At 25.1% G+C, this 288358-nt stretch overlaps 5 protein-coding genes across 14 annotated transcripts; 3 read left to right on the forward strand and 2 right to left on the reverse strand.

Annotated features, from left to right (window-relative positions):
* Positions 1-2594: 2594 nt before the first annotated feature.
* LOC129610858 (ras guanine nucleotide exchange factor G) lies at positions 2595-179990 on the reverse strand. 6 transcript variants are annotated; one of them, XM_055523626.1, is made up of 12 exons: positions 179578-179990; positions 178046-178386; positions 171436-171558; positions 143427-143479; positions 66869-67459; positions 30625-31128; positions 19898-20017; positions 15366-15464; positions 8979-9273; positions 6612-6709; positions 6056-6185; positions 2595-2971 (listed from the first exon to the last, which is right to left on the reverse strand). In XM_055523626.1, exons 3-12 carry the CDS (start codon positions 171545-171547, stop codon positions 2847-2849), a joined length of 2127 nt encoding a protein of 708 aa, XP_055379601.1. In that variant the 5' UTR covers positions 171548-171558; positions 178046-178386; positions 179578-179990; the 3' UTR covers positions 2595-2846. The 6 variants fall into 6 exon arrangements, with proteins under 6 accessions (XP_055379601.1, XP_055379619.1, XP_055379608.1 ...); XM_055523644.1 differs by having other exon boundaries at positions 179533-179990; XM_055523633.1 differs by having other exon boundaries at positions 179502-179990.
* A 1702-nt stretch (positions 179991-181692) lies between these two features.
* On the forward strand, positions 181693-190458 carry LOC129613533 (dnaJ homolog subfamily A member 1). 2 transcript variants are annotated; one of them, XM_055527643.1, is made up of 4 exons: positions 181693-181824; positions 186695-187031; positions 187129-187918; positions 188048-190458. In XM_055527643.1, the coding sequence occupies exons 2-4, from the start codon at positions 186724-186726 to the stop codon at positions 188156-188158; spliced, it is 1209 nt and encodes a 402-aa protein (XP_055383618.1). In that variant the 5' UTR covers positions 181693-181824; positions 186695-186723; the 3' UTR covers positions 188159-190458. The 2 variants fall into 2 exon arrangements, with proteins under 2 accessions (XP_055383618.1, XP_055383626.1); XM_055527651.1 differs by lacking the exon at positions 181693-181824 and adding an exon at positions 186445-186585.
* On the forward strand, positions 181702-185448 carry LOC129613547 (superoxide dismutase [Cu-Zn]). The gene is made up of 2 exons (XM_055527663.1): positions 181702-181824; positions 184600-185448. Exon 2 carries the CDS (start codon positions 184671-184673, stop codon positions 185118-185120), a length of 450 nt encoding a protein of 149 aa, XP_055383638.1. The 5' UTR covers positions 181702-181824; positions 184600-184670; the 3' UTR covers positions 185121-185448.
* Positions 190459-191065: 607 nt separating the features above from the next.
* LOC129609874 (WD repeat-containing protein 36) lies at positions 191066-195163 on the reverse strand. Its single transcript, XM_055522053.1, has 6 exons — positions 194986-195163; positions 193825-194929; positions 193502-193756; positions 193270-193446; positions 192069-192343; positions 191066-192008 (listed from the first exon to the last, which is right to left on the reverse strand). Exons 2-6 carry the CDS (start codon positions 194921-194923, stop codon positions 191127-191129), a joined length of 2688 nt encoding a protein of 895 aa, XP_055378028.1. The 5' UTR covers positions 194924-194929; positions 194986-195163; the 3' UTR covers positions 191066-191126.
* A 1064-nt stretch (positions 195164-196227) lies between these two features.
* On the forward strand, positions 196228-224135 carry LOC129614460 (zinc transporter ZIP13 homolog). Of its 4 annotated transcripts, XM_055529063.1 has the most exons (7): positions 210191-210354; positions 211241-211645; positions 221160-221956; positions 222040-222153; positions 222226-222633; positions 222703-222858; positions 222993-224135. In XM_055529063.1, exons 3-7 carry the CDS (start codon positions 221740-221742, stop codon positions 223169-223171), a joined length of 1074 nt encoding a protein of 357 aa, XP_055385038.1. In that variant the 5' UTR covers positions 210191-210354; positions 211241-211645; positions 221160-221739; the 3' UTR covers positions 223172-224135. The 4 variants fall into 4 exon arrangements, with proteins under 4 accessions (XP_055385047.1, XP_055385055.1, XP_055385030.1 ...); XM_055529072.1 differs by lacking the exons at positions 210191-210354; positions 211241-211645 and adding an exon at positions 196228-197028; XM_055529080.1 differs by lacking the exons at positions 210191-210354; positions 211241-211645 and adding an exon at positions 196228-196484.
* Positions 224136-288358: the final 64223 nt, after the last annotated feature.

The raw sequence follows: 288358 nt of genomic DNA on the forward strand, positions 1-288358 counted from the left end.
TGAACTAGAATGAAATTAAGGCTAAATTAAAAACTTAATTGAATTTAATTTTTAAAATAATGTTAACTTATTAAATTAACATATTCTATACAATTATATAATAAAAAAAAATAATTAATAAAGCAAAAATAATAACAATACAATATTTATTACATAATATAATTTTTTTAAAATAAAATTTTATTTTAATGAAAATATTAAAATGTTATTGCCGTTTTGAGAAAAAATTTAATTTTTATACAATATTGTAATGAATAAATAAATTTAATTAGGATTATTGTTTTTTTTTTTAATAATTATATTGTATTTAATCCATATTATTTATAATAATCGTCATTATATTTAATTAATAAAATATCAGTTGGAGAAAATATAAATAAAAAAAATAAATATGAATTTATGTGTGTAACCACAATTCCATATTAATAATTATCAATATATATTTACTCTTTTGGATAAAAATGTATATACGAATAGCCATACATATATATAATTATAATATATGTAATTACAATATACATAGATGTATATTGAAACTGTTAACATTTTTAATCTATAACATAGGCATTGTATTGTTATTATATTTTGAATTTCTTTTTTTTGTATTCATAATTTTGAATTGCCCTCTTATTTTCCATTTTGATTATGTAATACTGTACATTTTTGTATAATTAATGATATTATTATTTGTATATCATATATATATATATATACATATATGTATGCATATGTATTAAATATTGAAAATATTTTAATTTTAACTCTATACTTTTTATATGCAAGTCCTTTTTAAAATACAATTGGAATGATTGACAATAATTGTGAAAATCTTTTATTTAATTGGAGTGTATGTAGGATATTATTATTCAAAATTCGAAAAAAAATGAAATTGAAATTTCGAATTCTTAAAAATGTTCATTTCAAACTAGTGCCATTTTTTTTTTTAAATTTATTAATTGAAATTTTAAAAGATATTCATATTTGGTGTTGGGTAAGATATTATGCACCAAATTCGCTAACACCAATACTATGTATATAATATATTATATACATAGAGTATATTTAATATAATATGGTAAAGAATTATCATATAACAAATAACGCATAGGAAATTAAAATTTCAAATTATTTACAATATTTCTTTTTTTCTAATTTTTACATACTTATCCAGTTCCTTTCATAATTAGAAGGCACTTCTGTTTTGTATGTTTGTAATTTGCTTACTAATTGTAATACTGTTCTATTAAAATTATACTGAGTTTAATTAATTTGTGAATGACGTATTAGATGTTGTTAGTAAAAGATTATAATATCAGCCGTCGGCAAAATTTTGTGAGTTATATGGGCAAATATGTATACTATGGAGTATGGGTCACTCGAGTTTTTTATATTACCTACTTACAAGAAAAGTGACATTTTCAACTGACTTTATTGATGATATATTCGAGATACTGTACATACATCTATTTTATCTATGATTGAGTTCTAAAAAAATTTTTTTGAAAAATTTTAATAGTCGCAATCGAATTTCTTGCAAGCAGAATGCTGGGCCGCACTTTAACTACGGATGATAATATGATTTATAATATGATTACTTTGCCCTATTAATGAAGAATGTTAATTATTCTAACCTTAATAATGTCATTTTACGATTACAATTACGATTACACAGTAAAATTTTCAGTACAATTTAAAAATTTAATTATAATATTTTGATAATTTTTAAGAAATAATTACAATAAACCTGTAATGCAGATTGAATAACTATGAATTGGGTCTTATATGAGAATAGTTGGTCTTATTTAAATTTACAATACATATTGGTATACAATATTATTTATGTAAGAAATGCTACTATACATAATGTAATGAATTATTATAAAAATTAAGAATATAAAATTTTCTTTTAAATTGAATTCCGGGTTCACCTATCGACTTTTGCAATTTAGTTGTTTATTATAAAGATAGTCCATTATTTCAAGAGTATACTTGTTTATCATGATTTCTATATGAAATTAAATCTTAATTAACTGTGCAAATATATTATGTTTCTCTAATTCCAATTGCATTTTAATATAGTTTTGTTTCTTAATTTAACAGAATTTGTTTTAAATTTTCATTTTCAATATTCAATATTTGTTCTAAACTCATATAATATGATTTTAGTTTATACATACTTTATATATGCACATATATGTGTATTATTTTATTATAGTTTTGTTTTTCTTCATTTAATATTATTATTATAATTTTATAATAAATTCAAATACATATTATCTGATATAATTTTTCATATTTAAATCACATATTTCTTCTTTAATAATAATAATAATAATAATTAATATAATGGCTCCCTTAAATGGCATACGATTGATTTTTTGGTTCCATTCTTTTTTTTTGCGGTATAATTTTATTTAAATCTATTTTACATAAATTTAATTAGGATTCCATAATAAATTCTTTTATTTTTTCTATAATTTTTTTTTTATTGGGTATGTCTATAGTTCTCATCTATTTACAGATTTTTAAGAATTTTTTTTTTTTTATTATATATTTAAGTAAAAATATTTTTTTATTAATATTTTTCGCTATAATTTTTGTTTTATTTTAATATTGTCTTTATATATTAATTTTGAAAGTAATTTTAAATAAATACAAATCTATTTTGTTTGTATATGCATGTATTTTTGTAATAATAAGGATGCATTTAACTATACAATATTAATAATGATGTGTTATACTTTTTTTGTTGTTGTTGTTTTATTAAATAAATTAAAAGTATGTATGCCTTTTAATGATGTTATAATTTCAATTAAATTTTTATATAGCTGATATTTATTATAAATTTAATGCCTTAGAGAATCTAAATTATTCTCTGATGGTAAAAATGTATGACCCAATTTTGCTCGAGCTGTTGCCAATAATTCTGGATGATCTGTTAATGTATCAGATAGTGCAGCTAAAAGAACATCTAAAATTATAAAAAAATGAAGGTTAATATTTATATAAAAAATGTTATCTTGGGTATTCAATTTTTAAGAAAATCATTAAAAAAATTTCTAAGTAAAAATAAATGTTGTCATTTCTTAATTTCATTTTAATTATAAAAGCTTCGTATTATTTGCAATAATATCCTATTTAAATAATAATATTTAATTAAAATTACACGAATTCAAAATCCAATTACAAGTCAAAATTAAAATTGGATTGCAAACTAAAGTTCACTAAATGAAAGCGATGATGATTTTGATCCACTTGAATTTTTGAGGCAAAGATTTTAATCATTTATTTGGGAAGAAGGAGAGCCATGGCTGATGTATGAATTAAGTACAACTTTCAAATGAAAAATTTTTTATTTAACTACTTTTATGTGCCTCTTAGAGAATCTGATCCTCTGGAATTTTTTAGTCTTTCAAGCTAGGAATAGCATATCTTAATTAATGTGCTGTTTTGTATATTTGAATGTGGCTCCACAATTCTATTACGGCAGTTATATTTTTGCAGAGATGATTACGACATTTTGTGAGGGAAAAAAATTATATAAAAAATAACTCATTCGTATAATATAATTAACTCATAATCATAAAACTGAGTTTTATCATACTAGTTATATCATATAAGACACTCAGCGCATTAGTGGTTTATCCGACATTTTTGCAAAAATGAGTTATTATGTCCAATAGAGTTGTAGTGGCCTAGAGAATTGTTCCATGTTTTCAAAATACTTAAAAAAATTTTCTTAAAAATTAAATTTTCAACATTTCAATCGCGATTAATTGAAAATGTCATTTTTGCAAGTAGGGCGCTAATGAGCTGAGCGCCTCATATTTCTCACGAATGAACGCTACTAATTTGTATGTGGGCGTATGCTAAAGTTAAACGAGTCTCGTCTCATTCAAATTTTATAAATTTATACATACATTGATTTAAAGTCTTATGAAAGTTTTCCAGAATTCATAGAGTCTTTCAAACTTTATGTAACTGTAACAACATTTAATTATGTATAATAAAAAAAAAAGAGGCAAAAAACTTTCAAGTCACAAAATTTTTAAGTACAATTAGAATTAATTTATATATAAAAACAGGATGAGCATAAATGCACACGAATGTCTTTATGTATGTGTAGTGGCATTTGAATTGAAATTTGCCGATTCAACTATAAATTCTATCGTTCAAATTAAAAATAGAATGAGAAGAAAGAGAAAAATGAACAAAAACATTATTGTTTTAGTCTTTTCTCTCTTAAAAAATCCCATATGGATTTTTAAGCATAAATCTAATCCAAGTTTATTTTTATATAACAAAATATAATTTCTTAGTGGAATATTTTGTAGACCGATTCGTTTATTTAAATAATCGCAAAAGAAATTATACAACAAACACACATATGAGCATTACGGGGAAAAATGAAAAAAAAAAATATATATCTTAGAAGATCCCATGTGACAATGTAATGGAATATATTTGTTAGCTACCCCTATGTGTTATATATATATACATACATATATGTATAAATATGTTTTATATATTAAAGGATATCAGAATTTATTACATAAAAGGATTCTTCCTACTTTCAATTTACTTCTATACTTTGCGATAAATTTGCGATTTTTTTTTTTCTGAGTATGAAATTTTTGTACATGAATATATTATTTGTATGTATGTATAGAGTCTGTTCGCATAAGTTGGCAAATAATTTCTGTAATGAAAAGTGTGGCCCAAATCAAATTGACTATAAGATCGAACATAAAAAGTAATAAATCGCCTGTGGAACCAACCCCCGATGCTTACTCCATGTCGCATAACTCTGAAATCATAACCGTTTATTTATACGCAGGAAAAATCTGGTGTCTTTTTTTGTCAACAGATTTTAGCTCTCCCCCAAACCATACAATTTTTGGTTGAAAATTGATCAAAGAATCATCTCTGAAAATATTTGCCACTTTATACCTTGTATATGCCCTGTATATGTAGGTGGGTGTCTATGCGAATATAAAGGATGTTAAGATATAAAATTATTTTATGATTTACACGCGTATCGTTATAAACTATGAAGATTTATGACATTCTTTTATCATTTTAAAAAGCAATTTAAATTTTTTTTTGTTTTTGGTTTATGAGCACCTATTTTAACTTAAAATATTCAAGAATTTTTTTTTTTGTTTGTGTTGAAGACATCAAATAGTAGTAAGACAAACTATAAAAATTGTCCAATTTAAAAATGTCATAGTAAAGGTCGTAATTTTTTTCTTTTCTCTGTTATTTTTTTTTTATTTTGATTTTCAATTTAATATTTGAGAAGTTATAAATCAATTTCTTGATTATTAAAGCAAAATAAGTTTTTGATTATCAAAAAATATTTTGCTCATATACATATGTACATATGTGTATATATGTAAGATTAATAAATAATTTATTAAAAGTTAGTAATATCCCTTTTGAGAGCAAATAATATTACGCAGGATGCAATAAAATGTCTGTTTCTAAAATAAAAATTGTAGAATCTCTCTTTTATGTTGTAATTAATTGCCGTGACACAAGTATGATTACTATTGTTGAAGTGGTGAAAAATGGTAATAAAAATAAGTTTATAAAAATTTTTTTTTGAAATTTTCTAATTCAAGATTTTTAACTTTATTATGGTATAAGACTGGGATTTTAACAAATCTACATAAATGATACTACACTTGATTGATATTTGAGTTCTTTTAAGGGCAAAATCTTTGCTTTACTTTTATTATTTAAGATGACATTGTTGGAATATGAAAATACTTTTGGTTTTGGTTGTCTTTACTATAATTACAGATCAGATAGGGTTGATAGGCAACCTTGGAAGCATCACTCCCCCTCTTTTACTAACCTAACTTATATTCCCTTCTTTATAACAAGAATTTCAAAATTAATTTGCACCGTTTTTATGTTAAAGAGCAAATTGTACAAATCGCTATGAAAAGCTTTAAAAAAATGTCTTCAATTATGAAATACTCGTAAATCAAACAATAGCTCATAGAAAAATGATAAATTTAAAAAAAAAAATTTTTTAAAACTATTTTACCTAATATTTTCTTTTGCAGCGTTGGTGAAATTATACCCTGTTCACCTTCACTCTCTAAGAAATTCGTTAATCTTTGTAGAGCTCGTTGAGCTTGTTCCGATCCATGTGTTAGTGATTGAGCGAACATAACCTATAATGGTAAAATTATTTAAATTTTAATTAAAATTTTAATTTAAGTAAAACGAAATTAGCTGTACATATGGGCGTTCAAGTGTAGCAAATCCTTTAGAGATATTTAAAGTTTTTTGAAATATTTTCAGTTTTTTTTTCTCTCTGCAATTTTATGTTTAAACACCTATTACATGAAAACGGTAAGTCTAACATAAACCATATAAATAACCGCTATGTAAGTCTATTAATTCAGAAAAAAGTTTCGGCAAAGCACTGCCCTAATTTCGATATTTTCAAAGCTGTTGTAGATACTCGTCGGACAGGATTTTTTACAATTTAAATTTTCTTTAACCCTTCAAACCGCCAAACTACCAGAAACCTCGAAAACTTTAATACAAGTTTAACGCCACCCTGTATAGCAGATGGAAAATATTTTTATTTTTACCTTAGCTAATTGATATACAACTTCTTCCAACGAGTATTCTGCATAAAGGAATTCTGCAATTTTTGCTCTTCCGGTCATTTCATCGTAATCTGCATTTTCTACGGAAAAAAATATTAATTAAAAGTTTTAATAAGTTTTAATAAATTTAATTATGTAATTGTTAATTACAAATTAGATTAATAAGTTGGCTTAAATAATAATAATAATAATAAATAATTTAGCATCCATAATTCCGCGCTATCTAAAACTTCCTTATAAGCCAATGTAGTATTTTCAGTTCGAAAAATATTATAGATTTTATTTGCATTCATGTCAAATTATTATGCACCACGAAGCCTAATGGTATGCAATTTTTTCTAATTGTATTTCGATAAGAATTTCCCTCTATATTAAAATTTAAAATAAATTTATTTTTTTTCTCTTGTAAACTGAATTTGCCCTTTTCAATTTACCGCATGAGAAGAGTTTCCATCATAGAAAACATAAAAAAATTATTCTGAAAAATCAACTTAACTTATCATACAATTCACTTCAATAAATTGATTGAATCAAATCGAAAGAAAATCACAAAATGAAGTATAGGACGAAATATTTTGGAAGGATGTTATTCTAATTTTGTTATTCTACTTATATAAAGGCAGACTGTTCACACAATATTTCAATTGTAAAAAATTTGCTCAACTATAAATTTGAACTATTTTTAAATTATTTAACAAAAATATGGACATTTGATAAAATTATCTAAATTAAGCACTCTTGAATTAAGCTCATTCAGATAGTATTCCAGCTTACTTAAACTGAATTGGGTTTTCAGATTAAAGGTGATCTGATTTTCATAGAAATTTAAAAAAAAAATTCATTTATAAGAAAAGTTCAATGTTAAATCGCTCAGTTTAGTTTGATAATCCACCATAGCGAAGGGTTCATCATATTAAAGTCGATAAAATGCATATTGCATCTCTAGATTATTTTCTTTGACCATATGTAAAAATTATTGCTTAAATCGAACATAAGATGAGGCAGATTTGTTAATAACATGAAGTAAATGGAAAAGTTTTCTATGATTTTCTTCTAACATAAAAAATTCGTGTGTTCGCTCAGAAACATGCTGTACTAATCTTTGTCTGTCTATGATATATTTGGCACAGTAAACACTAAGGTATTTAAATCGAAACTAAAATTAAAATAAATTGAAATGAAAAATAATTTTTTTTGGAAACTATAAATGTTATTTTGTTGACCAATGCTCTTAGAAGCTGAGATTGCTAATACCAATTATCGGAAACAATTTTTTTTTTATAGTAATCACAAATTAAAAAAACATTTGTTATATTCGAAAGGTTTAAAAACTCACTTATTACATTCAATTGTTATTCCGATTTGGAAATTTGCTTAAATAAATACCTGAGTTTATTTTGACTTACTCGATTTATTTTTCCATTACATATTTGCTTCTCTAAACAAACGTTCATTGTTATTCTGCAAAAATTTAATTTGAAGTACAAATATGGTTGTGTTTATATAAAAAATTATATGCACCTTCTGTTCAAATATGAAAGGGAAATAAAAAGAAAATGTAGAAAATCTTGTGCATACACAACAAATATTATAGGTGGAAAATTCTTTTACTTATAACAAGGTAAACTATATAATCGCTCTTGCGATGGAATATGCTTTTAATATACAAAAAGTCTTTTTGAAATAGATCCTGAATTTAATATTGTACATTTAATATAGAAGACATAGAATAGTACATTTTTTTGAGTTCATCTGTTCATCTGGAGTTAATTGTTAAAATCAATAAAATTAATAAATAAAATAATTTACGTAAAAGTTGACATTATTCTATTAATAATTGAATTCAAGTCTCTATATCTTAAAAATAATAGAAGAAATAGAAGAAAATTTTCAATTCCTTAGAACAAATTGTTATTCATTTTTCTACTTTTAATTCGTAATCTTAAACTTTTATTGATAAATTGTTATACTTCAACTTTTCTACACAAGACCCTATTTGATACGAAATTTTTATACTGTTCATCAAAAGTTGGGTTTCTAGCACGTTAGTGGTGCAGAGTGCATATATAGAAAAATTAATGGTGTTGAAAGTATTTTATATAACAGTTAGAAGTCTCTAGGGTCACACAATTACAACCTATCTTCTATTTCTATTCTTCTATAACCTATGCTATAACTAAATATCATATCTGAATATAAAACCCAATCTGTACACCCTCACTTCAATGACTACAACAAATGTTTTTATAATAATCATAGTAATCATTACAAAAACTATCATACACATACAAATAGTTATACGAACTGAAATATGCAATATATACATACATTATAACAAAAATAACTCACCTTTATTGTGAATGCTATTGCTATTGGCTTCCTGTAATCTTATCAATGATGGCAAATGGTCTAAAGTTCTTTGTAAATTTAAACCATTTGGTTGAACATTCTCTTGGTCAATTATACCTTGTTGGTCTGAATGCTGTTCCAATTGTTGCTCTAATCGATAATTTTGATTTTCATGATGATTCATATTATGCTTGAATGGCATCGATGTAAAATCCATTGAACTAGATAAACTTGATCCTGTTTCAATTTGTGAATTCAATGGATTTTTAACTGTAGATGCTGAAGACTCTCGTTTCTGTTTTTTTTTTTAATAAAATGAACAAATATTATTTTGCAAAATGAAAAACTTTAAAAATATTCGAATTTTTTTTCAATCTATGCATTCGATAAAAAAATAAACTTAAAAAATATAAGGTTCAGTGAATTTATTTTTATTGAAAATCTTTAAAGGGTAAGGTATTAAAAATTGTTTCATATCAGCAAATAATATTTGAAACCGCACCCAAGCAATATGTCTGTCTGCGCTTGTTTGTCGCAACAGAAGACAGAAAACTTTCTGTAATGTTTTTATAAAAATTTTTATTCAAATGGGAATAACCTTATCAACCGTTCTTCAAAATGCTTAACTGATTTTCAGACTTAAAATTTTTGTGATTTATTTCGAATTTTTTTACTAAATTTTGAGGTCATTAGATATTAATTCCTCAGTGCTAATATACATATTACCAAATAGAATCACCAAATCAATAAAACATGACAAGTTGTTGGTTTATGGTTCACAACCTTTCTGAGTTTTCACAGGACCGGCCAAGGACAAGGGTACAGGCATGCATGTACTTTTTAGCCGGAGCGCGGCGCAGACATGGCCTGTGGCTCCATTTCTTTTACCATTATTGTTTTATAATAGCTATAACCAAACAACACTTCAAATGGATCTCAATTTCTGCCATACATATGGCAACGCAATCCAAACATACCAGTTGAATTATTCGGTTGAATGTGTTCAAAATATCCAAAGACAATATTATGTCACAATTATAAAGTTAATCTTTAGTGTATTACTTCTTATTACTACCTTAAGTGTATTAATCTACCTACAATTGTACAAACTGTTGCTGAATAATTTAACGTTAGCCAAAGATATAACCTACTTATAATATATCAATCTTAATATTTAGAGTAAGTCACATAAAAACATTTTTAGTTTTTTCATGTACCTCTTCAGTAAAACACATATGTTCATGTAAGTATTCCAGAATTCTACAATGCAGGCGGTTATGTGCTGTTCGCGTTACACATTTTTTACATTATTTTTGGAAATAGTTATAGAATTTTTAATGTTTGATTTATTAATCACGTATTTCTATACACTTTGATCGTCTATATTCTATAATCATACATACATAAATTATTTTCACAAATTTGTATATCACATTTGTGTACCACATATGATTCAGAAGCAGTGAATTATAGCTCTGATGTAGGAATTAAAGCATAAAATGTGAATGTCGTGATTATTTAGATTATATTTTTTTATGAATTAAGGATATATGTACACACATTTATATACGCATATAAAAAATAATTTATTATAAATTAACATATTGTTATTCATGTGTTTTGAAATAATAATATTTAATTTTAATGCGTCTAATAAAGTGAAAATATAAATCATATTTAACACGCATATTAAAAACTACCAAATTTAATAACATTCTTTTAATAGATATTTGAGTTTTTCGTTTCCCTTATATTTATTGAGCTATAAAATATTTTGCAATACAAGCGTTAAATAATAACATCATATTAAATGTATTAAGTATTTTATGTGTTGTATTTAGATTATTTTTAATTTTCGTTGAGTGGTTGTAAGGAGAACTAGATGTAGTGATACAAATTCCTACTGGAAATATACATGTCAGCTAATATCGCACAAAAGTAAATTAAAATTGTAGAAATTCAAATGGTAAAAAACGGTGTGGCTCATACTAATATAGCATGTGCAATATGGTAAAGAACCTTACCCATATTGTTAAAAATGCCCATTACCCATATTGTTAAAAATGCCTATGTTAATTTATTACTACGAAATTTCGCACAAAGCGACTTTGTTCCTTTTAGTGCAACACTTGATTCAATCAATTTCATACATAACAAAATTTAAAGGTATAAGAATCCTGATAAAAACGTTAATAGAACCGTCAACAAATAGACAGAGAATATTTTTTCTAAAAATGTAATCAACTAATTAAATTAACTATAATTATAATGTTGAACCACAATATGCATAATGATATTAATAATTATAAATATTAAATGATAAAATATCTAATTTTGGTTAACCACATATGCGGTTTATATGATTTTATTTCATAGAAATATATAGAAGGAATAAAACAAAAACAAATTCTATAATTAAAATACATACACAGAAGTTATAAGTATATAATAATTGCTAGGATTATTTTAATTTTTTAAAAACAAAAAAATCTTATCAACATGTTGAATTAAAGACTTAAAGCATGAATTGTAAATAACCTATAAGATATAGAACATTTGCAAACATAAAATTGTAATTTTACATACACATGTTGTAGAGATTTCGGAAACTTTTTCAACGGTATGCCGCTTACCTACATTTGACATATTTTAGGCCGCTGTATCAGTGCGATTGAACCATTTGTGCTTATTTTTCGATCTTCGTGCTTTCTCTTAAGTTTTTTGCTTTTTGCTTTCTCAAATTAGCGCTTCAAAAACAGACTATTGAATGCATATAACAAGTTCGGCTTTGAATTTAGTTCTGAGTCAAAAAATTAATGAAATAATTGTGTTTTTTATAAGAATATGAGGATTTTGGATTGTTCAGACATGCACTAAAAGCTCTAAATTAAATTTTAAAAGTCCTTTTGCATATATTTAGAAATTTGCAGACACTGAATATTTTACCTGAAGATTTGTAACATACTAAATGTAATTCTTCAATGTCCAACAGTTTTCTATTATGCTCTTTTAAAATATTAAAAAATCCTTTAGAACTTTAAGCGCAACTGCATTTTCAAACATGCTATTCCTGTATGTTTTGTAGTTTGCAATTATAAAACGTACTTTATATTAGGACCTATTGTATAATCTCAGTTTTTTTGCAATTTTTAATAAAATATTAATTAAATGTTTAATAATTTAAACTGCACGAACTGTCAAAAAATTTTCTTGAACTTTTTGAAATATTTAGTACCATGAATTTTATTGTCAAAAATATCTGTGTCAAAAACTATGACTAAAAGTAGAATGGTAAAATTACGTTTAACAAAACAAAACAAATAAATATAAAAAAATATCTCATTTAAATGAAAAACTACCGAAATCTCTTTAGTCTCATTTTATTAACGTTTTGAAAATTTTTCTCCTGTAAAATTTCAGATAGAGTTTGCAATGAGTTCAATTACTTATGTAGGGAATTCAGCTAGCAACAAATTTGTACATTTGGTAAAAGAACAAAGTGAGATTTGTTTTGAAATGAAAGAGTCTAAATTCTTTTGAATTTCAGTAAGTTCTAATTTTGCTTTACTAATGAATTCTTATTTGTATACGGAATACATTTTTTCCGCTCTCCACATAAAAATACAAGAAAAAGTGAATTTTTCTTTATTATAGACAATTTCAAGTAAAACGAGAAAAAATAGAGTTGACCTTGTCAACTTTGTGATACCCGTACGAATTTGTTATCCTATGTGCGAATAAATATGTCATAACTGACTATGCAACAGACTTTGATTTTAAGTTGCCGTATTACCATATTAATTTACGCAAAATTTCAGTGCTGTTTTTTTCAAAATACTGTGTGTGCCAAATTACTATTGAAGTTGTATGGCAGCTACCAGAAAGAGCTAAGCAGTTTTAAGGAATTTTATCAAACACATTGACCCTACTAATATATTCGTTTATGTGAAATTTCAATACCATAGCTTTTATAGTTTCTTAGATATAGCGAAATAAATTTTGAAGTTGTATGGCAGCTACCCGAACCGGTACCCCGATAATCTCCCATTTAAATAGGGTTCTGGCACTTACTACAATAAATCATGTGTGAAAATTTGTTGAACTTAGCTCAATTAGTTTTTGAGTTATCGCTGGGACGGACGGACAGAAAAAGCTAAATCAACTCAGGCGCTGATCAAAAACATACACATGAGTCTATATCTCAGAGCATTATTTCTTAGCGTTACAAACGGTAAGGCAAATTTAGTATAACCTTGGAACATACGTACGTACGGGTATAAAAAAAAATTTTCAACATGCACAAGACAAAATAAAATTACTGAACGATAATCGTTAGTGTGAACAACTTCTTAATGGTGGAACTTTTTCTTTTTTTTTTTTTATTACATAGATAAAGAAATAGCTGTTTTTAATGGGGGCTCGTAAAGAAACACAAATAAAATTCTATTTTTATTTTATATAATAATGTTGAGATGACAAATTTTAGTACGTCTAAAGACGAATAAGTGTATAGAAAATAAAATGATCATAGTAAAGGAACAATGCAAAGGACAAGTTTTCGCAAAAATATTTTGTACTGAGAAACAACAAAGAAATAAAAGAAAAAAAAAATTTCCAAGAAATTAAAACTTTTGAAGTTTAGAAACTTTTTTTTTTTATAGTCTAATTTTAAAATATTTATAAATAAAAATATTGTGTACGTACGTACAAACAGCAAATTTAAATTTAACATTAAAGATTTTTAATGAAAATTGTTTACTTTAAAATTAAATTTTATTTAAAAGAAAATTTTCAATTACATAATGTGTTTATCTTTTGCCTTTAATGGGTATGTGCAGATACCGCCATGTTAAAAGAAAATTCGCGGGTGTCTTGAAAATGGATAATCCCCTGCGTTATTGTATATAAAAATTTAGAGTAATAAATATTTACGTTACATAATTTTGCATGGTATATAGAGAGTAATGAAAGTTAATGCTTATTGCATGAACTATTGTAAGAACACTTGCGCTCAAGTAAATCAATAAAATATTCAATTCAAATCTTTTGAAACTTGGCATTTTTCTAATTTTTTTTATTTCATTTTTTATTCCATTACTGGCACTACAAATACAAACTTAAACTACAAAGAATTTTTCAAATTTAAAATGCATCTTGTGGTGCCTGACTTGCAATACATATGTATTTATACATATATATGTATATATGTACAAATACCGATATTTTAAATAAATGTAATGAACTGTGTATCGCTATTTTATTTTCTTTATATTTTTGTTTTTTTCAACATAACCTAAATTTTCAAAGTTACTTTTAGATTTAAAATGAGGTTATTCTATTTATTGTAATAAACAATATACATATATATATATATATATATATGTAGCATATATAGGGAAATTATATTTTGCATAATTATGTATGGGAGTTTGCTATATGCTTTAATGCATGATTTATTTTAGGGAAATTGATAAATTTTCTCTGTTTTTTTTTTTTGAAAATTGCATTGAATTCATTTTGATAACTTCTTTCCGAATGCACACGTGAATTCTGTATAATATTCTTTAAGGAATTTTTCTTCTTGAAAATGTATACGTAGTTATATATTTTTCGGATAAAATATTATGTACTTTAATTATGAATTTAAAATAAAATTTGCATTTCCTTTTAAAAATTTTATTTAAAATTTTTAACTGAGTCTTAAATTGTATTATACTGAATCTTAAGAAGAGATAAAATTCCTGGCGAACAATCATACTGCACGCTTTAATGTGTATTACAGTGATGTATGTTAATCTTATATACTGCAATTTACTCATATTTAAACAAATATTCAATGAGTTGTAGATTCACACTCCAAAATCGTGTTCAGCCGGTAAGTTGATTTTTGCATTAACATAAATTTGCAGTAACATACATAAAGATCTTCTATAGCGACCCTACCTAGAGAGTATCATACGTGTGACATGAAGACCGCAACAATCAAATTATTAAGAGTAAAATTAAAACAATAGTTCCGACCTTAAACAAATTTGGTTTTACATTTATTGATTTCTAGAAACGAGCTGTAAAATTTACAATATAAAAGTTTATAGCGAAAATAGACTGCCAAAATATTCACTTTATAATTAGTAACCGAGATAAAGTGTTGAATTCTTATATTAGTTATACTGTTAATTAATTTTTGAAGACTCACATATAATATAAATGCATAATTCAATACCAAGAAACAAGAAATTATTAAAAATAGCACAAATATTTGAGAACGTTAAGTTAATCAAAATTAATTCGATTTTGACGATCATATTTGTATGAATAAGGGGCATTAATTATCAAAAGTAATTCTTATATCTTGTTATATAATAAATAATTAATTAAAATACTCACCTTTTGATCTGGTATAACTCGATTTGCATAAGATTTTTGTAAATATTCAATACCCATTCGGATTTCCTTTAAAAATTTCAAAGCACTTTCCCGGGACATCTATTAATATAAATCGCAAAAACGCATGGAAATGAAAAAAATAAAAAATAAGATTAAGTTTTAGAAGCAAAATGAAAAAAAAAACTTTTACATTAAAAGTAAGAATAAAAAATTAAGAAGTTTTTCTTGCTTCTGTTTTTGCTGCTTTTTTTTTCAGCAATTTTTCACCATCTCAAATAGAAAATGTTGAAAAAACTTTTATTTATGAACTTTTTACATATATACGCAAATTGTATGAGTATACAAAATAAAAAGTGTGTTCATATTTTCTTTACATGTATATAATTATATTTTACATATATATGTATATATATATAATTTTAATATACGCATACACATTTATATTTAAATAAGAATAAAATAATGAAAAAAAAAGTGGAAAAATTTGTTGAAATTAAATGGTAAAAATCAATGAAAGGATTCGAACGATTTTTTTTATGATTAATTAATTAAAACCATGTAATGTATGTATGTATATAATAATTTCGTCTGTCAAAAGATCGCAATCAAATCATTATTAACATTACGTTTAACATTAATCATCTGTTATAAATTGTCTGTTACGGTCGTAAGAAATTATATTGTATACAAGAGTTTTCGAATTACGAGATTTTTAATAAAATTTTGAATTTTCGAATGAATTTAATTTTAGTATACAGATGATTAAAATACAAGTGTGTATAGCTATAAGAAGAGGTGCTTGGAAATTTCAGGTGAAATATCAAATCCAAAAAAATTAAAAATTTATTATTTTGTGCTCAATTAAGCTTATATAAGCATAAATTTTGGAAAAATTTTCTATTGAATTTTTTTTTTGGAAAAGGGCGAATTATTTTTAAAATAAACGAAAATTAAATTTTTAATTTAAAAATTTTTGCTATATTGAACAACAAAATGCATTATACATGAAAGATTTTTGATTTCATGCAAAACATAAGGAAATTATTTTGCGTTTATATTAAAATTTACCTCACCGTATTGAAATTCCCCTGAGGTAGTATAGTAGATGGGTAGTTCCGAAATTGGTTCATCAGTGCTACAACCTTTAGAAGATATCTGACAGAATTATAATTAATATTTGTTTTGTCTATTCTTTTTTATATAACATAGAAGAAAATAAAAAAGAAATCTCTTTTTACTAATACTGAGAGTATATTGAAATACATTGGAGATATCAGAACTGTTTTCGTATTCATTCTATACCGGAACGACAAAATATTAAATGACAATTTTCTAAACAGTATCTAGGGGTACATTTTATACCTTAAAGGAAAAGTTTCATAAAATTCTGGTTTTATTTTTTGTTTTTGTTTAATTATTTGTTTATTCATTTATTTTTCTTCTCTTTATTATTTAAGAGTTTACAAAGTCAATTAGTTGATAATGAAATTTAAGAAAGTTGAAAATTATTCAGAAAAGAATCCTTGGTTTCACAACGAAATAAAATTATTTTAGTATTAAAATGAAAGAAAAAAAGAGGAAAAACCAAAGATATAAAAAAGAAAATAAAAAATGTTTTGGTCAGGGATAAAAAAAAAAATTTTTTTTATCAGAGAAAAAATCAGCCCCTTGGTTTTCGTTTCATTTGCTTTCAGAATATAAAAAGAATAAAATGATATTATACGAGAAATTTTTGGTTAATTTGAAAATAATTTGTGATAAATTAGTAGTCAAAACTAAAAATAGATAAAAAAACAAGAGAAGACAAAAATAATGTTTTCCAATTTCAGAAAATAATTTTTTTTTCTAATTTTTTAAAGGCAAAATTACCATAGTTGCATTCAAGAATCTCAAATAAAATTTTAATGCAAAAGTGAGAAATCGAAAATGGACGGCAATTTAATTTTGAAATAGAAAGTTTTTAGGCAATTAGGCATAAATTCTATTTTAAAAGCACCACAAATTTTATTGAACTTATAAAAAGTTTTAATGGTTAGAAAATTAGTTATATATAGAACATTTTAATTGATAGAGTATGTTGAAAACTTGGAACTTGAAATTATTTTTAATAAAAATTAGGAAAAAAGCAAATTTGAAATAAAATTTCGATCAAAAATTCTATTGAATATTAAAAACGCCTAAAAGGATAATGATTTTTAGTTAAAACTTAATTATTATTTTCCTGATTTTAAAAACTTGCAGTCCTGGTTTTAAAAGCCTTAACTCCCAAATTAATTGCAATTCAAATTGCTTTTATACATGATAGAAGTTTATGTAATAATACAAATTGAGCTACCACAATCCGAAATGTCGGAAACAAATTTGAACTATGGTTTGTGTAGAATAACTTTTCTCGCGCAAAAATCAATTGCTGAAATTATATCACTATATTATTATGCAAAAAATACTAAAATCATATTATTACAAAATTGCATATTTTTAGGGGATTCAAAAAATGATCGAATTCTACGCTTAATCGGGTAGGTCAGTTAAGATATATAATTATACTTTTCAATTGCAAAATGTTTACAATTAGCTTTTCATTCATAAGAAATTTAGAAAAGCTTGCAGCTTCGAAGGAAGCCAAAAATCAAAATTTTATTAATTTCGACAGACAATAATTGAAGATTAATAATGAAAGAGAAATATTGATAAATTATTGATCCTAGTTTAGGAACAGTCAAGATCCTCGCACACTACCATTTAAGAAAAGCACAATAAACACTAAATAACGGTTAATTTCGTCGGCCATTTTGTAATTGTAATATTTGACTAGAAGAAAATTAATTGTTTAAAATACAACAAATTGCCAAAAAAAAACATAGTGTTTTTAGAAATTTTGACACGTCACAGCTTTTAAAGAGGGAGTGGGTGCATAAAAATTTTGTTTTTTAAAGAAAGATCTTTCTTAACAAAGATCTATATGTATGCATAAAATTTCATCTTTCTATCTAATGGTGTAAAGGCTTGGAAATCGAACGCACGAACGGAATAAAGGAAAAACGGACGAATAAGAATTTTTTTCTTTAAATTTTATTGGAAATCAGCTAAAAACAAATCAATTTACGCCTAATGGTATGCAATATTTGATTATTTGATCTAAGCAGAAATGAATATTACGCTCTACCGAACTAACAATTTATTTTACTTAATTCAGTAGCACAGCAATGAAATTACTGGAAAAATAAAATTGTCGCGTTATTTGTGTATGGGTGTTCACTCTAACTAAGACACCTATTAATTTTTTTCCGAGAACTTTCATCTTTTTTAATCAAAGGATTTTGTATAAATTATTTTTTGCAAATAAAAATATCAGTCGGAAATCAAAGTAAATTTATTTTAATTTATTTAAGCTTCTTTTCCCTGCACATATATAAAATTAATTTTCTCTTTGCCATAAATTTCATTAAGTTGGAGTATTTAAAACTATTCTATTTATAAGTTGTTTCAATTTAAGAGTAAACGATAAAAATAATTTTTTAATTAAATTTCTTTATTTCTTCAATTTTCTATCTAAATAACTTTGTTGCATCAAATTAAGGAAAGAAAAAAAAAATTTGTACTATTCTTGAAATATTTTATTTATTTATTTATTTTCTCGCTCTTTCTATCTCTTCCTCTTCAACTCTTTAATTGTTCAGTTTTTGTATTTATATTTTTTGATCGTCTTCTTCTTTCAAGAAATACTTTATAATTTGTTTTTTCTTTTATTATTTTCCTAATAAAATGAAATTCTAATTGCATATTGGTTTGTCCACTTTCTACATAAAAACCAACAATCTTATTTTAATATAAATGGATAATAATACCAATTTCATAATTTTTTATATAAAAATAATTCTTCTTCTATTTGTAATATCCTTAAGAATAAAAACATATAAGAAATGAAAAATATAGTGGAAAAGCAAGTTGTCATCTTTAACTTTTGAAATTTTTCAATCTTGACTTACTTATTACTAAAATATTGTTTACTACATAAGGTAAACAGTGAATTGTACATGTAACACGAATTTTGCCATTATACTAATACATTTTTTGTTAATAGAATTTTTTGTATGACATATACGAAAACATACAAAGTATGTCATGTTTGTTATTTTACACAGAGAAAATAATAATACAAAAAAAAAGCAAAAATATTGAATTAGTTAGAAATATTTTTCCTTTTATCACTCTCAACTCAATTCAACTACTTGATACGATGACGATATGATGATGACGATGAATTGTACATCAACCTTAATTCAAAAAATGGTTCACAAACACAATTTATACAATTTCAACATTATAAATCTTATAATATGTATGTATATCATGTATACACATACGAAAAGTATATTTAAATGTTATGCTAGATTTATATATAATAACCCAATATTCAACTCACATATTTTCATACTTTTAACTTGCACTTTAAAATAAAAAATATTTTAAGAAAATAAAAAACGAAACTTAAAAAATAACAAACAAAAAAACAGAGAAAAAAAACTTACAAGTCCTTGTTGAATGAATTCCTCAACAGCACGAGCTACACCAGCTTCATCACCAGTCCAAAATACATATTGTGCCATATCAAATGATGATTCTGAATTTCTTAATAGAGATTCAGCAGACTGCAACAATACAATGAAAAAAGAATAATAATAATAAGAAATTTAGAAATAAAAATTTTTTATTGTAAAAAGCAGGATTTCATTTTTATTGCATAGCTTTACCAAGAAAATAACAAACAACATGATCTATGATATACAATCTAATAATACATATATATATACAAATATATATATATGTATATTGTATTTTTATAAGGTGAACAAAGGTAGGAATATAATGTATGTATGTATATAAATAAGTAATAAAAGAATAATATTAAAGAAAAGAACATTGCACTTCAATTCAACATTCAAAATGCATTCAAGTAAATTTCGAAAAGAATTTTAATTTTTTTTTTGTTTTTCTCTTTGTTTTTGTTTTTCAGTGCAAAAACAGAGTGCAAATTTCTAATATTGCATATTTTTTAATATTGATTTTAGCAATTCTATATTAGCAACTAAGTATTTATAAAATGAAAATAGTTCTAGATAAGCATTTATATAAAAACTACAGGATGCTATTTTTTAAGGGAATTATGTATTTTGTAAGTAATCAATGGAATTGTAAGGGAAACTATTAAAATCAAACTATTTAAATAAAGCAATTAAATGTATAAAAATATCAAGTTCTATACAGCAAAATTTTAATATTGTTCAAATTTGTGTTTACATAAAAGAAAAATATAAATTTAAGACTTACAATCCAAAAACATATTCTAATAAGCGGTATTTGAATACTGTTATATTATCGCATAATGTTATACGAAAGAATTTATCTTTGTTTTCCCAGTAAATAATTTGAAATATTGTGAATGGGGGTAGAAAGATGAAGAATTAATAACAGAGAACGGCAATATAATGTTAATACCCATAATAATATTGACAAGTAATCATAGAAACTTTATTAGTGTTATATAGTAGAAATAAACAAAATCCTTATGATTATATAGAAATAATTTTTAAAAATTCGGAATTATTTGAAAAATTTTCATTTTTTTATTATCTAAAATTTTCACAAAAATAATAGCAAAGCAGTTCTTATCCAAGGGTATTTGGTTTTGAAAATCATTTTACAATAGCCTTAAATATACAAATATGTTGTTAAAAACTGTTTGTAAAAATTTTTTTTCTAAATTCAATGTGTTTATGTGGAGTAGACAATGCTACGGTTCTAAAAAATTTCAAAAGTACACCATTGTCGAAATAATTCTTTTTTATTACTAGATAAGACTGATGAGAATAAAATATTTATAGGGTCAAGTACTGAAAAAGTACACTTAAAAAGTCAGAAAAATAATAGAAATGTGTTATTCTCAAAAAAAACATTTTGAAAGAGCTAGACATTAATTACGCGCACCACTCTTTTATCAGAATGAGAGTCTATTAATTCTAAAAATTTGAGAAAACAAATTCTCTGTGCAATCCATTTGAATTAATTTCGAATATTTTGATTTTTCTTGCATATCAAATACAATATTGCTAGAATTCAGCTGGAAATTTGTAATTCATAAAATTGAACTTCATAAGCATAAATTTTAAAATTAGGAAATTTTTTCTGTAAAATGTCTTAATTAATATCTTATCTTACAAGGGAAATGAAATATTTATTTGCACATCCGAATGCAATTTTTTTTTAAATACGATATTGGTTTATTTTAGAATTTAAATACCCATTTTACTGTAAAGTTCATTTAAATTAATCATTATTGTGGGATCCGTGTAAATTCGTATTCAAATTTTTAATACGAAAGTCAATGGTTTGTATTTCTAAAATATTAAAATATTAAAAACCATAATATTTTTAATTTCCATTTTAAGAAAACTACACACTGTATAAAATACAGTGTCGAAAAACAGTATAGAAAAATAATAAGAAAAATGAAAAAAGAACTTCATCTTATCAACATCCTGGAAAAATATTTATATACAAAATATAAAAGAAATGCAATACTGTAATGGTAAGAAAAGAAAAATATAAAAAAAATCTCTTATTTTTTATTAACGTGTATACAACTGTCTATGCTTGAACTAAAAAAACATTGCTACTACAACCTGTAAACCTAAGTCTTGGGTATTATCGTACATTTATATCAAATTACAACAAACTAATAATAAAATATTTAAGATATTTTTTTTTGCTTATAAAACTATTCTTTTAATATTCTAATTATATAATTCTAAGAAAAAATATAAAATATTTGTATATATAATAATGTTCACATATTTCAAAAATTGTGTGTATAGTTCCTTACATACAATGAAACCGGAAATTTGATATTTTAAGAGAAGTAAAATAGTAAAGTGTGTTAAAGATATTATCGTAATAAAAAAATTAAAAGGAAATGTTACCGTTTTTCAGGGTCTAATATTACGATATTAGAATATATAAATTGGATCTTTGGTATTTCTTGTCTTTTCTATAGAATTTGTTCTATAATTTTCTAATACTTTTTTTAAAATATTAAATATTATATTGCATAACTACTTTAAATTTTTAAAAAATTCCAAAATTCTAAAATTGTCATTCATACGCTTTAACATTTACTTCTGTTAAGTTATATCTGATTTGTGCAATGTAAGTTGTTAAGCCCTGAATTAAATATGAGATTGCAATAAAAATTAGAAATGAGAATTATTTTTCAGTAATTTTCGAAAATTTTATATAAGACTCTTAAATTAAAATTCAAAAATTAAATACAAAGCTTAAACTACAATTCTATATTGTAGCGGCAATGACAGTAAAAGTAAAACAAAAAAATAAAGAGTGCGGTCTGATCTAAAATACATAATAATAATATTATGCTTTTTGAGTAATTAGAAGAAAACAAGAGAGTGCGAGTAAAACTTAATTGAGTACTTTTTATAACACATATTTTTGTATACATGTAGATGCCATCTATACCTTATATGAGACATAAAATGCATATATATTTATAATCTTATATTTTTTTCAAATGTGCATTTATTTTATTGTGTAGCAATCAGCATTTTTCTGAAAACTCAATTATTTTAACTACTTTGAGTATTTTTACTGTCGCATAGTTCTCCACGTATACGAGTAGTAGCAAAAATTTTTAATTTGTTGCATGCAATAGTAAAACTACTTTTGAGTTAATTGCATTAAAATTGTTTTCCTCTCAATATTTCTGATTTTAAAGGTTTATTCGTCGTTCATTAATCTTATATAAAAATAATAATAAAACAAAAATTCCATATAATAGATTGTAATCCTTGAATTACAAATACATTAGTCACGGAAAGTATTGGGACAAGAAGAATATTATTACTTTTCAAATAAAAAATAAATAAATGATTTTGTAAATTTTCAGTTTTCAAAGAACGATACTGAATTCAGTTCATAATTTTTAGATCCCGGAATTTTTTATTTTTAGGTTACTAAATTAATTTTAGAGTGCATACACCAACTAATTCAATTTTATTTAACTTCATATTTTCAAATTTGAAATGAAAAATTCAATTGCAAGTTTTCACTACACAAAATTTCTGAAAACAAACTTAAAATTTTATTAGACCTATATTAAAATAACAAGCAATAAAATAAAAGAAAAATTTGAGTTATATAATATATAAAGAGCTATATGTATACCTGTTAAATAAATAAAAACAAAAACTACAATATTACAATGTAAAATATCTAACTATAAGCAATTTTTACCTTGCCTAGTACAAACGTAAAAAGAAAAATCAAAAATTAAAGCGATATTTTAAGTAACTGAAAAGTAACTCGGAAACTTCAAAAACAAACCACTCAAAATTGCAGCAACAATATAACAACGACATTGTATTATATATACGTACACATGTACGTATATAGGTTGTTAGAATTTTTACAATGTCATTTTTTATCATGATATTGCATTACAGAATGTTTGGCAAAGTGAAAACATGTAATAAAAGGGATAAGCACTTTATTTAAAAGAAAAATAAGGATTGTTTTTTGTTTTTATTATGGTGTAGGAAGAACTGTAAGTGATATGGTTCCAGTTTAAAGGATTTTCTCTTTTTAATTGTTTTTAATTTTGTTTCGTAAAGTACATGTTTCGTATCTGAATATCTTCCCATCCATATTCTCGTACATGCATACACAATGATTTATGTAATATACGTTAGTAATAAAACATATACGATATGAAATTAAAATTAAAACAAAACAACGGAATAGATTGCTTCCTATTTTATTTTTTTAAAACTTACAATAATAAACTATATAAAAAAGAAAGCAAATTAAAAATTTAAAAAATAAGTCATATGAACTGAGAGCAGAGGATACCGGAAGAAAAGAACAAAAAATTTTACTTTATTTGAATACTATGTCTATATGTGTATAGAATGTATAAGGTCACATATGTAAATGTAAAAAAGGTTTGTTTAAGGTAGAATTTTGTTCAATGATAAAATACGCTTGGTATTTAAGTACCATTTTGCATAAAACGTGAAGATAAATACAACACCATTTATAGACAACAAGAGCATTGTGAGCAAGGCCAATCAATAAGATCAATAAAGAGAGAATGTTGACAAATATATTACAAATGATTTTTATAGAAAATTATAATTTAAATGTTAATAATGACAATTCAAAGGTTATTGATGAAGTTTAATTGCATTTAATTTGGGCGCAGTCCTCAAATTCAAAGTAGATCATAATTTTTTCTATATTCATTTAAAATATGAAAACTTGATTAATTTTTTATTTTACTCTTTTTATTAATATTAAAAATTTTACAGCATAAGTAAATTTTAAATTATTTTTCATAGGGTAACTGCCCATACATAATGAAGGCAGATAATTTTTTGCTATCTTTTATATGTTTTCTTTAGAATTAATTTTTTATGAAGAACGAAATCCTATTTAATCCTTTGTAAAGGACATTTTTCAATAATTTGTTATAAAATTTAGATTATGCAATAATATTTATTTTTATTTGCATTTTGGATATTATAACAAAGCTAGAGCTATATGAACAATTCTTTTTACTGTTTAAAATGGTAAGAATTGTTATTTTTAATTTTTATAAATAATATAAAAGCATTTCCGAACTGAAAATGTAAATTATGAATAAATATTATTTGAAAGGATGAGAGAATAATTAATGTATATAATATATGACAATAAATCTATAATTTTAAATTTATCTTCTGTGGTATATAAATCCAATTGTGTAGTTTGGAAAAATTTTCAATGACCCATATTCGTATTAAATGATTTTAATCCAAATATAAAATTAATATTTATGATTAAATAAAGTGTTGAAAAGAAAATATTACATTGTATGTAAATTTTGTAAATAAGGTTTGCCTAAAAGTATGCAATTTTTCCTATTTTGCAGAATATAGCAAAAAATTGGGAATAATTTTATTATATAGCTAATTAATTGTTATATAGTAAAAATAACAATAAAAAAGATAATTTTAGTAATTATTTAGTTAGTAAATTTATTGAACGAATTATTGATACTGAATCAACTGTAGTAAATCATTTGCTTAGAAGAACTGAGCGAAATATGTTGATTAATGATAACAATTTTTGTTTTTTTTTTTCTGGAACAGTCGATTGTTTCTCATAAATTTTTTAAAATAATGAAAAATTTCGCAGAAATTAATGTAACACATAATTCCTTTAACTCAAATCTGGTGCGATAATCCCAATGTAAATATACATAAATATTGCACTTTGAAGTATTCTTTTAAGGTATTTTTATTATTTTGAAATATTTTGTTATTAAGGATTATAATTCAGAGAGATCGCAATTATTTCAAGGTTTGTCACATATAGTTTTGTCACACTACTTGGATTCATCATTGACTTCAATTTCAAATACAAAATGAATGCGAACAAACGACAAAGTGATAAAAAATCGATAAAAAATTTTTGAAAAATGAACACAAAAATTAAATGTAATTGAAATTTGGTTTTAATTGATTCCGACAGACCAAACCTGAAAAAATTGACCAAACTTATCAGAATTTATGGAACAAGTTTACTTCACCCACGTAAAAATTATTGTTTAATACAAACAATTTTTCCTCAAAAATTCCAATGAAAATTGCAATTAAAAGCAACAATTTTTAAAATATTATTTTTGTAATTAAACCAGTCAGGGAATTGTTCTACCTATGCGTACATATACAGGTGTGTTTTAATTTTAAAAATTTTCTTAAAGAGTCGCAGGATAAAATTTTTATTGTTTTAATTTTAATTTTTAATTTTTTTTTTAAACAAAGCTGTAAAAAATAAATTTACATTAAAAATTAATTTCCTGTTTTTTGTTTTACTTAATCAACTAATAATGTAAAGCTAATCCAATATAATATCAAAGCTGCACACTTTAAACCAATTATAAACGGGGAATTATTTTAAATATTATGAATCTTAAGTTCAAAGCTTTAAAAGCTTGTTAACATTAAATTTTTTTTTTTAAAGTATTTAAAATTTTATTTTTTGCTTACTGCTTTAACAAAATTAAAGTAATTTTTTTCTCTGTTTTGAAAATTTTAAAGCAAGAACCAAAAAAAAAAAAGAAAATTAATGAAAATACAAACCACACTGGAATTTTTACTGTCCTTGAAACTCTTTAGATATCCCTGCAATGGATTTTATACATATTTTTAATGTAATTTTTTTTTTTTTTGTAATTATATAACTAAGAGAATTCATCTTTTTTTTTCTGCATTCTACATTTTTATCCAACAACACACGGATCAGCAAACAAAAAAAAATTAACAAAAAAAAAGGTGAAAATCTTTATTTTTTTTTTCTTAATTTATAACTATAATTAAATGCTCCAAATATTTTTAATTCCAATAATATTTTTAAAATTACATTTAAAGCAAAAGAATAAAACAAAAAAAAAATATGGTTTCAAAACAGTGATTGCCAAATGTTAATTGTGTCCATTTAATTTCATGTTAGCTGGTAAAAATGACGAAGGGAAAATCGGCTTTAGTTCGAATTTTCCTTGATTGAATAAGTACTATAGGTCGGTGACGAGCCTATTGAATTAGGGTTCATTTATATTGAATATTTAAGGTTATTGATACTTACTATTTTATTTTGCTTGGTATTTTTAATATTGGATATTATTGAAATATGGCAATTAGTTAATATGTATAATGTGTATAAAGCAATATAATATTAAATGTAATTTTTCTAGTGACCTGACTCGGCTTTGAACCCGAAATCGTTCTATTAAAGGAGACCCTTCTGTTCAATAACCACTGAATTGGTCACGTCGACCTGAATTGTTAATTAATTTTAATTAAATTTTCAAATTATTGATTAATTATTATAATATGCTATTCATTTAAAAAATTTTTCAGAAATTTTTTCAGATTCTATTACAAATTTATTTTTATAATTTAATATACATAATTTTATTTTGGAAGATTCATTAGAAAACACCTTATTTGTTTGGGATTTATTTAGGAAAATTTTAACATGATTATGCTAAAATTGCAACAGAATCTCTTTAAAACTTTCAAACTTTTTGAAAAGTACTAAACTAGTACGTGTTTGAGTAGTTTTCCTATAAAATATCAAGAAATACCTATAGTTAATTAGAATTAAACTTAAAGAGAGAAAAGAAGATGTCAATTTTAAAGAGAGGCAGATGCATACATATGATGAGCTATTAATTGACATATTTATAAAATGCAATACATAAGCAAATTTTTCTCCAATAGTAAAAATTTGAGTGTAATTTAATCTAAAATTTTGTTACTCTTATTAAAAGTTTTGTTACTTTTAATTCTCTTTTTTATAAAAATAAAAAAAATAAAATTCAAATTAGCAATTGATAAGGTTTAATTAATTTGTAACGTGATACTGTTAAAATTCACTACATATTTTGCATATTACATAATAAAATTAATTTGTAAATAAATTTAATTAAATTTTTAATAAAATAAAACAGCATTTTTAAAATCAATAATAATTGTGTCAAAAATGAAAAAATTAATGTCGAAAGGAAATAAAAAATTTACAATTTTTTAAATAAATTAAATTAAAATTTCAATTAGTAAAAAATTTAATTAATTAATTAAGTATTTTATCAGATTTTTATTCAGTTGGAAAAGAAATAAAGTCAAATGCGTCTATTCAAAACCAAAAACCAACCAAAAATGTTCAAAAAAAGGAAATTTTCTTTTGGCATAAATGGTACCAATATGCGTTTGAAAGGTTATCGTATATTTCAGTCTATACCAACAAGCGAAACAAATGAATATGATTGTTAAAATTAAAATCAAATAAACATAGATCAAACCAATGGTTTTTAAATTAGCAAATTTCTCTTTGAAAAGTGAGGTCTTTAAATAATTTTCTTTAATATGCCAAAATAAAAATAAAAGTATTGCATACTTTTAGGGAACAAAAAAGAAAATTAGTTTTGGCGACTAAATAACTGAGTTAAAACAGTTATCCTTACATTTTTTCGACAACAAGCCATTTGGCTTTTATAGTATTTCAGAAATATACAGAGCTGAAAATTCAAATTTTACAAATTTGGAGTACTTGGGAAGAAGAGGCGGTAACTTGGGAAGAAGAGAAGGTGAAAAAAAAATGTTTTTCTAACGACAAAAAAAAACTATTTATTTCGTTATAAAGCAATCCGTCAACCTGTTCGCGTCTAGAAGCTGTTAAAGCTTTCAAACTTCTACAATTTAACGTCTCGAAGATAAGTGATGTCAAAAGTTTGAAAACAAAATGGTTTTTAAATAATTTCAACAGTCATTTTCGCGGTAAAGGAAACCAGTCACTACTTTTCTGTTCGAAATTCTTTGTGGTGTCGATACATAAATAATTAAAAAATGAAATTTTCTAAAATTTTGAGAGGCTAAGAGGCTTAGAGGGCAGGTAGGCAAAAATTTTCATAGGTAAATAGATCTACCATACAAAATTTCAGTTTTCTTTTGTAAAGAGTGCTTAAGTTTTATAAACGGACATACGGACTGATGTACAGATGGACAGGGTAACAGAGCCAGATGACGGCAACTAATTAGCATTTTATTTACAGTTTTTTTTTTGCAAGAGCGCTAAAAAGAAAGTGAGATCTCTTTTAACTTTTTGTAAAAAATCTTTCAACTTGATTTCACTTTACGGCCGTATCCGACAAAATGAGCGAAGAATTAAAATTATTTTTAATATTTTACGACATTTTACGTTTCACAAAACTGCATTTTTGTCAGATTTTTAATTCGATAAAATTTTTTAATTCACTAACTGATCGAATACATCTGTAACGAAAAAGAATCCTTTATAATAAACAAAAAAAAAACATATTAAAATAAAAATGCAGCTGTTTTAATTAAAAGGATAATAACACAGACAAATTTATTTTTAATGGATTATAAAGGCGCTTGTTCTTGTTGTTTTTTTAAATAATCAAATTTTTTCATACAAATATTTTAAGAATTTTTATTTATTTTGCTTGTTTTCTTTATCAGACATTTTTTTAATCCCAAATATTTGGGAAAATTTTTTCGAAATTTTAATCACTCTTCATCTCATGAATGCCAATACTTCAATCTGTTTGAACATTTTTTTGTTGTTGTTGTTGTTGTATCGATCATTAATAATATTAAAATTTTCCACTTAGGATTTCTTTTTTCCCATTTTAAAAACTGTAAATTTTATATAGTGGTAATTTTGAAAATTGGAACAAAGCATATGTGAGGCGTGTATATGTGCTCTGAAATATACGATGTTCGGGAGAGTTTATGATTTTTAAAGGATGTACCAGTAACTTTTAATTTTATTTATTTTAACTCTTTTCTTTAAATTGAATTCAATATTATGTTACACAGTTATGAATATAAATTATAGGTATATAAAGGGAAAATCATGTTCATTAAATCTTTTGATTAAAATTTTCTCTTCTTGTGTTTTTGTAATTAAATCAGAATTATTGGTATTAAGTTTTTAAAGTAAAAATATAATAAAATTATTATTATTCCTTTTTTATCGAAAAATTATTACTTCGGGATAATTTTTCTGATATATATGGGATTTATAATTGATGACATATTGTAATTAAAAAACTTTTCCCTTGGTTTCGCTGTTTTGCACTGTTCAACGCGGCGTTGCTCTTTATGCTTCGTTTCCTAAAAGACCCATTATGAAAGAATATGGAAATGCAAGAGTAGTTCATAGTAGTAAGGATGTGAAATGAAAGGTGAAGTCTTCAACAAATTCACCAGTGTAAACAAGCAAAAAGTTACTATTACGAATTCTTGAGAATTCGTAAATTAAGTGTACTTAATTAATGAGAGTTTAAGAAAAGGAATAATTAATTTAAATTCACAATAGTTTTCTAAAATGCTAAAAAAGGTTCAAAATGCAATTGATTGTATAATTTTAAAAAATCTATTATATTGCAAGTTTTTCACGTGCGCTGAAATCAAAATTAATGCAAACTACTTAAAAAAAAATTCATTTCTAAAAATCTAAAAAAAAAAAAAAATCTTAAATATTTTCTAATCTAAATTCTAAAAATCTTACGGCATAAGAAAAGAAGAAAAGAAAAAATTTGTAAGCATCTCTAATTTCTAAAACCAAAAAAAAAAAAGTCTCTCTACATTTTTTTTTTTTACAAGATTAAAACGGAAACCTTTGGTTGTATCCTATTAACTGAACGTCTTTGAACATTTGTTTTAGCAGCTTCTAATTCGGCAACTATCGGATCTGTTGGTGTTTCATTATCTTTTGTTATTATTGATTCAGATGGTTGTTGAATTTGTTCTTCATTATTTATTGATGATTTCGTTTGATGATTATTATTATGGTTTGTCGTTTCAGTAGTTCTTATTTCATTAATTGCATGGCCTGGATGTAATGGTTGATGGTGTACTGGTGGTTGTTCTGATGATGCCATTTTAATAGATGAAGGCACTTCAATTGGTGAATTAACAACTGTTTCAGCTGTTGTATGTGAAAAATCATTATCATGTTTTTCATTTATTTTCGAAGAAATTCCTAAATCAGCACTAACAGCTGATAATATTGATTGTATTATTGATGGTACAGATGTTGTTGTTTTTGTTGTAGTTGTTGTTGTAGTTGCAAGAACTTCAGGATGTTGACCGAAAGCAAGCCTTGCTGCACCATGATATGACTGTAAGGTTTTTGTTTTTTTACATAATATTTATTATATTTATATGTATATGTATATGTATATATATAGTTCTAATTGTTTCATATTAGGGTTTATAAATTTAATTATTATTGCCATTGCAGACAACTAAAATTTAGAGGAGCGAATATTTTATACAGTATGTTTCAAAATCTAAGAAATTTTCGATTATTCAGTTTTTTAACGGTTTTGATATCTGAACTAAAATTGTTTATGAAGTTCGTTGTATGCTTGTTGAATAACCTCCTTGACACTGCCAAAATTATAGCCTGTTTTCGATAAAGTCAGTCAAAAAAAAACTTTTTACATTTTTGTGACCATACCCCGTGAGACGTTTATGATCGAGGTCCATTGTGGTAGAATTTTTTCTTTAGTTATAAAAATCTACATGCCATAGTATACCTGAATGCACCACTATAGTTTGAACATCCTGCACAAATTCGAAAAATGTAATAAAAATATCAAAGTTTTTGGCTTACAAAACAATGACATAGTAAAATCTCTTTATAGCGAATACCATGTACCAATATAAATTCCAATTTTTTTTAAAAATTATATTTATAGCAAATTTGTTAAAAGATTTGTTAAAAGATGTTTAAATTCAGATTTCGGTCAAATCTGAAGTTTGACAATTTAACAGTTTAACAATGCCAAACAATTAAGGATTTTTCGTTATTAAGTTTTATTAATTTTAAGCTTTTTTGTTTCAGATCTATCTGTGATTACTTCGATTTCGGCTGAGTTAGTAATTTTTATATATTAACTGGTTTTGGTTTATTAAAGCAATATTAGTAAAAATAAAATTAATAAATAAGCAGTAAGTTTCTCGAGAATATTAAAACTGCGAATCCGAATTTTCTGTAGGGGCCGGAAAACTCAGAAACTGATCTTTCACTATCTTACTTTTTTGTCAACGTTTGTCAACGAAACTAACTGATGAATTTTTTATAGGAAATCGGATAAAAGGAAAGTGAATCTTTATAAAGAACCCAATTTCCATTTCTAAGTCTTCGAAATTGATGCCCATAAGACAATTTCACAATTTTGTACAACATTCATTTGTTAAACAACATTAACCACATTAGAATTTGTTTTCAAATTTAAATCAAAAATTTCATAAATCTTTATTGAATTTTCAAAATTTTGTTACTCTTAACCATCAAAGTTTTTCTGTTATCATAGACTCTCGCAAAAGCACTTGGTCTCGAAAACATTAAAGTCTTTTTACATTTTTATTTATGAACTCTATTTATAATAATTAGAAAACTTTTTGAAATTTATACTTTAATAATCAAAATATTCTACCTTCGTTCTATATTTAAATATTAAAAAGTTCTAAATTACAATTTCAATTTTATAAATTTACACCGTATTGCGACATTAAATGAATAATTTTTTTTTCTTTTTTCTTAAAGGCCAACAATATTTCTGTTTTTACAATTTTTACGCCATTAAATTTTGATAAAACGTCCTATATATACACATATATGTATGTTACAACATCTATGTGTGTATTCATACATATATGTATATATATATAGGAACTATTAATGTATTTAGAGCCACACCTGCAAGAACGTTTAAAAAAAATGGAAAATTTTTCAGCGAAACATAGAGTAAGATAAATTGGAAGTTCCATTTGTAATGTACTGAAATGAAAATTTAGTAACAAAAGAAAATAATGGTGTGGCATTCGAAAAAAAAATTTTGATTGAATCTGGTTAAGATTTAATTGAATCTTATTCTGTAGTCAAATTGTTTGATTAGTTCATTTGCACTACTAAATATTAATGTTAACACACAAAACTAATTGAATTAAAGGAAAATTATTAAAGAAAAATTATGATATTTTTGCAGATTGTAGATTGCAGAATGAAGCGATGATACATCGCGACCAAAATAATCTAATGTGGGGCCACACCAGGAGCGCTCAGTGTACTGCTTAGGGCATCTCCACGAGACCCACACTTATATGATGGGTCCGAGTAACTTTTTCGGGCAGATATTTCACAATGGCATGAGCACTACCCTGGGCCCGCCCAAGCTGTCCCCAAACGTTATAAATCAACGCTCCGTACTCATTGAGAAGGTGCATCAAAATCTCCTCCCCTTACTTATAGTATCTGTAAGACAGTAATTTAAGATTTTAACATTTCACCATTTTGATTTAGTCTAGTTTATCGGAATTCCATTACAAATCTCAAAAAAAAAAAATACATTATGTAATGTTAAAGTTATTGTCGACTTTATAAAGCTCAAAAATTCTAAAAATTTTTCACCATTACACCGATGACCTATAGTTGGTATGATCAACTTCATTTAAATTTTTATCTTCCTCTATTTGCAAATATCAAATACACTTGTGTACAAACTAACATGTTAAATGAAGGAAAATATAAAATATTCCATGATGAAAAAAAATTTGTTCAATTTCCGCATTCAAACACCACAAAATGAAAGAAAAAAAAAATTACAATTTCTAACGGCTTTAAAGTTGCTTTTATGTTAATTTTGGTTTTTTTGTTTTTTTTTTTTTGGTTTTATTTTAAAAACTAAAAAATCGTGACAAAATCTTTTAACAAAATTTTAAAATTTTCCTTTACAAAAAGTAGGGACAAAATAGTAAATTATAATGCTATTGAGGCAAAATGTCAAAGAATTTAAAAAAAAAAGAAACTTTTAAGGACTTTTGGAGAGTCAACGTTAAAATTATAGTGTAAATTTGTTTGTTGTTGGGTAATTGGACATTAAGCCGCCTATAATTATTGCATATAGTTAGGCTATTAAGTAAACATTTGCTTTCATTATTTTATTTTTACGCTAAAAATTTATTGGTTTTCTTTATTTGCAAGTTATTTTTAGGAGTTCAATGATTATTACTTTTAATATTAGGAAATTTAATATAGTTGTGTAGATTATATAAATAATATATTTATGTTTGTGTGGGAAATTTTTAAAATAACTTTCGCATTTATGTAAAAATAAAAATATTTTCGGACATTTACTAAAGAAAAAATTGGAATCATGTTAGAACTCAATTATGTTAGAAATAAGGAATTAGCAAATGAAGTGCACTGCAGTAATATTGAATTTTTTTTTTGTCAAATATTTCTAAAGAAACTTTTTAAACCATAACCATAATAATTTGACCATAATTTTTTTTTGGAGAAATTAGAAAGAAATATTAAAAAAACATTCGTCCACTGTTACTCCACGGATTTAATGTTATTTTTTTAATATTACATTTTATCATGGAACTTGATATAATATGTATATTTAGTTCTTTGACAAGCTTACTTTTGGTTATTAAAAATACTAATAAACAGTTTTTTCATAAAATTTAGATTTGCAAAGGAATTTGTAATTGTACTTTAAGAAATTATTTTCATATATAGAAAAGCTCTGTACTAGAGGGAATTATGACTCTATACTAGACACTTCTACTACTACGCGTTCCTGCGATTTCAAAAGAAAAGAGATGGCATTTTTTTTTATTTATTTATTCTATAGTACTTTCGCACCCCCTTGTAACAATTATTCTAGTGGTTTAATATTGGTTATTGTAAATTTGTGAATAGAAGTACTTAACAGGTTTTTTATTTCATTCGTTTTTCGGAATGTGGAACATCACAAAGCTAATTCAAAAATTTTACGGACCGAAAATTATAGATCTTGCTGAATTTTCCCAATACTTCTATATCACACTTGTCCACTACTAATTATAGTAGTTTAGTTACAGGATCCTGTTGAAGGTATCGAAAAATCTTTGTTTTTGGTATAATTTTGGAACAAATACGTTTTTCATAATTTCTTTTTTTTTTAATTTTGATAACGATTGGTTGATACATCTCAATATAGAGAAATCAATTGCCTATAAAACAAGCTCTTGATGGTTACTCTATGTTGCATGGTTTCGAAGCTATAAACATTTATTTAGATCTTTTTTTTCAAAAGCTAGAAAGCGAGTACATCCGCCCACCCTTTCAATTTTTTACTTGAAATTGATCAAAGAATCATCTCTGAAATTATTTACCACTTTATGTGAAATACCCTGTATATGTAAAACTTTTTATGATTCAACTGAAATATTTTGTTATTTATTTAATCAATTTAAGATTTTAAAAGTCAATTTATTTTCCATTTATTGCTTTATTATAATTTTAAAATAATTTATTGTGCGTATGGTAAGGATCAATATTTTACGTATATTTAGTTTAGCGATTTTTCTTAAAATCACAAATTTTAAAAAACAAACCTAAAAAAATTAAATCTTTTTTAAAAAATTAAAGTTTTAGAAAGTTTAATGAAAAGCGCAAAAACTTTTTTAAATTCTTAAACGTGCTTGTGATATGGAAAATTTTTAAAACATTTTGAAAATTCGATGTTTTCTTTTAAAAATTCTAAGTAAGAGAAAAAATAACATAAAAACGGTAGATATCTAATAAGAGTAAATAATTTTAAAAATTTTACTAAATTGAAAATAATATTATTGTTTTTAGTAAAATTCAAGGTTTTCTGCTTAAAATCCTGCCACGCACACACACTTGCATTCAGAAAATAATTTTGAACATTAAAATTTATAATAAGACTTTGTTTGTATTGTAAAAATGGAACGAAAACAACAAAATTCAAATGAAAAAAAAAACAAAAAAAATAAAAGTGTTACAAATGTTTTTTCTAAAAACAACTAAAATGTTCTCAAATTTTCATAATGGTTTTTAATTCAAGTGTTATCATTTACACAAATACAATTTTTTATGTATACCGGATTTTCCGTGTAGAAAAGGAACCTAGACTTGTGCGAGGAACTTGTAGAAATGTGTGCCAAAGTTGCTTTATCTTAAATAAATTGGAATTAAACAAAATGGTAAAAAAGGAGTACTCTTTTTTCAATTCATGTGAAAAAAATTATGTATGTTATGTTACATGTAATGTTGCATATTATGTTACTTGTAATGTTACATGTTAATATACCTGTACGAACGTATGTTCGAAGGGAATACTAAATTTGCCTTACCGTTTGTAACGCTAAGAAATAACGGTTTTAGATATAGACTCAATTGTATGTTTTTGATCAGCGCCAAATTCTGAGTTGATTTAGCTTTGTCTGTTCGTCCTTCAGTCCGTCCGTCCCAACGATAACTCAAAAACTAATTAAGTTAAGTTCACTAAATTTTCAGAAATGATTCATTGTAGTAAGTCCCAGAACTCTATTTAAATTGGACATGATTGGGGTACCGATTCGGGTAGCTGCCATACAACTTCAATAGTAGTTTGGCAGACACAGTACTGAAATTTTGCATAAATTAATATTATAATACGGTAACTTAAAGTCATAGTCTGTCCCATAGTCAGTTATGGCATCTTTATTCGCACATAGGATATCAAATTCGTACGGGTATAACAGAGTTGACAAGGTCAATTCTATTTTCTCGTGTTACATGTTAAGTTTACCTTAATGCTATATGGCATGTTATGCTATATTATGCCTCGTTGCGTTACTTTGTATAATTTACATGTTATACGCATGAAACACATGTAACATACATATTCATACGTCGCATACAATAAAAGGTTCCTGAACTGAAAAAATTCTGACAGTGCTTACATAAGTAAGTTTACCTTATAAACGTAACGCGTAGGCTTTATTTACAGCTTAAAACCATGTATGTTACGTACCGATTCATTTGCCAAATTATACAAAGAAGCTTTCAGAGCTTAAGATTTCTTTTCTATTTTATGAAAAATATGAAAGAAATTTTTTTATTTAATTATTGCCTTGATACACATATATGTATATTGTTAGTCCGACTTAAATGAAATATGTCATCATAAAAATATTGAAGTGTAACAGAAATGATTTCTAGAAAGTACGTCCAAAGAGTCCTGAATTAAAAGGATAAACTCAAAATTTTAAATACTTTCAACCACATTTGATTGAAGTTCTAATTAGTCATGTCAATCTATCTATATAATTTAACTAGCTTCACATTTTATAAAATTTGTAGCATTTATATTTTTTGAAAAATTTGAAGAAAATTTGAAGAAATATAGTATACACACAAATTTGAATGCAATAATCGTTTTAAAGAAGGACACAATTTTCACTTCAATATCAACCCCCATTCAATACATTAAAGAACTGACAACTAAATTGCATAATATTGTACATAATTTTCATTTTTATTTTGTTCAAGCATGTACAATGTAGGTATATAGATAAAATTTATTTTTCTATAATGTAAGAATGCTTCCGGATATTTTAAATAAATTTTACTGAACATCTACATTACTTTAATTTTTCTTTATTCGTTCTTCTAACAATTTTCACAAAATTTTATTTAGCTACAATCGATACATACGTATACACATACACATAAATTTTATGCAAGAACTTAAAACTTCGTTTGAAGGGCATTTTAGATTTTACAGTTCCGTTTATAACTTTAGGGAAGAAATGAAGAAGAGAGTATAGTAGATAAGAAACTACGTTAAATTTTTAGTTAATTTTGACTCTATGGTATTTGTTTATTAATATGGCTACAATTTATTGCACAAATAATTTTGAAAAGTTGTCTTTAGTATAGGGATTGGGTAAATATACAATGAATTCTATTAAACAATATTAATCTAAAATTCAAAAAGGGCATTGAAACTATCAACAATCATAATTATAAGTCTGCAGAATGCTTGATTGAATTGGATGACGGAAGTGTTTTTTAATCATAATTGCTAGTAGTACCGATTTGAGAATTTCCCTTAAAATTTTCGTGCTTGTTACTAATTTGTTTTAATTCTCAGTTTTAGAATTCTTAAAAATGGAATAATAGAGAATAATATTAAACTGTATTTATACAGGGTGATTCAGAAAGGTATACAACAACATATACTATTTTGTTCTGGATTAGGTGCGAAATCCCAAGGATTTTCCGAGATACAAGGATTTTAACGAATTTTCATGAAATTTCTACTTTTCAAATTTTTTTTGATTATAACATCCATTTCAAAAAAGATACGGGCTTCAAACAAACAGTTTCTAAAAGTAAAGGTCTTAAAATAAACATGTTATTTTATTATGTACTTTATGTACTTTCTAAATACTAAGTATTCGAACTTTAGGTATAATCAAAATTCGGAAAAAAAAATTGTTTTTCTACTTTCAAACCTATTTCTATTGAATCGCATATTCTAAATCAATTGCTTTACTAGAACACCTTCTTAGTTGCATTAACCAATTTTGGAATATGTTGAAAATTTATTAATCCCATTAAATTATTTATTTTCTTTATAAAGTAAATGCCACAAACTCCATTTTGTTCAAAAAATTAAATTTTCCTATTAAAAAAAATTTTGTTCTATTAAAATAAATGTCAAAATTTATATGGCATACCTTTAAAAATTCGCTCCAGCTGGATAATTTTAACAACTTCAGATGCCAAATGATGTCTAGATTCCGAAAATATTTTTTTCAAATTTTTAAAATGCACCCAATCTGAGAAAAATGCATTTAAAAATTTCAAACCATATAGGTACCATTTCTTATAAAAATTGGCAAAAATTAAAAACCTATCAATTTTTTTTACCAAGAAAAGTTTCGAAAAAAAATTTTTGATTACTAGATTTTTTTTTTTGTTTTTCGTAATACAAAATTCTAGTTTTTCTTTTTAAAAATTTCAAATTTTTTAAAATCAATTTTTGTTTTTCATATTAAAAGTTTGAAAATAGTGAAAAATTGGGGCTTTAAATAGAAATGATTTTTGTACTAAATTTCCTGTACCATAAAAAATTTTTTAATGTTTGAGGGCTTAAATTAAAGCGTAAGCAGCTGGCCAAAACTCAATAGAAAAATTTCTTAAAAAATAAAACAAGGGAAAAATTTTCCGCAAAGTTCGAATGCTTGGTATTCCGAAAGCACATAAAATACAGAATCAAGCAATATGTTTATTTTAAGCCCTTTACTAGGCCTTTCAGAAACTGTTCGTTTGAATTTTATATTTTTTATATAACATCAAAAAAACTTGGATAAATGAAACTTTCGTGAAAATTCGTTAAAATCCTTAGAACTCGGAAACCCCTGAGTTTTGGCACCCAGTCCGCAACAAAAGTTTTACCCATTTTCGATCCTTTAACGAATGGTATATGTTGTTGTATAATCCTCCTAAATAACCCTGTATATGTATTCACGTAAATGTGTATATATGCGTGTATTTTTTTTTTTGTATTTATGAACATGAACATTTTCGTATATCATTATATAAAATATTAGAATTTTGGGAAGCAAACGATATTATTTTAATATATTAATTATGTTACACGTTATATATATATATATATATGTGTGTTCAATTATATATTTTACATATGTATATATATATGTTCAACTCAACCACTTGGGAATTTAATTAAAATAAAATATTTCGCGGCATTGTCATCAGATTTCATATGAATAAATGATGTAAATAATAATGCATCCTTCCTATAAATTTTTGTTATCTCTTGCACTTTATTAAATTAAAATTATTATATTTGTATAGTAAATATAAATTTTAATAGCAACCACATTTCGTTACTTACATTTCTCTCTATGTACATATGTATAAATCCAAAAGATAAATTTAAATTATAAGAATTAAAAAACTTTAAAAATATTAAAAATTCCTAGAGTTTTGTTGAAGTGAATACACTTATGTAAAAGTTAATTACAAATGCAAACATTCGTCAGTAGAAATGCAAACATTCGCCATTGTAGAAGAGTTACGAAACAGCTTTTTTTACACATTTCGAGAAAAACGCATTTAAAAATATACACAATAATGTAAATTTGCAGAAACGTGTAAAATTTAGAATGTTATTTTGCGAAAATACTAACGTTAAAGTTACGAGATTTTTTTTCATAAATGTAGTTAAGAAATTTCCTTATTTTTCTGTATACATAACTCAAAACTCTCAAAAAAGCAGTTTCGCGACATTTCCACAATACCGACGAATATTATAGTATACCACAGACGGGCAAAATACTTAGTCATCAAACTAATACTAAAATAATGGTTGTACAACTCCTTGTCGTTGCTTTCTGGATTTTATTTTTGCATATTTTATACCCAAAAACGTTTTTTTACAACACTAGTGCAAATTCTTTGGAACGCAAGAACAATTAGCTCTTAACAATTGGCTCTTAAATTTTCAATACTTTTTTTGTTCTGTAACATTTTTTGAATTCCAATCAAGTTTCTGTACTAATTGGTATTTAGTATTTTTTTGTTCTGGATAATTTAGAAAGACATTCAGTACTGTTGTTTAATCAAATATCTGCTACAAAAAAGTTTACCTTGCACAGAAATCTATTAAGTATCTTAAGATCGTTTAAAAGGTACAACTGGAATGTTTTCCATTTGGTAAATTGTCGGAAATTATCAAAGCGTAGTAGATAAATTTACAGAATTGCTATGGCAATAGTAAAATTGAATAAATTAAAATACTCGTATGAAGAAGTGTAAAAATTCAACATATTCAAGAGATTTTTTCTCACATTCTACAAAATTATTTTATCAAATCTGACTACATTTTTTCGATTTGAATAACAATTTTTCTCAAAGTCTTAATATGTTGCATAACCGTGAATAAAATATTGAAGACCTTGTGGGATTTCCATTATAAAATATGTCGTTGTTTCGGAAGCATTTTTGAGTTGTTAATAAAATTATAACTAAATATAAATTGAATTTTATAATTATTTTTTTCGCTATTTTTCCTTTTAATACTTGCAAGTAAGTTACTTTTGTTGAAAAGAGCAATACAATTTAAAAATACTTTGATTATCTTATAAAAAGTAATCATAAGTTATAAAATTTTTGAGAAGTTGGAGCAGTTTTCATACAACAAACTATCATTAATTACTTATAGCGCTGTAAACAGAAAAATATTGTTACATACAAATGTGCTGTCCTAACACTGGATTACTGTTAATAATTAGGATATAGACCGTATATATAGAGTAAAGAGAATTTCAAAATTATTTTCTAAATGCTTAAATATTATAGTTTTTAACATTAGTGTTGAAAGTGTATTAGAATTTAAAATTTATTTAATTAAAATTTATTTTTATTGTGAATAATCTACAATAGAATTACATATTAAAATAAATGTTTATGTATAAGTATTTAAATCTTGAAATATATTTTCTGGTATATCTGTACCAGAATATTTTAATTTTATAGAGCTCAACCTCACAAATTCCATTTTCAAAAGTTGTACATACAATATTCTCTTATATGTATATGCCATTATAGTAAACTTTTTAATAAACTATTCGAAATTATTTGTAACAAAATATATGTGCATATATAATAATTTTGAAATTTAGCTGAATTCATTGACCACATATAATTATTTTTTGCTAAAAACCAAAAAAAAATATTGCTAATATTTGCTTATTTTAAAGTTTATAATAATAACACTACATGTGTATATGCACATGTGTAAACTATTGTTCACTCTTGTAAATATCTAAAAACCAATGGCATCTACTGCCTAATTAAAATTGAAAAATTTATATATAATAAATATTTGCATAATTTTATTTATAAATTCCATTATTTTTAATATTAAGATAAAATTTTATGCAATTATTAAAAAAAAAAATTGGTTGAAAACTAACCATAATCATTATTTTAAATTATGTGGGGGACAAAGAAAAATATAATATTCAAGAACTAGATTATTAGTACAGAATTTAGGGTAAATGTTCTTATTATTGGCATATTTCGGAACAAATTTAGCTTTGGCGTTAAATATTTGATGGCACAATTTCGAAAGTGTTACCAATTCTACAAAATTGGAAGACATTTACTTTTGTATATAAAATTATTTGACCGAATTAAAATTCATGATTTTTCAATTAAAGAAGGCAAAAAAAAATTAATCTGATATTGAGTCATCCAAAAATGTTCCCAATTCATAAGCAATATAATTTTAGCTGAATTCTGTTTATGTTTTAGTAAAAATGAATAAAGTTGGGTCAAACCAATGGTTTGTATTGTAGCACTTTTCCCTTCAACAAGTGAAAATTCTGCTTTTAAATACAGTCTATGTACACCTATCACACTATAAAAATTATTTTCATTCATATACAAAACTATTACTAGGATTGCATATATTTAGGATGACGCATACTCGTATATGCAGTCTTTGAAATAAAGCAAAAATGAACATAAAAAGGGGTTAACATAATGCTCGATTTTAAGGGTTAATTGTGTGAGTTAAGAAAAATAATTATATTTTTTAGTGTCATGGAATTTACCGTTAGCTTTTTGAGTTTATAAAAATTTGGAAAAGCTTGCGGTTTCGGAAATATAGGGTGTCAAAAATTCAAATTTTACGATTTTCAAGAGGTGATAACTTGAGAGGGGGTGGAGATGGAAAAAAAATTTCTTCTAACGAAATGAACTACTTGTTAATGTCTAAAAGCCCCTAAAATTTCAAAGTTCTAGAATATAGGATCTAGAAGAAAAACGACATCAAAAATTTGGAAAAAAAGGACTTTAGATAACGGTAAATTTCAACGGCCATTTTGTTTTTCTAAAGTTTAACTATAGTATACTGCGCTAGGGGAAGCAAGCCGCTGCCTTTCTGCGTTTGCGAAATTTCAAAAATGCTTATGGTTTCATTGCAACAAATATTTAAAAAAGGCCGCTTTTAGGGTTTTGGGGGGGGTATAACTTCTAGAGGGGGGGAGATAGGTAAAAATTTTGTTCTACGAAAATAAGTTTCTAGTAAAGATCTATGTATATATAAAATTTCAGCTTTCTATCTTCAAGGGTGTAGAAGTTTTGTAAACAGACACACGGACAGACGGACGGACGGACGGACGGACGGACGGACGGACGGACGGACGGACGGACGGACGGACGGACGGACGGACGGACGGACGGACGGACGGGCGGACGGACGGACGGACGGACGGACGGACTTACGGACGGACGGACGGACGGACAGAGTGAAACTAATAAGCACTTTTTTCAAAAAATTTTTTGGAAAGGTGCTAAAAATTGTTTTAAATTTTCATGAAAATTTTAAAAGTATATGTAATACGCCTACCGTCGGCTAACTTTTGTGGTTTACGGACAAATATGTACTATGTGAGTATAAGTATGGACCACTTAAGTTTCTTTCATTATTTACTTACAAGAAGGAATGACATTTTCAATTAATTTTATTTCATTAGTTTTGTTTTGACTAATAATAAATTTGTATGGAATTTTATGTACCTACATCTTTTATCTATAATTGAGCTCTAAATTTTTTTTTGAAAAATTTTTATAAGTCACAATCGAATATATTGTTTTCTTGCAAGTAAAATGATGGGTTGCATTTTGCCGACAGCTGCAGTATGTAATCAAAATAAAAATACAACAATAAAGGAATCGCTTTTTATAATATTTCTATGCTTTTTTCTATGCCTGTAGAAATAAAACTAAATTTATGCTCAATTGGTTGCAATTGTTTCAAAACTGAATCAAAGACACTATAGCCATCATTTGAATTTAATATATATAAAAAAAAAAGTTGTATTATATATCAGTGATCACACTATTAGGAACATTTACCTTAACACAAATTAGAAATATATTAAAAGTATTTGTGCAAATATTATTGTGGATTTTTATGCCCTATAAAATATATTCTTAAATTTAATGTCCTCTTAATGAAATAGTTCTTGCCCAATTTAATAATATTATTTTAATTTATAATTAGCCTTGTATATTTAAATATTGGCTAAAATTATTTTGCGATAGTGACATAAGCATCTTTAAAAACCTTTGCAGTGGCTAGAAGCTTAGACGTTATAAACTGAATATTTACTAATGAGAGAAATTTTTGGAATCTATGAATATTTATAATATCTTCTTTGAGTCAACAAATACACTACACATGTAATTGAAAATTATTCACCGATTATTACTAGTGTTCTAGCTTCATACAATCAAATTATTTATTATTACATATATAGCAAAATGATATTTTCTCAATGAAGTTTTTTAACTAACATTCATTTTTAGTAATTCCTTCACCATTACAACTTGTATTTAATAATTATACCTCATAACTGACTTTGATTTTTTTCGATAGAGTATAGGTATTTATTTTTTAAGTCCTTCGTTTTGTCTAATCACAGAGATATGATGATATTATCAGTAACTATTTTAACTTTAAAATAAGTGCATATACAAAATACTTTTTTAAATGAATAATTTTATATAAAAAGCGAAAAGATTGATCTTATTTAAAAGTCAATCCATTGAATAGGAAAAGGAAATGAAAAACAAAAAGGTTTGAAAATGATAACCACCATTAAATTTAAATTAAATGACCATAAAGAATTATTTTATAGGGTTCCTTTTTCTGGAAAATAAAAAAGATTTTCGTACATTAACGTAGCTTTAGAGCAAATACAAGTTTTTCTAAGGATTTTCATTTCCTTTGTATATGTATAATTGTAGAAAGGCATTAAGGATCTCATTTTTTTTTTTTTTGAAAAGATTTCTTCTGTTCTTTATAGTATTTAAATATTTTAAGTATTCAAAATTTACAAAAAAAGAAATAGAAAACAAGAACAGCTAAAGTTGAACGTGACTACTCTGTGATTTTTTTTTTTTCCTTCTTCACTCCTAGGACGAGTATAGGGCTAGTGCATGATATCTATGATGCTCTAGTTTCTATAGTCATAGAGAGTTAGCTAGGTAGGTGACTAGTCTACCGTAACTACTCTGTGATACCCATATACAAATGAATTTAAGAGTTCTATGATAATTACCACACTATTTTCCATAACCTTTAGTCCTTCTCTTTAAATATATGGAAGTTATCAAATAAACTCGAAATACAATCTCAAAACAAGTTTGTCTAAAATTTCTGTTTTGTAGTTTCAACAAATTCTAATGTAAATGAACAAATAGTTTTTAGCACAAGAACTGTATGACAGCTACCATCAAGACTCATGCACTTTCAACAGCTTTAATCTTACACCAAGAAGTTTTAATTTTAACATAAATTTTTGTTTGAAATTTCAGTACTTTAGTTCTGTAATAATTTCTGAAATAACCTAATCATTTTTGAAATGATTAAACTTTGAAAAGAAATAAGTTCTAAAGTTGCTTGGCAAAAACCCGAGCCATTCCTTCGATCACATGCAATTCAAATAGAGTTCTGGAGAAAAAGATTATATAAGACAGTAAATCATTTGTATGAAAATTTTCCAAAGCTAACTCGATTATTTATTGAACTATCGATAGGACGAATACATTGACTCAGAATTCGACGGTTAGTAAGAACATAATTTCTATATCTCGAGTTGTTATTTATTAGCGTTACGAATAAAGTGGCAAATTTATTATAATGTTCGAACTAATTTTCATACTAGTATAAAAATATTTATGTACACAATATAGCAAATTTAAGAAGTTTTATATGCTTGTAATCATATCAGAATAATTTGGAAAAGTTAACAAAATCTATGGAATAGGAAGAAAGCAGATCAAAAATGAAAAAAACAAGAGGAAATCCTTACATGACATACTTTATAAGTTCCAATAAACTTGGTTGATGTTATTTTTCTTTTTACATATTATATAAAAATATTTTGTTGGTTTCTTTTTCATTTTCTGACCCCAAAAAATATTCCAGAAAGGACTTTTTTCTGATCATAAAATTGATTTTATGTTTTTGTTTGTTTTTTTTTCTTGTTTTTGTAATAAATTATTATTTTAGTCTTTATTGTATAGTAAAAATATACAAATAAAAACAACAAAAATTATTTGAAATTTAAATTATTTCTAAATATTATGTTAAGAAATATGAGATTTGAATGTTTACTTTAGGGTTAAATTAAAATATTATACTAGATATATGAAAAATAAATAAAAGCTCTGGAGAAAATATTTAAAATTAATAAAAACAAATTTTGTTTTTTTCAAAAAGAGTTCCACATCCTTGCACATGGACTTTGAAACTATATTTTGTATTATTAAATTGTGTTGTTATCAAATTGGTAATAGCAGAAAAATTTGAGTATTAAGATCAGATCTGAGTCATATCCGTCTCATATCTTATGAAACCTAAAACTAAAGAGAGAGAGAGAGAGAGCGCAAGGCAAAATGTTATTATATATAGCAGAAATGACCCAGCTTCATGATAGTGTGAGCCATTTTTCAAAATTTGAAATTTTTCGGGAACTGAAATTAAGCATACATTATAGTAAAAAAGTTTATTTAATAAAAATTCGAGATCACAAGCCACGTTTATAGTAAGAGGAACGCATATTGTTTCCCTTTCAAAGCACGATATTAAAACTATCAGTTTAAGAAATTTCACTCAACACTGCCACTGTCAACAATGAAAATTTACGCCACAGTTTTTCTACGTTCGCACAGCTTTCCATGACTTACAAAAGGATTGGACTGAAATAAAATTTGTTACAAATTTTCGCAAATTAAGTATTTGTTTTTTATAATTCAAAAGACGTTTTGAAAGCATGTGGAATTATTTTAAAACATAAACACTAAAGATGAAAGACCAGCTCGGGTATATGTATCGAGATTCACAAATAATTTGTCAAAAACATATGGCTTGCGAGCCGTAATTTGACCATCCGCAATGTATAAAGCAGTTGTGAAACAGATATTGAAAAATTCTTCATATAAGAACCATTGTATAGGAAATCCATATGAAATTAACAGATCGGAAACTTTCTGCTAACAAATTTATAAAAACTCAAATAAAATGTGATATGAAAGTAAGCATTCACTTAAAATTTCTAATTCCAATATTTTCTATAGTACTTAAATTCCGTAAAAATCATTTCAAAGTTCGATTTTCTCAATTTAATTCGAAAAGTCAACGAAAAAATTAATTGAACTGATTACAATGTTAAAAGTATATGAAAACAATTTTGACTCTTATATGTACAATAGATGATAAGAGTTACTAATATTCATCAATAATACCCAAGATGACACTAAAAATTATCTATATGTACTTACACAAAACAAAAGACTTCAAATAATTTTATTTCACTTCTTATAATCTAAACTAAATATGTATATGTATGTAATATAATATAAAGGACATAGCTATACCATATATCAAATAAATAATTGTGAACTCTGCATGAAATCTTATAATTCTTATGGGAAAACTCAAATATATTTTTTATTACCATCTTCTTATACAAAATCGTTTGTTAAAATTTACTTGTTAAAATATTTATATATATATATCTAAATGTAAAAATACTCAGACATGATTTTCATAAATTCTTAAATAGAAAATAAATTTTCATAACCCATAATATAAGCCATAACTTTTATTTTATAAAATCAGGTGATAGAAAATAAAAATGAAAGAGAAAAAAGCAAAAGTTTTCCATCTAACTTATTCATTTTTAATGTGTGTGTGTGTGTGTCAGGTGTAAATGTGAAATATGTATAAAAAATTCATATATACATTGTGTATATAGTACACTATTAACAATAAATCGACTGTATATATAAGGAGTATTGAAATTATTTAAATTTTGCTCTCAAAAATTCTATTTACATAATACCTGGCTTGTAAATTATATCCTTTAAGTATTACAGGATATTTGACTCTTATATATGTATATGAATATTTTATAAAATTTAAATTTTCTTTAAAAATAATTTCCTATCGAATATATATTGAAATTTGAAACACATATACCTTCAGTTCAATGAAGAAAATTCTAAGTTCATACAATTTTAGGGTCAAAAATGCGATATTATTTAAATATTGGAACATCTATAGATTTTTGGTATAAAATGCAGAGCCTTTCGGTGCACTTCTAGTATACTGAATGAAAATTATTTAAAAATTAAACAGATAAATATATTTTTCGTTATATATTTGTGTACATTTGATACTTATGTTGTCAAGGCTTTTCTATCTCTTTGAGTAATTAAAATACAAAAGAGATAAAAGGTAAAAGAATTAAAAGATAAAATATATTTACAGACCAAATTGCATACAGCAAAAGGGAGGTCATGTGATGGTACCAAATTTTGTATATAATCTTGCAGTTTCCGATGGAAATTTATTTTTTCATGCTGTGATGGAGTGTTATGCGTAATAAACTATTCTATTAAAGACGCTCACCTGTTTGCCTGTACACTCACGTAGACACTCTTATTCGGTTTAACTCGATTTTAATAAAAACTTATATCCATTTTTAGTTCGGTTATCTGAAGTAGTGATTAACTATTTGAGTATATTAAATATCAGAAACTTTAATATGAAGGCTCAGAAAACTAATTTTTGAACATATCTATGAAATTAATAAACGAATTTTCCTTGAAATTTAATTTTTGAGCGTCTTTTAAGAATCAAATTCTAATTTTGGAGGAACGTGAACTATGAGGATACTAGTTTTTGTAATATGTTCGTCATCTTGTGCAATTTGTTTGTCTGTTAATATTAATTAAAACTGGACGTTGCGTTCGGTTATGTGCTGGTCACATCAGTTTTTTGTTTTTACAAAAGAAGAGTCTTTTTCCATTTATTTCAATTATTGAATAATGAATTTAAGGAAGAATTTGAATCAACTATAATTATTTAATTTTTCTTGTTCGATATTATCAATTTGTTCTGTAATAAATTACTCTATATATGGTTTTTTATAAATGTTATATATTACGCAGAAGAACTGTTATAAATCATTTGAAAATTAAATTTTTTTGGGATTTTTTTGTAATTCAACATTAAAGAAAATTTACAGCGTGCTATGAAAGTGGTATGAGAAGCTTCTTAATATTTAATTTGTTATATGCGCACAAATTTGTAAAAAATTAGGAGGAAACACAATTGACGAGCTCCTATAGTAAAGTTAATATTTAAAAATCGAAACCCAAAATAATATCTGTGGAATTACTGTATATTCGTATAGAATGTATGTTATACGAGTAAAATTTCTGTTTATCATTTCGAGTACTAAGAACATGTTTTTTAGAAGTCATTCTATACGCGCGTATAGAGTAAACTTTCATTTTATTAATCATTAATCATATTTGAATGTATAAAATTAGGCATATAGCAAATTTTAGTATTTTAAAATTTAATAGAATGAATAAAATTGCAATCGAATTGGATATGCCCTCGAAATATTTCCTCTTTTCTTATTGCAACAATTTATAATTTAATAAGCACAAACTTTAATAAAAATTGTCTTTATTGAAGTGACTATTCCCACTTTTTTTTAAATCTTGAATTCGTATAGAAAAATCTCTAAAATTTGAATATATGCTAACTATAGTATTTAAAATATTCTTTATAAATTAAAATTTATTGTTCCATACACACATATAAAATACTCGTATGTGTCAGTTTTCGAATTTATATAGAAAAGGAAGCTATTGTTCAAAATTTTCATTATTATTTTAATATTTTTTTTGGAAAATTTTTAAAAATTATAGTAAATGTACAATACATGCATGCCATTTTCATGTATACCATATTAAAAAAATATTTCAAAAAAATATTTTCATTTACGAAATGTTAACAACTTTTCTAAAATTTTCATTATGTATTTTAATTCAAATTCAAAATTATTTCTCATATAGATGAAAAATTTTCTTTATTTTCTCCATATAATATGAAAATTTCCTATTTTAATAGTTTACACTACAAAACTGTATATATGTACGTACTTATATTTCTTTATTATTTTTACAAATTAAAATTTTCCAAAAGAGAATTTTAAATTTTTTTTTTCCTTTTTAACAATAGTAAAATAAAAATTTATACAAAAAATAGAGAAAAAATGAGAAAGATTTTAAAGAGAATCTTGTTAAAAAATGAAAATTTCATTAGAAATTTTCTTTAAATTATTCATTTCCATAATATATAAGTAAAATAGACTTTTATAGAAAATAATTTTTAATTAACTAAAAATAAAATTTTGTGTATAAAGTATAAAAGAATTTGAATATTAAATTTTAAATTTAGTTTCACTTGTTCTCTAAAAGAGGAGAGGGTAATATACATAAATAGAGATTTCCAAATGCCAGTAATGACTTTGAGAATATTAATTTTACATTAATTTTAATTAAATGTACACAAATCTGAAATTTAAATGTGTTTTTTAAATTAGATTTTATCTTCACGTTTCTATTGTAATCAAGAAAATAAAATGTTTGTAAAAGTTAAGCAAAACTGCCTATACAAATCGCAATTATTATACAGTTTTGATGAGTAAAACAAGATCAAGAATTAAAAATCAATTTTGAAAAGAATTTGAAAAATTCTGTAATTCTGAATTTCTTAGATAATTAAAGAATAAATACACTATTTTTAACTTAATTATTCGACTTTATTTTTATGACTAAAAAACTGAACTGTAATTTATACCTAAGATAGCATTACATGCACAAGTATAAGTGACTGTACATTTAATAATTTATTATACTATGTATAATTATTTTGTATAAGATATAAAAAGAGAAATAAGTACGTCTAATATTCATATTAAACACAAATATTTTATAATCGTGCAGTGTTGAAACGTACTATCTCCAATAATATTGGACTATGTTATTTAATTACTTAACATTCTGAAATATCAATTCAAATGCGAAGGTTACTAAATATTTTAGTAAAGCAATTTGCACTTTTTCTTATCTCTATACCTAAAAAAAGAACTAAAAAATCGAATCTAATCTAATCTGATATGAGTAGCACGTTACTGACCGCCTTCGAAAACGTAATTTTTACAATTATTTCAAATTTTATTAATGTTGGGAGGTACCCTTTCTGTTAATATATCTAGCAAGATGGAAATGTGGTTCTTAAAGTAAAGATTCATTTTCGGCGATCTAATTTCCCTGCAAGCTTCTTCAATTATTTGAAGAAGTTATACTTCAAAAGTTGAAGTGATTTCTAGTGAAAGTTCTGTTTCCAAACCACTGACATTCTGGAAAAAAATTTACTCTTTTAATGAACAGAATTTAAATATTAAATTTAAAGAAAATCGGGTATGTATGTGAGTAAAAAATATAAATTCGACCCGTGGTAAAAGTCCATTTGCTGACACCTGATATTTTCAGAAAGATGAGTTATCGTACTATGACATAGAGTTTATTTTTAAAATTTAAAAAAAAAACCATTTATTTTAAAAATTGTCAAAAAAGTAACCATAAGATAAAGCCATAAGTTCCAGACATTAACCGTTCCATTCTCAAAACAGTCTTGATAGAGATTTTTTTGTGAAAATCAGTTCAAACGAGTTTTAACAATTTTGACTAATATTTTATATAATGCCAATCATAAGAACCGGATTTATTATCAAATTCGTGGTGACAATTTTCAATGTTATGCTTTTAAAATCAGATGGATCAAAAGTTCAATTGAATTATCTAAATTGTACTGAGGACATACTGAGATTTTGAATTGAATTTGATCCTCGTTTGAGAAATTAGCTTTTAATAGGAATACCAATTTAAGATTAACTTCAGCAGATGGAGTTGTTTTCAATTTCAAAATTAAAAAAAAAATATTGAAAGCTTTTTCAAAATTATTTTAAAAACAACAAACGAGAAAAAATAGAATTGATCGTGTCAATTATGCATTGACTATAATAAATCATTTGTGAAAATTTGATGAACTTGGCTAAGCAATACTAAGAGTCGACTCAGAATTCGACTTTGATTAAAAACATATACTTGAGTCTATATCTCAGACCATTATTTCTTAGCGTTACAAACGGTAAAGTAAATTTATCATACCCTTAGAACGTACTGGTATAAAAAAAATTTTTAAATAATTTCACCAAGTATAAAAATATTATTGTAAATGTACTTGTTTATATCGGATATTTACATAGAATATGAATAATTTGCATATTTTAAAAAAATTTTTAACCCTGTTCTTGAATTATTCAACAAATTATATGAAAATATTTCAAAATAAACAAATTATAGTAAAAGTCTTATAATATCAATTAAAAAACTTTGTTTTATTTTTATTACAATATAATTTTTAATTTAAAAATAAATAAAAATAGTAGATCTATAATTCATCGCACTATGCATGTAAAATATAACACCATATATATGTATGTATTTAATATTATTCCAAGAAATATAATTTCAAATTAAATATACCTGCACTATAGTCAATAAATATAATTTATTGAACTTTAACACACAATTCGGCAAAAAGAAATTTATTTCCTAATCCATAAATAAAATTGAGCATTGAACGTATAGCAATACATACACAAAAACATATTCTTATTTATTTAGAAACGGGTGAAATTAATGAATTTGTAGGACCTGACCTAAGCTAACTAACTGTTATAAATAGAACAAAATATACCAAAATTACAAATTTTGTATATAGGATCCATAAACACTCAAAAAATATGAACTTTATTTAATTTATTTGATAGCATAGTAAGCGCGAATTTGTGTGATATAGAAATACTTTTATACATGTTATAAAGAATAGCTATAAATTAATCTATAAAAATCAATAATAACCTAATTATGTAACCATTTATAACAGTATAAATAGATGTGCATATTTTTCGAATTTTTCCAACAAAATTGGAGAATGAGTATTTGTCCGTTCGTGTATATTTTTTTTTTACAAAAAAAATTGTATGCCAGAAATTTGAGAAATAGAACAAATTTTTTACAAAGCTCTCCGCGTTTAAAAGTTATAGCTCCTAAAGTGATAAAAATCATGTTTTTAACTGTTTAACGTATCAAAATAACAAATATTTTTTAAATTCAACAATTGCAATTGTTGAATTTAAAAAATATTAAACACAATTGGAAATGTAGCGCCATGATTCGTCCACCGCGTCGCAGCATAGTTCAACAGTGAAATGAGAAAATAACCGGTGAAATTGACCTTCATTTCAAATCCGTTTTTTGTTCTAATTTTTGATAACGCTTTTTTCTTAGACAGTAAATTCACAGCACGGTTTAAAAATTTCTGGCAGCTTCTAAAGATTGATAAATAATTTATTTCATTAATTTCTCATAAGAAAATTTTTCCTCTCATTCTTTTCCTTCCGAGTTATCACCTCTTAAAATTAGTAAAATTTAAATTATTGGCGCCTAGATTTTTCTGAAACTAGAAATTTGAACCATTTTCAAATTTTTATAAAATTTGCGGTAAATTATTTTATTATCGAAAAATATAAAATGTTATACGAAAAATATATAACATTATATTCAGCCCTTTATTTGTGAAAACTTTTTGCTCTCCCTAAAAGTATGCAATATTTTAACATCTATTTTTGTATTAATGAAAATAAATTATATAAGAAATAAGTAATTTTTTTTTTCAGACTTGGATTTTAAAGATCATTAGTTTAATTTTTATGGCAATATTTCCAGCACATTTTGAATTGTAATTGCTTCTTCAATTTGGAAAACAAATATTTACCAGAAAAATTAAATTTCATAAAGAAATTATATGGCATCAATTTATGCCACTGAAAAACGGCTAGTCTTTACCTTCTTTTCAACTGATCCTTCGGAATTTATTTCGAATTGAAAACTCAATTTTTTATGCATGTACAATGCAATTCTTTCTAATTTTTTAAAGTTTAAAAGAAGTTTTTCTATGTACTTCCAGTTTGCAAAAACAAAATAAGAAAATAAAAAAAAACAGTTCATTAAACCCTACCAAGCGTATGTGCTCTCACAGGGTTTACATTGCCAAGTGTTTACATAATAAAAAATCGATTTCTCCCGTCAAATTTGTATATACCTAAAAATTATAAGATTAACAAAAAAAATATTATTTTTAAAATTTTAATATGTTTTTCATAAACAAGCATAATAAATACCACACATACATATATAATTATGTTTATATAGTCATACATGCGGCTGCTGTTATAAAAATCAATCAACCATATTGTATAAATCGTAATCCCGTGTAAACATATTACTATATACCACGAGGACAACGAAAATCTGATAGCCAAATAGAGAAGGATTACTTAAAAAATAAATGGTTAATAATCCAAAACAAAAAAAAAAAAGAAGAACAAAAAAAATTAAGTTGATATTATTTACCAAAAAATTTCCATATCACTATGTTATTTACACGCTCATATACAAATATAGTAAACATGTACCGGACTATATATAGTGGTTTTTAAAGTAGCACATTACCGTTTAAAGATTTAGGTCGGCTCTAGGCGGCTAACTACGTCCGTTCAAATTTAGAAAAAACATTTTGTAAGTTTGCTTTTATAGCTGTTTCAAGTTTATTTTCCGGAACCTCTCGGATTGAGCTTTTAATGTTTTACAATTTCAACAATATTTAAAACATGAGAATTGAACATTTCCCTAAGTTTCTGAAAATTTAAAGGATCTGAATGAGTTCACAAAATAAGGTTTTTTTTGACTTTAAGGATATTGTAAAAAAATGAATTTTTCGTTTACAAAATTGCGTCCTTTCTATCTTTGAAACTGTAGAATAAGACGAACTAACTGATGGAACGAACACACAGACAAGTCATAAATATTAGCCACATTTTTTTCAAAATTTACTGAAAAAATTCTAAAACTTTTAATTTTTCGAACAAACTTGCTAATAAATGTTAATTTAACATATATTTACATATACATACACATATGTATAAATATTTGTATATGAAGGCATATATGCCTAAAATTTCATACATACATACTTATATAGAAGCACCAGATTTTAAATAAGAACGGATTTAAGAAGATTATGTATAATATTATATTTTGTAAACATGTCGGTTTAGCGCTGTTGTTTGCTAAAAATTAGATTTATTCCGGTTGAAAAATTTTTTGGTGGCACGCCACAATTTCTTTTTTTGCCTTACACAAATTATGTATGCACATATAATTATAAAAATATAAATTTTGATTTTGTTTATGTTTACATGCTAAGTATACAATTTGTAAATGTGTTATACATACCTTACAATATTAAATGTTATATGTGTGTATGTAATTATTAGGTGTATAACATCGGTATACGTAAAGACTTTATTAACTTTTATACAGAATAAACAGCACCTGTGTCATTAACACTATGTTCCATTTAACCTCAAATCATATTTTATAAATTTTTATTTTTGAGGAAAATAAAAAATTCTTAGAAATTATTCTGTTATATCAAGTGTAACCACACTTGAATAATATGAATTATTTATAATTGAATTAAAAATTTGTTTTTAGCATAACGTAAAATAAATTTTTAATATTAAAAATCAGCTTAAATTTAAAGCAAAATTTACACAACAAAAATAAGAAGACTTCAAAGTTTTGTCAAACACAGAGTGACTCCGTCAAACATGAGAAATGGTGAAAAATTCCATGGTCATTAACGCAATTTCCACGTTCGCCGAATTTTCGTCACGTATCCGATTTTTAAGTGTAATTTTTATGTATTAAGTTATAGCCTACTTCTATTCTTCTTCGTTTTTAGCACTTTTCCAAAAAAAAAACTGAAAAAAAAGTGCTTATTAATTTACTTAGCCCGTTCGTCCGTCCGTGGACCCGTTTACAAAACTTCTATATCCTTCAATGTAGAAAGATGAAATTTCATGTATAAATTTTTAAATTCACCTTTTTTCTAGACTGCTAATTTTAGGAGTCTGAAATTTTAGCAGCTTTTAAACACCAATAAATAGTTTATTTCGTTTAAAGAAAATTTCTCCCACTTTCAACCCTTCTCAAATTATCATCACTCGAAATTTTTAAAATTTCGAATTTTCGGCACTTTATTTTTCCGAAATGGCAAGCTTTTCCAAATTTCTATAAATGCATAAAGCAAAAAGGTAAATGCCATGTCAATAAAAAATGCGCTCAAAAGTAAAGTTAAAGCGACTCTTTAGTTCTGCAAAAAATAAGCGTGGTGTTCAATCCTGATTGGCTATTCAGCTATCAAAAACGACTGGTACTGGAAACCGGCTAAAATAGAAATCTAGCTTAAATCATAATCGCGCGTCTAAGCTATTATAAACAAATCACATTTATTTCGGAAAACACTACTTTGTACTTGTTTTGAATGAAAATTTAACCTTTACTAAAATGTAGTCAGTTATTATTTCCGACTAAATATCATAAATGGTACAATCAAAATTGAAAAATAATGAAACGGTTTTTATTGTTGTTTAAAATTTTTATAAATGTATCATAAAATTAAGAAATAATACTCTTTTCAAGCACAAAAGAATAGGAGAACAGCAATCGAGTTTATATTCCTTTAGTAAATGGAGTTTTTCTACGACCCTTAAATAAATGGGTCGTAGAAAACTGTTGATAAGAAATACTCAATTGCGTGTTAAAATAACAACATTTTCTTCTTATTTTCATTTGTTGTTGTTTTGTTCTTATTCTTATTTTTCTTGTATTATTATTATTTTAAGGATTTCGATTCTAAATCCTAGAGATTAACTTTTTATGTTTTCATTTCTTTTTAATATGTTAATATGTGATTTTAAATATGTTAATTAAATGGTAAAATTATTGATTAAATTCGAATAAATATTTTTTATTTAAAATTAAAAATTTAAGAAAAAACTTAAGTGTTATACTAATTAATTAAAATAATTTTAATTAAAATTGGAAAATAGTTCAAATCAGACAAATAATCGAGTCCATTTTTCTTCGTGATTTTCATAAGAATTCCAAAAATTTTTCCTAAATAAGATCACACAAGTTTTGAAAAATATTTGTTACTAGTTGTCTTCACATGTTTTGACAGATAAGAATGGTGTTTAATTTTAGTAAGTTGAAATTTTAAGTACATAGGGGAAAACATAAATTCCTAGGTTTATTAACCATAGTACAATAATTATGTACATATCGTCGGAATTCTTTATGTTTGTCTCTTAAATTTAAATTTTAGTCATTTTGTGAGTATTTGGGTTTGTTTTTCCGTGGAATTCATATTCTTCTTACAAATTCAGAAAAAAGAAGAAACTGCGAAAGACAGTATAATATCAATAGCACAGATGCTATTCATTCTACATAAATGTTAAAAATATGAAAATAAGTGTGTGCGCGTGTAAAAGAAATTGATTTTTAAAGCTTTTTAAGCCTTGGCTATACAGGTACGGTACTATTACTTAATGTTCATGTATCTGGTGTTCAACGTTAATATTGAAAATGTCCCGACGAGACCTAAAACTTTTGTTCTGCAAATTTTTGGAAAACAGTTCCGTGAGGCCCAAAGCCTCCAAATAACAACATTATAATTATAGTTTTATTAATTTTATAGGTTTTGTTTAACTGAAATTTGATGTATATTAAGAAAAATTTTAATAGGTTTGAGAAGAAATTTATCAAAAGGCTACTTGCAATAATAGCGAAGGACTTGGGTCCCGAGAGTCTTAACCGTAAGCAAAATTATACTATTATAAAATTATAATAATTTGGAATGTCAAATCAAGAGATATAGATCTTAATGTATTCGAAAATGTAGCCATAAGCAGCCATTCGCTTTGTCTTTGTAACTTTAAAGTTAGTTTCTTCTTTATAAAAGTTAAGAATAAAACTAAAAGTTTATAAAGAACACTATAAACATAACAATTCAAAATATTTTATTAAACCAAATGCAGTCGCATGAAACTTTTATACAAAATCATAATGAATTTTTCTCATAAAGCTTATATCATACAATTGTAACTTCATATACAATAATATTAAAGATTTTTCCTTTGGAATCGCTTTCATATTTAGTTTCACATCCTTTTTATAAAAATAGTAGTATAAAAATCAAAACAAACAAACGAAAAATTAACAAAAAATTTGTAAAATTTTGCAATTTTATTTACAAAAACTTCAAAATAAAATTTTAAATTTTAAACTATCCAAAAGGAAAAATACCATTATAGACTCACTGCACAAATTTCATTTAAAATTAGAATTAAAATAAATATTCGAAATAGACAAACACATTCGTTTGTTATACACTTTTATATTTTTATGAGTAATTCGAAATTTACAAATGTGTACATCTACATATATATAGATAGACTCTTTATATACTCGTAACATGAATATTTTACTCAGTTCTCTATATTAAATAGTTTACGTACAGCATGAATGAAGATTCCGAATCCAAAATAAACAATTTATTATAAAACAAAGAGAGTTCACTTAAAAAATTCACCATTATACGAGTAACTTGCATGTTAAAGTTTTTCTAAATTAAAGAGATTCAGTTTTGTTCTTGTTTCTCTTCCTGTTACAAAAAAGAAATTGAAAAATGAAAAATGGTGTTTTTCAACAAATTTCACCTTTTTATATTTTTATTCCCCCTTTTGTTTAAAATAAATAAAGCGATCAAAGTGTTTTTAATTTTAAATAAATTGAAAAGCATCTCTTTATCTATACTCGGTACTCTTTTTTTCTCCATTTTTTGTAAATTTACTTTCATTTTGCAGTTCTTTTTGAATCTTTGTGTGAATAATTTTACACTCAAATACGTGAAACTTCTTTTTTCATAAGTTCATGACTTTTCATAATAAATATTTTCAAAAGTAAACGATTAAAAGAAAGAACACGCCATTTTAATGGGGTTAAGTATGTTTATATGAGCTACAGCCAGTTAAGAAAAATGTAATAAATATGGTGAGAAACCATAATTAATAATCCTAAATTATATTTATATTTTAATTATTGATTAAGCACAATTACATATTTAGAATTGGACCAAGTAAATACTTTAAAGTGATAATAAGGGAAGTAGGTCTTGTCAAGCCAGTGATTTCCGAGAAAACTGAGTAATAAAACATATTGATTAAATTGATGTGATTTCTAATTGAATTCTGTAGAAAGAAGAAAATCTTCAATTCTTATATGTACCAAGAAAAATGCTGAAGTATTCTCATTAGGGTACTTGCCAATGTTTTCTTAAAAGAATGCTTTGTAAGTTTAAATTTTTTTTTGTAACAAAATTTTTCTGTTTTTTTTCAAATGAAAGTTGCTTTTAGCTTTCAAAAGTTTATAAAAATTCCCGTAGAAAATTGTGAGGTACAATTTAGATTGTTAGAAAATTATTTGGAACGTCTTGGTTTCGTACAAAAAAATTTCAAACTCGACCCTAAAACTAAGTTTCAGGGTCTCAATAATGAAGTATAATGTAGTTTTTCAAAGAGTGTAGCCTTGTTTTTTAGATTGAATACTGAACGAATGGCTAAATTATAATTTTGGAACATTATGGCTTTCATAACTACTTTTCGATAATTCTAACCCTATTAAAGAACCTTTAACACTTAATTCTCATGCTTCTTTATGTACACCATAGCAAAACATCGTGTTATATCTTCTATTAAAAGATCACGTTTATTGTAATATATTTTACAAGAATTTCTAAACAGTAGCTAATAATTATTATATTTGACTCTCAAGTTTTCCACATTATTCATTATTGTTGAAAAATCTTACTAATGGCTCAAAATGTATAATTAAATAATTTTTGAAATTCAATTTCATATACATTTTTTCCATTTGTAATTTAATTTTGACGAAATTTTTAGTTTTTTATTTAAATTTTACCATCAAATAAAAAGACAAATTAGAATAGTTTCCTTTCACAAATGAAAAAAAAATATTTATGTATGATTAAAAATATTATTTTCAATTTAGTAAAAAATTAAGTACAAAATTATAAATAAAATGAAAATGAAAATCAACTTGTTTAACACAATTAAAAACGATGTGAGAGGAACATCCACTGTTTATTAGTGTGTTTATTAGTGTTTACTATTACAATTGCTTATATTCAACGATTTTCTAACTATACCTATCTATATATGAATATATTATTCTCGAAAATCTGCTATTTCATTGAAATACATTAATTAACAGTAACAAATCATTATAAAATATTTACAAAGTTTCAATTGAGAATTTCAGAAAACCAATTAATATTTAAGCAATATATTGGTGTAATACATTATATTGCATAGATAAAAAATTATACAAAATATATATATATAAATGTTGATTGTTATTATTTCAATTAACTTCTACACATTATGTAGGGTATGTGACGTTTCGAAAAATATCATTATTTTCAGCATTTATACACATTTTAATGTGTGTCTTAAATTATCTCGATTGCATAAAAATGTGCATAAACACAAGATTCAAGAGCAAATTATTCTTGACTATCACAATTTATAAGTAACAAAATTTAATTATTTAAATTATTACGAAACTTTTTCCGATTTCTCCAAAAAAGCTCTTGACTTTAAAAAAGTAATTTCGAATTTGTTTGAGAATATTATTTGAAAATCTACACACAGCAGTAACATGTCAGCCAATACAATAAGAAAATTCTTGAAATAAATTCCATTTGTTATATTCAATTTAATTAGTTATTTGCTATTCATCTGTACTCCCAGTATTCTCCTATTATTTAAAGAAGAGAAAATATTGTCAATTTTATTTAATTTAATTTTAAGCCTCTTATAAAATATTCTTTTAAAAAATTTTCTAGAGTTGATTTAAAAATCATTTGATTTTAATAAAATTATTTTGAATTATTTTATATTTTGAATCATTCACTCCATTTTCTAAAATCTATATTTCCTCAATGTTAATTTCAATTAATTTTAATAAAGAATATAAAGTTTTCCTTTACGATTCCTCTATGTTTCATCAACGCTGAATAGATTAAATTTTTGAATAAAAATTTTAAATATTTCTTTAAATTTATTTTTTGTAGATTTGAGTATAGAATACGTTTCGCTATGATATAATTTGAAATATATTTTTATAATAAAAGGAATTAGACACCTATGCGACGGGGGACATAACCTTGAACAATATTATAAATTTTTTCTCACCTACAATTCTGTAGCTAATAGTATGAAGAAATTTTCAAATTTTTATATGATGTTTTAAGGTGCAGATCTGCACCTTAAAACATGTAGAAATGAATAAGGATTGCCGTACTGCAGTATTTTATGAAATATAAATTTCCTATAAATTTTTAATTATTTCAAAAATAAATAATATGTATAACATGAATAAAATTATAATAAAAGAGAATTTTTTATATCTGCACAGCAGTTAGGCACCGTATCAAACTTTGAACATTAATTTTTAGAAAATATTATTCATTTCTTCCATATAAGACAAAAATGTACAAATGACACTTTTGAAAAATTTATTATTCAATTTATAATATAAATTTTATGAATATAAATCATATTCTATACAAATGAAATTCAAATAATTTGACAAAAGTCCGTACTGCGGAAATCTTTCAATATTTATGTTACAATTTTTCAATTATTTATGGATTTGCACTGATGCAAATTTAATGTTAGACAAAAAAAAATTCTAATTTTTTTCTGGTAGTAAAATTGAAAATTTTCATGCTGACATTTTCCTTATTTACATTTATAATTTCCAAATAATTAAACCATATTTTTAATACAATTACCAATATGTATTTAGGTAGTACGTGTATACTATAGATAATTTTTGTAAATTGTATAAAAAAATATGAAAATTAATTTAAATTTTAAAATTTGCTAATTAATGTTAATGACATAAGAGTTTATTATTGGATTGTAATGAGCTCTCCATGAGTTGCGGTTGTATTATTTTAGGTTTTACGCTGTAATTGGCTTATATATGCAATTTTCGTTCCCATAATACAATATCCACTAGATATTTACTAGAATATATGTAAAATTTATGTTTAACACAAATTGAATAAAGAACGAAAATGCTGAAAAACTCTTGAAATACATAGAGTTTATACGAATATTAACAAATAGCAATTTAGATATGCCATGTGTACATCAAAATATCTGGTTAAAATTAACATACACATATTTTTTTAAGGTTTTTGAACAAGTTGCATATTACTATTAGTGTTTTTATCATAGAATTTCAAGAGAGAATCAAAGACTTACGTTGAAACCATATAGAATAAAGCTAAATAAGTAGAACTATTTAAAGAGAATATTTTCTGAAACTGAAATTAAAAAAAAAAATATGAAAAATAATTGATACAATGTTGATCAATCTGCTGTTTTAATATGAGAAATACCACCATTTTATTCGAGAATAAGGAAAATTTCTTAATTCAAGAGAGTATTTTTAACAATAAATTCTCTTTGGTAAGTAAAATTTAAAAAATGACAAGTTTATTGAAATTAGCAGCTTTGAAGTACTTGTACTAGTTGTAATTACTAGAAGTGAAGCTTGAATTCAAATCATTTGTTTTTCAAATTCAGTTTTATGGTATGTACCCGAAAACACGTTCAAAGAATTTCAAAATTTCTCATTTGTGTGATTTTGGTGTTTTAGAGGATGATGATTTTTCAGAGAATGATGGTGATGCAGAGAATGATAAAATTCATTATCAAAGAATGATTATCATAATTACATAACATAAAATTCAAACCTTTTCCATTAAATTATTAAAAATTCTATTGAAGATTCAAATGGGTTATATAATACGACATAAAAACCCATTTAAAGAATTTTAATACTTTCGAAATAAGTTTCTTGCCAATTTGAGATTTTTTCGGAAAAGTGTTAGACTCCAATTTCTGTATAGTTTTAATAGCTTTATAATTTAAAAAAAACATTACTAATTAAGGTTAAAAATTTAAATATTTGATAATTTTGATTATCACTAATCCATGAAACAATCTGCTGTATATGAAAAGGTCAAACAATATAATTTCGACTATTTAAAAAATTTTCTAAGTGACACTTAAATATAAAATTTTTAATAAACACTTAAATAAAAACTGAAAAATCTGCTGTGTCTTTAGACAACACTCAAGAACAGAATTATGACAAAGCAAAAACAACAAAATTTGTTCACCCTTTTAATTTTTTAGCCTAAGTATTTAGGTAAATTATATTTGCGATTTAATATTGATTACGAAAATATTGTGGGCATTTATTTTAAGAGAGTTACTAGGATAATGAAAATTTTACATTTATTTTTAGCACTTTTCCAAAAAATTTTTGAAAAAAGTGTTTATTAGTTTCACTCCGTCCGTCCGTACTTGGAGATGTTTACAAAAGTTCTACACTCTTGAAAATAGAAAGCTGAAATTTAATATGTCCATAGATCTTTATTAGCAACTTATTTCTCCAGAAGAAAGTTTTTACCTATCTCCCCCCGTCTAGAAGTTATACCCCCCTAAAATCCTAAAAATGTCATTTTTTAACTATTTGTTGCAATGAAACCATAAGCATTTTTCAAATTTTGCCAACGAAGAAAGGCAGTGGTTTGTTTCTCCTATCGGGGCATACTATAGCTGAACTATAAAAAAACAAAATGGCCGTTCAAATTTACCGCTCAAGTTATCGAGTCATGAAATTTATAAAATTTGAATTTTTGACGCCTTATATTTCCGAAACCGCAAGCTTTTTCAAATCTTTATAAACGCAGGAAGCTAACAGCAAATTCCATGACATTAAAAAGTATAATTATTTTTCTTAATTCAGGCAATTAACCTTTAAAATCGAGTATTATGTTAACCCTTCTTTATATGAATTTTTACTTTATTTCAAAGACTGCATAAATTGTTCATCCTAAATATCATCCTAAAATATATGCAATCCTAGAAATAATTTTGTATATGAATGAAAATAATTTTAATAGTGTGGTAAGTATACATAGACTATATTTAAAAGCAGTATTTTCATTTGTTGAAGGGAAAAATTCTACAATACAAACCATTGGTTTGAGCCAACTTTATTAATATTAATAATAAAATAAGTAATTTTACAATTTGTAAAATTAAAATTAAAATTCCGAACGGCATAACAATATATAGGAAAATAATTTATTTAAAATATAATTTTATGCTATAAAAAAAGTACAAGAGGTTAAGTATTGTGAATGTTTAAAAAATAAAGTTGGGTCAAACCAATGGTTTATAAATCTAGCACTTTCTTTTTAGAAAGTGAAAATACTGCTTTTAAAAACAATGCATGTACTTCATTACTAAAATTACATTCATTCATGCACGAATACATTTCAAAGATTGCATACATTTAGGATGAGCAATGTATGCAATCTTTGAAATAAAAGAGCAAGAATTTAAAGAGACGTTAGTATAATACTCGAATTAATTGCGAAAGTTAAGAAAAATAATTATATTTTTTAATGGCATGAGAGGCGAAAACTTGAGAGGGGGCGCGGAGATTAAACAAAATTATCTTTTAACGAAATGAACTATTTGTTAGTTTCTAAAAGCTGCTAAAATTTCAGTTTTTTCTATTTTAATATTAATGTATTTTAAATAACAGTACATTTCAACGTCAATTTTATTTTTTTTAAAGGTCAAATACCGAAGTCGTGTTAGAAAAAGCCGGCCATTATATGTTTTTCCTTTTGAAAAATTTGTAAAATACTTATGGTGTCAATGCAATAAATAGTTAAAAAATGACATTTTTAGGGTTTTAGGGGGCTATAAATTTTAGAGGGAGGCAGACAGGTAAAATATTTTCTTCTACGAAAATACGTTTCTGGTAAAGATCTATGGATATATTTAATTTCAGCTTTCTATCTTCAAGAGTGTAGAAGTTTTGTAAACAGACACACGAACGGACGGACAGAGTGAAATCAATAAGCTTACTTATTTTTAAAATTTTTTTGGAAAAGTGGTATTAATATGGAATTTAAGTTAAAATTAAATTAATCAATGTAATCATAAAATTTGTTCCACATGATGTGAAAAAAATATAAGAAAAATATACCTTAAATTTCTTGAAATGAAATTTTCTAAATACACGAAACAATTTTAACCAAAGACGAAAATATCGATTTTATTAAAGTATACAAAACACACACACACAACACACAAGAACCCAAATATTTGAATATGTTTATATAGTATATAAAACCACAATTTCTTTTAACAATTTTTTATTTGAAGACGTATCCGATCTGAATATAAAGAACATTTATAACAATAGGAATACAAAAACAATTTTTTATATTATTAACACCTTTAATATTATTTAAAATGTAAATTCAACTTGTAACTTTAATATGAGTACATAAATTCTTTGAAATAGAAATTTAAACCTTCTATCAAGTGTTTTAAAATCTTCAACAATATTAATTGAAAACTGTCTTAGAACTTTTATCTACATACATTTACGAAAATATCAAAGAAAAACGAATTAAATAAATTTTTCTACAAATTGTTCAATGTGGCACTACATTAAGTTGTTTATACATATATAGGAATTAGTTCCACATTACGAAAATTATTCATTAGTATCATAAAATATAATAGCACCTATTCTTTGGGAAGAAATATTTAATGTGAGCAATTGAGCAATGGGCGCATACAATTATTTATATGAAATTTTGAATCGGTACAAATTTTCAAGAAAATATTAAATTGCATAAAGGATGCAAATAGAGTTTCAAATGTGAAAAAAACGTAAACCTAACAACGCCCCTTAGCGTTATTTACATTTTCATTTCATAAATTATAATTAAGGCGCTTTTATAATGTTGTGTGTGTTAGGTACGTTCAGAATTTACTCATTTAAAAGAGAAGTGAATAGTTGTTGGTAGTTGAGATAAAATGAAAAAGGGAAGGGATTGGAGGGCACTTATTATTTCTCGAAAAATAATGTCTAGTATCGCACAAATATAATAGAAATAGTAGGAAATTTTAAAAACTTCAGCATCATCTTATAATTCTGAATCTTAAAATTTTTTAATTTAATTAAAAAACCGGTTGTACTACGCCTAAAAATATTTTAACTTAAATTTTTTTTAAGGATATTTAAATATTTAATTTTATCTTTCTTTTTATTTTTTTTTTTTTTGTATTTTGCATATTGAATTTTTCAATAAATTTAATTAAAAAGTTTAATATTAAGTTAACGGATTCTTAGCGTTTTTTCTTAGTGTTTTACATACATACTTATATAGCCAATATCTACGCATTACCATAAAATTTTCTTTGATTCAATATTCTAATTCAATATTTCTTTTCAAATCCCTGTAGGACATTTTCGGAAACCCATAAAATTTTCCAAATTAACTAATTATGTTTTTCCCAGTTTTCTTTCAATTTATTTATTGTACAAAGAATTTTCCAATATTTTTTCCATTCATTTTACTTTTTCTCTGTGTTTTTATCTAAAAGTTTACATTCCATTTCTGTAACGTTATTCTTTAGTGTGTTATCTTCAACGTGTACATACATACATAAATATCTAGCTCTATAATTATATAGATTATAAATTGAATTTATAATTTAAACGAAATTTAAATATTTAAATTATAAAATATAATATATTTAAATTCTAATTATCTGTAAAAATTCACCGGAAACCAAAATAAGGATCAAATAACTTTTATAATTTGGAATCGAATAACTCGTAAAACAGGAGCAGAATAAAAAAAAACAACACTATATATGTATGTACGAGTATTTAAAAAGTAAAAAAAGTAAAGCAGTAGATTTTCATTTATATAACGATTACACATACGTACAAACATAAAATGAGTACGTACACAGGACCAAAAACAACAAAAATAGAAGATAAAAAATAATAATAATAAAATGGCTATTTACGCTCTATTTCAATTCTTATATAGTCTTCATTATATTTTTTGGTGGAAAAAAAATAAATGGTAATTTTTATTTTAAGAGAAAGAGAAAAAAAAAATTACTTAGTTTTAGTATTTTTTTTACCTTAGGTGGAGCTGATGGTACATTTACGTCAGTTGGTATCGTTTGTTCAACAATTTGACTATCCTGATGTTGTTGTACATTAATTGGTAAATTTACATCAGGTGGTGTTATTGGATATGGCATATGTGGTGGACGATGTTGTACAATCATTTCTTCTTCACGTTCCGGTTGACTTGTTGCCGTTTGAATTTTATCTTTTTCAGCTTCAGCTTCAAGTTGTTTTTCAAGTGATGGTAAATTTTCTAATTGAATTTGTTCATCCAAAATACTATCGAATGCAGTTTCAAATGCTGAATTACTACCAACACCACTACGACCACCGCTATCTCTCATATTATTATTTACTGATGTATTTGTAATAGAATTTACTTTACCATTATTACCACTACCTCGCCCATCACTATTTATACTACCAGAAGGAGATCCATCAGTATTGATTCTATCATTATCATTGACGCCAATACCAACATTACCAGTATTATCGCCGGCACCATTGTTTTGATCATCAGAATTTTTATTGTCAAATGATAATGATGCCATATCTAAAGGAGAATTTTTAAGATGTTCAAGCTCGATAACATCTTCATCGGGCTGAAATGAAAAGCAAAAATATAAAGAGAATTAGAACAAAAAATACCAAAATGAATAAGTTAAAAAAAAGAAAATAAAGAAAATATTTAATATGATTATTTGGCATCAAATATTATAGGGGCGGGAGAATATGGAAGAGAGAAATAAAAAATAATTTTTTTTTTGTTGTTAATTTTACTTTCATTATATACAAAAACAATGAGTATTAAAAAGAAAACAGTTCTTAAGGAAAAGCCACCACAAAGCAAGAATCCAAAAAAAAAAAGCAAAAATATTTTTCTGTCAAGGATAACGATTTCATTTTACGCTAATAAAAAAAAAACAAAAGCAAAACAACCAAAATCCATAACTTTATAATAAGATGAACATGTGAACGGTTCTTTCCAGCATTGTTTTCCAAATGGAAAGTTTTAATGAAGCGATGGGTGTTGTTGTTCCATAATTTTGAAAAAACCGTTATATCTGCATCATTTGTAGAATAAGGCTTGCTTCATTAAGGCTTTTGAAATTTCCTAATCAAAGGTTTTAAACGATCAAATTTTATAAATAATTTTTATAATAAAAAAAATATTACATGATAACTCTTAACTCTATACCACAAAATGTGGAGAAGATTTTTTAGGTTTTTACTAAGATTTTTAATTCCCAGTTTCACCGCGAATTTTTCGTAAAACATTCAAACTTTTAAAATTTCTACAAAATTTTTTCTTTATTTTTTCAAACCAATTTTAATTTTTTTTCAATTAAAACTGAACCAAAACTTTTGATGGAAAATTTTTTTTCAGACTACATTGGAATACACGTGTGGAAAAAGTTTCAAAACTTTAAAAATTGGGAACTTTTAAATTCAATATTTTTAAGTGAAATTTCTCTCACAAATTTATTGATTAAATTTTTTTAACTTTAATCTTTTTGTAAGCATTTTTGGAAATAAAATTTTTAATATAAAAATTTTATTTTTTTTTTTAAATAGCAAAATGTCGCCATATTAATACAAAATGTCCTTCATATGAAAATTTTATTTACGAAAATGCATATACAAGAATTTTATTCAAATGCTACTCACAATGGAGTCATTTATGTGAAATTCTTGAATTTTACAAGGTCTTCATTTAAATTTCATTCCAATTGTACATGTGGGCAAATTTAAATTATCCTTATTTTCCATATGTTCACAAGTAATTTTCATATAAAAATTTTAGGTAATTAATCTTGTTTGAAAAAGTTTTTGTTTTAGACTTGAACAAAATTCAATAGAGTCCTTTTCTGAAAATAAATTTATTAGGAATTCAATTGTCTTGTATATGATACGAACAAATTGTATTTATAGATGGCAACTAAATTAAAGAAAATTTATTTTCGAAAGTGTTAAGTGAAAATATTTTATTTTATTGTAATTATTGAAAAATCAAACGAATAGGGCTTAACCAAAAGTAACTAATGGTCTTAGAACTGAAATGTTCTTAATTTACTGAAACATTATTTTTGTAAGTCCTTCTCGGAAAGAATATACTTATTAGTTTCTATGAGAAATTTATAAATTGGACAAATGCAATTATATGGCAATTACTTATATATTAAAAAAATTGTAGACAAATGTCAGGATGTTAAAGGAATCCCGTAAATTAACCTTAAAATCATTTTTCATTAATTTAGTTTCGTTTATTCTCTAACACAATTTACTTAAAGGAAGCATAAATATTTTAATATTTTGTAAGTATTAATAGAAATATTAAATCTCAAATTAGGAAAAATTGCCAACTTTTGTCCATTCTTATTAATTGGAAGCTATATGTAAGTTTTATGTAACAGCGATGTTCTTTTCGTCGGAAAATATTGCTTAAATTCAATATTTTTACAATAATAATTTTTTTAAAAAAATTCTCCTAAATATATGCAACATAATGTTTTAATAATAAAATAACTTTCATAGAACACAATTTTCATTATTTAAATCTACCAATTTAAAACTATAAAAAGCTTAATTTTATATACCATAGCAGATTTGTCAAAAAATAAATTTTGTATTAGTTTATTACCTTAGAGTGTTCAAAACTAAAAATTGGTTATCCTTTTTACGAATGAGCTCTACTTATTCGACATATAAGGTTCCGATTTTATAGAACGTATATACTACTCTGACATTTCAAATTTGAAAAATTATTAAATGACCGAAGAATTTTCATCTTGTGTACCCTTAAGAGCGGAGCAACTACATCTAATTCTAAGTACATTCCAATTCTGAGAGCAAAAAATAAAAACGCCCAAATTATTGCTATTTTTTTCTCTCTTATATTATTATTAAAAGTAAATCTACTATTTTTACAAAAACGCATTTTTCACAGTGTAGTACAAGAAAAAGCAAAAATTAATTAAAAAAACAGCGATTTGCTACAAAAAACACCACCGACCGTCATTCAAGGAATTTTTCTATTTCATATTATTCGATAAATTTCTTTTGACCTTAAGATGGAAATTCGATATTTTCTTTTTAATTATTAAAGTATTATCGAAAAGTCTATAAATAAAAATAACTTGACAATGAAATAAAGTACTATTCATTTGATATATTTTCTTGAAGCTTAAATGTGCCCCCAGTTACACGTTATACATTGTTATTCTTCACCCCACTATACAGCAAAAACAGGATAGAAACAAAAGAAAAGAATAAAAGAAACAATTATCATAGTTAAGGATTTTTTCATTGATTTCCTTAAAAATTCTTTTTCTCTATAAATTACGGAAAAATGGACATTTCAAGTGGATAAAAAGAAAATTTAAGAGAGCAAAAGAGAAAGAAAAAAAAGAAAAAATTAAATGAAAATAAATTTTGTGATTAAATAAGAATTGAAACGCTTATATTCTTAGTCATTACAATCATGGGTTTTAATTTTTCGGTTGATATAAAATTGTTAAAAAGGATAAAAGAAAAAAGAAAAGATTAATATTTTTTTTTATCGCCGCCCAAATGTGATTTTTTTTTTGGGAAAAAGACACCGCATATTCAGGTTATTTAATGTTCTTCTTGGAAATAATGCAAAAAGGATCTTTTATTTTTCAAAATTTTTCTATAGAAAACAAAACAAAAAAGGTATTAAGATTTAGTTTTGTTCGGTAAAAAGGCCAAAACTTTAATTAATTTTAATTTTAAAAATAATTTTTATGAAAAGAAAGACGTTTTTGTTGTGGTTTCATTTTCTTTTATTTTCGTACTTACCAGCCATTCTTAACACATTTGAGTGACTTTCAAAAAATAATTTTTTTTTTGATTTTAAGAGATGACCCATAAAAAAACAACGTGCCCGTAAGAATTTATAATATTAAAAAGTATGTGTGTTAAACAAAGATAAAGAAACAAAAGAATGAGATACCGGATATTTATATAACAAAACGAAAAACAAAACAAAAGTAAAGGATATTCGGAAATTCATAACGTTACCTATAGCAAAGTATATCGTTTTTGTTTTCTTTAGTTTAAGGTACAAGCCACAATGAATCCAGGCATTGTGGAACGTACCAACCACAGATGGGATGGAACAACGTGTAATGAAAGGAGGAAGCTGCGTCGGACAAGAGACCTGATATGTCTTCAATGGGAGAATATCGGTCCTGTAATAAGGGTTCTGACGAACATATGACGACGTTGATTGACGAACATAAAGAGGATGGGCTGGCCCTTAAACGATCCCTGTAGATGCTACTATGACGAATAGGAAGAGGAAATGGTGATCCACCATCTATGCTCATGTTCGGCGCTGGCAAATTCTAGGCAGAGATTTCTTGGCGGATTTAGCGGATGTAAATATTAGAGATCTTAGTCGGATTGTAAGGAATTCGAGTTCGTTCGAACAAGGGGCGGAAATCAAGAGATCCGGCTGTACCAAAATGGGCTTAGGCGACCTAGGGTACACCCTTTAGGGGGCCACGTTATCTAACCTTACTTAGTTGGAGTCTTCATTCCTACTAGGTTTAGATAAATGGGCTTAGAACTCGATTCTTGGACAAACAGCATTTTGGGTACTGTAATAATAATGATAACAAGTATTATTTACAGAAATATGAGTTAAGCCCTAGATGATAAACACATTAGCATTTTAAAAATGGCATTAAGCTGTTATTTATTTGAAGAGTGTGTTGGGTGCTTTTTATAAAGCTTAAATGTTCTAGTTTTTATGCTCAAGAAATTATTAACGATTCGGACTCTCATATTTAATAGCTAAAATTTATAATCTAAAAGCAGATTCTTTTATCTCGATAATTGGAAAGTTAATTGAATTATTAATTTTCATAAATTTTTAAAAATTAAAGAGATTTAAGTTTAACAATCATCATAAATTATTCAAGCAAATGTCGTCAATAAAATAAACTAAAAATTGCATACTTCTAGGGAACGATTACTTAATTACACTATGATTAATGAACAAAATCATTATTAAATTATACAATATTTTTTTTAAAGTAACTAACTATATTGCTAATTAAATTTTAAATATATAAAATTATTTTGAAATGAATACAAAAAATTTAATGTGCATTAAAGCTACGAGAATTTTTTTTTTCGCAAAAAAACAAAACAGATTTTCATTTTCATTAATTTCAAATCAATAAATTACAGAAATCAAATTCTTAGAATATAATTTATTACCATAGGATATTTTATATATGGTAATACTATATATAGAATATATGTATATATATGTATATATAGAAAATCATGATTTAATGATTTAGCAATAATTTGTATTTTTCTTCCTTCTTTGGGCGTTTTGTTTTAGATTTATAATTAAATTATATGAGATGTATTTGTTTTACCTATAATTAATATTATTATATAATACTTATATGCATATATATATAGATAATTAATTATAATTTCAAAAAACTGTTTCACATTAATTTTGATATATATATATATATATATATATATTTGTGGATATAACATCTATTATAATGATTATTTAATTAAAAAGTCCATGTTCTTTAATGACAGATTAATGTGGCAAATTATTAAAAGAAGTTTAATACTTCAAATATAAAATATACAAAACAATGTTTCTTATATACAATTCACAAATGCTCACAATTAATTAATTTTCTTTTCTTAAATTTATATTATCCTTGTTATTCTATAACAATTACATTTGTGTTTCTTACTTAATATATATACTATTTGTTATATCCTGGTTGATTCAGTAACTAGTACAATATACGGTATATAATATTATTTTATACGGTATGTAATATATAATCCATTTAGGGAGCCAGAAATTAATAAAATTTTTGTTCCAGAATTTACTACTTTCGTTAGCCCTTTTGAAAACTGTTAGTTTGCAATTTCTTTTTTTTTGGAACGGAAAATAAGAAACCTGAGATATTTTCTGAAATTCTCTAAAAAAATCTTTGTATCAAACAAATTTTTGAGATTTGGTACCTACACTTCGAACAAAATTTTGTCCATCCTACAATAGATGTTGCATTATAGATCCTATAATCAATGGTGCTTGTTGTTCAATAACTTTCTAATTCACCTTGTATTTATACATGCTTAGATATTGTAATTTGCAAGTGCAAGTGTTATTTGTTTTTCAAGAAAATTTGTACCTAACATGCCTCCTTTCTTCTTCTCCCTTCTTTTTTATCTTCTAATTATATTTTTTAATGATTTTGATGCAATGAATTGCTACTTTTTGATAATTTATTGAATAGTGACCATAAGTAATTTTTATATTCCGCATACGAAGTAAATGAACGACTCGTTCTTTGCAATGCGAAAATAGCAAAGGCAACCATTACAATAAATTTTTGATATAGCTTTTACTTTTCCGAAACTATAATATTTTCAAAATTTTCATAATGCAATCAAAAAAATCATTTAACTTTTGTTCTTGTCCTGAAAGTATGCAATCTTTTTTTAGTATTTTGCACAAAATATCAGAATAATTTAAGTAGCTATACAAGACGCTATTTAAAAGCAGTACGTATTGTCACTTATTCAAAAGAAATGTGCTATTTTATATGAATAATTGATTTAACCCCAATTTATTCATGAAACTATTTCATTTAACCATGATTAGCTATTCTAACCATTTTTATTCTAATTCAAGTTGTTGTTGTACACAAGTTAGAGCGTTTTATGTTTGATAACATACAAAAATAAAATATCTTATCATTATTTTAATTGGAAACCAAGAACACTTTTAATGTAAAAACTTAAGCAACATTAATAAAAAATTATTCAGAGCGTATAAAGCAAAAAACAAAAAGACAAAAAATTGTGTGGTATAACGGAAGTTAAGTTGTCCATAATAACTTTAATTCTGTTTTGTTCTTTTCCTGTAAAACTATATTGCATTTGTATGTATGTATGTATACAAAATTTCAAAAAAAAAGTTTCATTTGTTTTATTTTATTATTTTTAATAATATTTAAATTCTATGTTTAGATTTAATGTCTCATATATCTAATATTAAGGCTTCATAAATATTAAAAGAGAGACAATGAACGAACTTTTTTGGAAAAGATTTTGTCAAAAAAAAAAACAATGAAAATAAAATAAAAGGAAAAGAAAAGTTAAAAAATAATTTTAGTTGAAATTTTGTTTTTTTTTTTGGAATTTTCCTCAAGAATAAAAAATTAGCTTTAGTTTATGCGCATCCTTGAGTATGAATGTATTCATGATCATTCATCTACGTATTATTCGCGCAATATTCATTATTTATGTATGTGTATTTTTGTATACTTGAATTGCACATTCAGATTATGATGATGATGATAGTATGAAATGTCGAATTCAATCCAAATCCTTATAGGGCCTTTCAAAAGTCGCGCATAAAAGTTATTTTAAAACAAAACACTCAAAAATCTAGATTTTTATTTGTTCAGCTCATTACAGTTTTATGTGAAAAATTTCATTAATTTAAAATAGAGCACATCTATAAGCAGTCATACGAAATTCAAAATTTTCAAAAACTTCCTCACATATTCGTATTCAGAGCAGGAATCTCGTTCCGAATGCTGTGTTCTTGTTCTTAAATTCGGAATTTATATTTGGGCCTATTTGAATTGCAATGTACATGCTAGCTTTTACATGCTAGTGACTGAATTACTTGGCATTATGTTATGTGTTATGTAATACGGAATTGTTCATTATAACACATTACGAATCAATTGTGTTATAGAAGAAACGACATCTGCACTGCGAACTATTTTTATACATTTCCAAGAAAAAATTTAAAACAAAAAATTTTCATAAATTTTCTTTTTGTAGCTTTATTTTCACTTATTCAGGGGAAAAGTGTTGCTTTAGAAATCATTGGTTTAATTGAGCTTTATTTTTTTCCTTTGACACATATCAAGCTTGCAAATATTGTATATGAATTGAATGTGTACAATATGAAATTCGTTCATACTTTAGGATTTTGAGAGATTTGAGAGAAGATTCATTAAATCAAGATTTTTAGAAATTTTGAATGTTCAACTCTGTTTTTAGTTAAATCGGTTCAGATTTCCAAATTACATGACTTTAAGGCTCGAATCCCAACAGGCTTTTTTAAGATATCATTTTTTTTTTTAATAAATAGAAATATCCAGATAAATTTAGGGATATCTAAAACATATTCCAATAATTTTTTAGTCTACAATTTTTCTTTTGAATCATTACTTTGCAATGCTATCAAAAATTAAATATAAATTAATCTTCCGATAGCAATCTCAGTGGAATAATTTAAAAAATTTCTTTAGATTTAGTAATTAAAGTGCTATACACCGTGAAACTATAGTGACTTGGCTTGATTATTTTGAGATCTTTATGTCACAGTTTAGTTGATTGCCTTGTCGACAATTCATCCTTAATAAACTACCCAAATTATTGTTATGAAAATTTCTAATTTACAGAAAATTTTCGTAAGAAAGTCTTTTTATAAACAGAAAATATGAAATGTTCAATTATTAATTAAGAGAATAACACTAATTATTAGTATTACAATACAAAAATATTTCTGTTACAAAACCTGTGTATTCAACTCATTATAATTAGTTCTATTTGCTCTAAGATAACTGAATTTCGTAAATGAACTGTAACCGATATAAAGCAAAGTAAAAAAGAAAAACTTTTAACAACCACAACCGCTCATCATATCCTTACCAACTATAATCACCAACATTTTATTATTATGAGAAAAAGTTTTCGAAAAAAAAATAGAAGAGCAAAAGTATTAAGTTTGCAAGTTCATCCCATACCAGCACACATAATATATACATATGCATATATTAACAAAAACTAACTGCAAACAAATTTTTTGTACCAAACAGAACAAAAATAAAACAGAAAAAATAAAGCAAGGATATTAAGTATAGAATAAAACCAAGAACACAAAAGAAATCAGAAAAAATTTCAAAACAAATAACTACACACACACACACAATCATAATAATAATAATAAAAATAAAAATGTAAAATAAAAAAGATTTATTTACATGTTAAAGGAAAACTATATATGTATGTATGGATATGTGTTTTAATAACCCTGTATACGCTATATGTGTGTACTTAAAATGAACTTATAAATAAAATATTTGTACTCATACTTAATATGTATACACAAACTAATAAGGCATAAAAGGTATGATTGTTAAAATAAAGATGACTCCTGGGGTATGTTCTTGAACAACGAATGAACTTAGATTATAATGTAGATAACATTAATTTACATGTATATATATAAATGGAAAATTTAACATTTTATTCATATATGTATATGGTATATATATATATATATATAATAATATTTTATATAATTTTAAAATGTTATGTGATAATTTGCACTTTATTAAAACAAGTGAAATAAAATTTAATTTTAAAATTAACCCAAAAAAAAATAAACAATCTCTTTTATGTCCTTTAATATTTACATTAATACGAATATGAATAGGTGGTACATTATGTAAGTATGTGGGGTAGGTGCATATAAGTTTAAGTACACATATATAAGTGTATGTGGGGTTTAAATGATTAAAATTTACTTAACAAGCAATTATTTTGAAAATTTATTTATAACCAAAAGATTATGGGAAATTTTATAAATATAAGAATGGGAAATTTTTAAAATTAATTCAATATTTTTAAATGATGTGTGTAAATGTTTAATGTTCCAAATCAAATTTTGAGAATTATTGTGAATTTCAATATTAATTTGAATGTGTTAACATTTAATTATACATACATATTTTATAATAATATATTTTATTGAAAATTAACAAGAATTTTATTACTTGTTACATATTTATATGTATGTAATTCCCATATTCCCATAACTCTTAATGGAATTAAGATCAATTTAAGCTTAATATTATATATTTTGCTAATTTGGAATTTAATCATGATTATAGAAATTTCTGTTAAAACTTTTTGGTTAACTTTTTGAATAACTTTATTTCTATATAAGAAATTTTCAATAAAATTCTGATTAATTATTTAAATGCACTCTAATTCGAATATTTGGATTACATATTTTGGAATTTTTAATCTTATGTGTTCGCATGTGCATATATGTATATAAAATGATGAAATGTATTTTCAACCATACGTATAAGTAAACCAAAAACTAATTTCTACTATAACAATTCTAATTTTTGTATCTGCAATGCAATTCTATTATTATCCTAATGAACAAGAAGGAGACCATTTTTTACTATCTCTGCGAGTTTTCGGCTATGGGCATGTTCAGACTGGTCACGTGAAGCTGATGGACTGGGCGAGATATCTAAAATTAGCTTCGGAGGTTTAGATAGATACTTCAAGAGGAGTGGGTGGCTTAGATAGGTCATCTGTAACCGTACGTTCAATGATAGCCTGGTGATCGCGGGGTGTTAGTGGCAAAACGGCAGATTTCCGCTAATTTGGTCGCGGTGGTCCTATCATGTCAACGAACAAATCAATCAAAAATCCTAATTAAAGAAAAAAAAATCGTCTGTCAAATTAATTTCTCCGAATATCAAGTTTCTGCCTCCATCTATATAATTCAATATATGTTACAACTTTAACAATCGCTTTACAATGAACTTTCCTCACATTCGTTTATTCTGAAAATATCAATAAATTTACTTCTGTGTTACCACTTTTATAATTTTAATTTTTAATAACATTTTATTAAAACGTGTTCTATTTATTATAAAATGCAAATAATAGGTCAGTCTGGTGTAAAACTTGAAAATACTTTTAACATTTTGAAAGCGATGACGTCATTATTTTCTCTTATTTTTTTCTCAAAAATTATTATACCAGACGTTTTGCATACTAAAACTTTATAAAGCTTTTTCAAATTGTGTGAAGTTTTTGAAAACTTCCTTGTACCAGACAGATCGAGTTTTAATTAGCAAAGAAATATGTAGCCAAGCCAATATTATATTGACATTACAAATAACGACTATATTAGGACAGAATGATACTACATTGAAATTTTTGCAACGCTATCTTTAATAGATACGAGTAAATGAAAGAGAATAAATTTTTCCAAAAAATTCTCGGAAACATTGTAATGGTTTTTATTGAGAACGAAGACTAAAATCTTTTTTTCTGAATACTTTCAATGTTTCTAACTCAAAGTTTACTTCTACTCGATTTTTTTTTTCTGAAGATATAATTAAATTATTTGCATCATATTACAATTATTAATTTCAAAAATAATTTGATTATGTATACAAATTTGTATGTAAGTTGAAAAATTATCCACTTATGGAAAAAAAATTACATAAATCCTCTTGATCATTATTGAACACACAACAAAACTAAAAATAATTTTTTAATAATTCATAAAAATTTTTGTCTATCATTTCAAATCAGTATCAAAATAATAAAAGAAAATTAAGTATAAATGAAGTAACTCCGAATTAATGATGAGGAAAATTGAAAAAAAAATATTTAATTTGATTAATTTTCAGCATCAATAACAAGGATAAGATTACAAACTAAATAATGAAGGTTATTTGGGAAAATTTTTTAATCTTTATAACCATAAATTGCGAATTTAATGTGTTCTATAGCTTTTTCTGCAGAGAAAATTCGGAAACAAATAAAATTTTTGGTTTGTTAATAAAAACCAAATTTATAATTTATTACTTGAGTTGTTTATAAATTTTAAATTTATTTTAATTGAAATTTTATACGAAGACAATATTTTTATTTTGTTAAGTCTTTTTTTTCTATTATGAATAACGGTAAATCACGGATTCCCGCTCCCCCTTTAACAACTTTTTGTACGTACGAGCATAACATTTTTGGTCGCTTTTTATTTCCAATTTACCAACATGTAAATTAGTTTTTTTAAACACGTACCGTTAACAGAGCGCAATATCACTTTAGTGCTCTAAATTGAATGAACTTTTTATTCAGTTTTCAAATGGAAAGAAATTATTGTTAGTGCTTATTAATTACAGGAAGGCCACAATTTGTATGTTATTACAAATTTGTTTTATTTAATTCAACAGTCCCATTATTTCCAGATCAATTAAATGCATCAATTATGTAACTAAAAGTATTCTTTTAAATGCTTTCTTGATATAGACAGTTAACAAAATGAGCGAGACAAATAATCGAGCTTCACTGTCAAATAAAAAATCTAGTAAAAATTTAAAACCTGTTTTCTTAGATTTGCTGAAAATTTCATTTCTTATTACAAATATATTAATCTATAGGAATTTAAAATATTATGGACCTAATTATGATTTTATATCTAAAACATGAACGCATATAAAACTTCATATTATAAAATGCATACATAAAATCTCGATTTATAATAATAATGGTACTTTCATATTCAAACGTAATGAGGTAGTGCGAAGACATAAATACAAAAATCTGATGTGAATAGAACATAGCTGACGGCAAAATGTATAACATATAGTTAAGCGAAAGTGTTGCACAAGATTAATAAAATGTTTTTTCAATACCTTATTTCAAATTCTAAAAGAGCATCATTTAATATAAATATGTAATTTTGGTTCTTAATAAAAGTTTATTTTTTGTGATTTAATTTTCACGAAAAGGCCATTAGTTAGCAATTTACTGTTTCATTATTCTAACAACTAGAGTTGAATTATTAAATTTCAAGGAGATTGGTTTCTTTGTACATGGCCAAAAATATGAATTCGGTTCGTAATAGAAACCTAGTGGTTGGTACCGGATTGCCTATAGCTTGCTGTATTGTTAAGTGAAGCTGATGTGCAAAATTCCGAGAAACTTTGTGAATATTTTCGAAAAAATATGAAAAATGATGAAAAATGTAAAATCGACCTGTTGTCATATACCTAAAATAAAACAATGGCCACTGTATACAACGGGATCGGTAATACATTTATGTATGTACATATATGTATGCGTAAATATATACAGAATACAAACGAGAAACGTATTCCTCAAAGAGTCACAAGAGTCACTTTCATTATTGCATTTAAATTTTAAATTAATAGTTTTGACAATAATATTTGATCAAAAACCAAAAACAAAATCTTAAATAATAAATTTCTTGGTCGTGTACTAGTTTTTTACAACAAAACTTTTTTAAATATGAGAAGTAATAATTTATATTTTAACTTATAAAACCGCTTATCAACCATTTCATATTTTCTGTATAAATAAAATTGTGTTGCAATTTTAATTACAGAGTTTAGTTGATGGAAAATAATAGAAAATGAACAAAAAATAACATGAAATAAAAAATTACATAAAATCAATTTTTTTAATTTCTTAATGACTTCTTGCAGATGAAATATTATTCACCATTCTTTAAAAAAAACTCTCAATGCACAATGTTTCCTTGCACATTCGTTTAATAATTAAAAAGAAATATATACTACATATATATATATAAATATTATGATAAATTTATGGTATAAAAATTATAAAGCATATGTGAAATTATTTACGATATTAAAATTTTGTTCTATATATTGTAAAAAATGCAATACATGCGAGAATGTTCATATTTCATTAGTTTTAACTTCATAAATTTATAAAAATTCACTTCTGGGTTTATAATTACCTCATAAAGAAAAAAATTAGTTATATCATAATAAGAACCTTTATCATATAAATTGTGTTTTAAAAGGAAAAAAACATAGAAATTGCATGTTCAGCAGTGTTAAAATTTTTAAAACATGAAAAAAAAGAGAATTATGATTTTTCTTTACAATTATTACCAATTATTTATTAATTCTTTGTTCATTTATGTATTTCTTCATTTTAAGGAAAATATGGTTTCGTAACTGTTATACATACATATGTATTGTATACAGCTTTGCAGGTAGTTTTAAATTTGAAATTAATATGAAATTTTTGAAAAGAAAAGAAACGAGTTAAGGTTAATTAGTAACTCTTTTGTACCCAACATTAAGTTTGAAAAACTCAAAATTCTTGAAACCTGAATAGCTCTTCAAAGACGGGAAAATGTACAGTGTTTTTGGAAAATTACTATATCCGAGCCAAAACTAGTTTGTAAATTTTATAAATGTGATAAGCTCAGAAATTTTTCATATATATATATCAATAAGCCTATATACAGGCAATTTATCTTTTGAATCAACCACACCATTAGCCCAAATCTGTTTTTCGCTAATATTTTAAAATAATTTATCTCCTATCCTAGAACAGCATTCCTTTACAACTAATCCCACTTGTAATGTTATTATACACAGAAAGTTAACAAAATATCTATTTTCAATTTCTTATTTTTTCGATCCTATTCCCTCTATCGAACTTTTATAAAAGTGAAAATGTATAACAGTATTTCTACTCTTACCCTTTCTTAAATAAACCAATTAGCAACAAAAAGTATTAGTACGAATTTTTCGAAATTTCCCCCAAATTTATGCAAAATTATATGTTAATAAAAAAATTATTTTAAAACAGCTCGTTTTACTCAATTATTGTATTTTATTAACTTATGTTTAATAAATTTTTGCTTAATCCCTATGAATATTTTATAAAATATAAATAGATTGTATTAATTGTTTAACAGTTTATTGAATTTACTATTAGTATAACTACTTTACAATAAATTCTACTAACCCAAAATCTATTTTCATTAATAGATGTCGTTTTTATCTCCTAAATACCAATCAATTGCTAAAAATAAATCGTACTTTTTGTTTTATTCTGGAACTTATGTTTAAAGCTTCATATTGTGACACGAAAACAATTTAATCCTCCCAACAGCTCATAATTATTGTGACAGAATTCTAAGTTAAAAAATGCAGATTAATACTTCCATTTTAATTTATTATTATAATTGTTCTCTATATGATCTAATTGTTCTAATATCTGCAATTAAGTATAAATATTAATTATAATATATATATAATTGAACATGTTAACTTTTAAAATTTTGATAAATCGAGTCTGTAGGTATAGAATTATTTGTAATTTTGGCATTTTTAAAAAAATCTCGTATACATAGTATTTGAAACAAAATCGCAAGAAAATATTTTAGGAAAAAATTTTGAATCTTAATTTTTAGTAATTAGTAGCCTTATAGTAGCGATTATAAATTCATATGGAAATCGAATGAATTTTTTCGATTTATAAATCGAAAATTGATTTATTAGATTTTGATAATAGAACGCCAAAAAAAAAAACTGCTTTTTAAAATTCTAAATTAAAAAGAGATTTACAAAATTCATAACATCTTGTTCAACATTTGACATTTAAAATTCCTATTTTGACATAAATATGACATTCTTATTTGACATTTTTAACACCTTCATTCATTGTCATAACATTGTGTACGGTATAAAACGAACAATAAAAAAAAAACAAAATTAATATCAAAAATTTTGTTTTGTAATTTTTCTGTTCCAACTTTGATCAATTCCAAATTCCTTCTAGTTCATTTTATTTTATCATTTAATCATCAAAAAAAAAATTATAGCTACATATATATATGTAAGTATATATTATATATAATAGACGATTTTTGTCTGATTAATCTTGTCATATTATCCTTAATGTGAAAATAAAAATCATAAAAAAAAAAACACAATTTATTTTTTTTATAAAAATTTTCAATTTTTATTTTCTATAGCACATCGCAATTACATAATGACATAAAAATTGACATAAATATATGATATATGTGTGTATATATGTAAAAATATTTTTTGTTTTGCTTTAACATACCCGAATCTTATAGATTTTCTTTTTTTTTTAACCAATCAAAAAAGATATTTTCCTCTCTATTACACAAAAGTACAATTTAACATAAAAAAAAAATTATATAAGAGTGTCGTGTCTCTTTAATTCAATTTCTTTTTTCCGGTTGGTATATGTGAGATAATAATATGCTTTCCCTTTTCCCGAAATATGAGAAAAAAGATTGGTAAAATACATTCATATAAATATATGTACATACAAAATACTTTAATGTTCCTAATCTAAAACATTCTCACTAAAGTGTTATATGTATATAAAAAAGCAAATACATTATAATATAATAGCAAATACATAATATAAGAACAACAAAATTATTTGGAACATAAAATTACTCATGTCATAACCTTTACAATTTATATTTTGTGTCTTGTTAAACAAATAGTAAATATTTATGTGAAGCATAAAATAGAATGCATGTATGTATGGGAGTATGAGTATTTTAATATTCCCAAGTTAAAATAAATTTCCGGTTAACAGATTTAAAGTGTAAATATTCGGTTTTTTTTTTCACTAATACTAGACTATATGGCATTATCTAGAAATTTGTAAAGAAAATTAAATATGTTGTCGGTCGGTTCGTACATGGCCATGTCTCGTTTTTACAATTTAAATCTAGAGTTTGCATTTACATAGTTTTTATATTCATCCATATAATTTACCATTATATGGTCATAGCATATGACAAATTCTACTTATTCTAATAATCACATAATTTTGCATATATTTAGGAGTTTCGTTAAAATTTTATTAATACTACCTGTTACTTAATAATTTTATACAAATTAGCAATGTATAACCTGGGTCTAATAATTATATAACATTCCGCATATGAACTTTATAACATAAGAAGATAGCGATATGTAATAAGAAATAATTAGGTAAATTAACATTTGTCAGATTGTTCTCCCTTCCAAGTAAAAAATGAAAAAGTTTCTTCTTTTTTTTTTCGAAATAAAAAAAATTGCCTTCTGTTACAAAAGTTTTTTTTTTTGAATTTATCTTGAAAATTAACATAATTCCGATAATTTTCTGCTTTTGAAATGAAGGTGACACAAGAAAAGTATTTTTTTTTTTTTTTTTGTTGTATAACAATAAAATTTACTTCATTTTTATTTTGCCAGATAATATAAAATTTCATATAATAAAAATTTACACATAAATATAGATCACATAATATGTAATCATATGTGTGAATGTATATTGTGTGTGCGCCTCATTGTATTTTTATTGATTTTATTACATAATTACAAGTAACATTAACGAATTTCAAAAAAAGAAATATTTTATGGGTAAAATAAAATAAATTTAAATTTTTATGATTTGGCGCAGAGAATATATGTATATGCGGTATGTATGTATATGCGGTTGGAAAAAGTAACTGTATTCGATTTGTATAAAAATGAAAAATTGTATAAAAATGAAAAATCAACTGCAGCGTGCATCTTACTTCAAATAAAGTAAATTGTCCCAGCTAACTTAACATGTTCCGAAGATGTAATTATCTAATAAACTTCGATAAATAAATGAAATAATTTCTGACGATGAAATGAAATTTCTAAGGACGTACAAAGTTGATGAAATTTTGAGGATAGTTCACAAGTAATAAAATTTAAAATATTCAAATTTTGAATTAAAAATATTATAAAGGAATTTCTAATATTCTAAACAAATTTCTTAATAAAAGATTTAACCAGCGATATTACCCTTATAATACCGGCCTTGTTACATAATTCGTTTATTTAGGTTTTAGAAATAAATATGTCGCTAAAGATTTTCGAATTATAATTTCAGTACTAAATGTTATCACAGCCGTTATCATAGCCGTCATTTACTCATTTAATAAAGCTGATAAAGCCGAGTAGCTAAAAATTTCAGTAATCTTAGCTTCTTTAAATCAAATTAGTTCATTTTGAAATTTGAGTATTTTGGCTTCAAAACTTTTGTAGAAATGTTCAAAAAACTTTTGTAGTTATTGGGACACTCGACTAGCGTTTCTAGTATTTACTATATTCTCCATAAAATAATAGAAAATAATAGACTTTTTGAGTATTTGCAGGATAATTGCAACTCAAAGTCAGATGGACATTCGTAAATTATTTTGGAATTCGAAAACGAGCAATATTTAACGTATATATACGTATATGTTAACAACCCGAACCATTATTTCTTACTATTGCAAGCGGAACGGTAAATTATACTAAAAAATTGTTCTTGTATTGAAAGATATTTGGCTCACGTTCATTCCTTTACCAAATATTTCAACAAATTTGAAAATATTTGGTAACCTAGCGAAAATAAACTTGTCCATAATTAGTTAATTATAATCCCAGGATATGTTCACCATTTTGCGTATTTTATTGTTATACTAATTTCCATATGATTTGTCATGTCAGAAAAACCTTTGAGACTTCATAAAGCGAGTAGAATTAAAAACGGAGTATGGATGCATTCTATCACTCTGTTTCGGGAGTACCCTCGAATTTCGAAATCCTCGTATATAATTTAAATATTTATGCCTTTATCATAAAGTCTTTACTATCTGTATACAAAAATATAAAATGACTAATTCACAAAATACTAATGTGTAGTATAATATTTAATTATTAATAATAAGTAATATTTACGTATATAATATAATATTTTACGTACATACGCACTTTCGATTTATACATGTTTATTTTTATAACTTATTTATATATTAAATTGTGTGTTAATTGGGAAAAGCCTTTATTAAATCAAAATTTCGCAAAATTTAAAAATTTCAAATTTAATCATACATGCACGTAATCTTTTAAAATAAAAACTAAAAATTATATTTATTCACCCCTCCCCTTCCCCTGATTTTTAACGACATCAATTAAAATTTGTAATCCATCTGTCTTATTATGAAATTTAATTTTATAAAATAAAATAAAATACGTGCATTCGTTCTATTGAATAAAATATTTTGTATAAGACTTTAAGTCGGTCAAAATGAAAAATTTTTTTATTTCAAAAAGCAAAATGAAGAATGAATTTTCATATATAGCTACTACTAGACATATATTTTGAAATCCTTTTTGAGTCATTAATCATGTGTTTCCAAACCAATACCATACCACATATCTGTACATATGTATGTAATACATACATAGTATGTATGATAAAAATTCAACCAAAACATATGAGTATTTCACTCCTTTGAAGTACTGTGTTAAAACGAAATGCACACAAATCTCATCAATGGAAATAAAAAAAACACTGCTATATTTTTAATTAAAGAGGAAAAAAAAAACAAAATATTTTCAAAAAAGATTACATTTTGCACCATTTGTTCCGAAACTAGCATATTTCCCGATTTTTCTTTTTTCTTATTTGCATATTGTAAGGCGATTACATAAATTTTATGATTTAAAAATTTTGTTGATTTACTGATGATGTTTTATATTTAATAAACAATTTCAAATGAAATTTTTGACCTACTTACTATAAAGTTACAATGTAATATGTGTCCTTCAATATCCTACCGATTTATGTCGAGAAATGCATGTTATACCCTATTTTTTTTCCAACCACGTTGCATACAAAATGGGGTATTTTAGTGGCATCAAATTTTTCGAGTTTTCGATCGAATTGATTTTCTCCATGATAGGGAAAGGTAAATAAAGTTTTTTCAGATGTTTGTATATTTACCTGATAGCCTGTCTGTTAGTCCATCTGTCTATCTGCGAATTCCTCTATTTTAAGTTTAACTGGGGAGGAAAAGATTTGATCTACTTTAGGGATATGTCAGGTCTCAGAAACTTACCTTTTACTACGAACCGATTTTACATTTTTGATTAAATTTTAAAAAAATAATCAGCAAATTTTTTCGAAATTCTATTTGCAAGTTCCCTCTGATGAGTTTTCTAGAACAGAAAGTTCGGTGTCATAAAGTATACTTTTACAACGTGAATTGACATTTTTATTCATCGTAAATAACTTTGAAATTTCTTTGAAATTTAATATGGAAACTGGCTATTAAAACAATAAGTAAATAATTTTTCAGGAATATCACGGCTCAAATTTTTTGAAACTAAATATTTGGGCTCTGGTTATCAACGAAACTAACAAGGGAAATTGTATAGAAAAAGCGGATAACAAAGAATTAACGTCCAATCAGCCAATCATAAATTAACATTTTTCTAGATAAATTAGATAAATGACTACTTACTAAAGACATTAGCAGAATCTTATGCAACACTTTAGCAATACGTTCGATTATGTGCTAGCCACCTCAGATTCTTTTTTTCTCTTGTTTTGCTGATGTTAGTAAAAAAATTTTGATATTTTTAAGGAATTGAAAAAAAATTCAATATTGATAAATTTTTTTCCCAAACATTCTACAATATTTTTTGAAAATTTTATTTTATTTTTCTCTATTAATTTCAGAAATATAGGGAAAGAATGCAATACCAAACCTACATTTTCAGTGACAAGTTGAAATCTGGAAAATTTTCCACCGGAGATTTCTATAGAAAATATTAAACACAATTACGACAATTTTAATGATTAAAAAATTTAAATGGAGAATTGAATTTTGTTTAAAATCCACAAAAAGAATTTAATATGTTGCTCAAATAAATAATTTGTAAAATAATCTTTTAATTTTTCTTAATTCTTGGCAAACTTTTATATTTTCGTAATTATAAAAAATTGATATTTTCCCTCACTTCCAATATAAAAAATTTCCAATATAAAAAATAACAAATTTGTGTAAAAAATCAATACCAGAAATGCATTTTATTTTAAAGCAAAATCACAAAACCTTCACCAAGTTTTATTTCCACCAATTCTAACATTGTTAGTGAAACCAAATTGAATTTTCCAAAGAGAAAACAGAATTGATTTAAAAATCGATTTTCTTTCACCTTTATTATTCCAATTGTTCTTTGCTCATAATTACATTACATACGTGGAATTGAAAAAAGAAAGTTTTTAACAAAATAATTGAAAATATCTTTCAGATATGCTAGTACTTTGTCATTTTAAATCATTAGATTTTAATATTCATTCAACTTGTACTCGTATTAAATGTACTTATATGTCAATAATAGGTTTGCAACTCTTCAAAGTGTTGAAGACGAAATTGACGAGTACGAAATTGAAAGTGCTCTTCAAGCACAAGTGCTATTCGAATTAACTTGTTAATTAATATTATTTATATAATTTAGCTGTTATAATTAGTTGATACCTTGCAAGTTTTAACATTTTAACATTTAAAACCTAACAAATATATTTGAATGCAACTTTTTAGCACGTCCGTAGACACTTTTTTTGTTTACAAAACTTCTACACCCTTGAAGATAGAAAGGTGAAATTTCATACGTACATAGATCTTCACTAGAAATTTATTTCCGTTGAACAAAATTTTTACCTATCTCCCCACTTCTAGAAGTTATACCACCGCCAAAACCCTAAAAATTGCCTTTTTTAACTATATGTTGCAATGAAACCATAAGCATTTTTGAAATTTTGCAAACGCATAAAGGCAGCGGCTTGCTTCTTCTATCGCGGCATGCTACACTTGAACTTTAAAAAAACAAAATGGCCGTTAAAATTTACCGTTATCTAAAGTCTTTCTTTTCCAAATTTTTGATTTCGTTTTTCTTCTAGACCCAAGCCTGTAGAAGCTTGAAATTTTAGTGGCTTTTAGACATTAACAAATAGTTCATTTCGTTAGAAGAAAATTATTTTGCATCTCCACCCCCTCTCAAGTTATCGCCTCTTGAAATTTGTAAAATTTGAATTTTTGACACCGAAATTTTTTATATTTCCGAAAAACAAGCTTTTTCAAATTTCTATAAACACAAAAAGCTAACGGTGAATTTCATGACATTAAAAAATATAATGATTTTTTATCGAGCATTATGTTAACTCCACTTTATATTAATTTTCGCTTTATTTCAAAGACTGCATTAATCGTTCATCCTAAATATATGCAATCCTGGAAATAGTTGTGTATATGAATGATAATAATTTTAACAGTGTGATAGGTATACATAGACTGTATTTAAAAGCAGAATTTTCACTAGTTGAAGGGAAAAGTGCTACAATACAAACCATTGGTTTGACCCAACTTTATTATTTTTAATGTGAATAAACGTTGATGAATGTGGAGTACTCACAGGTTTTTAATTTGCATTAAGCATAATTTTTATTAAAATTTAATAAAATTTAACATTGTGCACTTACAATTATACTTCTGCTATAAATGAGTCATTGCCAATATTACGTTTAAATAAAACGCTCTTTATTAAATACTTTGTTCATATTACACACACATTTTGCAGCTGTTATGAATTTTTTCAGAAACTCTTTCTATATTGAATATTGTTCTAATACGAAATATAATGTTTAAAGTGGGATGAAATTTATTCGTAACGAAAATCTTTCTTGAAATTCTAGTTAAAGAATATTTTGAAGAGAGAAAAATCGCGCTCAATTTTTGAGTCTCAGAAGTGATGCAAACCTAATTTCTTTCTATTTTGTAAAATACACTCAAAGAATTTGCAAATTATTTTCCAAAGTTTAAACAGAAATATCAATTCTTTATGACTAAACATTGTAAGGAATTAAATTTAGATATTGTAAATGAAAATTCATTTATTTTGGAAATGTAACTGATAAGGTTAGAGCACTTTGCTTTAGAGCGCCTAAATTTAAGTAATCAATATTTTTACGATACTAAGTTAGTTTAAAGAAAATTAAAAATTAATTTTATAATAAGTATCAAAACTAGTATTTTATGATATGATATTCTTGTTGCATATATTTAGGAGAAAACTAAAAAAATGTGATATGATTTTCTTGTGCAAAACAAAATTAAATTTCAAGTTCTCCTGATTCGAGGTACATAAAAAATTATCAAAATTCGAAAAAAAGTAGTATAAATTGGGAAAAATTTTAATTTTCTATTTTTACTAAATAAAATAGTTTAAAAAATTCTTATTTTCCCTGAAATAGCTAAAAAGTGAACCTTATAACATAAAATTTTAGTGGAATACATTTGAAATTTCTTATATGCCTTTCATTTGAGCCAAGGCAATATCAGATTTAATTTTCGTAAATTGGAAACAATCAGCAATTAAAATAAGCATAATTTTTTGAGTTGAAGCTTAAATAAAATGTAGTTAATCGCCCCCCCCCCCCCCCTTCTTGTCAATTATTTTGAATTACCGCATTCAATTAACATTTTCTTTTAATATAATATTAAAATAATGCGGTTCGGTCCAGTCCTTCTTAGAAACATACTATATTTCAATAATTTACAATGGAATATTATAAAGATTTTCCGATTTATTTATCCCTTATTACATATAAGAAAAAAGCGAAATCAAAAAATAGGTTTCCTCTTTTCTTATAACAAAAATCTTTGTTTAAATCGCTTTAAATGTGTGTTTCTTTATAAAACAAAAACTCAAACTTGACCTCAAATATGAGAAGTAGATATGTATATCTATTTACTACATCTACATCGTGTTATAAAAGAAATATCTACACATACTTTACATTGATAATAGAAAACAATTTCTTTCTCAACATAATTCCCATTTATTATCCTTATAACAATGAATTTATATATTTACATACATATATACAAGTATTGTATGTCAAGATATTAATACAGAAGACCATTCTTATTATGGCATTGCACTAACCACACTTACATAACATTCATAAAAAGAAATTTACTAAAAACCACAACAATTATTTGAACATTGTATACAAACACTTTTTTAGTATATAGTATGCACAGTGTGTATACATGGGTGTCTTAAAACCAAAAATGTCTAACTCATAAAAATTGATAAAATATTTAATGGAGTCGCAAAACAAACCTTAAGTTTGATACTCTTAACAACAAGAGTTTGCAATTATTTTAAAATCACTTAGTTTATAAAATGATTTTCCTACAATAAAACATTATTGGGAGTTAGAGCACCTTAGCCCTAAGCCATTCATAATATATAAAAAAATTTTTATGTACACCTACAACATTTATGAGTACAAATTCTTGTTATATATATTCCTTTTTCTTGTTGCCACAAATCATTATTTTAAAAGAGAAAAGAAAAAACAATTTTAAGGATCTATAATCATCATTTTTTTTTTATTAAGTAGGTACAGTAGATTTTATGTTAATCAATAATACATTATATAAACATATTATGTATACAGACACACAATAAAAATGAGTGTAGGGCATAGAAAATTGTTCACATATAGAAGAATGAAAAATACTCTTAAAACAAATATAATAAATTTATAAATTGAAATTAAATCAAAGGTATGTGAAGAATCACGTTTCCTCAATTCTATAGCGAGATTACTTTGATTTTAAAAAAACACATATATTTACTTAATTAACGTACTAGTGTCCTAAATATAAGACTTGCCGCTTCATTTTATATTTAAATTTATTAGCAGTTCAAAAATTAAATTTTTGACAGAAACATTCTCTACTTATTTCACCTGTAATTTTGTTTCTATGCACACATTTCAAAAATATCTGAATACCTTCAGTAACCAAATATAGAAGTAATGGAATAATCGTTTTTAAGAAATTATAAGTTAACAGCCGAAATAATATTAATTTGTCAAAAAGCATTATTCCGCAAAAGAATATAAAAAATGTTTCATGAATTTGCAAAATTATTTCCGCTACAAAATCAATAAAAATGCATGATGACTTCCATATTGTAAAAAATACGTTAACTCAAGTGTTGTTAAAAAAATGCGGTTCTGAATGCATGCGAGAAAGAGAAGGTTGTCTCGAAAAAAAAACCGACGCTTTCTCTAAACTTTCAGAATAAATTTTTACAAGTTGGTACGGCATCTGACTAGATTTAGGTTTTGCAGTTATAAATTCCGATGACAATTAAAATTTCGAATTTGTTCTACAATGTATACATAATGCCTAGTGAACTTCTTACTTGATTGACTATACTAACATATTATGTTCTTATATTTTTTATATTCTAAACAGGCCAAAAAAATGGTGTGCTCGAAAGGCTTTCTGTTCACAGAGTTTTTATATTTATATCAAAAATTTATTATTTTTTTTTTCTAAAACATGCTTATGAATTAATTAAAAATATTGACCTTTCCTTTTTTGAGTAGCTTAATCCTTTTAAATCTCTGTAACATATTTTCTGCACACAAGATTAATGTTTGTGTATACCTAAATACATATATTAGCATTGTTCTTCTTTAATGTAAATAATTTAAATAAATAAATTCACATGTGTATTACAGAGAATAGAGAGGTAACCCTTTCCGATTAGTTCCGATTTTTTTTAAAAAGTTTTTAAACAAAATGAATAATTAATTTAATAAACAATTTATTAACAATTTAATGCTGCTTGATGGTTGGGTAGAACAAAACTTATGACTTATAAGGTTGTAGAGAGCATTTATAAACTTGCTAATAATATAAGAATTTTGAAATTCTAAAGTTTATCACTTGATTGAACATATTTCTTCCAGTAAATGATGTTATATGCACATTAGAAATTCATATTGAAATTATTTTAATTAAGCAAATTAAGCAAATTAAATTCAAGCAAATTAAATTCTAAGCAAATTAAATTCTAAACAAGCAAAAATAAAAACCAACATTAAATTGCATTAATCATTCTTATTTCATTCAATAATTATTTTAATCGGTATTCTATCAAATTAATTATGCACTAACGAATTTCAGTTCAAGAATTTTCTTGCTTAATTTTCTTTTTTATAATTTTTCCACTCAATTTCATTTAGTTTTCATTGTGCCTTTCAATGACGCGAACAATCAATACAATTCAAAATCATAATTTTTCTATTTCCTTTTATTTTCTCAACAAACAAATTCCTCTATTCTATACTATTTCAATCTACTTATATCTATATTTCCTTATATTTTTCCATATTTCTGCTGGCAACTTTTATTTTTTTATTATTGAAAACTTTTTCTTTTTCCTTTTGCACTTTTGGAAAATTTTGAATTTGTTTTCTTTAAATTCAAAGTATACCCATGTTATTTTCAAATAGAAACACGAATTTAAATTTTAATGCCTTGGCCCGATTCGTTCAATTTTATAATTTGATAAGGAAAAATTAATTTTTAGTAGGTTCTTTTTGATATTCTTTAAATCTATTCTAAATAATAAGGGTACAAAAGTTTAGAGTGTAAAAAATTATAATTTATAGAATAATTAGGAGAAAATTTTTACTTGTAAATAAAAAAATAAAACCAAAATAAATAATTGCAACCCTAATCCAATTACCAATTAATTTCCCTTTATTATGTCCGTTCGAGCAGGTGTCTGAAGAGTATTGTAAATTTGCCTTACCGTTTTTCCCACTAAGGAATAATGGTCTAAGATATAGATATATGTGTATGCTTTTGATGCTGACTCTGATCAGATTCTGAGTCGATTTCACCATGTCTGTCCGCCTATAAGTCTGTCCGTTCGTCCTGACTATAATTCAAAAACTAATTAACCGAAGGTCACTAAATTTCCACATTTAAATTTCCACATTCTAAATTTTATGATAGCTGCCATTCAACTTCAAAAGTTATTTTGTCGTATATTAAAGAAACTATACAGAAATTACAGTGTTTTTTAAAATTTTTCATAAACAATAATATGGACAGTGTTTCGAGTAAAAATTTGTGAGATGGTGTGCCAATTTGTAAGATATGTGGTAACTGGCATATACATATGTATAAAACAGCACTAAAAAAGTACATATATAGAAAAAGCAAGAGTCTTGCGAAACATTGTGGCAATTATCATACAACTTTTGAAATTATTCCTTCGTGTGGGTATCACAAAGTCGACACGGTCAACTCTACCTATTCTTGTTTTAATTATAATTGGCAAATTTATTTTAATTTATTGAGCGAATTTCAATTTGCAATATTTTTTAAGATTATTTAAGGAGTGTTATACTATATACATTGTTTAATATATGAACTTCTTTTATGAAAAATTAAAAATCCATAAATGTTACGAATTTAATTTTATTGAGTCCTAAACAAAATTTCTCATATTATTCTTGTTTTTTGAACAAAACTGAATAAAATTTTTAAAAAGTTTAAAAATCTTAACATTTGTACTCAATTGCCGGTAAAACTCAAAAATTATTCAAATTGCCAAACAAAATTTTCTAGATGTGTATAAGAAAAACTTACAAACAAAAATTTATGAAAAGATTTGAATAAAAATTTTAAAATAAGAAAACAAAAAAAAAAGGTAGCATAAGCTACACAATTTACAGAATTCTCAAAACAAACAAAATTTTCCATTCAAAAAAAAACAAACAACAAAAAAAAAACAGAAACTTTTAAAACAATTCTATCAAAACCAAACATAAAAAACATAACACTTAAATAACTGGCTGGTACAGAAGGTGAATGAATTTTTCTTAACACTTGAGTTGAAATAAAAATACACAAAAAGGGTATATAAATATTCATAAGTTTTTGTTATGTTATATATGTAAGTGACCTGGTTCAAATGTTAGAGAACAAAACAAATTGCAACAAAAGTTAAAAAAGAAATATGTAGAATAAAACTTCATGTACAGATAAATTTTGAAGAGGGGTTTCGAATACAAGTTCTGTTGAATACAAGATATTCAAAATTCTTTAAAGTGTTGAACAAAACACATTTTACATGTTATACACAAATTTTATTTTAAATTGAAAATTTTAATTGGTTTGAGCTTCTTGTGTAGTTTAATCTAAACATAATAATTAAATAAAGTAATTGCGATCAATAAGGAAGAGCTAGTACAACAGTACTTACAAATTTTTTGAAGATTTCATGAAATTGATTTCTTAAATTGCGCCTTTACATTAAAATTTAATGATAAACTATTATTCATTCGATCAGGATTAGAAATGGAGGAGATAATTAAATATTATTATTTTTATAATAAACTGTAATATTCCGAATGTAAAATGCTTAAAAAATTATTTTTCCTGCTGCATAACAACATCAATCTGTTAAAATCTAACTAGAACTCTTATTAATGAAGCGTACATGTTTTAACTCGTATTCTCTCTAATTTGCACTTTATATATGTGAAAGGGGAATAAAATGAGATAAAATGTAAATGATCAGAGCGTGCATGTTAAGAGAACTTCAGTATAAAATTTCTCAAGGCATTCGCTTCTTAACACATTCAATTAATAATTATCTCAAATGAAAAAAGATGCTTATTAGTCTTATTCTGTTCAGTTATCTGTCTGTCCTTTTGTCAGTCCGTATGTCTATTTACAAAATTTTAATTACGCCGTTTAAGATGGAAAGCTAAAATATATACAAATCCCTACTAAATGCTTTTCACTAAGAGAAAATTTTTCACCAACTCTTTTTTAAAAGTTAGAGTCCTCCAAAATACTAAAAATGTGATTCTTTACTGTTAATTGTATCGAAAAAAGAAACATTTCTCGAATTCCACAAACGCGGAAAAGAAACGACATGGTGCTTCTGCTATAAAATAGCATAGTTGAATATTACAATGACAAAACGGCTCTTGAAATTAACCGTTACAATAAACCTACTGTTTTCAAATTTTTGATATCTTGGATCGTCTCTTAATTTGTATGAAATTTTCCAAACTGCAAGCTATTCCCAATTTCTATAAAAGCAAAAAGCTAATGTTATTTTTTTTCCATTAAACAGGACAAATATTTATCATAACTCACTTAGCAAACCGTCGAAATCGACCATTATGACAATGCTTCTCTTCAGTTTTTTGTTTATCCTAAAAGTATGCAACGATTTTTTACTTCTTGAAATTTTCATTTTGGTTTAATTTTTGATTTTCAAACCAAGGTATGGTCACTTGTGTTGGTGAAAAGTTCTTCCCTGCAATGAATTTGTTTAAACCCGAATTTATTGTAAACTAAATATGATCACAAATTCATTTTTATTCAACTATATTGCAGTTATATGCATTAAAAAATCATTTAGGAAAATAATGTAGAAAAATGAACGTAAAGTAGATATTAACCCTAATTTTACTCATATATCATCAACATTATTCAAAAACAGCTGTATAAATACTTTTAGAAATAATATTTTTACAATAATTCATGCACTAAAAGAAAAATTTACGCAGAATTTTGTAAAATGTTGTTGAAAACAACAAAATTGAAGAAAAAAATCCAATTGAACTAAATTTAACCTTCACCTATCGACACAATTTATCTCCATAGAATACACAATTTCTAAATCAATTTTTATTGCATGAATAAGACTCTTCTAGTACATATATAAGAGTAGATCCTTGAAAAATGTTGTCAGAAAAAAAAAAAAATTAAAATCTTAATATTAATTTTTATTGCACTTAATCATTAAATAATATAAAAATATTTAAAATTCATTTTTTGAGTGTCCTTCATTACACTTTTAAAAGCGTCTATACTTAACAATATTTTTATTGGCAAAATTTCAAAAGAAAATATTAAGGACCTATTGCCAGTTATCCTTAATAATAAATTTTCCTTATTATTAATCTATACCGTATTTTTCTTCCTTTTCTTCCCCTTGTGTTATATAACAATATTTGAAATATTTTAAGGAAAATTATAAAAAAAAAATCAATTCAATTCATATTTTGCATATTTTTTTTCCAGTTTTTAAAGAGTACACTTCAATATTGTAACAAAAAATTCAGAATTCTTAACTCAGCAATTTGTTTTTTTTCATTACTTCTGATAAATCTTAAGAATTTGACCTTTGAGAAATTTTATTATGAGGAAAATCTTTTACATGTTTTTTTTTCTTATATAAAACTTAAAATTTTTCGCTTTACTGTTCATTCAATTGCCGTAAAATCTTATATTTTACATAAATAAATTTTCTGTTCTCAAAAATACTTTAAAATATTACATTTTCCTTCAATTTAAATAATTCGCATATATAAGAAAGAGCTGAATTTAAAAGACATCTTAAACATGACCTTAATATTTTAAAGGTCTTCGTACATACTGTGTATAGTACACTAATAGTCTTATATCATTTTCTTACATGATATTTGTATATTTGTCTGTATAAAGACAAACATGTACAACAAACATTACGTATTTCTTTTCTTTATGATATTCTCATTTATTATTTACATATTATTATGTGTGTTATGCAATCTACATATATATGAAGTTTAAGTAATGACTGTCATCTTTAAGGTATCCATTCAGATATTTTATAAATTAATTATGATTTAATTGAACGCTGTACTGTTGTAAATTTTTTATTAACAAATTTAATATCAAAATATTAAGAGAATTTTCATTTTCCTATACTTCAAAATTGCTTGATAGTAGCTTAAAACATCTAATGTAAGTTTAAAATTTTGATTTTCTAATAAATGTAAAGCTGTACAGCTAGAATGTGATATAGCCTTAATAAGGTGTAATCTTAATTTCGAATTAATTGAAAAATTAGTGAATTTTTCTCTGACAAAATGTGAAATATGACTGTGCACTATAAAATGGAAAAACTAATTTTTGAATTTAAATAATAGAATAGATTTCACGACCGTTCATTGGCGTCCTAGCTAGGCACAACAAATTAACATCGATGTGGCTACCAGGACACTACGGTGTGGAGGAACTCGCAGCTTTACGTGGCTGTCATACCGCTGCTTGTCAGGGGCCTGGACGTAGAGCTAATGTAGGGGGGGGGAGGGCGGGAATCACAACAGATCCTATGTGTCGACGTGAGAAGGGCCTAAGGGCCTTGGTACCCGGGAGGAAAAAAAATAAATCATATAATATATCATAATAATATTTTAGGTCATTGATAATCAATCTATTCAACTGCATATGGAACTCTTATAACTTCAAACATTCTATAAATTACTTGATAGACCCATATATATGTATATAGTTTTTCACGTTTTCTCTATTTCGAACTTATATTTATAACAGCTAATGAAACCTAGTTCCGGTATTCAATTTTAAAAAAAAATTTATGATCTTAATTTTTATAATGAGAAAACGCAACAGCTACAACATATATGTGCACTACTATTACCTTATCTTAAATTTAGAGCAATCAGTAATTTTGAATAAAAATCCTTAATTGTGGCAGCGGGAGTTTTATATAAAAATAACAGCAAAATATCAGTTCTGTTCTTCAGAGAAACACTCTGTACCTCGGATTTTTCTTATAAAACTTCTGAGTTTTCACTTCAAACCATTAATACTCTGTTACTGTAAATTTTAGATAAGTTTTTTAGGAATATTAAATAAACACCGTATATAGGTTACGCCTCTATAATCGCTTTGACCGTGTAGCAGGCTTATCTAACTTTCTTCTCACATATACTTAGAAAGATTCGATTTTTTGAATTTTTACGTCGCATAAAATTTTTTGATTTTATAATTTGATTTTTTTGGAACAACGGTATGGTAAACGTTAACATTTTATTTTTACACCAATTAAAATTTACCGAACAAAAAAATTTTTTTTTTTGAGTTTTTATGTTATGTACCTACTGCCTGCATATTTGTAATTTTTCATGATTCAAAAGAAAAATAAACATTAAAAATTTCCTGAATTTACAGAAAAAGAATAATTTCATGAATATTGTAAATGTAGAAGCACATACATGTTTTCTGTTACTTACAATAAATTAATATAAATGAGAAAATATACATATGTAACAGTTTTAAGAGAATATTTTAGAATAATTTAATACAAGCCTTGATTGTTTTTGGAAAAGAAAGCAATAATTATACAAGCATATAATAAAACATAAACATAATTTGATATTTCGAAATGAATGTTATTAATTAAAAGTTTTCCAACAATTTAATCCATCATAACTCATGAAATATTCAGTACTGCATGAAGGTGTGAAGTATCGAGAGCTTTAGGTAAAACATTTCAAATTGCATATATTTAGGGGCGTTAAGCAATACAAATTATGTTCTACGAATGATTCTGCTTTAAATGTTTTCAAAACAAAATATTGTTACTCCTAAAAGAAAAAGCTTAGAGAATTTCAAAGAAATAAGGAAATGGGAACCACATTTTGCGAAAAGAAATAAATTTATTTTATAAGTGTCTATTAAATATACAAACGATATCAAAGTAATTTGAAAAATAGAAGTAGACAGAGACAATTAATCACAAATTTTTGTTTTGTTAAGAAATTAGAGTTAATAATCATTCAAATTAATAAAAAAATTTTATAGCATCATGAACAGCTCTTCTAATCTGTTGGTTGATTACCACATTTATTATTTTTTCTAAAATTTTCCATAAGGATTTATTAAAAAATCTTAATGAAATACTTAAAGTTATGTTTACGGAACAAATATCGGTTTAAAATAAAGGACGAATAATGCACTAGCACATATACACATACATAAGTACATAAGCATACATGAAGAAGGATCAGAAAAATTACGCAATATTTTCTGATTTATTTGAATTTATTATTTATTTTTACTGTTTGATGTGTTCAATATAATTGTATGAGTGCGTGTATCCGCATTTTAATATTAGTTCATTCTATACTTAATAATGTTAAAATTTTTGTATTTGTTATGTAATTTTTTAGTATGTAGTATGTGTATGTACCTATAGTATTCACTCCATATAGCCGCCATATAGTCTCAAAAAAACCTGGTGTGTATCACAAATAAATTAAAATTTTGTACTGAAATATTTCCATGCTAATAGAACAGAGATTGCCATATATTGTAGCCAATGCATTCATCAATGTTATCTTCTGTACCTTTTATGTGTATTTCATTTTATTTTTACATGGCAAAATACAATATATGTATAGATGCATTTGCGTTCAAACATACCTTACATTACATTTATACGGCTTAATATATATTAGTTATTGAAGCGTATAGTAAAGAGCAGTATTAATGGATATGTAGATCATCTGACATATCAGTGAAGGTGTTCCATATAATATACGAGCCTGTACCTCTTTGTTAGTAAGGTAAAAAATTGTTCTAAAAAAGGCATACATTGCAGGCGGTATAGGAGGCAGTGCTTTATAAACATCTTGATTGTCATTGATTGAAAGGAGGCTACAACTTTGGATGTGTTAGATATAATAGTATTTTTACACAAGCGTTAGGAAAGTTGTACAATAGGATATTTAAAAAGGTACAAAATGCTGTTCAAAATTCATACAACGAACTTCATAGTACGTTTACTTCAAATCGTTAAAAAATTAATTTAATTTTCAAACCATAACCGTTGATAAATAAATTTTTGTAAATGTTTTCGTTTTTTTTTTTGTTTTATATAATGACATTTCTTCAGTGAATGACTAACTTCAATAAAGTTAGACTTATTTCAATAAAGTCAAACTAAGTCAACCTTTCAATTAAGAAAGACTAAGAAAGTCAAACTATTCGATTTTAAGATCCCTACCTTCTTAACAGATGTATTTTGGAACGATTTTTTTCTTTCTTTACTAACAAAAACCTGAACGTTCGTGTATTTCAATGCTCCACTATAGGGAACACTTTGTACATTATTTTACTATTACATATCAGTATGTACATTCATTATGTCCTTGTCCTTGTTTAATTTCCACATTTTCTCTTCAATTTTAGCGTACATTTCCACTTCAAAATTTAAAGCAAAAAATTTTTTTTTATTAGTTTCACTTTCTCCGTCCATATATCCGTCTCTTTATTCCGTTAGAAAAAAATTTCTCTTCCAATACCGTGGAACAAGAATCTGTTTTTTTTTCAAACTTTATAAAGTATTTCTTTCTTTAATTCTTTCAGATTTTCGAAAAATTAGCGACTTATAATTTCTCCGCCCCCCCCCCCCCCCTCCCTCGCGCAACTAGTAATCGCCATAAAAAATTAGCAAAAAGTTAAATCATGACACGCACAATTTCCAAAACGATAATTTTTTCTTATTTAAGTAATGCTATTTGGCCGTCTTATTCGGCATATATAAACCTTTTTTAAACTATGTTTTCATCCTAAAGGTATGCATTCAATACAACTGTTCTAAAATAATGTAAATAAAACGATTTCATTGTTTCCCAAAACAACAAAGCTTCTGACCACATAAATTGTTTGAAGGATGCTATGTGCTACTTTACAAACTAATGGTTTGACTCAACTTGTATATGATTGGGTACTTTTCCTGAATATTGTTCAAAAATTTTTTGGCACCATTTCTTATTCCGCTTTTTTGAAATTTTTATTATGTTAACGTACATGTCATATATGTACATATGTATAAGCATATATGTACAGTGTGATACGTAGTATCCGACAAAAAAAAGGAAATCAAAACAAAAAGCACTAAAAATGATGAAAAACATATTTTTCGTGTATTTTATATTTTCACATCATAAACGTGTTTGCATTTTTTATTTACTCTCTTGAACATACATACATATTATGTATATGTATAAACATAAGTACGCAGTACTTATCTAGTCTATTTTATTAAAAAAAATGAACAAAATAAAAATGGGGAAAAAAAATGTTTTCCAATATAAATGGCATCATTGCTTAATACCGTCATATACAAGTATCTACACAATTATCCTTAAGAATATCCTTAAATTATTTTTTTATTATTTATTTTCACTTTTCTCTTTGTGCGCGTTAATTTTCATTTTCTTTGTGTTCTATTTTTTTTTTCAATTTCAACATTACACAGTTTCTTTTTATTTAGAAAAAAAAAATGTTTTTTTTATTCAAATAAGTTATCCTGTAAAAATTCATCTTCAGCTTTTATTTTTAGCATCATTTTATTACTTAATATTTCCACTTTCTCTTCTATATGTTCTCCTTAAATAATGTCATGAGAATAATTTCCATCTAATAGAAATATTTTATTTTTAGATATTTGCCAAAAAGAAAAAAAAACTGTTTAATATTTACCATTTTCAGATTGATCAAAATAAAAATTAGGCTGATGGTAAGCAATATGCATAAGTGCGTATATATGTAAATCAAATTGGAAGCACAGAATTATTTAAATATTATAGCTGTGTTTGCTTTGAGAAATGAAAAATATGACAATAATTGTATACTTATAACAGAATAGAATCAAAAAATGGCGTTAAACAAATAAAAAATACAAAAAAAAGAAATCTAACACAGTACTCCGAAAACCAATGTCACCTTTTAACGAAACATTATAAATCCACTTTTAAAAATGGGAACAATTTTTTTTTTCTTAACAATCAAATCCTTTTTCAAATAAAACACTTTTATAGCATAGAATAATAAATAAATTATTATTCCTTTTTATGATTTCAGCCATATTCAAATAATAAATCTGGGTTCTAATTCAAAAATAAGTATAAAATATTAAATTTTTATTAAATCAAAATAGCTGTGAGCCATCAAACGTATATTCTTTAAAATAAATTTGAAATTCATGTTTTATTTTTCTAGAATTTTGAATCCTTATTTTATAAGAAATATTGCATTTATTGTACATTTGCGGCCAGATTTAAAAATATAATTACATTTGGTAAGATTCAATAAAGCTGGGGCTATGTAAAAGGGCAAACTAATTTTTGCATTATTTTAAATACCTTATACTAAAGTACTATGTAAGTACTATGTAATTTGTCATTATTTGTAAATACCTTATACTAAAGTTATAAGCATATACACTGAAAAAAATTATCACTATTTTGATAGCCAAGAAAACATAAGAAATAAAACTACAAATTTATGTCTGAAGTTGCTAAAAAAAATTACAAAATTAGCAATATTTCTGCCGCCATATTGAAAACATACTTATTTTATAGTGATATGCATAGCTGATTCGTGACATATAAAATGCTATATTTTATGACATTTCGAATTTATCTTGTGAGATTCTTTATGTGTACATGACAAACAGAACATATTCACTTACAACTTTCACTTGTAATGTTCTCCATTGGTGCATTAAAAAAACATTGCTGTAGTAGCAAAAATCTATATACTGACAATTTGGTCAATTTATATATAGCCATCTTTTTCTATATACAAAATATGAAAATAGAATGCTTAAAGAAAGTTACACAGTCTTGACTGAAATAAATAATTGTGCTATACATTTGCAATAATATAAATGGCTCCAAATAACTTAAACCACTTGTATTTTTTAGGCAGCATAAGATGAAAAAATAGCAACTAATGTTAAAAATGCGCTGCAAAAAAAATATGGCAGAAAATGTTATATTTTCCGGACTATTCCGATTTCTACCAAATTTTATCACCAGGAACATGCAAAATTATGGTAGGTGTAGTAATATTTTTTGTACATAGTAATTTACAACAACTTTGATAGAATCAGAATATTAATGGAATCGAATGAAATCGTTAGACTGAACAGAAGGCAAAAGAATTTTTTTTATTTAATTCAATATTCTCAAATGTGCACTTGATCAAAACATCAATTTTGAAAAATATTAATCATTTCACTTCCTTGACGAATTGACACCCGGATTTCCATAACAATTTTTGCGTATTTATACTTGTTAATCACAAAAATTAATTGTGGATTTCAATTATTTGACATTTTTTTCATTCTTTTTTTGTTAATGTATATATAATAAATTTAAATTAATTAGTAGGCTTTCAATTTACAACAAAAAAAAAAATTTTTAAAGAATTTCTTTAAGTTAAAAAAATAGCGAAATTCATTAAGAACTTAAACATGTAAATTTTAAAATTGTTAAGGTTCCTGTGATATTTTTAGTGTAATTGCTGCACCTTTTGTAAATTTCGTAAGAAGAAACAGATCACCAAAGAGAAGAACTACAAAGAAACTTTATTTTAGTAAATTGAAATATTTATAATAATAGATAATATTTGTGACACACCCGGTATTACAACAGCTATATTTGTATCCTAATTATTGTATTATTAAATCATGTCAATAGTTGTACCAGGGTGTCTATAATTGTGTCCATTACGCTTATAAATCCTATTCAAAATTATGACAAAAACAAAAAATTTTTTTTTGTTAAAAATCAAAATTGTAATATAAATGAAATTTATAATGAAATTATAATCATTAAAATAATTGCAATATTTAACAAACAATTAATTAGAAATTTAATCTCTATTAATCCGTCTATAATTAGAATAATTAAGCTTTATTTTAATAATGACATAAAGTTATTTTGTCATTTAACAGGCATATAAATCAAAATTAAGAAGATTTTTATATTCTATATTCTTTGTAATTATTAAAAAAATTTAATATTAAAGTTGAAATTGATCGCAATTTAAAGGATTCATAACATAGGTGTGACTACATATGTAAATATCATAATAAATGAAATATTCAGTATATTTAATTAAACCTAAATATTAGTCGAAAATTCTAATTAAATTGAAATAAAATTTTGGAATATCATCTTACAATTTGAACTTAAATAAAATTTTCAATTTATCTTGAAATTTATCTTGAAATACGGATATTCAAACATTCAATTATTAATTGAAACTTGCTTGCATATTTTCAGGGGATCCACATGTTATCAAAATCAAAATCAATTATTAACGCAACAGCTTTGGTCTGTTATGTACGTAAAAATTAATTTACAATATAATTAAAAAAGTAACAATAAAATCTTTAATTATAACAAAAATATACGAAATGCAATTAATGAATTTAAAATACAACAATAATATAAAACAAATTTATACGAATTTATTGTGTTATTTTCGAATGAATTTTTGTCATCCTCATTTTTGTAATTAAATTTAAAAATTATAATTTTTAATTTTTGCTTTTTGTTTAATCAAAACAAATTTATTTTTGTGTACAAAATCAATTTTAAAATTATAATAAAATTATAAACGATGCAAATACAAGATATTATTTTGTTATATTGTATAAAATAAGTGTAAATATAATAAAATTATTCAAAATTACTGGTTCAATTATCTTAACATTATAGTTTTAATTAAAAAATAATATTGTTGTATTGAAAATCACAATAGCCATAATTAAGTCGAAGCAAAATACAATTAATATATTGTACATATTATATATACCAGTATATCTCAACAGTTATTAATTGAACATTATTGAGGTTGTAAGTGATATTATAACATTTTCATATAACTAGCATAAAACAAGTAGATGTAGGCACAGTGACAGTATAAATACCATTTCAAGTCTAAGTACAAATTCAAATACAATACAAGTACAAGTACGAATAGAAATAAACATGCAAGTATAAGCATAAGTACAAGATGAAATGCAAGTGCCTGTACAAGTACAAGTAAATTACAAGTACAAGTGTAAGTGCAAGTACCAGCACAAGTATGAAAAATAAGATTGCATATAGAAGGTTAATTAACAATAGTTTCTAACTGTTAAGCTGTTGAGTTAATTTCGACAAATTTATGTCACATATTTTCCCAAATTTTGGGCCGCAAACACATAATCTATACTCGTATGCGTGAATGATAATTGACCGACCAAAATACAAAAATAATAATTCATATAAGATCCAGGTAAAAAGCACAAATTACATTTTCATCAGAACTCCTTTTTCCTTATTGTTTTCCTTAAATTGTATCGAAATTTTTTTTATTTCTACTTTTAATTTATTCAATTTATTAACTGGCTAACTATTAGCTGTATGTATATGAAATTGAATGTAACATATATCGCGTATAACTTTTCGTTATATTTTTTTTTCACCAAAAAAAAATTCTTACATTTTTTGTAATACTATGTGGAAAAGGAAGAACAAACTGACTGACTATTAAAATTGTATTTTACTGCCACAAAGTCTATATATGATGGGTGAATGTTAATTTCTATACAAACATATATGCAAAAATATATGTAAATTGAAATAAATTGAAATTTCATTTTTCATATTTCATGACCTCACAATATTTCATTAATATTTTTTATTTTTTTGGTAAAATTTCCGCCAGAGTAAATTTTTATTAATAATTTCGTGCATTGGCCTCCATAAAAAATTATAGTCAAAATAAATTTTACAAAAAATAAAATAGGAAAAAGAAAACTATAAATTATTTTTGATTGCATTGCATTATTAACTATATGCTACCCGAAATGCTCCTTCTTTTCTCCATTACAATAAAATTTTGATTTTACAAAAAATAATCAAAATTCTTTTTTACAATATATTACGGAGTCGTTGCATTTTTTATTACAAAAATCAATTTTAAAATTAATTAATATTTTATCTTTGCATTTTGTTTTCGAAAAAATTTAAAAATTTTTTTATTAATTCGCAAAAATGAATGAATAGGTAATGTAGGAATATCAGATCAATTCTTTTATATAATTCATAAATGAATTATTATTTTGTATTTTGCAATAAATTCATTAAAATGCAGAGTAGCGGCGGTAAATTTATTAAAAAAATTTACTAAAAGTGAAAAAAAGGGAATTGTGTGCGTGCATGCATAATATTTGAAAAAAAAAATTGTTTATAAATTTTTTGGAATTTTTCAATATCAAAAATAGAGAAAGTTCTGAAATTCGCAAAATGGCATTTAGAACACTCTTAACATAGTTTGCACACATGAAATTTCAAAATTAAAGCATAATTCAATTAAATTAACAATTAAAGCACAGCAATTAAAAATTTCAATTAAAACAAAGAGTCCCTTAACTAAGATCGATTTATTATTTTTCACGTCGTCTATAATATTTTCCAATAATTTCTTGCAATGGAAAGCAATATGTGGCAATGATGTACTCAAACGAGAGTAGTTATTCACTTAATCAATTTTATGCATCACTAGCCAAAGGCTATGCATACAAATTAATTCAAGAAATCGTTTCTCATGATCAATAACATTGCATAGAAAATGGTAAACAAACTTACCGATACGTAATTTTCCAAACCGTTTATTCATAAATATATTATGTAGATTTGTCTCAATTAGATTTATTTGTTATATAAAAATTTAAATATTAATTACAATATTTCAACAATTAATATTTAATTACGATAATATTGATTTATGTTAACCACAATTTATATCTGCTGCCGAACATGTACACATATTTTGATAATAAATAATTTTTCATCAAAAATTAAATTGAATATTTATGTAAATATAGATTAAAAATTAATTGTTTTAAATTACATACAAATAATTAAAAAATATTTGTAAAAAGTTAAATTTTCACAATATTGTGGAATGGTAATTAATGAGATGGTATAATTAATCTTTAAAAATTAGATATTCATTATACTACTAAAATTGAAGATTTATGAAATTTTTTAAAGCAATTAAGTGAAATATTACAATGTCCCACAATATACCACAAGATACGTGTTTAAATGAGAATTTATATTCGTGAATATTTTCAATTCCTTTACTATTATAAATGGATATGCCGCAATTTAGGAAAATAGAAAATAATCCTAACATTATTTAAATGGATTCCAACTACATTACATTTTCCAATTATGTATGAAATTAAGGTCATTCGGAGTCGCAGTTTTCAGTTGAATCACACTAATATTTTATACTATTCATTCTCCTGGAATATTGAACAACAATTTTATTCGATTATTAAATAAACAATTTAAATAATTTTTTTAAAAAATTTGTTCAAATAATTCTCATTAGTTGTAAAAAACTTTTAGCGCCGATTTTCTTTTCCTAAAAAAAAAGCCTCTTCCATTTATGCTTAATACTCTTCACTGCTTAAAAATTTTGAATAAATTAAGAAAGTTGCAACACATATAATTTTTTAAAATATATTTTTGAAATATTGAAATTTCATTATTTGAGAAATTCATAAAGTTTTCCAATCTCTCATTTTTTTTCTTTTTTCCATTAGAAATATTCAAAATAATTACATAAAATTAATTTAAAAGACAAATTATTTAAAAAATTTAACAAAATTTTCATACTTTATTCTTTTTTTTATAAAATTTCTAGGTGACAAAATACAAAAACTAGCTTTAGCCATTTTAAAAGCAAGAAATTTTATATAATTATTTAAATTAGAAAAGTTATTAGTAATTGGTTTTTAAAAAATAATATTTTATTTGACATAATTCTCAAATACTGTAAGGTATTGGAGCAGAAGTTCGCAAACCTTTTCTCTCGTACACCCCTTGTCGTATTTTTCAATTTTTGGTAGATCCCCCGCTACTTTCTTTGATAGGTTTAAATTTCTAACAGTAGCGAGGTACTGTTAAATTAAATTCATATTTTCTTATTAAATTTATTAAATTTAATTATTAAATTTAAATAAAATTAAAGTAATTCTTACATAGGGGGTCTGGTCTGGGAGCAACAGGGAAACAATTGATTGGTCGCTGACCCAGTTGCGCAACTGTTGAGTTCCTGGGCAAGTGCTTACTCTACCTCCGCGTGGTGGCCCCTGGTAACTGTTCTACTAGCACCCGCTGGCAGAATAGGCCGAAACTGTAAGTGCGAACTCGTCCCCGGCTTGGGGTTGGCGTAAGGTTAACTGCCTTACCCGTAAAAAGCAGAAGTTATGGGAGACTCAAATGTAGCCTCGGATAAACTGGTTGGATCTATTGGTAACAGACGCAAGAAATGTTTTAAGGACTATGATTTACGGATTTGTACCTGGAATGTAAGAACACTCTACAGCCCAGGTGCATCTAACAAATTGGAAAATGTTCTCGTGCAGTATAGGGCAGACATTACTGCAATTCAGGAAATACGTTGGATAGGATCTGGAGTTGTAAGGAAAAAGAAATGCGACATTTACTATAGCTGCCATAAAAAGCATCACATATTGGGATGCGGATTCGTGGTTGGTGACGGGCTTAGACGGAACGTGATTGGATTTAGCCCAATTAATGAGCGTCTGGCCGTTATCCGCATTAGAGCTAAATTTTACAACATCAGCCTAATATGCGCTCATTCTCCTACCAATGAGGCAGACGACTCCGTCAAGGAGGATTTCCACGACCTTCTTTACAAAACATATGGAGACTGCCCACGATATGATGCTAAAATTTTGTTAGGAGACTTTAACGCGAAGATCGGTCAGGAAGAAATTTTTGGAAAAACTATTGGCGCCCATAGTCTTCACCACACGACCAACGACAATGGGTTCCGTTTGATCGATTTGGCAGCGTCGTGCAATATGGTTATAAGTAGCACATATTTCCCGCATCGAGATATCCACAAGGCAACTTGGCTAGCCCCGGATGGTCGCACTACCAACCAAATAGACCATTTTTTGACGGACGCTCGACATTGTTCAAGCGTTTTGGATGTGCGTACGTATAGGGGAGCAAATATCGACTCTGACCACTTTTTAGTTGCGGCAAGATTCAGAGCGCGAATATCCAATGTTAGAAAGCTGCGCGGCAATTCAAAAAGGAAAGTCAACATTGGAAATTTGCAATCCAGCGAGCTAGCCGACGCCTTCAAAGAGCAACTTTGCCAGAAACTTCTTTCCGCACCTCCTGCTTTTAGGTCCGTGGACGAACAATGGAAACATTGCGCAAGCATCATTAGAGATGTGGCAGAGACCATCTTGGGTTATAAACCGCCGCCTCTAAGGAACCCTTGGTATGATGCTGAATGTTCGAGGAGGACGGATGAAAAAAATGAGGCATACAGGAAAGCGCTGCAACGGAAAACTAGGGCAGCGCAAGAGGAGTACAAGGCAAAGAGGAGGGAAGAGAAAAAGGTCCTGAGGAGGAAAAAACGTGACCATGCTAAATCCCAGCTCTTGGATATCGAGAAACATCGAGACAGAGGCGAAGTAAGAAGCTTTTACAGAAAAGTTAAGCAGCTTTCGGCTGGATTTAAGCCTTACACATATGCGCTGAACGATGGTGACGGAAATATGGTGACCGATGCAGAAGGGATATTACAGACGTGGAAGCAGCACTTCGAACGGCTGTTAAATAGGGATATCACCGAGGACGATGCAACAGCATCGAACACTCCGGTTAACAACGAAGAGGTATTACCACCTAGCCTCGAAGAAGTTAACAACGCCATTCAAAAGCTGAAGAACAACAAGGCGGCTGGCTCTGATGGTCTGCCAGCGGAGTTGTTCAAGGCTGGAGGTGAGATATTGGTAGGGAGCATGCACCAGATCATCGGCCGCATTTGGATGGAGGAATGTATGCCCGATGAATGGAGTGTTAGCATCATACAGCCCATCCATAAGAAAGGTGATACCACGTCCTGCAACAATTATCGTGGAATATCCTTAATAAATGTTGCTTATAAGATCCTATCCAGCATATTGTGCGAACGGCTGAAACCACTCTGCAATAACATCATAGGAAACTACCAGTGTGGTTTTAGACCAGGGAAATCTACCACGGACCAGATTTTCGCACTCCGCCAGATCCTGGAGAAGACCCACGAATTTCAAATCGACACACACCATTTATTCATCGATTTTAAATCTGCCTATGACAGCATACATCGCACCGCATTATATGAGGCGATGATAGATTATGGGTTCCCGAGCAAACTTATTCGATTATCACGGATGACGCTAGAAAACACCAGATGTGCGGTGGTAGTTGGAAAAAATACGTCTGAGGTTTTTCGAACGCGTACCGGGTTTCGGCAGGGGGACGCGCTGTCATGCGACTTTTTCAATCTTGTTCTGGAGCAAGTAGTGCGCCGCGCGGGTGTTAACACAGAAGGCACTATCTTCTTTAAATCCGTTCAGCTGTTGGGTTTCGCTGACGACATCGACATTATCGCTCGTTCGCGGCGAGCGGTCATCGAAGCCTTTACACAGATTGATCAAGAAGCAAAAAAGGTGGGTCTAAATGTGAACGAGGACAAAACAAAATATATGCTGTCGACAAACAGGCCGGCGGCGGCCCATCATATTGGCCAAAACATCACCATTGGCTCATATAACTTTGAGGTAGTTAAGGAGTTCATCTACCTGGGCACAAACGTAAATTCCACGAACGACATCAGTGTGGAAGTGAGACGCAGGATTACCCTGGCAAACCGCTGCTACTTCGGTTTGCAAAAACAGCTGGGTTCAAAACTCCTGTCCAGAAACACTAAGTTGCAGCAGTACAAAACGCTTATTCTTCCGGTTCTGCTCTATGGCTCGGAAGCTTGGACATTGTCTGGGACAAGTGAGCAATGCCTTAGTGTTTTTGAGCGAAAGATTCTTCGTCGCATTCTTGGTCCTGTGAATGAGGGGGGGGTCTGGAGGAGAAGATATAACGCCGAACTCTACGAGCTGTACAGCGACATAGACGTGGTTAGCAAAATTAAAATCAAAAGGCTACACTGGCTAGGTCATGTGGCGCGAATGTCTGAAAGCGCACCAGTAAGGAGAGTATTCGACTCTAGACCCGAGGGAACAAGACGTCGAGGTAGACCGCATCTTCGCTGGGGAGACGAAACATCGGCGGATTTAAAAAGGCTTCGTGTCTCCAACTGGAGGAGAGTCGCCCAGGACCGAGGCGAGTGGAAGAAAATGCTGAGTCAGGCGCAGGACCTTCATGGTCTGTAGGGCCTAGCAAAGAAGAAGAAGAATTCTTACATAAACAAAAAATAAGTTTAATCTTAAACATATCTTTGGCTTTCCGTAAAGTACCATTTTCAGACTTCATTGACCCCTGGGGGTCCCCAGTGATTCCCAATACTGTATTGGATATAGGAGGGAACTGATTAGTCAACAGGTAATGAGATTTAATTAACAACATTGTGCAACATTCATATATTAGCGTACGCACATTATTTCACGTCTTACACTGAATTTAGTGCAAGAATATACATTTAATTGAAATGTGATTTAAAAATACTAAAAATAATTTTACAATGATTTTAAATTTAAAAAAACCTTACATTATATTACTTTTACTTCGAAAATAATTTTTGTAATATTCTCCGAATTAATTAAAATGCATATGTTTTATACACAAATCATATATGTGTTTAAATTCGTAAAAGTAAATTGATTTTAAAAATTCTCGGGAAAACAAAAGAAGACTTTCAAATTATTTTTTCATTTCAGTAGAATTTCAGTATTATTTCTTCACAAACTTTTATTTATATTTCATATATGAATTCTTGTAAAATTTTCTAGGATCTGACGTGCATGACGTTCAAAATGAAGTCATATGTACTTACAAATTTTCAATTGAATTTAATAAATAAATGTGAATGGAAAGACAGAATCATAAAATAGAATAACATCAATAAGTGAAAGTATTATTTAAGATGTTGGAAGAGATATTATAAAAATATCAATTAAGATTAGAATGAAGGTATACTTCATACAGTGTTTTGAAGTATAATCGAGCAACATATTTGCAATCATCATTAAGATTAAGAAATCAATATTGTTAACTGGTCAGAGACATTTATTAGAGTAGTAATAACAATATTCAATAAAATATTTCCAACAAATGTTCAAAATTAGCTCCAATTGCAGTAATATATGCACGGATGCGATTTGGAAAATTGTTGACAATGGTCGCGCACTGTTCAATGGAAATTTCGTCATATAGTTCGATCATATAGTGACAGGACGACCGCTATGGGGACGCTCCGACATGACAGTCATTTTTTTGTAACCAATCGTCCTTACAATCTCAGCTGTTTTCAGACCGGACGAATGCAAATAATGAAACCAAATTGAAAAAAAAAAACAAAAACTATAACGAGCAAAATTAGTACTTCCAAAAGTACGGGAGCTTTTCAGACACCTGTAATTGTTACTAGTACTTTGAGAAAACAAAGCATACTAGAAAAGTTGGATATTAGACATTCTGGCCATAAGAGAAAATAAGGAAATTTCCGAAGTTATTTTTTTAACTCCCTTCAATCCCCATATTATTTAATAAGATTTTTACTGACATATACTTGTATATGAGCGAAGGGTGTTAATAAAGAACAATGTTCTCCTAAATTAATTTATTAACTATTTTAAATCAAATTTTTAAAAATTTTATTAAGAGCCTGGAATGACACATTTTTATTATAGCATTACTATTATTAAACAAAATGTTCAAAAATAGAAAATCACGATATTTATTAATCAAAAGTAGAAATAATAAGAGAGTTTACACATTTTAATATAAAAATGACAATTATAAAAAATCTAACTAAGGAAATATTTTTAATTTACAATTATAAAGTAAATCACAATGGAAAACTAAAAAAATCCTTGTGAATAAAATATCATGAAAAATTGTATTTGAACGTGCTTTTCTTTAGTGAATTAATATTGAAATCAATAAATTTATAAACACACAAAAATATTTTATTAAAACTATAAAATTCAATGATTTTAATGATCTTACAGATAGATATGAAGTTATAAAAGAAACGCATTTAAGGGAAAACTTCTATTTTAATAACGAAAAAAAACGTGTTGAATATAATTGCATTTATATGAGCTTTAAGGTGGTAGCGAAATCATATAAAAGAAAGTATAAAGGCTTGTTACACAAAAACCATTTCCTAGAATGTTGTATCATTTATAAAGGGATAAATTTCACGCATTCATACAGAATTCCATGAACCAAACAATTGCTATTCGACAAAAATAAAATTTATTGTTCAAATTAAAAATAAATTATTCAGAGAAAAGTGATTCCATTTTGAGAACAATATGTACGTTTCTATGGTGACACAAAAAAATTGTACACCTATTCAAAAACATTTTTATTTTTCCAGGAACAAAAAATTAAATAAACGTATAAAAATTTTATAAAAAGAAGTGCAATTTATAAAGCATACACTTATATGCAACTTCGAAAAAAATCTCGACGGGCAATACTGAAATTTAACATAAATGAATTATGCAGTGACCACATGAAAATTTAGTCAAATTCGTTTGAATTCTAATTATATTTGGTCTATAATAAAAAATATTTTTAAAGAGTTTCAGAGAACAAAATTAAAATACATGAAATCAATATGCTCAAAAACTATCAACTTTTTTAATACACGCTTCATTTCAAATCAAATAAAGAGTTTCTAAGAACGAGAATATAAAACAAGTTTTAAATTTACACAGGTATAAGTTGAAAGATGTAAACAACAGCAATGGCTTCCTATTCAATAAAATTCATTTCATATTATTATTATTCTCTCTATTTAATCGAAGAAATAAAAATACGCATATACAAGAATATCTTAAAAGATCTATTGAAATTTATCAATAAGAAATGTTAGAGGAAATAAATTTAAATGTTAAAAAGGATATTCACAATATTCTTACCTTATCTATTTGTAAATGTGAAAATTTTCAAATAAAAATTGATAAAAGTGCGATAAAAACATGAATATGTGGAGTTGATCTTGTTAACTAAGTGACACTAGTACAAATGAGTGAATTGGTTTAGCACTTTAACCTACATAATTTTCATATATTACAACTTTCATTTGTGTTAAATTTCGATACTGTAGCTTTAACAATTTCTGAGATAGACCTGAATAACTCTGAAAATTTTATAGTAACTAGTTGCAATAACAAAGGTTCATACAATCGTATAGGCTTTTATCGATTTGAAATTATAGTCAAATTCCGACATTTATGTGTATTCTGAGGTATAGCCTAAATTAACTTTTTAAGTTTTATGCTAGTAAATGCAATAACTTCCAATTTAAATAGTGTTCTAGAATTTTCTATAATAAAACAAACATTTTCAAAAATTTTATGACATTAACAAGTTTTGGCGGTATCACTGGAATGGACGGACGGACATGAGTAAATCGATTCAGAATTTGTTTTTGATCTAGAATATATAAGACCATAATTTCTTTGTTGTTACAAACGAAACATTAAATTTATAATACTCTTCGAACATACGTTCGTACATATATAAAAATATTTTCGTTTACATTTTAGAGCATAAAAGAAATGTAAAAAATTTTTTATCTTATTCTTATGTTTTAATTTTACATGTTATAAAGTTGACATTTTGTTTACATTTGAAAAAAAATGTATGTAGTAACATAATCTTACACCACCAAATATTAACGTTAAAAGGATTACATTTTCAACTCAATAAGTTTTCTTATACATAAACATGTCACCTACATATTCCGTTTTCCGTTTTATTATTGTCAAATTCTTTATATTATACTTTATTGTCATGTTAAACAAGAAAACGAACTAAAATTTTATTTCTAATAAAGTTTTATCATCTTTTTGTTTGTATACAAAGACCTACATACATAATAATATATATATATATATATAACAATATAATAATATCAACGTTATGCATGTGAACATTCATTTTATACATATAAAGAAAATTTCCAATAATACACGCAGCTATACATTTGTATTGAAATGGAACACTATGCAATATTATGTGCTATTCAATTTTCAGTGTTCACACATTAAGCAATTTTGTGAAAAACAAGAAAATATCTAGCGCAATAATATCTTTTATTGCTATCTAATGCAAGTTTCACTTCTTATAGACATACACACAATGCTCAAACTGTTTTGCACTCCATTTGTCGTTTCGTTCAGAATGCTAACAAATAACGGTCTACCATTGCGTTAATTATTTTTATAATTTTGTTGATTCTTCTGTGCACTAACAGATGAGTGGTACACCATTATTCAAACAATTACTTAACCAAGTTAACTTAACCGAAATTTTCAAGACTATTTTATAAAAAAAAACCTTGCAGAAAAAAATCTAGTTTTTATCGATTCAAGACAAATTGTCAAACCTCAAATTAAAAAATTGAATATTTTTATCAATTTTTGTCTCTTGTGTAATCCGGACTATTCACTGCTGTTAAACAGTCAGCAAACTTAAAACTTGTAAAAAATTAGAAAAAACGACAGAAAACAAATGATTTCTACGTTACTAATTTTAGTTACGGAAAAACATTTTTTTAAAATTTTAGAAAAATTTTAATTCTTTCTTTTTTTTAACAAGTTTTGTGTAAACAACATTGTAAACAAAACCATCAGCATACAACGAAAACTTTTTCTCAACTTATTTTAAAAACATGTTGTTTGAACTTTATTCTTTTTGTAACCGGTGTTTAATTAAAGATTTCATGTCTTGACTTCTTTTAGACAAATTTTTTTTTTTCATTTCACAAAACTCATTACGCAATTACATAACATGTTGAATAAATGGCATTTTTTTTCTTTACTGATGTCAATGTAGAAGAAACAATTTTTCTTAGTATAATAAAAATTTTCTTATGACAAAAGAAATTCTTTTTTATATCAAAATTTCTTAATTTATTCAGAAATTAATGGTAAGTAAAAGTTAAAAAAAAATATTTACCGGCTTTTGCTCCAGGTTATTTCCATTCGCATTGTTTAAGGTTTTTATTACAAAAATTTTTGTCGGATCTCTTACTGAGAGAAAGGAGAGAAAATATTTCTTATAAAAATGAATCAAAAGAAAAAAAAGATTCGAAAAATAAAAAAGCCAGAAAAAATAAGAGCATAAGAAAATTTTGCAAGCTCATACTTTTTCTTTTTAACTTCAGGGGAAACTTCAATCGAAAAAGCAAAAAATGAAAACATAAAATGAATGACAAGATAAGTTTTTTAACGTAATTTTAAATGCCGACAATTTATTTTCATTTTTAAAAATTTTCAACCCCTTAAAATATTTTTTCTTTTTCTAAATAAATTTTAATAGGGAGAAACGAGCCGCAAATATTATGTAGAAAATTCTTAAGAAGAATACAAAATTTTAAAAATTTATTTTAAATGTCACCTAATTCACAAATTTATGAAAATTTTCGAAACTGAGAAAACTTTGAATTCAATCCTAATATAAAGTTAAATTAAATAAATTCGAATCAAATCATGCAACCATCAAGTCAATCAATTCGAATAGCTTGTAAAATAGCACTTTTCTTTTGAATAAGCAAAAGTACTCTTCTTAAAAAACCAATTCCAACATAATTATGCCAATTACTTTCAAGGTATATCAAAATATGTAGATTTATTGCATACATTTAGGACGCGAAAAAAACGCTAAAAAATCATTAACAAAATGGTCGACGATTAAGTATGTGACTTAAAATAAATAATTATATTTTTTGATGAAAAAATATTTATTAATAACATGTTGTATCTTATAAAATTTGGAAAAGCTTGAAGCTTCGAAAGACAAAGGACCGATAATCGAAATTTTACTAATTTTGAGTGCCGGTAACCTAATCAGGATGGTAGGTAAAAATTTTATCGAAACAAATAAATTTTTTATCAATGTGTACAAAACCACTCCATAAGATGCATTTTAGACTCCAATAAAGAGCTATTTGTTAGATAAGTGTTAGGAACTGTAACGATAATCAAAATATTTCGTATTTAGCAAATTTACAACAAAAAATGAAAAAAAAAAAGATGTGCCTCTTTCTCTCTTGGGCCTGTGCATGCACCCTTAAGATGATAAGTTGTGGTTTTATGAATAATTTAAGTAATGTGACAATACATGTAGCCTTGTCACAAAATAAAATGTCGTAATTTATCAGATTATTCACTCAATATATTTATTTTTAGTACTTCTTTTAATTCTTTCTAAAAGTATGGGATTTTTGGACCCTTTGAAAAGAATAATGTACGTAAATAAAATATCGTTATCTTTTTGTAAGTGTTAGGAGCTACTTTACATACCATTGCAGAGTTTATATTGAATTTTATTGAATTGCACATTTTTCACAATAATTAGGTAGTTTAATTATTTTAATATAAACCATTTGACTATTTGTCTGCAACTGAATCAAAAATTTTATTATATTTCAATCAATTTTCTAATTAAAAAACAATCCTTTTATAAAATCCTTATCTTAATATTAAAAGTGTAAAAAAGCTAAACGGTTATTGAAAAAAATAAATTGAACATTAAGGAAATTGATTTTGCCTAGAGTTAAACTTATTTCTAAAAATACTGGAAATTATTTCAAATGAAGTGTTAAATTAGACAAAAATTTCATTTTATAAGTGAAAATATTTACAAAATCCTTGAATATTCTCAAATTAATTGAAAATTTTCAAAAACATTCGATAAAAAAAAAAATTCTCAAAAATTTTTAAACTTGCTTTTTTTTTTCCGAAATTTTTCAATTGCAAAATTTTTTAAAAAATCTACTTCTAAAATCTCACAACCACATAAATTTTATATTATGTAGTTGTTGGCAGAAAATGCTATCGAAAATCTTGTAGCCGAGAGCTATTGCAAATAACTTCACGTTATTTCAGTAAAATGTTTAAATCTAACTGTGTGTGTACATTGTATGTGTACACATATGTATATGGAATATTTAATATTACAATAATGTTCTTACTTAGTCAGATTTCTCATAAAACAACAAAATAAAAATAATTTTTCAATACTCGTAATTTTTTAATCTATGTAATTAAAATATAGTTTACATAAACCTTTACTCTCTGCTTAAGTTTAATTATTTACGCATATATCCTGCGTTTTCATTAAACAAAAATAATTTTTCCGAAAACTGAAAACTTTTTCAATATATAATCTTTTTTAAATGAAAGTATGCGTAATAATTTTGGTATCCTAAATAAATGTTACAGTATTTAAGTGGAATAAATTATACAATAGGCATACTATAAATTTTCTAACCACACTTTATATAATAAAATTTTGGTGTTATTTATCTTTTTAAGAGAACACTGCTAATGACAGATGGTCGACCCAGATCATATACACACGATAAATAAAAATAATTAATTAAAAAAAAAAAACCTTTGTAATTTTCTGCATGCAAAAATCTCATTTAAATATTACACCGTGTTTTGACTTGCCATTTTTAATGGTAGTAAAAAAAATATGTTTTTGTTTTTTGATGTAATTTTCTTCTAGCATTCTTGATACACGCAATATTCAATTGATACACGCAATTGTGAATCTTATTGTTCGCAGTTTAATTTCAAATAACTAAAAATTAAAAACTTCTAAGTAATCATTAACCAACCTATACCAATAAGAAGGAACAGAATTATATAAAAATATAAAAATTTTTAAATTTACAGGAGCCATAAAATTAAAATTTTTTATTTTAAAAGGTTGACAATTATAAAATTCCAAAAATTTGAATTCAAAAATTTCAATAGTCATTTTTATATTAAAATTTTCCTTAAATTCAAGATTTTTTTTATTCCCAATCTGGACCTTAATATAAATATCTTATGGATACTTAAATAAAATAGTTAAACTGGCATACAATAATTTGTTGGTATATTAAAAAAAGAATGAAAATATTTAAATGTAAACGAAACCAACCATTTCGTGGGATTGTTAAAAGAAAAAAGAAATTCCAAAAAAAATATAAAAACTAAAAATAAAAGAATTTAATGAAAATCTTTCAATCCACGGTGATGACACTTACTTTAGGGAAAATACGATACTTTATCCTTTTGTTTAAAAATTTTTACGAGAGATGAAACTCAACACAAATTATAATCTAAAAACCCTAACATTAATTTATATAGAAATCGCTGGTGTCTTTCCTTTTGATTATAAAAACAAAACAAAAAACGAAAGTACATAATTTTCTTTTATTTTCTTGTTTTGTTATTCTGTTTTTTTTTTTGGTTGAAATTTACCTTCAAGGTAATTCTCGTGGTACATTAACAGAATTTGAATTTTTAATGGGAGTTTATGTTTGTTTTATTTGCGTAACAAACAAAAAAAAAAACAAATAAAGGTAAATGGGTTAAAATAGTGTCACTATTCTAAAATTTAGAAATTTAGAAATTTTGTAGCTTTGAAGGTACATACATACTCGTATATTAAGGGTTACTTTAATGTAAAACAAAGACATACTTTTTTTATAATAGAAAAATTCTAAAAAGATTTTTAAATTCTTTGCTTTTAAAAATTAATATGTCAAAGACTTAAATTTAGCGTAACATATCAAAAAGGTAAAAATATAATTGAAATGAGAACAAAAACTTATAAAACATATACATGCATACATACGTGTATTTGAAAGCAATTAAACAATTAAAGTTTGAATATTAATGATTTGTTCATTATTTTTCGTTTGTATTTACAGGATAATTCAATAATCAGTGCTTTAACTAACCAATATTTATGGTTAAAATTTATCTGTAAAATTCTGGTTCGGAATATACATGGATTTTCACGATATTTCTTCTCGTCCAAGTTTTTTTGATTATAAATTTCATTCTGAAAGAGATAAAAATTTCAAACATACAACATTTAAAATGGCAAAGAAAGGGCTGGTTTGAAATCAACACATTACTTTATTTTGTATTTTATGTACTTTCGGGATTAAAAGCATTCAATTTTTTGATAAAATTCAAATTGTTATTATAATTAGATTTCAATTCTCGTTCAACTACAAGATTTATGTTCAACTACAAAGAAACAATGTATCTGACTATTGGTGCAGTGGTTATGGTACCGAGGCAGTGGTTATCCTTTAGCCGAAGGGTCTCGGGTTAAAGGTCAATATAAAAATTATATTCAATAAACTTAATATACAAATATACAATACTAATAAATATTATACAAGTACTTTCCATGTATTTATAATATCCGACATTAAAAACAGTAAATATTAATAAACTTAAATATTTAATATAAAAGAAAAAACTACGGAACGCTATGACACTAGGGCATGATATCAAAAAAAAATTTTTATAGAACTTCAGAAAAGATAGAACGACATAGTTAAAGAAACAAGTTAAAGCAGAAAAATTTAAAAATTTTCTCATCGAACTCAACTTGAACCAGTTCAATATTTTGTAATATTAGGCAATAATATTCAAAATATTTACTATATTATCGAGATTGTGTTATTCAATAATGTTGAAAATGTTTTTGACGATCAATAATGTAAAAAATGCAGACAATTTATGTAATCATGACGAATTCTGTAGAAGAAAATCTAGAGAATAATTTGATAATCTCGTCAAAGCTCTGTAGCTCAATATATAGGATGTTGTATGTTAGAAAGACGAAGGACAACTTCCCTATCTTAACTCGTTCTTATGACTACGTTGCATCCATCTGTTCTGCAATTGTATGAAGGCATTTTCTTTGTTTATTTCGACTTTAGTTTTCTTTATCTCGACAATTTCTTAATGAAATTTTTTTGAAACTTTTATATTGCTAGTTCAAAATTTAACTTGTTACATATGTAAACGACACGAACATCAAATTCTTAACATCAAATATTACTTATCTAGAATCGCATTATCAAACAAACAAGAAATCAATTTATTCAATTATTCAATTTTCAATAATAAATAACACATTAATTTTTAACAAAAAAAAAACGAAAAAAAAAATAAAAAACTAATTTAACAAAAAAAAAAACAAAAAGAGAAAAAACTAATGACACTGACATTAATAACATAAAAAGGAAGAAAACCTTTCAAGTGCTTACAAGAGAAAATCAAAATGAATACGAGTATACGTTTGAAATATATCTGTCCACTTCTATATACATACATACATACATATGCATATACATAGTGTACAATATAAAATGGATGGATGGGGTATATTATAGGTAAACGCTTGAACAAACTTTAAAAAGATAAATTGGTAAAATTCAATTTTCATTTTATTTTCTTCATTTTCTTCTAATTCTTTTAAATTGAAATGTCACGTTTATTTTCAATAGAATTTTCCAATTTTTTTCTATTATTAAATAACACAACAAACTTATACAGCAATCCACTAAATCATATTAGAAACAAGGGCGTTTGCTTAATTTTATTTTCTTTTCATCTCTACTTTTTTTCACTCACTGCCTCTCTCTCTCTCTCTCTTGTATTTTATTTAATTTTTGTGTTCTCTTCTTCTTTTCTATTTTAATATAATTTAAAATATTTAAAAGGAAAAATCTAGACATTTCCTATACCTTAACCTTAACCACAAGTTTTGTGTTTACTTTGAGCCCAACATAACAATAAATAATATTCTCGCTCTTACATTTTCAAAAACAAGTCAAATGTGTTTTTGTTTTGCCACATTTCTATTACATACATACGAAATAAATAAGTAAAGTGAGTCAATGAATTTTATTTGAATTTTATTGATTTTATTTTTTCTTTAATTTTAATGATTACATTATGCTTTTCTTGTTTTTCTTTTTTTTTGAAATAGCGTGCTAAAAATATTTTTGCTGTTTTTTGATTTTTAACAATGTGTAGTACGTATAGCAAGCAGTCACATAAAAAAATTATTTTATACGATTATCGATTTTATTGTCGCATACTTATGCTTGTAATTTTATATGAACGCCTCCTATTGAATATTATTTTATTTTTTTTTTTTGTTACATGCCAAGAACACGGTTGCCAGATTTGGCTAGTTGCAGGGCTACATTTTTGTTAATTTTTCATAATTGATACCAAAAATTTTTAAATTAGGTACTTCTCAATTTTACACAACATTGTTTTAACTGTATAAAAAGTTTATTACAGCTTATAATTTATTTAAGTTTTTTTATAAAAATTTGATTATGCTTAAGTTTTATAACAATTTTGACGCTTAAAGATAAGGTAAAGCAACATTAATTTTTCGATTGAGTAACACATTCAATGAAAGATTGTGTAACACAGACAAACGCAGATTTCGTAATACATTCAACAAAAGAAATTTCTAAGAATATTATACGAGATTTTAGGTTTTATAAAAATATTGCCGAATTTTGCCCAGAATGTACTTCTTTCATGAGTGAATAACGCTGCCAAAGAGTATTTTCATTATGAATTTTTCATGTTAAGACAATTTTCTCAAAAAGTAAAGTGTGCAACAAAAATCTTAGATTTTCAAATTCTAAAATATTTGAAAAGAAGGAAACAACTAAAAACTAAAGTATTTAAATTATGAAATTGAATATTTATTTTTAAAATCCTCAAATGAAATCTCCAAAAATTTGGCAACCCTAGCCAAAAATTTTATGTTTTTTATTTATTAAAACATTTTTGCTTTGTTGAACAAAAATCTTATTTTATAACGTATTCAGAGGATGAATTATCAATATTTTATTTTAAATTTTATAAAATATTTTAAATTATTTTTTCGAATAACAATGGCGTATATAAATATACATATATATATATGATATGGTGTATCCATGAGTACTCTGTATATGTCTATATTATGTGGGGAGAAGTTATTTTTTAATAATTTAAAAAATATTATGTAGTCATTGTCAATATTATAGATTACTCAGCTAAGATATAATAATGGTGAAATTTTTAAAGGCGTGAATGGTATAAACAATATTTTTAAAATATAATGGAAAATATGGTATAAATGCAACTTTTTTCAATTGAATTCCAATAGTCTTGGTTTTCTTTTGATTGTAAAAATTTAATTTTTATAAATCAAAATCATAAAAATGTTTTAAATCAAATATGATTTTCAATTTTGTTATAATTTAAAGAATTTTTCAAAAACGAAAACCAAATGTTTTTTGGCAAAATTACCTTATTTGCTTTAATGAATTTAATTCAGAACATATATATATAGTCTCTCTGTTATAGCCTTTAGTCTATATTTCAGTCTATATTTTCTTATTATCATGTTGTATTGCATACTTTTAGGGGAAATGGTATAATTAATTTAAAAAAATTTCTACTAGGATTGAATAAAATTGCCAATTAAAGTCCGAGAATTGCTGCTCTCAAACCATTTAAAATGTGTACAGAAGTTCGTGAAGGTTAATAAATGGTTGATCAACATTTTTCGCACAGTTTGGAAATACTAATTTAAGGTAAAAACAAAGGATAGAAATAACTTAAGTTCTAATCAAATACGTACATTATAGATTGTATTTGATATATAAAAATAGTTAAATTTTGAGACTAACTCGGGACATACGACAGATTAAAAGCAAAATAATCTGTCGTATGTGAGACAATGGACAGATTAAAAGCAAAATAAAATACAAAATTAATTTAAGATCCCCTGACGTGTTATTTTTTCATAATACCGCAAAACCTATATTGTAACAAACAAACATTTTATTTAGGTACATTGCGAATTCAATTTTTCATGGACCAAAATATACATTAAATTTTTAAATCTTTCCAATAATGCACATACATTCAATCTATGAATATATTTCCTTACTTTAAATTTTCCACTTATTTAACTTTTAATTTTTCTTTTATACTCGTATGCTCAATTTTTGTCATTCTAATTGAAAGGATCATTTCTTAAATTTTCATTCAAATTATATTTTACTATTTGCCTCGAATTTTATAGAATATAGAAAATAAAAATGGTAAGGTTATTTTGAATTCGTGACAAAAGAAAACCATTATTAACCATATAAACGATACAAATCTTTTTGATTATACTCGTTTTAAGGTTAATTGTCGGTTCGTTAACATAATGGATATTATAAAAATATGAAAAAAGCGTAGGTATTGTAAATAAAAACGCATGAAATTGTAATTGCTTCGTTGTTCTTTGTTCCAGAAAACGAAAAATAACAATAACCATAAATATATATATATCTATATGTATAATAGAAAAATTATGAAAATATAGCAAAATGTTTAAACCTAAATCAGACCAAAAAAAAAACAAAATATCGTAAAAATTTGTTGGAAAATATTGAAAAAAAGTGATATTCATCCAGCTCACGGCTCGGAAAATAGCTGCACATTTCTCTTTGACTATTTAAGTCGATAACTTGTACTTATTGTAAAGATTTGGGCATTTTGGCACAGAAAATTACATGTTCTATTGAAATATTTTTTTAAATACCGCATAAATACATTTACGATAACGTTACATGCATTCAAAATAAATCTCAAACTAAAAAGGTCCAAAGAAAAATTGTCCAAAAATTGCAATTTAATAAAATTTGTGACGGAATAATTTAGAAGCAGACGTGCAGAGACATTTTGTCCTAGTAAAACAATTCGATAAGTTCATTTCATAGATTTCTAAGGCTAATTCTATTTATCGTTTTGACAAGTTTGAATTTGCTTGTAGTGCTTTTTATTAAATATAGAAGAAATAAATCTATGCCTTTATCTGAAATGTGGAAAACAGATATACGAACAAAGCAAAACATATACAAGCACATTTTTATTAAAATTTAAATTTTTTGAAAATGTGTCTAAAAACAGAAAAAAAAAATATAAAACTGTTCCTTAGCTTAAATTTAAAAATTAGTACATTTAAAATTTTCACATAACTGTTATACGAGTATAATTTACGAAAATAATTTTCTTATCAAAATAAAACGAAATTTCAATCAGAAGAACAGAAAATAAAAGAAAAATAAGAAGGACAGGAATTTTTTTTAACCTTTTTTTAATAACCTCTAAAATTCGTATAGGTTTTTGTTTCGGTTCTTGTGACTGAATTCAAGATGTGTGTTGCTGTTCAGCAAATATTTAAATGAATCCGAATATTTAGTATTTTTTTAGTATTTTTTTTAGGTAAAAAAAGAAAAATCGTAAGAAAAATATAATAATCAATAAATTTGATCGTAAAATTAATGATCGTAAAAAGTAGAAATTATATTTTAGTTAAAATTCCTTGTTGTTATATTATTACTTAAGTTTTGAAGCCTATATGTTTTAACTATTGATATATTACCATTTTTATAAAAGTTTTTTACATAATTTTCAAATATTACGAAAAATTTTTATATTTGACTGAATAAGCTATAAAAATTGGAGAAAACAAGTCAGTTTAATTTTATTTTGCCCTTTAAAATTTTATGATTCTTTTAAATATTTAAATCCTAAACTGAAACTGCCCTATAAAATAAAGGCTGTATCCTCTTAATTACACAAATTAACGTTACTACTTTTATAATGCTGAGCAAGTAGTCTTTAATATCGAGCATTTGTTCATCTTTTTTTTGTATTTTAAAAATTCCCCGTAAAATTTCGTGATATATCTAAAAAATAATTTTCTTCTATCTACAAATCTAGAGTCACAAATTGTAATAATTTAAATTTTTTTTTCCTAATTTTCTAAAATTGTTTGAAACAGAAAAATTTAATCATGTAATATAATAAAAAAGCTGTAAAAATAACCAAAAATTTTTTGAATTCGTCGCAAAAATTTATGAATAGTTTAAGTACAATATTTATTAATTCAGTTCTATTAATGTTCCAGAATGAAATAATCAAATTTTGCATTCGGATTCATGTCAAATCTATGAAAATTGTCTTCATGGCATCTTTTTTCGTGCTCACAATTCAAATTAAATTAAATTAAAGGTAAACTTGGTATACCATTTCAAAACTTTATAATTACTGCCATTACGAGATTCAATTGGAAATTTTCATTTTAACTTTTAGAAATTCATCCAAAAATAATTTTTTTTTTTCTATATTCCTAACATAGATCATAACTCCTGATTATTCAACTCAACGGAAAAAATTTGTTTTGAGTTTTTAGAAAAATATTTTCCAAAAGCTGTACGAAATGAAAAAATATATATAAAATTCTATTTAAAATCACAAATTTCACGATGACTTCTTCTAAAATAATATCGAAAAAAAAATCTGAAAATATAAGGATTTAGTCAAGCATGATTTATAAAAATTAATGAAAAATAGGAAAAAATCCTAAAGACAAACAACTTTGGATTTTCATTTTAATTTTTTTATATACGTTTTCCTTTCTTTTGTCACTTTTGTTGAGTTTGTGTGTGTGTTAACTTGTTATAGGTATAAGCATATCCAGATATATGTACACATTTATGTAAAAATGAAAAAACACAAAACACGCATAATGCTTTTTTTTATGAAAAATCTCTTTTAAGAACAGGAAAACAAAAATCAAGTTTGAATAAGATAAAAAAAATGAAAATTCATCATTCTACTTTCGAATTCATATTTTTCATTTTTATTTATATTTGGTCAACAAACAGAAAAATATAAAATAATAAATAACATAAACAAATCCACAACAGAGAAAACAAAAAACAGAAGAAAAATGTTCAAAAACCACTGAAGGATATTTTTCAAACTAATACAAAAGAAAAACTTTTTTCATAAGTATCGCACTTTGTATATAGGTATGTATTTAAATTATATACAAAATCAAATTGAAAGTTTTTTCTACTTTCTACTTTATACACTTATACAAAGTATATACGTAGAAAAACATTATGCTTTATTGATATTGACTGTTAAAATCATTGAAGCATTGAGTAACCCTTCCAGATTTGTTATTACAGATTGTTATTATATTTACATACATATATGTATGTATTTGAAATTTAAATTTGGTTATTTACTTTAAATTATTGTAAATATTTGACAAATATAAATATATTACGCATATTCTTATATAAGTATGAGTGTATTTTATATCCGTGCAGGTATACAGCAATATTAGTGTATGTGTATAGAGAATTAAAAATTAATATTTCTTGATAAATTTTCAGCAAATACAATATAAAAATAAAGCAAACCTAGAGCATGATCATGTATCTTGCTATTTTACTCGCCAAGTAAAAAGAAAGTGAGTATAACCATAATGTAATTTTCGAGTGAGGAGAATTATTACGTATTCCGTATTTCATTTTTTTAAGTATACACAAAATTCATTCACTTTGTTTTTGAAGGTAGGACGAGTTTAGTCGATAATTGGAGAAAAAATGAAATATCCAGTAGAAAAAAATGGAATATTGTGATTTGAAAGTGAATGAAAAGCGACGAGATACACGATTAGACTGCTAATAACTTCTGTGTAATTTACACAAAATAACATTACAAATTACTCTTTAAATTTTTGCTGTTTCTAGAACAAAAAATAAGAAAATTAGCTTAAAAACTTAAAATTTTAATATTTTCTCTCAATTTTAAAGTCTTCGAGTTAAATTGTTTTGAGTTGAATCAATTTCTCTCAAAATCAAATTGTGAATTATTATAAGATGAATTTTGAATTTCTCCAAATTTACTGTCAAATGATATTACTGCTATTGCTTTGTAGTTTATGAACTTCTGACCTAGATAACATTGTACTAAGTTTAAATTAAATTTCATATTTGAATACAAATTAATTTCCTAATTATTTTATGCTTTATCAAACATCAAATTGAAAAAATTTTTAAATTACAAAAATTATTGCCCTGCCCTGTTTTATATAAAAGCTAAAAAGTAAGTGGAAATTTGTACATTATACAATTAGCTTACACAAATATATTTATAACATTAATTTATATGAAAAAAAGGACCACTTTGCGAGTGTAAAATAAATATTTTCTAAAATGAAAAAAAATATAATACATAAAAAGTATAACAAATAGAAGGAAAATCCCTAAAACAAAATCCTAATCAAATAAAAGTAAAGGAGATTACAAAAGAGTAAAAAGAAAATCACTCAAACTGCTCTCTTTTTTTTTTTTGACATTCTCATGGTTGTTAAATTATTACCCAAGCACCAAAACATTTAAAAATTTTAATTTCTTTTGTGACTTTGTTTTGCTTTAAGTAATATCAAAAAGTGGATTTCGGGATTAATTTGAAAAAATATTAAAATTTTTTTTTTTAAATGAAATTTACTTCAGTATATAGAATTTTTCTTTATAACTTACATAAAAACAAAAATATTTGCAAACTTGTTAATTTTTATGGTTTTTATTAAGATAGATATAAAAATAATCGAATAAAATAAGAATGACAATTACATATAGACTCAATAGCATGCATGTATTAAAAACATGGGTAATTATGCAGGCATATTATGGTCTCCTAAAAATATTTAAGAAACTTAAATGAGAACGAGCGTTTTTAGTGTCATTTTGTAATAAAAATTTATTGATAGCATAAAATCATAAAAATAAATTTATTTCCTTAAAAATTTTCTTATATTTTAGTTGAATAAAGTGGCAACTTTGAGTTTTTAAGCAACTTTAAGTTAAGTTGACTAGTGTCTGAGTATTATATTTCGAATTTTATATTAGCGCTTATATAAAGCAAAATTATACGAATAACTAACAGAAATTCCTTCATACAACTGTAAAACAGATGAATGATTGTACTCGAACTAGTGACTTACCGCTTTCTAGAGCTACAGACGTATGAAAAAATCACCAGAAAATTGTTCTTAACATGTAAACCCAATCAAATTTTTCAATTAAGTAAATGAAATTGTTTAAAATCTTATATTTAATACTTATTTTGAATTGTTACCACAAAATGTCTTAACTGCAGTGAAATGCTTTCCATATACTTATTTAATAATTATACCATGACTTTTTGTCATAATTTAAATTTTATTTTACAACAAAAACTTTTACAAAAATAACATTTTTCAAATTATTAAAAAATAGTAGGATAACTTTAAAACACTTGTGTCTTCTCCCAGTAAAATAACCAACATACAATAAAAGCAGACCAGTAAAATAACCAACATAAAAACAGAAACACCTAAAAATTTGGATCTAAATTTACAAAAACAATTTTCTAAATAAACTTTAATTTAGTTAATTTAAAAGAAAACGAAACAAATTAAATATTATAAACGCGATTAAATGTATGGTATTATAATTTAAGATTACCGACAATTTATTATAATAACTTGGTTTTAAACAAATGGTGAAGACAAATAAACATAATGGTATACACACATTGCGTTGTGAAGTGAAAAACACTTATTTTATTTTTATACCTTAAAGCTTTAAGTATACCTAATTAAATATCTAATTTTGAACAATTTTCCTATTACCCACACCTGACCGCACATTTAATCTTAACTAGTAAATAAACAAAGAAATCATAAAAAAATTGGGCATATTAAAGAGCAATAAGATAATACAATTGGAATGTTGAGTTTAGAATGAAAAAAATTTGAAAATATTTTTTCTTAGAATTTTCCCGGAAAAATTAAACGGAAAGAATTTTAATTTCTTTGAAATTTTAATCTCCTTTAATACAATTTTATTTATTTCAATAAAAATTTCAAGGGAAAAAAGAAGACACTTTTTGATTTTGCAAATTAATTCATTTTTCTTGATTTTTCATCTTAAATAAATAAAATATTTGAAAATATAAGATATTCCAGTAATTACAATAGAAGCTGCGATTTATTTTTGTGAAATACTTTAGAAAATATATACACAAATTTTAAATAGAATAAAATTAATTTAAAATAGAACACAAAAAACTGCAGTGACAAACTATAAATTTTACAATTTCTTTTCTAAAATTCTGGAGCAAAGACACCTGTAGGCAACGTGAAAAAAATTCCCATTTAAAATGAAATTTTATCATAGACTTTATGAAACATTTTAAAATTATTTGTTTTCTCACTTAATAATATTACATCTTTATCTTCACTTAATTTTTCGGTTCTGTTGTATTTTTCTTTATCCTTTAAATTAATTAATCATTCCCGGATCAATCAAACTCTCGGTTTGTAAATAGGCACATTCCCTTTTAACAATCTAAGTCTAAAGATTACATTTCATAGTTTTGAAGTCAAGTTATGAAGAAATCGAATTAAAAATACTCTTTTAGTTATCATATAATTTTGCATACATTTAGGATAATTATTATTATTTATGTAGGATTAAAACAATTTTAAGAATTGGTAAAAAAAAAGAAGTTTGAAATAGAATTAAACTTAAACGATTAATTCGAATGCCCGAAATGCGTGATTTGAAAGAACTATAATCTGGAGAAGAGGGGTGAAAATTTTTATCACACTCATACAGAATTTATGCCGTTAACATATTACAACTAACATAATATATTTGTGTATATAAAATCTCTTTTTCTATCTTCAATTGATATTAGTAGAAATTTTAAAAACAGACGGACAGATTGAAACTATTATACTAAAAATCAAAAAATAACCTCTTTTTTAACTATATGTTTTTACAAATTATACTCAATTTTACTTCTGTTTATTTTAGTCGAAATTTAAAGCCTTCAATTAATAAAATTGGAAATCATTTAAATAGCAATAAAGTAAAGCTACTCTCTTTCATACTTCAATAATTTTCTTCACTTTGTTTATTTTTTTTATTTTTTTGTAAAATTTAAATATTTCTGCTCATCTACAATTTATTTTAATTGTTAATAATTTTATCAAAAGGTCTAGACATAAATTATAATAAAATATCATGTGTATTATAATAAGTAATCCTCAGTCTTGTTTTCAATTATATATAGAAACTTTTACGTGTTTGTATTCATTTATCATTATATATATATACATGTATATATATGCATGAATAATTGCATATTTAACAACATATGTAAGATTATATTTATAGTCATGTATATATGTATTGCTATGTTTCGTTTATAAAATTAATTTTATTCAATTATTTAATAATTTGTTGATATTTAATTACATTAATTTTAATTATATTACAGTAATTTACTATAAAATAAATATATATATATATATATATATATATATGTATATACTTAAATAAATGGATTTTGTTAATCCTTTAAATTGAATAATGTACTCGTATATAATTTAATAAAATAAGTGGATTTTAAATAAATCTTGGACTATTGTCATTGTACTTTTTACACCTGTTGATTATCTCTGTTAATTGATCTGATGTTGAAACACAACCCATATTCAGTAAAAGTAAATACATATATGGACATTTTTTAACATGACTAGCAAAATGTATAATTTCATGTTGTAATATTGAGTTTTAATATTAAGTTCATAAGGATATTAAAGAGTTTACATTATTTATTTACATATTTATGTTGAAATACCAAGTGGACTCAGTAAAATAATTGGATAATTTCATTTTAAAGGAAAAATATAATGAAAAATAATTGGACTATAATTTTTTCTAAATTCTACAATTATTAATAAATCATTTGCTTTTTACTTAACTATATCAATTTTCGTAACTGTACATTGTTATAAACTACACTTAGCAATATTCCGTCTTAATATTTTGATCCCTAAATTATTACTCTACTCTAATTTATTATACGAGTATTTAAAATAATGTCTCAATTTTCAATCTCAAAACTAAAGTGAGAACAACTTATTTCTCATTCATTGAATTTATTTCCTTTTCTTCTCTTAACATAATTATCATAGTTTTTAGCACTTTTCCAAGAAAACAATTGGAAAAAAGTGCTTCTGAGTTTCACTCTGCCTGTCGGTCCGTTTCCCTTTACAAAGCTCTACATCAATTGAGTTAGAAGGTGGAATTGTTTTATGCAAATAGATTTTTGCTAGAAACTTATTCCGTAGGACCCTCTAAAAATAATTGCCCCATAATTTACTAAAAATGCTAGAAAAGTAGTGGCTTGCTTGGTCTATCGCGACATAGCATAGTTAAACTTTAAAAAAGCAAAATTGCAGTTAAAATAACTGTTACCTAAAATTCACATACATAGAATGAGTATTCACATAATATAGAATGAGAATAAGAATGAATATACATAGTTTAATTCGTTGAAAGAAAATTTTTTTCTGCTCGATCTCCGCTCAAATTATCGCCTCTCGAAATTTGTGTAAATTTAAAAATGGGCCTAATGTTTCCGAAGCTGCAACCTTTTTCAAATTTCTATAAATGCAGATAGCTTACTATAAGTGGTATACCATCAAAATTATATACACAATTATTTTATTTAAATTTTACACAATTAACCTTTGTATTCACCATTCATCTTCTCTTTAAATTTTGCCTTATCCTAAATATATGCAATAATTTTAATTGTTTTGATATACGAATGAAAGTAATTTAAATAATTGTTGTTAAAAGCGTAGTATTTTTCACTACATAAATGGAAAAATGCTATTTTACAAATCATTGGTTTGACTCAACTTTATTATATTAATATTTTTGAAATGCTTATTAAGTTTGACATTCAAATTTTATAAAATAACCGGAAATTTTACGATATAAATTTTTTTTCATCTGATTCTTTGGCGAAAAAGGGTAACTTTAATAAATTTTTTTTATTAAAATATTTTTTTTATTTGGGTGGCATGGTTGTATATAAGTAAAAGTAAATATATATTTAGTAGACCCATTTCAAATTAAAACAGGAAGCACATTGGGGCTTTCTTTATTTTCTGTTGACAATTTCAATGATGATACTTTTAAATTACATTGTTATATATTTTTTTTATGTCCTTTTCCAATTTTTTTTTCCATTTTATAACAATAATAACAATAAGTATAAAGGAATAATTAAAAAAGATTTTCTTCTTAACTTACTACATAATATTTTCTTAAAGGGTATACGTGACTGTGTGAAAATGAAACTCAAAAAAAAAATCTTCTCAAAATTAACAACAAAAATAGAACATTTTTGTTTAAAGAAGAAAAAAAAATTAAAAGAAAAACTTAAGGAGTGATAAAAATTTAATTAAAATAAATAAAAAATTGTAAAATTGTTCCATTTCCTTCTCTTATCATTTTTACTTCTTTGAATTTTATAAAATGGCATTTGTAATTGTCATTAACATAAAAATTTAATGTTAACCAAACCCTTTTTATTTTTTCCAAGTTTTTTTTGTTTCGTTAATTAACAGCTCATATTGAACTAAAATAATAAAAATATTATAGATTAATACAAAACCGTAGAGACACCAATAAGAGACCATAGAGAGTAATGAATTTTATTTATTCGAAATTTTTGTATTTTATGAATTAAAAGGCATAAAACATAATTAGCCAAGCGAATATTAAATTAATTTTAGGCTAGCATTTCATGAATAATATGTGAAGTTAAAAATATGAGTGGGTATAAAAATTTGAAGTTGAAAACTTTGCGAAAGATATGGGGATTTCAAGATTCATATTGTTTTACTTACAAAATTTTTCATATATTTGCTTAGAAACCCGAATACTTTTTTGGTAATATTAAGTGACGGCAAAGCTAATTTTATGTGTGATTGGATCTAAGAACTCTTTGCATTTTTTGGCACTCTATATTATTAGCCATAGAAAATGTAGACTAATAATATAGAGTGCCAAAATTTTTCTAATATAATAGAGGTTGTTACAATATTTTACAATAAAAAAATTTTGTTATGACCCACAGAATGAAATGCAGATTTGCCTAAGCGAAACTACTCCCAACACAATTCTGACTGTATCATAACATATCCTTTCAGGTGAATCAATCTCTCCACCGCAAACTTTTTGCTAAAGCAGAAGATAAACTTTGAGATATACACAAATTATATAACAAATTGTATAGCAGATACTCAAGCCTATTTTTCTATTGGTTTGAAATTAAAGTAATCATACTATGCAATCATACTATATTTTTCAAAATTTATTATAAAAAAAAATCCTTACTAATTTCAAGCATTTCTACACTTTTAACAGTGAAATTTCAATAATACAAAAAAAAAATTGTAGTCGGCATTTCAAAACTATTAAAATATCAACCATTTTATTAAAAAATTCTTGGCAAGATTCATTTTTTGGCGTCACTATAAGTTTTAAGTTAAAATATTAAAAAATATTAGACAAATATATGAAAAAACCAAATGCTATAAAAAAATTTTCAAATTTTTTGTCACACTTTTAAGAAAATTTTTGGAATTCACTTCGGTTTTTTTCAATTTAATTATAAATTATTAGTTCAACATTGATTTTGGCAAAATATTTTATTTTATATGAAACGAGAAGAAAAGTAGAGTTGACCTTGTCAACTCTGTGATACCCGTACGAATTTGTTATCCTATGTGCGAATAACTAATGTGTCATAACTAACTATGGGGCAGACTATGACTTTAAGTTGCCGTAATACCATATTAATTTATGCAAAATTTCAGTACTATGTCTTTTTCAAAATACTGGTTATGCCAAACTACTATTGAAGTTGTATGGCAGCTACCAGAAAGAGCCAAGAAATTTTAGCGAATTTTATCAAGCACATCGGCCCTACTAATATATTCACTTGTGTGAAATCTCAATATCACAGCTTTTATAGTTTCTGAGATATAGCCAAATAACTTTTGAAGTTGTATGGCAGGTACCAGAAGGAGCCAAGTAATTTCAACGACTTTTATGAGACACATTGGCCCTACTAATAAATGCGTTTGTGTGAAATTTCAATACCATAGCTTTAAGAGTTTCTGAAATATAGTCAAATAACTTTTGAAGTTGTATGGCAGGTACCAGAAGGAGCCAAGTAATTTCAACGACTTTTATAAGACACATTGGCCCTACTAATATATTCGTTTGTGTGAAATTTCAATACCACAACTTTTATAGTTTCTGAGATATAGTCAAATAACTCTTGAAGTTGTATGGCAGGTACCAGAAGGAGCCAAGTAATTTCAACGACTTTTATGAGACACGTTGGCCCTACTAATAAATTCGTTTGTGTGAAATTTCAATACCATAGCTTTAAGAGTTTCTGAAATATAGTCAAATAACTTTTGAAGTTGTATGGCAGATACCAGAAGGAGCCAAGTAATTTCAACAATTTTTATGAGACACATTGGCCCTACTAATATATTCGTTTGTGTGAAATTTCAATACCACAACTTTTATAGTTTCTGAGATATAGCCAAATAAATTTTGAAGTTGTATGGCAGCTACCCGAACCGGTACCCCCGATCACGTCCAATTTAAATAGGGTTCTGGCACTTACTACAATAAATCATTTGTGAAAATTTGGTGAACTTAGCTCTATTAGTTTTTGAGTTATCGTTCGGACGGACGGACGGACGGACGGACGGACGGACAGACAAAGCTAAATCAACTCAGAATTTGACGCTGATCAAAAACATACACTTGAGTCTATATCTAACACCGTTATTTCTTAGCGTTACAAACGGTAAGGCAAATTTAGTATACCCTTCGAACATACGTTCGTACGGGTATAAAAATTTAATGAAAATTTTATGTAATGCAAAATTTACCTTTTAAAAAAAATAAATTAAAATATTTTTGGTACAAATAATAGTTATTGTTTCTTTCAAGGATATGAAAAAAACTTATATAAATCTTAAATTTCTTAACGCATTTGTCAGTTGATAACTTTTTAAGGCCACATAATCTGTAAAGGCCTAATCACTCTAATTCATTCGTTTTATAAAACCAAAAAATATTCGTTCCCATCATAACTAAAAACTCCCCGTGAAGCTCAGCTTCAAAAAATTAATCGCATTTAATTTATACCAGGTGTCGCGTTATAAAGTGCACTGCTGTATGCCATTGTGTAGGCCTTGATGAGTGGACAAAACTTTTGTATGGAGAGGATGTTCACAGCTCAACAAGTTCGGAATTATAGGTGCTTAAAGTCAATTTTAAGCGACTTTTTGCAAATGTCAACATTTGCATAACTGAAGAAAAACAAATTGTTGAAGGAGAATCTAAATCGTTGTAGGAGAAAATTTGGTATAAAATAGTATTTAAAGTACTCTATTTATCTCAATAACTCCTAAACCAAATTAGGTATCGTCACCTAGAAAATTGATATTTTATAAAAATGAAAAGTTAAAATTTCAAATTTTTCGAACTTTATAGTCATGTGATTCCGAAATCTGAACAGATTATAACTAATGCAGATATTCATAAGAAAGCCCTTACTCTCAGGTTTCCAAATCATATTTAACCTGTCTTACATAGGCGCAGAGCTATACTTAAAATTTCAAAAACTAAAAAAATCAGGCGAAATAGTTAACTTTGAACAGCTGGAACTCCGAACCTGTTGAGTTGTGAACATCGTCTCCATACAAAATTTTTTTGGAAATTTGCTAAAAAACAAGCAAAATTCTTAAATTCCTTTGCAAGAGAAAATTAAGTGGTTTTTTAAATTTCAAAAAAAATTGTTTAGATTTTAATTAGAAAATATGATAAATTTTCAAGGCAAAATCAACTTGCTAAACTAAAAATGTTTCAAAAATTTCCCAAGTTGTATAACAAACATTTTAATATACATCTCTTAAATACATGACACACATATGAACAGACGCACATATGAACACATACGACAAATCTTAAATTTCCTGTGGCCTAATTTATTTTCTTAACACAAAAGGGTTTGGAAAACTTACGTACCGTAATTACACTCAAACTAGATACATAATATGTAAATAAAGTAAATTATACATACATATGTGACATTTTTATACCCGTACGAACGTATGTTCGAAGGGTATACTAAATTTGCCTTACCGTTTGTAACGCTAAGAAATAACGGTGTTAGATATAGACTCAAGTGTATGTTTTTGATCAGCGTCGAATTCTGAGTTGATTTAGCTTTGTCTGTCCGTCCGTCCGTCCGTCCGTCCGTCCGTCCGTCCGTCCGTCCGTCCGTCCGTCCGTCCGTCCGTCCGAACGATAACTCAAAAACTAATTGAGCTAAGTTCACCAAATTTTCACAAATGATTTATTGTAGTAAGTGCCAGAATTTAAATTGGACATGATCGGGGTACCGGTTCGGGTAGCTGCCATACAACTTCAAAATTTATTTGGCTATATCTCAGAAACTATAAAAGTTATGGTATTGAAATTTCAAATAAACGAATATATTAGTAGGGCCAATATGCCACATAAAAGTCGTTGAAATTACTTGGTTCCTTCTGGTACCTGCCATACAGCTTCAAAAATTATTTGGCTATATTTCAGAAACTATTAAAGTTATGGTATTGAAATTTCACACAAACGAATATATTAGTAGGGCCAATATGCCACATAAAAGTCGTTGAAATTACTTGGCTACTTCTGGTACCTGCCATACAACTTCAAAAATTATTTGGCTATATTTCAGAAACTATTAAAGCTATGGTATTGAAATTTCACACAAACGAATATATTAGTAGGCCCAATGTGTCACATAAAAGTCGTTGAAATTACTTGGTTCCTTCTGGTACCTGCCATACAACTTCAAAAGTTTTTTGACTATATCTCAGAAACTATAAAAGCTGTGATATTGAGATTTCATACAAGTGAATATATTAGTAGGGCCGATGTTCTGGTAGCTGCCATCCAACATCAATAGTAGTTTGGCACAACCAGTATTTTGAATAACACATAGTACTGAAATTTTGCATAAATTAATATGTTAATACGGCAACTTAAAGACATAGTCTGCCCTATAGTTAGTTATGGCACATTAGTCATTCGCACATAGGATAACAAATTCGTACGGGTATCACAGAGTTGACAAGGTCAACTCTATTTTTTTTCTCGTTTTTATGTAAATTTAATGAAATAAATAAAAAAAAATACTTAAGTTTAACTGTTGATTGCCTACAGGAATGAGATTTTATTTCAAAACTTTATTTGTGTCAGTAACAGTGACAATCAAATTCATGTTAGCTGCAGGTTACGTGTAAAAAAAATCAATTTCAATCTCTTGCATAAGCCCGTTAGATTTCAATTTCAAATTGTATTCCAAGAATAATTTTATAATATTACTATACTTACAAACACAAACATATTTGTACTTGTACATATTACATAAATACTTATTCAGATTTGTATAAATTTGAAAATAATGTACAAAAAATACATAGAAGCATAATATGCAAGTATTTAAAATCCCAAAGGAAATTCATTGACATATTTTATGGTTCTACCCTAGGGCAGCTGTACTAAACCAATGTAGTTTATACTTTTTTATGAAATGATGATTTGTTTCACAATTTCTATCATTTAAAATATTCGATTTAAATAGATATGTACATATACATGTATTGTTTGTATGGAGACATGAAATCCAATGCAAAATTTTTTGAATTCTCGAACTTCAAACTGTATAATTTACAAAATTATTGTGTTTTATTCTTCTTACTTACTCAAATTAAAAGCAATTGCTGTGTAACGGAGAAGAATATTTGCATCCAAAAATTCTAATGATATATGTTTAAATTGTACTCATGACATTGTCAGAAAATCATTTTCAACAATAAATCACCTAAATCATAATCATTTGTACAAAAAAATGGTCGAATTCTACTGTCGTATCATATTTAATGTACATGGAATACTGGTATAGAGATAAAATGTGAGGAAGTGTTGATACACAAAATAATCAAATTCATATTTGATAGCATTGTTAACATACAACGAATTTTGCATTATTACCAATTTCATGTTTCAATATTTTGGTAAGACAATTAACAATTAAAAATTATTCAGTATAGCCAGTCAATGGAAAAATATTTCAAAATTGATTAAGACAATTTATTTATAATTTAATATTGAAAATGATTATTGATAACCAGCTTAATTTTTAAATTCTTCAAAACAATGCAAGAATTTAGTCCAATTTCAGTAATTACACATAGATTGATTTCCATAGCTGTCATATGAACATGCAATAGTTGCCATAAGAAAAAGATTTCACATATCATTGAAGCAAAAAACTTAATGGCGTCAAATCAACTGAACGCTGAATTAGCTGAATAGCTGAACGCACAATGATCATCGGATTTCGCGAGAGAGTTGGAAAAAACGGCACATTTACATATGCCAATTGGAGGGCTAATCAATCTGTACGCTTGTCAATTTTACGCTAGTCAATTTAAAATTTTTTTAAAAAACAGTTTTTTTATGTCTCGTTGCCATACATTAAAATATATTTTCGTCAAATCGAATGCGAGAAGTTTAGGCTAGAATTGGAGGTCGAGATTCTAACCGCATATTGAGAATCGGATTAGGATCTAGCCTTTTAGATTGTGTAATTTAGACTAGAATAAGAGATACAATAAAATAGAAACTAATTTTAACTCAAAACTTTTATACTTTTAACTCGGTAAACGTATTAGACCATCATAAAACAAATGCCTTGAATTTTAAATAGGTCCCTTTCGGGATCTTTTCCGGGACTTGTAACATCATTGGATCTATTTTGAAAAAATAACAGTTTTTCAGTACCTTCTTTGTAAGGTACTGAAGATCTTTGCAACGATACTTAGTATTGTCATATTAGACTAATTGTTTAAAAAATCTTTGAGGACCGATCGATCGATGGTCAAAAAACTTGACCATTTATAGAAAATATCAGTTATAGGTGGCCAATCTCTGTAACTTTCAACATCACTCTACTAGCAGTAAATGTACGCACCTATTGCAAATTTAAATTTATTAGTTCTTTGTGTTCTTGAATGAGAGCTTCAGACGGGCGGTAATATATTTAGATCGACCTTGAATTTGAATCTGGGCAAGAATATGCTCTTGGTGTAACAACAATTTATTGAAAGCGTATTGCTATAAAGTGAATTTTCATGTATCTTTCGTTTGGTACACGTTTCGTTGAAATCGTTAGACTTAAAGTTGTTTACGAATTTTCCTATTGCCCATTAACGTATAGATGGTCAAAATAAATTCAACCCTTTTTCAATCACTAATGCCATTAAATTTAGAATTTTTTTTTTTGAACCAATTTTGTTTTCAAATCTAACCTAAAAATACGTGGACCATTCTAATTTCATTAAAGAAAGAACGGTTGTGTTTGTCCTTGTTTTTTTTTCTATTACACTAATTCACAATGATGAAACAGGAAAACAAAATTGAAAAATTTATAACAAAACCCTTGAAACGTTACTAAAATCAACCGATTTTTTTTTGTAATGTGATTTTTCAGGAGTTTTTAATAATATAAAAATGCATATATAACGTACATGTACTGAATACAGCCATTTTTTTCGAAATTGAATAAATAAATTTAGATATTTACACATATTTACATATTTTGCACTATATGTATAGAAATTTACATATTGTGTACATATATTGCAAATGAATATACAAATGTACAAATAAAAAATAATAAATAAAAGCTATAAATGGACTTGATAACAATAAACAAAAATTCGAAAACAATATGAAAAGTGAAGATACAAAAAGTAAAGAAAAACATCATAAATCTTTACTACGAAATTTTATTGATTTTTCAGATTTAGCTGTTTCATTTTTAGCACTTTTCCAAAAATTTTTTGAAAAAAAGTGCTTATTAGTTTCACTCTGTCCGTCCGTCCGTCCGTCCGTCTGTCCGTGTGTCTGTTTACAAAACTTCTACATTCTTAAAGATAGAAAGCTGAAATTTAATATGTACATAGATCTTTACTAGAAACTTATTTTTGTAGAACAAAATTTTTACCTATCTCCCCCCCTCTAGAAGTTATACCCCCCCAAAGCACTAAAAATGGCCTATTTTAAATATTTGTTGCAATGAAACCATAAGCGTTTTTGAAATTTTGCAAACGCAGAAAGGCAGTGGCTTGCTTCCCCTACCGCAGTATACTATAGTTAAACTTTAGAAAAACAAAATGGCCGTTCAAATTTACCGTTATCTACAGTCCTTTTTTTCCAAATTTTTGATGTCGTTTTTCTTCTAGACCCCAGCCTGTAGAAGCTTGAAATTTTAGGGACTTTTAGACATTAACAAGTAGTTCATTTCTTTAGAAGAAAATTTTTTTCCATCTCCATCCCCTCTCAAGTTATGGCCTCTTGAAATTTGTAAAATTTGCATTTTTGACACCTTATATTTCTGAAACCGCAAGCTTTTTCAAATTTCTATAAACGCAAAAATTTAACGGTAAATTCCACGACATTAAAAAATATAATTATTTTTCTTAACTCACGCAATTAACCCTTAAAATCGAGCATTATGTTAACCCCTGTTTATATTAATTTTTGCTTTATTTCAAAGACTGCATAAATGGTTCATCCTAAATATATGCAATGCTAGAAATAGTTTCGTTTATAAATGAAAATAATTTTAATAGTGTGGTGGATATACATAGACTGTTTTTAAAAGCAGTATTTTCACTTGTTGAAGAGAAAAGTGCTACAATACAAACCATTGGTTTGACCCAACTTTATTAAGTTCTCAAATATTATTTAACATCGTTTTATATTTTTACTTTGAAATTGAATATGGTATTTTTTATTTATATGCACATAAAACATTGTACAATAAATCAGTTAGTACATAGCGATTCAAATGAGGAATTCAATTAAACATTGCAAGTATATTGTATAAGTAAGATAAATATTAAACATTAGTAAGTTAAACATTGCAAGTAGTAAGTAAGATATCATTACATATTATTCTAATTGTAGGAATGAAATATCAAAGCCACTAATAAAAACTGATCTTTGTTCTCCTATCGCCCTTTTTCCATAGTCGCTTCACACTAATTTTATAATGGTTCTTATAAACTATTTACGCATTTATTATTAAGAATAAGAGTTTTATAAAGAAAGAGAACTGATTTAGGAAGACAATTCTGTATTACATAGAATTGTTTTAAAAAATCTAGAAAACTGGAAATAAGCACACTTTGGATAAGTAACACAAAATTTTGGTGGTTTTATAAAATATTAGAATTTTTGTTTAAACACTTTATCAATTTCGATTTCATATATTCATTGAGGCAATTTAAGAACTAAATTTTGATAGAAGAATATTTTATCTAAAAAATCTTCAAATTTTTCAATTTTATTAAATTGTAATATATTTTAACCCTATTTTTAACTACTGTTTTGGGTCATTTGAAGTCAAAGCAATTTTAAAAGAGTATAACATTTTTTTCTGACAAGAAAAATTTTATAATCTCCCGTTAAATATTATTCAATTTGATTCAATATGCCGAAACAAAAAATAAAGTTGTGGTACTAAAAAGGGTTAATTACCATATATTTTAACTGCATATTACAATCCCATATTACGACTATATATATGGATTAAATGCTATATTTCAATTGAAAAATCCATTTCTACAAAAAAAAAATATAATTTATAAATTTTTTTTAAATCCCAAATCAACAATTTTTTGAATACAATAAAATTATAAACCGAATTATATTAAAAAAATAAATATAAGAACTGTTCTGAATTACAAGAATATAAATAATTTTAATTTTTAATTTTTAATATTCTTTATTATATAAATAATGAAAATTTTTGATTTTCTTTCAACAATATGTCAACACTGTATATATTATGTAACAGAGGATCATATCCTTTATTATTTTGTTTTTTTACTTTTGATTTTCTTTTGTTATTCTCAAAGCACACATTTTCTTTAATATTGTCGTTTTACATTTATATTTTATAACATTTCCTTTTCCTTTCAAATACATACATACATGTCATATTATACATATAATATACATACATAAACACATATATACTTATTATCCGTTCATAAATACGTTAACATACACACTCACATTCATAGACATTAATATATACTTATATCCAAATCATATTCATGCATTATATTCTCCAATGTCCTCCAATTTACATTTTTATCTATAACAATAAATTTTATAATTCAAGAAGTCCCTAATTTTCGTTTTCTTTTTTTTCTTTCTTTTCCTTTTTACTGCTTTCGTTGTGTCTAAAAAATTTTTTAACATAAAATAATAATGAACAAAAACAAAAACTAGGGAAAAGGAAAATAAAAAAAGAAGAAAATACAAAAGAGTAAAAGCATCCTTCATGACAAGGCTTTTCGTTCAAATATAACATAAATCCTTACATAAATAAGTACAAATGTACATAAAATTTTTTTAGTTAAGGGAATAAATAAAAAGAAAATTATAAACATTTTTTTTATTCTTACTTGAACCCCTTAAATTCTATATACATTTGTTATCTTTCTAAAATTTTCACATAATTTATCAACAATAAAGTAAATAAAATATAAAAACGATAAAAGAGAAAAGAGAAAAATATTGAAAAACATGAAAAAGCAACAATATGCAATATATGTACTCTTATATACTAATACAAAATTACTATATATCTATTATATGTATGTATATGCTCATACAAGGGCTACCTTATATGCATATAAGTAATAAAAAAAATATATAAATGGAAATATAATAACAATAGTAATAATAATAATAATGAAAAGAATAAAAAGGACATTATAACAAGGACCTACCGGTGAAAATGATGTTAAACCATCCTTTTTGGCTCTCAATTCACCAACGGATTCTGAAAATAAAAATATAAAAAAATAATAATGAATGTAATAAATATATGCATATAAAATTGTAACATTATATTATATAAAATAACAATAATGATAATTTTATGTTGATTCATGTTAACAGCACAATAATTTAAATGATAATGAACATTTTAGGTATTTATATTATTATATATTATAATTTAAATAAAAATTATTATATATAAAATCATAACAAAATATTATAACATAGAGAAGTAAGTATTTAATTTAAAAGCAGAATTACTCTAGTAGCAATTTTGCAACTGATTATTTTTTGACAAAGATGAAATTTTCTAAATGATAGAAAAAACCATAAGCGATTTTTGTTTTAATAAAGGTCTAGTGAGGAAATTGGTAAAAATTTTAAGGCTTGTTTAAACACAACTCTTTCTCGCAAGTAACTCAGAAGTATTTCAATCATTCTCGATATGCACAGAAATTAGAATAGAATTCAGGCCAGTTTTGAAACGAATACCTTTATTTGAATTATATTGTGTCATATATAAGTATTTTTGGTTATACAATATGTATACATGCATACACTTATATATATACAATGATATAATATGTACATTCAAATGTATATCATAGTCATAATATGTATTTCAGTTATTATTTTTTTCCTGGAAATTCGCATTGTCCATGTTTATAAATCATTGCCTTAAATTACAAATTATAAATTTTATTTTGTATTATACTTTACACATAACTTCCTCCTTTCTATATCTATACGCATTATAGATAACATATACTATATATAATGCATGTATGTATAAATATATGTATACAGTAATTAAAAAATAAATAGGAACGGTGAAAAACACGCTATATTAGGTTCATGAAAATTAGTCACAGGTAAATTTATTGCTTTAGACTGAGAACTTAATGTATAATACGAGCAATAGTTGTATATTGGTTCAAGCTATAATTTTAGGATTTCCTCGTTTTAGAAGTACTTGTTCTTCAAAAAAAAATGTTTTATCTTTTATGTTACCTAAAGCTAGGTAAATTTTTTCAGAGCAAATTTTTCATTCATTTTGAGACTAATTTCGTCTTCAAGAAATATTCGAAGAAGAAAATTTTAATTAACTACGAGTACCAATTAACTTCAATTGGCACAATAGAAGTTAATTAACTTCAATTGATAGCAAACAAAAACTCTCATTGTCTGACTTACAAGTAAATATTTATAAATTGAAATATTTCCATATATCAGTTAATTGTTTTGCGGAATATATGAGAAATATGTATGTTTTTAATATTAAAATTTTCAAATAAATATTATAGACAAAAAAATAGAGTTCGGGCGAAGTTAAATTCTGCACTGATATTTGAACCCCATTTTGCCAAAATTTCTCACTATAGCTAGTTTCAACAGTAAAAAGAAAAAAAATTCGATATAAAAGCTTTCCTTCCATTTCTTTCATTACATTACAATAAACTTCGAAGTTTTTATGATAAGAAAAGCTTCGAATTTATTATGGGTCAGAATTTATTTGCCGGTCAGAATTTTTTGAGTCCGATTTGAAACCTCCAAAAATAAACTTTAAACCCAAAATTAAATCCTCCAAGACTAGACTAATTGAAAAGCCTAGTCTTGGAGGATTTCCGCTTCGAACCACTCTGTGTATGTAAATATGCGTTATAATATTTAATTTTCAACAGAAAAAATGTACACTTTTACAATTTGCCTTATTCTTACGAGTATTATAAGTAGATTATCTATTTTTTTTTTCTATAAAACTTTAAATTATAATATAATTAGGTGAACGAGTTTCCCCTTTTATTCTATATTGTCTAAAACTGACTTAATACGAAAATTAAACAGTCCAAGTTTTTTTCAAAAAGAAAAAAATTAATTTATTAATGTTAATTATTGTTGATTATGTGTAGAATAATGAGTGTATTTAAATAATTAAGGATATTTTAATTGTAACTTAATACAAATGAGACCATTTTGAATTTAGTTTCATTGAAAATTGTAGACCATTTATACTAAATAATATGTATGTAACTTGAATTATTAAAGAATTAAGTTCAAATTTAATAATGACAATTGTTTTGTATAGTTTTAAACATTTGGTTTTAATACGCGTTCCGGAATATCGCAAATGTATTAAATTATTTTTGAATATATTCATTGTAACAAGAGGGCTATTTACCATTAACAGACAAGAAATTATTGATAATTAATACAAGATCCAAATTAAAATACAAAATACCACAGACAATGAAAATTATACAATTTTGTGACTGTGCTTAATTGAACTGCCTCAAGTTTTATATTTTACTTTTGCTTTTAAACTCAAAAGATCTAATCAATTTGATCAACATATATAAAGAAATATTTTTATTTTAAATTTTCCTTATTTTAGGAAAAAAGAATAAAATTTACTTAAAATTTCTATTTCTATAAAAGCATTTAAATTATAATGAAAATGATTTAGTAAAATTTATGAACATTAAATATTCAAGGTCCTTTTTTATAATTTGTTATACATTTTATGCCAAAAATCTCTTTCATAACAACAATACCATCATGCATATAAGCATATAATTCATAAATATACACATATTATATGTATACCCTTAATTAATAATTTATATTGTGGTTATATAATACACATATACACGTTCCTGTACATATTGTTATGTAATATACAACAATAAATTTAGAAAATAAAATACAAAATAATTGCTTATCCTTTGTTAATTCTAAATTGAGAGTAGATTTCCCATTGTTCTAATTTAAATCCATTAAGAACTATACTTTCATCATTTGCAAAAATAACTAAACCACAAAAATTTTTTTTTAAATTGAGGTTTTCAGGTATGTGCCATTCATATGGAAAATATCAAAAATAAACTTAATATGAAATGCTAATCAAACTGTTAGTTTATTATTCTGGAAAATGTATAAAAAATTTTCTTTGTAGTTAATTTATAATTTTATGGTAATTTTGAATTTATTTTCACAAAATTTAGATTGATCTCCAAAAAAAAGCATTTAAATGTTATTAAAGATTGCGATCTTGCAAATTTCCTTAAAAAAACCAGTTCAGAAAAGTAACTACTCAACCTCTTTTGCTTTATATTAAAGAAAATAATAGCCTTACAACTAGACAAGTGAAATATTTAGATTTTTTCGCTTATTTTAAAAATATAATCTTCATTTACAAAACACTTAATTAAAAATTTTTAATGAACAAAGAATTTAGTTTGATCCCTATGCAATACCTCACATATACAATAAACAAATATTAATATTGTTATAACAATTCTAACCAAAAATGAGTTCGAATCAACTTTTTATTACAGTTTAACAAGAATTATGTTTCAAATGGTTTTACAACAGCGATTTACATATATCCATCACAAAAGATTTTTCCTTCAATGAAAGGGTAATGAATTATAGGAAGAAAAATTTTAATTTAAAAATACTTCGAAAGGTAATTTCAGGCTAAGGCCTGATAAAATTACAAATCAAATAAATATTTTTTATGCCAATTCATTAAGCGGTTACATTTTGGCCTTCCCTTTTTTCAAATTACAATCATAGGTACATTTTATACATAAATATTCTTTCAAACAACACATGCACATGTGTATACATACATATATATAGATATCTATAAAAAAAACTCCAATTCAATTCTAAAAAACTAAATACAAACATAAAATTTAAATTCACTATAAAACTAAAATTGATGTGATAAAAACATGCCAATTTCAAATTTATTAACGTTATCTTTTTGCTTAAACTTTTCATTAAAATGTCCTTCAGAAAAATTTATTTCATTTTAAATTTGACTTTACTTGTATATACCTGTAGAGGTGTTCACAAAATGTATACATATATAGATGGCAATCTTATACAATTTTGAAAATTATTTATATGTAGTATAGAAAATTTAATCAAAGGAGAGAGAATCAAAATCAAATAATGTCGTAAAATTTTTGAAAATTTAAAGAAATTAACCTAAAGAATTTTCACTTTTGAAACTAGCACAGATTGCATGAACTGTTAAAGTAGTATATACTTCATGCAAGTTCTGTATAAAAGTTATTTGATATACGATTACAAGTCATTGTCCTAAATTTAATCCAAAATAACATACTCGACCTTATAAACTTTTGTAACAGTAACACTCAAACTATTCCTAAAAATTATACTTTCTATTGTAATTATACCATACAAGTATACACGCTATTTGGAACCCCCATCATAAGCATCATCAGGAATTGGTAATAACTGCAAATTTATAATTTACGTTTTAACTTTTAACATAAAAATAAATTATAAAGCAATTGCAACTTTGTATATAACAAAAACGGTAATTGACCTATACAAACTTAAAAAAAAATGTCTAGGTACTCTAAAAAATAAAATTATATCATTATATTTTATATGAGAATAACGTTTAAAGAAAAAAAAAAATCATTCCAAATGTTTTTCATATACACACTTATATGTACACACCCTCAATGCTTATTTACCAAATTATTATCCTTGTTCATTTTAAAAATCGATTTTTAATTCATTTTAACATCATATGTGCTTTTATAAAATGGAATTTTGTCACGAAAACCTAACGTATACGAGTACAAATAAATGAATTAAATTTAAAATATAGCAAATTTATATACACATATATACATGCGAAATTAAAGAAACAAAGCAATAAAAAAAATGTGGGCAACTGCGGAACGAACTTTCTTCGAAAACTGTTCTAAACCAGTCATACAGTTTCTGTTTGGAGAGTTAAAAAATTAAACATGCATTATACTGTTACAAATAACGCATGCATTAAATCTCTAATATTGAATTAGTTGAGCCAAGTTTGTAAGTATGAAAAATTAGTACAAAAAATTGAGTAATTATAACTTTCCTTAAAAAAACCGATTTAGTATTTGTCCTAATATTCTTACACATATCCAATTTTCAATAATTCTTGTTGTAGATATATATATTATTACATACATATATATATCTTGTCACGTATATATTTATCCTCCCCTTTTATACATTTTTGACATTCTAATTTATTAAATATTTATAAACTTGCATATAATAAAGCTAATTATGAATAAATTTCTGACAAAATGAAGTTTTCCTCTGTACCACTCAAGCTGATATTAATTAAATTAGTTAATCAACATAGAGTTTATGTGTATATATACAAAAAAGCAAAAAACACTTTTAAAAATTCGCGTATTTTGAAAAGTTATCTTTTCTTTTGTTATTTTTTTATAACCACCTGAAACATTTCTGTTAATAAAGAACCATATTTACATTTTTTATATATACATACATACATAATGTAACAAAACCCAAAAATAGATCAAAAATGTCACCAAAAATATGTCAAAAGGTTTTTACCTGCTGTTTAATAAAAAATATTTTACAACTTCTATAAAAAATTTCTAAATACAGTGAATGTCACGTATTTTAATAATACCAAATTCATAGTTGCCCCTCAAGATATGCAATTTTTTGAAACATTTTTTTCAAAAATTGACAAATTGTTTTTTATTCAATTTGATCTTTAAAATCATTAAACTAAAATGAAAAATTTCGTTGAATGGAATCTTATTTCAACATTTAGTTACTAACAAATTTTAAGTTACAGTACAAGTGTTCAATTTCAATTTCAAGGAACCCAATTTCAAAGTACAGTTCATTATACCTCCTCAATATATGATTAAAACTTTAATATACTTTAAAAAAAACTTCATTCCTAAACTACCGGCAGCTCAACAAAATTCCATTGAAAGACAATTTTTAAAAGAAATCTGATCCCAGGACAGGGGAATAATAATACCGGCGTTTGAATTGAATACTGTTAACATTAAAATCGAAAATCTAAAAGAAATGAATATAAAGTGCGAGTTGAATAAATGAAAAGTATGATCACAATCAAAAACATTTTATACACATGCACGATTATTATAGTAACACGCATGAAATGGGTAAAAAACAAATTTCATAATCCGACTGTATATACACAATGTCAGATAAATGACATACGTAATAAATAATGTTGGCGAAAACCAAAGAAAACCAAAATTCCTTGGTCCTTTATTTTACTTGTAACAAATGTTATAAGCATCTATTAAGAACATCCTTCGAAAATTTAAAAGAAAAATCAATACTTAATAAAGTCCTCTTCACTTGCTCTTATATATATACACATTTACGTACCTAAACATAAAAAAATATTATAGCCAAAGATGAATTTTTGGAAAGCATATGCTTTAATATAAATAATCTTATTCATAATTCAGTTTAACTTTTCGTATATCTGTTGATTTTAATAATAATAAAAAAAAAAAAAAAAGAAAATTCTTTTTTTTCTGTTCTGTTTGTTTTTTATTCTTTTATAAAAATATTATATATAGGATTTCCTTTTTGACGCATCATGCTGAAACTTTAACATTCTTATATAATCAGATATAATCTTTAAGGTGACGCAAAATGTATTTTTATAATAAGGAAAATAAACAAAATTTTGAATTAGAAAAGTTTATGTTGACTTTAGACGACAATGATAATTTTGTTTTCATCTTTTATATTATTTTCTTCTTTTTTTTTTAAAAAAAATTTCACCTCAAAAATGATCCATTTATGTCCGATTTTTTTTTTTTTTAATTATCACTGCGCATAAAAAATAAATTTAAATCAAATAATATTTTTGAAATATTTTTAATTTAAAATTTTTAACTATGACTCACATAATATAATTATATTTATTTTAATCAGCAATTAATTTAGAAGAAGAGTGTGTGAATATTGTACACGTAACTTAAAATAAAACACCAATAAAAAGAGAAGGAAGCCTAATTATCTAGAAGCAGATATACAAACGAATTTGACAACTGTTTTATGACATTTAATAATCAGTAGCATTTGAATTCAGTAGAAAATAATGATGTTAATTAGACAGTTATTATAATTATTGTTAGAAAATCTTCTATTTGTGGGTAGAGCAACATAAATCAAGCTTATAAAAGGAACAAGTAGACACAAAAACTGCACAACAACACAACAATTTTGTTAATTTTAGGTATTCTGCCTAAAATATAAAGAGAACTAGAAAACTATACAAAAACTTATTTTTCAAATTTAAATACGGATTTTTTGGGACAAGATCAAATGCCCATAACTCTCTAAAACAAGAATATAAAGGAATATTTCTTTTTTAGATTCTGCTGCTGAAATCTGAAGCAAAAGAATAATTCTGACACATTCGAAAAGAACTTTAAAATTCGAACAAAATCAGATATCGTCTGAGAAATTTCAAGTTCTAGACTACTGAGTCTATATATTTCTTACATTCGCACTTGTTACAAATTAAAGCCTTAATTTTATTTTACAAATTTATGTTTCAAAATTAGAAGACTTTTTTACCACTTTTCCAAAAACTTTTGTAAAAAAGTGCTTATTAGTTTCACTCTATCCGTCCGTCCATATGCCCGTCCATCTGTCCGTGTGTCTGTTTACAAAACTTCTACACCCTTGAAGATAGAAAGCTGAAATTTTATACGTAAATAGACCTTTACTACAAATGCTTTACCGTAGAACAAAATTTTTATCTATCTCCCCCTCTCTAAAAGTTATACCTTCCTAAATCCCTATAATGCCATAAACATTTTTCAAATTTTGTAAAAGCAGAAAAATAGTAGCTGGTTTCTTTTATCGCGGCATACCATTTCTGAACTTTTAAAAAACAAAATGGCAGTTAAAATTTACCGTTATCTAAAATCCGTTTTTTCCAAATTTTTGATGCCGTTTTTCTTCTACACCGTACATTACAGGAATCTGAAATTTTAGGAGCTTTTAGATATTCATAAATAGTTTATTTCGTTAGAAGAAAATTTTTTCCCATCACCACTCCCTCTCAAGTTATCAACTCTCGAAATTTGTAAAATTTTAATATTTAGCACCTTATATTTGCGAAACTACAAGCTTTTTCAAATTTCTATAAACGCAAAAAGCTAAATGCAATGTTGCATACTATAATAATGGAAGATAAACTAATAATAATACGATCTAACAAAATAATATTGCTAATTTAACCACAATCATATTGGTAACTCTTTTATCATAATGTTATTGACCACAAAAAGCTGTAGTCATATTCATTTAGCGTACTCGTACAAATATCTACTCGCATACAAAATAGCAACATTTTTACAAACACATAGCATTGTTATACTCAAAATATACAGCGTTTATGTGCTCAATTAAAAAAAAACTTTTGTACAGTTTAAAGTTTTTAATGTAAAATACAAACTTTGAAAATTTCTTTGAAAAAAAAAAGGAAACAACCACCCAATTTCTTTTAGACATGAAAAACTAGATACTCAAATATTTTCAATTCTTACCAAGTTTATATCAAATTCGTCCCAATTAAAACTTGACTTCCTCATTTTATCCGTCTTTTATTGCCTCAAGTTTTTCAGTAAAAAATTTCATTTTACTTTTTTTTCTATCATATTGTCTTTGCAAAAACAAAAATAAAGTATAAATTCTAGTATCCTTTACAGTAATTATTGTTGTTTCTTTTTTTTTCTTAACTTTTTTCTATTTTTCTCCTGAAATCATTTCCTTAAATGCAGTTTTTCTTGTTTATCATGTTTCATACCCACAAAGCATATTAAAGTTTAGAAATGAGACTAAAGTCCTTCCATTTCATTATTTTTGAAAAAAAAAAAAAAATTGCAATGAAAGGAAATAAGGAGGTTTATGAAATTACAAAATTGGTGTAAAAATTTCTTATGGAAGGAGAATGACAATGTCACCGACAAAATTATATAAAAAATTAATATGAAAAGTTGACGCTTTTCTCAATTGTGTAATATAAAAAGAAAAATTAAGAAAGAATTCATAATAATTGGATTTAGTCGGGTAAGTAGTAAAAATTTTTTATTTTCTACAAACTAAATATAGATCTAAGTTATAAGTTTCTAAATACGTATATTTTTTAATTTTTAATTGTCAATTTAATTCCAGAGAGTTCTGTGTAAACGGTTTTAAAAAGAAAATTAAATCAACGAAATTCTTCATTTTTTATTTATAGCTGCAAATTACAAATAAACAGCCATATCTGTCTCTTCATATAGATATGTAATAGAAGTTTGTAAATGTATACAAATTATTCTTGAAAATTTTGAACAACTTATTTGAGAACTAATGTTAATGATTGTGCTTTGAAATAAATTTTTATGTCTAGCTATATAACAAAAGGGAATATGTTCAATTTGTCACGATACACTGCGATTACATAAAGTATATATATTCTCAGTCAAAACCCAATTCTAAGTCATTCTAGTTGTGTCAGGCTGTCCGTCTGTTATTAAAGATTTTACTAAACAAAACAAGCATTTTTGTATAGATACTTGAAATTTCGAACAGTTGCATATTTTTAATGTATGGAAATTGGTATTGAAAATTACAACCTAAGCCCTCTGGAATTATCAATACAGGGTATTGCTATTTCCATATATACTAGCCATACAAGGTTAGGTCTTAAAACATTCACCAAATATCGCCATACAACATAAGGTCTTCAAAATCTCTACAACATTTTTGAACATCGGTTTTCCGAAATCCCAGATCCTGTGAAAATCTTTAACAAAATTAGGGTAAATTCGTACTCATGTATATATGTCATAGCAAACAATTTGAAATATTCTGTAAAAACAAAATCTCTACAACATTTGTTCGATATATTTTTTGAAAATAATTCCCATAACTCGCGGGCTTCCTCGTCGAGTGTAAATTTTGAGTTACGGTAAAGTCAATTTAAATATTCGGATATGCAATTTTGGCAAAGACTAACATTAACTTTTTTACTTCTTTGTTTTTCATTTCCTATAAATACACTTAATGTTTTACACACAAATCGTCTAATTTAAATAATTAATTCCCTACTTATTCTAATGAAACTTACAATTTACCAATAACATTATTATTTCGGACGTTAATTACACTAATATTTACCATGTATTAATAATTAAATAATAAATAAGAATTTATATTAATATCCTTTCTCATATATACCTGCAAAATCCTTCAATTAAATTATTTCAATATGAATAATTATATGCAAAATTCTTTTCCTATCTAGGTTCCCAGTATTATATTCTTATAAATACATAAAATATACATACAATTACTATTTTATTATGATATACATCATAGACTAACATCATAAAAAAAAATAAATTGTAAATTTACTAGGAGCTTGTTTGACCCACTTTGTATTGTACTAAAAAAAAATTATTAATTCATCATTTACGTTCAGTATGAACGTGAGCTTTGAATGAATTCATGCGAAAAAAGTAAACAAATATTATTTAATAATAATTTTCACTTCAAATTCAAATCTAATTTGCACATTTGATTAAACTGTTGACTGTTTGGTAATCTACAAATCGATTCAAGGCAGAGATTAGCATAATAATAAAATTGAATTTGAATTTATGTACGTATGAAGTGCTCATTTTTTGAAGTTAATATTTGTAAGTAAATTGAAGATTTTAAATTTTAAAAATGTAAAAAAATGTTTGATAACAGTTTTGAATGAATTTGGATGAAGGCAATGGTCAATTTGAGATTTACCTTTACTTTCTGGCTTTATTATAAATTCGAAAAAACTAGCAGTTTCAAAAATATAAGGCGTCGAAAATTAAATTTTTACAAATTTCGAGAAGACAGAAAGTGGATGGAACGAATTTTTTTACTAATAAAATAGGTGATTCATTAGTGTCTAAAACCTACTAAAATTTGAAACTACGATTAACTGTGTAGAAGAAAAACGATGCCAAAAATTTGAAAAAAACCGAATTCTAGATAGCGGTAATTTTAACAATCATTTTGTTATATCAATGTTCAACTATGCTGTTCTTCAGGCATTTCAAAAAATTGACATTTTTGTGACTTTGAGGGCCATAACTTTTAAATATGGGGTGAGAGGAGCGAGGAAAGTAAAAATTTTCTTCAACACAAATAACTTCCTTTTTGGGTCTTTTGTAAACAGAGGCAGGAATGTTTAATTTTTTTTTTTTTGGAAAAGTGCTAAAAACTCTTTACGGTTCATCGTTAATTTTTATGTTGTTTATTAAAATTTAGCTTATCTAATTTTTATGAAAATATTTATAAATGTCGACAAAGTAGTTATGTAATATGTAAACTCTTAAATTTCAGAACAAATCTGGGCTACTATGAGCGAGCGCAACAATATAAAGCATCATGTGAAAAATAAAAAAAAATGCAAAAATTTTATCAATTATTCTTAAAGTCTCCGTATCGCGGAAGCCGCTGAGAATTCACCCTCACTATCGAACAAAATTTTTACCTATTTTCGATTCACTAAGCCATAGTATACATATAATATAGTAATTGTAATATTATATTTCATTGATATATAATTCCCAAGTTAGAATATAATTAATCAAAATTCCATTATTGCTCTTGAAATATTATATTTATATCAGCAGTTCAAATATTTATGTAATTCAAAGCCATGCATAAAACCATTTTTAATATGCACTTCAAAACTTTGAAATATATTTTTACTCCTCTAGCTTAAAATAAAATGTTTTAAAATGTATTGTGAAAATCTTTTCAGTAATAATACTTTAAAAATCACTCAAATCTATAAAAATTTTTGATCCAACGTAATATAACTAATACGTATATCTAGATGCTTAAATCTACGTATAACAAAAATTTAAAAAAAAAACTCTAACGTGGCAAACTATGAGAACATATAATGGATATTTTAACGCGTTGTTGCAGAAAAAAAAATCATAATCAAATCTTACGATGTATTTGCATATTCGCAACAACTTGTGAGTACCCTTAATATAATTATTTGTATACAAATGCAATATGAAAGTGTTTGTTTGTATATCATATGTTTAAAATTTTTAAATTCATTTGAAATGTTATGCAACCTGTTGAAATTATGACCCAATTGAGAAATCACCACATGAATAAAATTTATTTTATTTCTTGTTTTTTTCTGCTTCTTTTCTTTTTCTACTCTGTTAGTTTTCCATAAATATTTGAAATGAAATATACAAGGATGTATACGAATTGTATGTAGGTATAACAGTTGTATGTAAACAAATTATTTATTTCACTCTCATTTGTATACAGAGGTATAAAAATTGATATAGAAATTTTTAGATATCAAATTCAATTTTAGGCATCTTATGTGTCAGGTATCAGAAGTTTTATGAATTTTAAATATTATAACCTAATTTATTTCTGAATTTTAAAATATATTTGAAGGAAATTCAAGACATATTTTTTTAGGTTTAACCGACTTATTAATTCAATCTGAACTAAAATTTACAAGCTGTAGTATGTTATTTTATAAAGTAAGGTAATGAAAAGTTAATTTGGTGGGTTGATGATTCAACTAAACATAAAACTGTCTCTCCGTGGATTATCTTCACCAGATTCCTTGAGTTTACTAGTGTAACGACACTCTCTGGAGTGCGAGAAGGAGGAGGGTGGCATAAAGGACACAAGTATAGAACATAATAAGTCAATATAAATCACGGCACGCGTTATCATTTAAAATGCACAGCTTATAATATAATCTACAATATCATAAAAACTTTAATGCTTATTTTAATTGATTAAATTAAATGTTAAAAACTTCTTTGTAATTTAATTAGAATTTTTAACATTTTCTCACAAAAATTGAAATTAAAAATAAAATTTTAAAATTAAAAAGCAATTACGTTTTATCGAAATATTAAAAGAAAAAGTTTTTGATTAGAAAAAATTTCTAAAGGAAACAAAATGTCACATATTGACATTTAAATTCCATCTCATTAGTATTCTAGACTGTGTTGGGTACAATACGATATCGTTTATTATACGTTTGTATATGTGTATAAGAGTATAAACTTTTACTTATGATGTTGACGTGTTTTTTAATATTAATACTAGTAATCGATACCCAGAGTGAATCGGTAATAAATAAAATGTTATTGAGCCACATCCTTTGGACTTTCGAGAAGCAAAAGTGGGTAAAACTAGACGACTTTCAAGGTACACAGATTTTAAGAATAATTTATCAGATTTGTTCTTTAAGACGTGTCTTGAATAGTTTTCATTAAAAAGAATGTAGAAGCTCAAATAGAACGCGATTAGAAAGGCATAATTGCCAAGCATTCTAATTTTAGAAAAATTCGAAATTTTCCCCTTTCGTCTTTTAAGTTTCTCAATCTCAGCTTCAAAGTATATTTTATATAAAGTATAAAATTTTTAGAAACTTTAAAAATCATCTTACAAAATTTTTTCTCATTACTTAAGCTTTAATTTAAACCTTGATGGTTACCATGATGGTAACGTTAAATACGTTATAAAAATTATTGACCCAAACAAATGTCGCTATTTTTAATTACCATAGTTTCCAATTGTTATTAATTTTTGATCTGTTTTAGTCATTCTAAAAAATTGTTGATATATATTTAAGAAGCATTATAAAGAAATTAAATATCAAGATTTTCATCTATTCCAATAATACCTATATCTAGAAACTTGTATTTTTGACCTTTATTAACCACATCTATACAAAATCTTTACCCATTTTTTATTCTCTTAACCAACACGATATAAAATTGTCCTAATTACTGAAACACCCTGTTTAATATGGCGTCTTTTTGAGTTTTCGTGAGGCAACTTTTAAAATATGCGTGTAAAGAATATAATTTACTTGGTTGATAATGCATAGTGTCCTAATTTTATACTATGCGTTAATTATAAATTTTGACTACTAGCATGAAATTCTTTAAAAAATTTTTAAGTTATATAAAATTAAAAATTTATTTCCAATGTCTTAATGTAACAAAATATATTCTCAAAACACACACATTTACATATAAATTATTTATATATATATATATATATATATATATATATATAGGATTATTTATATATTATTTATAAGAGCATAATTTCTATATTATAAAAACTTTGATTATTTCATAAAAAAAATTTTTCATATATTAAAGCTGATTAAACTTTGAAATTTAAAATTTTCTTTGTTTCGTCTTTATAATTTCTATGCGAATTTTAAAAACCTTCATACAAATATTTGTTCAAAACTTTTTTAAGTACCAAAATATATAACAATAATATAGTGTTAATTAAAAGCGATTTAACAACATTAAATGTAATCCCATTCTCAAATAGTTTTAACAAAACCAACTATGCATTTATTTTAATTAAATAGCATTTTATATGAAATAATGCATTTTGGTTTTTCTAAAAATTATTTTAATTATGAAAATTTAAAAATTTTTTAATTGTATTTAAAAAATAATTGAAAAAATATGCAAAATTTTTATAATATAAATTAATTATACTATTTTAATATTAAATGCTAGATACTACGCAAAACACATTGTACATGGACTATAAAATTTAATTGCATATATATAGGATGATTGCTAATTATAAAAAAAACAACTATGTTTATTGTTTACAATAAAAAGCAATGATATTAATAACTCAATCAACCTAACTTAATTAAAAGTAGTTTTAATGGTTATAAAATTAGATAATAATATTAAAGTTGACAGTATTTGACGTCAGAAAAAAAATTATTGCAGTAATAGAAGCTTATTATGAAATCCTACATATTTTAAAAAATCTGATTTGATTAGCATATGCCCGACCGCAATGTATATTGTCTAGTTTAACGAAAGTATAACAGAAGATTATGAAAATGCCGTTTAAATATTTTTGTCCAATTTTAAAGAAGTTAGTAAGCTTTTAGTTAACATTATCTAGAAAAATGTAAATTTGACTCTTAGTAGAATTTCATTTTGCGTATCCAAGCTGTTTTCGGTAACAACCATAAACCTAATATTAAATTTTAAAAAGTAAATCAATTAATTTCGCAGATATGGTAAAAAATGTGAAATTGGCTCTTACTTCGGCTTCCGAGCACTGATCTTTTAAAAAAATTCATAATTTCATTTCAGCAACTCGAAGTAATAATACGGAATTTCAAAACAATTGGCTAATTATTTTTCTTCATATAAGCAAAAAGTAAAATCGGCCGGGAAAAAGATCCAGTTCTCAAAGTCTGGCATATCCCAAAAGTTGACCAATCCGTGATATAGCTGAAATAAACTCACACATAAAATTTCATTAAAATTGGTTCAGCCGAACTTAAAATAGACGCGTGCACACACAGGCCTACAGACCGATACACAAACAGATAGACAGGCTGACACCTCTCTAAAAATAGTTTATTTACGCTTCCCTACCATGAAGAAGTACGTTCCCACAGAAAACTCGACATTCGAAATTTAGGGCCATCACATAATCTTCCATATTGTATGCATTCGGGTTAGTAAAAATTGATTTATAGGCTTATTCACCGTGAATTTTCAGAAATTCTGTAATTCAAAAAAGTTTGAAGATATATAAATATCTTCCATATTTCGAGTGATATATAAATATCTCTTGAATATCCATTCAAGTGCTCTATGTTCTTCAATATAGCAAAGAATAAGCTCAACCATACAAAATTTATCTCGCGTCAAAATCTACACAAACAATCCGTAGATGGTTCTAATATGTGCAAATAATAGCCCATAAAGAGCGCTAGTTGTTCATAAATTAGAAATATCTGAACTCTGTCTTATTGTAATAATCTAAATAATCCGGCTATGTTGGTTTATTTTTAAATCTCTTCAGGTTGCATTTCGACAGACTATATATTGTTCTTCATGAAAACCCAAATAAGATTAAAAGTAAAATTTATACAAAACCAAAATTATTCGACTTTTTCAATTATAAAACTTAATCAACGAACTAATTCAATTGTTACACTATTAAAAACAAAAATTTCATTTTGTATTTCTCACCAAAAAAAAAAAAAAAAAAAAAATTTGTCAAGGTCAAAAATTTCCATATATACGCACATTTCCGTTTCAACAACTTTACGATTCATCTGCTGAACCACAAAAAAAATTACATGCGCTTCAATAAATTTTATTTTCTATAGCTATCGTAGTTAAAATTGTTCATGAACATTACTGTATGCACATTGTATATATACACATACAATACAAGAATAAGACAGAATTTTTATTAAAATTGTTGTAAATCATGTAAGCATTCAAAGTTGTGTAACAAATGTGAAATTATTTCGAACAATTTTAAATGCTTAGATTTGTTGTGAAACTAAGAATTATTTTTAAGATGATATTGACCAATACTAGAATGACATTCAGCATAATTTCCACAAAGTCTTATAATTAAAATATTTTATTAAGTCAATTTAAAAATTATCATTTGCTATACGGAAGAAAAAAAAACTTATTGAAAATTAAATGAAATTATATTTTAACAAAGGTCTTAACAGAAAATTTCAAACGAACACTAGATAAGTAACCTTTACAATAAAAGAAAGACCTCATGGATCGGGTAATTTTGTTATATAAAAAAAATCTACTTGTCACTTGAATTTTTAAAATAAATAGCCCATACATTTATGCGTTGAACACCTACATACACATAAAAATAAAAAAAAGAAATGCTCTTTTGGGTTTTTTTGGTTTTCTTTTTTATTTTACATATTAAATTGCTTTAAATAAAAAATGCTATAAATAAGTCAAATGATCGATTTTATAAGAAACCATTACTAAATATAATTGTATGAATAAACTAATGGAAAGTTTTCTTTCTCTTCTTCTTCTTTTTCTTTTCACTAACTAAAATGTCTTTATCAGAAATTCTGGGTTCAATAAAAGAACGTGACATTTTTTTTAAAATTTATTTAATGTCAACGAATATAAAGCAAAAACAAAATTACTTTGATCTAAATTTGTTCTTTTCATTGTACTTTATGTATTTGGTCCTTACATAGAAAATATTTTAAAAGCGTCCTTATTTGCGTAATCTTTTTTTAAATAATCTATTTAAAAAAAAAGTAAAAAAAAAAAATATTTTTTCAGTTTTTTTTCCACAAATTGAATTTTGTTTTCTTAAGGATCTTGTAATAAAATTTCAACATTTGTGTAAAGTATTATACAATTTGTGGTTTTTTTTTCTAATAAAGTTCAAGCAATTCAATGGTTGGTAATATAGCACTTTTCCCTTCAGCCAAGTGAAAATACTGCTTTTAAAAATTATTTAGCTATTAAAATTAATTTCATTCATATGCGAATATATTTCAAAGATTGCATACACTGAGGATGAGTAATGTACGCAATCTTGGAAATAAAACAAAAAAAAAACAATTTAAAGATGCGTTAATATAATCCTCGTCGATCATAATCGATTTCAATAATGCGTATATTAAGAAAAATCATTATATTTTTAAATGGCATGGCATTTATCGTTAGCTTTCTGCATTTATGGAAATTCGGAAAAAATTAAAATTTTATAAATTTTGATTGAGGGTTTGAGGTGAAAAAAAATTTTCTTTACAAAAAAATTTACAGTCAATGAATTTTTCTGCCTTTAACTCGTTCCTTTGATTACGTCATCCATCTGTTCTGCAGTTGCATGAAGAAATTTCCATTAAGATAAATTAAGTAATCTAATTATAAACGAATCAATTTGATATTTCGAGTGCTTATACCGACATATCAAGATATAACATTTATTTAATTACACATACTTAGATATACAAGGTGTCTGAGTCTTGTATTATAATTAACTTATAAAAAAGTTTTTCTTAATTTTAAATTTTTGCTCGTAGGCACGAGATCTCAAAATTTTTAAGGATTAATAGTAAAATGAAGCAAATAACTTTCATTTTGGAAAAGAAAATTTACATGTTAATAATGCCTAATTTTGCGTAATAAACCTTTAAGATCTTTGTTTTTGTTCTGAAATAATTTTGTTTTAATTATTTAATGTTTTAACATCAGGTTTTCGACTGAAAGATGTGTTATTTTTGAAATTTTTGTGACATTATGAAAATCGGAATACTAGGCACTAGGAATACTATCACTTCCCGTGATAGAAACAATAGAATAGTACTCGTAACGGAGTAATTAACGATTAAGCAGAAATTTTTAGAAAAAATTCATAAAAATTTTAATTCTGCACTTTTACATCTCTGAAACTAAAAAAAAACCTTTACACCAATTATACATCGCAATGTAAGAAATGAATAGCTTAAAAAAAATGTAAGAATTGAACGGCTTTCAGAAAGATCAACTTTTAGACCTAATAACTTAAAAACCCTTTCTCCTAAAAAGGAACATGCTCTTTTTTTTTCATCTGAACGCATTCTCACTTTGCTTCGAGAATTTCATCGATTTTGGGACACCCTGTATAGATATTTAGAATACTACTTTCTGACTCCTTTATATAGTGAAATGTCAATTAAGTTAAGTAGAATTTAATTCATATTTAATTTGATTTTGTTTTACTGTTGATTTTGCTATTTAAATAAAAATGTAACAGTTGTAAAATCATTAATGCCTGCTTGCAGTTTCAATTAAAATTCTATTAAAATATTCAAAATGGACAATTTTTGATGTAAAATAAAAAAAATAATTATGTTTTGCTGCTAGAATTATTTTAGAATTTTCAAAGTACAGTAAATAAATTTTAACTTTTATACGTGCATAGTTTGAGAAAATATTTTATTATTTACTCTAGAGGTGAATAGCAATATAATGAAAAATATAATAAGAAATAGACAACAGATATCGGATTTTTTCATAGGAAAATTTATATTATTAGTACGAAATTCAGCCATACAAATAAATATTACCTTTCATTTAACCTATATAAGAAAAATCAAATCTATTACATTAGTCATTCTATTAATGTCGAATTTAGAATGTCGAACTAACTAACTTTTGTTCGAACTCGGAATATTCCACAATGTTTATACATACATAAAAAATTAAGGATTATGATATAACAAGGCCGCTGACTAAGAATTTGCGAGGTATTATTTCTAATTCTGGATTTTGCGTTAGTACGAATTAGTACTGATGCTTGCAGACTTAAACTTTTGGGTAAATTTCCTCAAAAATTTACGGAAGATTTTCATTTTATACGATAGCTTTTGTGAATAAACTCTTAAATTAACATTGTCTCATATCTAAACTAATTTCTTATCATATTGTTTTCTTATTTATTTATTTATTTGAACAATTTTATACTCGGCTATCTGATAGTCGTCCAATTGCGTCTGAAATGGTGTATAGCTTTCATTTAAAAAAATGTATGTTATTTTTTTTTCAGATCTTCTTGCTTCTCGCTTGATAATAGTACAAAATATTTCTAATACAATAGACCATAAAACTCTTTACATATTTAAAATGAAACCTAAATTTAATTTGATTATGTAGATGTATGTAGATGCTCAATTTAGTACATTTTAGATTAATTTTAAAAAATTATTTTAAATGATTTGAAAAAAAAAAAGTTTTTAAAATTTAATATCTAGAAGGCTTTTCTTCTGAATACATATTTCAAAATTTCCATTTTTTATTTAGACATAGTGGTTATAAAAACATACTTTTTGTATATATATGCATGCATGTTTAATGAAGGGACCATCTAATTCTATTAGCATAATCAAAATTCACTTAATAATATTTTTAGTCTATAGAAATCAAGAAACAAAGCCAATGTAAGAAATTGACCGGATATTATTAAACTAATATAAATAGACTTAAATTCAATCAATTTATTTAGGATAACAAAAGGAAATTTAACAAATTTTCAATGTACGCACATGCCTCATGTATGTATGTATATCAGTTTATTTCTAAAAATAAATATATGTAATTTTTCTTTTTTTTTTTTTTGAGAAACTATAATAAAACGCCAACACAAGGATATTTTTCAATTATCTAAACATTCAAATATTTTTTTACATAATGTGTATGTGCAATGAATAATAATGTATTTTTGGTACCTAAACAAAATTTTTTTGAATACACGTGTATGTATACATATGTACATAATATATTTAGTAAAAAACAACTTGAGTCTTCCCCATAGATAGAATACATTATACATATATGAAGCTATATTTCTATGAAGTTTCCAAGAAAAACTGCTTTTACAGATATTTAAAAATGGAGTTGATCGTACCAACTCTGCGATACTCGCGCAATGTTTTTTTAAGAATATTTTATGATTAAGTACCCACACAGTTCTGTTAACATTTTAATGGAATGGTGGATCCGTTACTGAAGTCGTTCAAGTGAAATTTTAGTTATAGTGAAGTTTAAGCACTAAAATGGTTTAGAATTTTTAATATGATAAAGAAACTCTTGTAAGTATTTATGCAATTGCAACCAAAAAATAGTTCCCCTGTTACGTTACGGTTTCAGATACCAAACAGCCTGTTAACTTTTGAATATCTATCGCAGCTATTATAATAGCTTGTAAAATCACAACAAAATTTTATAAAAATATTGACCCTATTAGTTTTTACAAAATTGAGCAAGCGTTGCTAAGTTATTTTTAAACTATTTTGGAAGTTAATGGCAGCTACTCAAACCGATGCTTGAATCGTATCCAAAATAAATACAGTTTTATGTGTAGATTAGCTCAATGCGTTTTTTAGTTGTCGACTGAGACACATATCAAGAATAGTTTAAATAAAATGTTTTTCTAAGACATGATATTTCTTAGCGTTATATACAAACGGAGTTGTAAATTTATAATACCCTTCGAGCATTCGTTCATTCATGTATAACAATAAAAAAAAGCAAAAAAACAAAAGTAGAAAAAATTAGAAACAAATATTAAACGGAAATATAAAAAAAGGTTACTTATTATAAATGCACATACAAACCACATATGTATGTAGTATTTTAGTAATATTATAAATAAGCATTGAGAGCCAAATTAAAAATTTAAAATCAACATAAAAAAAATAAAAGTAAAAATCAAATTTAATGACGTCATACTGCGCTATAGCTACTAAAGCTTTTGAAATTTAAAACCTTTAACATAATGAAATATTCCCTAATATAGTAAGTTCCCGTCTAAAAATGACCTAAATTCAACATAAATGAAATTCAAAATTTTAGCTTCAGAGTTTTAAAAACTTTTGGTTTCACAGACACCAAATCAAATAAATTTCTTCGTATTAGAAATTAAAAAAAAAACGAGAAAAAATAAAGTTTACCATGTCAGTTCCTGTACGAATTTGTTATCCTATGTGCGAATAAATATGCCATTGCTGACTATGAAATAGACTATGACTTTAAGTTGCCGTATTACCATATTAATTTATGCAAAATTTCAGTACTGTGTTTTAAATTTTTTTCTAAGATATGGCAAAACTGCTACTGAAGTTGTATGGCAGCTACCACAAGGAGTCAAAAAAATTTCAACAATTTTTATCACACATAACAGCCCTAATAATACACTTGTTTTCACGAAATTTCTATATTATAGCTCCAATAATTTCTGAGATAATGCCATTCTGAGATAAATGAAAATTTGGTGATCTTAGCTCAATTAGTTTTTGAGTTATAATTGGTAAGGATGGACGGTTAAATCGACTCAGAAGTCGACGCTAATCAAAAACATATACTTGAGGCTATATCTCAGACCATTATTTCTGAACGTTACAAACGGTATGGGAATAAACATTCTCTTTCGTTCTCTCTTTATCTGTGTGATTAAAACTTGTACAGTATGCAGTATTGAAAAATCTACTATATTGTACTATATTTATTCAAATTGTCAAATTTTCTCGATGTTTAGAGTGAATTTGGAAGTGTGGTGTGCTTGGTTTGTTCTAAATTATTTATTGGCTTCTGAATCATCGTTTTTTAATAAATCGTTAAATCAATAATTGCTTAAAGTTCAAATAACGTTATTTTTCAATTTGAATATATTTAAATTTTAAATATTTTTTTCAAGAACAAAAATGTGGTAATGACCTTTAAACATTTCTTTCAACCTTCCTATCTAATAATCTTCAAGTTAATATACCTGAAAAAATGTAATATACGATGCTTAGTAGAAGTTCACTTTATGCCACCCGAATTCCCTAGAAAGTTCGTCAGTAAATTCCAATAACAACCAGAGCTCAAACATTAAATTTCAAGAATTTCCGTCAAATTACTAGTTTTAGGCAGTTTATTTAATTTATTCAAAAATATCAAACCCAAATAATCAAATGGCTACGAAACCAAGAAGAGCTGCCAACATTTTCCTTGTAAACAATTATACTGAATTTTTTATCCCCTTTACCTTTTCAATATATTCTGGATATATCAGTGAATTTCAGATACATGTTTAAGTAGAATGAAAACAGATTAAATGTGGCATAATTCTGGCTTGTTGGTACCCATTTAATATGCCATTATCATACGCCATTTATATCTTTTTGAAGCTTTGCGAGTGTTTTTAAGAAAATATATTAGAAAAAAGTTATTCTAATCCATTAGAGGATTTGAGTTCCACACAAACAGTAGATGTAAAAAAATATTTTTTAAATGAAAACGTCGTATTTTAGAACTAATTTACATACACAATTCTTCAACTAGTTTATTAGAAAGCTACCTGCATATATGTTGTCATATAGGAGCACTGCATTTCGACAATATAAACTTCAATTTTGTTATGGAAATTTTTTAATTTAATTAAATGCAGCAACATATTTTAGTTAAAATAGTGTTGATTATCAACTTCAATACCTCGCACATACACATTTTTTGGTTTTAAATTCATTTCTTTAATTAAAATACAATTTATCAAAAGAAATTTGAATACACATAATTATGTACACACACTATATACATACATATAAAATGTTATCAAATTTTCACGCATAAATATATCGTGTGTTATATTTTTATATGAAAACAATAGAAATTATGTAGGCATGTATGCTTTTAAAATTATAACAGCGTACAAATATGTTAAGATATAAGAGTTAAAGATTCTAACACTTTATTTGAACATGACATGAAACTAAATTATTAAATGAACCCATTATGAACAGAAAAGAAAATTGAAATTTTTCAATGTTTATATTTTGGCCATAGTGTTGAATTTAACAAAACACTGTAGTTTTTCTTTATTTTTTATTATTTTTAATATTTAACAAAACAAGGATAACCACGTTCTGTTGACATAAAACATATGAGTATTTCGTTTTTGTTAAGGAGAATTAAAGGATAAATTTAGCTTTTTATTTCTTTTGTAGTAAAAGATAAAAGTAGATTATGGTCCATTATTTCAGACTAATCTCATCAGAATTTTTAAAAAAGATATAAAAGCATGTATTTTTTTGTTTTTTTTTTTTTCGTGTGAATTCAGCGTTTTTATTCACTCTAGTACAGAAGATTTACTTTTATTATTGCAAAAAGTAAAAAAATATTAAATTAAAATTTTATCTCAGGTTATGAAAGAACTTGAGAAAATTGTTGCAGAAAAAATTTTAAGCAATTACACGAAAAAATCCCAGGTCGAGAACGAAAAAAACAAAATAAAAATTTTGGTAGAGGCCATTATAAACATTTTTTAATCCAAAAAGATCTGGAAATAGTTCTTACAATTTTCAATTCACAACTTTTGTGTTCAACTCAATGGCATATAACACGTTCAATTTAAAATTATAAAGCACTCCAAACGTATAAAATCTCCAATTACACTAGGCTTTAGAAAGGAGTAGTTTAAAAGAATAGTTTTTCATTTTACTGATTTTTATTCCGGCGGGCTATGCTTTAATTAATGAAAAATTAGTCAAATCTCAAAAGGTTCCATTTACAAACTACTCCAATTACCTCAACAATAAATTGAAATTAATTATTGAAAAAAATGAGTTCAGGTAATGTACTGCGTATTTTAAATTTATAACGCCCTGTGATATGCAATTTTTTCACATATTAATATTACGAATACAGTAAAACCGGTTATAGGCGGAATCGCATGAAATCGATTTGTTTTTCGGAATAGACAGGTTTTATAAAACTAAAACTACAATTTTTTTAAATTTTCTGAACTTCACAGTAACATTCTCTTTCGCCTAATAAATCTAAAGAACAATAACAATTTCTTTTCAATTTTACTATTTTTTGGTAGCTATGTTATTTTAAATTTTTTTTTCATTTCCCGAACCGAACTACAACATTTTAAACTAAGAAGACAAAATCAGTTCTTGCATAGCCAAGCTTAAAATTATTCTAAATATTCTACAAAATTTTTTCAGTTGTGACAGTTTTTCCGTCTTTTCAGTACGAAATATTTTTAAAGAGATTTAATTTACTGATTTTTTCGATAATGACAGGTATTCGTCCCTCACAAAATTTTTTGTTTTCAATAAATATTCATAGAGCAATTATAGTTTTAACAATAGAGAGTGTTGGTATTTCAAATTCATTTTTTTCATTCATTAAAGTTTTTTAATAGTTTGAATAAAATAAAGCATTTTGCACAACTGCTATATATAAATAATAAATACAATATAAAAACAATTCAACAACTTAAGTGTTTTGTTTATATTTTCCAATCCTCTTATGAAACTAACCATGAATTCTTCCTTAATGAAAAAGAATAAAAATTATTTCTTATGCTTTGCAAATTGAAAAGTTTTTCAAACATTTAATTAAAAAATTTTGTTGACACATAGTTTTTTATTATTAAACTTTTAATTAATCAGATTACATTTTTTAGCTGCATAATTAATTATAAACAATTTCTATTACACAATTGCATTCTCGTTGACACCATAGTTATGTGAGTGACTCAGACAAAACTAGAATGGCCTAAACAGCTGCAACAGAAACTTGCAAAAAGTTTTAAACTTGCAGAAAGTTTTGAACTTTTAGGAATCGAATTTAATTAAATTTGATTTTAATTTAAAAATTTTAAAAATTTCATAATTTAAATTATAAAGACAGAGAAAATATGCAATCAAAATAAAATTAATTAAAACAAAACTGAACCTGCATGTTCAATTTTAACGATAATGCTTTTTATAAGTAACGATAATGCTCTCTAACTATAGCCTTCAAATTTTTCCAATTAAATTATATACATTTCTAAAACATCTCTTTTAAATATTATCTGAAATTATATCCAATTGAATGATACAGGTGTTATGGTAGTCCAGAAATGCTAAAGTAGAATTACCAGTCAGAATGCAAAAATTCTATAATTATCGGAGTTTGTAAACAAAATATTCTAAACCAAAAACAAAATGTACTTTTTGTTTTAATAAAATTAAAAAAGTCCTACAAAGATCTAAAAAACTACGGATTTCCTCTAAAGATTCAAAAAAGTCCTATACAAAAACGCTATATGATTAATAATGATGTCCTCATAAGAATGCTTGCGAAGGAAGATTTCATATCTATTTTAAAAGTATTTTTTAAAATTTATTGTATTTTTTAAATAAAATTCAAATGTTGGTCTGGCAATTTTTCTCTAATCCACTAGCAATATTCTTTGACAACATTATAAGTATAATAATTCAAAATGGAGCAAAGCAACACTTCCATTTTAATAACTCAAAAACAAAAGAAATCTAAAATTAAGAGTTTGTATGTATGTATACGACAAAGATTATAAGATTATACAAAAAAGTAGATAATTAATTGCCCCAGTTTTAGAAAACAAATCATGTTATACTTGTTTAGTATATTTTGTTTTTAGGATTTAGTTTTTTCAATATTAAAATCTAAGCTTTTTAAAAGTTTTCGAAAGGAAAAACAATTTAAAGGAAGCACTTTTTTGGGATCAGAAAACTACATCAATCATAATTTAAATTATTATAGCTAAAATATACTTAGTATATAAAATTATCTGAAACAATATGTTTAAAAATTTATAAAACCATAAAAATTAACCACAATAATCCTCTTTTTTATTAAAATTATTTAACATTTACGAAATTCAAAAATTGTTACAAAATATACAGGAAACAGTCTATAGCCATAAGGGTTTCCAAAAATATAATTAAATTATTTACACAATTATTGTATATAAATAGATTTCTGAAAAATGTAGAATTCAAAAAAACTACATATTTAAAAATTTATTAATTAAAGATAAAGGAAATTATAAATCAAGTTTTGTGAGCAATTAATCAAATTTCTAGACTTAATTCGAAATTCTAACTATTTACGTGATTTCGATTAATGCATACAATTTTAAACAATCGTTAAATACTTAGTGTAGTGAGGAAACCTTTAACAAGATTGTATTTATATTTTCAAGAAAATTAACACAAAATGGCGAAGATTTTTTTAAAAGAATTTTCTAATGTAAAATAACCGCCACCTAATTTAATCCAAAATTTTGAGTTTTGTGGTTTACAATTATTAAATAAAGAAAACTGTTTTTTCATCCACAAATTTTCATTGTTTCTTAATTTACGGGGCCTATACTATTGACAACAAAAACTACTAAATTTAAATATCACATTCATTGCGACTGATTATGATTAATCCTTGAATTTTCTATTCAAAATCCTTGAATTTTCTATTCCATATATGATTCCAAATTATTTGAAATTTATTTTTGAAACTCATACAATTTCTGTCAATTTTCTTAGAATTTTCTCATTAAATCATTTCTTTCAATTTCTGTTTAAAATTTTATTAAAATAATCTGATGAATTTTAAAATGAATGAAGCCTATTATCTTCATATCTAAAAATAATAATAAAATACATATAAAAGTAGCATATGCTTGAAAGAATAACTTTCAGAAATAATAATATATTCACAAATTACAAATAATATAAAATAATATTACTAACTTATTATGATTAAATTATCTGTCATATTAATTTTTATCTTAAATCCTTTTTTTCTGACCTTATTTAGAACCTATCAAAATATGCCCATAAAACAAATCAAAAAATTTGATGTGGTCAGCATATAACCGAACGCAATGTATATTGTCTAGTTTAGCGAAAGTGTTACAGAAGATTATGAAAATGAGTTTCAAACACTTCTTTATAATTTTAAGGACACTAACAAGCTTTTAATTAACATACTTAGTAAAGTGTAAATTTGGCTCTTAGTAGAGTTTCATTTTGCACCAATCGAATTCCCTGAAAAGTTCACTAACTAGTTTCGGTAACAACCGGAACGCGGATATTGAATTTCAGAAATTTCGAAAATTAGTTCCGTAGATATGGTAAAAAAAGGTAAAAGCGGTACCTAATTTGGTTTCCGAATTCTGATCTTTCCAAAAAAAACCTATAGGTTCATTTTTTTAACATCACAAATTTAAATATCAAATTTCAAGCAAATTGCTAAATTATTTCTCTCTATATATATGCAAAAATGTAAATTCCACCTGCAAAAAGGCCCAGTTAACGAGATCTGACATATCACATGAGTTGATCAACCGATGCCTCAATAAACTTATATGTATATAAAATTACATTTAAATCTATTCAGCCAAACTTGTGATGTATGCACGGCAAACCTACAAACAGACCGGTAAATTGACTGATAGAAAGACAGACAGACTAATATCTCTCTAAAAATAGTTTATTTATGCTTCCCTATCAAATACATAAGTGTGTTCTCACCGAAAACTCGACATCCGAAATTTGGTTACATCACAGTATCTCCCTTATTGTATGAAATACGGTCGATAAAAAGAAAAAATAAGAAATTTTATATCAAACTTTTAAGGCATATAAGAAGAGAAAAAATTAATTCTAAGAAAAACTTTCAAAATAAATTCTATTTCAAAAATTTGGAAATAATTTTATGGTTTTATGTAAATATGTTTGTTTCTACAAGTAAATAGCATGGGTATATGTATGTATGTACATACCAAAATATGTGCTTATATACCAAACTATATACCCTTGCACATACATACATACTTTAAAAATACTTTAAAAATCCTGCCAGCCCAAATTTTTCTTTTAGAATTGACATAAATTTCTAATTTTATTTTACTTACACACAAACATATTATATTCATAATACTTACCAAACATTTTCTTTAGATTAAGTTGATATGGTGATCCATAAACTGTTCCCGAAAATTGATGAAGGCAAATCATCAATATTCCAATTGTTATAAAAAAGGATTTAGAAGACATTTTCTTTAGTTCTGTAATAAAAAACAAAAAAGAGAAAAATGAGAAAAATTTTTGTTTTTAAAATAAATTTAAATTCATGCTGAAAATTTTATCAAAATAAATTTTTTTTTATCATTTACTATCAAAATTTTTACGTTTTATATTCGAAATTTAAGTAAATACAAACCTCAAAGGAAAGATTTTTAGCCAAATTTAATATGCTTCCTCATTTTCAATACTCTGTTAATAGCTTGATAATGCAGAACTGCGTCAAATTTCATAAGTATTTCATAACAAACTCAAATCAATATAAATTATTTACATTAAATCTTGGATCTTGTTAAAGAAAATATTGGAAAAAGTGGGAAAAAATTATTCAACTCAAGAACAATTTACTTTATTTCAAATATTCCGTATACATACTACGTCAAAATAAATAAATATATAATTATATTTCAAAAGCAAAACTACCATGATTTTAAAATAAATTTTTTTTTTTAATTTTCAGTTAATTATTTTCGTATACAATGGTTTGTAATGTTTGGTATTTTTTTTATTTATTTTGAAGAATTAATGTTGTTCAAATAAATTCCACGTTATCATACTAGTAGCTATAAGATCTTTTAGAAAATAATCTTGTATCGCAAATCCTCACTTTGTAAATACCCTATTAGGTAGGCATTTTAAACGAAAATTTTTTTGAAAAAAAAAATTTTATGTGAAGTAATTTTAACACAATTCCAGAAAATCAAGGCGACTAGAAATGCAATTTTTATTATCCTAATATTTCTTGCGTTTTAAAGGAACCATCCCATTTATAGGTTGATGTCCAACCCAAGCATTATTAGAATAATAATATTCTAGAATAATAAATGAAATTTTCTAAAAAACAAAAATTATTTTAAATTCTTAATTTGATTTTAAATTTTACTTATTAAAAGTGCCTGTAAATTATTTGTTATAGCACATTGAATAATATTCGACTCGAGCTTGACAAAATGTACGATATAATAAATCTCACTTAAGACGATAAATTTGCCCTGGTTTAGAAATTTCACTCCCATATTTGAATTATAGTTAATATGCATATACATATATACATTCATATGTAGATATTGAGTTAAATACTAAATGTAAAAAATAGTACAAAACATTTGTTTCGAATTTATTTCCAGCAGAGGAGCCTGTAAAATGTTAAAACCGCAGTTCAAAATATTATATGTAGCATATTTTCATTACAACCGCAACATTTCACTGTAAATAATTAAATTTGTTCTTTACCCCTAATTGCAAGAACCTATTAGTCATTAATTATTATTATAAAATTATTGAAGTCGTGTTATACGATAAAATCAAAAAAACCTTTAAATTCATACAAATTAAATTGCGATAATGAAGCCATTGATGTATTGGTTTTTTTTTATTGGCTTCTTATTCTTTTATTTTACATGATTTTAATTAACATTTTTTGTGTTTTAAGTCTTACTAAAACTGTAAACTATACAATGAAACTTTTGATTAACTTCATAAAATAAATACTTATGTATATTTTAATCAAATAATTATAAAATAAAAGTATAGGTGATAAAATAAAAAATTCTTTTTGCAACTCAACATTTTAAGATTAACGCCCTTACATAACAAAATATTATGCAAATCACGACTTTGATTTACGACAGTATTTAAAGAAATTTTGATGAGAATATTGTTAATGACATAAGAAATTGTAATTATTTTTACTAATTTTCTTATGTTCACGTTTGCAATTAAGTTTATTTTTAGCAATTAATTAAAAGTCCGCCTCGTATGATTTTAATTGCCAACTTTTTAATTTAAATTTCTGCCCCTCTTGCATTGAATATCTCGTATATACGTATACATAAATCTATACATTATAATCAAGAAAAAAACAAACTCTTTCTTCATTTGCAAAAGTTTTTGTTTTACAAATTAAAAGAATATTTAAAATATTTTTTTTTAAATGTCTAAATTTCAAAAGTTTTTAATGTTTTAATAAATAATATAGTATACATAAATTAATAATAAAATCTTGTATATCCTTATTAAAAAGATATAGGAATATTCCAATTTGTAATTTGATTTGATGAAATCTATTTTTGGAAAATTAATGAAAAAACTTTACTCATTTTCCATTTTCATATTTACTTTTGTAAACCATCTTTATTTAACATAAATAAATTGCGAGTAAGTATAACAGATGATTTATTATTTAATATTAAATTATATTTGCATATACTTACATTTCTTACACGTGTACTTCATGTATATATAATAGTTATATTATTTTATATAAATTACAACATACATTCGTACTTACAATTCGTATAGTATATTTTTTAGATTTTATTTTTCTCTTTAATATTAAAAATCTCTTCAAAGAAAAACAATTTTTATTTTTTTTTTATAAATAATTTAAAAACTTTTATTCATACCATTGTTAAAGTTTCAATGTCTCTCATTTTCTAGTTATTCCCTGCATGTATTCGTAATATCTTTTAAGTATTACCTCTCAAAAATTTAATAATGTTATAAAAAGTGCTGTTCGTTTTAAAAAATAAGAAAAAAGAAAATTTAGTGAGAGAGAAGGAACAGCAATATACTGTTAAAATACACATACGAGTACAATATGCGAGGACGTAAAATAAATTTTGTATTTTGTGCAAAATATTTAACTATAGCTAACCCGTGATGTGTTGCTGTATTGTTCTTCAAGTGCTTTAACAAACTTTTCCTGCACATTAAGATCTTCCTTTGCTCTTCCTTACACCATATGATTATATTAAAATTTTATTCATATTTATAAGATTTCCCAAGATCTTATTTTTTGCTGAATGTAACCTCAGGCGTGATTTCTCACAGGGCACAGCTCAGGCATGACAACCTTTTCAACAAAACCCCGTAAGACTAGATATGAATGAAAGTTTTTCGAAAATTGTATAAATACATGACCGAATACCTAAACAAATTCTTCAAAATTCTGCAATTCATCTGTTTTATAAATGTATATTCATATATGTATTCCATTTACATTGTTGTTATATAAGAGTTTTATGTGCTTGATGTAATAATTATAATAACTTATTAAAATAACACTTTTAATTACCACCCTATTACTTGTATCTACAAATAAATTTGTTTGCACATAATATAAAAATAGATTTCGTTTAGAACTATCCTTTTAATTTTTTTTAACAATTAACATATTTTTTTAATTAATATTTTCTTTAATTTTTGTACATAAGATAAAAATGAAAGAAAATATTGCGGCTTGTAATTGATAGTTAATAATTAAGACTGGATTACGTCCTCGTTCTTATTCAATTTACTTAATGTGTGTTATTATTTTACTGTACTAGATATAGTAAGTAATATATAGAAGAAATTCTTAATTAAATAATATTTGTTTTTAAAACAACATACATAATATAAGGAAATTAACATTCTCTCTTTGAAGAGTACATTTTGCATAAAAGAAGTTTATCTCTTCATTAAGGTAATTATACACAAACGTATATATAATATGTATATACATATTATATTATGATTATATAGTGTGGGTAATTCAATTATACTTTTACTTCTCGACTACCTATGTAGATATAGAAAGATGTATGTAGTAATTAATACATAAAGTTATTGTGTCGAGAAGTTTTAGAAATTTATTATAAACCCGTTGCATATAATAAGGGAAGTCATGTAATGTTATCGAAATTTGAATATCGAAATCTTGTGGAAAATGCTAGGAAAACGTAAATAAACTATATGTATTTTTAGAGAGATGTGCATAACTGTTTGCTTTTCACTTTGGGAATAGAGCACTTTAATCCACTTTTGGGATGTGTTAAGTCGCAGAACTGAACTTTTACAATACAGGCCAAATTTACATTTTTGCTTGTATGCAGAAAAATATTTAAACAATTTTCCTGAATTTCAAAACTCTGATTATTAAAAGAATGAATTGGTAAATATTTCGGTAACACTTATCAAGACTCGGGAACCGAACTTTCACTATGGGCGATTTTACGTTTAACATATTTTACCTATGCTACCTTTCATAGAATTTCAAATAAGTGTTTAAAAGACATTCACAATTTCTTTTGTATTTATTTTAACAAATTGGTCGGCTATGTACTGGCCACATCTAAATTGCCTATAGTTAGAAAATAGTATAATAAAATTGCAGCTTAGATTTATCACATATCTATATATAAGTATATTTTTTATTTATATTTATTTATACATACATATATTTAAATTAATTATTTATCTTTACATAAATTTATTATTTTATGCAAATTTATTTTTTTGTTAATTTTTAAGAAATTTTTGAGAACTTTCAATTTACCTTCATGCTTAATAACATTGTATAATATGCATGAATATATATTATTATAGAAATCGAAACAAAAATCCTATATAGATATATACATGTATACATACAGACTTAATATTTTATATTTTTGTTTAAATTAAATATTGATTAAAACTTTAAATAAATAAATTCAGATTGCTTTGTACAGATTTGTGATATTAATAAACATATACATATACTTATACATTTACAAAATAAAAAATTTTCCTATATAATTTTAATTTTATTACAAAAATAAAATAAGAAATCTTTCTACAAGTTCTTAACATTGACTTGTGAAAATGAAAGTGTATTGATAAGGAATAATTGCAAATATGTAATAGTTCCGCTTTTTATTACATATTATTAAAAATTAAAAATCATAAAACTTTTAAGTACAGGTACTTATATATTATATAGTGTGGAAGAATTAAATAAATTAAGTGTTTAATTCGATTAAATGCAATTTATTCTATAAGTATGCATTTTATAATATATCTTACAGCATTATAAATAAATTAATTTAAAAAAAATATTTTAAAAAATATTCTTTTGCATGAATATCTTAAAAAATTTGTATGAAAGTTGTTTACTAAAATAGCAACCAAAAAATATATACAAAACATTTGATGGTTGAAAAATGATACTGCAATTGGTAATACATAATCTCTACGAAAGGAATTTGGGATCATTCAAAAGTCTACGTCGCAATTATGTTCATAATTCGTAGAATTCTACGAGTAAAATTCATGAGGTAGGTATATGATTTTGTTTTTTAAATGGTAAAAGATTTGTTAATGTAATCATACGGTATATTTATAAATTCACTCACTCAAAAATCAAAAAATTATTAAAAAATACAAAAATTATTGCATTAAAACAATTTATAAACTATAGTACTCAATTTATTGTTAAAATTAAAATATTTTGTAATTTTATCTAATATCAAATAATTAATGAAACTAAAGCATTTTTTAGTTAATGTTTTAATTTAATTAATAATTTTAGTAAATAAAATAATTAAATTGTAGTAAATTTATCAATATTTCATCAGCATTATGCGAGTCATATATTTTCAGACTATATTGTAATTTACGAATTTCTAAATAAATTTTTATTAATTATAATTTAAAATAATTTTTTATTTATAAACAATAGAACTATATCTATTCTCGAAATTCGATTCAATTTCCCTTCATTCTGTATTTATTTTTTAATTAAAATTCTGAAAAATGTTAAGCAATTTCTACAATATATTGAAAAATACTATACTTGTCTATATTATTCTTAACTTGTCACTTATTATACTACATGTTATAAGTAATATCAAGTTATATATATGTATATGTTGTTAAATATATATACTAATAAATATGTAGTTATTAAATAATAATTGATATGTAATTAATTACAAATGTAATTATTTAAAAAGTGATACTTAGGTAAGACGTATATAACTATGTATGTATATAACGTATATGGATATGCATACATATACATGTCTATATATATAAATTTTTGAATAAACCATGTTCAATAATAAAAAAGTAATCTTTTGTTTTTCATATTGTAATAAGAATAAATTGTACAATATCGACATACAAACACATATCTATTATTGTCAATTGAGAATATTATATAATTAGACTATATTATTAATCAATGGAATTATTTATCTTTTATCTTTATAAGGAATAAAAATAAACGGTTTCGATATCCTTTCAATATACATAATCCCTTGTTAAAATGTTTTTTAATAGGAATCCCCGAAGAAGTATAAGACAACCACACATGCATACAAAGCCTAACACAGTTGAATTATTGAATAGAATTACATATACATTAAATTATTTAATATTATTATTACCTTTAACGCTACAAGGTTAAACTATGGTAGCTTATTTTTGAAGAAGTGGCAAATTAGCTATAGGAATTGAAAATTAGCTATATAACGCCGTTCATTAATTTGAATTTTTCACTTTTCTTCTACGAGTATACAGCTAGACTTATATAAGTAACATAAATAAAAATTTTATTTATTACTTATAGGAAATAAAAATTTTGAGGTTAAAATTTAAATTCTATTACATAAATAAATTATTTTTTTTAATAATGGTAATTTTTTTTAAACGCAATAAACGACTTACCTTTTTTTATTAAAAAATTATTCCAAAAGTCAACACCAAACCAAAAACAAACAAAATAAAATAATTTCGCTAAAAGATTATAAGTCTTGTTTTTATGAGTAAGTATTTGAAAAAGTACCCTTCTATTATGACCTCCACTACACCACTATAACACTTTTGTATTATATTACAGAGAGTATTTCAAAACAAAAAAAAAATATTTCGCAATCACTTTGTTATTTTTTGTTATTGTTAAATTTTCCGTTATTCTTTTCAGGTGAGTATTTAATTTCCTTTTATTTCAAAAGTTTCATAATCCTCTTATGTGGCTTAAAAATCCAATATTCAACTTATTTAATATTCTTTAATGAAAAATCAAATTTTAAACTAGATATAGCATTATTTTCGTTATTTTTTATAAATATGTATTTATTTACATTATTTATTTTAAACTACGAGTCCTAATACAAAATTTATTTTAAAAATTGTTTTAATAATACGCATATTTCAATATGCGTGTTATACCAATTAATTCCTGTGAAAAATTTTGAAATAATGTTTAAATTTTATTACCTAATCAAATTAGAGAAAATAGAAACAAAAAAAATATAATATATTATATAGAATATTTTTTTAAATGAACACAAAGTATTTGGATGCATGTTAAATTTTAAATTTTTACAAGCTCTTTTAAAATTCTAATTATTTAAATTTTTGATAACTCTCACAGTTTAATACCTGTAATATTAATTTAATTTTTTTCGCAAATCCTGCAATTTTAATTTATTTCAATTACACAAATTATATAGCAGCTACATATACATATTTTAAATATTAAATTTAAATTAAACAAAATATCTTTTGTAATGATTCAGGGCATTAATATTTGGCATTTTAATTCAATTTGGCTTTGTGTACTTTAATTATTATCTTTTCCCTCATACATAGCGAATTTGATTAAATAATGTGAATTTTTCATAAATCATGAAAAAAATATGTAAAAATTTTTTACATATTAATAATTTTAATTGATATGTATAAGCTACCAGACAAAAACTATCTTACGATAATTATACAATACATATGTATACAATTATATATACAATTAATAAAGAAATAAATATATAGTATATTATTTTTTTAACATAATGTAAATAATTCTAATTAATTATTTAGAACCTAATTACTTAACACACTAAAACTAATGTGTCATATAAGTATTTAGAACATTTTTCAGTTTTCAAATGTAACTTATTTGATTTCTATAATAAGTAAAATATTTCTTATATTCTGTTCAAATCCCGTCGGATTTTTTAATAAAAAGTACAATTAAAACATTGTTCGTAATAAAAACTTTAAAAAATTTATTTTCGTTTACTCTATTTATGTTGTATTAGGACTCGTAATTAAGAGTTTGTTATAAATGTAAGGAGTAAGGATATTCCGGTATTCTTTTTATTTTTATCAATTCTTTTACTTGTTTTTTTTTGACACTTGTTCAGACTAACTTATTAATTTTCACTTTAATATATTCTAAATTTACTGTTTCTTACTTTCTGTCAAATTTAAATTTCTTTTTATCCGCAGGTTTTTTTAAAAATTTCACTCTTAAAATTTTATTAACTTGATTTATTGGAAACAAAACAGTTATTTTTTGCTCGTATATGAATTAATATGAACAATTGATTTAAAAAATTACAAAAATTTTCATGAAAAACTTTCAACATTCACAATATTTTTTAGTGTTGTAAATAAACTACACATATTATTTAAAAATATGAACAAAATTAGCCGTAGAGAAAAAAACAAACGTACATATCAATGTATTTACGTATACTACAACAACGAATTTGACTGGCAGATATATATAAAAATATTTTCAGTTTTTTTTTTGTTTTTTAATTCGCGTGTTTTCAATTTTACCGTACCATAAGAAATTTTATATGTTAACGGTGAGACGACTCAATTCCTTATGAAATATTATAAGAAAAAGTTTTATACAAAGCCAACAATAAATAAAATGAAAAAGGATCAAAAAATTTTTGTGAATGAAATTATGTATCATGCTTTCTTCAAAGCAAAAAAAAAATAAGGAAGTTGGAAAGCTACAATAAAGCTCTAATATACGGCGTTTACATGCAAAATATTGGTCAAACTGTATTAAATTATCCATAGTGCTAAATCTATCAATATTTCTACCTATAAACTAGGGATGCGATTGGCTTTCAACCAAAATTTTCAAAAAACAAGAATATTAAAAATTATTAACATAAGAAAAACATAAAATATTTTTTTTTTCAACTTGTTGAAAACTATACTTGTTTATAAATACAAGTAAAAATACCAAAAATATAGCAAAAAAATATAATTTAAAGTTAAGTTTTATAATATATCTATTTGTTATGGCGTCAATGTGATAACCATTTATAAGATAAAAGTTTTAACGCAGGTTGGTAAACTAAATGCTTGCAATTTAAGAAAACTTTAACAAATATAACATACATACGTCACATCCCTACTATGAACACAATTTTGTTTTTCTTTTTTTTTCATTTCTTTCTTTTCCGATAGATGGATCATCGTGCGTTTTCTAAGTTTTTAGCATTTAATTGAATTAAATTTCTTGTTAAATTAAAATGACATTTGAACGATAAAAAAGAGCTAATTATATGAGAAAAATGGTTATGCCAAAACAGTTATGGTCATGTTTTACTATATACCAAAAATGTCGTTCCATACAAACTACGCATGTAAACACATAAGTAGTTTGAAGACTTTATTAAACGCAAGCGTTTAAATAAATTTTATTATTGGCTTATATTTTCAGCCTAATCGTGTATCTCAACTTTTCTTACTCGCTTTTAATTCACTTTCAAATCAGAAGTCTTCGTTTTACTAATGAATTTTTCACTTTTCCAGTAAGATAACAATTTTTTTTAATTGGACTTTTGCTTTTTTTCTTAAATTATCGACTGAATGCCTCACTTTCAAAAACAAAGTGAATAAATTTTAGAAAAAGAAAAACGAGATACACAATACCAAATAATTCTTCTCTCTGAAAAAATTATACACATATATAATAGTTACTCACTTTCTTATCACTTATCGAGTAAAATAGCAATACAGGCGACCTGTCCCTTTGAGTTTCATTCGTTCGCATAATGAAAGTTTACTTATATTTCGACTTCTTAAACTGACACTAGTAATAGTTTCTTCATTGGGTAAAAAATATAAAAATGTTGGAGATTTCTGTATTGCAAATATAAATTTTTGATTTCACATGATCAAGTCAAAATTTTTCGTTTTTCTGAATCTAACTTTCTTATATTGAAAAGGTATCGTAAGAGGAATAGCTATATAAAACGTGAAAATAATTGATTTAAATTTCACAGTTCAATTCTTAATATTTAATTTTTAATCAATTTTGTAAAATAACTAAAATTTTATTGAAACCCGTATATGTGAATGAACAATTCAATATTTCGCTGAATCTTATATTGATATATATTTTTTTAAAACAGCGCTCCAAGTGTTCTGAGTACAAAGCATTATCCTTTCAAAAAAAAAATCAAATGTCAAATATCTGAAAAATCTAGAAAAATGTGAAAGACAGCTTGTTTATAAATTTGTTATCGTCATCGATTCAAATTATTATCATTTAATTATCTTAAGAGCGATAAGGACAGATCTCTAGCACATTTTTGAAAACTTGAAAAAAATCATCATTTTGCTATTTGCCTAAAAATTTTAGCAAATTTTATTAGCAAGGAAACTTTTGTGTGGAAAAGACCACTTTGTCGGTGAGTGATTGAAAATTTTTTTTTTTTTTTTTTTTTTTTAATATTTTATGTACATTATTTAGTAGTGGTAAAAAAAATTTAATTTGAAAATCAAAATTTTTTTTCCTGGATTATTACGTAAAATTTTCATTTTAGTGCTCAAATTATTTACGAATTTTAAAAAACAAAACGTAAAACTAGATTAATTAAAAAATTATTTAATCATAAAATTGTTTTACTCAACATTCTTGATCTATTTAAAAAAAATAGAAAAAACAGGAAAGTAATTTAAGGTAAAATTATTTAGCAATAATATTTAATTTTCCTTTTTAAAATGATCTTAGTTTTGTGTTAAAACTGAATTTTAAGATTGTAAATTGAAAACCAAGAACTAATAAAAAAAACATGGCGGTCGTTAAGGTACATTGATTTTGTGTAAAGATTTTTCCAGAATATTTTTATAAAAATTTTAATAAGATTTTTTATGCATACCGATATGCTAAATTAAGGAAAAGTATGAAAATTTAATATAGTGCAAGGATGATAATTTTTGCATTTACAATTAACTTTTAATAATTATAATTTATAAATTGCGTTCTTAAAATTTTAAATTTTTTCACTTTGGCATACGCAAAAAGTTAGGTTAGATTTCCAACTATTGTATAAACTTTCAAATCAAACAGAAATAAAAAAAATTCTAGAATATTTCATCATATCAACTTTACAAAGGAAATTCTATATTATAAATTTGTCATAATTTGGCTAGCTTGGATTTCAATTATCAATAGTTACCGATACAAAACACGTGTAGAAGTACAAATTTACGTAGCTACATTATGTACCTATGTACGTAAAAAATAATTAAATCAAATTCAACAGCAATGCTCAATTTTTATAATAAATTATATGAATGTGGAATTAAATATGAAGTTTAAAAATATGTATAAATTAGCTATAATTATTGTGGAAAAAGCAAATTGAACTTAATATTTTAAATATATTATATAGATACACACATACATACTACTATGAAGATACACTTGAATTTCCACTTCTAAGATCATTATCTAGTATTCCAATAGTAGATATGTACATAGTTTTGTATATAAATATGTATGTACATACCTACCATTTTATTGTATAATATGTGCATATATTTAAAATGAACATATAAAGTATAAAGGTAGGTTGGTACTTACATGTATGTTATACATTTTTTTTTATATATGTACGAATATATAAGAATTTAAAGAATATGTATACCAACATTAAAAATTTTGCAAAAAGCTACATTTGCAACAAATGCGGTCCTTTCTGAATGCAAAGAAAATCATTAAATATTTTAAATAATAGATTAAGATTTAATTGTGACTTTCAGATTTATTATTATTTTTATATCCAGGAGATTAGTGAAGTTATAATAGAGCAATAACGCAAATACCTATTAGTATGTAAAAATTGTGTTGAAAAAAGTGTAACTAGGTGGGTATACCTACATATGTTTTGTACGTATACACATACATAATGGATATCACCTAGCTATGTAAATTTTGAAGTTTTAATTTTATTATTTCTAATTTTTGTTTTAATTTGCGCAACAAATAAAAAATTACTTAATTGAGCTTTTCACGCTTAAAAATATCTTTTTCTTTAGACTTTGAAAGTCAACAAAAAATTATCGTGGAACAAAGAATTGCTTGAGTTCTAAAATTGACGAACATTTTTTTTTTTATTTACATAAGTACTATTTGAAATTTCTTAAATATAAAATTTCGATTCGAACCATTAAATTCAATTTGAGACTAACATCAAATTTAAAAATCATTTTCATTGTACTAACAAGTTTTATGTTTATCTTAACTGGTGGCATTCCTAAAAAAACAAAGTTCGAAAATATACAAATAAGATAATACATTTAAAATTGGAATGCATACATACTTTTTTTTATCTTACATTTGAAAAACGGAGATTTTGGGTCTTTAATCTTATTTTTCTTTGTAAAAATTATTGGTAGAACTTTCAAAATGAAGAATTAATAGCACAACTGTAATGCAATGAAAAAGAATAGAATCAATTTTCCCAATTGTCTGCAAAGTATATGTATAACTACCTACATATCATTTAAATTTTTTCTACATTTACTAGATAAAGTGAACTTACGTTTTGAATAACATTAATTTTGTACCTATTTTTATAGATAGCCTTTTGATCTTAGAATGAATAATTAAAATAAACTTCATATTCAGTCGATATTCATTTAAATAAAAAAAAATTAATGTTAGTCTCATTTAAAAATCCATAATTTTTGCTAATATTAATCAAAATAAATTTATCCAGGAATCGAAATTTTGATTTTTGTTATTTTGTTTAAGATATGTTGGACAATTTATCTAAAAAATTGAAGTCATGAACAGAGGTTACATAATTTTTTTTTTCTTCTTTTTATATGTAAACCATAAAAGTAAATAAAAATCCCTTGAAAATTTTGTATGCATATTATGGCAACACAAAAAAATAATAACATAAAAATATTTTTCTTACATTCCTGCCTTCAATGAGAAAAATAAATTGTCCTGTTCATTTCAATAAAAGTTAACCGATAAATGTTAAAATTAAAAAAAGAAAAAAAAATTCAAGTCTTTCATGAACAATTAACATCTGATTTTTTACCATTTATCGGCTACAGCTTTTAAAACTATATTAATGAACTAAAAAAGAAATTTCAAATTTTAAAAACTAAAATATGTTCGTCAAATTTCTTATTTGTACAATTTGTATTTCATTTTCTATGTGAAGAATCCTCACAGTTTACACCTTATACTCATTGTTTTACTCAAAAAAAAAAGTAAAGTATACCTACATCAAAAATGGTTAAAGCGGTGTGTGTTGTTGCTGGGGATGCAAATGGTCATGTTTTCTTCGAACAAAATGGTGATAAAGTTCATGTAACTGGCGAATTAAAAGGACTTAAACCAGGTCAACACGGTTTTCATGTACACGAATTTGGTGACAATACAAATGGTTGTACATCAGCCGGAGCACATTTTAATCCACATGGTAAAACTCATGGTGCACCAACAGCTGAAGAAAGGCACGTTGGAGATTTAGGCAATGTAACTGCAGGCGATGATGGTATTGCAAAAATCGATATATCTGATAAATTAATTTCATTGAGCGGTGAACATAGTATTATTGGAAGAACATTAGTTGTTCACGCTGATGTAGATGATTTGGGAGTTGGGGGCCACGAATTGAGCAAAACAACTGGTAATGCTGGTGCCCGTCTTGGGTGTGGTGTCATTGGTCTAACCAAATAAAATTTTGAAAAGAGATTTCAATTTAAAGAATATAAGCCAAGAAATGACACAAATATATTGTTATCAATTTTTAAAAAATTAGAGGTGTTCTTGGAAAAAAATAGAAAAGATAGTCTGCTAATTCTTTATAGAAGTAACATTCATCACTATTGTTCTAAACAAGTTTATATTTTTTTAATTTTTGTTGTATATTTCATTTTATTAAAGTTACATTTGGTAACAAGATGTAAAACATTTCACCTTTATCCTTAGAATATTTTTTTAAATTTTATTAAATTGGTGTAAAGCAAAGACTAAATTTAATATAAGCTGGGGCTTACCAATTAAATGTGAGTTTTATTTCAATCTCTTAGTCATATAGAAAATTACGAAAAGAAAGTAACAAAATCTTTCATATTTTATACATTTAACGTATGTTGCGCAAAATTAAAATAAAATGAAGAAGGTTACTACCTACTTAGTTTTGTAACAGAATACATATGTGCATAAAGGAATAAATTTACTTTGAAGAAAAACTTTATAATTTCGACAAAATGGTGCGTGTAGAAATCATTTTTAAATGCTGTGGGGGAGGGGATCTTGTACAATTTAGATAGGCACTAAAAGTTCTAGAATTAATCTTAAAAAATCACTACAGGAACTCCAATTAACCTTAGTATCTTACACTTTTCTACGGGATTTTTTAAAACATTTTTGAAGTATTTAAAAAAAACCTTAAAATTCCTTCGAACTTTAACCTGCTACGATATTCGATCGTGTTTTTTTGTGTAGTAAAGATTAATCGAACACGCTGCATTTGGAAATATTGTAAATTTGGAATTTGTTGAATTAGAATTGAATTATTGAAAGCATAAATTCTGGACATAAATTTAAAAAAAAAAGTAAATTTCTAAGAAGCTAAAAAAATATTTAATATGTTAGACAAATAAAAGAAGATTAAGAATTAATAATTGGAATACTTTAATAGTGAAATCTTATAAAAAACATTATTGTAAATGAAATCTTATAAAAGCCAAAAAAAAAAAAAATGTTTTTAAAATAGTAATCAATGCAAAGTTTGTGGTTTTGTAAACTGCTTATTGTGGTTACCATTTTGGAAACAAAAGTTCAATTTACGATATGATTTTAAATGTTATTTATAAATTGATATCACTGCGCAAAATCAATATTGATATTTTCATACAAAATGAACTTCATAAAAGTGTGTATGCCAAACGTAGCTAATCAATAACCATCTTCGAAACCTCTAAGTTTATTAATATTGAAATAGTTGAAACTATTTTGAACTTGTCTGGAATGATTTTTAATAGGATTTTGAATATCTTGAAATGATAAAATTGAAATAGCATAAATAGTATCTTGAAAAAATATGAAAAAAAAAAGATCTGAATTTTTATAATAGATGCTGAAGGAAGATATTAAAGCCGTTTTGAAACACGTTGATTTTGTTAGACGAAGTAAACTGGTAAATAAATAATGTACAAAATTTTAACTGATTTTTTTTTCAATACTTGTTCTACATTTCAAAGTCACATCTAAGTAATTTTAAATGAATGGAAACATTTCTATTTCAGAAAAATTCATTCAAATCCTTTGAAACGAAATGGTTAAAGAGACAGCTTATTATGACGTGTTAGGTGTTAAACCTTCTGCTACCCCAGAAGAATTGAAGAAAGCTTACAGAAAATTAGCATTAAAATACCATCCCGATAAAAATCCAAATGAGGGTGAAAAGTTTAAACAAATTTCACAAGCATATGAAGTTTTATCCGATGCTGAAAAACGTCAAATTTATGATGAAGGAGGCGAACAAGCTATCAAAAAGGGAGGAAACGATGGTGGCGGTTTTCGTAGTCCTATGGATTTGTTTGAAATGTTCTTCAGTGGTAGTGGCTTTGGAGGTGGCGGACGGTAAGTTTATATTTATATCTTTTTATCTATATTTCATTTAATTTGTTATATGTTGAAAAAATATTTTAATATTTATTTTTATATTTCTATATTACAGAAGAGGTGGACGTCGTGGCAGAGACGTTATTCATCAAATGTCTGTAACATTAGAGGAACTTTATAATGGTGCTGTACGTAAATTAGCTCTCCAAAAGTCAGTTATCTGTGATAAATGCGAAGGGCGTGGTGGAAAAAAGGGTTCCGTTGAAAATTGTCAATCATGCCGAGGTTTAGGTGTAGAAAAACGTATACAGCAAATTGCACCTGGCATGGTACAACAAATTGAGTCAATTTGTCGTAAGTGTGCAGGGCAAGGTGTTATTATACCAGAAAAGGATCGCTGCAAACAATGCAATGGTAAAAAAACTGTACGTGATCGAAAAATATTGGAAGTGAATATTGAAAAGGGTATGCGTGATGGACAAAAAATTGTATTTTCTGGTGAAGGTGATCAAGAACCTGAACTACAACCAGGTGATATAGTAATTGTATTAGATGAAAAAGAACATTCAACATTTGCAAGAGGTGGATATGACTTAATTATGAAAATGCCAATTCAGTTGGTTGAATCTTTGTGTGGTTTCCAAAAAGTTATTAAGACGTTGGACAACCGTGATTTAGTTATTACATCAATGCCTGGTGAAGTAATTAAAAATGATCAAGCAAAATGTATTATGAATGAAGGAATGCCCATTCATAAAAATCCATTTGAAAAAGGACGTTTAATTATTCAATTCAATGTTATTTTCCCAGACAGTATTCCAGCAGCAACAATACCACAATTAGAAAGCTGTTTACCACCAAGACCAGTTGTTAACATACCAATAGATGCTGAAGAATGCACTTTGGTAAGTTTTAAATATTATTATAAAATCATAAAATAAATTCAAAAAAAAAATTGTTTGTGAAAACATCAAAGACCTATGCTTATTTTGTTTTTTACTTTTCTTATTTGTTTTTTTTTTTATTATCTTTAGGAGGACTTTGACCCATCACATGATAGTAGACGACAAAGTTATCGACCAGCTTATGATGAAGATGGTGATTGTCATCATGGTCCAAAAATACAGCAATGTGCAACTAGTTAAATAAAAGTTAATTTAATATATTGCAAATAATATATTTAACATTATAATAAATTTTCATTTAGAGAATCTTATTGAAAAATCAAAAACATACAAAACAAATACATAATATAAAATAAATAAAATTCACTGTAAAAATAACAACAAAACAATATAGAATCCATTATACATTGCTATTTTGATTTTTTTTTCTGATTTTATTGCAAATTTGCTAAATAACAAATAAATAATTGACTTATACTTACGTTAAAAAAAAGATATGTTTATACACATGAGCTATTCAAACTCATTTTTATTTTTCTAATAACGTAAAAATAATTTTACTAAATTTACAACAAATGAATAAGGAACAATAATGCCATAAATATCTATCAGGACACAAAGTTAGAAGATTAAATCAAAAATAAATTATAAAATTTATATGGTGTTTATATGAAAGGGGTGTCAGAAATTATTTGTGTGAAAGAAATTAATATTTTTAGCTCTTCTTTGTAAATTGCATTTAAAAAATAAAAATTGCAATTTTTATTGAAGTCAAATTTTTATGTTTTCCAAATGGAAAAGTACTGAATAAAAGAGCAAAATTTTTGAATAAGAAATTGAAAATTAGATCGCTTTTAAAAACATACTAAATAAAATGAGAGTCACACAGAATTATCAAAACTTTGAGAAAAAAAAATAAATAATATTTTAATCGGAATACTTCGAAAACATAAAGCATTAAGAATTGTCTGTGTAACTGCCTAATTAACAATACCTCCGAAAATATAATATCAGCTTGGTATCCTGATAGATATATGACATTAAAGAATCACACTTGTAAGAAGAAGAATAATAAATCTTTTAAAATTTTAAATATGTACATACATCATTACATAAGTATTAAATTTAATGAATATTTTAAAAAGAAAAAATAAAATAAATTTAAATCATTAATTAAATTAAACAGCAGCGCATTGTAGTAGGATTTTCCTCATATACCTATCATATTTGATAATATTGCATTGTTCGTCCGTAAGGTGTTTATAAAATTGCAGTTTTAATAATTATTTAAATTAAATTTTAATAACAAAGGCTTAGATGAGAATTTTTGGAAATACGAATTTGTAGTTTCTCAAATAAATACAAAATATTAAAATTGTTTTTAAATATTCTTTAAATATATAAAAAAATTTCACTACTTTATTTCTCCAATTCACTATTTTTGCATGAAAAATTTTTTAATACACGCAAAATTTTTAGCGAACACAATTTTAAATTTTATTTTTACAACTGCATTTATATAAGCATCTGTAGCAAAACAAAAATAAATTTAATATTGAATATGTAAAATAAAAATAATCTTACAATTCTATACATACAAAATATTTATTAGAAATTGGATAAAATACTTAAATGGATAAAAATTATAAACACAATATTGTAATTTATTATTTGAAATCGTTAATTTAAATATTTTTATCCAGTTCAATGGTTCATTTCAATTTTATTAATAAAAATTCTCATCAAAAAATTTAAATAAGCATTGGGTTTTCTTTTTTTTTGTTGTAAGATCAAATAAAAATAATAAAACAATTAATCAAACAAATTTCACAATGCTGTGATTAAAAATACAACATGATAATATTTCATCTAATTTTGAAAAAAAAAGAAAATAAAATGAAAATTTAATTATTCTGAATTTAGTGGTCGCAGTGTTATTAAAATTTTAATTAAATAATTACAGAAATTTAATATTGTAAATTCAAAATTATTCTCTAAAATACAAAACACGTATTAAGTATAAATTTAAAAATGGCTTTTATGATACGATTTGAATTGAAATTAAGAATAATATACGAAAAAAATCCCATTTCGTAAGCATATGCATATTTAAAAACAAATAAAAAAACATTTAAAGCATATTTAATAAATAAATTGTCGAATTTATTATTTAAAAGAATCATACATGTCCTTTCAAACAATGTTGAAAACTTACATGAAAAAAATAAAATATGTATACATATAATTATTTTTTACATTTATGTAGATTTGTCATCCTTCGTCTTCGAATCCCTAATATCCAATGTTGATAACTACTCAATTCACATTCATGTATGCACATTACAACATATGAATATTTATATAGAATACGTATCAGTTATAAGAAGATATAAATCCAACATTTTCCCCTCCTTTTATTTAAATTTTTTTAGTTTTTGGTATGCTAATTTTAATAGGATATATTAAATTAATTTGAAATTTGTCAAAAAAAAAAAACAAATAAATAAGATAAAGGAAATAAAGTTTAAATGTAATTCAAATATTTAAAATATTTATTATTTTTCAACTTTCTTAATACTGGCGAATAATAAAATAATTCTTTCTAATTTTCATTTTGATTGAAATTTAATATAACAAGTATTGCTCCGACAAAAATATTGAGCTCAATCCATTTTCTTTGAAGTAGGAACAAACTTTTAAAAAAAGTCAGCGGGAACAAGCGAAAAATAAGAAATTTTCTATGATCATTAAAAGCACGCAATCCGTGAAAGATTTTTTCCTTAAATCCATTTTTTATGTCTAAAAAATAACAACTTCAATTTTGTACTATTGGTAGAACTGCATTTTCAAATATGACTTAGATAAAGATTTGCAAGAACTTTTTTACTACGACAAAACAAATGACAATTTTTTGCAGTTGTCAATCAATGCCAAAAAGTTTTTTTAGTTTTAAGTTAGAAATGCGTACGCATACTGCGTTTTCAGAAGAACCTAGAATCTGGAGATTTTAGTTAATTTTTTTTTGTAACAAATGAATTCGGAATAGGCCCCAGTAACCGGAGTCTATTCCGAATTCATAAAATTTGTTATAATTTATTTTACAAACTAATTCATAACTAAAAAATAAAACAAAATAACAGGTTCTACGATGTTTGCATTTATTTATTTTAAAATAAAAAAAAAGAAGTCTTAACGATAATTATTATTTTTAATTAACATAATTTCTTAAAGCTGTAACAACTCCGATTCCATAAAACAGTTTTTCTTCTAAAATTTTCCAGCTTTTGGTTTGCGCCTCTTCAACTTCTTTTAGATATTTTAGATTTTCTGGTTTTTCAATTAAAATTTTACTATGAACTTTTAAAAATGTCGCTAAATATGCTTGAGATAACTCGAAATCTATATTTTTGTTAAACATATTTACTATCATTTTTAAAAACTGAATTAAAACTTTATAATTTCCACCACCATAAGGACTTAAAGATTTTATTTCAAAGTCAATCATTGATGGTCCACAAGATTTTAAATAATTTATACAAACATTATAATCATTAGTTTGTATGGTATCTTGAAGTAATTTTCCAAAACCACTTAAGTTATTGAAATTTTCAGAAATATTTACTTTTAAGTTTTCTTTATCAGTTACAGCAGCACTCAAATCAAATTTGAAATCTGTTCCGGCAACTGTAGGTAAAAAAAATGGAGCTTGCTTTGGAACTTTTGGTGGAGCTTTTGGTTTATTTCGCTTCTTAATTATATCTAAATCAAGAAGATTTTGCCAACGAGACGATGCCAAATTGGATAATGTTATTAAATTTTCTGAAATTTGTTCTGGAGTTTCATAATTTATATCAATTTCTTCTCCATCTAAACCCATATCTTCAAAAGCATCTTCGAGATTTGTGGAATCTTTTTGACTGCCGGGTAAATCAATGTAAGGTGCTTCATCAAATGGATTTATCGATCTTAAAGATAATTGATTATATAAACTTTTATTGGCCCATAAATATACCCCCAAATAATTTGTGTGAGCTGTTGCCAAAAAATCTCCTGTCGGTGACATTGTCAATGAAACACAAGGTCGTTCAGTCTAAAAATGTAGAAAATATTTCTAAAAATAAATGCAAGGTTGTACTTGAAATATTATTACTTTAAAATGATCAATCATGTAAGATGAAGGAATATCCCAAATTTTTATTGTTGAATCCATTGCAGCTGTTATCAACCAACGACTATCTGGACTAAAAGTTGCATCTGTTATTCTAGCAGTGTGTCCCTCAAATTTTCTAACAATAACTCTAGCATCATAATCAAGTACATATATTATAAAATTATCTAAACTTATTGCAAGCATGGCACTTTCTCTATGTGAACGAAACATGTTTACTCCAGACGGAAGTTTATGTGTGCTCGTTGGAAATGAAACTGGAAATAAAATAAGAATATAATATAGGAAATCAATGTAATAAAAAAATATATTATGTTATGCAAGTGCTTTATACAATAAATTATTTCGAATTGAATCAGTTCCAGTCAAAGAAGCACGGTCTTGAACTAATTCATATATAAGTACATGAAGAATAATATTTATCATCTTATCAATCAAAATTGTTCAGTCAAACGTTCTACAAAATTAACGTAATAATTAAAAAGTTTTGAAATTTAGAGTGAATGAAACCATTTTTACTTTTCAAATTATACTTCATTTATTAAAATGAAACAACGAAATCTCTAAAAATTCTATAAAAGATTCGCATTTTTTTTTAAATTTAGCTATTCATAGATAAATTTTGAAGAATGTCATTCATTTTAAAATACTTATTAATTCTTAAAATATTGTGCATTGTTATTAACGAAGGTTGTTGTCACTATTATTACGGATACCCTGGTGGCTTTGGAGGTGGTTCCCCATTTTTTAATTATGGTGGATTTGGAGGACACGGTGGATATGGAGGTTATCATGGTGGATACCCATTTTATGGTGGTGGTGGGGGTTTTGGTATTGGTTTTCCAGGAATTTATGGAGGTTATTATCCCCCTATTGGTAAATAATATAACCTAAATTAGATTTTGAGTTTGCTTTTCAACATTTTAGGACTATGGTATTGCTAATTGCAAAAATTGTCTAACAGGTTCAACAGCGTACGCAAGTTCTTATGGAAGCTATGCAAGTGCATATGCGTCAAGCTATGGGATATATGGCAAAAAATAAAAGGATTTGAAAATGAAGTAACATTAGCTGGTCCTTAAAAAATATTTTCATTATTTTTATGTGTATTAACAAAAAATTTGTGAGTTTTAACTTTTTAAAATTTGAAACCGAAAAGTTAATAAATTAATTAACGATTTACCTTGTCCTTTAAAATGCCAAAACTTTATTAATCCATCACTTCCTCCTGTTATCACCATTTGATTTAAATTATCACATGCTACTCCTCTAACTGCAGCATCGTGCGATGGTTTCCCATAACTGGCTCGATGAATACCGGATTGAATGTTAAATCGTTCGGCGTCCCCTGAAGAATAACCTGCAATTTTATTTATATTATAGTGAATGACGTAAATTTAGAGTAAAGTGCAAACCAATTATAACAAAATTCCCACAATGTGTAATAGTAATACAAGTCGTTTCTGTATTAAAATCTTTTCGATTTTTATTAAAAAACTTTTCAGGAATGAGTCTAAGATCGCCCATTTTACATTTGTGATATGACCAGGTTGTTGTTTGAATTATCCCTGAATGGATTGCGGCTATGCTATCCCACTCTTTATCCCTAGTTGTTTCTGACGTAAAGTGCACTATGGGAGGCATTATTAATGGATCATTTACACGATTTCCTAAAAATAAACTTATACTTTAATTCAACACAAAAACTAAAATACTTGAAATATTTTTATATATTTACCTTTCTTTTTTGATATTTTTCTATTATAACTAGCTCGCCCAAGACCTTTATTTAAAGACTCTGATAAAAGACAAAATATTCTCATGGAACTATCTTCCCCGGAACTCAAAATATTTAATCCATTTGAGCCATGATAACGTATGCATAAAGGCGGTGCATGGTGCCCTTCGCGAATTTTTAATAATCTTGCGCCACCATCTGGCATATCAAAAACCCACAGTTTCATTGAATTATCTGGCGATGTTGTTAGAAGCAGAGGTTCACTTGCAAGACAAATAGCAGTTGTAACGCTGGCATTATGAGCTAATATTTGACTTGAAACCTTTTTTTCCTCTAAATTCCAAAAAACTACATTTCCATCTGAACTGGAACTAGCCATTATGGGCAGCCCATCAGTGCGGAAAGAAATTTGTGTTATACTACCAAAATCTTGTTTCAGTTCCATAATTACTTCGTCAAACTTTAAATTTAGCAATTTTATAACTCCATCATAATGTCCTATAGCCACTACATCTAGAGCTGGGGCTGGTTCAATTACTGTAATTTTACTTCCACGACCATTAAAGGTATAAATCAACTTATTTTCTTTAATATTCCAAAGCTGCATATCTCCCTGTTCGCTTCCAAGAAGCATTTTATTTATATATGTTGGCGGATGGGCTAAAGCGGTTACCAAGAACTCATTAGGGAAAGGAATTTCTAAATATACCGTTTCGCTACTTATATCCCAAACTTTCAAAATATTTTCTTCATCGACTGCTATTAAATGAGCTCTAAATGGTAATAACAAATGAACATTTTTATTATGTCCCTTATATACATGACGTATTTCTTTTCCAAAGCGCCAAGAATAAATTGTTTTATTGCTGGCCACATAAGTAAATAATTTATCAACTGCTATTGCTGTAATTTCATCAGGGTGAACATCACTAACATGTATTAAACGAAAATGACTTGCTGTGTAAACTTGAAATGCTCTACCAACACACGTAGTTATTAGAGTATCTTTCCGTCTCCGAACATATCTAATATTGGCTGGAACGTGGTTACTTACATATCCCATCGCCCTATTCCTCCTAAATATTTTACTTCCAGACATTTTAAACTAAAATAAGATTTAGATATACATATAAACATATGTAAATATATGAAAATGTTCACCCTTTAAAAATTAATTTTGCTAAATAGAAAATTTCAACGCAATTTTTAATTAATTTTTTTTTATATATTATCTATGCACATTACTTTATATCAACTTCGCAAAATGCAAAATAAATAACCTGCATGTTTTATAAAAAAAAATGTCAAAAACTGGCAAGTTAAAAACGAAATATCCCGAAAATGCACATGTTTCTATCCGAGCAATTTCCGAAGATTAATGACGTTCCCATGACGTTCCTATTTGTCAGTTGTCAGTTTCATTTTAATAATCTTGTTTTTTTCGAATGTCAGAAATTGAGTGGATTTTTAAACTCAATTTTCAGGTAGAGTTTTTGTAAAATTGTGTGACAACAATGTTTTCAAACAAGATAAATTGCACTGCATTAAAAAGAAGTATGTATATATTATTAAAAAATGGAATATTCCACGGCAATTAATCAAAACAAAAAACATTACAGCTGTTAAAGGCCTTTCAATTTTATTAAATTATGAAATTCGTATTTTTTTCCAATTTGAAAATACACTTTATTTAATATGAAATTATAAATATGTTAAAGAAGCATGCAGATAAATTTAAACCAAAAAGTGGTATAATATATATATACAAGTATTTTTTAATTGTATTATTTAATATTATATTAAGGGCCCGCATCACTTTTTTAAAAATATATAATACAGATATTCTACATTGGCACTAATTATAGTGATAGGAAATAATATGTTTCAATTAGAGCCGAACCTTTACAGCAGTATTTAATTTTTAAGGTTTTATAATCAATAGAAGAAATAATTTAAATATATGAAAAAAAATAAGATAAAATAACTTTTTCAATAGCAAATTAATCAGTAGCTTGAATATCAGTTAAAAGAATCAGTAATGGGAAATTTGACTTGCGAAGTTTTGATATTGTAGTGATAAAACTTCTTTTACAAATTTAAAAAAATAACCTCTCCAGCCTATTTTCAGGTAATAAAAATTTTGCTAATAAAGTTTTAATAAATTTATTTTACATCGAAATTAAATTTTAATTTAAACGTTCGGTTTTAATTGAAACACAATCTTTTCTAAGTTTAAGTTATTCATTTTTAGTAAAGAAATCACGTATCGACTTTAAATTAACTTTGAAAATCAATTTACTGTGTTTGATTTGCAACATCAAAATAAAAATAACTTTTGACGTTTCTTGTTTCCCAAACGAGCATTTTAGAGGGTTAACTTTTCAATTTTCTTTTCATCGTGAAGTTTTCAAGTTTTTAACTTTTGTTTAGTTCGTTTTACGGATAGAAAAGCAAAATTTTTTTTTAAATTATAAAATAATATTAAAATAACTTATATTTTTAGAATATAAAAATTTAATTTCATCTACAAAATATATTGAAAATAAAAGAAAAATATTGTATCATTCAGTTTCTTAAAGAGAGGAGACGCTTTGCTATGCTAGTTCTGTCAAAAATTTCCATCAAATAAATTTTGCGTACGAAAATGGAAAAGGCGATAGGTATTGACCAAATAAATAAATAAATAGGTTTAATACTCAGTTTGTGTTCCAAAATAATTCAAAAAAAAAGAACTTGTGTTGTTGCTAAACAAAATTGTTTTTAATTATACAAATAAGGATATAAAAAAAATGTCATCATTTGTGGCCATATTGGAACTACTTAATGTAAATTAGCAACCGCCGCCATTCTTTAGTGCAGAGTGCAAAAGAGGACTAATCACATATCAGTCAGTCAGTCAGTGAATATGTCAGATAATTATTTTTTAATACAGTAAAAAGGCTGTTTAACCTAGTGTGACGTAAAAATTATCAAAAAAAAAAAATTAAATGATTCTGGAAAAAATAAAATTATTTATTGAATAAATCAGCTTTTTGTTTCTGATCAGAACAAAAATTGATTAGTCCCAGACAATTGCGTATTAATAGGTTAATGTTTGTATCCACTAATTCTAAAACAAAATCGTATTTAATTTATAAATGTTTTTATATACAAACTGTATGGTATTTTGATAATGTTTAATTGCATCGACTGACAGTTATACAGGTAAAAATTTACATAAAAATATTTTTCTAATAGTTTAAAAAATTAGATAACAATATGGAAAATAAAATGGAAACAAAAAATGCAATAGATTCTACCGAAAAAGCGCCTGTTCTTCAATCAATTGAAGAACCATATTTTCAAGAACGATATCCTGGGAAAGTTTGCATTTTGTGCAATTTAGGTGAAAGAAGTCAATTAGGTCAAGGAGAACTTCTTAGATTAAAATTAAATGAACCTGAAAAAATAGCAATTTCACAACCTATCGTTGAAGAAGAAAATACTTCACAATTGGTGCAACAAGAAGGTAAAAATTCTATTCCTCTTAGTAACAGAAGACAGAAAATTATTTGCAAAATTAAATCGAATAATGAATATGTAGATGAATTGCAAAAAATTGGTTACGTTGAACAAATAGATTTTTTGTGCCTGCTCGATTCAAATAATTATTATTATATTCACCGATTATGTGCAACATGGTCATCTGGTGTGCAAAGAGAAAAAAATGGAGTTTTGAAAAAAATTGAAATAGTGGTATCACAAAGTCTTCTGAAGAAATGTTCATTATGTAGTCACTTTGGAGCTAGTTTAGTATGTAAAATGACGTGCCCGAAAATATATCATTTTCCATGTATATCTGCTGTTGGAGGTTTACAAATTATAAGCAATTACACATCATTTTGCCCTGAACACGTTTATCAAGCTCCTTTAATTTATGATTCTATTAGTTGTAGAATTTGTTCAAGTAGAGGAAATGTTGCAAATTATGTTATGTGTTCAACATGCGGTGACTTATATCACGGAACATGTATAGGATTACCAAAATCTCCTGGAGCAAGAGCAGGTTGGCAATGTAAATCTTGCAAAAAATGCCAAATTTGTCGATTACCGGATGCTACAGAAGGTAGATCGATAGATTGTGAACATTGTCAAAAAATGTATCATGCGAATTGCCTTCGACCTATTTTATCTTCTATTCCGAAATACGGATGGAAATGTCGATGTTGCCGAATTTGTTCTGATTGTGGATCGAGGACTCCTGGTGCTGGTGCATCTTCAAGATGGCACGCTCATTATACGGTTTGTGATTCATGTTATCAACAAAGAAATAAAGGCTATTCGTGCCCAATTTGTCATAGAGCTTACAGAGCTGCAGCCCAAAAAGAAATGGTGAAATGTGCTGTATGCAATAAATATGTTCATAGTAGTTGTGATCATGATGCAGATCTTAAAGCTTATTTTACAAAAAAAGAAACATCTCCCGAATATCAGTATATATGCCCACCGTGTAAAAGTGCAATTCAAAGTGGAAAATATTCAAAAAATCGACAACAGTTCGAAGAAGAAATATTACCAACAACTCAAGATAGTAACAATTTAATTGATGAAGCTGAATTTGATTCAGTTGAAAAAAGTACGGATGTGGGATTGGGTAAAGGAAAACCATTTGCTGCGATAAAAATGGTGAAAAAAAGAATTGGATTGGGTAATACCAGCAGTAGTCGTGGAAAAAATAAAAACTCGTTTTCAAAAAAACCTAGAAATTTAGAAAATTCTAAAAAGCGTGGAACAAGAGGTAAAATAAGGCATTTTTATGGAATTCCATATCGACCTGAACAACAAATATTTCCTAACAGCGATAAAACCTCAGAAACAACTAAATCTTCAGAGGAGGAGCCTGGTGGTGATAATCGGCTGATTTTGTGTTCTGTTAAAAATAAATTTGTTTTTTCTCAAGATGTATGCGTAATGTGTGGTGCTATCGGTACCGATCAAGAAGGTTGTTTAATAGCTTGTGTCCAGTGCGGACAATGCTACCATCCATATTGTGTTACTGTTAAAGTTACTGCTGTTATATTGCAAAAAGGTTGGAGATGTTTAGATTGTACAGTGTGCGAAGGATGTGGTCAGAAAAATGACGAATCTCGTTTGTTACTTTGCGACGAATGTGATATATCTTTTCATACATATTGTATGGATCCACCTCTAGAAAGTGTTCCTGCAGGGGTTTGGAAATGTAAATGGTGCGCAACATGCGAAAAATGTGGTAAAAATAGCGAAATGGTTAAAGGAGCTTTAAAAAAACATAATGGCATTGAATGCGAACCGTGTATTAGTCGAGAGATATGTCCAATATGTAGTCAAAACTATAACAATCAAGATTTAATTATTAATTGTTCAGCTTGTGAAAGGTGGTTGCATTGTTCATGTGATCATATGTTCAAAGACGAAAGTGAGGTGTATGAACAAAACGTGTTAACATATAAGTGTCCCTTATGTCGGCCAAAAGAAGAAATCGTTAAAGTTGAAAATATTAATAATACTCAAACTGAAACTTCTTCAACGCCCACCCCTCTTCCAATACAACAACCACAGGCTCCTCCGCCTGAGCCTCCTGAATCTGTATATTCTTTAGCAGGTTGCCATTTGATGGATGGTGTTTATTTAAGTGATAATGGTGCTAGAACAATAAAGGAAATGCAAATTGACACAATTAAAAAGAAAAGGAGAACAAGAATGCTGACCAACGACCTGAATTCGAAAGATATTGCTAGTGTTTCGGGTATGGAATTAAAATTACATGATGAACAATCAAATATAAACAATTCTCCAACTTGTGGTGATCAACAAGGTGTAGAACCAATGCAATGTGACAATCTAAATCCTAGTTTAAATGAAAATTTATTGTCTGACAATGGTAGCGTAAAGAAGAAGCGTCAAAGAAATTTGCAAAAAGTAGGAATCGGTGGGTTCTCAGTTAAAAATAGGCAAGTTAGAAAAGAGATTGGAATTGAAAAATCAGAGCTTGAAAGCGGTCCTTCTAAAGGAGAACTAGATCGTAAAAAAAAAGGTTTAAAGAAACGAGCTAAAAGTAAAATTCTTGAAAGTTACCCTTCATATGTTCAAGAAGCGTTCTTCGGAACATCTTTATTAAACACGGAAAATGGCATTTTGTTTGAATCAGACTCAAGTGATAATGAAATTTCCCAAACAAATTTGTTAACATTATTAGCTGCTACACCAGTACCTCAACCGCAACTACAAAATCAACCTCAAATACATATTCAACCTCAAACACAGGCCCAACTTCATAACCAATCGCAACAACAACAGCAACCTCAACTCCAGCCGCAACCTCAGTCAACAAGAGTATTTGTGCCAGACAATAGTTTAGATAAGAAACAAGTAATAACTGCCGTAACACCTGAACATATAATAAATGTTACGAAAAAGCTCGAATTTAATTCAACGCCAAATTATTCAATTGAAAACCAAACACAATATACAAATGCAACTGGTATTATAACCGATTCAATAGATGTTAGAAATAAAATAAGTCAGCAATCAGTGATGAATTTCCAAACAAACATACAACAACAATCTCCAAAAATTGAGCCAACTCCTTCGCAAATTATTAACTTACTACAGGGAAATGCTCAAATGCCATATATATCAAATATAGAAAAACAACAAGTAGTGCAACAGCAACGTCATACACAGTCACCACAACTTCAACAAATTCAACAGCAACAACCTCAAAATGTTCAAATTCAAAGTGTTCAAACACCAGTGCACATGAGAAATTCTCAAATAGACATTTCTAATTTCTCTTTATCTTCCAATAATTCAAATGATTCGCTACTATCACCAACACCCAGCAATAGCAGCATTGTAACAAATGCCAATGTTCCACCAAACAAAACTGTCGAATCAATTAATAATGAAATGTCTTCAACTTTGCCACAAGAAAGAATGCGCCGAGATGAAGAATTAGGCGAAATGGCAACAATTTCCGCTGTTTTGTACGCTAATACCAGGTATCCTAAATTAAAAGAAGAATATCCAAATTGGCCTGAAAGGTGTAAACAAATTTATAAATTTTGGCGTTCACTATCAAATGAAGCAAAAGCCCCGTTCTTACAAAAAGCTAGGGATAATCGATCTGCTCTAAGAATGAAGAAAATTCAGCAGAATCATGATAGAACTATATTAAATCATAAAGCTCTAAAAGAACAAGAACAAGAAAGATTGTGGAAATTGCACCAATTTAGAGCGAAAGAACAGCAATATAGTACTGAACCACCCCAGTTAGTTCAACAACAACAACCACAACAACAGCAACAAGTTCCAAATAGTACAATAACACAAGTTACTCAAACATCACAAATGTCTCAAGTAGGACAACCAATTCAACCAGTAACACAAGTACCTCAAGTACAACAAATTTCACAAATATCACATTTAAACCAAGTACCCACACAAATTCAACAACAAATACAACAAGTAAAGCAAATACAACAAATGCAACAAGCTCAACAAGTTCAACCTAATCAACAACTGGTACAACAAGTTATACAAGTTACACAAATTCAACAAATACAGCAGCACCAGCAGCAACAACAGCAGCAGCAACAACAACAACAACAGCAACAACAGCAGCAGCAACAACAACAGCAACAACAGCAGCAACTGCAACAACAACAGTTGCAGCAGCAACAACAATCACAGCAGCAGCTTCAGCAACAACAATCGCAACAGCAACTGCAGCAACAACAATCACAACAGCAATTACAACAAAATGCTACACAAATTGTTAAAGAAGTTCCGGACTCATCCACATACCAAAAGGTGCCTTACATGCAATTGCAACAGCAATCTCAAACAACACAACAAATTCTAAATGATCCAATAAAGAAAACCACATACATAACTAATAGTGATATGCTTAAAAGTAATAAAATATTTAACGTTTTGCAACATCAAGCTGATCCAAATATTAATTCGATACGTAAAATTCCCACGCCAATCCCCAACGCAATTGTATTTCCAAATACAAATGAACCAGAATTAAGCATTAAAAAAAGTGTCGATGTTGTGGAAGAGGATAGTGATTTCTTTGAAAATATCGATAATGCTGATGATTTATTAAGTTCATTAACTAGTGATTTGGGGGGTGATTTTAACATATTAGAATATGCTGATACAGATTTTGATACATTAATTGATCAGGGTAATCAACAATTATTTGATAAATTAGATATTGAAAGTGATTTAGATAAAACAAAAATGACACAAGAAGTTTTATCCGAAGAAGATTTATTATTACAAACCAGTTTAGATCCTTCAATTTCAACAAATTTACTAGATATTAAAACAAGACTTGACATTAGTGACAATCCAATGAGTTTTTTAAATATTATAACAAATAATAATGTTGGTCAAATTACACAAAATATTTGTCCATCTGTAACGGTGCCTCCTCCTCCATATCCTGGTCCACCGCCGCCTTATCCGTCGAGCGAAAACAAAAGTTAAATAAAATGTTAGTTAGGGAAATTAATTGAAAAGTTATTAGTTAAAAATTGGAAAATAAAACAAAAAAAAAAGCAAAAAGTATAAACAAGCAACATTACATTAAAAAACAACAAAGATGAGAAAAAAAAATAATAACAAGAGAAAAAGTTTTCACTTTTTTCATTTTTATTTTATTTTCTTTGCTTATTTTAAATAAATTATTTACAAAATCGTTTTAAATGCATTAAGAATTATAAAAAAAAAATTTGTTTATATAAAACGTCTGATTTTCTGTTTTTTTGGAATAAACTTCTTTGGTAAGTCGATTTTGTTTTGTTTTTGTTTTATAATACACACTACTTAAGCGGTTCATATATGCTATTAAACATATATTTTAATAAAACTTTAATATTCAAACAATATTTATTTATTAATAACGTTTGATATACAAGGTTCCTAAAGAAAATTATTAACACAATTCTTTTCTTTCAATTTTTTTTCATCATTTTGTAGGTCTATCGCATTGAAATTGCAATGGTTTTTATACTTGTAACATTAAAGCCCTTTAATTAATTCATTATTTTATTTTGTACAAATATTTATGCCTACATTTTCTATAAAGATTGAATATGAAATTTGAATAATAGCGTGAACATGTCTGAATTTTATATTCTTTAATCTTTAAAATTTAAGATTAAGAATTTAATTTAAGAATCTTTAAAATTTAAAAGAACTTCATATTTAAATTACAGAAGTTTTAGAATGTACGTAATAAAAATATTGTGTTTTATTTCAAAATTAAAAAAATTCAGATCATCAGTTACAAAAAATGAAAATTTTTTAAACTGGCCACTCTTAAAGTATGCTGCTCTTAAAATTCAAACAAAAAAAAATAATCTTTTGAAGTTTTCTTTCATTAATTCTGAAATCAGTTTGTTTAAGCTTGCTTAAGTTATTTTATAACTAACATTTACAGTTAATTACCAAAATTCTAAATTTGCAGAATTTTATGAGTTATAAATTCTTTTTATCGTGACTTAGTTATAATGTTAAAATATGGTGGAATTCTGCAAAGTGTCTTATTTAATTGTTTTGAATATTTTAGTCTCGAAATAACAAAACAGTGCTGTCTATAGTTACTTTCAATGAATTAAGTCACTTTCAAGTCATTTTTTATGAGATGTGATTTAGAACATCGCGTTACGTTTTGCTACAAAAGTCTATTGATTCGTCTTATTAAATGTACATAGATATAACCATAACTTGACTCATTTAATAGTAAAATATTATTTTTAAAATTATTAATAGTTCAGTAGAATTTAGGCGTTTGGTCTTTGTTTCGAATATGTGAAATTTAATTGAGAATATTTTCTAAAACATTATTAAGAATTTTAGTTCATATTAACGATATTTTATACTAATTTTAAACAAATATTAAATTTAAATATATTCTGCTTTTAAAATATTTTTTTAATACCGTTCAGATTATGAATTGTCATTTCAGTATAATATGAATTGTTTTTAAAATTATGCCATTAGGATTCACTATAGAGAATATTTTATAAGAATTTTTATTGATAATATTTATAAAAGTATTTAAAATTGTATCGCTTAAAGAGTTTTATGTACAGCTTTGCAGTTCTAGTTTTTAGCATGGAATTTTAAAAAAATTCACCTTTTCAAAATTTCAAAAAAAATTCAAATTACATTGTAGAAATTTTCAAGCAAAATAGTAAAATAATACGATCCCTTTAATAATTCAGGTCACAGTATTGAAATTTTCAAAAAGTCGTTGAATTTATCGAGTTAATGTAACACAATATAACACAAATAGTCTTTTTAGAATAACATGTAAATGGCTAAAAAAAAAAGTTTCAAGTCAAATTCTTTAATTTTTCGAAAATAAACTCGAACTCATAAAAATTATACGTTAGTTGTTTTTATATTCTCTCGACATCTTATTAATTGACTGCTGCTACTATATCCTAGCCATTCTCAATTTTTGAAGATCAAATTAAATCATTTATTTAAATTCTTAATAAATTTTTTCAAAAATGTCTGTTATTAAATTGAAATATTTTTTGGCACAAAAACTTCTTATAAAATAAAATTATTTCGAAATAAAAAAAAAATTTCATCATTTCATCGAACATTTTTTTTTACTAAAATTACACACTCATTACTTTTTACCATTTTCTTATCCTAGTTTTCATTAAATATTTTGACATTTCTAACAATAAACAAAAATAAATGGAATAAATAGCAAAAACAATAAAAGTACAAATACTATTTGGGTAAAATTGTTAAAAATTTTAGCTATTTCTGAATATTATTTTATTATTTTTATTATTTATTATTAAAAAAAAATATTTTAACGATTTTGAAAACATGTTCTCAAAATTTTAAAATTTTGCTTAAATTGTTTCTTTAAAAATTTAATACAAATTAAATAAATTTGTACAAATAAATTAACAATAGTTATAAAGCACAAATTCCAAAATTATAAATAAAAGAATGTGATTTTTCGAAAATTCAGATCTTAGGTGCCAGTTACATGTCAGACTATATCTACAATTTAATCTGATCAGCATTTACATATCAGATTTTATTTACACTTTTACGTTAAAATTTTGACGGCAATATTAACTTTTCTATATCTACAAAGCTGGCAACAAAATTTAAAACAAAAATCAGCTGATCGTGGCCAAACTTTTTTAAAATATTATTTTGCACCATGTTACTTTTAAAAATCTGACAGAAAATCCGATGATAGTCGAATATGTTTATATTTTTTTATGTTGTCAGACTGCAATTACACGGACAGATTCTCATCAGATTCATATTTAATCGTAGATTAAATCAGATGTGAAACAGTCAACTTAAAATCTGCAACTCCAAACGTTTAAAAGCTCTCCATTTAATTTATGCAGAAAGCTTTCCAAAATTAATTTTTGAAAGAACCCTCTATTATAAAAGCTACATATGTTTTTATTTTCAAAAATTTAATCTAATCTTCAAAAATTAATATTTTAAATTCGAAACACAGTTTTTCATATTTACAAAGTTTTCCTTAAAACCACAGAATTTTTAGAATAAAGCAAAAAAACTATACAAATATAAACAAAAAAAAATTTTTTTTATCAATTACCTTTTTAATTACTGTTACTAAGTTCATTCTAAAGTACTCTACTTATTTATTCTTTAGTTAAAATTTTATAATTTTATAATTAAAATCAATAAAATCAGTATTTTATTAGTTTTTAATTTCAATTACAATAGTAAAGTACACACTTATTTTTTCTCTTTTATTCTTTTTGATAAAAAAAAATTATAAATTCTCTGATATGTTGCGACTTTAGTTTTATTCTTTTATGAGTGTGTTTAGAAACTAGAATAATTTTGTTATTGTTTGTTTTTTTTTTTATGTTTATTATGCTAAAAATTCTCTTTATTGCAATATTTGTCTAAAAATACTACTAGGAGAGCGCCTAGTAGGTACTCACTTAAAATTTAAAAGAAAATTAAAATTACCACGTAAAAAAAAAAAAAATTCTAATCAGATCTTTTTCTATAGCTGAGCACATTGTGTCGAATAAAAATATTGTACATACTTACATTTTCTTTTTTGAAGTACATAATTCCAAAAAAAGCTTTGTGTATACATAATTGTGTGTCTGTACATGACTTGTGAGTTCAATATGTACGTATGTACGTATAAAAATGTATAAATTTTTTTTTTTTAAGAATTAAAGCCGGTTTATTTTATTTTGCAAGGTCAGTGTTCTTTTCTTACCTATATACATATACATATATATATATGTAAGTAAGTATGCTAATTTATGTTTATAAAAAATTATGCTTTTATATTTTTAATTTAATTAACATATTTACATACATATGTATATGTATTATGTAAATATAAATGAATGTGAAAACTTAATTCTAATAAGATCAAAACTAATTGAAAATTCATAATAAAATAGAAATAAAGTTGGGTCAAACCAATGGTTTGTATTGTAGCACTTTTCCCTTCAACAAGTGAAAATACTGCTTTTAAAAACAATCTATGTATATCCACCACACTATTAAAATTATTTTCATTCATAAACGAAACTATTTCTAGGATTGCATATATTTAGGATGACGCATATATGCAGTCTTTGAAATAAAGCAAAAATTAACATAAAAAGGGGTTAACATAATGCTCGATTTTAAGGGTTAATTGTGTGAGTTAAGAAAAATAATTATATTTTTTAATTTCATGGAATATACCGTTAGCTTTTTGCGTTTATAGAAATTTGAAAAAGCTTGCGGTTTTGGAAATATAAGGTGTCAAAAATTCAAATTTTACAAATTTCAAGAGGTGATAACTTGAGAGGGGGTGGAGAAGGAAAAAAATTTTCTTCTAACGGAATAAACTATTTGTTAATGTCTAAAAGCCCCTAAAATTTCAAGCTTCTGCAGGCTGGGGTATAGGAGAAAAACGACATCAAAAATTTGGAAAAAAAGGACTTTAGATAACGGTAAATTTGAACGGCCATTTTGTTTTTTTAAAGTTTAACTATAGTATACGGCGCTAGGGGAAGCAAGCCACTGCCTTTCTACGCTTGCAAAATTTTAAAAATGCTTATGGTTTCATTGCAAGAAATAGTTAAAATGGGCCATTTTTGGGGCTTTGGGGGGGTATAACTTCTAGAGGGGGGGAGACAGGTAAAAATTTTGTTCAACGGAAATAAGTTTCTAGTAAAGATCTATGCACGTATTAAATTTCAGCTTTCTATCTTTAAGAATGTAGAAGTTTTGTAAACAGACACACGGACAGACGGACGGACGGACGGACAGAGTGAAACTAATAAGCACTTTTTTTCAAAAAATTTTTGGAAAAGTGCTAAAAACGAAGTGAAAAAATTTAATCTAATATGAATAAAATTTTTTTTATATGTATTAAGATTACAAATTTTTGAATTATAATAGAAGATGATAAAAGATAAGATTATGTCACTTTTAACTACATAGAGAGTGAGAATAAAAAAAAATTAAAGAATTTCTTTAATAATATCAAAATGTACAGGAGGATTGCAATAAATTTCTTTCTTAATAATATTTTATTGCAATGGCAAAATTAAATTGTCAAATAGAAAGCACCACCATCCAACTATTAATTATCTTTAATTCAATGCAAATGAAAATATTGTTTTACGTTCTTATATTTCCTATTTCGTTTTCCCATAGAAAGTGCAAGTGATTTCTTTTTGCCATGATTTAACAGACGTTTCTCAAAGTCTATGACAATTCAAACATAAAAGTTAATGGGCAATACTTTCTTCACCTCCGAAATTATATTTAGAAAAATGTTGTTTTTTTTAAACATAATATTAAAATGCAATTACTATTGCACACATATATTAAGCATAATACATAATATATTACATTTACGTTTTATATTAAAATTTTAAGTTTAAATGGCTTTCATGCTCCTTAACAAACTTATCTACTCTTTCTTCTATCGAATTGGTGAAACTAAAAACTTTTTTAAATTTTATTATCGCACGACCAATTTTATATTATGATCGAACACGATCCCCTATGGTTATACTATGGTCGTGATGCCCTGTTCAAGAATTGCTGGGTTGCACAACCTGTTAGTACACCTAATTGAATCGTGCCCATTTCTATAGTTTTTTCACAATGTGTTTTCGACTTAAAATTTTAATACATTTCTAAATTTATTTATGTACATAACATGTGAATAGTGTATTAAAAATACATTTTTTTTTTTTCAAATTGTATAAATATGCATTACGATTATTATCGCAATCACTTAGTGACACAATGCTCAGAATCAATATTAATCATTATTATAGTGAATTAATCATATATGTAGATTCAAATTATAATTACGCATTCAATTTCGCAAAATCGCGAATACATATATACGTCACTTTCTTTCTTTAATCATAGACCGGTAATTTCCCAAAATGGAATAAAATTTTCATATAGAGATATATATTTTTCGAGACATTACCTTTTGTATTCTTATTTGTCATCGCAATGAAGAATCTATACTTAAGTCCGATAAGATTCATATTCAATTATAAATTAAATATAAATAGCTTTTGAATATTTTACTATAAAAAGTAAATATCAGACAATGAATGTATTTAAAAAAAAAAAATCTGTAAAATAAGTACCTATTGAACGGAAATTCTTAAAAATTAGTTACCATTCATACACATATATTTAAACAGTACATTTTATTATTTAGGTAAGTTTCAGAAAGAATCAATTTGTTAATTCTGAAGAAACTATAAAGAAGTTCTACTTTTAAGAAACTAAAAAATGTGTTATAAAACTTAACTCAATTTAACTCTCATCAAAAAAAAAGTTGAAAATAATACTCAAAATAGAGAAGAAAAGAAAAGATTAACTCGAATTCCTTTCATGTGTGCGCAGTATTTAATCAAAACTTAATATGTACACATATAATTTTTTTTTATATATTACATACATATGGTAAGATTTATGTATATTAATTTAACATTTCAAGCAAATATTTCACATTTATTATTTAAAGGTGTACGTACAGTCGAACATACTTATTTTCAATACACATAAGCTCCCTTATACGCATTACATATTTTGTACAAATGTAATCCAATTTCTAATTCCTAAAACAATTTGAAAAAATTAAGTGCAACTCGTTTAAATAACAAAACTTTTATAAGCACCAAAAATTTTGATAGTTTTGTTAGTGTTTAATATAAAGAATTTCCGTTCGAAAGAACAAATTTTTTATACCTAAGCGCTTATAACAATAAAAAAAATTTCGCTTATTTCCACAAAATTTTTAAAACAATATGTATGTATGTGATAAAAAACTTTGGAGTGCCGTCTGACGCAAAATATAAGAATAATTAATTCATGTTCAATATAGGTAAATAAGATATCCATAATAATATGTTTTCATTGTCATTCCAATTAAAAAGTTGACATAAAAAATTAATGTTATACACAGCGTTTTTATAAAACGCAGAACCAAATGATGTGAATATAAGCGTGTTCGACTGTTCGTACATATTATATATATTAATAACAGTACATACAAAGTTAATTCACATGCGATGAAATTCTACTATAATCAACAAAACTAATTTTAAATACTTTTTTCTTATCTTTACTTCAAAAGTATAATTATTTTTCTCAGTTTTTTCTTTTATTGAAAGTTGAATTGCATTTATTGTAAATAGATTTACAAATTGTTAATCAATAATGAAAATTTATTTTTTTCAATAATTGGTTCGTCAATTTTTTAATAAATTTTATTTGGCGGCTTTAAAACTACATTACATACCTATATACCTTCTTCATGCAAATATAAATTTAATCAATTCAATTAAATTCACTAATTTTCAACAATAAAATATTTATATTGCGATTATATCCCATCATACACACTTTAATACATATACTTAATTATATAATTAAATTAATTTAATTTTGGTATACAAATGAAAAAAGAAATACCACTAATAAATATTATTTGTAAAAACACTAAAGTTAACAGTATAACAAAAAATTTTTTGATATAAAATCACATTTTCATAAAAATGATAAATTATTACTAATATAAAAATATTGTATTATCAAAAAGCTACATACACAAAATTTAAGCGAAAAATTTTAGCAATATAGACATATATACATATGTATGTATGTAGCAGTTATTAAGCGATCATCGTATTATTTAGTTTTTTTTTTGTATATTCTTTATATTGTGTCGTCATCGTTGTTCTCATATTAAATTTAGAATAACAAAAAAACAAAGAGAAAATAATATATCAGAAAAGTAAAAGAAAGAAAATATAAAATAAAAAAAAATGTAATAACCGCGTTCAGATGGTAGGCTAAGGCATTCAGATAAAGTTTATTCAGTCACTAGTTTAGTCTTTTACTAATAAAAAAGCTGTTCAAATAATAAAAAAGAAGAAGAAGCAATTCTTAAAAACATTTTTTAGTTTAAATTAGAATTTTAAGGTGTATTTAATTATAATTTTTTATTAATCGAATTTTAAGAGCTAAAAACAGTTTAAATAAAAATAAATGCATAAATTATTAAAAATTTTCATAATTAAATATTTTAAATTTTAATAATTTATTAAATAAACGTGCACAGAAGTTATTCACATTGAATTTTTTATAAAAACGCATTAAGAGAAAAAAAAAACAAAAGAGAATTTATTGTATTTTATATGTGTTCTGCGATGAGCTGGCAATATTTTTTTATTACAATAAATATAAAAAAAATTTATATTTAAAAAAAATTAACAAATAAAAAAATTAATAATAATTTTTAACAAAGAATTTAAAAAACAAAATTTTTATTTTATGCGAAATATATTTTTTTAAATAATATCTGTACGTAAATACATATATATACAAACATACACAGTTATATTAATAATTAAATTCTATTAATTTTAGTAAACAAAGAGAAACGCGAGAATAACATATGTATTGTTAATTTTATTGAGTAAAATAAAGAAAAAAATACAAGGAAAAAGAAAATTATTGAGTAATTTTAAATTTTATTCTCATTCATTTTTTGTTTTTTTAATCTGAGTTTAACTCATTTTTTCATAATATAGTTTTAATGATAAGAGAGTTTTTATTAATAATGAAATTACGCATAACTGTTCAAGTACATATAAATAATACATATATTAATCACATGTAGTGATGATGACTGATGATTAATTTAATTTTTCACTCATATTTTATTTATCACTATTAAAGAAATTAAATTCAATGAGAAAAATTTATTCTATGAGAGAAGCAAAACAAAATAGTTGTGTATGAATTGAAAAAAAAAAAGAAACTTAAAGAGATTAAAAATTTTGTTTATTTTAATTGTTTTGTTTAGAATTTAAAAGACAAGAAAAATAAAACCACGAATTTTTTATCAAATTTTAAAAACTAATGTGGGTGGTTTACGCGGTACTGTAAACAAACATAAATGTATGTAGGTACTCTGACTATGCATAAATATTTCTAAATTATAATAAGTATAACGTGTAAATGTATGTACATAAATAAATGAAAATAATTGTACATACCTTACACATAAATAAACTTTTTCAAGTCAGTGTGCCATTCTGTCAATTAATCAGCTGTTAAAAGAATAAAAGTGATTTTTGTTTTTGATTTTTTTTTTACCTTAAAGGTGCTAATAAACAGAATAAATAATAAGAAAAATTAAAATACAAGAAAATAAAAAAAAAAATATAATTTTTGTTTATGGATAAAATCAAAGTGAATGAAAATAAAGGTGAATATTATGTTGTTGTTTTCTTTCTAACCATATATGTATGTATGTGCATATACATACTTATATTATGTATAAGTGAAATGGAACAATGAAGAATAACATATGTTTAATGTCTTTAAAATAAGTAAAAAAATTTTCTTTTGGAAAATTTTTGCCTATAAGGTAAAGTAAGGTAATTTGGTCATGTTAAGCGACTTTTTGGGATTTCTAACCAAAAAATAAAAATGTATTTCAAAGAGATAATGTGTATACAATAAAAGGATCATTTTATATTGGTTTGGAATATGTGCAAAATTATTTTTAACTTTTTCAGACATTCTGAGCTATAATATTTTTTTTTTTGAATTTCGAAATACCTGCAAAAGTCATGTAATTTTGTCAGCAAAATCATTGAGTTTTAACATTTGTCATGACAAAAAAAAACTAGTTTTTAATTCAATTCACTGGATGAAATTATGAAATACATAATGAAAACTTAAACTTTGTAATGACAAAATTAGAATCATTAAAAAATTATGTGAAATTTTGATTTCGTCATTGCCTTATTGCAATATTGAATTCCGTCGCCTCACAAAATATCTTTTAATAGTTAAATTAATTATGATTTTTTTAATTTAATTTATTAAAATATAACCAAAAATATAAAAAATTACACATACTAATTATATATCCTTAAGAAATTTTCTGTTTTGCTTAATGAACACCTTAAAAAATGCATTAATTAAGAATACTTCCTTAATTTAAATAATTTACTCTTATTTTTCAATAAAGTTTAAGAGATGAAGTTTATTGAAAATGAAGTGCGATCTATGATTGAAATTAACAGCACTGACGAAATCCCCTTACTTTACCTTATTTATATATGCATATTATATATTTTAAATGTTTATAAATTCATGATGACAGAACATCGTGATTAGTACAGTGAACAACAATATTAAATTAGTATAAAATTAATATTAGTGTATGTGTAAGCAAATGCATGTAAAAAAAATATTTATGGTTTAATTAAATCAATCAACACCTACTTATAACATATGTATGCACAGCATAATTACAAAATATAACTAAAATCATAAAGAACCTGAGGCATTTTAAAATATTAAGTATACAAAAGCTGGTTAATTTCAAAAATTTTAAGATTATTTAATAAAATTATGTTATATTAGAAATTCGAATAAGTATTGCAAAATAACTAAATTAAGTTTATGTACCTACATACCTATTGTTTTGAAATATTAAAGAATATTTAAAATAAAAATTAAAAAAAAAAAAAGCGAATGGCAATTCAGCAAAGATTATGTACTTGAATGAACAGGAATTAAGGTAGCATCCTAAAAATTAAAATTAAACTTTAATTAAAAAGAATATAAATGCAATAGGAAAGGAAATGTTTTCTTAATTTCATTCCTACAAATTTCTATTTACTTAAAAATTTAATCCACATATTGGAATTACATACATACTTATGTACATATATATTTACTAGTCATGTTTAATAAATTCTTTGTTCATATTTTTAAAATAAATCAAATTGAAAATAAATTATCTTAATAATAATTTTATTATTTTGTTAAAATTAATTCAATTTTAATGCTAAAAAATTTTATGTATAAATTAATTTCTATTTTACCATATCTTACCTTCATTAATTTATTTTTTAAAGTCTATATTTAATATTTTTATTCTATATTAATAGAATACTAAGGTCGATAGACTTGATTCTTATATTTTTATAAAAACATTACACATACACACGTATGTATACAAAACATGATTTAGCTACATAGTTATGTATAGATATATGCATATACATATTTATTTTGTTTAGAGAAGAACAAGTAAAACTCGTATCAAAGAAATAACAAATCAGCTGATTGGTATACATACATACATATATGTAAATATATATTTCAGTAGTATATTATAATTTTCAAACATGTAGTTATCTCAATGTGACCTCATCATTAAACTTAAATATATTTTAAATTTTATATTTTAGATAATTGTTCAATTTCAATTCAATTTTTAAACGGGCTTCTTGCTTAAATTCTGGTACATACTTTATTTGCTCTACTTAACATATTTAATCCAAGCTTCAAATTTGAGTACAGAAAAATAATTAGTTTCTTAAAATTATATATGAAATTAATTTGGTAAGAAACAGGTCAATTAGTTGAATAATAGTTTAATAACTAATCTAATAAGCAAGGGTCAGGGATAATATTAAATATATTTTTATTATTAAAAGAAGTTATAATTTAAATTTTAAAATTTTCTAAAATGCTTTCATGTTCTTTTTGATTTTTCAAATTCAATCACAAAATAAATAAGTATAGCTACTATAAGTGATTAATTTTTTTATAATTTGCCTATCAATCAAGCTGTTCACGTAATATCGTCGATTATTTCATTTAAACTTTATTCTTTTTTTTTTCTCAGACTTCTTAAAGCTTTTTAAACAATCTATAACAAAAACTAATTTGCAACATCAACTCTTTTATCAACTCTTATAATCTTATCTTATGATGGTATTATAAAACGTGTGTATGTTTTAATTACTTATCTACATATGCATATATATGTATATATATATATATATATATATATATATATATGAATGGTGAAATAATCAATTCTTGAAATCAATGAATTATACTTAATTATAAAAAACAAATGTGTATATTAGCACTATTTCGTTGAGTTTACAATATTTAAGTGAATATAAGTATGTGTATACAATTGTATTGACTTATATGTTTTGAGAATGAGAAAATATGGTATTAAGTAATACAAAATATATACTTATCTCTAAATTAAAGTATGGTTTTTTTTACAATACATCAAAAAATTTGTACATACGCCAAAAAAACACGGTATAGTATATGATAAGTGATAACACATTATATTAAAATATTAAAATAATTTGCTTTAAAATGAATAATTACCAATCCAGGGTTCCTATTATAGACTATAGAGGTTCCTATAGAAGTTATTCTGAAATTGCAGAAATCTTTTGAAGACAATACTTTGTTTTTGCTGCTGCTCTTGGTAGAGGGCGCAAAGCCATACTTCCAGAGCATGCAAAGCGAAAAATTGAGAGATTTATGAAAGTCGATCTAAAAACTAGTGCTCCCAAGATAAGCTCTAAAAAGTGACCAAAGCGTGTCCGTAAACCCTTAAACTGTATGTAATTTCCTTTATTATCAAAAACAAATTTTGAAAAATGTTCAGAGTTTGCCAAACAATTTGTTTCACAGCCTGAGTCAATAATATTTGTTGACGAGTCCATACTTAACGTTTTCGGGTTTGATAACCGACGATTCGTTTAGCGTACAGTCAATACCCGTTTAGAAAATGAAAATTTTACTCCCACAATCAAACATCGACGCGGAAACGTTATGGTTTAGGGGGCATTTGGACAAATCATATGGAAGAACTAGTATTCGTGGAGTCAACTAAGGACAAGATGGGATATTTGAATATTTTAAAAAATAATTTGGTTCAAAAACCCTTGGTCCGTATACTTACATACAATAATTATAACGTTTGATTTGTTTTAGAACTGTAACAAATTGAAAAATAAGATTTTCTAGTTAAAAATAACAATTTTTTTCTTCATTCTAAAACAATATGTACTGACAACTAAATTTTGTTTTATTAGGTTTTTTCCCTTATTGTATTATATTTTTTTGGTTCACGGATGAATATGGGATGAATGTCTAGTACATCTAATACCAGATTTATATTATTATTTATTTTAAGATGCTTTTTCATTTTACAACGTAAACCAAAAAAAAACTTTAAAGATTATTCAGAAATATGACAAATTTTGAGTTGTAACATTTTTGTTGTAATCAAACGATATGTAAATTAAATGCATATGTGTGTAATACCAATTATGTGTATAAGTATGTAAGTATTTACTAACTTACGGTAGAGTAAAAGAAAATGAGAAAAAAAAATTATTTTAGAGATTATTTTAAAATTAATTATTTAAAAATAAAATTATTGTAAAGAAATATGAAAAAAAATTATTTAAAATACTGAAAGTAGGATATTTGAATATTTCAAATTTACATATGTATTTACGTAATGCAGAATCACGATTAATGTTTGCTTTAAAGTTTGCTTACGTATTGTTTACGATTAATTTTCTTATTAATTTAAAGAACTTTAAAAGTTGACTAATATTGGGCAATTTGAAATATAGAAAAACAAAATAAAATTAGAGAATGTTTTGTTAATTCTATATTTTTAACAAAATTTGCCAACTTAAGGCACTAAGAAATTTGGAAATAAAAATTATACTAAATAAAAAATATTTTTCTATGTTCGTCTTTTTATCACTTTTTACGATTTTGCAATATAGAAACCTAAAATTAAAATAGCCTTATCCAATCAGCTATTTTTCATTTTTTAAAAATCAAAATTTTCAAGTATTGCATTGGTACTAATAAATAAATAAATTGAGTATAAAAATTCATAACTAAATTTATTGCGGACGGCAATTATAACAGGGTATAACATATATACATGCATTTATATGTACTTGTATTTAAATTTGATATTAACCACAAATTTTAGGTCACAAAAAAAACATTTTTAAATCTTAAAATTATTAGGCATATTTTATCAATTTTTAAATAGATTATTGTTTTATTATCGTAAAGTGAATGAACTTTCCAAAAAGGAAATATTTACAGCATAACAAATAAGTTTTAGGCCGAGTAGGCTAGACGATATTAATTTGTATACTAGGTGTTTTGTAATAATGTCGAATGACATAAAGTCCAAATTATTATACAAACAAATTTTAATTCGTTTATGTTGAAAATTTTATTCGTTATGAAAATTTTGCCAACTGAATACGATTATCAAAATTTTTAAAATATAAGCAAGTTTTATAAACGCAATATGGCAAAACAAGAGCTACCAAACGTAATATTACAAAAACAGAACGTGGTGAATATGCAATATATTTTAAACTTTTCTATAAAATCAAAACAGTTCATGTGGTTTAATTGCGTTACTTATAATGATTTCGCTATACGAGTATAGCGAAAAATAAACAATGCTTATGAGCAAATTAGATTAGCAACATTTGTTTGTGATGTCTATAATTTAATGCACATGAATTTTTTTTAATTTTCCCAAAATATTCTTGATTTATTTAAAATTTATCAAAATAACAATAAACTGTTGGTGACTCAACTGATGCTTTTTCAAATTAACTTCAAAAACTTGTAATTTTAGGATTTCGATTAGAAATTTACTTGGATGAGTATTGAAAAAACCACTTTCAAATTGAAACAGCACATTTTTGGTACAATTGCATTTTACATATTATGTAACTTTGATTTTATTTCAATTCCATTATTATTTCAGCCTCAAAAAAATTTTTGACATTAACCTATAAAAAATTCTGAATACATTATGTACATAAATAAGTGAAACTTTGAAGCTTACTCATCCAAAATTGTGAAATATTTTTACTGAATTAAAAAAATGATAATTAATTAGTTCAAAATAGGAAAAAGTAAATAAGAAAATCAAAATTCACAATTTTTAATGAATTGATGACGAAAAAGTGTCTGGTGCTTATGATGTTTTTGGACTAATTCATCTTTTTTTTTTTATTTCATTTTAATGATATTGTTCTTCCATTTTAAATTATAACTAAATATAGAAGCGTCGCGTAATATGTATTTTTTTATTTTAATACGTAGTACAAGTAACACATACATACATGCCATATTTACATATAATGTATTATTATAGAATATAGATTATTTAAGTATTAAACTCTGTCATATACTGGAAAAGTATTCTGAACATAGTCCAAAATTTAATCATTTCTATTTATGTATATGTACATATGTATGTATGTTCATATATTAATGTGTTATAAACAAATTCCCGTAACAAAAAGTATGAATTTAGTAAAAATATTAATTTGAAAAAATCTAACCATCAAAAAAAAAGTTCGTTTCCCCGTTAAATTTTTCTTATCATGGATCAACTTTTTTCTTTTTGTTTTAAAAATATTATTGACCTTTGATTAATGACTCTTTGTTTTAATATATATATAAATACAATTTGTATTTATACATAATTTTAAAAACAAGGTAACATATTTATTTTTGGTTATCTTGAAAACATGAAATGCATATTTTTACAGATAAATACTTTAAAATAATTAAAATTTTACTTGAAAATGAGAAATTCCGGAAAAATAAGTGTATATAATGAAAATTACTCAATTATATTTAATTATTTACTCACCGGATAATATTTAGAACAAAGCAAAGTAATTGAGAAAAACGGTGAAAAATATAGAGAGAATGATTTACGATAAAATATTGCAATCGATTGCAATTAATATTTTTCCCCGTTTTACCTGAGCAATTTAAAAATGGGAAAATTATAAACAATATTTTAAGTTTAAAAATTTATATAAAAAAGATGAATTTTATATTAATGTAGTGCAGTTAGCATTTACAATTTAAGTTTTGAAGAACCAGAAGAAGCAGTTTTGCGCTTAGTAATTCACAGTAATTAATTAATAATTTTGATTTATATAGATCGTTAGGTATTGCCTTTTGTTTTTTTGTGATAGTTTTTTTGTTACAATTTTGGAAGTAAAATTATTAAATTTTGACGTAAAGCCGGATTTCTGTCAGATAATTTCTGTTTGATATGTAAATCAGAACTAGGCGTAGATTCAAACATACTCGTAGATATTGTCATATATGTAAGCAACTATAAAAATTTAAAATATATGTAGAACGTAAAACTTGATACTGAATTGGTTTTAACAATTGGGTTTCAGCATTACATAACAATACTGAACTTGATCGATTAAAATAACATCATTGCATTTTGAAACACAAGGATTTTCAAATTTTTATATTTATTTTTAATATTATAATAATTAAGAACGTCATGACAATTTTTTATTGTTCTGTTTTAGTTTTTCATTTTATGTAATATGAATAACGTGTAATGATAAAAAAATATTGTGCGTTAAGCTTAATAATTTTTTTTTTTATTTACTTTGATTAAATTTTTGTTAAACTCTTAGAATTCTTTCAAATAATTTTATTCACAAAAATATTCTCAAAAAAAAAATATAATAATAATAAATAAAATATTTACTTATCTTATATTGAATTATAACAGTATACAACTCTCTATTCAAATTGTATTAAGACGTCAGAGATAACATTACCAACTGGTTATATATTTAATTTATTTACATACATATGAGGTGTTATCTAACCTTCATATTATAGTGAGATATCATAATGAATAGAATCCTAAAAAAAAAAACTAAAAGATTCTAAATAGAATTATTAATAATTCAAATAAAGAATATTGATATAAATATTGCCATATAGATGATCAATTAAATGTTGCCATATAGTGACAGAAAATAATGCTAGGTTTATATTCCAATATTGTTAGAACGCATTTAGTATAATTGAAAATTACTAACTAATTTTTAGAATGATATTTTTGATTCAAGCTCACTCTTGTTATATTTCGTCTTCCTGGAATGTTAGTGATCTCTTCACAATTTGGAACCAATAAACTTTGAATATATTTTGAATCAGTTTTCTGTTTGATGCAGTTCAACTCAACGAAATATTTTTTTCTTTTAACATTTTAGAAAAAGATCGGAATTGTGTTAAAAATTTTCTTTATTTGATTAAAACAAAAAAAGGTTTGATGACTATCTCTAATAAAAATATGATTAAAAAATTTCATTTAAATTTTTACTTTTTGTTTTACTTTACATACTAAATTTAAATTTTTTAATAGTTTAGGTTCTTCATTTTAAAAAAAATTTACAATCGTTGCGCTACTGTTCACAAATATTTTTATTTTCTTGTTTTTCGTGTACGTATTTTTTTTTTTTTTTTCATTAAACATTTTAATCTCATAAAAACATAATTACCATTAGGTCTCTTTTATTGAAAAAAAAAACCATTCTATAATTTTAATATTTTTATCTCTTGTTATCTGTGAACGTGAGTTTTGTTCAATTGATAACACACATAAAAATACATAACCACACACTTGAATTGAAGATTAAGAAATAACAACAAGAATAACAAAATTAATTTTTTTTTTGTTTCTTGTACTTATGCTAAATTATTTAATTTCAAGATTGCATAGTAGTTGGAATTTTTTTTTTTTTGTATTTATTTTCTCCTTCTTTTAATAATTGCTATGCAATTAATCACAATAATGGATCGAATTTAAACTGGACGGGAACGGATTACAAAAAAAAAAAAATTTTTTTAATAAAAAGCGGTCGTAATATTTTTAATTAAATACACGTATTTTAACTAAAAAAAAATAATTATCTATATAAAATATATTTTACAGTTTCTTTTGTTTTGTCTTATTTTTAATATCTTATATAATAAAACAAAAATATTTAAAAAAATTTCATTAGGGTTGTCTAAAATGCCAAGCAATTTAATTTTAAAAACAATTCTTTAAAAAGATTTTCTATTTTCTAATCAACATATTTTTTTTTTCATTTTAGAGTAAAACGATAAAATGGGACCATTCAAGAAAATATTGAAAATTATTTTAGTTTTATAATATCTACATAAATATGTGAAATAATGAATTTATGACCATTATTAGATCAATTAAAAATTAAAACTTTTATAAATTTAATTTAGTTTGCCGGTTATTACTGAATAACACTATTGAATAATACGATAAGGAAAATTTTATTGTTTTAATTAATGAGATTTCAGTAATAATTTTTTTTTTTAGTGATAAAATCAAATTATTTATAAAATTACCAAAAACTAAATAAAATATGTAATACTATAATTTATGCTATAGGTTTTCTATTTTGAAATTAAAATATAAACTTATGTGATTGGACGTCAAATTCAAATCTAAACCAGGCTTCTAAGAAATTCAAAAAATACATGTCGATTATGATAAAAAGCAAGTCCAATAAGTTAAATAAAAGTGTATAAGTTGATTATATGGACACAACCCCATATAAGTGTACATTTTAAAATTTGGTCACATTTAAAACTTTATTTTTGAAAATTAATCAGGAAATGTTATCGTATTTTTATATTATTTGTATTATCACTTTGAAAAAATTTGAAAACTGTTAGATATTTAAAAATTCATAACTAATATTTGCCTAAAATTATATTTAAAAATTTTTCCGGCGGTTCATGTTCCATTTTATCGTTCCTCATAAATGAAAACAACACCAAAAAAAATAAAGAGTTTTTTTATAGGTTTTCTTTTCTTAATTCTAATATTTTTATATTTTTATTTAACTAAGAAAACTTTTTTAAATAATTTTTAATTTAAAATAATCGTTTTTAATTTTAATTTGTGATAATTGCCAAAAAAAAAAAAAAAGAATAATTTCAAACAACATTTTTTATAATGCTTTTTATTTTCCATAAAAATTAATTTTCATAATTTCATTCTTTTATTTTCTTTTTTTTTTATATAATTTCAGAATTTCTTTTTGAATAATATTTTGAATATCTCATTTATGATATTTGGAAAGCTGTAAGAGAAGCAGATATCAGAGGAAGAGCTTAATAAATCAAGGATTTGGTTTCTATTTTATTTATTTTATTTTTACTTTTTGGTTTACATGGCTTTGATTTTTGTTTGTTGTAAAAGAGAAAAAAACCAAAATTAAGAGTGGACAAGAGTTGGATTTTAAAATTATTATAGAGGCAATAATTCTCGTCATAATTTAATGATATAATTATTATTATACATGCAAGAAGAGGATCAAAATATAAAAAAAAATTATTTTGGTTTTTTTTTGTTTTTGTGAAGTTGGTATATACTTGAAGTACAATTGCAACTTCTGAAATGTTATTTTGAACGTTAATCAAAAAAAGAAAATAGAAGAATATCATCAAATAAATAAATTTATTTTGATATTACTTACAACAACATTATCACTTAAAATTAAAGAACTCCAGAGACAATTTTCAATAAAATTTTTTTTATAAAATTCTTTACAAAATATTAACAACAATTTTAATAAAGCAAGAAGCGGATAAATTATTCAAAATTTCATTATGAATTCAACTACATTTTTTGATGAAAATTTAATTTTCGTATACAAAGAGGTTGTTCAAAATTATCTACCCAATTTTGTTAAAAATTTTGAATATACACCATGGGTATTTTCTTTACTTGGCTCAGCTGTAATTGGATTAAGCGGTATTTTACCATTAGCTATAATACCAACAACACTTGATAAAAATTCATCAAATAAAAATGAAATATCAGATCGTAAGTACAAGAAAATATAATCTGTAAACCCTAATTTTAAAATTAATTTTAATTTTTTTTTTTATTTTTTTTATTAATTTTAGCTGCTGATTCAAAACCCCTTAAAGTATTACTTAGTTTTGCAGTGGGAGGTCTTTTAGGTGATGTTTTTCTACATTTATTACCAGAAGCTTGGACAACTGATTTTGAACAAAAAAGTAATATTATTTAAAATTTGTGATATTAGCATTTTATAAAATCATAAAAATTACTTTTAATATTGATTTTAGATATAAACGGTCATCCGTCTCTAAGAAGTGGTTTATGGGTTTTGGCTGGCGTTTTAATTTTTACAATTGTTGAGAAAATATTCTCTGGTTATGTAAATGCTGATGAAGATAATCCACAGCCAAAATGTGTTGAAATAGCAAATTGTTTATTAAGAAAATCTGGTGGTAAAATTCTTGAAGGACAGCAATCAGTATCATGTTCAGCAAGTGGTTGTGATATAGAAGATGTTCCAAATGGCTGTTATTTACGAGAGCGTGAAAAACAAAAAAAAGAGCAACCAAAAAAAGTAGCTGGTTATTTAAATTTAATGGCAAATTCAATTGATAATTTTACACATGGTTTGGCAGTAGCTGGTTCTTTTTTGGTATCATTTAGGCATGGTATATTAGCTACATTTGCCATCTTATGTAAGTTTATTTTAATTTTAAAAATGTTTTATCTACTATAAATTAATTCATATTTTATTTAAATTTTAGTACATGAGATCCCTCATGAAGTAGGAGATTTTGCGATTTTATTACGTTCCGGTTTTAGTAGGTGGGATGCTGCTCGAGCTCAACTGTTAACTGCTTCTGCTGGAATTTTAGGTGCACTTGTTGCTATTGGTGGTACAGGAGTTACGTCGGCAATGGGTAAGATTTTTTTTAAATGAAACCAAAAATGTTTTCCCTTAATTAATTTTATGTTTAAGCTAAACAATGTTTTTATTTTGTATCACATTATATTTTACTATGTTATATTAAAATTTCTTTATTCTATATTTTAGAAGCAAGAACATCTTGGATAATGCCATTCACCGCTGGAGGATTCTTACATATCGCCTTAGTTACAGTATTACCAGATTTGTTAAAAGAAGAAGATCCTAAAGAGTCTATAAAGCAATTAATTTCCTTATTATTTGGTATATTTTTAATGGCTATTATGACAATTCTCTTTGAGTCATAAAATTTTAAATGTTAATTGATTTAAATACGAAACACACACACACATTACAAAAGAAATATGTATTTTTTTACAAATAAAATCCACTCCCATTAATGTTTTTTTTTATTAGCGATTATTGATAATTGTTTTAATTATATACAGAACTGAGTTCTTATTTTTACGTTTGGTAAGATGATGTATGTAAATATATGTATCTCTTATAGATATATTCAATGCATATTTTATGATATATGCGAAAGATAATATGCCAGTTGTAACTTACCTAAACATAATATTATTACTGATGTTAGTTATTATTTAGTGAGATTTTCACATATTAGATTTGTTAAAATTTCTCTAGTTCGTAATTTCAAAATTAAAATTGAAATTATTTATTATTATTTGTAAAAATTAAGAAAAACGATGCAATAAATGTAATGTCTATGTACTATAAATTATGTTGTACATGTAACATAACATGTATTTTGTTTGTACAGTTTTACTTACATAATATTAGAACTTAAGTATTTCCTTTGATTGATATTCTATATTTAAAATTAAAGCACAATTATATTACGAATAATTTCAATTTTTAAATAAAGCGTTAGTCAAATATAATGTTAATCAAGTTTTGCTCAACATATGTAAATTATCAAAAATTAATACTAAATAATAAGTACCGTCAGCTATATGTGTTTAGGATGGTTATGACCCGTATGTAATTTCAACATTACATCTTTCATTATACACATGCATAGGTTATTAATCATTATTTAATATAAAAAAGAATATTGTAGTCTTTTTTTTAAATAAAAAAAAATCATAAATATTTAAAAATTTTTGCTAAGAGTTTGAAATTCTCTTAATTAATTTAAAAAATATATATATATATATAAATATAATTTTGTTTGTTTTTTTTTTACTTATAACAAGTCAGAAATATTAAATTAAATTATTAAATAAATACAATAAAAGCAATAAAATTTGCTTTAAGTTTTGTTGGATTTTTTTTTCGTTTTTTAAAAATATAAATTATAAAATAAAGTAAAACTTCATTTTTTTTTGTATGAAATAAAGTTATAGATTTTAACATTATTGAAGTAAAATTAACAATTGATTATGAATTGAAAATAAAATAAAATAATAATAATAAGGTTTAATTTTAAAAATAGTATATTTTGTTGTATTCGAAAATATAAATAATGTAAAAATATTATACATTTTTATTCAAGAATAAGAAAAGAATTATAAACAAATTATTATTGTGATAAAGAAGAAAAAAATTATATATAAAATGTAAATAAATAAAGCTTTAGATAGTTGAAATAAGTTTTTATTAGAATTTACAATCAAAACTTTCAACAGGTTAGTTATAAGTATGTAGTTAAATTCAAAATTCATCAATGCGCTTTTCATGCACCATTTTACTTAATATAAAAAATTGTTTATGATTATATTATGAACCCTTCGATGCCCTTGAGCTTGCTTTTATGTTATTTAGGATACAAAAGTTTTATTAACTTAGGCAAAAATATAATATTTGCTCATCCTTCTGAGCCAATATTATATAAATTTTGCATATTTTTTTTAAATACGGGTGTTCTAATATTTTTAATTTTATTTTCAATTTTCGCAATTTGTGATTCTTATCTGATTTCGGTGGAAAATTGTTTGAAAAAAAACATTAAACGTAAAAAATTTGTAACATTAATTTAACGTATAACACTATGTAGGTACGCAATTAAATTTTGGTTTATTTACCAAATACGCATTTGCATTCTAACATTCCATTAATTTTAAATTTAACAAGAGCATACAGATAATAAATTAAATATTTGAAAACAAAAATTGTGGATGTACATGCACAGTATACAAAAGTGCAAAAACTAAATTAAATTTCTGATCTCTAGGAATAATAAAATAATCATACTTTTAACAAAATATTAAACAAGAAAAGTACTTGGCCGGTTACAGCAAGACTTAACTTAAAATTCGTTAATTCTCGGAATAAGGTTTTTTGTATTTAATTCGAAATTACAAACCGCACAACAAAAACGATCAAATAAAGATTGGGTATAATTATATTTTAATGAAAAAAGCTGAAATGAAAAAGTTTATAAAGCAAACTATATTGTTCACTTTTTTCAGAAAATGAAATTAGGTAAATTCCTGAAGAAAAGGAGCGACGTTGTATTAAAGATATTCGGATCTGAAATACTTTTTTAAATATCACAATTGCCAAGTTTTGAGCCAATTCCACAATTTAATTTCGAAATTAAATACCTAGTAGTTTTCGAATTTTTTGCAATACAAAGGAATAAAAATACTCACTCAGTTTATTCTCAAAAAATATTTTCCCCCTGTCGATTTTGATTCAAAAAATAAATGCACTTCAATTGTCAATAATGATTCCAATTCCGCTGAAATTTTGATTCCGAAAATAAATGCACCTCGTAATTACATTTCAACTTAGAATTCGAATACGACATTGACCCGTTGAATCGGATTTCTACTTGACGTCTGTTGAACCGGATCTCTAATTGATGTCCGTGCAAAATGTTTAACTAATCAAATATTTTAATTTTATTTTTTAAATTATAAAACTGCGGTTATTTCCTAATAATCAAAGTTTGTGCAATTTTCGCAAATCCCGTTTTTGAAAATATGTAATGTAGAAACTATATATTTTATAGAATAGTAAACACATCTTAAGTTCTCAAAAGTTTGTTCGAACAGAATTTACAGCAAAACAACAGTAGTACTACTTTGACCCAGTTGTTTGTTTAGTTTTATTTTGAAAATATTTGCCGTGTTTATTTTGATATTTATTGCCAATAGGGCTTCATTGGCCGAACTAGTATTTTTATTTCTGTCGTGGTATATTTCTACTGACTAGTATACAAAATCTAAGCTAAGCTAAGCTACTATGAGAATTTAAAAATGACATTTTTATTTTCTTTCCAGCTGGTTTTGTTGACGCAAAAGTTCACAGTTAAAAAAAGTTGGCTGCAAAGAAAGTGCTACAACTTTTGAGCCACTTTTGAATGTTTTTTGAGTTACAACCTTGATAGATGTTCCTATTCTACTATGTTTAAACAAAGACATTATAATTACTTTTATTATAGTATTTTTAATGCCTTTGGTATAAATTAATGCAAAAAATTGTAAAACATGTAAAGTCTTATGTTGATATGAAAATGAAAATGCAGTTAAGGATCTGTAATAAAGTTTTGACAATTAAATCTTGAAATATGAATGAAAAAAATATATTGATCATTTTGTCAAAGAGCTAAAATCTTGCTCTTGACAAAAGCATTTTGTCAAAGAGAATTGTACGGCGCGAAATTATATATAAATTGCTATAAAAATATGATTGTCGTTTGTGTAAAATGTCAAAAGCATTGAAATTAATTTTTTGATTTCAACGTGGAGTCGCTCTTGAAACTATAATCTCCTTTTATCTTTAAATTTTCCTTTTTAAATTTTCATTAAATTGTTTTAAGTTCTCTCTATATATATATATATATTATGTACCTATGATATTGGAAATGTTTATAACTTTATACACATGTAGGTAGTAGGAATGTTTCATATGAAACTGTAAAGTTTAAAGTATTTGTCTCTATGTATTCTTCTTAAAGGGTTAAAATTTTTGCTGTAGGTTGGTTTATCGTTGCAGCACTTTTAGAGAGTGGCATGTTTAGCACATCATTGACAATGTGCAATATAAATATGTAGCTGGAAAATTTATTAGACGTTCAGTATTTTATTTTAAAATATTCCAGGTTTCGAAACTTTTAGTTGCATATTGAAAAGTGAAATGATTTTTTTTAATGATCATTTGCAGTTTTACATAAAGATTTCTAACTTGTTCATATATGTGTCACTTAAATATGAACTTTTTTTTTTATTTTGAAAAAACCCTCAAGTTCTCACTAATTTGTAAACCCATGCTTATAAATTACCCTATCAGTATCCTATGACCTAAAATTAAATAACCCCGATATTATTTTTAATTATCAGTTCATTGCAAAAATAATAATATTAAAAGGTTTAGAGAGTAGAGGTAAGTCAAAATAAAAATTAATCCGTTATAAGAATTTATATAAACAAGAAAATTTACTTTTCAACTGCGTAGGTAGTAGAAATGAAATTAAAAAAGGAAGCAAAAAAGTAGTACAAATAGTACAATCCTATTGGAAACTACAATCCTTATTTGGTTAATAATTTTACTGCAGTTTAACAAAACTCAGTTAAATTTTTTTAAAAAGTCATCTTAACCTCGATTTGACAATAGAAATTTCTGTAAAATTATAATTTCTGCAGATTTGAAAAGGGTTATACGTTACGTAATTTAAAAAGACTTGTCTCTTTCTCCCCAAATATGATTTATGACGTAATCGTCTTGTTTATTAAGAGACAATAAAAGGTAATTCAAGTTCATTCAAATCATATGGATTCCCAACTGATTTAATTTTATAAGTAGATTTTAAGTTAATTAAATTTCAAATTGTTCATTGATTAAAATTTTTTTAAATTTGTTTCTGTTGAGAACTGGGAATAACACGAATTGTAAATAATAATTAATTGACAGCTATGAGTATTTAACATGTTCAAAAATACAATATGAAACATGCGCTGCAAGTACATAATTTGGCGGATTCTCTGAGCTATCGGAAAGAACTTGGGCGGGACTTTTACAAAAGAATTAAAAATTGATCTCATATTTATGGCGCGACATTATTCAAAATAATCGGAGGATAAAAGTTTAGCAATTATTTTTTTGCGTTCACTTATTATTTATTTAAAAGAGAGAAAAAAATCTAACTAAATAGAAACTAATAATTCAAGGTATTTTTAGAATATGGATTGAAAGAATATTAAAATTTAAGATATAAAATTATAATTTGCGTAATTTCACCAAATTAACTCTGGTTATCAAAAAGGCTCAACAAATATATATATATGTCAACAAATATAAGAAAATTAAAGAGAATCTAATGAATAATTCCTCACAAAATTTTCAAACAAAGTATGTATAAAGAAAGAAATTTTGATAATAATTTTAAAATATTTAATTTCAAATTTATTTTAGGAAGAATAGGATATTAAAAAAATATTGGAACATTCAATAGAAAAACAGAATATGTACATAAGAAATTCCTTTTGAATATTTTACAATAAAGGGGCTACAAAGTAAGCGGCTTCAGTAATAATTTTTTGATTATTTTTAAAAGAAATAAATAGTGAAAATTAATCGCGTAACTCGTATATACCTACAGAAACAACATATCTTTGTAATATTTTACTAAATTAAATTGAAATTTTAATTTCTTTTCTATTTGTGCGTTTTTTAACTTAACAATATATGTATGTATGTATATGTATACCAAGAACTTGCATGAACATTTATTAGTTTAGTCAAATTTTCAGAACTTTATTTTTATAAATCATTTTATAATACATGTAACTAAATTTGAAAGTGATAATATATACATTTATACATTTTAATTATGAATGATCCGGACGTAAATTTGGTAAAAATTAAAAGTACTTTAAATAAAGACACCAACAAAAGAAACTTAGAAGGTGATTTTAAAAATTCAGGTGAATTCAACAAGAATCTTGGGAGTAATACTAAGTGCCCAAAGATTTTAAATTTATTTGGAAATAGTAAGGATAAACAATTAGGTCTATCTCCAATATCAGAAATAGCAAATTCTTTAATTGATACGAATATTGGTACACCATTAAAAAGATGTGGAAAATTTCAAAAGGGTAAGCAGAACTTTAATATTTTTATATATTTATTTGAAACACATTTTTATTATAAATTTAATTAATTGTTTTTAAAAGAAATAACTATATAAACCATATTAAGCTGCAAATAAGGAATTAATCAATTAAAATCTTTAGCTTTTAAGCTTGAATAGCGTAACATCCATACGTAACATTCCGTTCAATTAAAATATAAAAAACAAATTTTAATGAATGTTTTTTTTTTCTGAATTTGAACACTACTATTTTATAAAGCTCATAGATTTGATTGCCAAGATTTACGTACATACATATCTTCGCTCCATCATATTATTGTGATCTCTAAAAAATTTTTAATCTTAAAGAGATTTAACAATGCAATCTTGTTATCACCTTACATTCGAAGAAAAAAAAACAAAAATAACTAAAAAAAATGAGATGAGCTCAACTTTTCCATATTTTTTAATACAAAATTAGTCAAATTCATTAATTCGACAAAATCGGCAACAAACCAAGTCTTATTCTTTATTTTAACCATATTTATGTTTTTGTATTTTAAGAAAAACGTTCATAATTTTAAGTTCACACTTTATTTTAATTTTATATTTTGTACTACTTAATCAGGACATTTGTATGTCCTTTAATTGAAAACAAAAATGGAAGAAGAAAATATGTACAAAAAAAAAAATTAGCTCCCAGGTGAACGCATGCATTTCTTCTCTTTAATTTCAAAATATTGTTTTTGGCGCGTGTTACACTATTTATTGAGGGTGTTTCATTGACTTTTCACCCCTAAACATGGTTCAGTAAATCTGAAGAAAAAAAGTATATTGAACTTTCTTATTATTTTCTTCAATGTTTAATTTTATATATTATAAAGGTTCCGTAGCCTTTTATATTATTTTGTTTGGATATATTTATTCTATTTATTAAAAATTCAAACTTTTTGTTTTCAGTTTAATTATTCTATTACTTGATCTTTTAATTTCTGTGGAAAGTAAAAAAAAATAATTGAATATAATAAAACAACTCAAGTTTATAACGTGGATAAGAAAATATTTTTTTTGTCACAAAATATTTTAAACCGAATATGTAATCAATTAGGTTAAGACTTCCAGAAACAAGCTGATGTTTGGTCAATTGGACCAGTTTTAGCGCTACATATAGATAATAAATCTAATAGAAAAATAAATATGACTTAAGAAGTGATTTCTAGGATTACGAGTAGTATATGAATAAAAGTTACTTTTGTGTTTGAATAACGAAAGACTAACAAAGTTATTAAATGCTCACTAAGCATACCCAATTTCTTTCAATATGTATTAGTTTTATTTTATTGTACTTATACATATTATTGTTATTAATTTATGTTTAGTATTGTATTATTATTATTTTTTTGGTAGAGATATTAGCATTTTGGAAGGGGTCCATTTTTTAAAATTCATATGAAGAAAACGAATGGGCCTAAAATTTAATAATATTTAAATAATGAACTGAGGCTTTATAATTTGTGAGGCTTTATAATTTTGATTTCTGTTTCGCCCTAACCTCATGCTAGCATATGTTCCTTAAATGTATAATATAATAAACATGATATAATTTTTATCCCATAGTAAGATAAGAATATATTTCGTGTTATTGTAATAGTATTATAATTATTACTGAGTTTTCTTAAACAATTCAAAAATGAAAAAAAAGAAACGAAGTTAGAGTTCGGTAAAGCAATGTTTAGAAAATGCATTTAAGGATAAATTAAAGGAGACTTACTTTTGTGTTAAATAAAAATTGAATTAAGGATAAAATTTTCTTATAAGTACATAGGTATATTTTTTTATATGTGAAGGTGCACCTATTTTGTATTCACAACAAATTTGTATTAGGAACCAAATATAGTATTATGAATTTTATTTTTACTTCACGTACAATAATAACCACATATTAATAAAGAAGGGGGAAATTTTCTTAAAAATTTTATATTGAAGGCGGAAAATTTGAATTTCGTTTTATTTCTTTAATGTTATTAAGGTTTTAAGAAAAGCATATGTCACCAATGAACACTTATTTTCTTTATTAAAAATTGGTTCAACTTTATTGTTTCGGTGTTGATTTTTATTTTTTTCTTTCTGGATAGCTTGCTGGCTAATAGTACTTTATTGTTTTTTCTCTTTTGTATAAAAATCTTTTGTTAAATTTTGAATTATTATATTTTTATTGTGTATATTGTTGTTGGCAATTTTATACACATTTGAATTTACTTCCTTGTTGATTTGACTCTAAAATTTCTTTTGTTTTTTTTTCTTACTTCTTCGGTTTTTAAAAATATTTCTTCTTATTTATGAAACTAATGAGAATTTGCAAATAAAATGCCACCCTTCCCTAAATCATTATAACGTTGTAGTTTTGAAAATATGAACCAGGTGATCGTAAGTAAAGTTTTTGATTAAGAAAATCAAATATTAAAGATTTTTCATGTTAAACAAAACGAAATTAAAAAAAAAATTTTAAGTTTAAGTCTGCTTGGTATTTTTTGTGTGTATGGTCTGAAATCATAACTAATCAAATAATAGTATCTTTGGAAATTCTTTACATGTCCTCTTAGGTTACATTCTATATTGTAGTTTGTTATATATAGTGTAGAGTGTCAGAGTATCAAATTTTATTCTGTTTTCGCTGTTCGTTCAATTAAACTACTTTAAATTTCTTTTTAATATAGATCGCCTAATCATATTTTGTAGACTTGCAAAAAAAACTCGATTGATTTTGATTAAACTTATAAAAGCAATATAGTGGATCGGTAGTCGAAATAATTAAGAATTATTGTATTATTTATATATAAATTTATTGCTCTAAGTTATGATATTTTGCTTGAAATTATGATATTTGTTTGAAATTAGCAGAGCATTCTTTTACCTTTTTTTAACACTAATTTGTTGGTTTAAACCAGAGCCTCTAACCATACATTAAGTATTTAATTTTAATCTGCTAATATTGAATTATTCATATAAATTTATTGAATCCTCGTTTATGCACTTTTCCGCATTTGCAATAACACTGTAGAAGATAATCTACAGTATTAACTAACCTAATCTTCGATATAGGTTAGTTAATGTTAACAAACATAGGAACCTTACAAAAATTTAATGTTGTACCAATGTAATTTTGAGTGGTCTTAAAATGTAAAGTTTTGTATGCAACTTACGAGTATTTATAAATTTCAAAAATCAATTATTTAATCGAATTATTTACGAAGATACGAGTATTAACCCCATCGTTTAAAAAAAATTTTTGCAATTATAAGGCCTAGTGTATTTGGTGGTAAAAGATAGGTGTTGAGTATAAATAACGCTTGTTGAATTTCACTTTTCCATTTTTAAGATTATCAATAATCTTTATTTCGTTTTAGTTTTACTAATGCATATCCTTTAATACTTTTGTTAATTTTTACCAGCTTGTGCTATAAAAACCACGATACATCAAATCACTGCTTAGAGAATAATTAATTGATTCTTTATAAAAATTTAAAAGAAGTTTTTCATTGTGTAGACTTCATTACTGACGTGATTTTATTTTAAATTTTTAGAAAGAAACCATTATATATAGACATTAACTATTTCAAATTCTATTTAAAATAAAATATCCATATAAAAAAGGTGTTATCCATGTGCCAAATATAAATCTATAAACATCACATTTTTTCTATTGTAAATGCTTACATAAATATTTTTTTTTTAATGAATTATTTGCACAGAATCATAACTTAAATAAATGTAAAAATAACAATAGGATATATTTAGGCTCCCTCTGGAGACATAACATACGGTGGTGGACTTATTATTTTCAAAGAAATTGAAAAGAAGCCAGGCCATGTCCCTAAGAATAAAATTGAAAGACATGACGTGTGTAAATATGTATACGTTGCGTATGTATTTTTCGAGGGTAAAATTTGAAAAAAAAAAAAAATTGGAAGTGATTTTTATTGCAAATAATTTTTTTCATATATACATTTTATATATATATATATGTATGTAGGTACCTATATTTTGAATAGTTCAAATAAGAACCGAAATTAAAAAAGATGACATTGAAACGAAACATTAAGGGGAAGGGAAAACTTATAAAGATTTCATACTGAGTCGTAACAGCAGGTTTATAAGTAGTTGTATATAAAGACATTTATAATAGAAAAATTATATTTATTGGAATCAATATACACTAAAATTTTATAAATATATATATATATATATTGAGTACATGCACGTAAAACGTACTTGTATATTATTTTTAATGTGCAGTTCTTACAGATTTTTTTTAATATAACCTTCTTTATATGGTGTCACAGCGCAAATTTTGTGCATTCCTCGTTATTATTTCAAATATAGTTTTAAAATTTAATTACTATCGCTATTGAAAGATGCCTATTAAATCGCGATTCGTACATACAAGATTAGAGCAGTTATCTGAAATAGTCACTTGCAAGCCCTTCTTTGTGGCCATAATATTATTACTCATTAACGATTATAATTGCCGCTTAATAAAATTCTATTATATAATGAGAAAATTTATCAAAATTAGGCTGCGTTCAATATTTGTTAGCGAACGAAATTGACTGACGTTTATATTTGAAACATTCACTAAATGAAACTGTAAGCAAGGCTCAATGGTGTAAATCCCGATTTACAAAAAATATATTTTACAGAATAATTACTTAAATTTATTTTAAATTTCCTTGTAGCAAATTGTTTTTGCTTTTATAATTGTTTCTCGTTTAATGATATTAATAATCAATGAAAATTTGACAAGATATTCAAATCAATGTCAAAAATATAAATTAGGTTTATGATTTTAATTAGGAATGTAAATATAACGATTGATTTCGAATATTCTCAAGTACTATTCTGAAATTGAAGTAAATCTAAAGCACATAGTATCTTTTAGATTAAAACTTAAAATTAATAAAAAAGTTAATTAATTGTGCATTATAATTAAAAATTAATTATGTATATGAAATAATTATGTAAAATAATTTAATTTTACCATAATTATGAAAAAAATATTTAAGCAAGGAATATTGAAAGTAAATGATGAAGTATTTTTTGTTTTAATTGGCCAAATCTGTCTAATTTACCTAAAATAATTAAATTTGCTAAAATTATAAGTTCCAATTCTATTTTTATGATTTCCTTCCTTAAAAATAAGCACGACTTTATCTTGAATGTCAGTACGTATAACTTTATATAACTGTAACATTAGCATGACATAATTTATAATTGCTTAAGCATTCTAGTCATCAATCATTAAATTATGAATTCAAATCTCTATGATTTAATTGATAAGCATGAAATGTATTTAACTTTTTAGTTTCTATTAATATTGAAAGTTAAATTTTTTTCTTTGCCTAACATTATGTCAAATAATTGCAAGAAACATAAATTTTAAATATAACTTATGAAGAAATTATGTAACATAATGTCAAAATATTTTGTTTTAAACTATATTTTAATTTTCATTAATATACGTAAAATTTATTGATCTTCATCCTCAATTCCATCCATCTATATTAAATGTGAATAATTTACGGAAAAATAAAAACAAAATAAAATGTTAAAAATAAATTTTTATTATAATTGATTGAAGTTACATTAACAGAGCCAAGAAAGTTAAGAAAAAAAAAAACAAAAATGTTTTTCAAAATTTTAAACCCTTTATGTTGCTTTTATACCCTGCACCCTTGTGAACTTGGTATGGAGTGTGTAACTATTTGAAGGAGTTTGCAATCACAATAATTTCGATAACACGATAATTTTAAAACGAATAAAACGAACGTCACCAAACCTTTGCAAAGTGTATTTTTTCTGTCAAGAAAAGCTTCTATTGTAATTGAATCAATTCGAACAATGATTTCGGCTAGCTATCATACAACTCAACTTTTAAATATTTCCAAAAATTAAAAAGATATTAACATTAAATTTTGTGAACGTGAAACGTGGTTCCAATTATATTTTACATATGTATATTGTGAAAATTTTAATGAAATGGCATCACTGGTTCAAAAAGTTACCGCACATAATCCTAAAAGCTGACATTAAATAGTTGAAAAAATAGTAAAGTTCGCTGGATAAAATTTGATAATCTTATGTCCAATTATAGTCCACATCCTTGAGGTCTTTTCTTTTGAAAGTTTTGATTAAACCGGATAATTGCCATGCAACCATAAAACCAGTTTTTTAAATATTTAAAAAATAAACTTTTATTGCTGTCAAAGGGCAGGGTATAACAAAAAATTTGGTAATTTTTGAATTTTGTCTTCAAAATTCTTGTGGGTACGTTTAAATTTCTGATGCATGTATATTTTATTTATGCATGCGCATTAAAACAGATTTTCATTCGTTTTCACTTTTTTTTTTACAAGACTTTTTTATAACATATAAAATTTTGTATATTTTATTATGTGAGGACCTTTATTGAACGTACCTACATCGTGAAGAGTAATAATGAATAATTGTAAATTGAGACGAGAGATGAAAAAGCGTTATAACAAAAAAAAAGACAAGAAGTTGATACTTTATTCATTTTTTTTTTGTTTTCCAACATAAACACAAAATATAAATATAAATAATCAGGAAAAAAAAGGATCTTTATGGACCTTCATCAAAATTTTTATTGATATTTTAAGGAAGATGAATTTTGAAAAAAAAAATGTCTCAAAATATTCTTTAAAAAAATTTTATTTGAAAGGGTTTAAGATTCTTTACCGCACACATTTTTAATTAAAAAGAGATTGTGTTTGTTGTTTTTATAATTTTATCTTCCTGAAAAAAGAAAAGGGATTTTGCATTTATTTTCAACATTATCCTTAAAAAATTATTTTGAAATTTTACGCGGGATTTCTTGAATTCGTTTCTCATTTTTTTTTCTTATCTCAAATGAATTTTAACATATTATTTTGTATGTAGTGTGACTATGCAATATTCATTAATGTTGTGTATTGTTAATATTTGTACTTAAATGTATTTTATTTCTAAATCTTAAAAAGTCGATTTTCAATTTGGATACAAATTATTTTTAAATTAAAAAAAAATTTATATTAATTTTTTATAACAAAATTTTAAATTATTGTGTTAGTACAGAATGAGCGACTATGAGGGGATTTAAAAATTAGGAAGAAAATATTTTTTAAGAATAATTAAATTTCTTATATATGTATATAGGTAGAAATTATTTATATGTTTAAATAAAACTTTATTTTCACTTGTTTTGATCTACATTATAGAAACTTTTACATTATTAATTTTTGCTTAGTTTTAGCCATGTCAGCTTTTATCTAATAAATCATATAGTTTTGTTACAAAATTTTGGATTAACAATTTTTTAATTCTTAAATTTAACATGTTGGTATAGGAAAATTTTAAAAAAAAACCTAATATATGAAATGTATTGTAAACTTATATACTAAACTTACATACTAAATCTTACAACTAACTTATAATCTAAATTATTATTAAATTTAAGCTTCTATTTGTAAATTTTTTTTAATTAGAAATACTAAGTACATCATTCACAAATTATGTTATCCGGTTTTGGCAACTTATGTTTAATACGAAATGAGTTATTATTATATATATTTTTGCCTAAACCTAATATTATTCTGTTGGAAGAATTTCTTAAATTATTATAAAAGGACATCGTTAATTTAGAAATAAATTGATCAACGGTTGGTAAAGCAGCTATGTGGTGCAAAACTTCAATTTTAGAAATATATGGCAAATTTAATGCCATTCGCAAACATTTGTTTTGTATTACTTGTATCTTTTTTTTGTGCATTTCAGCACAATTTGACCACGCTGGACACGCATATGTCAATAAAGGACGAACATAACTTTTATATATTTTTAATTTGTTCTCGGAGCTTACACTATTATGCTTTACCATTAGAGGATATAACATTCTCAAAGCAGTGTTGGCTTTTTGTATATTGGAAATTACATTATGCGAAAATGTCAACTTTGAATCTAGGTACACTCCTAAATATTTAATTTTTTCCTGCCAAGGAAGAGTAATATTGTCGATAACTAACCTGCAAATTATTTATATATGAAAAGTTTTCACTAAAAGATAAAAATTACTCTACTAATTTTAAAATTTTAGAATATTTGTACTTATTTTAATTAGTACAAATGATTGTAATGATTACCTCACAATTCCACAAAAAATATGCTAAATTTCCTTTTAACTTAGGAATTTCATCAATTTTTTTTGAATAATTTCTAGTTAAATATGGAATAGCAGTCATAGATATTGGAAATAAATCCTATTCTTGTTTGGTGCTACATTCCAAAACTTTGGCAATCACTACTAACAATATTAGAGCTCAATATATATTGCCTAGTTTAGTGAGTCCTTTCAATTTTAAGAATGTTAACAATCTATTAGCTAACATACTTAGAAAAGTGTAAACTGTTATCGGTAAAAGTGGAACTTTTGTTTCAAATATGAAATGTTTGTTGTGAGTGATTTTAACTGATCTTGTTCTTAATCATGACCTATTTTGATATAAATTGGTTTTTGTTCCTTATAAAAATGATTTTACAAAGTACATACGCATTCTCTTATTATTTTTAGAACAAAATTTGGTGAAAAAGGCATTATTAATCATTTGATTTTACGTTCTTGACAATATGCTAAATTGGGAATTGTATATAGTGCATACAGAGTTGTTTCTTCAAATTAATACATACTATTCGACACTATTTATATTGTACATGATAGGTTGTAAAATTTTGTTCCAATAGTTTAAGGCGATGTATTTTTCTAAAGGACGAAAAGAATCCTCAAATAGAACAATTTATACCATCCTCTTAAAAGCTTACATTTCTTGAATCGTTGATACTTTTAAAACACTTGGAAGATTAGAAAATTAAAGATTGTCATTCAAATGAGCTATACAACATCATTTACCATTAAAGCGTTTTTAAAAATAAAATACAAATCTTATGCTTAATCTAAAAATTATGGATAATATCTTAACATATAGACAGAATTTTGGCATAAAATGTCTAAAATATTCAAAATGAAATATTACATTTTGTAGATTTTGTAGATTTTTTTTTTCAAGTGAACCGAGTGGGGCAGGAGTATCCCCCGGGCCACCATTCACGACTTATAACATTACATAAATATTACATTACAGTTAGTTATTTCTTAACAAAATATTTTAGTTATTTCTTAAAAATAACGTCTAATGTAAGTCAGCTTATTCTGGTAGTGTTTTCTATTAAATTCGTGTAATTTTTTCATTAAATTTAAAATGTTATTTCTTTTTTTGTTATATTTTTAATTACTCAATTTTAGATGCTGCTACATTAAATACTTGCCATACGGCGGATCTTCTGATTGAATAGCTTTACTGTTCTTTTGTAATTGTCAGAAAATTAAGCTGGTTCATATATGCCAAAAGATTGTTATTATTGCGGCCTTCTAATTACATAAATTTCTAAGATACAATGATAGAATTACGAATTTTAATTCAGAAATTTATATAAAATCTAATTTCTTCAGTAGTTCAGGTTAAAGCTGAATTTGCGATTTATTTAATTAATTAACGATTTTAACGCAATCTCTCTTGATAGCTATCTTTTTTTTTTTAAACCGACTTAAACAACACTATTAAAATTTATAACGGTTTTCTTTTTTAATTCCAACTTGTTCTATTCTTCATTTAAGGTTCCATTTTTTCTAATTCTGCCTTCTTTTAATTCTTTCTGAAATTATGTTGTCAAAAAATATTATAAATATGCTCGTACAATACCTTCAAATGCCTTAAAATTGAAATCTTGAAATTACACCCATCATTTTAACAACTGCAATTCTAAAAAAAAAATGTATACATAGGGGTATTTTTAATTATTATTATTATAATAATTAAATAATAAATAATAAAATTTTGAAATTTTGATATTTGAGATACGGTCCTTTATGTCATCAATTTTAAATAGTTTTCCACATACATGGGTACGTGCTTATGAAATGCTATCCCATTATGAAAGAATTTTAAATTTTTCAATTATTACAATTGGTTATTTATGATTTAAATGAAATAAGAAAATCCTTTTCTACCTGTAATTATAAAATCCTTTAAAAAAAAATTATTTTCATTTTATTTAATTACAAGTATTTTTTTATAATTCGATTATTTGATTAAAGAAAAATGTCCCCTTAAATCGAAAATTTAAATCCTGTTTATTTTTTTTTCTTTTTCTTATAGTTTTTCTTATAAATATGTAGGTACTTTCGATATGACATCTGATGCAATTTCCAGTAATGCGCGCCAACAACTTTTCTAAAAAAAAAAATATATGTACCTATATACCTTATAATGCTTAATATAAAATAACGTTAAAATAACCCAGACAATAATGACACAAAAAAAACAACAGAAGCATTTTCAGAAACGGGCGCAATATTAAAACGAAAACAAAAAAATGAAGGGGGAAATTCAATTGCAAGCATGTAATATCGGATACCTTCTATATGCTCCTTAATATGCATGAACATTATATAAAAACTTAAAAAGAAAAGTCCTTTCTTAATATTTATGAAAACAAGAAATAAAAAAAAATTGTATAAAAATAAGAAGTACTTTTTATAAAGGAGGGAAAATCTATCTTTACTTGTTTTTTTTTTAATAGTATTTGTAAGCAAATGTAAACATAGATTAATGAAAGTAAAAAATAAAATCGTAGCTCTAATTGCTTATAATTTTTCCCTTTTCATTGTCGTTTAGATTTAACAGTAGGTGTCATATAGTTACCATAGTTAAAATGGCGTGGCGCGAAAAAATAATTGACATTTTCTACAATAAAACTATTTTTTTTAAAATAAACTGCAAGCGCGTAATAAAAAGTAGTAAGCAAAAATAGTAATTTGACACTAACATGGCAAAGCATTCGCATGTCAAATTATTACTATACTTTTCGATTAGGATATACACGATCCGATTGGAAACTTGAATTATTTTGATCAGAGTTTTAGTATAAAATGTAAAGCACAGTAGTGTTCATTTTAAATTTACAAAATAAAGTAAGCTGATCATCAGAAGTTGCGAGAACTTATAACGAAAATATAGGTTTCGAGGAAGAGCTCCAGAATTAGAAGTCATGAATAGTATTTGGTTAAGAAACACAATATAATATATAATCGTTCTCAGGATTTAAATGCCCATAGTCTGGGATGTATAGTTGCCATGATGATGGAATATTCAGTTTCATCACGCTTATTTAGTGTTAAAAATTTTTTTTTCATATTCATTTATATAAGTAAAATTAACTAAAATACTAGCAGATATGAAAATTAAAAATAATTAGTCAGAGCAGCATCAAATTGCACATTGCAAACATTTTTTCAAAACTAAATAGTTGCCCAATTAGAGAAAATTTCTAAACAAGCTATGTAGTAATGTCACGTACTCGCAAAAGAACAAAATAGATGCTCGATAAGAAGCGATAAATTGATTCTATAGTAAGATACTCGAATTTGTTAGAAGAATGGGTCTCGGGGGAACGCTTTAGGCATGATAAACGGAAGGGGGTTGCATCACTTGGGTCGTAATACATTGTTACTCTCAGTGTAATCTAATTTAATCTAATGTAGGTTTAAATTGAGTTTTGGGAGAGGTGAAAAACAAAAAAAAATACATAAAATACATTGCTTTCATTCAAAATCCCTGCATAGATGCAAAGCGTTTATTCGCAAAAATTAATGCAGTTTTTACAATATGAAACATCATCCTAGATTTAAAACTAATGACAAACTGACAAATTAAGTAGCATTTGAGATTTGCCAAAAAAGAACAAAAAATAATTACAATTTTTTTCTTTTCGCATTAAAAAATAGTGCGCTAAAATTTTTTGCTTTTTTTAATCTACCACATTTTTCTATAGATTTATTTGACAATGCAGAGGAATACAGAGAAAAGGGCTAAAAATAAAAATTAAACAATATTGCAGAAATTTATCCCTCTTGAAATTTAGTAGGGTAGAAATTTTCATATAATTTTTAAGATAGATATTTTATATTAATATACAAGTATGTATGTAAGTGCTCCGTAAATAACATAATGTTCATGAATTTTGCACTATATTCTCCTGTAGGTATATCCATAGGTACAATTCCCTGAAAAATTTCTTATAAATGTGCAAATTATAATTAATGGAACAGAGCCATTTAAATATTATACAAGTAGGTATATGCCAAATAATATGAATATGATAGCGCGCCAAAGTTTTTATATACCTATACCTACCTTCTTATTTTCTTGGCGAATTAAAAAACTATTGTACATAGATTTACATATAAATACACAAATATATGTGTATGTTTATTCATATGTTAAAATTCACAGTTCATAAACGTCTCTAATGATCAAGAACAATAACAATAATTGTAATATTTTGCGTGTACGGTAATATTAAAAAAAAAAAAATAAATATCATTTTATTTTTCTTTTCAAAGATCACCTTTTTGTCTCAAAGAATATAAAATTTAATAATAAAGAAAATGAGACTTGATTATCATATTGAAATTGCATTTTAAGGATTTATTTCTCAAGGATAGATAAATCAATTGTACATAAATAAAATTACAAGGGAAATATTGTATATAAAGGGGGTATTTATAAAAATTGCATTTTTGATTACGTGAATTTGGCGGAACAAAAATGATTTTTGCAAACACAAACTTATAGGCAAAAGTGTAGTGTATGTATTAGTTTATGTATTGGTATTAAGTATCTATATAAATTGTTGAATATTTGAATTGTAAATTACATAAAATTTCGTTGTATTCTTCTACTTTAATTATTTTTTATGTTCCTACTTAAGAAATATATTTTAAAGATATCAGGAAAAGAAAATTTTGCATTCTATAAATTCGATTATCAAAAATTAATTAAATATTCCTTATTGTATACATATATATATATATATATATACATGCAGATTTGTAATTCTTCTAAGAGGATTTCTTACATAAGGCAGACGAGATAAAATGTATTAAAGGGAATAATCTATATTAATTTTAATGCAAGAAATGACAAATTTTTATAAATTTGCATAAATTACATTTCTTTCTTTTTTTTGCATTTACATTCTTTTGACAGATTATTTGACATTATTTTACAGTTAATTTAATGTATATAATTATATATGTTTGTATGACTATTTGATAAATGGATTATAAAGTTATAAGATAAGAGTTGAAATTCAAAAAGTAAAAGATAATTGATTTTGAAAGGGAAACTTTTAGCAATTTATTGTTGTAAAAGTTTTTACTATAAATTCAATTTAATAGGATTTAGGAATTTGAAAATTTAGACAAATTTCGTATAATGTGAACATTTAAATTGTATTAATTTATAATTCAATATTATTGATTGTTCAGGAATCGGATATGTGCCTCACTTCACACGCTTTCTAATCTAACGTTTTTTATTTAATTAATTAAGGCTTTTAATAAACTTAAAAAAGGAAAGTTTGGTGTACTAACTTATTTATGATTTTTTTATTTTTTTTCATTCTATTTTAATAATTATGCATTGTAATAATTTACAATTTAATCAATTTGAAATTCGCTTTAAATCTTTGAGGATTTAATATATTTGAAGCAAATTACATTTTACATTCACCTCTCTCTCTAGTATAAGTTAATAATGTAAAAATTCCTATGTAGTCCTATAAATTTGAAGTTTAACCTACGTAGTTACATGATTTTAAATTAATGCATGTTTAGCACATACATGAATTATCAAATTTCGGTAATTATGGATTTAAAAATTAAATAATGTAATTTGATTGAAAAATTATTTTTAATTCTTTATTAATATAATCTTAATATTTAATTATTGTTTTTAGAATTTATAAATTAAATTTATAATAAAACAAAATTATTGCTATAATTATGCTTATATCTTTATAGTTATTCGTTTTATTTCTGTTCTTTTACAATTTTGAGGATTTTTGAAATGTTATTATGAACTTTACCTGTTTTTTGTAAATTACGTAATTTAAAATCATTTAAAAAGAAAATGCAAGAATTTAATTAATAAATTAAATCCTCTAAATGTTCAAAACACACTTTATTTATCCTAATATATATATATATATATCACTCGGGCAAGATGTGCGGTTTGTAATTTTTCTTCTTTTCTTCGATGTGACAATAGTAATCCTCAATATGAGTTTTTATACCCGTACGAACGTATGTTCGAAGGGTATACTAAATTTGCCTTAGCGTTTGTAACAATAAGAAACAATGGTCTGAGATATAGACTCAATTATATATTTTTGATCAGCGTCGAATTCCATTTAGCTTTGTCAATTCCAACGATAACTCAAAAACTAATTGAGCTAACTTCAACCAATTTTCACAAATAATTTATTATAGTAATAACCAGAACTCTATTTTAATTGGATATGATCGGGGTACTGATTCGGGTAGCTGCCATACAATTTCAATATTTATTTTGCTATATCTCAGAAACTATAAAAGCTGTTGTATTGAAATTTACACACAAGCAAATATATTAGTAGGACCAATGTGTTTAATAATAGTCGTTGAAATTGCTTGGCTCCTTCTGGTAGTTGCCATACAACTTCAAAAGTTATTTGACTATATCTCAAAAACAGTAGGCTGTGATATTGAAATTTCGTACAAGTAAATATATGAGTAGGGCCGATGTGTTTGATAGCAGTTGTTGAAATTGCTTGGCCCTTTCTGTTGGCAGCCATACAATTTCAATAGTAGTTTGGCACACACAGTATTTTGAAAAACACAGTATTTAAATTGAATTTCAAAGAATTATTAATAATATATATTAATATAACATATATACATATATTATTTAAGATTAAAACTGCATAAAATTTATTTTGAATAAAAATGTCAAATAATATTAACAAATTAAGAAGAAAAATAGAATACAGCATACTTTTTTTTAAAATTTTGGAATTAAAATTCTAAAAGGGGAACTCCACTTCCGTTTTTGTTTGTTTTTAGGGAAATTTTTATTTTCAGGTTCTCGCATTGAAATTTACTATATATTTTCATTTTGAAGCTAAAAAGAGTATAGAAAATCAGTTCTGATAAAATTTCGCATGTTGAACCCCAAAAATATATTAGCATAAATAAAGAGTCTTTTCCAAATTAAAGATAGTTTTCTTTTTTAATTACTTAAGAAATGGGAGATTCGGAAAGTTATCAATTTTTCAGAGTAAATTTTTATTCAAAAGTTTTAATAAGATAAAAATTGTTAATAGTCTATTTTTTCCCAATATGTATGTTTTTGAATTTATTCGTTTATATTCTGATTAAATTTTAAAGGTGAGTCTGGGTAAAGTTTTGAACATATGTATGTATTCCGGAATTTGAACATTTTAGTTTGTAATTGATTTGTAATTGTAATTCATTTTCAACTAGACTCAATCGTTTTACGTTTTATTACTTAAAAATGATGAGTAACCAGATTTTAAATCGAAAAAAGACTGTTTTTATTTTTGAATGGAATGGCTGTATAAAAACATGGTGTATTTAAAAAATTTTTTCATTATTATTAAATTTATTAATTTTATTCTTTGTTATATTGCTAATTTAAAGAATATGTAGATTTTATTGAAGTTTTTTTTATATGCTAATTTTGTCTTCCCAATGAGGTCAATGACCTTAAAAATTTTATTATTATTTTTTATTTTAAAAGAATAATAAAACACTTGCCTATATTATATTTTCTTTTTTTGGTCTTTATTAACTTCTTCACACAAATATAACCAATTTAAATCCACACATTGTGTGTGCACACTTCAATAAAAATTTTTTATTCAAAAATAATAACAATCATTCCTTTTGACTCCTACAACGTACAAAACTATTGTAAATAAAAATGAAAAAAAAAAAATAAAAAAAAATCCTTGAATGTAATCTTAATTTTTAATTTTGTACATTCACACACACACGTGTGTTATTATTTGAATTCTCTTATTTTACAAATAAAATGTCAATATTTTATTATATAGTTCGTGCCTACTTAAATTTAAAGGAGGAATCCTTTAACACGATGATAATAAAAAGAATATAAAAAAAAAATATTTTTTTCATTCATCGTTGAAATTTACATTAACGATGATAATGGGTTTGTCAATCTATGTTTAATATTTTTAACACACTTAAGTATAATCCTTCATATATCCTTTTTTTTTAAATCATATACACATATATATATTTGAGTGGGTATATATGATATGTGCATATAATAAAATGTCATAACAATGTTTTCAATAAAAATAAAATTTCGAGAGCATTTCGATTTGAAAACGAAAGGATTTAAATTTTCCGGAATTCACTGAAAAACCAAAAAAATACCAAAAAAGTGAAATCATCATTTCTCCTACAAAATCTATAAATATAATAATTAATTTCTTTTTTATTTTCTCTCTTTTATATGCAGTATATCCTCTACACGATCCTTTAAAATATTTATATGAAAAATGAGAAAAGAAAACCCTTTTTTTCATAATTTATTCTTGTTTTTTTTTTCTGTTCTTATTATAATATTGTTGTTTTGTATACATACATATATACAAACAAAATGCAATCTCCATCTCCACATTGAATTTTTATATGTATATACATATGGATGTGTGTGTATAAATTTATGTATAATCCAATTTTTTTTTTTTCGTTACGTCGTGTCGTCGTCCTTTTAACCCTAACCTAGCCTAAATTTTCTTATATGCATTGCAACAATATGACTATGAATTTTATTTTAATATTAAATGAAATTCAACATCTGCTGTTGCATTTAAATTATATACAGTTAGTTTACCCTACCTTTAAAAATCATAGTCCCCGATCTTTTCAGTTTCTTGTTTGTTCAAGTTTTCGTTTTTTTTTTTCTTATTTTTAATTTAACTTGGTAGTATGTTTGTATTTAGAGAATAATGTAGTCTTGTACCTGCCATTAGGTACATATTCACATATGCATGTGTATATTTGATAATATAAAGAGAAGGACTTAAATATAGAATTTTATGTCTATACACATATTTCGTACAATGTCCTTTTTTTTCAAAAATTTTTAGTTTTTTTTTATGTTATACATTTTATGTATACACATATAAGAATATAATTTTTTTTTGGTGAAAATTTCTATTATTATTGTTGTTTATATATGAGAGGGATATGAATTGAATTTTAGCACGGGACAAAATTATTTTTAGTAATCGGGGAATTACAGATCGATAAAATAAAAGAAATATGTCGAAAAATTTGTATAGAAAACAAATATTTGTGTCCTATTCTACATTAATATGTATTATAATATAAGACAGTGATTCTCAATCTTTTTTAAAATGCGGTAGCTAGATTTTTTATTTTGTAATTTTTGAAACTAGCCGCCTCTATTTGAATGGAATTGTAATAAGATTTCATTTTTTTATTTTTAGTAACCAATTAAAATTATATTTATGTTTAAATTTGTGTCAAGAAAAGAACAATAAATAAATTATATATATTTAGGTTCAATTTATTGGTATTCAGTTAATACAAAAAAAAAATGAGGAAATTCAGTAGCATAAATAATTTTAACTTTTTCAGCAGCAATAATAAAAATTTGTTATAATTTTTTAAGTATGCAAATTCTATAAAGGCCTTTAAAATCTTGAGTACGAATGGCTTTTTTGCTATATCTCCTGTAATTAGAATTTTTCTAAAGTTGGAATGCTTGTATTTATTAAAAAACATGTAAAACCAAATAACCCACTGTTCTTTGTTCAAGGCTCTTTTAAACTTAACTTTTTGAAACGGAAGTTATAGGTAAAAACAGTTAAGTATGATAAAATTTCGTCAAATTTTCTTAATATCTCTATAGCTGTAGCTCAGAAACGGCATTATTTTTCGAACAAAAATTTCACATTATTTTTCGAACAAAAATTTTATTCATTTTCGGCCGCCTACCTGTTTGTATTCGGCTTCTAACTTTTTGGTGACTCGCCCTGTATATTGCAAATATTTGCGGAAATTAATGACTTGTTAATGAGCTTAATTTCTAGTTTTTAATTTTGAAATTTGGTTTTGATTCAGTCGTTTAATCGTTTTAGAGCCATAAATTGTGTACATACAATAAATCAATTCTAAGTAGATGAAAGCCATCTATTAGAATTTTTTTAAAACAAATCCATCTTTTGGAATTTACATTCATAAATTATTCTTTTAAAACTTAACTTGTATCATTCTTTTTTTTTCAGAACTAAAATAATTTCAGTATTCAAAAATAATTGAATTTCACTTAAAAATTTAAGTATAATTTTTAAAATTTAAAAATATAAGTGGAACCCAATTACTTTCGAATAACTACAAAAATTACATGAATTCCAAATTGTTTTTGTTAATTTTTAAATTTGTATAGTTTGACAATTTTGTTTACTATTGACTTTAAATTTGATTCAAAGTTATTATATTGAACAAACACATTTGGAAAAAAATATATATATAGTTATACTATACATACATAGGTATTTATAGACCCATTTGTTTTTTTTTGTGTTATTTTATATCAAGAGTTTATTTACCTTTTAAAACCACTTTGAGCGCCAGTTTTAATAACAAATTCATTGGATTACATTAGATATTTTTATATACTCGTATGTAATTCATTAAATACTAGAAAATTATTTTTAGAATAAAAATTATTTACTAAGTACCTACATATAATATATACATATACATGCTACAAATATTCTTACAAATGAACGAGTAAATATTGCATTTTTCCTATATAGGCACGTATGAATGAATGTGTGTATAACAAATTCGATAAAATTTTATTTTTAATCCTGAATTTTATTTATTGATAAAAATTGCATAAAAACGGTAAATAAAAGTGTCAATTATTTTTTTTTTCTTCTTTTTCTTGTGATTAACTATTAAGGCAATAAGAATTTCATTATCCTGTATATAGGGGGAAAATATTGTATATGTACAAATAAATTTATTTTTGTGATCAATGTTAAAGAAAAAGCAAATTTCTAATATTTTTCCTCCATAAATGTATTCTTAGTGATGTAAAATGTATCCCTCGAATTTTTTTTTTCAAAAATTCTAAGGAGATTTTCGTTTTCTTAAAGGTAAAGAATAAAATATTTTTTGAGTATGACTAATAGAACTTTTTTAGGGTCTTGAAAATATCCTTAAAAATCAAATAAATTTTATATAAAACAAAAAAAAAATTTTCAATATAAAATTGAAACATTTATTTTGAGTTTTAATCGAGTAAAACAATAAAAATGGAAAAAGAAAAATTTATACAAGAAAATATTCGCATCTGCTTTTCTTCTCCTCTTTTATACTGCACTTTTTTTTTTCGTCTTTAAGAAAATTTCATTTTAATCAGGATCTGTTTTATGTGCCGGGATATATGGAACATGTACAATATTGTTTATATAATTACATATATTTTGTATATATACAAAGATATTTTGTTTAGGGTGTAAAATTTTCATATAAAGGAAGGACGTTGTCCCATATAATTTTGGGTTGGTAAAATTATTATTTTTGTTTTTTTGTTCTTATTTTTGTTTTATAGTTGATTAAGTCACTTATTGATATTTTAAATTTTTTTTTTAAATAACATAGTATAAAACTATGTATATATGAAAGGGAATCACCTTTGGAGGGAAATCTATTTTTATTCTTGTATGAAATTTATTTTCAAAATTTATGGGGGAAATTACATTATATCGGAATATCGTAAAGTAACAAGCTGCGATCTCTAATATTTTTAAAATGTTACATAATATATTGGGAACTGGGTGCTTTTAATATGAAATTTTAGAAATTTTATTATTATATCTGTAAAATGTAAAATACATGTGTAAGTTATAGACAGTTTGAAGTTTTACTTTGAAAAATAAATGTTTTATATACATACATGTATGTATATTTTGAAAATTTTTGAAATGTATTGTAAGCAGAAATGAAAGTTTAGTATTTGCTTGTATAAAAGCAAAAATTTTTCGGGAAATTTTATTAATACCATTTGATTGAGGGGGGAGAAATTTGAAGTTGAGACTGTTAAAAATGGGTGCATAAAATAATTATAGAGTATGAAACAAACTGAAATAGGTGTGTTAAAAAAAATGATTCAATATGAATTTATATGCATATGTGTACATTGGTATATGTTTGGATATTATTTAATTACTGTTTTAATAATCTAATTTAAATTAATAAGAATATTTTTTTATAATTTTCATTAATTCATTAAAATTTAATTTTGAATTATTTTTGAAAAAATCAATTTTGAATGTAATGTACACTTTTCCGTGTAATCAATTAATAGGAGTCCTTCAATACCTGGTTTTTTTTTAGCCTAGAACTTAATTTTAATTGTGTACTCTCGATTATTGTAACGATGTATGTTATGGTTCTAATATTTCCTATTAAGCTAAAACCAAATTTTTATTATTTAAACGATTGGATTATGCCTATATGAGAAAACTTGGTAAATAATTAAGTCTTAAATTTCAACATATACTTATATATTTTGCATAAGTCAATAATAACTTATGCGGAATTTAGTTTGAGTACACTTTTCATCGTTTTCTTCTTCTTGTATAGATTTACAATTCGGGGTGGGTTTTAGCCTTCTGAACAATTGACCTCCATTGTTTTCAATTCTTGGCACGTTGTTTCCAATTAGTTACATGCATTTTCGTCGTTATATCCTGGATGTTATTTTCCCATCTTAATCTCGGTCTTTTTGTTTTGCTCTGGCTACAAGCGATCTGTTGAGGAATATTCGATTTTGGGCGCTGTTTTCATGCATCCTTACAACATGCCCAGCCTAACTGAGACTTGACGTATTTCACTACATCTTTCTGGCTCAGATTGCATAATTCGTCATTGTATCTTCTCCTGTATTCTCCATTTTATCGTCACTTAATTATTTACCGTTATACACAGAGGAATTCAATTAACATATGTATGTCATCGTTCATCTAAATAATGTCTTTTAAAGCACTGATTCTGAATCAATCTAAATATAGAGTTTTTAATTTGGATTTCTTAAATAATCATTAATCTGAACGTATCTAAAAATCATATTTATATTTTTATTCTCTATTCTTCATTTCCGAGCTTCGAATTTATTAGCAAAAGTATAAAATATAACATTGTTTTCAAAACAAATTTATAAAATTTCAAATCCAGACCTTTCTATTCGGCATTTCAGTAATTTTCCTAACAAAAAATTACTTTGAATTTGTGTTCTTTATAGTTCCGTATTTAAGTATTTGATTAATTCACTTCTCTTGGATTTGGTTCTATATGGATAAAATTACAAAAAACTATAATTTAGGGAAGTTTTCCTTAAAAACACGAAATTAATAAAAAAAAACTTTTTAAATTACTTTCATAATTTTTCATTTTATAGGGAGAATTTCAAGACTTAAAAACAGAGCTAGAACTAGTTAAAACTTTTTTGGGAGTAGATTCCGCTAATTGTAAACTACAGTATACATGTGTGTAACAAAGCTTAATTAAATTTTCATTTTTTTTGCAGTTTTCATTATTTTAGTTGAATTTTAATTATAAAATTGAAATTATATTCGAAATTCTTATACTCTGAATCCGAAATAGATTTATGAAAATTTAAATTTTAAATTCCAAAGAGCTGCTTTGAAAGAGCTGTGCACAAACGAATTATATTGCAATTTTTTTTTTAAATTAAAATTTACTCCTCATTTCATAATTTTTAAAAAGTTTTGAATTTTTTTCTTGTAGATTTCTCACGACTCCATCCTTTTAATTTGAATCCTTTTAAAAATTATTGAAATTTTGTCCTTATTGTTAAAGGAAAGAAAAAAACGTACTTATTTTCATTATTTTTGGTTTTTAATTTTTGAAAACCCGTCAATAAATCTTAATCCTTAAAACCTCAACTTTTTCTTTTTTAGAAAACAAAAAAAAATTATTTGTTCCCTTTTCAACAAAAGAAAAAAAAATAAACTTTAAAATTAAAAAATGAACAACAACATGAAAAGATTTTTCGGAGCATAAAACTGGCCAACCTATAAAAACAAATTTTCTTATATGTGCAAATGATAAACAATGACTTTTGTAACCTTATTGAACAAATTTAATAAAGTCCATTACTTTTTAATATGACCAACAATTCCTTATCAAATTCATTCTACATAACCTACTTGTAAAAGAATGCATGAGAAGGATTTTTTTTTATTCCTTGATGTTTCTTTTTTTTGTTTAAAAAGGGTTATGAATTTATTTATAAATTGGCTTGTAATGACCAACATTAATAAAAAAAAATCTACGCATATTACTTAAGCCGTGAAAGAGAACAAAACAAAAGAAAAATATTTTTTTAATAGTTTTCCACATATTCGATTTAAATTACATTGTAAATCATTAATCAAATCACTAAAAAACAAGGTGTTTAAAATTTTAAAAAATTCGTTCTTATTATAATTTTGTACATCCCGGTTTAGGCTCTTCTTGTCGGTATGAAATATTAATAATTGGCAATAATTTGTCTCAGATTCTGCAGAATATAAAGGAGCGTTTTGAATTCTAAAATTTGGTAGACTATTTTAATGAAATTTCACTTGTTTTGCAAAATATTTACAGAATTTCAGTTTGAGTGTGAAATTATAAGTCGAATTTCAGAAGCATATTGTTAAGTTCAGAGTAAACTAAAAAACGAATACTAAATTTGAAATATTTCTTATTTCTGAATAGAAAACTATTTTTTATCTTCCTTTTCAATTGAAATTTGCTTTATGAATTTTACTAATGCAACATCATAGTTGCGGAATTAATTTAATTAGTGCAATAGGCACAATCCTATAAATATATATGTATGTTCTTGTTATTGTGTGTTTCAATAGTAGATTGTATGTAACAATCAATGTAAACAAAACAAATACTTAGTAATCATGTCAATTACAGTATAAGCAATGTAGAGAACATTTTGTCGGCAATTTCTTCATGCCTCTGTAGCTCAGTTGGTTGAGCGTCCGCCTAGAAAGCGGTAGGTCACTGGTTCGAGTCCAGTTCGAGGAGAAAAAAAAAAAATTTTTTTTAATGAATTTTTCTGCCTTTAACTCGTTCCTTTGATTACGTAATCCATCTGTTCTGCAGTTGCATGAAGAAATTTCCATTAAGATGAAATTTGCTTCTCTTTAGTCAGTTTTCCACCATAATATTTAACAGTGATCTCGCAAAGTTTTAAGTTTCATTTAAGCTACTGATTTTCACTAGAATTCTAATAGATTTTACGAAATGCAAATATGAAATATTTAATAGAAATTTTGTTTTTCGTATTCTTACCAAATTAATTTTTATTAGAACTAGAATAAATTGTGGTGAGTTTTGTGTGTAACATTCTTCTCACTATATTATTATTTTTTCCATTTCTTCAATATGGGACAAGTGTTTTTATTTATTTGCAGCATTTCTTTTAATGACAGGCACTTTGATTATTTTTAGATTGCGGAAAAGTATATTGTGTGCAGTTGGATCTCGTAGTTCTAATACAAGTAAAGCGTGATATAAGTAGAAATTTAATCTCATTCTCGCACCTCGTTTTAGTTTTATCTATAGCAAAATCAATTGATTTTAAATTTCTCTAAGTTTTTTGCTTGATTACAGAATGTTATGCTTAAAATATTCTACAATGCATTTAATTTTGTTTCTATCAGGACTGTTGGGTTCTATACCATTTTTACTATTAAGTTCAGTTTTTGTGTAAAATATCCGATATGTGTCTAATTTGTTAATCCTAGTTGTTGAACAATTGCATTATGAACACTTGCAATGGCATTATCATTTTATTTTTCAAATACAAATCAACACATTTTTTACTGATTTTTTAATTTCTTTGAGCAGGTTCTCAGCTATTTACCGATTGTAATTGCATTCAAAATATTCCAATAAATTAAACTAAAATTCACAGTTCTCATAGTTGATATAGTACATACTGTGACTCCTAAAAAGAATTTAATTTCATGCAAAAATCCATTCACTGGCTGTTAACATTGGTCTAGCTTTTGTTGGTCAAATCTAGGAGGTTAGAAGCAGGATAAAATAGTTTTCTTATTTGAAGAGGGATTGTAATCCTGATTAAGCATTTCCAATAATTTAATAAAGTCCTTGTTTATTGGACATTTTCTTATAGTTTACAATCCGTAAAACTTATTAAACTATCTGTCTTTTAAGTTCCTTTTTTTTTCTGCTTTTCAATTTTTATTCAACTATTTTGATTAATTTAAATCACTCGCTATATTTATCGCGATTATTTCTTTTCTTTGAACTAAATTAAAATAAAACAAGAAAATAAAAATCCTTTTTAATTTTTTTTTTCCGTATTGTCCTTGATCGACTTTCAGTTTCATGATTTTATTATTTTTTTTAAATTTTATTAAAAGGTAAATAAGTGACCGTGTTTCTAACGCGATTTTTCATTTCGAGGAACAATAACAAAAACGATAAAGAAAGTAATAAAAATGAAGTAAAATTATATAAATATTATAACATTAATAACCCTTAGATGCGTGTTGTATTAAAATTTCCCAATACAAAAAGTAAATTTAGGTTCTTTGGTTCAGTGTATTTAAGGATTATGGTGATAAAAATGACCAATGGTCAAGTTTTTTTTTTCTTTTGTCTTTTCTTTTGTCTCTTTACCTTTTATCTATTTTCTTTTTAAATACCCATCATATATAGTGATTATTATATTGACTGTAATAATAATGGTTTCTTTGGCAGGACAATAAAATTCGAATAGAAAAACAATAGCACGCGATACCGCAAAATTTTTCATTTTTATTTTCTCATCACTTCATTTTATTTTTTTTTTTTACTGTTACCATATTTGGGTTACCAGCCGGTAATTATTTAATGCTGAATGTTTAGATTAAGTACTTTTGTTTTGGTTTTTTAAGAAAGAGTGTAAGTTAATCAGAAGGCTTTTGGTACCAAAAAAATAAAGAAAATATTTAAATTCAATAAGAAAAAAATTTAATTTCAATACCGAAAAGAATTTGTAATCAACTTTAATTTACAAATTCATGTCTAATCTGAGTATAATTTATTTGCCATCTTATTGCATTTCGGGATTTAAAGTATATGAATTAAAATTACTGTTTTCTAGGAGCTATATTTCTGTAAGAGTTTTAAATATATTTTATTTGGCTTTTTTAGAACAGCAACAGGTGGCGGTACGTGACATAAGGCTACGTCAATTGAAAAAGGTTAGATGGCAACACTATATTTTTGTGTAAATATTCGTTTATTTTTTTTTTAATTCAAAAGTTATAAAGCCTGTCTAAAAGAGAAATTTTTAAGAAAGTCGCTAAAAAAATAAAAAATTCGATCGCGGTTTTAGTGGTATTTCATTCATAAGTCTTGTTTTTTTTTACCATGATTTTTTATTTGACCTTTTTGTTGGCCTTTCTTTTAAAAGTGCCAGATGGATTGATCGTGATTTTTGAAAAAATTTTTTTTTTTTTATTCAAATGAGTGCAGTTAAAGGACCTTAATTCTTAATCCATTTTTGACTTTTTTTTTTTGTTATTCATATTTATTTCGTTTCTTTAAATTTTATTGTAGAAGACAGGCTATCATCAACAATCAATTAATAATATTATTACTGGTCTTTATAACAAAAATAAAAAAAAAATTTAATGACTTTTTTCGCGTAATATATTTTCATAAGTAACGGTAAATACGCGGGTAATTTAATTTGTGGGTTTTTGTTGTATAATTTTTTTTTTGGGTGAGAATAATAAAAGTTTAAATTGAAAGCAATATGGGTTGTAATGAAAGTAAATTTTTCAAATTTTTTTTAATGAAAGTCACGATCAAATTCAAGGTGTTCCCCTGTTATTTTTTTTCTGCTTTATTGTTTGATTTCTTTTAATTTTATATGTCATAGACATGAAAATTATTATGCAAGGATATTGATATCCTTTTTATGAAATTAATAAAATATATATGTATAAATATAGGGGTATCAAATATTTTGTTTTTAGAGTTGATTGAGTATTTTCTAAATTTTTTAGAAAATAACAGAAGAAAAAAATTATTTTTTAATATGCGCGTATACCACCATATAATTTAGATTTCGAAAGGATTTTTGTTTTATAATACTATAGAACAAGGCAATGAAAAAAAAAGGAACAAAAATTTTACTTATTGTTATTTTGTGTTCTTTAATGAACACTTTCATTTTTTATTACAAAAATATGGGTATTTATTAAAAATATATAAAAAAATTTTTTAATAAATACCCATATTTTTCTTAATGGGTATTTTGAACAAAGCAAAACTCATTTCTTTTAAAATAGCTAGTGTTTTTTTTTTTAATAATTTTAATAAGTAATTTTGCATATGTGATTAATAATTCGTTTCTGTTGGTACTTAAAGATCGTATACGTAGCATATAAATATGATATATTTTTTAAATTTGCGATGAAACATAAGGAGAATTTCATTATTTTAGACATTAAGTAGCAGCTCACAAGTCTTTATATCAAAGGCACCATCATATTATTTGCTGTTGTAGGTATAGAATTGTGCTGAAAATGACTCATGCAGATGAGTGATGATAAGTGGAGTAGGGTTAAGATTAAGTGATTGTTTTTGTAATTTGTTTTAAGGTGACATTTTGTCAATAATTAGGAAAATTTATGACTAGAATTTAACAGTTTTATGTAGATGTGATATTATAGCATATTTTTGCTTAATAATTATGGAAATCAGTCAATATTAATAATTATAATAGAGATTTCTGGTATTATTTTGAGAAAAAAATAAGCTTTGATAAAGCACGTTGAAAATAATAGTTCTTGGAAGATTTTTGCATATATGAAGAATTTTTATAAAAAATAAAGTTGGGTCAAACCAATGGTTTGTATTGTAGAACTTTTCCCTTCAACAAGGGAAAATTCTGCTTTTAAATACAGTCTATGTATACCTATCAAACTATTAAAATTATTTTCATTCATATACAAAACTATTTCTAGAATTGCATATATTTAGGATGACGCATATATGCAGTCTTTGAAATAAAGCAAATATTAATATAAAAAGGGGTTAACATAATGCTCGATTTTAAGGGTTAATTATGTGAGTTAAGAAAAATAATTATATTTTTTAATTTCATGGAATTTACCGTTAGCTTTTTGCGTTTATAAAAATTTGGAAAAGCTTGCGATTACGGAAATATAAGGTGTCAAAAATTCAAATTTTACGAATTTCAAGAGGTAATAACTTGAGAGGGGGTTGAGATGGAAAAAAATTTTCTTCTAACGAAATAAACTATTTGTTAATGTCTAAAAGCTCCTAAAATTTCAAGCTTCTACAGGCTGGGGTTTAGAAGAAAAATGACATCAAAAATTTGGAAAAAAAAGACTTTAGATAACGGTAAATTTGAGCGGCCATTTTGTTTTTCTAAAGTTTATCATTGCAACAAATATTTAAAAAAGGCCATTTTTAGGGTTTTGGGGGGGTATAACTTCTAGAGGGGGGGAGATAGGTAAAAATTTTGTTCTACGGAAATAAGTTTCTAGTGAAGATCTATGTACGTATGAAATTTCAGCTTTCTATCTTAAAGGGTGTAGAAGTTTTGTAAACAAAAAAAGTGTCCACGGACGGACGGACGGACAGAGTGAAACTAATAAGCACTTTTTTCAAAAAATTTTTTGGAAAAGTGCTAAAAATGAAGCAAACCATTTTTTGAATAAAAGATTGAAGTTAAACGATTGAAGTTGTTTGGAACTTTTCATTTTTTTTTTTTTGAAAAACGATACTTTGTTTACATTGCTGTCTCAAAGTTATAAAATTTCGTATAATTGCATACCTTTAGGAGATATAAATATAAATATAACGTACCCATGGAATTCCATCGGTAAAGTTAGTAATAAATTTTTGATTTTTTGGACAAGATTTTGTTATAACTACAAATATAATGGCGCAAGAAGCAAGTAACTATTTTCAAAAAAGCATATTTTTAGGAGAATTTTTTTTTTTTGAAAAATATGTTTCTTACTAATATGTGTATAATATTGCACTTATTTTGAAGTATGTAGAAGTTTTAGAAAACAAACACACAGACGGGCAGATACAATTTAATCAATTAACACATTTCAGTTTAAATTTTTTGGAAATATGGCAAAATCGCATACATAATTCGGGTTTGATTGTTTTGGTTTTTTTTTTCTGTTCCAGTTCCAATTTCAGTAATTAGATAGACAAATAGCTTGTTTCCGTAATCATGAAAAAGATTTAATATAGTTTCTAGTCGTGCCCAGTATATCGTAAAATGTAGGTGTAGTAAATAATGCTTGAATTCGATTCGAGAATGTGTGTAGTATTTTATGTAAACACAGTTTTCAACCGTAAATTTTGAAATAGGAAGTTTAAATCTAATAATAGAATTAATTCTTTGTGGTTTATTTGCTTTATATATACATATATTTTCTTAAATGAATTAACAGCAATTTATTTACACATATGGTTTCAATGCATATACAATAAACGCGTGGTTAATGTTTATATTTTAAAATTCATGTTTATACAACTTTAAATTCAATAGGAAAAAGGCAAACAGATATCCAATTTGAATTATTGAAAGGGTTTAGAATAAATTTAGTCACGTTTTTGGTGGTGGTTTTAAATTTAAAATTCAACTAATAAATTATTTGAATTTTTGAAAAATTTTGTATAAGAATTTTTATTCTTCCAATTTAATTTCAAACAAATACTTAGTATGTTCGTTGTGGTTTAATTAATATTATTAATTTTATAGTCAGGGCAAAATTGAATAAATTCCATGTTTTTTATTTTTCTATGCATAATTAATACGCACGTTTAAATTATATTATATTAAGCAATAATGTTACTGGCAACATTACTTTGGGGCTCTCTACTAATAGAGATGCGTTACCGAATTATAATTGTGATTATGTTCTATTTAGAGCATTATTCTACGTTTAGTTTCTAATAATTTAAAATTCGTTTTAAAAACTGTAAAATTTCAATATTGTTGCGAATTTTAATAATCACTAAATTAAACTCCCATGATTATTTTACAAATTAACCTACTTTTGATTAAATTATTTTTATGAAACTTGCAACTATCAATATTATTAAAGCGTGTCGTCCTTAATTTGAAGTGATGTGTGAAATTGTTTAAATAAAAGAATCCACTGTTTTAGTAGTTCTACTTACGCTTTCTATGTGCAATACATAAATTTGTGTTCTAAAATAATAAAAAAAAAATATTTCAATGAAAATTAATAATATCAAGTTGATGACATCATCAGTGTTTTTTTTTAACGGTTTTTCATATTATTCGTTATCACTAATGAAGGCACATTTTCAATTCCCATATGTTTTAAAAGAATGAAAAGAAAGTGTTTCTCAAACTTTTTTTTTTTTAAATTTGAACAAGTTTATATTTTCATTATATGCGGATGTTCTCTATAAAACGCTTTCTGGTCTTCTAGTTTCATGAATGCAGGTTGGCTGTAATGTATAACAATGTGCAAAACAAACAATATTACCTAACATTTAAGTGTTCATGGCTTATCAGCATGAATTAGTGACTTACAGCTAATAAGTATATAGCTAGTGCAACAAATATTCCAAAAATGGTACATTGTTTTTAAATTCAAATCATTTACATATTTTAAGTTTAGTAGGTCTTTGGTTACGATTATTTAATGACACTTGACACGTGACGTTTTCTTCTTGAAACCACATTTTGACTAAATAAACCTGGATAATAAATTATGACGCCGTTAGCAAGAAATATTTTCCGACATACTCAAATTCTGCAAATAGCATAAAATATGCCACTTTTGTTACTTATAATGGTTACTTATAATGGCATACATATATGATTTCTTGTCTCCCCATAAATGTGGGTATTTTTCCTATTAAATTTCTAGTAAACACAATTGAGGATAAAACCATGAATTAGTCAGTTTAAAATTGCGATGGAGTTCAATTGAGCATAATATTTCAACTGCAACGAATCTGCGTCATTAAATTTTGTTTTCATGTGATCTGCAAGTAATTCTAAAGAAGTTTGAGATTAATATTAAATTTTCTATACTTAATGAATTTGGAACAAATATATAATTTCATTCTCAAAAAAAAAACTGCTTTCGATGACAAATATTTACGCATATATTCAGTTGTATACATGTATTTATATACATAGTTCAGCATATACATATAGGTGATAAAAAAAAGTAACGGAATTCTTAGATGCACTGTCTATGCTGATATTTATGAGAACATAATAAATAAACATGTGTGTAATCTGTTTCAAGGTTACAATAAAAAGTTTTATTTAATTGTTGTGTTTGCTCACACATTTTTTTGTTAAATTCAATGTTTAATGTTATGATGAACTTTAGAATATTTGATATCAATTTTTAAAAACGGTCAAAATTTGGTTTATACGATAATGAAATTAAAATTTTATATTCAAATTTCACGACTTTAGCAAAATAGAATACAAGTAAGGTTAAGTAGGGAGAAGACTAGGAAAACTTTAATTATGTAATGAAATTTCAGGTCTAATCAGGTGTATCTCGCCTTTTATTGACTTAAAAGTTAGAATTCTCATTTTTTTCAAATGGATATGCAATTTTTTGTTAATAAGATTAAATTCTTTCAATTGGATTTTCTCAAATTAATGATTGAATTTGTTACGTTCGGTAGAAAACATGATTGATCAATTTTGTATAAATTTTGGAAAAAACTAGATACGAAATACGAAAAAATTCTTCTTACTCGAAAATTAGCTTTTACGAATTTATATGATACATTAGGCATTTATTTTTTGTAATTCGTTGGGTAAGAGAGTATAATACAAGATTGAGCCATTAATATTCTAATTGAAAGGTCGTCATACTGATTAAACATTTAAATTAAAAAAATCAGCTGGAACAGAAGCACAATTTGATTGCCCTATGTTTGAAATGTTGTAAGTTTTTTAACACAACATTTTTATATTTTGTTAAAAAGATTTATCTTCGAAAATCTAAAATTTTTTTTAAAAACATAAACGTCATTTAAAACTATAAAGGACGGCAAAAAGAATTAAAATGAAATTTTATTTACCAATTCTTTTCGAACTATTATGTACGAAATTAGAAATGAAAATTATTTTGAATTCATAAAATTTAAAATAAATCTGGCCGAAATATAATAAAATAATTAAACTAATCAGTCACAGAGTAAACTTTTATACGTGGTCGTAAAATATTGTAAATTATAACAAAATGTTCCACATTTTTCTTTACGTTTATATAAACAAATCGTTAATTTTTATTAGGCTTTTGTTGAAGAAGAAAAATTAAAAATCAAGTTCGGCTTCTTTTGTTATAACCATAAGTAATAAAAATTTTAAATATAACTTTTAAGCCATCAGAAAAGGGGCTTTCCTTTTGTTTTAATGACTATTTAAAAAAAAAGGAATAATAAACAATAAACAAATAGTCCTGCCTATTTTGTTTGTTCATTCTTAATATTGCGCGCCTTGAGAAGCCTTTATTTTTATGTTCATTCAAAGAAAATTTTTATTTATTACAGCTCTATGAAATTAAATAAGTTAGGAATTAAAATTAATGAAAATTATGAAAATAATTTTTTTCATTTTATTATAAAATCAAATGATCCTTCTATTCCTGTAATTCTATAAGTATAAGTTAGAGTTCTATAATCCTATAATCTTGTAGTCCTATAAGATTATTTAGATATAAGTATAATTTAGAACAGTGGTGATCTGTTTATGAGAACTGATTTCCTGGAGGTCATAGGTCCTGGAGTATAGAATTCTAAAATATTTCTTCTTAGAACTGTATAATGTAGCAATAATATTTTTAAATGTATATTTTAAATTATATAGTTTTAGTATTGACTATCGTCTTTATTCAGCATTTATATCTAAAAATCTTATAATTGCTGTAGAACCCAAGAAATCATGCTTACTTTTGAAATTTCACGAAAAAGATATTTAAAGTTTTTAAAAACAAAAAAGATATGAGATGGAGTGGGGACCTTTACTCATTTATTCTAAGGAATAAGTGTTGTGCACTAATTACGAAACGAAGAAGACAAGAAATTATCCAAGGAATTATCAAATAAAACCAAGGAATTATCAAATTTTGTTTAAAACTGTTTTCAATCAAAAAACGACCATGAAGCATGTTGAATATTTTAAGTAATGAAAGACAAACCTTGACGGACGAAAAACTATAAACTATATTAAAGCATAAGTATTTTTTTTTTCAATCTTAATAGAAATTTTTATGTATCAAACTCTTTTAAGCCACGACGCGGTATTTTGTCATCAAAAGGATTCTTTTAAATAAAAATACTAAGTTTAATTTATTATTTTACTCAAAATGCAATAAAATAGAAAATATTGCATATTTCACGTACATATTGCATTGTCAAAATATAATTTAAAAAAATGGTATAAGAAATTATGAATATTAGAAAGATCGTTAAAATAAACTCGTTTTATAAAAAAATTATAATTGGATAGGTGTGATAATTTAGAGGTGTGAATTATATATAATGTAATATTGAAAGGAATATAAGATTTTGGTCTCCAAATTTATGGTCTTGCAGCTATAATATTGTTGGTTTCATAGGTATGACGAATGATTAATGTTTTATTTTCGTATAACAACGGATAACAACTATTTTTTTAGTTATTTGTTACATCGTTTTTGTTTTTAATAATTTTAGAAATTTAAATACCTTGGATTCTGATGCATTACTCAAGATTTTCTATATTATACTATAACTGAAAATACTCGTCTCATTCCTATAATCTGAAATTCCGCGATATTTTTTTCTTACGACGTGCTCTTTTAAGAGTTACATGATATTATTAGAGATAATTGTAAAGAAAAGCTTCAAATTTGTTTTTAATTACAATATTATTAAGGTCTGCTATAAAATATTGTATTCAAAATTTGTGCCCGTGGTTTCTTGATCAGAAAAATAAAAATATGCACTTTTATAAATTTAATTTACGCGACATATAAATTTTTTCTAGATTTTAGGATAAGCTAAAATTTTAGGACTTTTATTGGGTCTGACAGATTGCTAACAGTTCGCCATAGAATTGGTGTACGCAATTATATTTTGCCAACAGTTTTCCGTCAGTCATTATAAAGAATGGATTGGAAGGTGATATTGGTGAGCTTGTTTTTCTTGAAGGAACCCAGAATGCTCATTTCAAAAGTATAATTTTAAAAGATTTTGTAAAGAAAGTACAGTCACAGGGTTTTTTTTCTGGGTGTTAACATATGTATATATTAATATATATATGTAAAATGAAACTTAAAAGATGTCAGTAATTGTTGTGACATTGTAGCTAAACTCTCATGTCAAATCATAAAGTTGTTTTCAACGTTTCAAAATTAAATCTGGTATGGTTCTTTGTGAAGAAAGTCTTCCATTCCACGGAACTTAGAAATAGAATCTAGCAAGATACTAGAAGTATCTATACAAAAATATTTATGTATGAAAAAAAAATGTTCTAACAATAAAACACATTATCAGTCAAGTTGAACAACAAAATTTAAAAATTTCAACCTGTCGTCATTTTCTCATTTCCTGTCTTTATTTTATTTTTTCTTTTTATTCAAATTTTTTTACTAGTTTCAATGTTTTTCTTGAGTGATCGTTTTTTTCTTTTTATATTTTCCTCATTTTTAATTTGAACAGTATCCTTATGAATCGCGCCAAAATCAATCGACTTTGAAGTACAAGTACATTGAATAAAATTGTAGTTAAAACTTTTCTTTAAAATAAGGTTTACAAGTCAAACTTGGTATTCTGTAAAACAGGGAACCAATATAAAATACAGGGTTATTCTAAAAAAATCGGGTTAATCTAAAAATTTTGTTTTTAGTTTTTTTTATTTTAATATCAATTTTACTTAAATTAAATATTAAGAAAAAATCTGGGGACAGAAAGTGCTTTAAAAATTAATTAAACATCTTACAATGTGTTCATACACGCTCATAATACAAGTTGTGTCTCTATTGTACGAGAGAGAATATACGATATTGTAGAGATTAAATACAATAAAGAGTAGGGTTGGCAATGCAAATTACAATTTTTAATTTTTTATTTTCTAAAAAATGAAAACAAATTATTTTGTAAATGACCCTATACTCCTCCTAGTAAACTTAAAAATATTTCAATATTTACTATTATTAAATTACTAAGTATATTATTAAAATTGTTTGAAACGGAATAATGTAAAACAAAAAGTTAGAAAAGAAATCGCGCGCAGTTGGCCTTTATATTTTAATATTCACTCGCTACTTTTTTTTTGTTTTGTTTTCAGCGTTGATATGATCTTATTGGGGTAAAAGATCACACGCTCTATGAATTTTATGCTCTTAGAAGCGAAACGTTTTATAGGGAATATATTGTTATAATTGCATTGCATACACATATGCACAATCCCTTGTAATATTATATTTGAAATGTGCGGCCATGTATAATATGCATGCATACCTTCTTATATGAATAAAATTTGTAACACAAGCAGGACACAACAAAAAAAAAAACAAAAATAATAAATAAAAATAAATTCCTTAAAAAAGTGTAAGGCATATTAATTATTCAACAATAGCAAGTGCATTTTCTTAATATTTATATTGTATAGATGTAGTTCATGCCGTTTCGGCTATGAACTTTAAAAAAAAAAATAAAATAAAAAAATAACAAGGAATTCCCTCATTTCCTAGAAATTATTGTTTTCATTTTTTTTTGTGTTTTTCAGATGTAATTGTACTAATTCAATTTAAAAACAAAAAAAAAATTAAAATTTAGTCACAAAAAGTAAGAGAAAATATTGAATTATTTGTTCTAAAACAGCAACAACAACAACAAAAATAATAAATAAAAATTCAAATTATTTTCTTGGTTTTCCTTTATATTTTTAGTTTATTCGGAATTGGTACGTTTGTACGGAACTACATACACCTTTAACTTATTTTGCATTTTTAAATAGTCGCGAGTTTCATTATCAATTTGTGTATTTTTGGGGTGACCTTAGAATATCGTACTGGAAGAAAAGGGATACTTATAATTTTTGAACTTTTTCTTTATAAAAATTATTATTGCAGTTTAGGTTCACATTTTTATATGTAAAATAATAATAGAGGGCACTCATAGTCGTTCGACTATAATATAAAACTTTAAATTTTGTTTTTGTCTATTTACGGACTATGATAACGTATACAGCTTGTCTCGAACTAAGATGCAGTGAAAAAAAAGAATTGTGATTGTCAGCACAATCAATCTACAAAATATATTTCTCAAACATATAGTAACTGGCGCAAATACGTATGTATGTATGTGAAGGAACTGCAAATTCAAAAAAATATCAACTTTTAAGTTCCAGGATTCCAAAATATAAATATTCGTAGATCTACAAATATAGAGCATGGCATAGTGGGCATATTGTTGATCGCTTTCGATATTTACCAGCGTAATCTTGACTTACTATACCTTACGTATTTCTTTTCGGATCAATGATGTCTTTGTGTCTAACTAAACAAGATGGCAAAAATGAGGAGCTTTGAATGCAGGAAATGCAAAGCTACCGCCTTCCGTATATATTTCAAACATGGCATAAAAGTAGGACGGAAAAAATTAGAGATAGCTATAAGAACCATAACACCAGGGAATGTTTTAGGGATAACAATGCTGTGGAACGAGGATAAATAGGCGGAACAAAATTAACAAAAAGGCGGAGAGTTTCGTAATGAAATGGAATGGCAAGTTTCTATATGAAATAATTAGAACTGCGATCCCGGGTTGGGGCGGTTCGTGGAAATGCTCGTGGAGTGTAGAAGTTTAGAAAGCATAGAGATTACAGTGAATCTTGCAGTATTTTGACGTTCAATTTCTCGATATTTCCATCTAAAACAAATGAAACATTTATTACAGCCAAAGTATTAGTAAATATCACACCAATTTGAAGGTTTTCGTGTTGATACAGGCGCAACACGATTTTTTCTACATTTTTTATTAAATTATTTGAGTTACTTGTTTTCAATTTCAAGTTAGATCTAATATTTGAATGAGACACCGTTTCAATGTAATGTGTATGTATTTAATAAGAATATAGTTTTTTACGAATAAATTGTTGAATGTCGTGCTGCATGGTAGAATATTATGTAAATATGACGGTTTATATACGTTTTTGTTTTTTTTTTCAAATATGAATGGTTTGCCCTTATTTGAGGGCATGTATATGTGTATGTGTGTGCGTATCATATAAAAAATTCCATATAAAATATTATTTTGGAATCCTTATCAGTTCGCTGTAAATTATACTTTTTCTGTATATTAATTTTTGACTTGACTTCTATTCTGGTACCGCATTATTGTCAATGCATTTTATATCACATATGTGTAAACATATATTACACAAACATAGTATGTAATCCAATGAATGCATATGCATACATACATTACGTTATTTTATATTTAAAAGAAATGGTAAAGAGGTCATAACATATGTGCACGGTTTGGTGGTGTTTTTTTTTTTAGTTTTTTATATTTTTTATCATAATAATGTTGACACTTGAATAATAGAATAGAAAAATTATAGAAAATATGTACTACAATGTAAGTTAATAGCATAATATTAATTTACTAGGCGAAGCTAGAATTGTTGTACAGCAAAAAAGCGTGAGTTTATTGACATTTTCAATTTCAAAGTTCAAACTGTTAAATAAAAATTTTATTAAAATAATAATATTGTTTCTTATCTAATGAAATCGTATAGAGGACATATAGTGCCGGAATTTAGCTTCTTGTTACGGGATCACTAAGTATCAAATATAAATATGGGTATACATATATGTGTATGGATGTAGTATGAGAAGTGATAATCAATGTAGGACATGCTTTTTAACTCAATAACATATGGTTGATGTTATCGAATTAAAAGTTATTGTTATTCAAAATTATTGAAAGTTAAATTAAAATTTGATACAATAAATGCTAGAAATAATTGTTCCGAAGCCAAAATAATTTAGTTTAATTAAATATTTTCTACTTTATTAACAAGGTTAGTTTACTATGATTAATTATTTCAAATTTAAATTTTAAAGGATCTCGTTAACATTATGGAAGCTCCGGTTAAGACAATTAGTAATTGAAATTAAGCATGAATCCATATATTAAGTTACTTTTAGTGTTTCCTTTGAGTTGAGTTGAATTTTTTCAAATTTTTAAAAATTCATATTAAACAACATTAGTCGTTTTGCATGTGGAATGCCAAAAATTATTGATTTTTTGAGAATATTTAAAATTTTTAAGAAAATTCTTTGAAATTACATTCCTTAAGTTAATTGCATTTTTAGGAGTCAGCAGTCTTGTTATCTCGGATACGTTGTTGATCAATGGGTCATGCATTATACATTATAGACTCTTAATTTTAATTTTTACATCAAATACAAATTTTAAAAGTTCGTATAATTGTAAAACTTGAAAAACAATTTCGAAAAATATCTATATATACAGCTGCGATGAATGAAATAGCAGTTTTGTATACAGTTAAAGACAAGTTAAAAGACACAATCTTGAAGTTGTATAAAGCATAACCAAAAAAACCTTAATTTTTGAAGCGGCCATATGAAATAGAAGTTTTAATTTTTATATAAATATTTTAATAGAAAATTCAATTTTAACTAAATTAAAATATAACTTGCAACGGTTTCACATTGACGCTTAATTGAGTTTACAAGATTCATACGCTCTTCTAGCGTAATTTTGCTTAAGCTCTGCTTGACGATTTTCAAAAATTCTCTTTTGTTATAGTTAGCCGTGTTTAAGAGACAACCTTTTTCATATTCGTTAACACATTCCTGATCGGACTACGATCTGGGGATTATGAGGGCAAAATACAATAAACTCTATGTATACAAACATACATGGTATACGTTAGATATAAAACAGTTAGATTTAGCAAAAAATAAATTAATAAATTAAAAAATTATTGGGAAGTTCATCACCCTCAAAAAAATAAAACCCAAAAAATTTAAATTACTTATATACGTAATATTTTTTTTTGTTTTGTTTACATTAAAAAAGTACAAATTTGTAGAGGTAAAGCAATAATTAATTTTTAATTTCTGAAATTTTCCAAATATCCTTAATTCTGTTATTGTATTTTATTATCAATATTTTTATCACAAGTATATTTTAGACAATATATTAAATGATGACGAAATGTTGGCCTACAAGATTTTCATCAAGATATCAGGAAAATAGATTCTTTTCTCTGTATAAAAATTTGGAATATTTTCTAATTCAATTTATAGTGTTAGTTTGTATGTGTATGCTTTCTATATTTTCTTACACTTATAATTATTTTTGTTGTGATCGCTTTAATATTCAAAATTCCTATTATCCTTGTATTTTCAAATATTTTTATACTGTTATTTTTTTGTGTAAAGAAAAAAAAATTATTATTTTCGCGCCAGGATATGCTTAGGTAGTCACTTATAATTCATATATGCATAAAATTTTCATGTACAACTAAATTATTATTTTAATTCGTACTCTTTTCTTCCCAAAAATAGAAATATCCTTTTTGGTAATATTTGTATGTACATATTCGTTATAACATATATGTATATTTAGAGTGATTAAAATTAGTTCAAGGGTGAATAAAAATTATTATAGCGCTACTATATATGTGCTCAATTCACTTCAACTAGAAAAAAAAAATGAGCGGTCTGCATGAGGGAAGAGTTTACATATAATATGGAGAAAAAGAAATTTTTGAAATATAAAACGATGAAATTAAATATTCTATGATGAGTAAAATAACATATGTGACATGTTAAAGATAAATAAAGACTATAGTAATAATTTAGAGAGAAAATAATAAAAAAGAAAAGAAAATAATTATTAAGGATAATTTTGTATGTAAAAAATAAAATTGTTGGCTCGTGTCAATAATCAGGATAACGTAAAATTTTTATTAATTTTGTCCGTTTTGTCTTCCTAGATGTTTATTTAATGGAACTATAGATACTCTAGCTTTTGCTTTTACATAATTTTATGAACAAAAGTTCCCAAGTTGAATGCACTTTAAATTATATTCTGCTTTACTTATTTTATTACCAACATTTACGCGGTCATAATTTCTACATATTCATTTACATAATGTTAATTTCAGTTCGAAATTTTTACTATAGTTATGTTTATTTTTTCTGCAAATTGCAGTGTATTTCAACTATTTGACTCTGTTAACTTCAAATATTGCTACTATTGTAAGTCTATTATTTAGTTATAATCGAATTAATTCACCATTAAATTCAGATTAATTCTAATGGAATTAAAATTTAAAATATTTTGAATTAAAATTTATTTTAGTACACAATGATTATTTAAAAATTAGTTTCAATTATTAGTGTTTTTATATATTTAGTCATATTATTTTGCTGGTTTATTAAAAATTTGTTTTTGTTTGGAATGTTGCAATAAAAATACGTGCAAATCTGTACAAAAAAAATTGTATATTTTTCTAAGTTTCTTTTGGTGTTTACAAGGTTTTTTAACGCATTATTTTATTAACAATTTCGTTATAAATTAGAATTTTTCAAGCCTTAGTCCATAAACTTGAGGATAACCTATAGCATTGCCATATTTCTTTAGCTATGCCTTTTCAAAGAAATTGTGTAAGTCTAATAGGTGTAATATTTTGACTACTTACTTTAATTAAAATTTCATATTTATTAAATTAAATAATAATTAATTTCGGCCTGTGTAAAATATTTTCTCCGGAAGTCGATTTAAAATTTGTGACATCAAAAACTATACTCGTATATAACTTATAATTTTTACACGAAATTAGATTTATGGTGAAAAGCGGTGCTTAATTAAAAAACAAAAGAATTGTACCTTGATTAAGTTCCTTTCAAAATAAAAAATCCCAATATTTTCCAAATTAAATTTTAAGATTTTCGAAAACTATTTTGTATCAAGGGGAATACAAAGTTCCTGTTTTTTTAAAATTTGTGGAAAATTAGTAATTTTATGTTAATAAGAATATTCAAGCTCAATTTGAACGGTACGTCAAGAGCTGTAGAACGATTGTAAATATGCTCAAATGGTCATAATTTAAAACCAATTAGTTTCTGTGATAATTCAGTTTTTATGGTTGTACATCACAATTAAAAGAAATTATCTATACTTCTTATGCATTATTTTAACCACCTCCTCCTTTCGTCCAAAAAAAAAAGGAAAAACAAACTAAATTGTAAATTGTACAAATCGGAAATTAATATAAAGGCAGTCCTTTTGGAGAAAAAAAAGGAAAAGAAAGAACACGTGCTGAACGCAAGCAAATTTTATTTTTAGTGTTCTTAATGAATTCAAGGAAACTGACAAAAAGACAGGAAAGTGATTTTTTTTGTTAATTTTTTAAAACCGAATATGCGATTTTTTTTTCTCTTTTCAAAGAGGATACCAAAATTATCTTTAATGTGAATATTAATTATGCACATATGTGTGTGTACAAAATTAGATTCTAAAGATTTATCATGCAAATTTTTTTTTTCTTTTAATAATTTTTATAAGGTTCTCTTATAGTAATTATAGAATTTGAAATGACAGAACAGGATGTGAATTTGAATGATGAGCTACTTTGAATTGCAAAATGAATATGTATGTATGTATAAAGATAAAGTAAAAGTGAAATATTATGTTCGAAATATTATGTTCGTGTCTATAGTCGAAGAAGTGAGTGCAAATTTTGAAACCCACATTTTTTTAAAAAATTTTTTTTTTTTTGTATTTTGAAAATTATGCAAATTCCCTCTTTGTTTCTTGATTTTACAATAGTAAAGTATTAGTACAATTTAATGTTGAAGATTTATCTTTGTGTTAAATAATCTGGTGAATATGACAATTTGTTATTATGTATGGTGAATTTGTCAAATTTTTAAGTCGAATTCTTAAATAAATTTGGCGAATGAAAATACGACAAATACGTGAATTTGTCGAAAGTGTAAACAATTGTATTGTGATATTTCACTTTAAAATATTGTAAACATCGTAGTAATTGTAAAATGCCTCCATTGCGTAAAAAACTTCGGCGAATTCAAAAATACATGGTATACAAACCGTTTATTTAAATAAAAGTAAAAAGAGACTAAAAGAAGACCGAGAAGAATATTACACCAATTAGGTCTTCATCCCAACTAAGGGTTGTTCCTAGAACGCTCTTAGAGGTTGTTCTTAGAGCGGAATCTATTTCTCGAATCTTTCCTGTTACAAGAACATAGCTATCAAGAATCAAAATGTCTTTCGCGTGTCAAAAGAGATGTTCGTGACTTTTGCTGCAAAAAATTTGAAGCCATCAAATTCTCATTTCATGTCCAAATTCCGCCTAACATCTCTCAGGTTAATGAAATTTCAATGTACTTTTTTTTGTCAAATATTCTGTAAAAGATCGTTTGTTTTTTTGTTATTCAAAGATCTTCCCTTTTATGATGAATGAAATTTGAATGAAAATAAAAGTGTGTTTTATGAATCAAAATATAGTCAGCTACAGATATTACTTAACTACGATTTTATGAAAGTATACAAATCAAAAATATAAAGATCTTACATTTTTCTTCTTAAACATAAATTGTATGTAAAACAAATAATATTTCCTTCCACTGGAATTCTTCCGTTTTAAATACCCAAAAAAAAAAATTATGCATTTGAATAGAACGGAAATATTAGAATTTCATAATTATCATCATGATCATTATCAATGATTATAATCATCATTACTATATATGTATGTATTACAATCATTATTACAATGTCTAGAAATTATTTTTTTTTTGGTTTCTCTTTAAAGTCTCTCGGTTTTCTCTGTTTATTTATTAAAGATATTTGTAAGACTTCAATAATATTACAGATCTGACATACATACGTAAATGCCTAGGTATAGCTATTAATTTACGGAATTTGATCTTAATAAATGTGTACATTTGTATGTATAAAGTATGTACGCACATTTCTTGTGGATCGGTTATACGCTTTTATAATCATATCAAATGTAAAGGAAACAAAAAAAGAAAAAAAAATGAAATAAAATGTTCGTAGTTCAACCATAATATTGTCAAGTCTATTGACCTCGCGATAGAGCGTTACATAGTTTTTTTATACCTTGTACGTAGGTATTTTTTTTATTTATTTTAAAGGATAACATACTATCAACCTGTTCGTCTAAATTAAAAAAAAAAACGAGAAAATATATAGTTGACCTTGTCAACTCTGTGATACCCGTACGAATTTGTTATCCTATGTGCGAATAAATATGCCATAATTGACTATGGACAGACTATGACTTTAAGTTGCCATATTACCATATTAATGTATACAAAATTTCAGTACTACTACTACTGAAGTTGTATGTGAGCTACCAGAAGGAGCCAAGAGATTTTAACGAGTACTAATATATTCGCTTGTGTGAAATTTCAATATCACAGCTTTTATAGTTTCTGAGATATAGCCAAATAAATTTTGAAGTTGTATGGCAGCTACCCGAACCGGTACCCTGATCATGTCCAATTTAAATAGGGTTCTGGCACTTGCTACAATAAATCATTTGTGAAAATTTGGTGAACTTAACTGAATTAGTTTTTGAGTTATCGTTGGGACGGACGGACGGACAGACAGAGCTAAATTAACTCAGAATTCGACGCTGACCAAAAACATACACTTGAGTCTATATCTAAGACCATTATTTCTTAGCGTTACAAACGGTAAGGCAAATTTAGTATACCCTTCGAACATACGTTCGTACGGGTATAAAAACAATAAAGAATGGGTAAAATATACTTGTACAACTTTGAGGTTTTTGAAGATTTCGGGAATTTTAGCTAATGTGAGGGTCGAACTTTAAGAATAGTCACAGTGGTTATGCTGTTTTGTGACTACTTACCGAATAACTCCATGATTTTAAGAATTCATCTCAAATTTTTTTGAAATTTCCTGATTTCAATTTGATATAAACATTTTACTCATATCCCTACCTCTTTTCAAATTACATCACAAATGGACTCACAAATTTATTATGTTACCTATAATATTGCATGTTACACGAAGAGACGGGTTATAAGGCTAGATAAAATTGTTAATAGAAAAAATTTAAAATTTTTTGAAAATTTGATCGCCAGAAATTGTTAAAATATCATTGTAGTATTAAAAATAGAATAATTTCAACAAATTTTGAATATTCTGTATTGACAGAACTGGGTTTCTACAGTTTTAATATTGAAGCATGTAGAAAATTCCAATGTACATATTATTTGTTTAATGATAAAGTTAATAGATTAAAGAAAAATTATTTGGTACCTTATTAAAAATTTTTAAGCGTTTTAAAAATTTTTAAGGAGCTTAATAATTTGGACGCCTATATTCTTGTAGAGAGTTCTAAATTTGAAATTATACTAATGTTCTTTAGTTTTTGAATCGAATTTTCTTAAGAACTTTAATGACACTCTAATCTAGGAAACATTTATAAATATTTTGTTGAATATTCTTTATTATTTCATTGCACTCTTTGATGGTGTTCAAATTTCAATTTTTTTTAAATTACCAGATTTTCAAGAAAATTAATAAAGGTGTACTTTATATAAGAATGGTACAATACAGAATAAGAAGTAACTCAAAATTGGTTGTCTGCTCATGCTCCAATAGTTTTAAGAAGAATAGTCAAAATTATTCTTTTTAGGTTAAGAAATATTTAAAGTTTCGTTATCCCTTACATCACTTACGATTTCAAAATCTATCATCATTATAATTAGTAAAACAACTATAATTTCTATGCCGTTCAATGGTCCGCTGAATAGGTGCGTTATATCGCAACAGCATTTATTCCTAGTGTCGTTTCTAGCAACGGAAATGAATCAAATCGTCAAAATTCATATCCTTTGTTAGTTAATGCCTTAACTGTCTTTGTAATGATGTTTTTTAATGTCTATTGTCCATTTTGTTACACAATATACATATGAACTGCCTTAGCCTTCTATAATTGAATTTCTAATCTTCTGAATATTAAGTTAACTGAAATTAAGTATCTGAATGAATAAGTTGACTTCATTGTATCCTGTGAAATTGTTCCCTCATCATCTTTGCAGGTTGAGCATCATTTGTTTGCTACTATATTTCGTAAATTGAGCCAATTATTTGAATATTTTATGTTTTTCAAGAAATTTTATTTTAACTTTTTTTAACACTCTTAATATTTTTAATATCTCCTGTTGTTGTTGGTCTCTATTTTCCATTTGGCTTTAGGTGGTAAACGGCATCTTTTAAATACTCCAATTTAATATTATGAAGCCTCAATTGCGAGATGAATTTGTAGAAACTATGTCTGCCTAAGCTTAAACAGTTGGAATTATTTTCAAGAAATCTCTAACTGGAAATAAAATATTTGATGATGATTATGAAAAAAAACATGCAAATTGATCTCCTCTGCCAGATTTTAAGTTCAGTTCACTATAAAATTATAAAAATTTCATTTGTAGGTTCATATAAATTTTCAGGGAATTCATAGATTTGTATGTAAATATATAATAAATTTATTTTCGCGATTTTTAAAAGTCTAAAGCCAAAATCAATTCAATTCGGGGGGGAAACAAAATATTTTTTTATTACCATTGTTCAATAATAATTTAAAAATTCCTTTTTGAAAGCAATTTTTTTGCTCCTTTTGGCTTTTAATTTTGATTTGTTGCTCATTCAACTCGAAAAAAAGAGAAAAATATCACAAACACAAAAAGAACTGGATGAAATTGTTTGTAAAACTCAATTAACACTCGATGTATTCAATGCTGAGGTGTTCATTTTGAAAACAACAAAAAAAAAAACAAAAAAATGAATCGTGGAGTGCAATCGTGAATAAAAAACTATAAGAAAAAAAATGTTAAATAAATCGAAATTGAATTGAAAAGCAATGTAAAGAAAAAAAAATGGGATTTTTTTTACTTTTTTATTTACAACCCTTTGTGTAATTTTATTTTTTTTTCGTATTCCTCGGGTTTTCAGGTTCCTTATGACAATGGATATTTTAAACTTGAAATCTTGGTAAAAAAATTTTTTAAAATTAATATTTGGTTTTCTTTTCCCATTCAACAATTTTCAAAAGTCAATAAAAAGCCGAAAAAGAAAAAATGTCATTGACTTTACATTGAAATTTTTAGTCAAAATTTGTAAATTTCATTCAATGTAGGTTCAAGATGTTTTCTTACCATTAATATTGCGGTTCTTTGACAAATATTTTCAATTTTTTTTATTCTTATTCTTTCTTATTATTTTTTATTAATTTCTAAAGATTTTTGTAAAAAACAAAAACCCTTTTCTTTTTGCACTTTTTCTTTTAATTCACGCGAGTAATAGTTTTATTAAATTAAAGACGGAAATTAGTGTTTTTGGTTAAATAGGAAATTGAAAGGAACCTTTTTCTACAAAATTTTCTACATGAGAATTTGCTATAGTTTGAGTTCATTAAATGAAAACGTTCCTTCAAAAAGCAACAAAAAGGGTTTCAATTTAAGAAATTCTTGCATTAAATTGTTCGCACCGTGGAACTTTTTCAAATTCAGATTGAAAAATTTGGAACAAAAAAATTGTTTTCATTAGTAGACGACGGAGTCTGAGGTGAGATAAAAATACGAAAGAGTAATAGACTTTAAAAAGTCAATCAACTCTGTGAGCTTGCAACAATATTGAGTGAGTTTTTTGGAATGAGCGAATGCTTATTTATATTATTCTTCCCTTTTTTAATTAATGTTAGAAAAATGTGTATTTTCTTAAAGGATCACAATAATAAAGAATCCTTCTAATAAATTTTCCATGTTAAGAGCATATTTCGTTAAAAAATATGCTTATTGTACGACTCAGTTGTTTTTAGTCAAATGAGAGTTTTATGCTTCCGCTTAGCATTAAAAAAATCAATTCACTCTTTCCGTTTAATATCAGAAAATTATTTTTTGGCTTTTCAAATTTGATGAAAACTGCGATTGTTCTATGACTTCAAAACGAGTCATTTTCAATTAAAAAAATTCGTATGTACATAGTTCGAAAAGTGTGATACTCGTATCTAACAACAATTTATGTTTATAAACAATTTTTGCTGATCTTTTAGGCTTAATTTTTAAAGTACAGCCTAAAACTTTTTTGTTATTCTCAGTTATTGCAGTTGTATAGTGAGACAAGATTTTTAAAAATCTAAGCCTGATGAATGTCGTATAAGGCAACACTGTTTGATATGATTTTGTCTCTAGAAAGTAAAATAGCGAATTCATTTTTTTAATAAAATTTTTATTGCGGTTAAAGTTTCTGTAGCGAATTTGTTAATTGTGACGTAAAATCCGGGCTTCATCAGATGATTTTAGTCTGATAAATAGTAAATAGTCATCAGATTTTTTCGTAGATGTAAGCAGTACCTTCTAATTAATAAACATTTAACTCCATTTTTGCACCAATCTGTTTTTTGAGTCTATGTTAATAAGAAAATAATTTACCTTACTTATTTGTGTTTTAAAGTTCAAAGTCATTCTTGAAAATCAGATATTGCGCTGTGCACCAATAACACCTTTAAACATAATTCGAAATATTTTTATGATTTACGTTTCCAAACTCTTTGTCTCTATTTTAATTTAAAATTTTAACTTAGACTTTTAAAAAATTCGAAATTAATGTATGTTTTTTTGCTTTTCTTTCTATTTTCCTAAAGGTAAAAGATCAAAATCAGCATTATGTCTAATTTCAAAATATAAGGATAAATATTCTACAAGAATATCACCGGCAACTCAAAGTATTAAAATGTAAGTAACAAAACAAAAATATTTCACTTGTTCTAAATTTCTTTTTTTTTTTTTTTATAAATAAAAAATTTATTTTCCAATTTTGTACATACGAAAATTTGTACTTGATGTGAAGAAGTTTCTTTTTAAAATTTCTTTTTTTTTCTCAAAATATTGTGTTTATAAAATTTTTTAACAATTGTGGCGCCAGACACATTACACATACCATGTACGAGTACCAAATTTATAAATGCTGTTTTAGATCAGTGAGAAGTAATTCTTGTTTTTTTTTATTGTAAATGAGAATAATCGTTACCGTTTATAATAAAATGTTTGTAGGTGCATACATTTTTAATAGCATAAATGTACCTATATATTTATATCCTTTCACTTGTTAAAAGAAAGGACCCTGAGACCCTGATTGAATTTCTTAGTTTTCTTTTTCTCGTATTTTTTTTTTATTTTGGGAAAGAACTGTTTATTTGTATCATTTCATTTTTTTGAGAAAAAAAATCTGTGGGTTAATTAAAAACTTTTTTGCCACATTTTTATTGTGGCAAAAAATGAATGATTTCAATTGGAAACATGGCGATTTTTCGATAAATGAAAATTTATATTTGATATTAATTTTATGTGGGTTAAAATTTGACGGTTTTTTATTAAACTTCAATCTATGTTTAAGAAATCTGATACGTATACTAAACCATACAGAATATGGAACAGCATAATTGTGGATTCATTTTAAAAATTTAGTCAAATTTTGGCACATGAAAATAGCTTATCAATATTTCGTATAATATTCTGACAAATATTGATTTTCCAAAAAAAAAAGAAACTAGAGCTGATTAAAGTAAACTCAAACCTAAATTTTTATCAAAATTGGTTTAACAAAAATTGTAATATACAACTGCACACACAGGCAGACCAACAGAACGAGATTCCAGCAGTCATCTCCGCAAAAGTAGTTTATTTGCGTTTTTCTATCACGAAAAAAATGCTTTCACTTGAAAACTCCACTAGTGTATTGTATGCAATGAGTTTGCCAAAAAAACTGTTAGAAAGCTGTTAAAAATCAAAAAAATCAATAAGATCATTGAGTACTAAGAGTACTAGTTATGCATTTTTTCCGGTAGATGGCTTCATTATGGTTTGATGTTAAATTTTCAATATTTTATTTTGTGGATTAGTTTTTATTGCTATAACAGAATTTCATTCATAACCGAGTTTAACCTAGAATGTTACCCAGCCATATGAAACAGCTAGCTTCATGGACATTTAGTGTTGAATATTTTTTTGAAATTGATTTTTTCGAACATTTTTATACTACCCAAATTATTTAATAGAACAGTATTTATAAATTAAAAATGATGAATAGAATTTAATTTATTTTCGAAAAATTTTAACAAATTCGACTCTGTCATATGCTTTTAAAAATTTTCATATAAAATTCGTTATTTAAAAAAACAAAAAAATTATTCCCTTTGCCGTTTTCTTTTTGAATGTTCAACTTTTATTGCTGTTTCTTAACCTGGAAGATTTTGCACTTGATTTTCATCCTCTTTTCCTTTTGAATCTTAGTCTTGAAATGATGCATGTATATGAGTTTATTTGAGTGTCAATATATTTGTATGTACACATTATGTAAAGTAAATGAGATCAAATAACTTGATTTTACCGATTTCATTATTTTTCTTGGACAACATATGGAAGGAAGGCAAAACACATTTTCTGTTTTTATTTTTTTATTAATTTTTTTTAAGTGACCTTGTTTTTTTTTTTAACAAAAATTTCATAGAAAGTATGAAATTGCGTTTTGATTTTTCTTCTTGCAATTTCCAAAAAACAAAAAAAAATTTATACTTGTGACCACCTACAGATTTATCAAAATATCTAAAATTTAATGGTTATAATGATTTTGCAAAGTAATAAGATACTAATTCTATATCGAATTTTTAGTTTAAAAATAAAATAAAATTAATGAAGGGTAAATGAAATTGGATGAAATCATTTATTTCGGTTCTCTTTTTTTGGTTTCTTTTAAAATTGAACCCTGATGGGCAGGATAGTTTTCATAAAAGTATTTAAAGACTAATTTGTTTTTTTCTCTTTTTTTTTTGTTTTCTATTTTAAAATTTAGAATTATTGTGTTTTTTAATATTTAAGGACATTGAAAAATGATTGCAGAAATAAATAAAATTTTGATCGTTAAAAAAAGTAGACAAATAATATTTAGTTTTATTACGTGTTAACTTTGATAAGATGGTGTTCCAGTGGTATATAATTGATTTATTTTGCAAAATTTTTGTACCTAACTTATAAGAATTATTTTCATAAATTTCAATTCTAAAAATATTTAATTTTTGGTGTAAAATATATTCAAAATTTTTAATAGTTCTGAAGAAAAATTCATTTATTATTGGAAATTTACATTAAATTCGATATTCTCAAAACTAATCAATTAAAATCAAGTTACGAGATTGAAGCAAGTTGAATATCAATGATATTTCCTTCAACATATTTTAGGAAATTTTTAATGAATAGTTTTTAGAGTCCGAACACTATTTGTTAATAATATTATCAGAGAACAATTGTAACAGTAAAATTATCAATACTACACTTAAAATTTTTAGTAAATTTTACAAGTTGCATTAATTAATACTTAATACTCCTCGTAGTAAATTAATTTATTCTCAAAACACCGTATTGTATTACAGTGTAACTTTCTAATCGTAGTTATAGAAACGGGCTAAAGACAATATATTTCAATGATAACTCTTGTACGTCTGTTTTCTTTAAATTTAAAATTACATATCAAATTCCTTATAAATATAATTTGATTAATATTAAATGAAAAGAAAAAAAACCGTTATTGTATTAATTTATTGGTTGTCACGTCAATTCTTAAAATGGGTTCGAAAATTTTGATAATTTATAAAAATTCAAAGAAAATATCTCAGTATATGAAATGTAAGTGTACATAATTTGTACAATATAATTCATGTTGTTTTCCATTCATTATACAATTACTTAACATGAAGTGTAATAGAGGTCGTAAACACTAAACGATGCTTGTAACATTTGTAGCAAAATAATGTAATAATATAGTACAATCGAAATTATTTTTAGCTCGTTTTTAAAATTTTAAAATTTAAAACTAGAAAAATTAATTATTTTTGTAATTAAATTCTTAATAAAAACTATGAGCGTAATTATGAGCATGAAATTTTTATATTTTCTGTGGCATCCATCGATCTCATGGTGCTAGCAGAAAAACAATATTAGATTTATCGTGTTAAAGTCTCAATCTGAAATTTTATTAAGACGATTTTAAATTTTTACATATTTTGTTCAATATGACAATACCTATCTACCCTATAGTTAACAATATGCACTATGTATATGCAATATTGCTAAATTTTTTTATGACAAAATTTTAATTTTTTTATTAAATTTTCTTTTATTAATATTTTTGTGTAAATAATTTGATTTACTTGCGTTTTGCTTTTTTCATTATTCTTTAAGAAAAATTGCAAAAATTTCCCCCTAAAAATATTTTTTTTCCGCATTTTTGTAAAAAATTATTTGAGATTTTCAATTTGAAATCATTGAATCGATTTTAATTTTTTCCACCTTTTTTCTTATTTTTCCTTTGTCTTTTACTTTATATGCAATAATAAAATAATTGTAAAATTTTATTGGTTTTAAAAATGCATTCCGTCGAACATTCCGTTATTACACGTATAGGTTCCCTTAGAAATTTTGATAAAATTGCAAGGAAATTTTTTTTAAGAAAATTATAAAAATTTATAAAATATTTTCTTTACGCTTCAATATTTTCCAATTTACTGGATTTTTGTTTTTTGAAGGGGAAGAAATTAATTTTTTTTTGATATTATTTTAACGACATCTGGGGATTTGGATTAGTGCCTCAGTGATTTATTGTAATTGTTCTGAACATATAAACTAATCAATATTCCGTTAAAGTTTTTTTTTTTAATTCCTGCAGACAAAATAAGCATTTTTTAGGTTTTGTTATTGCGTTTAATTTTATTTATTTTACAAGAAATAATTTTAATAAAAAATATTCATTTACAATTAATTATGTAGTCTTCTATGATTTGTTGGTTTGATTATAAAATAATATATACAAAAAATTTCACATCGAATTTTCTTACAACTGATTAAATTTGCTTCTCGAATGGTAACAACTGAACAAAAATTATGTGCCCAAGTGGATTCATATCGAATTTTATTATGAAAAGCGAAGCTAAATTAATTATATTAGTTTTAATAGTTTCATTTGAATTTAATTAAATTTAATCGGATAATAATAGTTCGGATAATCAAAGGATTACAATTACAAAGGAAGTAGGTATAGGAGGCGAGTAACAGGGCTTCTATTCAGATCAGCAGAATTTTTATTATTAGGGATTATTTTGTTAACCGTTCTACAACTCTGGGAATATAGCACAGTCATCAATATCTTTTTTCGATTTTTCATTAAATTCGAAATCTGGTACGTCATCAATGTGCGTATGCTACATAACGCTATCTAAAAATTGTAATTTTACAATATAAAGAAATAAATAGTAAAAGCAATTTAAATATTTTTGACATATTTTAATAATTAGAAAATATAAAGTAAAATATGTTGACTTATAAAATATTTCTTATAAACTACACTTATTTTGCAATTTTTTCAAATAATTGTCTAATTAATTTTCTATTCAGATTCAGAATTTTTCAACATTGATTGCATTTCAAAAAAGAATTTTATAAATTGTACAATTTTTTGTATAAATTCTTTAACTTTTGCAAATACTTTTTGAATTGGTGAATCTGGATTTGAAACAATATCTTTAATAATATTTCCAATAATTTCTGCAACAATTGGTTTTTCTTCTGGATTTATTTTATCGGCATCATCAGCATCGTCATCAATATTTTCAACAGAATCTTTAACAACTTTTGGTGCTTTACCATCTTTTTTATCAGAACGTTTTATAAAATTTTCAAAAATATCATCATCACATCCTTCAATAGAATCAACAGGTTCTTTAATTTCTTTTGTTTTCTTGTTAGTTTCCGAAACCTAAAAATTCAAAAACAAAATATAATTTTTGTATTTCTTTAACACTTAGTTTGAATAAAATTTTAAATTAAAATGCCTTTCTTACTGTCAAAGTTGCTAAACTTATTACTAGTAAAATGCATAATGTAAATTTTAACATTCTGTTTAATTTTTTTTTGTTTTTTCTTAAAATTTATACAATCGATCGGGTCGATTAATTAACCTTGAAAAATTTATGAAAATAGTTGAAAAATTGGCAAGTGATCGTCTTTATATAATTTTTTTTGTTCAATTTTACAATTTAATTTTATTTTAAATATAGAAAACGAATAATTTTCGAAATTTTCGAAAATGAAAATATTTTTGTGCAATTCATATACATAGCAGTAATTATTATTGAAAATTATTTAATCAAGTGCGCTTACTTACTCATGATAAGTTGATGAACTAAAATATGGAGTTTGCCAACATTTTGTATGCATTTAAATTATTCATTGTGTGTGTTTGTGTATTTATGTATGGTACATAAACATAAATATGTCGCTGCAATTGTATAATGTCAACTTTAAATTTCTTTTATTTTTATTTAATTAAAAATTTTTTACAATTTCACATTTATTGGTAAAGGTACATATGTAAATATGACGTGTCTTTATTGAAAAATATTAAAATTAAAATTTTTTTATAATGACAAAAATATTTGAATAGAAATATTAAGTAAATATGTAAATAGATCCAAAATTTGCTCATCAATTTGCGAACTTATACTATTATTAGTTTTTTAAATATTTGAAGTTACTTTAGTTTGGTAAAGATTTTAACGGAGGAATTTAGAATCAGTAAATTTTAACAGAGAATCGCATTAGTGTTAATATTACATAGAGCAAATGCGTTTTTTTACCATAAATATTTATTATAGTGGTACGAACGAATTTTTGAAAAGCATTATAAATTTATAAACCTAAGGCGCAAATAAATGTTTTTGATTAGTGTCGAATTCTACGTCAATTAAGCCTGTCGTCGATCCGTGTGTCTGTTCGCCTATCCGATCGTCTCAGCGATAATTCAAAAACTCATTAGGTTAGCCGCATTTTTTACAATTGAAGACACGAGTGAGTGAAGGTGTCAACTACAGTTTTTGTAATTCAACAAGTTTTGAGAGTGACACCTCTTAAAGATAAACTGTCTCTTAATTGATTAATTTTTTTTGAAAAACCGGTTTTTGCATACGGAAGATAAATAAATAAAACTTCTATTTATGCAATTAACCGATTTTCGTAAAAATTGTAGATGACACCTTCATTTACTCGTGTCTTCAATTGTAGTACAAATCCTGCAAAGTTTTGCTTTGATCTAAACATTGGTTTGAGAAGCTGCCATACAACTTTAGAAATAATTTGAAATATTTGTTGAAGACGTTTGGTACCGGGGCCATTATTGTGATAGAATTTTGTTGCAATTGTATAAATTTTTAAAATAATTGTCATATACTTTAAAAAATAATTTGGCCATATATTATCGGAATCTAAAAGGAACAATGTCTAAATTTTTTATAAAACGTCTCTGTTAGTTTGCATTTGCACAACTCACAAATAGTTAAGAAACAAAGACTAAAACGACCGTGTAAATTTGGGATTTATGAGGAACAATATTGAAATTTTTTAAAAATTGTTTAATGTTTGTAGCTTTTAATAATTGAATTTGGAAATAAGGGAGAGGTTAAGTGACATTTGTTGCAGAATTAATAAAATCAATAAGAGGACAGACTTTAGAATGTATTGAGCAGCAAGATTATTAAAAATTTGTAATAAAACAAATTTTTCTTCAAAAACAGGAGTTTCTTCTACTGGCTAGTGGAACATAATTACTATTTTTTCGTACTTTGGTACTTTTGCGTTGGTCCAAGATGTTCTTATTCGCGGTAATTTAAGACGACAATATTACTGCAATTTTCTTAAAATAGTATTTATGTTTTAAATTACTTGAAATGCTAAATTGCTTAAAATGCTTCCTAACTCAACTGTAAATTTACTTAAAAAAAATATTTTGTTTCATAAAATTCTTTGAAACTTTCCATAACGTTATTGTGCATGAGTTATCTATTTTAGTTTATTAGTTGTTAAAAACATATTGGCATAGCAAATAAAATTATCATTAATTTTTATTAAAGATTTCCTTGATCCCATATGTTTTTTAAAATAACATTTAAAGCATATTTAAATTTTATGCACACAATATACTGGTGCACATGAGTATACAATATGTTATATTTATGCGACACTCGTATAAGATTTCATAAAACCAAATAATTCGCATTACACAAGATATTGTTGTAAATTGATAGAGAAATCTTAAAAGGATGTTCGAAATTTTATGTCTGAACATATGTACGTGTATTTTAAATATACAGTTAAAGGAAAGGAACCCTGTAATATGAGAAGGATACAACAATATAATCTTATACAAATAACACACACAAAAATCTTCTTGAGTCGACCACCAAACATAATAATTATTGTATAATAATTCATTATTATTCATTATATTCTGCTCTATATGGTACCATTATCAGCTTTGTAATTTTTATTTCAATAAATTTTTTTTTGTACTTGCTTCTTTTATTATTTGTTTTTTGTTTTTTTGAAGAGGTCATTTCCACTTTTCATATTGAATACATAGACAATATACAAAAAAAAAATTTACGTATTGTTTACAGTTGTATAATACTTTTTATTCTGTTTTAAATAGCCACTATATACTGAGGTAAATTTAGATTTGGATTTATTTATTATCCCGGTATAACAGGCTAATTTATAATATTATTATAATATTTGTCCCAATTAATCAGGGGATATTTATTTCAATCTGGAATTGGACACTTATTGAACATTTCTTTCAATAATATCCTTTGATCACTTTTTGAGAGAATAAAATTTTTTAAAATTTTAAAGTTGTATAACAGTTTTCTAAAAAAGAGATATTTGAATTCGTTTTTTTCGCTTTCAGTAATTTAATAATTGAAAGGTGCAGACTAAATCGACATATGTACTCATATAACACCTAAAGCAAGCAACTTATTACATATCTAATGTCAATTTTATATATAAACCAAATAAGGCAGTTGAAATTGCATTTCGGATCAAATTAAATTAGCGATAAATCTCATATAACACATAGATTATATTTATTATTTTAATTATTTTGAATAAAGAAATCATCAAAAATAAATCGGCTACAAAAAATGCCGATGTCTGACTCTGTCAAATACGTACGATATTTTTTTTAGCCAAAATTTGATATAATACATGTCCTTCTAGTTTCTTTTTGGTTTCAAATGGTAACTATTTCTATCCTATACTACTATATCTCTAAAATATAAATCAAAATGTTTTTAATATTTGATGCCCAACATACTCCCACTGTTGATGTAGAGCGTTCTGCGCCTAAAGAAACATAAGTGTAAAATAAAAGGAAACGAAAGAACGAATGCGAATTAAATTCATTTACTAAATTTTTCTCTCTGAAGGGCGTAAAAATTTAATTTTGAAGACAAAGGTATTTTAAGGTATTTTCAAGTAGATTTCAGAAGATTAAGAATCAGTGAAACTGGTAAATATACAAATTTCCGGCTCGATATTGGGACGCAACCAAAATGTCAAATTCTGGTCGGTTTTCTCAAAACTTAATAAATTGGTAAAAACAAGAAGTTACATGAATTTATTTAGAGAATAGTTGGAAAAGTATTTTCAGAATAAACGTAACTATAAATAACGTAACGCGTTATTTATAGTTACGTTATAAACGAACAAAGAAAGAAATTTAAGGAGAAAGAATTTTATTATAGTGCAAATTTAAAAGTTCAGTAAAAATCTTTAGAAAATTGTTATTAAATGCGTCGTGCTCAGTACTTGGTCCTAGTCATAATTTAAGCCATATATTAATATTTTAGTAAAATGATCACCTCTTGAGTCTCCGTCCAACTGAAATGACAACCGCAAAATTTTTAAATTAAATCATCCATCAAATGATTTTCATAAAAATCTATTTAAGAGCATATTATAAAAATATCCTTTTCGTTAACAAGAAAAATAAGAACAAAGAAAAAAAAAACCAGGAAAAAAAATTTTTAAAGATCTTTGTGTGATTTTTTTTGCGTTTTTTTTAATATTCTTTTTTTATTTATTCAAGCCTTGGCGGGCAAATTTGAGCGCCAAAATACTTAAAAGAGGATAAACAAAAATCTTTGTGTGATTCTTGGTTTTTGCGTTCTTCTTTTTTCCTTCTTTTTTGATTTTAATTTATCTTTAATTTGGCTTTGTATGTGCTTCTTAAGAAAGGATGTTTTTTAGGATACCTGTTTTTAGGAAAAAGGAACTTTACCGAAATTTTATTGTTGTGTTTTTTTTTTTTTTTTTTTCTCTTTCTTTATTTATTCTTTGTGTATTTTTGGACAAGTGTGGGATTGGAATGTATGACCGTTACGTTTTTTATGTGCATATTGGAACAACAAGTGAAAAAAAAAGAGGATCAGAGATTTTCAGTTTTTTTTTTATATATTTTTTTTTTCAATTTTTGGCGGGAGTTCGCAATGGATGATGTATGAATATTTATTAAGATTCAAAATTAACAGGTTTTTTTTTTGTTTTTGGAACAAGTGGACTTTAATTTTTTTTGTGTGTATGTCTTGGAATGTAGAATCATACTAGAATTTTCGAAAGGTTTTTTTTGTGGGAAATTGACTAAATTTGGACTTGCATTTCATAGTTGGAATTATTCGTTTTTGTATGCAAAACAAATTGTTTTTACTTATATAATTCTTTTAATTTTTCAAGAAAATGAGGTAAGATTAATTTTTATCTGACGTTACTCACTTGTATTTTAATTATGTATGTTAACATGGAATTAAAAATTCAGACTGTCTAGCGGTGCGAAATTTGCATTTAACGTTGGCGGCTCCGCTCTTTTCTCTGATCTCAACTTGTGACGGTTGTGCTCAAATATGATAGTGATGTGCAAATTTTTTAGATATTCTCATATGATTTAGGTTTTAATGATTAATAGTGTTATTTGGGATTCGTAATGTAGCATTAACATAAATTTTTATCGATTAAAAAGTTATCATTGTATGGTCGTGTGGGATGTTATAGAGAAAATCTTGAAAAGCTCTAAAAATTTTGCTATGGAATTTTTGTGAAAATAGCTATTTAAGGAGTTTTGAAGTAATTTCAACCTAAGAAATTAATTTTTTCATATAACTTGTTTTAATTGTATTAAATAGTCTTATAATGGCTGTTATCATTTGATGATAATTTTATTGAGTGTCACTATAGGTAATTTGTCTTAGAAACCGCCTAATTACAAACGTAATCAATTACAAGGTACAATTCTTGTTCTAAATTGTTGAGTCATTCAATTTTTACAAAAAAAAATTTAACTATGTTTTTCAAAATTCGTAAAATGTAATATGACTCCAAAGAATTCATTCATTTTAATATACGAAAAGATCAAAAATTTCTGAAAGAAAATCAAATTCTTTTGAAAATCGAATATTTTTTTTCCATACTTATATAAGAATTTTTAATTTTATGAACTTTTTTTGAATTTTAATCCTTAATTTTTGTATTCAAAGATTTTTTTGCATTGTTTTTATTGTTTTTGTTTATTTTTTAATTTTTATTCTTATTTCCAGAAAATTAATTTTAAGAAAATGTTAAGAATTTTTTTTGTTTTTAATGATCTCTTTTTAAATGAAATTCTATTATTCTATACCTGTATTTAGGTCTTTGTTTTTTTCGTATATGATGTCCTTTTAAGGATAATAATTTTTGTTTTGGTTGACTTAATATAAAATTGGTAAATAAGTAATTATTCATTAGTTTTCAAAATGTTCAATAAGAAATAATTTACTATAGGTTTTTTGAGGTCTTCAATTCAAATTCAGCGTAAATTTTCAGAAATTTTATTTAGAAAGTAATTAGACCTTATTTCGAATTTATTAGAAGAAGTTTTTAAGACATTTTAATTAAAATATTAAATATTTATTTTACGATAGATTCCCGCCTTTTGAAATTATATAATGAAAAATGTTATGAATTTACACAATGATTAACCTTATCGCTTATTAGAATTGGAACGTAGCTTGATTGATAATTTCTTTTGTTCTAGTTACATTCCATTTTAAATTTAGGAATTGATATCATCTGATTTAAATACCTACATGGCATAAAGAGTGCATCATACGACAAAATTTGAGGAATTTATAGGATATTTCGAGTACATTCAAAATTAAGCCCAATATAGCCATATATTTTCGTGCCATTGGACAGTATTTTGTTTATAAGTGATAATATATTATTCACTAAGGTACTTTGGGATTTTTTTAACCCAAAGAATAAAACTTTCTTCAATTATATGAAACAAACTGTTTCATCTGAATATTTTAGCACTTTACAAATACAGTAGAAATAATTTTGAATTCAAGTCGTTTTTATTTTCTTGTGAGATATTGAAATTTTCTCTGTGACAATAGAAAAAAGGTTTGGATTATCCCAGTTTGTTAAAAGACTCCCACTTTAAATATTACACATTCCTTGTCATATACATATTTATTATAAATCAAAGAAAGAAAGGATAATAATATAAAAAGAAAAAATTTGACAAAACAGAAATGAAAAAAAAAAATTTAATCTTGGTATTCTTCTTGAATTTTTAATCCTTGATTCTATAGAAAATCATATCTTTGGGTAATGAAAATGATTTATAATTCAAATGAATAGAAAGGATATTATTTATTACTATAGATTTGTACTTTGTGCATATATGCAAAATATTAATCAAAAACAAAGAATATATTGAATTCTAAGGACTTTTTGATCCTTACTAAAAATATTTTTAAATTTTGAATTTTTTTATCTAATTTTCTTTTTGCTTAAAATAAAAAAATTAATATCAAAAAAACAAAGACAATATGATTTTTTCTTTTCAATTTTTGTTGAAAGAAAAGAATAAAAAAATACGTTAAAAATCATTTTTAACAGGATAATGATAAGGATAAATTTACTGAGAACAAAGTAATTAAATTTTAACACCTTCTTTTAGAGTTTTTTTTATATTTGAAAAAAAAAAAAAAAATATCATGTCAAAAAAATCAAAAATATTTTTTTTTTAAATTTCTTGAACCTAATGAATTCATTATAATTTTTCATATATATAAAAATATGAATGTATATACGGTAGGGATTAAAAGGACATTTAAAGTAATAAAAATTTCTTATTAAAAAAAAATCGTGTTGATTTTATGAATGTCAGTTCGTGTGTATTTCTTTTGTGTTTTGTATTTTAATATAATCACACTGACCAGCTAGCTATACACAAAATTTTGAGTGATAGATGATTTCCCGCCACAATTTATGATGTATATTTTCATGTATATTCGCAGTGAAA

This window comes from Condylostylus longicornis, unplaced genomic scaffold, assembly GCF_029603195.1.
Source record: "Condylostylus longicornis isolate FDR11 unplaced genomic scaffold, ASM2960319v2 ptg000004l, whole genome shotgun sequence".
Lineage (NCBI taxonomy): Eukaryota > Metazoa > Arthropoda > Insecta > Diptera > Dolichopodidae > Condylostylus > Condylostylus longicornis.

What these genes read in the sequence shown, in the direction of transcription:
- LOC129614460 (XM_055529055.1), top strand. Translation starts at nt 197,083, where the DNA reads ATGGAAAATAAAATGGAAACAAAAAATGCAATAGATTCTACCGAAAAA.
- LOC129610858 (XM_055523626.1), bottom strand. Translation starts at nt 171,547, where the DNA reads ATGTCTTCTAAATCCTTTTTTATAACAATTGGAATATTGATGATTTGC. An exon ending in TAATCTAAAGAAAATGTTTG is followed by an intron (nt 143,480 to 171,435) that starts GTAAGTATTATG and finishes TTTTATTTTCAG; the next exon opens with AATCCGTTGGTGAATTGAGA. An exon ending in AATTCATTCAACAAGGACTT is followed by an intron (nt 15,465 to 19,897) that starts GTAAGTTTTTTT and finishes TTATATTAATAG; the next exon opens with ATGTCCCGGGAAAGTGCTTT.
- LOC129613547 (XM_055527663.1), top strand. Translation starts at nt 184,671, where the DNA reads ATGGTTAAAGCGGTGTGTGTTGTTGCTGGGGATGCAAATGGTCATGTT.
- LOC129609874 (XM_055522053.1), bottom strand. Translation starts at nt 194,923, where the DNA reads ATGTCTGGAAGTAAAATATTTAGGAGGAATAGGGCGATGGGATATGTA. An exon ending in TGGGAATTTTGTTATAATTG is followed by an intron (nt 193,447 to 193,501) that starts GTTTGCACTTTA and finishes ATAAAATTGCAG; the next exon opens with GTTATTCTTCAGGGGACGCC. An exon ending in TTGGCATTTTAAAGGACAAG is followed by an intron (nt 192,344 to 193,269) that starts GTAAATCGTTAA and finishes TTTTATTTCCAG; the next exon opens with TTTCATTTCCAACGAGCACA.
- LOC129613533 (XM_055527643.1), top strand. Translation starts at nt 186,724, where the DNA reads ATGGTTAAAGAGACAGCTTATTATGACGTGTTAGGTGTTAAACCTTCT. An exon ending in GGCTTTGGAGGTGGCGGACG is followed by an intron (nt 187,032 to 187,128) that starts GTAAGTTTATAT and finishes TCTATATTACAG; the next exon opens with AAGAGGTGGACGTCGTGGCA. An exon ending in ATGCTGAAGAATGCACTTTG is followed by an intron (nt 187,919 to 188,047) that starts GTAAGTTTTAAA and finishes TATTATCTTTAG; the next exon opens with GAGGACTTTGACCCATCACA.